Genomic DNA, 288,358 nt, shown 5'->3' with positions numbered 1-288,358 from the left:
TGTTTTATGTCCACCCTCTCAACACTGAACTCATGTCCACACCATGAATTTAATCAAATAATCATTCTTTTCCAGTGGTAGTCATTCACTGGGTAAGCACACCAGTTTTAACAGGTGCCAAGTCTACACTACACTTAAAGATGTAGGTCAATGTGACAACTTCAGGGTAAAACTGAATCACCTGGAAAAACAGGACAAGGAAAGAATTATCTCATCCACTTCTCTGGAAACATAGTCTATTTAACAAGGTACCCCTGTAATTGTACTACAAAATTTCTAAATTGCAAGGAAAGAAGAAAAAATTGAGCCTCATCCTAAAGACACTTGTAGGTGCAATTTGCCTATGCAATTTCTCTGCTTTAAGAGGATGTGACTCTAAACTGCTTGCGTATAGACCTAAAGATACAGATTTTCCTTGAATTCAATCATAATTAATTTTTATTACAAGATCAGGAAGACATGAAGGAGAAGGGTCCATAACCATAACACTGTTAGAAAGAACTTTTGGAAGTCAAACATAGAATATACTTGGCAAAGGATGGCTTGGTCAGCATATGGGGGTGCAGGAAGTAGTTGAGATGAAATGGGGAATAGCAAAAGGTTGAACACTGCAGGCAGCCGAAGAACGAACTTGAACTTCCCAGACTTTGCTTACACCGCTTCGGTAGGATGAGATTCCCTCAAAGACACTGACTACAGTTGGATTCTTTCAGCTGCTTTCAGCAGCTCTATAGCTCCCCTCCTTTCCCTCCATGGACAAAATATTTTTCACTGTCACTTCGGCTACAGCAGAGAAAATTTTGTATCGACCATATCTTTCATTTTTTCATCTGCAAACCTTATGCTCCAACTCATCACAGGTATACTTAATACTGCTAGCATGGGAAGAAAGTCATGAAAGTATTTAGTTTGCAAGTGATGGCTCTGATTATTTGCATTGCTGTACCTTAGTTAGGTTTAGCTTTATTGAGGCTTTTTTTTTGTCTGTCATGACATGGGAATTTGAGCATATCAGCCAGGTGGGTTTCTTAGCACACATATACTTCTGGATGACTAAATAAATGAGCAGAGATATTCCTTGGACCACTAGGATTATCCTTTAGAACAGAGGCCTGTTTTGTGGCAAAGGCACAATAAAGAGTTAGCATGGGGTAGGAGACTAGTTAAAAGAAGATATGATTGCCATGTTGTGCTCAAAGAAGTCATTGCTTAGGGTTTTTCTATTTCCACTGAAGCAGAAACAAAATCAACCAAAAACCAATCCTCTCCAAACTAAAAGATCAAGCAACAGCCATTTCCCTCACAGTATTTTTAGTAGACCACACAGCTATTCTGTGAGGGTTGCATTGCATTTGGGAATCCAGTCCTGCTAAAATCTCACAGGTCTAGGAAGTCGTGTACATACCAGATTGTGTTAATGCAAAACAGGGTGTTTCTATTTGTGTGTATAGGGGGACAATCCACAGTCTCCTTAGCATTTGCTTTAGCAAATCCATATATTTTTAATTCAGTGTAATTCAGTAAATTCTTCTGTTAGTAAAAGCTCCGGGAAGTATCTGTCCACTAGGCACATAAAAGGAGATGTCATTTCCCTGGCAAATAATGTTTAGTAAATCTAATTGAATGGTGTGCTAATGTATTAATGCACATCAATTTGCTTTTTTTGTAGAAATAATTTATTTTCTGTATCTAATTCAGAAGTGTTTGGACAACTTCTGCACTGTATTCCAGGGCTCCCTAACCCTGTGCCTATGCACTCATACTATAAACCATGCTGTGTCTCACCTTTAACCTGCTGAAAAGATTACATTCCTTTCTGTTTCCTTGTTTTCATCACACTTATCCCCCTTCTTTCCACTCATTTAACCTTTAACTAGCACAAAGATACACTGCTTAATTATGATCACAGTAGTGAGTGACCTGAGGCTTTTCTCTGGTTAACGGGACTGACCTTTACTTGATTTGCCTTCAGCTCACTGTTTTGACTAACAGCTCTGGAGGGGAAGTGAAGCAACTTATTTTGTTAAAGCACAGAGGAAAGAAATAATAAATATATTAATAACAATGAAAAAAAAAAAAAGCTTGGCAAAAGCATTTCTGCCTGCTTTCCAAGCCTTTGTCAGTTGTATTCACCCTTAATTACTCCCTGCAGGTTGATTAAGTGAACAGCAGTAGTGTGAGAAACAGCTCACAGAGTGGAGTGGAGTTGGTGTTCCATGTTCACCAACCATCCAACATGTTATGGCTTGGGAGCATTTTCAGCATTGACAAGGTGGTGCTGCTTAGTAACATCCAATTTATTCCAAGTCTGGTCAGTACACTGACAAATACCATTTACAAAGATTAAGTAAAGAACTGCAAAAAGGAAAAGGGTATAGAAAATGGAAAGAAAAAAGAGGTGGAAGAATGGCTTTCCCAAGTAATTTGACTCTTGTGCATAAACAAAACTCTTGTAAAAAGCTCTGCCAGGTTGGTGTTCCCTGTATCAGGTTCCACAGTCTGGATATTACATCTGAGGAAACGAAAAAGGACAGTTAGCTTTTCAGTGTACCTGGGTTACTCTCCTACTTTAGAAGTGTATTAGTATTTTGTCATGATATATATAATTATTAATATCTAATGTCATTATCTGAATTTCTGTGATTGGGATTGTTTCGTGATCTTAGAATATCTTGCATGATTCTTGACAGGAAAAATTTGCATATATCTATGTAAAATGTTTAGCAGCCTGTATCCCTATCTGAAGCAGAGGCTCTCTGCAGAAAGAAGAAAAAAAAAGAACCAAAACCAAACAGGTGTCTTAAAATCCCCCTGAGAACCTAAGTGCTGTGCACTGTACTTTCTTAGTTTGGAAAGCTTTATGAAAAGCAGTTGAATTAACATGAAAGTTTCTACATAAAACAGGAGATGCAGATGCAAAATTGCATGCAGCTTCAGAGGGCATCCTTTGAAGCAGGTCTTTTAAAAATACTGAGTGCTACAAGGTTGTTTAGAAGGAAGCAGGAAAGCTGATTACCAAGGGATAGTGTTTTACATAAATGTTTTCTGCACCAGAACATATGGTACAATGGAGATTTTAGAGTGGTAGAAGTGTAATTACATTAATAGAGTCATGTCTCTGTGGTAATTGTGCGCGGAGGTTCAGGTTAGAAGAATAACCTTCTGTTTAATGTATCTGTGATCTCCTGGAAGTCTGAACCAGAGTGAGGGACCTGCCAACAGAATTTCTGAGACACTGGCACAAGAATGAATGATATCTAATCTTGACTCATAAATAGTAACTGCAGGAGTTATCTTTTGTTGAAAGCTATTCGCTCCTCTTGCAGTGGTTCTGATTCAAAATTATTTGATTCATTTATCTCTGTCTCCTACAAATGCTGTTTAACTTAAGAGAACAGAAATAGTGCCATGAACATCAATCACAGGTTATCCAAAAGGGAAACCTAAAGTAGTATTGTGAGACTTGGAATGAATCAAAAATCATGAAATTTTCTAAAATAATTCCTTTCAGACCTTTTATTTTCTGCAGGTTTTTGTTTTGGTTTGTTCTGTCTTTTTTTTTAAGGAAAACTTCTGAATCTAAAGCCATATGAAATCTCTTAAAGGACAAGTGCCATCTTAAATATGGATGCAAAAACATCCCAACATTTCTTACTTTAGGAATTCAGTTGGCAATACTTGCTATACTTCATGTTTTGAACTTCATCTCTGCTCCTCCTCTTACCCACTCACCTGCAGCATCAGCAGCGCTTCTCTCTAACTCTTAGAGAACAAGTGTTCTAGTCTGTATTCTTCTCTCCTTCCCGGCCTGCAAAGAGGAAGAGTCATCTTGTATGTGGTCATGAATTATGTTAGCACAACTGAAAATAAAAGCAGGTAGTAGCATTTTTATTAATTAAAGTGAGATGGCATCCATGGTGAATAAAATTTAACAGCTTGTATGTGCCTTTCATAAAACTCCAAAAAATACTCCATAATGCCTATATTTATGATAATAATAATAATTGGCAGCACTGCAGACATATAGACTTGGATAAATATGGGAAGCACTCTGACAAGAATAAGGAAAAGGAAGGAATTGTATTTTGTACTTGGGAGGAATACAAGTATTTTGACTGCAACAGTTCGAAAGACTAACATAAAATATAAAAAAAAACCCAAAACCAAGAAGCCAGAGGTCAGAAGAAAGGTCACATGTTAGGCTACAGAAACCCTTGCCAATACTTCTGGCAGCATAAAAAGCTTGATTTCACTAAAGTCCTTGAGAAAATCAAAGACTGACAAAGTGCTCCATGCAGAGTCAAGTTTTCCAGAATAATCTACAATGAGGGCAGGTTGGGACCAGAGCAAAAAAGAGAACAAGCTCTATTCATTTTTTAGCTATGCAGTTGTCAGAGGATGAATTAATATTGCTTACATTTAGCTGTTACTTTAGGACATATTTTTTTTGGAAATAATAAACTTGTTTTGTCTAGCTGATACTCCTAATACTTGGAACAATTTGTAACAGTCCTTAAACATGTGACTTCTGGGAAAAGAGGAACCTCTAAATAATCCCAAAGCCATTCAATTTGATGTTATCGATCTACATTTTTTAATTGATTTGAACAGCATTACAGGAAAAGTATTTTGCATTTTGCCATTTGAATGACTGTCTTGTTCCTGAGCTGAAGTCTAGACACTGTCTCAGTTTCCAAAGGGCATGAGTGTCTCTGATGATGCCTTCCCACAGAACAGTACCAATTGGTTCAGGATAAGATATTTTTCCCTGTATATTTCTGCTTCTTTGAAAACTTCATCTACACAGACACCAACTAAAATTTACCTACTTTTATAATGTTGTACATTTACTTTGTTTTCCTGCTGCTGTACCTTTGAAGATGGTTCAGATGCATGACAAAAACAGGCTGCCAGTAGAAGTGGCTCTGGAGTGTGGGCTGCCCTGGTCTTGCAGGCTAGCCCACATTCAGGGAAGCCTCCGTGCAGCATCAGCAGGATGGCTGCCTGCACCAAGGAGCTCCATCCCTTCTGTTTGTCCCAAAGCATGTCGTAACCCTCTGACTGGCCTGAACACCTGCCTCACCTGACCAGTCAGGAGTCAGCCTTTTAGATCAATTCTGCCCACAGCTTGCAGCCAGGAGCACCCACAGAAGGGAAAAAATCCCCAAACACAAAAGTGTTGTCTTTGCAAGCATGTGTACCATATGGAATCACACCTTGGGACCAAACACCTGCCGTTATTTGGACAGTTTGATATTATTGACCTTCACTCCTTTCTTTTGTAAAGTCCCTGTGGACTATAGAGCTGTGTGATAGTGTTTGGAAGCAGAAATACTGCCATTACCTCCTGCAATGTTAATTCTTCCATAAAATATCACTGTAGGGTAACAGATAGAAATTATTCATATATAAATTTAGAGTTACATTATCTATTTAAATTTAACAATAAATTTAAATTTAACAAAATGGGCAACTTGGTTCTAAATGTGGCTTTGTCATAAAAAAGTCTAAAATCTGTGAATAATATTTTAAAAATAAGTCGGCAACAAAAAAAATTATAATGCTTTCCCCCTCACACCCTTTTGTCTTTTGGAAGTCCAAGCTATTGTTCAAGATTCTAGAAACAAGTGCAGAAGCCACCAGTAGAGTCAAAAGTACCCTAGCTTGAACACAAGTTTTTCAGAATATCTGCTCTTCATTATATTTTGTCTCTCTTGCTCCACCTTTTTCTTTATAATTTCTCTTTCTAGATGTTGAGATATTTCCTTTGATTTTGATGCTTAATGAATTAAAAAGGAAAACAGGAAAGATTTCCAGTCTATCTATGAGATCAGTAGCAATTTTCTAGCTAAAATGGTTATAGAAGTGACCACATTGCTAAGACATGTTTATATTACTAAAACTATAGTCATTATTGCTGCTGCTGGTACAGATGAAATGATGGAATAAGCAGTAAGGATTTTAGAAAGACTTTTTGTAAGTGTTAGTGTGCATGTATTGTTCGCAATTTTTTCCCTGTTGTTATAAAATGTTTTCTAATTTTCCGGTCAATATATGATAATATAACTTTACTTTTTTCCAGGCATTGTATTTTATTTTCATTTTCTTTTTCTCTGGACATCATCCAAAGTTCCTTTAAATGAATGGAAAGATTGTCCTTGCCTTCAGTGAGCTTTGTCAGTGATTCAGTATCTGAGTCACCTTATATTGACCTGTCATTATCTTCCTACCATTCCTCATTGCCATCTTTTCATATATCTTTTTTGTTTGTCCAAGTTCATGTCTTCCTCATTTCTTCTGAGTCAGGAGGCTTTTACACTCGAGAAGCATAAGTGTTATGCATTATTATAAAGGACACATCTCAAACAAAAACCAAGGAATCTCTATTTTTAAAAAAGCCACCAAAACCGCTAAATTGAACTGAAACACATGTCTAATAATACTCTTATTATCATTAAGTTTTCTAGTGGCACTAGGAAGAAAATGCAGGAACAAGGAACAAGGGATTAATTTTTTGCTTGCCTTGACTCATCATAATCTTTCCTGTTTACATTCACTTACCCTTTCCATTTTCCTTATCCATTTTTTTTCTCCTTTTCCCCATCCCTTTCTGTTATGTTTTCCTTATCCTATTTATGCATTCAAATCACAATGTTCTGATTAGAAAAAAAAGAAAAAAAAAACCTGCTTGAAGGCAAAGAAAGAAAATAAAAACACAACAAAACAAAAACTGAAGACAGAACAAGAAGGCATGGGAAAGTGGCATCTGCCATAATACTACAAGCAGGAGGAGTTATTGCCTCATTTATTGTCAAAATACAGCTTATGGACAGCATGGTGTGTTGTCATCAGAACATGGTGTTAATTAGAGGAAACATAATCTATTTTGTAAAATGGTAATGTTTTAGGAATTGACAAATCTACAGTTTGGTAATTTTTTTTCTTTTTCATTTTGAGAATCAAGGATTTTTCAGTGAGAAATTTAGAGCTCTATGCAGTCTTTAGTCACACTGGCTAATTAACAGCTTTGCATTTTCCATGAATGAACTTTTTCAGTTTTTTATTGTTCATATTTATCTGAAACACATTTCATACATATTTGGCCTCATCCTGTAAGTTTCCCATTACATACGTACTTAGTAAAAGAGTGATTCTTAAAAACAAAAATAGTTGCATATACTTTTGTGTGATTTTTTTCTCATGCAGTTCATCAGAATCTCATCCCAATGACACCAATAAATAACACACAAACAATATGTCTGGAAAGATCTTACCAACATTAAGGAATAATAAATTAGTGGTACTACTATATAATTTATAGAACAAATATGTTTATTATATTTATATGAATCTTATTTGGGCTAGCAGAAGGAAATTCAAGACTCATTATTGTTCATTGAAAACACCACCAATATAACTTCCAGCAAACCTTCAACCCCAATAATCTGTGAGGTAGTGTTTGAAATAATGAGGAAGAGAATTACAGGTATAATTCAATAATGTAATAAGAAATTTGTTGAATTCAATAGGAATGCTAGATGTTGATATAAGATGGTTAATTTCTACTGTGGAGAAATGGCAAAAAAGACTTTATTAGTACATTGTAGTTTGTGACCCACGAAGATTTTTATGGAATTTTGAAGAACAAGCAGCTCCTATGGGTCCTCACTGTCCATAACCTCATTTTAAGAACTGCTGAGCTCAACATAAAACTTAGTGTAGCAATCAACTGTTTTATTATTCCAGGTTTTCAGGATTCCACTCACTTTCCTCTCATAGCAGCTTTCTTTATACTTCATTGTAGCACATAGCTGTTCCAATATGCCTACTGTACTATCATATTTAGCTGGACAAACTCTTGTCATCATTGCCGTCACATTCAGGAAATGTATTTCTGGAATATGTGTGGAACATCAGGCTGGTGTCTGTTGGTGCTCTGACATTCTGTGTTACTAGGTTCTATGGCAAGTTTTTTATTCAGCTGACACTGTTTCTCAGGAAATGGATCACCTCCTTTTTCATTTTCAGAATAGTTGTTTGCTTTTTTTGTTTGCCTTTAAGTAGGAAACCGAGTATTATTTCAGAAATAGATTACTGTGTATCTTTGTATAAGCCTTAAATCTGCTTTCCTGAGAATGCTGACATGTTCTGTAAAAGGTATATTTTGTGCCCTATTTACACTTGTAACTTTAGCTCACACTGTATAAATTAGAAGACAGACTGCTAAAGACTGAGTGCAGACTTCAGAATGTTTCTCCTCTTTTTTTTTTTTTTTTTTTTCTCCCCTAAAGCTGAGCTCATCTTTAAAGTGTCTTTTTTCCATCTTTATCTCCAGGCAGTAGAGCTTATTAGAATATTAGGTCAATCTTCTTATAAATATGCCTTGTCATTTAAACCATTCTTTTTTCTTTTCCTTGCTGGAAATCTCACTGTTTTCATTTTCTGTTGAGTAATTATTATAGATGGATTAGTAAAGACCAATCCTGAATTTTCCATTTAATGAGAGGCCTGGTCGAACCAAAAGGAATGGTTATTTGTGTTCTCATTCCCCATCCCCCATTATGGGACATAATCCTATGGAAGCAGTATATGAAAAACAGACTAGAAAGCAGTTTTTTATAGTTTATCACATAAAATTGATTTAATAAACAATTTATAATCTTCTTGAGTTCATAATATTTTAGGTAATAACTTGTTTTTAAGACAATTCATTTATTTTAGCAACCATCTCTCACTTTTTCCCATCATGTAGTTTTCCCCATAGTCTTATTCTTTTCCAAGTATTGTCCAGTCTATGACCATTTTCTTTAAACAATTGCTAAACCTTCTGACACGGAACAGAGAAACACCGCACTTTGTTCTTGCCCCTGCAGTCTCCCAACACCCTGTGTGGCTGAGATTGCTTTCTTAGTGTGGGCAGGTCTTTGTTTCTCTTGGCTTTTCCAGTGATCTTTACTCTGAGATATGGAAACTCTTGATCAATCCTTCAATCTGAAATGCCATCAAAAAACATCTCAGAAAAAAGCAGATGTCTTCATCCAACTGCACAATCTGCATGCGTTTATTATTTATCAAGCATTTGTATATCTTAGGGAAAAGAAATCCCTACCCTTGATTTGACTGTGTTTTCATAAAAGATTTTTAAAAAGATGGTATGAAGTTGCTTTTCTCAGAAAAAGACATGTTCCTCTAACACTCTTTTTTATTACCTCCAAACTTTCATGGCATAAGGGAATGTAATGACAGACAAATTATCTAAATAAATAATAAATATAACTCCTACATTAGATGACTCAACATCTGGTACATTTACATGAAGAAAACATCAGAATTTTTATAAGAATCTCTGTTTAGTCACTGAAACTAATCTTTAGGATCTAAACAGACTGACATATTTAAGTTCAGCTATTATCCTACATATTTCAAGGAATAGCACTGCAAGGGGAGCATGACAGCATGCTTGGATTACTGCTGCAAAGGAAACTTGATCCTGTGTCTTTATCTGTCAGATATGCAACTTCTCATTGACATATACCATATGGAAATTTATGTGTGTTTTAGGACCTAATACTGTCAACTCAGTCTCCCTATGAAATAAAATCTTTTTCTCTACATTAAATAACCGATTAAGAGAAAATATAACAAGAGATGATCTGAAAATACCTTCAACTTCATTCTGCACAGATTATGATTTCTTGAAAGTGCTGTGATAAATGGTTAAACAGTACAATCAAAATGAACTGATTTAAAATGCTTAATGAGGTGCAGATGAAAGTGTTTGCAATGCTTTTTAAAAAATACAAAAATCTGCCTATGGAGGGAAGACTAAAGCAGGGCCTAAAAGTAAAAATTAAAAAGAAATCACCAGCAAAAAAATATTTTTATAAAGAATCATACGTTCTAACATATTGTTTATTAGGGATTTGCTATAAATCATACAGTATGTGAGCTATTATATACTGCTAATGGAATTTGCCTGTGCCTTGCTCTTCTGTGAGCTGTATTCTAAAGATAATCTTAAAATATATATAGAGCACACATTTATAGGTAACCCTAGATTAAACAAAAACAAAACAAAACAAAACAAAACAAAACAAAACAAAACAAAACAGATTTATTAAAGTCACAGTGCTGTTTTATTCTTAAACACAGATACAAAAAAGAGGCAAGCAGACACAAACTAAGAACCAAAGTAGAAATCAGAAGAACAGAGTAGAGCTAAGCTTTATCAGATGGCTGTCTGCCCCTGACAAATGCTGACATTCACAGCTACTGCTTCCAAGCACATTTTCCCTCTCTCGCACCCAAGATCCTTCCAGACCCAAGGTATGGTTTAGTTTTGGTATGAGCTTACTGCAGGGGGAAAAGGATGTTGATGATGACAACAAACAACACCCCTTCCAAAATGTATAAATGCTTTTACAAACTGTAGAAAATACCTGTTTCTTTTAGAGCACAAATTTGTCTTAAAATTTCTCTGATGCTCATGCTAGCAATCACATACTCCCCCTTAATAAAATATCTCGTGTAGTCCATGTACATTACTAAATGTATCACAGTCATCTAGAGAATTACTGAGCTGCTAAAGTCACCATTCACAAATGTATTTGATATAGATCAATCCAAGCTTAAATCATAAATATTCCCCTGTGTATCTTAAAAACACAGGCAGGTTTTTCCTGACAGAACTACTGGTTTTAAAAGATACTCTAAGACAAGTTTCTATAGATTATGGAGAATTTAAATATAGTGATTCCTGATTTTATTTTACTCTAATAAAGCATAATTTAATGATCTGAATGTGTTTCTCTCTTAACCCTGAGATACTGAAGGTCTTATAATTTTCTAATGATATTAAGCTTTTCTTCATCGTTTAGTATTTACCCATGTCATTTTTCTTAATTCCACTAATGTAATTATTGTTTTCTCACTAAATTACAAAAAGAGACTAAAATGCTAACATGAATATGTTAATTTTTAAAAACTGTTGAGAAAGGAAAATTCTATGTATGTCATGCAAAAAAAACAAAAAATAAAAAAACCAAAAATCCAAAACTATTTGCAGCATTGAGAATCTAGCCCATTATCTGGTATTACCACCAAGTTAAACAGATTTTTGGCAATTTACATTCTATTAAAGAAATTCCAAAATATAAAATTCTGAATGTATTCTTAAAGAAAAATCTTATATTTTCCCCAGAATCTGGAAAAATCAAAGACGACTAATAGGAAAACTTGTATAGAAAGTTCTCCAACTCTCTATATGGGTGAAACCTTGACATGGACTGATAAAGAAGTAATATATTTTTTTCTGCAGTTTCTCTTTACTCAACAATAATTTTATAGGTGAGTGAGCAGAAAAATACACCTTTTTCATGGAAAATACAGTATATCCTTTCTTTGTCTTTCTTCCTTATTGGCAGTTAACTAAAAGTCTGTAAAAAAACCTGCTCAACATTCTTAATCTGTGGCAGAGGAGTTGTAAGAAATTATACTACTGTATAATATTATCAGTAAATCTAAGGTTTTGTGGTTTTAATTTTTTTAGCCTGACCTTGTAGAGACACCTGTGTTGCAAGCTTGTTATTTTGTTAAGGTTGAGTATTTACAGTTCACCTATATTTCTACTTCACTTTGTCAAGTTACACTGGGTTGCTATTCTGACAGGAAGTAATCATGAAATTAAAGAGTTATTTCTTCGATTTCCGTAACCAGCAGTGGGCCAAGTAATTTCATTTATGTGATAACATACAAGAGCTATAAGCTTTCATAAAAGAGAAAATTACAGAGTACTGTCATTTTTTTCTGTGGAAGAATTGCTCTTATTTAAATAGTTTCAAATTTATAGAACAATGTAATTTTTCTCTCTCAACTCCAAATACATCCACAAAGTAAACAGACACACAGAAATGCAAATCCACCACAAGTAATGAGAAACTATCTAGAATATTAAATGAGATCATGTTATTACAAATGTAGAAACAGGTCAAGTTAAATGTGCACAGACCTAGTGAAATTAATAGGTATATGCTAATTCCTATCATCCAATATTTCTAGCCATGAATCTTTCTTAGCTTATGCAGATTTCCTCTCTATATCAAAGTAATACATGCAGTTCTTTTCTGAAAGAGAATGAGTAAGGGACAGGAACTAAAAGAAAATAATCATCATAAACTATTTAAAATTAGAATCACAGAAATAGTGTGAAAATAATGAAAATCCAGAAAATGTTCAAGAAGGAACATTCCTGAATGCCCAGGAAGCATTCAGATGTATTTTTCAGACAACAGGTTTATCTGAGAAGAAATTATGAAGAACAATGTTGCCAAAGTAGTCAAGTATATGTTGTTGACAAAAAAGGAATTGCTTCTGAAAGATACATCCTTCTATATGCCTTTTACCACAGGAAAAATGTTAACCTTGGGAAAGGGTAATGCATCTTGCTCGTGTATCAATACAATTATTAATACATTATTATTGACACTTTCACAAATAGAAATTTTTCAAATATGAAAAAATCCTCTTCATTCTTTTTGTCCTAAGCTTTCAAAACTTCAAGAGAGGTCGAACATTAAGCTGGGTCTAGCTTTGTATGCGCCTGGATCTTGTGGGATATGTAAGAATGCAAATTTATTTTGCAGTGTACATTCCTCTTGCAGAACCCTTGTTTTGCAACCAATGCTGGCAGATGGTGACTTGTCTCCCAATGGTCTTTGCAGAAAGCTTGTTGTAGGTTGGTACCTCAACAGATATGAGCAAAATACCCATGAGCACAGAATGTTCAGGCTAATTTTCTAATGGTTTCCCCAACTGCATTTTAATTAAAAAACAAAGAAAAAGTCTCTCATGGCCCAGGGGCCACTCGGGTGAGAAGAAACATGGGCTCTAATTCTGCTTTTAATTATACTTTTGTATGTTTGACCTCAAAGCAGTTTCTTAGACAAGGATCAAGGGTGCAATTTAACAATATCAGAAACAGAATGAAGTTCTTCAGACACTAAATGTGCCTGGCAAAATTTATGTGTTAAGAACTTCAATCAAAAAAAGATAAAATAAAAGAATTCATTTCAGAAACACTGGTGTCTGCAATCACCTGGCCTATTGTGATATTTTTAAACATAAGGAATAAAAATGTTTTCATTTGTAAAGCCCTGTTGATCTGATAAGATCAACCTCTTATTGAGACGCATGGAGAATAAGAGTGCAGTGACATTTTTATAGTCAGTATTCAGATAATAACTTCTTGAAGCATGAGATTATGCCATGATCAAGGGCCTTCAGTCCAGTGAAAGTTCAGGAGGAGTTCATGAATGCTAAGAAGATAAAAGTAGGAGATTGAAGGAAGGTGGAAGAAAAGTGGAGCAAAGAGAAGCAGTAATCAGAAGAGGGAAAGAGGATGACAGATTAAAACAGTGATTGGAACAACCTGGTAAAAGAAAGATCAATATTAGCTGAAGAAGAAAAAAGAAAGGAAGAAGAAACACTGAGTTTGTAAGAATTGCTACTCTGAAGAGAAATAGAATTAGGAAATTGTTTACTAAAACAACAAAAAAAATAGTATTAAATCTTCATCCTATGAGAACAAACCATATGTCAGGCAACTATTATATACATATTCCTTACATAGGACACTAAATAAAAAGGAAGGATTTGAAACCATACTGTAAGTTTAGTGACTGTTGAAAGGGGTTGGAGAGAAAACAATGTGCTTTATTTCCTTCAAAAAGCATGCTATTTATTCTCATATTAGCAAGTTACATCTGTCTACTACAAGATCTGAGCATATTATTCAGAATAGGTGACTTTTCTCTTACTAGTTTTCAAGGTTATAACCTGGAAATGCTTTCTAACCTCTTTTCAATGTTCATTTGCTAATTTTCAATGTATGTTTTCTCAGAGAATTCTGATCTTTATGGGGGATTATTTTTACATAGGCAGTTCAAACTCTGGTCCCTCCAGCAATCTCAGTTTCTACTCATCCTCTTTGTAGGAGGAGATCAGTGTTTATAAACTTCCCATTACAGTGTGTTGGTCAGCAAGAAAGGCACATGGACATTTATGTTTATTAGTAAATTTTTAGCAGAGTAATAGCTAAAATGGTCTAAGCTTTAAAACTCTCCAGTGCCAGCTGGAGAATCAGAAAATGTGTATGAGGCTTTAATTAACCATAAAATCTGAAGTGAGTTGCATTGCATGATACCTGGGGATTTCAGTGAAGAACGTACATATGTTCTCTCTGCTAATTGAAGATGAGCTGCATTTTAAGGGATTACATTCCCTGAGGTCACAGAGCCAGAGAGAGCAGAAGATAGGCGAAGAATTTTAAAGGCCTAAAGTAAACTTTCTGTTAATAGTCTGCCCTTTGCAAGCAAAGTATATTAACAGTTTATCTTTAAGCTGATTTACTGCATGCTGTGTAAATTTTATATGGAAATGGGAATGCAGTATAGAAAGGAAAAATACTTTTTCTTCCTAGACATAAAATATAAAATTTGAAAGGCTTATAGTTCTCTGACAAAGCTCATACTTCATTTTTTTCATTAAGCACTGAGATCTTTTTTGTTCATTTCTTTTTAAGAGGTTGTAGAAGCAGATTAAATGGAAAGCAAATTAATCCTGGCCATAAACTCATCTACAACAAAATGGACAATTACAACACTCCAGTGGCAGGGTGGTACTGAATTGTCTTTTTGAAAGTTGCACAAAAGCCAGTAGGTTGCATGGAGATTTCACCTTGCAGAAGGGACAAATTACAGTGCCTTGTCCCAAAAGGGTTCTTAAAGCTCTGTGCTGGTATTGGCTGGAGTAGAGTTAATTTCTGTCACAGTGAACAGGGCTGTGTTTTAGATTTTGCTGCACACAGGTTTAATAATATGGAGATGGTTTTGTTACAGATGAGCTTTGAAAGATTGTGATGATCAGAAGAGTTGCCTGAGGATTAGAAGAAAACAAATGTCATCCCAGTCTTCAAAAAAAAAACAGGGAGGGAACTACCAGCCAGTCAGCCTCACCTCAATCCCTGAAAAGGTGATCAAGCACCTTATTCTGGAGGCCATCTCTATCCACATGGATGACAAGAAGGTGGTCAGAAGCAGTCAGGATGGATTCACTAAAGGTAAATCATGCCTGACCAACCTGGTTGCCTTATACAATTAAATGACTACCTAGATGGATGAGGGGAGAGCAGTGGATATTTTCTACTTCAGCTTCAGCAAGGCTTTTGACACTGTCTCTCACAACATTCTCACAGGCAAACTCAAGAAGTGTGAACTGGATGAGTGGACAGGAGGTGGATTGAGAACAGTCTGAACAGCAAATCCCAGAGGGTTGAGATCATTCGGCATAGGATCTAGATGGAGCCCTGTCACCGGTGGTGTCCCCCAAGGTCCAATACTGGCCCAGCATTGTTTAACTTATTCATCAGTGACTTGGATGAAGGGTCAGATGCCTCCTCAGCAAGTTCACTTGTGGCACAAAGCTGGGAGGAGTGGCTGATACCCCAGAGTGTTGTGCAGCCCTTCAGAAGGACCTCGACAGGTTGGAGAGAGGGAGATGGGCATAGAAGAACTGCCTGAGATTCAGCAAAGGCAAATGCAGGGTTCTACACCTGGGGAAGAATGACCCCAAGCTCCAGGACAGGCTGCAGGCTGACCTGCTGGAAAGCAGCTGTGCAGAGAAGGACCTGGGGATTCTTCTCCCTGGAACAAGCTGTCCATGAACCAGCAGTGCCCTTGTCTTCAAGAAGGTCAATGGTATCCTGGGGTGCATTGGGAAGAGCATTGCCAGCAGGTAGGAGGTGATTTTTCTCCTTTTCTCAGTCCTGGTGTGTCCAGTTCTGGGCTCCACAGTACAAGAGAGACATGGAGCTCCTGGAGCAGGTCCAGAGGAGGCTGAGAAAGATAATTAGGGGTGTAGGGCATCTATCTTATAAGGAAAGGCTGAGAGGCCTGTTCAGTCTCGAGAAGGAAGGACTGAGAAGGGACATAATCAGTCTATCAGGATCTGAAGGGAGGGTGTCAAGAGCATGGATCCAGTCTCTGCTCAGTGGCGCTGAGCAATAGAACAAGATGCAGTGGGCAGAAACTGATGCACAGGAAATTCCACCTAAATAGAAGGAAAAGCTTCTTTACTGTGTGGGTGACTGAGTACTGAACAGATTGCCCAGGGATTGCCTGTGAAGTCTCCCTCACTAAAGATATTCAAGAACCATCTCAATGCCACCCTGTGTGATGCTCTCTAGGATGACCCTGCTTCAGCACAGAGGTTGGAATTACCCACTGTCATCCCTTCAAAGCTTACCCATTCTGTGATTCTGTGAATTCTACTGAGGAGCAAAGCATCAGTTGTGGGTAGCAAAGCACTGGTATTTTAAGTTTGCAGGAAAAGAAGATATATGAAGGGGCTAAGAAAATGTGAGTAAGTGGAGATTAAACTGAATTGAATCTTCTTTCTTGATAAAGTATATTTGGGCAGGAATATGAGGGAGAAAGAATTAGACGGAACAACTTAGAGAATATGTCTCCAGTGTTTCTTCAGCTAGGAGGGTGGTAGTAGTTGGGTGGGTTGTTTGTATCCATCTCTTTTTCCCAAAATCTGGTGTGCAACTGAGATGAATAACCACTGAACTTGGGTGTGTACCTGGTTCAGCTGAGTCTGTTATACAGAAATGTGTTGTGGATATGCAACATTTTGCAAGCTGCAGGCAGTTCTAGTGCACAGTTGACCCAAGACAAGTGTGCATTTTGCATAGTGTGTGGCTGCAGTAATCAGGGCATTGCTCAGTGTGCAGCATTTTTCGGAACACCACTGTCAAATCACATGCACATTTGAGACACAACTTCCTTGTGCTTCTAGGTGGAAATTGAATAAAATATGACTAATAACTGACTAAGATAAATGAGTAAATATCTTTATGTGCAATTTATTGTGAAAATAAGTGCCTAATAATTACTGCACCTTCATTCATGTACGGAAAATAATTGCATTTTGTCTTACTGTTGAAACAGTTTTGGAAATGATGAAGGAAATATTGTCTATAAAATCCAAAGTAGTATGTGGCTGCTGGAAAAAGAAGCACCTTGTTAAGATATAGCCACTCCCCATATTACCTATTATTCCAAATGGTGCTATATTAAAACAGAAAAGATTGAGGAAAAGTGAAGAAACAGAGTGTCTCTGTTCAGGATATAAAATATTGAATACAATCTGAAAAAGAAACTGCTTACGTTTCCTTTGTATTAAGTATGTGAGACATAGAAGATGAACACATGAAGCAGCTCATATAATATTTAGCACAAGAACCCCTAATTTAGCACAAGAATCCCTGGGGAGGTTAATAAGCTGACTTCTATTAAATTTAGCAATGCTATACAAGCACAGGATCTGCTCCCTAACCTATAAATTCATATTTCTTGCATTCTTACTTATAAGTCAGAAAGAAAAACAATATGTCATGGACACTTCATGTACTCTATATGTTACTGCTTTTCTAAACATGGAAGAAGAGTCATAACTATTCCCATCCACCTTTCTTCTAGACTTCCTTACAGACATTGAAAATTTGATGTCACTATTGTTTGTTCAAAATCATACTTTTTTGCTTATAGTGCTATTGGCTATTTATCTTTTTCCTGTATAATTGTGGTTTGAAAGACAAAACCTGTGATAAGTAAACCTAACTGTTAAAATTATGGTATCCTTTCTTTTTAAATTTTATTTTAAAAATATCTGACACCTGCTGACTGGCTGGCCGTGTAATTGCCTGTTTCATTTAAGTCTTACCTCTGGAGAAGGATCAAGAGCAGTATGTAAGTTCAAGTGAAGCTTCCATGGCAGCAGTGTATAGCATGCAGCACCTGGGCTTCTGCCTGATTGAAATCCCTGACTATGCGGAGACATGAAGCTCTTTTGAAGCTGAAATCAAAAGGTCATTCAATGATCAAGGTGTGCGTCCATCCTCCCTCCAGTAATAGAACAGGGAGATCTCCTAGGGAGGTCTCCTCTATCTTTTGTTCTCTTCTACCTTTGAACCATTGACAGGAACCTATCTGCCCTTCTTAGTCACAGAATAAATGTTTTGTGCTTTTCAGACATGCAGAGGTTTTGGTATGCAGCTTGCAAGGCCAGGAAAGCCAGACACCGTTGTACTAGACATGGAGTTTGGCAGTTGCTGAACTTGAGAGAATTTTTCATTCTTTGCATCTCATTAGGGGAAGGCAGGATATCCTTGAGCATCAATGATTCTGTCAGAAAACAAGGGCATATTTACATATAATTTGCATACTCTAAATAGTTGTGCTCTCCTCATGGATCTTGCATAGAAAAGGCATATCGTCTGACATAATGTGCCAAACAGAAGAAAGTTAGCTTAAGTTTCATTAAAAACCTGAATTTTGATTACTTGTTGACATGCTAAACAGTGTTCTACAATCAAAAATGTATTTCTCTAAGTATTTAGATTACAGCAATAGTGTAATTATAATAAGCAGTTAAACTTTACAGGCACTGAGAGGGTACAATGCTAGCTAACTTCCAAGTCCTATAAAAAAGTTAAAAATTAAAAAATATTACAAAGAATTTTATAAAAGAATTTACAGAAATAGAAATATTAATCCATAAAATTGTTTTCCTGTACATATTCCAATTTAATGGATCCATATGCATGTTCTCAGATAAAAGAAATTAAGTGTTGAAGAATACACTTCAAAGTAGCATATCCAGGCACTGATTAAAGTTATGATTTCCTGTATAATATTTCAGCAATTCTAAAGGTGTAAGGAAAGAGACTTAATCCTGGAGGAAACAAGAAGCAGGATCAGGACTGATGGTTTTAAAGGTGAAAGAGAGTTGCAGACATGAATTTGGAAGAAAAACAGATGAAGAGTAGTTTCAAAGTTGAACTCATAGTTCTGGCAGGAACAGGCAAGAGAGCCATTACTGGAGGGGAAAGTATATTCATACTAGGTAGGACACTGAAGGTGGCCGCCCTAGGTAAGGTGAGCCCCTCTGTTAACTTACAACTTGTTATCCTTAGTTTCTTGACATCCCCAGATGCTTGACATCCTTGTCTTTCTCTTTTCTGTTCTCCTTTGGTGGCTAACACACCTAAGACAGTTAAAGTTTCTCCTCATATTTTTCTTTTTTCTTGGCTTTTTTTTTTTTTTTCCTAAACTCAGGAAAAGCTCAAGTGTGCTCCTTTTCCTTTGAAAAGGATCTTTGTGCTCTTGATTCAGTCCCACCCTATCTTCCTGCTGAGATTAGTGACTTTTCTGTAAGGGCACCTCTTTTCTTCATTTCTGTCATCTTCTTTGCACCTTTCACCCGCTTTCTTTGTAACTCTTAAGAGAGAAAAAGAAGGGGCTGAGTAAAGAGGCCAGACAAAATGATCTTATGACACTAACTCTTCTTCGAAAGACCATGATTTGAATTCCATGACTTTTGGAAAGTACAGAGCGATCCACTGCAAATTTTTTTTTATGGCAATAGTATTGTCCCCGTATCTGCATAAAATCAAGGAGAAGCATCTGTGGTTCTCTGAGACAGCAGAGTCAGACGCAATTGGTTTTCAAACAAATATATATAATATTCTGCCCTGTTCTGAGCTGCTGCTCAAGGCTTACCATGGCCATATCAAACAAAGGCAGTTGCTAATTGCTTTTAGCTATTTTCACCTTTTTTCTTCCATGTGTATGCATTTTTAATTCTGTGATCTTGTGCTATTTTTACTCACTAAGCAGTAACAAACACAAGTAAAGTGTGTTTGTTCTAGAAAGGAGGTGTCATACTTTAGAATCTACCTTGTGCAGCTCCAGTGATGAGGATGAGCCCTCTCAGGTACTGCCCACAGCAAGGACATAATGCTCATTTCTTACAGTATTCCTATTTCTGAGATTTGTCATCTGCTCAAATTTACATTTTTGCCTGAATATATCTTTGAAAAAGATGACATTTTTTCTGGTTTGCTGCATTACAGTGATTACCTATATTCTAGAGATTGTGACAGCACACTGTGTTTCCTCTCTTTGTTCATCCCTTAAGTGCAATCTACTCTCCACTAAGTAGAAAACGGAAGTTTTCACACAGTTGGGATTCCCTCACTAAAAAAGCATTGAGATAAATTTGAGGGAGAGAAAAGCTTCTCCACTGTCACTACAAAACAGTTTATATACTTCAAAATACTGCAGTGTATGCTGATGACAGGCTAAATTTTAATCTATGCTCAAAACAAAGAAGATGAGCAGTGAATATTATCTGCTATCACTGTTGGGCCATTGCACTGAACAAGCAAAACACACACCCTTGATTATAGAGGTTGATTGGGACATTTTCCAGCTGCTTTGTTTGCATGCAAAACACATCCTGGTTTTTCAAAGTGACTGAAAATGAGAAAAGACAAATTCAAAATTCAAAAATCTCATGGGATTTTTTTGAGAAAGCTTCTGTACATGACATGCAATGATAATGGATAAAGCAGCAATAAAAAAGATGGTCATGAGTAAGAAAGCAAGTGGTTTTGTATTTGTGATGTATGGATGATGATATGCATGTCTGAAGAGTTGATTAGACTACATAATGTAGCTGTTGCACAAGCAGCTAGAATTTAAATATATGATTATATAAATCTGAAAGTGAACAACTATAAAAAAATCATCTCTGTGATGATTTCATTAAAATGAAATGTGTAGGTTTATTTATAACAACCAAACCAAACTCAGAGTACCAGTATTTGTATTCCATGGAGTTTCCTTTCCCTGGTCCTTGAGACCTGGCTACTGGCCACTCACTCCCTTCTCCTCTTTCACATGTCCTCTGTGAGATGTTGACCTTTGTCTGTCTCATGTCTTCTCTTGACATCCTACAATCCCTTACAAGCTTGTCTTCATGAGCAGACCCACTTGCTTCCCAGGAAAACTACAACTTACTCCAAAGCAGAGGTCCTTCCATAATAGCCAAACAGACAGTGATAAAGTTGACAGGGACTTCTGAAGACTGTCTAATCCAGCTCAGGACAGGGTCCAGTTGACTTTTGAATGCCTCCAAAAATGGAAACTTCACAGTCAGGCCAAATAACCTGTTTGACCACTCTACAAAATAATTTTCTCATGTTTAAAGGAACTTCTTGTATTTCAGTTTGTAATTACTGTCTTTTGTACTGTCACTCAGTACCACTGTAAAGAGCCTGGCTGCTTATTCTTTAATCAGGTACTTTTATATATTGACAAAGTCAGCATGCCATAAAACCTCACTACTCTAAATGAAGTTTAACACCAATGGGAACCAGTGGGAACAACTGAGAATCAAATATAGATGCTATAAAAGACTGGGTTTGTTTGTTTGTTTGTTTGTTTTCCGAAGTCCTTTAAAACACCCTGATTTCAGACCTTATCTGAAAATTTCAAATATAAATAATTAATTCCTTCACCAGAAACTATGTGTCCACTCAGAGAAATCCTTAGCTTTCCACAGAGAATCCTTAGAATTCCACAAAGCTTTTTACTTTCTCATAAAAATCAGTTACAAAGTCTACCTGTGGTGTAACCTTCAGTTAGAGTTTCTAGAAAGGCTCCTTCACTTTCAGAAGACACAGACCTACTGCTTATTTACAAAGGGAGATTATACATAGGACCCTGGCAGCATATACAATACTAGTCTGTGTTTAAACCCTCTAAATAATGTAGTATCAATAATGTCAGTTAACCATTCCCTCAGTCATAATGTCCTTGGAGAACTGAAGATCAGATAGTTAATTTCTCTGTAGGCTTCTGCCTTCCTGACTTCAGACATATCCAAAGATCTTTCTTCTTGTATCACATAGTGGGGCATGTATCCTGATCTTCAGCTACTACTTTTTCTGAACCTGTGACTAGACATAAGCTGCAGCAATATGACCACGAACACTGAACAATGATCTCACAGAATGAAAAGCTTGTTATTCCATTTGTCATCTGGTATGTCAACAAGCAAAATCAGCCAATAATTTCTCCATTTTATGTGTACAACTCTTACGAAAAAGTATTCAATGTGAGCATTTCTGTGGCTAAGGCATAAACATTTATACCAATATCACCAAGTTTTATAGTTATGGAGGATGCGGTGAGAAATTATTAAAAAATCCTGAAAGCAAAAGATTGGGTTGGTGACCAAAACCTACCGGAGCCTTTTTTTATTTGAATGTAGAGACATTAATCTCTGATTATCTGAATCCCTGAACTATATTCACTTCAGTGTGAGGAAACATTTTCTGGGAAAAAAAATCTGTGGATGTCAAGGATGGTGTGAATGCTTAATTTACAGAACTAGAAAAGAGCTTCACATATATGCACAGGTAAACTCAGCTATGCAAATTCAGCTGGAAGAAACCAATTTTGCAAAAGCTAATATTGAACAGAGATATGACGATATTATATCAATTCTTGAGGCCTCCATAACTATTCCAAATGCAATGGAAATGCAAATTTAAGATGGTTCCAGGTGCATGGTTCTGTTTTCAGACATGATCAGCTGATTACTCATCATCATCTGTTGCAAGCCAGCTGTCAGCTCACACAGAGAGTATTGAAGTCAGTTTGGCTGAGCAAACAGAGTTATTTCTGAACTGAATGTCAATTGGTTTCCAAAGCAGTGAAAGTAATAAAAGTGGTGATGTCAGTAACAGCAATCAAGCTGCACAGAGAAGGTTTATTTCCTTGACCTAGATCATATTAAACCACAGCTTTGATTAACAATGAGACAATTTCTGCTTCACAGGTTCAGGCTTCTACTTACATATTAGGACAAAACTGTCTTATTGGTAGATCAGAAAGAGTAGGGAATTGGTTTAAAAAAAAAGAGAGTATAATTACTTCATTTGTCTACTTTTTATTAAAAAGAGAAAAATTCATTACCACATTAAATTCAATGTTTCTTTTACTTTTCTTTTTCCCCATGGATTTCACAGTAAAGGCACAAGAGTGCTAAATATAACTGTTTTAGACACCTCAGCAGATAAAGGTGCATGGGTGTAATGGAGTATATGTTCTGTAAATTCTGATTCATTTGGACACATATGCCTGTAGATTCTATTCAAGAAGGACAGCTCTAGTGTTTTGTTCAGGAAATGCTGATCACACTGCAAATGTACAGAGCAATTGTATGTTACTTGTATAATAGGAAATCGAATCAATCACATTCATATTTGTCACTTCCAGAGCAGTTGCAGGTTGTCTGGAATTGCTGTTAATTTCTCAGCTGCTCATTTGGAAATGCCAGATATGGATAGAAAGTTCTCAAAATCTGCCTGAACAAAGGAATGTGTCAGGCAACTTAAACAGCCCTTTTGAGTCTTGAGTAACCATGAGCAACATTGAAAGAAATAGAAAAGCAACAAGTCCATGGGTTAAGAAAGTGTAAACTAAGTAATGACGACAGTTCTAAAAACTTGAGCCTATATGGGACTATTTAAGAATTAATTTCAGATTGAAAGCCATACGAAATTAATGCCTCCATAAAAAAAACCCACAAACATATCAAATAAAAACAAAAACCCCTAGACAAATATTCGAAAATAATTTTTTAACTTCCTAATTTTGAGGCAAACCTCATGATACAGTCTGAGTAATAATTTTTTTCAATCTGTTGGACTGATAGCTCTACAATGTTCATGTGAGTAATAAGCTTCTTTGCTATGGAAAAAACAGAATATTTATTACTCTCACATGCTCAAGGGGATGAACTTTGCTCATTAGCTTTCTAAAATAATGTATCAATATACTTATTTTTCTTAGAGCTGCTCTTTTCCACCACCATTTCAAAAGTCAAAATGGAAAAAGAGAAAAACCATTCGTATCAGACAGGACATGCCACAGGTAAACTATTATTGACCCTCTCCTGATGCACTGAAAATCCATCAACACCAAAAGGATATTGGTCGGACTTTGAAATAGCATAATATGCAAAAACTATAAGTGTTACTAAACATGCTTTAGAAAAAAAATATATCTCCTAACAGTATTCACTTAGATTAAACACCCATCTGGCTGTATTCTTAATCACCTGACTTAGTTGCTAGGTGGTCATTTAGCATATGTTTCAAAGTGATTTTCAGGTAGATGAGGTCACCAAGAAAAGCATCTGTTTCATATCACAAATAATAATTAAACAATTAAAATAGTGAGGTACCTCTGGGATTTGTGTGGAGTCCTTGGTTAAAATTCCACAAACTAAATCAAGTTATGATTACGCTTAATTTTCATGCCTCTAAAGAAGCTTAATTGCTTTCTGGCTACTGTTGATTCCTGTAGAATCCCTACAGACTGCTTAGCCAAAACAAATATTTTTCACTAGTCTAATGCCATAGACACAAGAAGCAATGGCTTTCTTTAGGGTCTAGAAAGAAAAAAATGCTGCATGGATATCTAAATGTCCTTATGGGAAAAAGTACTTGAGAAGTTCCTTGCTTACTTCTCATAATTTCACTTGTGGTGGTTATTCTACCATACAGGTTGAGTAAATGTGGAGCGAGAAATGGCAACAAATACCTACTAAAAACATTTACCATGTTAAATGTCAGATTACTGTTCTGTGAATTTCAAAAGTATTATTTGGATCTTGGATGTTTTGTTTCTGGGTTTTTGGATTTTTTTGTTTTTTTTTTTCAGACCAGAAGGGAGATTTTTCATTTTTCCCTAAAACAGTTGCAAAATTGTTATAATAACAGTAAAATGAAATTAATGCTGAAAACCAAAGTAAATTGATTTTGATTTTATCTTGATTCTTGTTTTTTCTAAATGCACAACAGAGCAAGATTTAGCTAATTTTATGTAGCATCTGGATGTCAACAAAAGCGCATTTTTAAATTAAAATGATATTTGAATGGACATAACTTACCTAGAATAAATAGTTAAGAAAATAAAAATAAGATACAGTAGCAATTTCTGTTTGGAGTAAGTGTTGGTTTTCATGGCTCCTCTGTGTCTTTTTACAGTCTGCAGGATTTACTTCTGGGAAAGACACAGGAAAATTCACAATAGGCATCTACAGTTGAACTCATACTTAGTTGAAGTTGCTTCTCTGACAATCAGAAGGCAAGGCATAATTTGAATCACAGGAAGTCAGGGAATTCAGATTTCACTCAGTATTGTATAAGTATGGAAATTTTAGTGGTACAGGTATACTATTAAATTTTGTTGGTTTAATGAAATTTTGTGGTAGAAAGTTCCACAAAATAATTGTCTGCCACAAGCATACATTTTTTTTAAAAAAGTTCTGAAGGATGAACTTAATTGAAATGTTTTATTATTACTATTCCAGGAGAGCAAGATTCCATTTATGTTCTTGAAATTGTTTATTTTTTTTTGCTTCTTTCCTGTCCTGTTTCAAATCAAATTATTCAGTCATTTTATTTGCTTTTTACATGGCAGTCCTTATCAAGCCTCTGATACAATCATGTTATTTCTATTATTTGAATACATATATTTAAGCTCCACAATAAAATTCACTATTCTGAGTGGGAATATGCTATTGTTTTTCTATGTTATACATTATGTAAACTGTATTCAGACCTATTTATTTATTTATTCTTCATTTTAGCTTTTATCTATTATTTGTTAATCCTTCTGTGGTTCATTTCCACCATTGCAGAGTGCAAAAATGTTTTTGCTGAGCAATATAGACAGGAACACTGATAATTCTTTTGATATATTTAAAATTCAATATATGAATGCAATTTTTTTTTCTCTCCTCTGGATGCTTTCTTGCATTTATGAACAGAAAAATTCACATGCCAGCATTTTCCCATTTCTCCAGCTTTACCAATTCCAGTAATATCTTCTTGTTTCTATTAAATGGTAGCATACCAGCCAATTTTCATTAGAGAAGTCAATTTCATGATAATTTTATGATGATGACACTGAATTATAGCATACATGTATTTTCATATTATGTCTGAATTTATTTGCGCTCTTTCGTATCTTTGAAAGGATTCTAGTCAGCTACATCACTATAGGACTGACTGTGCTCAAGGACTTGGTATCTTTCCTCTGGCTGCTGGCATTTTGTTCTATACTTTACTAGATGGTTTTGAAACTAGAGTTCTTTCTTTTTATTATTTGCAGAAATAAACATGAGGTAGAGAACAAAGAATGATTTTGGAATGATAAAAATTAATTCTTCCGGCTTATTAACAGCCTTTCCAAGGATAAAATGGCATGTTTGTTTTCAGCTTTCCCAGTGAGCTTGGGAATGTTTAACAAGATAACGACATAATTTTGGATAGCATTGCCCAAGGAAGAAAACTTCAGGTGACAACCATGTAATCAAACCCAATTTTTTCTGTAGTTTTTCTTTTTTTTTTGAACCATTTTAATATGACCAGTGAGTGAGTTATGTAAAAAGTATATACTCCTGAAATGGCTACTGAAGGCACAGGAAATTCTGTCATAAATTCAGAAATCAAGATGTTTTAGAATTTGTATGTTTTCTGAAAGTTACTGTGGGAAGAAATTTATTTTTTTTTAACACCAGTTATTTACAGCTTAGGTGGTAGGCATATCACAAAACTAACTTATACTGAGAAGATAACATATATCTTAAGAAAATTCATGGTTCCAGGCTACAAAGAATAAAAAGGGTATATGCTATCTTCAGTCTTGAAAATCTTTACATTGCGAGGAAATAAATAGATTTTATCTATTGGGAATAAAGTCGAGATTCTATCTTATCTAGCTTTCCATTTCACCTGTCATTTTTCAGACTTGTCATATTTTTCTCAACAAAAATGTACCCATCACTCCTCTGGGTGTGCTGGGAAAAAGCAAAAGGTGAGTCCTTGGTGTTTGGACAGCGTATCCCCCTGAGTCCAAAGGCAAGTGTCTTCTCATTCCCTACTGCATGTGCAAGACACCAGACAATTGTTGCCATGGTTACATTACTACTCACTGCCTCCATTTTTCTGAATGTTTTCTGCCCATGGTTTGTAGCAGTAAGTGGACCATTACTGCTGTGGTGTTTATGCAAGAAAACTAAGAGCAAACAATATTACGGTGCTATGTAAAGTATATTTCAAGTGTATCTACTACTTTAAAGAAAACATCTTAGTAATTTAGTGCAGTTATTTTAGTCATTGAGAACTAATTTTTCCATCTTTGGAGACATCCCACTAAATGTAGCATAAATTTCTACTCACTGTCCAGTAGAATACAGACAGTAGATCTCCATGAATCTTCTAGAGCAAAAAATAAATACAACACTGGATTTGGATACATTATGGTTTGAACAGAAAAAATTCACTTTTTTGAAATTCTGCAATTTTTATTGAAGTTTATTTTATCTGGGTAGATGTGTAACAGGCTTGACCCAGACCCAACAAATCAAGCAGAAAACTTTGGTGGATATCGTCAGACACTGTAACAACGTAAAAGATCAGAGAAATCAGTACTTGCTTATTCTAATTTGGGTGAGTAGACAGTTTTCCATATTGAGGCACATAGCCTTGATAGAACAGCTGACAGGCCTGGAACCTGGGAGTGGAGTATGCATGGACTTACTACAGTCCTACATATCAAGGGAATTCCCTGGATACTTTTTCATGATATTATATCTTAGACTGTGGACACACATAAGGGTTAGCATCTTAGACCTTAGAATCACAGTTCAGTGAAGGACAAAGTCTTAAAATGTTAGCATAAACCTAAAGAACAGAACTTCTGCGTCAGTAACTCTGACGAATAAACATAAATTTAAATGGAATTGTACAAGTGAAAAGGTGTATTGTACAAGTTGTCATACAAACCCACATTTTCTAATGTAATTTATTTAATCTAGATGTAATCCTCTTACTTCATTCTCCCTGTGCATGCTTCCCTTCTATTATTTTTGTTCTCCTGGCTGGAACAAACTAAATTCTTATGTCTATTTCTTCTTTCCTTTGGACTGAGAAAAAGAAACACTTTCTTTCAGAGGCAGACTATTACATTTTAAAACATATATTTTCTTCTCTGAGTGCTTTATGCAGAAAAGCTGAGCCTGCGGGGTAAGAACCAGATGGAAAAAAAGTTTGGTAAGCTGTTCCTCCCTTAACATTCAGTAGATATTCAGACAATTTTGATGAATTTGCACAGCTATAGGGAACAACATATATTATGATGTAAATGCCATCAATATGACATATGCTTAAAGTTCTGTGTATAAATAAATAAAACATATTGAAAAGCCTGCTGCTTACCCCAGCTGTTTATTTCTCACAGTGTATAAATGCCAGAGGAAAAAAAGCAAAAAACCCAACACCAAATCAAACCCAAAAAATCCCAACTTGTTTTTGCAGTGTTTTCATATTGAGTTTTGAGTCATAAAGCAATTAGTAATCTTAAATCAAGATTCCTAGTTGCATTCAGGTCAAATCCGATGAGTGAATTTTTGCATTTTTGTTAAAAAAAATTGAGAACATTTTACATTAAATTGACAGAAAATTACATCTTCTTTGAAGATTGCATCCTAACTGAAAGAAAATATATTTTACCAGGCTCTTTTATGGAACTCTTGATAATTCATGGGTCAACCCATATAGGAATTTGACCCTTTTTGGGGCCAATGCAAAAGCCTTTAGGTGACATCCATGAGTTCTCCATCAGTTCTCAAGTGTCAATTTACTTTACAAGTGATTCAGTGAGCAAAAGAAAATAAAAAAAGACCAACTGAAGTAGAAAGTAGGGAATTGCTAAAAATCAAGGTAGTTGAGGACCAGTAACCTCAGAGTCTCTGGCGCAGCACATGGAGACTGGTAAAAGCAGTGGCTTGCCTTGACATTCAGCTTGCATTTCACTGCCAGTGACCAGAGAGAAGGAAACAACCTGTTCTGTGATCAATGTATTGTGGTGAAGCATTCAATGTGATTCTGTGTTTTCATAAGTGTAACTGTTTACTGAAAGAGAAAGGTGCTAAAATCATAAAACTGTAGAAAATCTAGATATCTAGACAAAACGTTCTACTCCACCGTAGAATTCTGACTTACTCTGCTGCATGTTATACAGTTCTGTTTACTTCTAAAAAAAAAAAAAATGTATCTTTATTTTCACAGAGGTTTAAATAACCAGATTTATGTTGGAGAACTGAGAGTTGATGTCTGACTTAATTCCCCAAGCAAAATTCCCTTGCCTGGAACCAGGGTCTTTCTAAATGAAAATATGCAGGGCCTAGATATTGTAATTTTTGGTAATGCATCCAAATCACACAAATAATAAAAATGTTAAATGAACTGCACTTTATAGTATTTTCCAAAGTGTTTGATATTTAATTTCTTCTCAGTGCCAGAGATGTCCAGTATATGTCTTATTCACACAAATAGTAGACATATATTTGCAATAGACTGTGAAAATCCCAACAAATTCTTAATCTCAATCTGTGATTATTAGGTTTATTCTCTGAATAACCAGGATGAACAAATTTAGATCCCACTTCTGTGCAAATCTGTAACTTAATGGTTTGGCTAGGTTTTGAAACATTTGCATCTATGGAAACTCTTAATCATAACCATTCCCCTGGAAAATTGCCTTTAAAATTAAACTAAAAAGCATAGAACAAATATATGGCCAGGACAGTAAGTTCTGCAGTGGCTGCTGCTAAAATTCCAGTGTTGGAGTGGTGGTTCTTATTGCATTTTAATAATACATTTATCATATAGAATAAGGCAGCAGACTTGAAGGGTAAGTCATGGCTTACCTCCCCTTGGGGCTATGTGCATTCACTTACAATTAGTAAGCAGGAATCTTTACATTTAAAAAAAGAATAATATTAAGTGAAAATAATACTTTCATTATTGCAAGCTTTCTTTGAGGAATTAATATCCTTTTCCATAGTTTATGTATTTCAGAAAACATTCAATGGAGTATTTAAAACTTCCATTTTATCAAGGGGCTACAGTTTTCTTTGCTGTTCTTGATAGATTTTGTTATTCATTGGCTTACTGTCACCTGATCTCAAAACAGAGCCATAGGTCTGTGTGCATAATGCAAAGAAATAATTAATTTTCATTAAAAATTTAATTTGCATTTAGATCTCTAGAACAAACATTAATCTAGGCAATAGGCCAGTTAAAATGTGGAAGGTGCATTTCATGCTTGTTTCATGAGACATAACAGTGGGAGGGCTGGTTTGGGTTTTTGTTTTTGTTATTAAAGTTGGAATTTGCACAGTGAAAAGAAGCAAGTTTTATCTTGTAAGTCACTCATATTGAAAGGGTTTACTTTCATCCTCATCAGTTTCTTACTTCACTGCCACTGCCCCTTTCCTGCAAACTGCGTACTTGAAATTTAAGAAGCAGATGAAAAGGTTCTAGTTCTTCTATTTTGAATAGCAGTTACTGTAATCTATAACCACACCACAATTAGGAAAAGCACTATTCCAATTTCCTAATCTTTCAAGGAATTTGCGCTCCACATAGATTTCTTGAGAAAATAGTGAGTTCTTTATACCAAAATGGAGGATTCAACACCTTTTAGAGAAGGGGAGAGAGCATGCCACCCAGAATCTGGGAGTTAATGCCTAATTTCTTCATGGCTGGTTGCCTTCAGAAAAAGATTTGAAGTGTCTGACCCTTTTTTCCCTAGAAAAATACTACATTAGTAGTTCTTCACTGCAACTAGATACATGTAACTAGAGCTACCTTGATCACTTTGTTTATTTTTAAGTTTTCTCTTTCTTCTTTGATCATCTTTGCTTTACAGTGATATACTCATTAGTACTATACTGCTGAGATGGTTAGGGAAATGGAGCATGTGACAGATGAGGAGAGGAAAAGGGAAATGGATTTGTTTAATGCAGAGGTGATGCGTCTAGGCAGGAGAGAATCGGCTTGCTACAATCAACTACTATAACGAGTTGGCACAAAGAAGAAAGCAACAGACTTCAGATATTAGTTATAAATGGCAAATTGCAATGAGATATATGTATTGGATTTGCATGGTGAGTTTTTGTGGGGGGGACAATACAGGGGTGGCTCCTGTGGAGGACTGCCTGAGGCAGCTCCTGTGTACAATAGAGGCAATGCTGGTGGCTCCAGGTTGCACCCACTGCTGGCCAAGGTTGAATCAGTCATTGTCAGGGGTGGTGCCTCTGTGATGGCACATGTAAGAAAAGAAAAAAATCTGCAACAAACTGTATCTGGAGAGAAAAGTATTTGAGAGAAAAAGCCTTGCAGACACAAAAGTAAATGCAGAAGGAGGGGGAAGAGGTGCTTCAGGCACCAGAGCACTGATTCTCCTGCAGCCTGTGGTGCAGACCATGGTGAGGCAGCTGTGCCCCTGCAGCCCTTGGAGGTCAGTGGTGGAGTAGAGATCCACCTGCAGCCTGGGGAGGACCCCACATTAGAGCAAGTGGATGCCTGAAGGAGGCTGTAACCCTGTGGCAAGCCTGTTCTGGAACAGGATCCTGGCAGGACCTGTGGCTCCTTAGAGATAGGAATCCATTTTGGAGCAGGTTTCCTGGCCTTGTGACCCTGCAGGGGACTCACACTGAAGGACTGTACATCATCGAAGGGACCACACTGGAGCAGTTTGTGATGAACTGCAGCACATGGGAAGGACCAATTTTGGAGAAGTCCATGGGAGGCTGTCTCGTATGGAAGGGACCCCACGCTGGAGCAGGGCAAGAGTGTGAGGCTTCTCCCCATGAAGAGGAAGGAGCAACAGAGATAATGCGCAATGAGCTGACCACAACCCCATTTCTCATCTTACTGCACCTCTCGGAGGAAGAAAGTAAATAATTCCCAATGAAGTTGAGCCTAGGATGAAGGGAGAGGTGAAGGCAAGGGGTTTTTAAGATTTGGTTTAATTTCTCATTGTACTACTCTGGTTTGATTGGTAATAAATTAAAATATTTTTGTTCTAATTCATAGACTCATAGAATCACTCAGGTTGGAAAGGACCTTAAAGATCCTCAAGTCCAATTGTTAGTCCAGCCCTGTAAAGTCCATCACTAAGCCATGCCCCTAAGTGACCCATCTAAATGTTTTTTCAATACCTCCAGAGATGGTGACTCCACCACTTCCCTGGGTATCCTGTTCCAACACTAGACAACACTTTTGGTTATTATCCATCTGAATATTCAATCTAAACCTCCTCTGGCACAACTAGAAGCCATTTCCTCTTGTTCTAGCACGTGTTACTAGAAAGACATGACAGACCTGCATCTCCCTGCAAACTCCTTTCAGGTAGTTTTAGAAAGTGAGTCTGTTTTGCCCATATTGGCAACTGGTGAGGGATCTCTTCTTGCCCTTATCTTGACCCATGAGCCTTTCATTATAGTTTTTCTCCCCTGTCCAGCTGATTGAGCATCTTTCTTAAGCACCTGGCATCCAGTCAGGGTCAACAAGCCAAACCACCGCAACAAGCCAAAAAATAGACACCATGAAAGTGGTTAAAGACTGGGACAAGAGCCCAGAGAGGCCATGAAATCTCGATCCTTGAAGCTTTTTGTATTTCAGTTGAGGAAGGTCTCCAACAATCCAAGATAACTTCGAGGTTAGCACTGCTTTGAACAAGGGATAGATTAGGTGTTGCAGAGGTAATTTCTGATGAAGTTTATGCTATACTTTCTTATTTGAAAGAATTCAAAATTCTTATTCGCAGAATTCATCACAGATTGGATTTCTGAGCATTGCCATCATACCAGCAAATAAGAATCCTGGCAATCTTCTGTGAGAAATAAATAAGCATATGCTATATGTGTGTGTGTGTGTGTGTGTGTGTGTGTGTGTGTATATATATATATCAAATCAAGTTAGCCTTCTTCACAAAGAAAAATGAATTCTATTTATTTGGTGTTGAATGGCCAGCAGAGACACTCCTTTGCAGAATGGAATTTCAATATTTCTGTAAATAAAGGACAAAAGAGCCACATTCCAGTGTGGATGTCAGTGAGGGGGACTGCCACATGACTTTTTAATCATGGAGACTTAGGCTTTAGAACCAGTTTGCCATGGACACTCATGAACCCTTGTTCTGGCATAAGGAAGGAAACAAGAGGAAGAGGCAGGGTTTTCCCCTTTGGGTAGCAGTGCAAATTTATACGAGATAAAAGTAGGCCATAGTCATGGCCTATTTTCAAGCTCTGGTGATACTTCTTATTGAAGTCTCAGAGCAACTTGTATTATTTTCTCTCAAATGATTATTGAAAAGAATGTATTTCTCTAAAAGGCAATCTGTACCATATAAGGGTGATGCCAGTTGCATTCAAGTATTAAGAGTTGAATCTTCCTATTAAAAGTTTCTGCCACTTGGGACCACACTTAAGCTATATCAAATTCAGGATCAAAGTTGGTATAGGTTCATATTTAAGAGATTACAATTTACAGTCCTTTCCTTCCTGCTTTTTTGATATTATAGGTATCAATTTATATTCATGTCAGCCTACAACTAAAGTCTTACAGCTCAAACCCATGGTGGATTCTGTCAGTATGTCTCCTGAAAGGGTGAAAAGAAACTGAGTACTTTGATATCTCAGATGAGATATGTCAAGTTCTCCTAGCTACTTATAAACATTTGCATGTTTCATGTATCTGTTTTACAAGCAGCTACCATGCATTTTGTCTATAGAAAATGTCGATGACAATATTTTAATTCTCTTCTACTGAGGTAGAAATGTTTAGAGAAGCAGAAATCCCAAACTAGGTATTTCAAAAGAGAATAATAAAATGCTAGCCTTATTTAGAGAAGAATCAGCAGCACAGGATGTTTTCTTTTAGAAATCCTTGACAAATGCCTTGTAGCCATAGAAATGATTTTGCAGACAGCAGGACTAGCTAAAATAGATTAAATTAATGTGCTAGGCTCACTTTCTCACAGCATGTTTCATGTAATTGATTATACTATAGTGAAACTTAAATCACTAATATCAGTGCAGATAGAAGAAAATTAATATTTAATAAACTCTCTTGTTCAGTTTCAATAAATTAATCTATTGCAAAAAGCTATAAATTGTGATAAGTATTTAAAGAATTTTTTCTACCTGGAACACTTTTTTGTGGAACCTGTAAGTATGAAAATAATAAGAAAACATAATTTAAAAGTAGAGAAAAGAATAATTAACTATGCAAACTTCTATTCATTATTTACTTATAAGCATTCAGTAATAGATTTGATTTGAAAAATGGATGTCACCAGACTAATAATTTAAACTTGATCTTGCAGCCGTAGGCTCTTTAAATAGATTTGCTTTAGAAGAAACAGATCCCCGAACCAATACCTATTTGTTTTCTACTGTAAAATGAGAGAAAATTAGTCAATAAAAACCTGTAATTGTGATTAATGCCTATAGATGAGCAAAAATCTATGATTCCAGAGAATACAGAAGATATTATTTGGAGGTAGTCTTAATAGAATAAATTCACGTGTCCCATGCTATAATTAGAGTCGGAATAATCTATAAAAGAAATAATTTTGACAGGGTAGATCTAGTATCCAATAATAAAAGGAAAATTGGAACACAGTATTGGAAAACCTGAGTAGCTGATAAATGTAAAAAGGAATTCCAGCAAAAGGTATAGTACCAGAAACGTGGTATAAACAACAGAGGAAAGAAAGCAACTTCATACTAGAGAAAAATCAGGTTGATGCATTTACTTTTCAGAAGACTATTTCTTATATTCTGCTTTACATTCTTCTGAGTAATTACTCATCAATTTAAGTGGTTTTTTTCAGTTTCTAGGAGACAGTGTTCTCTTCTTGATTTGTCAGTGTAATACCAAGGGAATAATAAGACACACAGGAGCAACCAGAGGTACAACAAACACATGCTTTGCCAGGTTCCTTGAAATTCTTTCTCTTTTTTTTTGTTTAACAATGCCCACCACCAACACCCCACACACACCTCAAGTTCACATTACACAAGAATTCTAACTCTTTTGAAAGATATAAAAGGAATTTGCTTACTACTATTCTAGTTCCACACAATTACATATAGGCAACTAAGGCAGCTAAGAGCTGTCCACTGAGAAATGTTGAAACAACATCCAGGTGATTAAAATAATACCACCTATAAAAGCTGCCACCATTTCACTAAATTAGCAGTTGTACCTCTTTCAGTTAATGAAATCACTCTAGGTAATTTCCCCAAACATTTCTGTTTTAGTACTCAGTTATGACTTCTTTTTTCCTAGAAATATCTCTTTAGCATAGCTCAAATTTTGATTTTTCTTTCTATTCTGTTGAAAAATAAAAAATGAAATGTTAATTTACTCATTTGATTTGTTTTACCTATTTTTGAAAAATAAGGAATTATTTTTATCACGTACCACATATGTCTTGTAAAACTAGAAAAGATCATCTCCATGGTGAAAACATTTTACTGCATATAGACTTCTCATGTGTGGAATTCTCATGTAGTTCTATTCGCTGCTCTTTGTTCTTCAAGTACATTTAGGCTATCTCTAGACCAGGACATCCACAATAGCTTTTCCCTAGCTAACTTGGGTTTGCACATTGGTTTGCCCTGTACTAAGACACTGTGTCCTAGGTCATGAGGGAAGCAGGCATGCCTAAAGAAATTGCGTACTTGAACCGAGAGCATAGCAGTGAAGTCAATCAGAATAAAAACAGCCATACAGAGTGAAGAGAAGCTGTAGCTTTTCTATGAAGTGCAACAAACACAAGTTTGAAGAATTTGCTGCAGTGTTCATGAGAGCTATTTTTAAAACAACACATGAAAAGTAATCACTGAAAAGTAATTATGATTCAGAAAAGTTAATAGTTTTAATTGAAGATATTCTACTAAGCTTCACTGAGGTCCATAATATACTACATAGAGAAAAAAAAAAAATTGTTCTATTAAATAAAGAAAATATTCCCCTCATGAAACAGAAAATATTCCAGATAAAAATTGAAGAAAATAGAAGCATTTTTGTGTTGGGAAGAGGATGTGCCATACAGGTCACCAGAGACATGGAATTTCGTCATAAATTATTACAGAAATTAGATGAATAAAGGTCTGAGATTCTGAAGAAAAATATTATTTTACCATGGAGTTGCTGCTTCTGTTTGATTGAACAGATTACAATATAGGGAGGCTATTCATTCCTTACACTGCCATTTAGATATTTTATGATATAAAAACATAAGATGGTAGCAAGAAGAGAATTCCATCTCTTTGGATAGGCAAATGAGTTGTTGAAAATATTCAAATTCAGCTTGAGATTTTTTTGTTCTGGTAGAGCTACTAAGAAAGACCTAACAAATCAATATTTTAACCCCTCAAAAGTCAGAGTATAGAAAGAAGATATAAAATGTCAAATTAAAAACTACGTTATGAAGTGTAGGCATGAAATACAATAGTCCTAACATTATGGGAATTTAAATGAAGGGAAAGAGTGGAAGAGGTGACAAAAAGTCTTAAGATCCTGCTTAGGGTTCCTGCACTGTTGTTTTTGAGAAGGATATGCTCCACTTATAGAAGTTAATTACATAACTGAGGAAAGAAAAGCAGAGTTATTTATGCGTACAGCATAAGAACATGGGATAATCACACAGACACCTTGCCTTTCTGGTGCTGATGCAACCAAGTATCTGATCAGACTCCAGATAACATTACCAGTAAAACTCTCACTGAATGCTTCTTGCATTACTTTTGGGGAAAAAAGAGAGTCAGCTACAGAGAAATAAGCAGATAAGTGTACGTCCCATGGACTCATCTGTGAGCAGCCACCATACTACCCTAAAGGCGAGACCTGCTACATGAAATCAAAATCATGGCAAATCAGAAAGTAGATACTGACAAGATTTTACTAAGTGAAACACAAATGCATAAATGTGTAGCATTACTGGTACTGTCTATTTTTAAATGGCAAACACTGAAAAAAGTTATGCAATCCAGCACAGTGAAAAACCATTAGATTTCTCTCTGTGGATTTTTCATGGAGGTTTAAAAATAACAGGTTGGAAATTTATGAACAAAGTTTTTTTTTCCTCCCTCACCACTCTGTTTTTCTCTCAACAAGTGAAATTCTAGTAAAATTTAATGAGATGTTCATTGTTCATGAAAAAAATTGGTTAAATATAAAAAATGGAAGAGATACAGAAAAAGGAAGAGAGGTATTTACTCATATTCACTGTAACTAAGGACTGATTTAGTTTTTAATAAGCTCATATAGCTCTAAAATCTGCTTGTAAACAGTATTGTTGGAAAAAAAGTTCCTTCAACTTCATTATTTCAGATAGGGACTACCTTGAGCCTATGGTCTGTAAGAATAGGAGTCTGGAATTTCAGAAGTTGCTTGAGGACATAAAGGAAAATTGCAGGGCTAACCATGCAGGAGACCAAACTACCATTGTTGTAGAACACAGGATATATATTAAGATGTCTTTCATAATGATCCTGCTCAGCTCCATGTAGCATTCTTCTAACACCATGTGTCTTTACTGGTACCATTTGTCCTTAGTGCAAAAGGTAAGACAAAGTTTCAAGGGAAATGTTTTCCAAAGGTTTGAAGCATTGACAAAAAATTCTGCAATTTAGATTTATGAAAAGGCTTATAAGGTTTCCAGTGAGTTGAGTGGCAGTGCTTTGTACAAAGACTCCTTTTGATTTAGCTAGGTCTGCTGTATGTATGTAAAAGGTTGGCATTTTAAAAAATAAAATTTAAAATCCTGTGGGAAATAGAGTTGCATGAGGAGAAGAACCCCTGTAGTACAAATTAAATTTACTCCCATTATACAAATAAGGTAGATAACTTAGAAATTTGTATCTGCATGAAATTGCAAAGAGTTAATTATAAGTCAGAAACTGAGGAAAATAGAGATAATTTACTTGTGCTGAGAACATAATATTCTATTTTAGCAAATAAAAAACAAAATAATAGGGGACATATTTTTCTTTGTACTCCTTAAGCAATGCTGCTCTATTAATTTATATCTATATCTCCTTCAAAGGGAGATTTTTTTTGCGGTTGCTTCTCAAATTTAAGCATTAAATATTCAAATAAGATATAAAGAGGAGAAAGGAAAACCAGGAAAATACTATGTAACAAAATAAACCAAACATCCTGAAGTGGAAGTGACTGATTAAATGAGAAGCATTTAAGCTGCAAAGGTACAGATATTGACTAATTCTGGCTTCAAGGGAGACTATTTCTTGAGGTAGGATCAACAAATTAGATCCAAACACTTCATCTTTTGCCTACATACAAATGGTGGTTTTCCTTTACACCTTTACATTAACCAAAAGAATTGAAAAGTGATGTAATAAAAGCTGGACTGACACCTCGAGAAGGAAATTGTCACTCTTTCTGTAAAAATTGGAACCGAGAAGAGTCTGATTTCTCCTTTCACATTTATTTGCAGGGATGGTGACAAGCCGGGTTTTTTGGTGTGGTGTTTCTGCCACCTGATAAGATTGCAGGTGTTGGACTTTGTCATTACTAGTGATTGCAGTCAGGTCCTGGCAGTGTTTTGATGAGTATTGAGAAGGCATGGCTCGTAATCTTATTCAGCAGAGATCCCTCCAGGGCAAGGGCTGGGCATATCCCACACTTATGCATTTTGAAAGGTTCATCATTCTCAGAGAAATTTCAAGAAATGTTGATAAAGTTTCAGTGGATTGAAAGCAACGGGTTGGGTTTTTATGCACTACTCACACAGTAAGTTGAGTTTCAGCTTAAGAAAAGCAAATCAAAACAATAGAGATAAGTTTTCCATAAATGAAAAGTGGGCATATTTCCACTTAGAGATACAGGCCATAAATGCTGGGCTGTTTCAGTTAATCAGACTGACTCATCATTGTTTACCACAGAACAAAAGTAAAATATAAACTTGAAGAACACTTTCCTCCTTGCAAAATTAATGAAAAGCTAACATACTGGATAAAATGCTTGAAGTCTGTGATAAAATACTGTTTGCCATGACCTAAACTGCCTTTGAGAATGCTTTTGATTCACCATCTCTCCTTAACCTGAGTAAATACTTATGGTCCACTAGGATATGTGGAATTCATTATGATTTAAAATGCCTTTTAATGCCTTTGGAGGATGAAAATTTTTAAAGTTATATGCCATTGGCTATGTGTCATAGTCCTTTGATAGTTTTTAGTCCCTTTGATAGTTGTTAGTCCCTTTGATAGTTTTTAGACAGCTGTCACTTCATGTGGTCAGAGTTAAGTAAAAGTAAGATGCTTTGGCTGTATCTAGTGGAAGGTGGAGAGCAGGAGGAGGGAAGAAAAGACTGTGAGGTCTCATCTTATTACCGGTCAGACCATAGCTGGATTGTCCAATAACTGGAATCAGGCACTGAAGTATTCTTGGGTTTCTTCTTTGTATACTTAATATTAATATACAGATTTAGCATTCTTTAAATATTTTGAGAGTGTTTTGGAAGATTTGTGACAAATATTCTGACTGTCTTTACAGTTTTTAAATATGTTTTTTATATATACTGTAAATGATCTTAAGTTCTGTCAGTTATAAGTCCTTAAAACTGATAGAAAACAGTAAAGGGTTTCTAATGGAAAATTGCTTCTTAAACCATGTCATGAATATTTTTTCGTCAAGAACAGTTTCCATAATTAAAAACTTCAGTAGTTTGACATATCTGGATGATGATCTGCAACTAAGTTTGAGTGGCAAACATGCTATCACTAGAAAAAAAATGAATATAACTCTTCACTTTGAAGAGTAGATCATGTTCTTTTTAACGAAGGGGAAATGAATAAAAACAAAGAAAAAAGACATTTCTATTATAGTGGTGATCTGTGGAAGGTACAGGCTGTTTTCTGTAAACTCTAAGCAGAAATGAGAAACTTGCTGTAAATGCTGCCTTTTGCACCCAGCTGTCTCCTGCTTATTATGAAAGTAAGGTTTCCACCTCCACACAATATTGACAAAAAAAGGAAATGAGATATTAGAGATATATATATACTTATTTGTATACATTTAATCCTAGTTTATCTTAAATACATGAGCTTAGTCTTACAGGAAATTATAACTGAAATTGAAAATATAGTCTCCTTATTCCTTCTACTGTGAAGTTAACTCTGAATACAAAAAAAGAAAATAATTACAATTCCTCTGTAATATTTCAGTTTTTCTGAATTAACCATGAGATGTAAACAGAATAAATCAGCTCTTATCTTACAAAAATGTAGCTCTTCTGAAGCTCTATGACATTAAAAATGCATGGTTTTGTTAATTTTAAGGAAAATAATGTTTTGGTTTTGTTTTCCTTCCTGGCACTCATAATCATTACACATTTTCTGACTTTTTAGCTGAGATAATCAATTATTCTGTAAGTGCTAGAACTTTACTCTCTTGGCACAGATATTCAAATCTCAGTCATAGAGAATAGAACTAGACCAAACACCAGAACTACCTTTCCAGGGAAAATTTGGCAATTAGAAGGTTAGTTTGGCTCCAAGATGGAGTTGAAAGCTGAATTTTTAATATGTCTCCTTAAAAAGAAAACAAAAATATTAAAACAATTGCTTTACACATATAAAATATGAATACTTGTATAAAATATTAATATAATTTAATACCTTTATTATAACAAGAAGTGAATTTGATGCCAGAAATGAAATGATACAACCTTATTAAACACATTAATAGAACAATGGCACAATATTCTTAAAAACCTTCTTGGGTGGAAAACAGAGTACAAATTGAGTCACTAGTGAAAACCTGTTCCAACTTCCTTGTGCAATTTTATTTTCAAATGGTCCCTTTCTGCAACAGGAAAAGTAAGCCTTCTTTTCTGGTTATACATTTGGCTTCTGACCCAGCCTTTCCTTAGAGGCCAGTCCCAGTGGGCACCCTGCTCTTCCCCTTATGCAGGAATTGACACTGCAGATTACCCCAACGAGTTACGAAGAACGAGCTCTTCAGTCCTGCTTCATTTCAACAACTTATTGAAGATGTTTTCTGCAAGTGAATGATAAAGACAGGAAGATTTTTGCCCTAGAGTGGTCCCTTTTGGAGGCTCTAAGGTCCAAATTGAGTGACTTCCCTTCCCCCAAGCATGACAGCAATTTATATCACAGTTTCACCTCTCCCCTGTAGATAGCCTCTTCAGGGTAAGAAGAAAAGAGAATTTACCAGCATTAAAAAAAAAAAAAAAAAAAAAAAAAAAAAAAAAAAAAAAAGCTGATGAAGCCTGCTTTTATTTCTGAACTAGAGAATTGTTTTTGAAGGAAGAGTGTTGATATGTCTCTCAGCAGAGTTTTCACGAAGCCCACCTAAAATAGTGTACCAGAATGAGAGGAGGGGCAAAATAAATCTGACCAGATTTTCTCTTTGCTGAAAGAAAGAAGAAGCCTACACTTTTACCTACATTAGTATGTTTTCAAAGGGATGTTCAGGGATTTAGCTGGAGAACTTCCATTAACATCACTGGGAGCTGAGAGACTTCTTCTTTGTGCTCTGCTTTGAAAGCAGACCTCTTTGTGGTATGGGCATAGACACGTATATAAATAGTCTCCCTCTCCTTCTCACTCGCTCTCTTTTTATTATAATAATGATTGCTAAACAAACAGGCTTTTGATTATGATCAGCAAGGAAAATTTAGCTGGTCCCTTCAGGCCGTGAAAAATAGCATACAATGTTAATTAGGGTCAGAGTGCCCAGCTTTCACTATAGTAAATATGAAAAAGATGTTATTAAAAAGTACCTTTTGAATTCTATATACTGCAAAAATTCACTGTACAGGAAAATATAGTAATTAAAAAATGGAACAGTGTAAAAAATAGAAATTAAAATATTTTAGGTATCCTTTCTACACAGATGAAAGCTCCTTTTATATTGCAAATATCTCTTAATTAAAAATCCACATTTAATAATCGTGTTAGATGAAGCTGCTCTTACTGGTATTTGCCTAGGGATAATTTACACTAGCTTAAAAATGGGATATTTTTGTCCTACTAACAACAACATAATGTGTCTCAAGCATGTAGATGGAAGGTTAAAATTTTGTTTGTCCTTTAGATGATGCTACAATACACTTTTCTTTATTCCTGAATATTTTGCAGGTTTACAAAAATAAGGTTTTAAAGGCAATAAAAACTCGCTGATGATATTTCTTCATAGCGATCCTAGTCAATTAGTCACAAAAATGTCACTTGGAGAGTAGCAAATAGCTGGGATAATTCCACTTTTCTTGCAAGTCAATGATGAGCTGAGGAAAGAAGCAAGGAATCAGCTCATCATTGGTATCTGACAGGAGTTGCTTTGTTCCTGGTGACATGAGGTCTCATAAGCAGCAAGAGCTTGTGACAACACTTCATGCAGTATATAAAATACCTTCCATGATGGAAATCCAAGTGTCAGAATGTGCTGGGCTATTCCAGGAGCTGACACAGACCTACAATACCAAGATACAACAGTCTAGCTAAGAGATTAAAAAGTAGAATTGCCATATAAAGGTTATTCTTTACATATACAGTGAGCTCTTACAAAAAATTGAAACAATGTAAGGGATGAATTTATTCTACTCTCTGTCAAGGGAAGAACTGATTAACAGGACTATAAAAAAACAACAACAAAAAAAAAAGAGCTAAGTGGGAAATTAGAATTGTACTTGTACTTCCTGCAAAAACAGAGCATTTCTGAGTTCCATTTTTTACTGGCATGAGGGATATTTTCAAAAATGTAACCAATCTAGAATAAAAAGAATAAAACCAAAAATGCTTTAAATAACAATTTTCACAGAGATACTCTTTCATGCATCTCTCATTAAAAGACATCTACCATGTACTAAAATATGACATTGAATTTTGTTACATTTTACAGCATAACCAATCATGTTTTTTTCTGAATTAAATGGTTCTACATGGCAAAAATAGCCAAGCAAAAAGATAATAAGCACTCAAGAGAGCGAATACTTCAAAAGCTAGAGACAAAATTGTCTCATAAAAGTCCAATCACATGTGACAGGTGCAAATGGCTTTCTATCATCAACCTAGGGTTTGATTTCAAAATGTATTTATGGCCATCCAGATATGCAATTGTAAAGTTGAAACTTTTAATCACATGTTTGAGCTGGGATTTTTACTCCACAAAATGCAGTGACCAGTTTCAATTAACATTCAGTTTAGGCATTTCATCTTAGTCCCACAAGGTTTTCAAAGCTCCTTTAAACAGACAGTCAAACAAACAAACAAATAAACAAACAAACAAGAGCACATATACAAATGTTGAATCCTAAGAATAAGACTTGTCAGCATTTTTCAAATTTAAAACTTAAATTAAATATTTCATTTGAAGTGTGCATTTGGGGAATGGTTTATAGCTCTTTCTGATTAGAATATCAAAAAACTCCTACTCTTTCCCACTCTTTCTAACTAATATATTCTCTCACTCGAGACTTTAAGGACTTTGGCTTCATTTCAAAGAAAAGAATGAATGTGCCCTTTAAAACCTTAAATCGAATTCTGTTGAAAGAGGAAGCCAGAAAGGCAAGTTCAAAAGAAGGGGCAATTCAGGAAATTTGGTAACTTTTCAAAATATTCAAAGGAAGCATTAAGGTTTGCAATGAAATCAAACAAATGATCCAGAGTAAACATATTTTACGTATTAGCTTTACCTCCAGAAGGCTTAATATATTTGATTCTGTTTAGCTAAGACTCTGCTCAAGATCACAGTATTTTCATTCTGTGTAGGAAAACCATGGAAGCCTTCCCTAAATTAGGTATTGAAATCTGAACATAGTTAACAAAAAAAAGAAAAAAAAAATCAGTTTTGAAAATATTAGCTTCTGCTTCTCTAGCTCTTTACTTCTGTTGTATAGTTAAAACTTGAGATTCTAGTTTCTGTCAGAAAAACCCTTCCTCCAGTCCTCGGTTGAATGAGGAAACAAGTATGCCATGACATTTCCATAAATGTGTGGTGAGCTGCATGAGACAACCAAAGGATCTGCAGGGAGAAGAGGGTTGTGTTACAGGTATGGAAAGGCTTCCTAAGTTTTACCTATGTCTTCACTGTGCCAGTTGAGGAACAGGATTTTCTCTAGTTAAAGAGGAAAAGCGTGATTTGAAAATTATCATGTGTTTGATAAGATTTTTATGACATCTATAACTAAGAAACCTCTCATTTTATTTTGTTTCTATAGAGAACAATAATCCATCTCACCATGTCTACTTGGCTATAAAACAGACCCAAACAACCAAACAAAAAGTTACAAGCAATATTTTGAAGACCTATATTCTGCTGGTAATTCTGTCATCAGATAATTGCAAATTATTCTAATGACTCCTTACTTACTACCTTAGAAATACCAGTAGAAGCACTGTAGTGAAGCAGGGTGGTTATTTTTAGTTCAGTATGATGGGTTTGGTGGCAAAAGCTCCACATATTGCAAAGAATATTCTAGAAACAGAATTAGATAGTCACCTCACTCTAAATCAAAGGGTAGAGAAATTTTATTCTACAAAGCTAAGCTTTGGAGTCCCTTATTGGCATTGATATAGAATGTACAGTGATGCATATGAGAATAAAAGGGAAAATTAAATTGCAGTTCCACAGATCTTTCATTAACTATAAAGGAAGGAAACATGAAGTGATTTTCCCCACTTTAAGCTGGTGCAGCCTTATCTTGAGTGTAGTGTGTAGTTTTGGACACAACAATATAAGAAAGATATAAAGCTATTGGAGAGAGTCCAAAGGAGGGCTACAAAGGTGGTGAAGGGTCTGGAGGGATGGCTGAGGTCACTTGGTCTGTTCAGACTGGAGGAGACTCAGGGAGAGACCTCACTGCCGTCTACAACTTTCTCATGAGGGGAAGAGGAGGGGTGGGCACTGATCTCTTCTCTGTGGTGACCAATGAGTGAATGGCCTGAAGTTGTGCCATGTGGTTGAATACTAGAAAAAGATTCTTCACCCAGAAGGAACTTGAACAAGGCACTGAATAGGATCCCCAGGGAAGTGGTCATGGCACCAAGCCTGACAAGAGTATGGACAATTTTGTCAGGCACATGGTTTGATTCTTAGCACTGTCTTATGCAGAGAAAGGAGCTGAACTTCGATGATCTCTGTGGAACTCTTCCAACTTGGAATAATCTATGATTCTTTGAAATATTTGTGTGTTCTGATGCATTTTTGTGTACCCTCATGCTTGATATCACTAATTTGAGTGCAGCATTTTTCTATTTCTTTATCAAAATCACCTGTGTTATAGAAAAGTTAACATCTTTACAGTTCACTGACATGCAGATTAGCATGCATATGTGCAATTTGTGCTGTTACATATGGAAAATGAAATGAGTATTTACAAACATCTGAGCTGACCCCAGAGACAATGGACTACAACACTCTCAAAAGAAATTTGCCACCACACGCTTAAAAGCTTTTGATGGATCATCTGCAAAATGCATGGGTAAGTCTTTAAAATTCTTGGGCTAAAAACAGCACTTGACCATACTCAGAACCCCACAGAGATCTGGATGCACAGATTACCCTGATATCTCAAGTGATGCATTTTTAAATGTATGTACCTTTCCTTCTACAGCAAGAGAAGTTCACGGTGACTCTGAGTTCCCCACTACCAGCAAAGAACACAAAATCCCCTACCTGCTTCTAACCTGCATGTTATGCCATAATTCTAGCATGTTCCCATGGGTCATTCCTGAACAACATGGAGAGATCATGGTAGCTCCTGCTGCGGGGAAAGCAGTTGAATGTATCTGGAACAGTATCTCTAGCACATGTACATTTTTCATTAAAGGTACATATATGATGGAGATGACAACGCCTATAAGGGGAAGGAACAGCCAGAATCAAATTATTCCAGACTCTTGAGGAAATTTAGCTTACCTATGAAACAGGATCCAACAAGATCAAAGTCCTTAAGAACATAGACAATCCTGTCACAAAATTGTCCTAAAGCTACTGCAGAGACAAGATTATCACAAGTAGTTCTTAGCTAACAATTGCAAAGTATTATGACCAGCTTAGCCCACTTTATACAACTCCAGGTTGAGTAGTTTGAAGGAAAAGCCATAAATATTTCATTGTTCCTTGTTTCTCAGTCCACATTTCTTCTATTGAGTTGTCTCTGAAAGACTTATGAATGACAGTTTCTATTACATCAAAAGTGTTTTACCTTAAGAGGAAAATTATTGATTAGGCTGAAGATGTATGGAGGGGTATTTACATCATATTTAGCAATCCATGTGACATCCAATTTCAAAATAGCATTGGTGGGCTTATTACAAATGTATAAATAACAGAAGGTCAGCCTCTTTGTTTAGATTTTCCCCTAGGTAAGAAATGTCACATTTACATTCTAATAGCTGTATTAGACAGTCAAGCAATTGTAAGGAGTGAATCCCATTTGTAATTTATTGGGTATTTTCAAATCCTTTTCTGAAAAAGAAGTCAACATCACTGAAATATTTGGCATAAGGGACACAAAAAAGTGAAAAAAAATCCTTGGAACAAGAAAACACATCCAAGAAATACTCTCTGTTTGTATTGACGGGTTTTTGGTTGGTTGGTTTCCCAATTGGTTGGTGTTGAGGGCTATTTTTTTAGTATATTAATATTAACACCAACTAAACTGTGTCTTAAAAGAGGTAAGCACAGAATACAAAACAAGCAAGCAAACAAAACCAAACAAAACAGCCCTGCAAACTGTTATTTCAGAGAAAAACTAGAGTATAAAAGTTTCATGTATAACTTTAAATTGCTTTCTCCTTCACACTCTTTTGCAGCTGATGTGTGTTAGTATTCTGCAGGTTGGTAACTTTAACATCACACAATATATCCAGCTAATGAGATTGCAAGAACATTGTGCTCCTCCATCATTTTCTTATCAGTGACAGTCAGTCCATTAGAAGCTGTAACCCTGAGAAGTGAACTCCAGTCTCAAACTTTTTGCATTCTGAAATGGTTTTCCCTAGGCTGTTAATAGATAAGATGGATGCAACATTTTGTGACAGTTCAAGACACTCGGCCTCCAAGAACTGTTCTGAAACCAACAACAGATCCATTATCTCCTTTTAGGAAAGGTTTTTTTATCCAGTGCAATTAAGTCAAGGCTTTCAACACAGTTCCTCACAGCCTCCTGCTGGAGAAACTGAGGCATTGTGGTCTAGACGAGGGGTCTCTGTGGTGGATGGGGTGAGAGAGTGGCAGCAAATGCCCCTTTTCCATCTGGCAACCTGTCACAAGTGAGGTCCCCCAGGGATTGATATTGGCCCCAAGAAATTTTAGTTCATAAGTGACCTGCAAGATGGGATCATGTGTATCCAAGCAAAGAAGACAAAGATGAACCAGTGGAGAGGATGACTGGCCTGGTGGAGCAGACAGCTTTGTCTTGATGCCAAGGAAAAAAAGAGAGTTGATGAGCTTTGGAAGAAGAGGCAAGCAATTCAGTAGGACTACAAGGATGTTGTGAGGTTATGAAGGGGAAAACTAGAAGAGCCAAAACACACCTAGAACTTAATCTGGCTACTGTCATTAAGGATAACAAAAATTGTTACTACAAATGCGTCAGCAACAAAAGTAGGGCTAAGGAGAATCTCCACACTTAATTGAATGCAGGGGGAAGCAGAGTGCCAAAGGACCAAGAAAAGGCAGAAGTACTTAGTGGCTGCTTTGCCTCAGTCTTTAATAGTAAGACCAGTGGTTCTCAGAGTATTCAGTTTCCCAAGCTGAAGGACAGAGATAGGGAGCAGAATGGAAGCCTCCATATCCAAGGGGAAATGATCAGTGACCAAGAAGTCCCACACAAATCTATGGGGCCACACGGGATCCACCCAAGGTTATTCTAAAGTTTGTCGATGGATACTTTGGGAGGGAAAGCCACCCAACACAAAGACTTGGATAGGCTGGAAGAGTGAGGCAACAAGAACCTTAGGAAGTTCAGCAAGCACAAGTGCACCTAGGAAAACATCATCCAGGACTGCTGCACAGACTGGGTCTACCCAGCTGGGGAGTGACTCTTTGGAAAGGAACCTAGGGGTCCTTGTGGCCAACAAGCTCAATATAGGTGAACAGTGTGCTGCTGCAGCAAATCATTCCAGTGGGATGCTCAGCTGCATCAACAAGGGCATCACCAGCAGAGGCAGAGAAGCCATTATCCAACTCTACTCAGCACTTGTCACACACTACACCTGGAATAATGTGCTCACTTTTGGTCCCTGTTGGGCAAAAAAATAAGTGGACAAATTGGAAAGGGTCCAGAGAAGGACCTCAAAGATGATCAAAAGACTGGGAAGCCTGACATGAGGAAAGGCTGAGAGAACTGGGTTTGTTCAGCCTTTAGAAAAGAAGGCTTAAGGTAGAACATATCACTATGTGCCACTATTTAAAGTGTGACTACAAACAAGATGGAGACTCCATTTTTACAAGGAGTCACATGGAACAGGCGAGGGGTAATGGGTTTCAGTTACACCTGGGGAGATTCCAATGAGACACAAGAGGACAATTTTTCACAGTGAGAACAATCATCCATGGAAATAATCTCTCCAGAGAAATGGAGAATTCCCCACTGTTGGACACTTCTAAGATTTGGCTGGGCAGGGTACAGGGTCATCTTGTCTAGACTGTGCTTTTTCCAAGAATGGTTGAACCAGATCATCCTTTAAGTCCCTTTCCTGCCTGGTATTCTATGATCCTGTGATTCTACGAAGAGCATTGTATGATGTTGCTAAGAGGTCTAGGCTCAGCTTCCAAGATTTCATCTGCCCTCATAGATAAAATGCCCTTGTCTTCTAAACTTTAATGAATTTATTTTTAGTGAATTCAAAGGATTTAGAAATATTTTCTTCATTCATATTATAATTTACAGGTAGTTGGAGCTACTGAATGAGACTTTAATTCATATGGAATAATGGAATGCTCATTGTTAATAATGAAGGTTGTTGTAGAGTCTCCACTAGAAAAAAAAATACTAGGTAATTGAAAGCATGGGTCAGATTCTGGTCTCAAGGAGCTTACTGTGTGTGATACTTTGGATTTACCTCAGTGTACAGAAGCAGAAGTTTGCTTTAAAACAAAGCATCTTCAACCAGACACTTTGCTATTGATAATGATGGAAATCTATGTGTATTTGCTGGATCTGAGAACATACTTATCCTGTAAAGAAGAACTAGATAAGAAATTATTCTCACCTCTGATCCAAAGGCAATTCCAGGAGGAATAGCTGTTCATACTGAGTGGCAGCACTAGTATTCACTGTTGAGACAGATTTGTCTGGAGTTCAATGATTCCTGGCCAGCCTAGGTTCCTAACCTTAGCAGCAGCTAAGTAAGATGCTTGGAGTAACTAAGATTAGATCCACTTATCTTCCTGTTTCTCATTGAAGGTATCTTATATCCCTGCTAAATTAATTCTCAGCTGGAGCATTTCTGGATTGTTTGGTCCTGTGAGTAAGTGATACTTGTCAGGTCCTGAAAAATATATCCTCCCCAGGGAAAGAGGAATTGGTCTCTGAACAGCCTCTGTCACAGTGCCTTTTACACACTGAAGCACATATAACAACCTGACTTTGGTGGACTTGCAATATATGGTAAGTCTGAGAGTGGTTTTTTTAGGTAAATTTTTAATAGCTTAAGAGAAAAGGGGATCACAGATACAAATGAGTCTCTATGTTTAGTGTGAAAAGGTCTGAAGAGTTCATAGTCATCAGAAATTCTTGGATTACTTATATTTATGAAGATTTAGTAAGATTCTCTACGGGACTGGGAAGAGCAATTTGTCTAGAGCCTGGCTTGTAAGCAGCATTATCATCAAGTAAAAATTATGTCATTCCTCCAACTCCTCCAACTCCAATTATTCCTAAGATAAAGGAACATTACAAGCCTACAGTAAAACAAAGCTTCTGCTTTGATATTTGGAAGAACCAGGACTTTTATACTACACCTACAGGAAAAGTATGTAAAGTACCTTTTCTTACAATTAGCTAGGTATGGTTTGTTCATTTAAAAGTGAGTTTATTAGTGACTGCTGCAATAAAAAAAAACACCTCGAATATATGTGCTGCATCATTTAAACAACAACCGATCAAAATCTAATCCAAAAGAAGAATACAAGTCAACCTTATCATTAAACATGCATGGAACTGACCTATACTGTCTGTCAGAGGGATATCAGGTAGAATTTCAACAAAATAGTAGCAAGCTTGCTTCACTTAAGCTTATTAAATTAAAAAGTAATGCATCTAGGAGAAAGTATCTAAGTCAGATGTAAGTAAGACTGAAGTCAGAGCTGGCAATTGCAATTCAGAAAAGAGAACTTGGAGCTGTCACTAGCAATTTGTTGAAATCATTAGTTTAGTATGCTGAGCAGACAAAAAAAAAAAAAAAGGCCAAAGAAATTAATCATAGAATGGTTTGGGTTGAAAGACACCTAGAAGATCATCTAGTTCCAAGCCCCTGCCATGGGCAGGGACACCTTCCTCTAGATAAGGTCACTCCAAGTTCCATCCAACCTGACCTTGAACAATTCCAGGAATGGGGCATCCACAGCTTCTTTGGGCCACTTTTACCAGTATTACACCACCCTCATGGTAAATCTACCCTGCTCCAGTTAAAAGTCATTCCACTTGTCTGATCACTACATGGTCTTATAAAAAGTCCCTCTCCAGATGCTGTAAGGTGTCCCTGTATCTTTTCTCCAGGCTGAACAGCCCCATCTTTCCTAGCCTGTCCTCATAGAACTGGTGCTCCAGCTCTATTACCATCTTCATGGACCTCCTCTGGACTTGCTCCAATAGGTCCACATCTTTCCTATGTTGGGTCTCCACAGCTGGATGCAGTACTCCAGGTGGGGTCGGTCCAACAAGAGCAGAGTAGAGGAAGAGAACCACCTTCCTCTACCTGCTGGCCGTGTTTCCTTCGATGAGGTCCAGGATACAGCTGGCTTTCTGAGCTGCAAGTGTACATGTTGAGCTCTCATTAATCAACATCCCAAGATCTTTCTCCTCAGGGATTCTCTCAATCCATTCTTCTTCCAGCCTGTATTTTTGCTTGATAGGGAGAGGATTAACATTTCCAAAATCATGAATTGATTTATAGATTGAAAATGTAACATTAAAACCAGAGGACAATGGAAACTAATAGGAGATTGGGTTTAAACAAACGTTTAAAGTTTATCTAACAATAAGCAATCTTCTGGAACTTGTTGCAGCAGTAAATTTTGGAGGAACATAGTATCAGCAGGTTCAGCAATCATTTGAATGACTTCATGGACAACAGGCCCATGAATAGGTTGTAAGAGGCAAAGTCAGGTACGTGCCCTCTGATTTCTCGTTCAACAACTGAGGATAGTATTAATTGTGAGATGGGAGTGGGCTGTACACAGCCTTCAAACTTGTATGCTCTTTGTGGTGACAAGTGCATACAGAGCATGCATACAGTAGTGATAACTTCTTTTGTCACTTGTGGAGATTTGATATTGAGCTAAATGGATCCTTTGTCCAACCCAGTGAGATATCTTCTGGGGGTCCTTCTGGCATAAGAGAGCTGGGAGAGAATGGCTTCCAATGTGGCATGGGAGTAAATTACAGACCTTCCTCAAGCTGATAGAGAAGTGAACTTTTAACTTGACAGTAAACAATATTCTGATTAACAGCTCTAGTAATATCTACTTCCCTTCTCCCCTCCATTTGCAAAATATATTTTTTGCATTCTCCATGACATCTGAAAATTTGAAGAGGTGTAATCAACAAACGTGATATGTAACTATATTAATTGCACTGACAAACATAAGAACATTGCTCAGTAACAAGCAGAGAAGCAAAACTCTTTCAACTTCAAAAGTTACCTAACAAGGTGAAGAACTTCAAGAGCATTTTAGAAATCCCTTGCACAGAAATAAACATAACACGGAGCTGACATTCAATAGATGGGAGTTTGAGAAATATATGTGCTAGCTAAAGTATTGGTTTTTATCTATAAGTCGATTTGCATTTACTATACTGTTAATGAGTGAAATGGTAACTGCTCTGGAAATGCCCATATGGGATGGGTAATAGCTTTTTCATTTTAAAGATAGAGAAAATATGTTAATAAATACATTTTTGAAAACCATTTCTTCCTTTCAAAAGCAATGCACTTCAACAACAACTTATAAACTGCAAAACACAATCATCGATTAAAGCACTAAATACATTGTAAAGATATAATCTGTGTAACATGCTATAAGACTAATTTCCCTTACTTCCTGGTTCTTAGATCTATTCACAAATAATTCTCAATGCCATAAATGAATGAGATTCAACTGTGGCAAGAATATAAAGTAGCTTTGCACAAACAATTAGTCAAGATTTCCCATGTTTTCACCTAAGTTATCCCAGAGAAAACTCAGGAAACAGGCTGCTTCCTTCATTCTGGTGGGGTTTTGAATGCATTGATTGGCACAGAAGAGTATAATTCAAGGTGTCTTGCAGAACATAATGAAAGACAATAACACTTTTTAGTCAAAGACTTTCCTTTAGCTATCCACAAGAATGGAACAGAAATCCAAACAAAACATTTGATTTAGAGCAAGTTTTGCCAGGCACTTGTGGAGGTGGTATATCAGGTCCTAGGATTATCAGCCAGTGGGAACAAGCACCTGAGGAAAAAAGATAATAAAGGTGAGCTTGCAGTGAAAAAGCTACAAGCAAAAAGTTCTAGGAAAGCTTAAGATAGGATTTATGATTTCTTTCTCTTCAGATAAGCAAGCACAAGTTTAAATGTCATTGTACCATGACTAATGTGAGTGTATGTGTTCTATGGTGATAATGTGATATCACCCACTTCAGGGGGTCCTGCTGAGATTTGAGTTGCTCTGAGGACAGCTATAAAATTGGGAAGTAAACATCGAACATTTTTCTACTGTCTTGATCCTTTTACACTGTGATGAGCACTTGTTTGTATAAGCAATTTGAGCACATCTAAGGAACTGCTTGGACAGAGTACTGAGTGAAGATTGCATGGAACCAATGACTGATGCCAGGACAAGCTTCATTTTGACACAGCCTCCTTTTTGTAGGATTGCATCAGACTACTTTCATGGACTCCGTTTAGATTATTAAACTACAAATTGAACTCATCAGAGAGGCTCTTTACTATTGCTACAACTTTAAAACTCCAACCAAGTCTAATGCTAATAGTGTTGATGTAGTCTGACAAGAAAACAGTTTTTAAGTGGTGCTTATTAATGAAAGAAAAGTGAGGTTTTTAAACTTTATTCCTTTCCTCTTTATTTTGCCAGTGCTGTAATGTAATGTGTTTATATTTAAGAACTCAGACCCTGAATATACATACACATTTTTTCATTATTCTCTGAGGTGAGTTAACCAAACATGCTTTGCATAGCTACCGTAGAAAAATGTCAAAGTAATCGTTTTCAGTTGCAATCAACATGAGGTGGCACTCTGCTGCCTAACTCTTGTAACTAAAGCACTTACAAATTAATAGTGTGATGATAAGGATATAAATAATATTATTGCCTTTAATATGATTATATGCAAACTAACAGTTTTAAAACAGTTTGATTATATTTTGTATCATGGTGTTATCAGAAAAAATGTATAAGCATTTTACTTAGTGTATGGGAAGTATGTCCACCAAAGTGGCAAGCAAAGAGGTGTGTGTTGGCATGTAAAGGCACGTGTCTAATTAATGAAGAAGTGCACGACAGAGAAAGGTAAGTCTAAAGGAGTACAAATAGCATTCCTTGGATACACAAAAGGATGACTGACAAAACAAAGGAAACCACAGAAACATGATTGGGACGGATTAGACTCCCCTTCTGAGGAGAGGAAGATGACATAAAACCATCAGACATAAGTACAGAAAAATCAAGAAGAAAGATGAGAAAATCCCTTTGGTTTTGGCCCTTGATCAATGAGTTCTCCAGCCTGATCACTTGGACGTTAGTGACTAATAACACCAAGAAGGATGGCCACTGTTAGCCACTGATCATTGGCCCTATGCTATTGTATATTCAGAGATAATTCAGCACATGGGTATAAAAGACTAATAGTGTTGCATGTGTAGCGATCATGATTAATAATTCACAAGCAAAACTTTAGCAAGAAATGTACCATTAATTCATTCAGTGAAGTTCAAAAACTGGCCTGGTTTGTCAGTCTTCTAAGCAATTCCATCACAATAATGTCTGATTACCTAACTTATCTATCTGTCTACTGATCTGTGTATTCAATTGAAATATGCTGAATTTTTGAACCATCTCTTCCTTGTCTTAAAAATTCTTACTTGGTACTATTTTATTTTCATAGAAAGGAAAGGGAACATCAGTATCTCGAGTTACACATGTTGGTATAAAAGGCCTGTTGCCTTGAAGTTGCCTGGTAGACTTTCTGGTGGTGTCAAATAGATTTGATACAGGGTGCAACTCTTAACTTCCCTCCCTAGAACTGCAATTTGTTTCAGAAATACTTTAAATGCAATGAAGTCTGCCAGACTACAACTCAACAAGAGTGGTTCCAGTATTGCTTTCATTTTATTACCATTGGCAATGTTAGGCTAATTAGCTAATTAATATGGTAATAATATTAGAAAAAACATCAGATGGGGATTAATTAGTCATACTAAATATCTCATATTTCATGAGTTATTTTATGGCCCAAGAGAAAAAGGAAATTAAATGAAGGCTTAAAACCCTACTTAGTAAGTAGTTCTTCTCCTTTCTTTTACAGCAACACATTAAATAGTATTTCTCCTATATGAAGAGCAGGAAAAAAGGAGTTACAACTATACATTTGTTGTTATTATATATGAATGTATACTAATAGAATAAAGTTATACATCTACATAAACCTGTTCTGCAGCAGTATTTAGCTGTGCCTGGTTATTCATCTCTGCACAAAATGGAGACAAAATAATTGACATTGATTATTTATCATTGAGGAAAACATTTTTAATGGGAAAAAAGATCATCATGTCGCTACTAATATTGAAAGTTATTTAAAGAGAATGTTATCACTGAGTGAACATACATTATAGAGCTTTATGAAATGCCTTTGGAAATTAAAATCAAAATGGAACATCAGAACTCTTTTATTTATCTCTGTGTGTTTAATGGTAATGAAATATGCAAGACCAAGCTTTGGATGATGAATTCTCTTATTCAGTAAACAGGGGTAACACCGTTTCCTCCTTCCTTCCTTACCTATAATGCCTACTTGCATGAAATAGAGAGAGGGGATGTGGTGTAAAATGGATTATGTTATTATCAAAAAAACCCTCAGCATTTTATGTTTCATTTGATTTAGTGATCTGCCTCAGATGGAATGACAATATTTTGCCAGTTTCTTGTGAGACTATTGGAAATATCCAGTGGTGCTTCTCATTTTGCATGAGTTGAAATGCAAATCTTCCAGGGACATACTCAGCAAATCACTTCAGCATTAAATAACAGTTAAGAGGATATGAGCACATGAATCAGTTCTTCAGTGCATACACACCACTGACCCTGATCTGTTTAGCTTTTTCTTTGTGTCAGGTCTTGATCCCTGACTTTTGTAATGATCTCTGTCGTTACTGAATTCATTGCAAGATCACAGTCTAGAACTGCCGAAATTGAATCAGGGTATTTGGGCCATCAAGTTTGTTATGTGCCATCAAAAAAGTAATGTTCAAGGCTTGAAGCCTTGAAACCACAGTGAAATAGAATTCATAAAAAGTAACACAGGATTAATTTGAATGAACTCCTAGTTTTATATTTAATTCATGGAAGTTTTTGTGCATTAAGAGGTGAGGTGAGAGTATTAATTTCTGGAATCAAAATCCCAGTTGTCGTATCACAAAAAGTTGGAGGAAATCACTAGTAAAATTTAGATTAAGAACTTCATTTATAAGAATTTTAAAAGAATTTATAATAATTTTAGTTCTTAAATATCTTACTTTTAGATTTAAAGTCTAACATATCACTCTGCTAAGACAAGAAATGTAAAGGGCTATAGACCAGACCCTTAGACCAAGCTGTGGTTCAGGAATGGTGATGACAAAGCCTAAAGCCAAGATTCCCAGATAATGCTCTCTTTCCAGTGAGGCCAACATGATACAGCTTTGTGTGTCAAGACTAAGTTCACTGAAAGTTAGGAGTAAATGGAAAGATTTTGGAATGACTGGAGTATTAAAATAATAAATTGCAGAGCAATTTATGCATCCTGACAGCAAGAGAGAATATGTAGGATTGGCTGTATCTTCATTCCAGGTCTCAGTTTCTGTCAAAATATGCAAAAAACCTATTTTTTCCATAAAAATCTCTAAAAATGTCACCATTATGCAGAATCAGTTTTTTCTGTGTTACACATATTACCTGTAATTATGCTTCCAAGCAGCCAGTGAGTTGTCAGAGACATCCTAATATAAAAATTCATAATCAGTACTTCTTTTTCAGTCCAAGGACGGAAACAGGGCAACTCCATAAAATTTGCTACAACAATGGCAAATTCCTGTAGATATCCAGCAGCAATATCTTGTCCTTCTAAAGGGAAGCAGGAATGGGGAATAACTCTCTTCCCTTTGCACTTTTTGAGGCTTCTCCACTTGAAAAGCTGCACAGGGTGGAACAAGGTGCCTTGTAGGTGCCTACTGCTGTGCTTAGTTTTCTTACTGAGCAGGGCTCCTTTCAGCCTCTGCTGCTAATAAAGCCATAAGAAATTAAAGAAGTTCTATACTTCTGAAGGGAAAAAACTGAAGTGCTAATAAAATTTTAAGTCACAAACTATCTAGCAATGCTGTCTCTTGAGAAGTAAACTGGGAATAAAATTATTCTTACTAGCCTAGAGATCTCTTCCCCACCAAAAACAACTGTTTTAAGTGAGAAGTTTGTTTGGAAAGCTCAAAAGCAAATTAATTCCTCTAATAACAGAGGGATTCTGGCAAGGCAAATGTTAACCTTTTTCACAGCATATATGTACATATTATACGATTCTTAAAATTCGCTTCAGATACCAGGAGTATCTCTGGAGAGTTTATTACACTTGATTATTCCACTTAAGTATTCATAAATATTTATGCACCAATTGATGTTCTCGATATAATCTTTCAGTGGTTGGTACAAATATGTCACTAAAAAGAACAGTGAGGGAATCTGCAATTAGCAATTAGTGATTCAAACATATCATATGAAAAGTTGAAAATCTCACTTGTATGAAAGAAGCTTCTGCATTAAACATATGGTTTAGTTTAGTTTTCAAATGCAAGTCACCACCAGAGAGCTAAGCCTGTTCTCTAAAGACTGAGCTATGAAACTACAATAATATGTAAAGGCAAGAACATTCACCTGAATTGACTAACAAGAGCTTTGTTTACCCAAATAATATTCAAATTTTTCATGACTGATCCATTTGTTCTTTTTTTTTTCATCCTTTTCTCAGATACATTTACATTTCTCTTGAGCAATATGACACTTACAGTCTTACATTCCTTATTATCCTTAATAAGGAATTCTATGCTCTTGGAGTATATGACTTCATACAAATGGTTGCCAATAAAATCTGTTTTCTTGATTTAGAATTTCGTACGAGCTCACTTTTTGTTGTGGAGGCAATAACCAGACATTATTGTTCTGCTTTCTTTCATAGGAAGCTCACATGCAACATGTAAGTTAGGAACAAAGGATTAAACCAACATTTCTTTTTATGTGTTGTTTATGATCAAATACAACAGCGGTTTATGAAACACTAATCAGGCAGACCACATATTGTCTGAGTATGTGTAATCATTATTTTTAATTGGTTTCCTAAAATGAATGACTGGGTTTCTTTCATCCCCAAATTCATAGTATCTTAGGTTCCATTCATTGCAGTGGAAGATTTGAATTAGTGTCAGATCTGAATACAAAAGAGATAGTGCCCACCTACCTCTCGATGATCTCCATGTGGAATTTCTTCCCCTATTCATTTTGCCCAGGCTTGTACTCATAACTAACCTACAGATTGCTCTCTGCTGTCACATCCTGAGGGAAAAGAAAAAACCCCACTTACTCCATGATTGATCTCATTAACCCCAGCAGCTGCCCATGACGTCTTTTAACTTGGAAGCTCAGACATAAGAAGGCTGCCAGGGAAAATCTCTGTGGCTTAGTTGAGTGAAGTTCATCACCCTGCATATGCACTTTACACAATGAACGTCCCCCTTGTCTGTGACTTGTGCCTGACTAGATCTTAACCAAGTAGACCTTTTTTGCTATTATACTGCCAGAAATGTGCAGATCCACTTCAGTGCCAGCTTTACATACAGGCAAAATAAGAAGTAATTGATCAGAGCAAGCTGGCAGCCAGACACTGTGAAACAGGAGTTGCAAAAACATTAATGGAAGAGCCCTGAGAGAACATGCTGCTACTGTGGTGGCTCTTGTTCCTGAGGGATCTGCTGTGTGTCAGCTGCTGTCCACAGGGAGGCCTGATGCCCCTGGCAGCTCTCACTGTGGGCTTACTTTTTGTACCTAGAGCAGCAAAAGCCTAAAGCTTTGGCAGGGCTGTCACCAACAGCACATCGCTCACTGTGTGGCTTTCAGAGTAATGAAATTCAGAGAAACAGTACAACAAACAGATTCTGAACTTTTCTTTTCTTTTTTTTTTTTTTTTTTGTCCCCAAGAAAAGAGATATTGCAACTAAAAGATTACTCTGGACACTTTTGGAAAAGCCTTGCTACCTAATGGGTCAGCAGATGGCTGTAATAGGCCTAACTCTTTTGTTCAGGCAATTGTACTCTGCAAGTTGGTAGCCAGCAAGCCCCCTTTTATTGACTATTTTCCTCTGTACCATGTAAACATCTCTACCTCCTATAATTTTTATTGCAAAGAAAAATGATGCCTTGTGAAGTAATATGTTTGGAAGGTGGAAACCAATCATTTAGGACATGGAAAACATATATTTGTTGTCAAATATAAGTGTTCTGCCAAGACAAACTGTAATTGGGCCAAACATTAAAAAATCCACTACTTCAATGCTCAAAACCTATCCCTTCATCATAGGAGTTACAAGCAAAAGGGAAAAATACCTTACTTGAACTTGTGTTCTTTCCAATATATAATGAAACCATACTTGCTCAGATTCAGATAAGCAGATTTTCCAGGCTTTTTATAGTTCCTTAGATCGTGAGAAATAAATTGAATTTGGGAATCTTATCCAAGGAATTTTTCATAAGGAGGGTTATTGCTTCTGTTACCATGTTTTTGGATTGAATATGTTAATATAATTTCATTATGGTTATGCCATTTCTAGCTCTCTAACTCACTCAGAGCTATAGGCAATGAAGTGATCAAAACAACTTTCATTGGAGGTGGCAAACTCCGAGTCAAGAAGGATTATTTCTATGTATGAATAGAGTTTCTATTTTATGTGAACTAAAATTTGATGTCACAACATTAGAATGGGCTTTTTATATATTGCTAGTATCTCTCTCATTTGCATAATGTAAGTTATAATCAATGCAATATTTTATTGCAAATTTGAAACATAAGTGTCTCATTTATGAAATTAGGCAGTGAAGATAGATCTTTTTAAATGTGCATGAAAGACATGAATACTGACAGAAATTCAGAAGATTAATATGTCAAGTGAATGTCACTTGGGGACATAAATTCACAGCATCCTCTTCTGAGATTCACAGTCATATTCCAGTTTTGGCATTACTGAAACTTCAGCAAGGGAGAAATAATGCAGATATGGTATAAGCAGAAGCAAAGGCATTCACATTAACCAGTTTTTGAATACTCTTCTGTCAAAACTGCAACTAGAAAATGATGCTGGCTAGGGAAAGCCAGTGAGGCTCCAAGTGATTTAAAACAAGTGAGATGTTTTGGCTAAGAAAAGCAAGTACCTAAATGTGGTAGCCTGTTAATCCCCTGACTCTGTATGTTCCCCCTGTTCCCTCCTGAGCCTGGGCCACTCCCTCAGTTTCTCCCTGCTTGCTCCTGTACCCCAACCCCGCCCAGGGACCGCCCCTGGGCCCCTGACAAAACCATCCCACACCCAGACCGCATTGTCTCTCTACCTCTGAACATCACGAGGACAAGATGTGATTAAAACCATCTCAAACCCTCATGAGAGACCCTTCCCTACCTTCTTTACCATCCACGGCATTGTAATGCTGCTGGCTGCCGGAGCCAGACCGCGGGGCTGTCCCAAATGGACTCTAGGATGCGACTGATCTCATGGCCCTAGGAAACCCTCACTGAGCTCTCAGGGAGCAGCAGCCTGCTAGGCAGAGTCCAGTGGTTACAACATCTAAATAAAATGGAAAGGAAGAAGAACCCAGTTAAAGAAAATACTTTATGTGCAGGTGAAGAGAGGCAAATCTATATGACAAAGAAAAAGGTAGATGGGTTCCTCAACTTACACAGTAAACAGACTGTTGGTGAAGAACCTCTTTCTCATAAAAAGGCCCATTTGTGCGGTAGCAGCGAAATCAAAATAGCAGCAGAGAAGAGAGTGATAAAATTCAGACTAAACAATCTGACAAACACTGTCTGTGAAGAAATGGTTTTGTTCATTAGATATAATCTCTTTTCTAGTTTGAAAATATTAAGAATTCTTACGGAAGGATTAGTGTTGGTTAGAAGACATATGAAAGTCAGTGAATTAAAAAAATATGCAAGAATACACATCATAAACCAAAAGGAAGGTTACAGACGTGCCTCCCATTTACATTCTTTTGTTCACATTCACATTCTTTTGTTCAAAAGAAGGGATTTCATTGCATATCCAAGAATCCTTTCTGAAAGTATGAAATATATAGTTGAGATTAGCAAAATAAAAAATGGAAGCCATACAATAAATTTTAGGTGGAACAAGTTTATGGTTGAATGGTAACAAGTAGAAAGAGTGAAGGAGTCATGGTGTCCTTCCCTCTAAAAACTCAACAAAGATTCAATAGGGAATCTTTGTCATAGAGACAAAGTCATAAGGACAGAGGAAGGACAGAGGAAGTACCCAGTTCTGAACACTGTGAACATTCAGACATCTGAAACATTCTTAGTGTCAATGGATTATTACAGGGACAGATACAAACTTTTCATTCCACAAGAAATATTCAAACTTTTCTATAGAGAAGGAACTCCATCTTGGAATAAAATTGTCAGATCTGAGGAGGAAAGAATGCTGTCTCATTTAGGGGAAGTTTAGTGCTGTCTCTTTTTACTAGATCAGCATCTGCAAATACACTTGCTAATAGAGCAAGAAGTAAGTACAAAATAATCAATGCAATTATATTGTTTCTGTCCTATTAAAGTTCTCAGAAAGGATTGAACCTTCTCCATTTCCAGTACAGGTAAATAACATTGTCAGCATTATATATGGAATAAAGGAAAAAAAATAAAAATAAAAAAAAATTGGTATGTTTGCCTACTTCCAAACTAAAATAGTTTATGGGATAATCCCGCTGCTGGTTTGTGGTACTGTTTTAGTGAACTTCGATAAAAGATTCTATTTGTTCCCCTATTCAGTCCCCTAAAATAAACCTGTCCTTCTTCACCTGTTACAAACCAGTCATTGGAGAACACATAAGAGCTGAAGTTGTATAAAAAACACTTCTTAGATTAACATTGAGTGAATTTTCTCCTTGCCTTCAAGATAATTACGTTTCTGATGTTGCCCACTTGGAGATGCACTTAAAAGTATCAGCAGTGCTTGAGATAACATCTGCTAAGTGCTTTTTGATTAAGTCTTTTATAATTACTCATATTCACAAAGCATGTGTCTATTTGAAGGGCACCTCAGTTATCAAAAAGAGTATGCTAATGGAAGCCTTTCACTACTTTGGATTTCTTACACTGATTTGAAACTTTGTTTAGGTTTATGAGGAGTTAGAAAAGGCTGTGAATGCTCTGTGTCATGAGTGCTTGAGCTTTTACATGTAATCCAAACTATGTACCTCTATGAAGAGATGATGGATGTATTTTTTTAGCTCAAGTTTGGAAGCTTGTTGGCTCAGACTGGAGAATCACAGTACCTCTGGCAATAGAAGAGACCACAAACAAAAACCACTCAGACTACAGTTCTTAAACAGAATCTTGTAATAGGTGCACCTCAATTCCTAAGCAATGAAGTCCTTTTATGGGACTGCTGGGAAATCTAAGATAACTGAAAAACACCTTCATAATTTCTGCAAAAATTATAATTTTTTTTTAATTAAAAAAAAAATTCAAGGACACTTTCAAATCTTACATGAAATACTTGAGAAAACTGAAAAATCCAGTGAGTATTAGCAGAAAGTCCTTGCCAGTCTATCAACTGGTCAAATAATCCCACCAGATGTTGTTGATGATTTAAATAAGTCATTGGAGATATGAACATATAATAATTTTTAACATAAGCTTCTAAGATGGGAGATGTTTCTCATCCTCTTTGCAGAAACTACATGATCAGATGTTCTTAAAATGTTTTCAGTTATCAACTCAAAAAAAGAGTTGTAAATATCTCAGGAAAGAAAGTTATACTCAAAGCAGATAAGAATATATTTAGAAACACATTTGTTGGTACTCAAAGCAGATGGTGGGACATTTGAGAAAAACTGCATTATCTTTTTCTCTAGGCATCAGCAATATTAGGTGAAATACTGAAAAACAAGACATTTCTGGGTAAAGAGATAGTATGGATTCTGAAACCTATAGAAGCCATTCCCTGGCCTTTTGTTCACTAACTGTGGAATGCTAGCAAAACACTTCCATAACTTTTGAAACATGCCTGGTGACTAGCAGGAGAAGAACATCCTGTAGGTCAAACAATGAGTATAGACCTCAGCATGCACTGGGAGATATTAACAGAAGATGCTTAGATATGCAACAAAAAGCCAACACAGCTATTGATTTTCAGGAAAAAAGCTGTGACTCAATCCAGAAATAGTGAAATAATTTGTACATTTTCATGAACAAAGCAGGCTTCATCAAATTATTTATTGATTGATAAAAAAAATAATAAATTACAGAGATAAATTACATGTCAAAGACCTTTCACATGTGACTTGCAGACCAACAAAAGACTAGTCTTGGAAAACTGAATTTCTAAATCTTAGGCAGAGGAGAACTCATGCTATTTTGCATATATGTCATGGCACAAACGCTAACAGTAAATCAATCACAATTACTGCTTTAAACTTGACACTAGTAATGTTCTTAGAGCATAGACCCAGACAAAATTTTTAAATTAACAAAACAGAGGACTTCCTTTAGGATTTATGTGCACAAAGCACATTTTTCCAGCTTGATATTGTGAGTGATTCTGCAGGAAAAAAAATATAATACTTGAGAATACAGTTTGAAACCAGGCCTTTCCAAATTTGGACAACCTTTTGGGGAAGAATTAGGAAATCATTACTTATCTTTTTATTCTTAGAACCATAGCAATGAATAAAACCACAAATGTATTGCTAGATTTTCTGCGACAAACTGCCACAACTGACTGTGGACAATTTCTGCCATTAAGAGTTCATTGCCACATAAGGATTGTCAAGAGGAATCTTGGAGACAAATGCAATGTGAGTTCAACATACTGGGTACAACAAGAAATCATGGCTAAAGCCAGAAGAAATGTCAATTTACAATGGATAACTGCATCATCTATATCTAGTGTTATTCTGAAACATATCTGTGCTGATTAATAATGAATAATTATTTACTAGTAATGTAATTAGGTGATAGAAATATCAAGCTGGAATTGTGTGCCAGCCAAAATAAGAATAATGAAGAAGAGAATGTAAGAGACTGATTAAGTAAAGGTCTGGAGAACAGAGAGAGGAAGATGAAAAGAGTAATTCTGTCTGAAACATCGAGTCCATTGAACACACATTTAGAAGTACAAAAATGCTTGCTCTCCTTACTGATGATACGTTTAAGCAAATTATGTATGTTTTTAATTTTAAGTATTACTTTTTGAGCAATAAGTATGTCAAGCTTGTCATGATATAAAAATAATATAAAACAGGAGGGTAAGAAAATATCTGCTAAGCAGTGATTCAGATCAAAGAATGTCTTTTAAAGAGTTTGTTGGCACATGTTTTTGTAGGTCTTCATCTGCATTTACTACCACCTCAGGTAGTAAAATTTCTGTTCCCAAGTTACTGATTTTGTTTTAAAAAACACTATAGAATGCTATTACTATGTATTGTAGGTGTTTACTGTTATGCACCTTTCCTTGTCACTTTGCATACAGGCAAATAGACAGGAAAATCTGATTAACGGCATTCATTAAAAATGGTTGCAAAGCTTTTAAGACACTAAGATAACTCAAATTCTTATTAAGCTTCCCTTTAGGAAAATAAGCTCTTTCCTCTAAGTCCTGACTGCTTATTTTAGTCTTTCTACAGAAAATCTTACTTCAGTTGATAATATTTAAAGAAACTTCCCAAGACCAATCTTAAGTTGAAGAGGTAGCTTAGCATATTTTTATATAAATCCTATTACCCAGTCAAACAATCGTCCTTTATATGTAGTGTCATCCAACAGTATAAATATGCTCTATTATCAAGAATATTTAAAGACAGATAATATGCACTCATCCTGGGTACGTGCCACCTGTTCTCAATGAAACCTTGATGAACAACATCAAACAAATCCAACTGCTTGCTGTAGCTGCCCTTTACTGTAATATATTTGAAAATAATTTATCAGATGCCATCCACAAGGGATATCTGTACTTTAGACACATCTAATGACAAGCTGCTTGGAAATTTTTGGCTTCAGTTGAGGAAAAGAGAGAGGAGAAAAAAAACCTTGTCTTGACTTAGGTGACAGCAAAATAATTCTTTTGACAAGTGTGCAGCTCTGGATTGCTAATTATAATGACTCCTCAAGTAGGATTTCCTGAACTATAATATAATATCTATCATGAAGGAACAAATGGCTTGAGGCTGAAAATTACATATGCCATGAAAATGTGTACATTATCTACCTGCCTGAATGACTGTGTTTGATATTTTTTTAGAGATACTTCTTTAGAATCTACAGAGTACTTAAAGTTTCAGTCAAAGGGGAACATTTAGAAGCATCTCCTTCTGAAATATGTATCTTCTCATGAAGTTGTGAATTCAAATGACAATGCTTCTCTTTTTGAAAAAAAAAATCTCTCCAGGGTTTTTATTTCCAAGTAAAATCTAGTCCTTGCTAGAAAGTATGGCTTTAGAATGTTTGAATATTTTTAGGGGTAAAAATACCATTTTCTCCTTAACCCACAGAAAGGGTTCTGGAATATGATTCATTGTTTGGTACATAATAGTGATGCACTCATTCGAGCAATGCATGTGTTTTCATGTAGCACCATTTCTGACACAGCAGGTCTGAGCTCCCTGCAGAGATGTAGTGTTTCCACATGAAGATGTCTTAGCCTCCAGCAAATCTCCATTCCAGTGTGAAACTATGCAGGCCATTGCCATCTAAGTCTGAATGACTGATTTGTACCTCTGATCCTACACAGTGCAATATATACATTGATGGTAATGGTTTCAGTATGACACAAGTACCAAGTACACCAGAATCCTATTGTTAGCAAGGTGTCTTAATATTTTTAGCAAAGAATTTGGTGCAAGAAGGCTGTATTAGACTATTTCTTAGGAATATGCAGGTGACTGACTAATTTGGTGAAAGCTTCGCTTAAGAGATTTGCATAAAAATATTCCTATTTTTAAAGTCAGTTATCAGAATTATTCCAACCTACGAATAATTAAAACTTTAAGAGTGGGAACTGGGAGGGCATCCTAATTGCTGGGTGCATCACAGATTTAGGGTGAGAGGGTCTTACCACCACTATGTTACATTGTCAGGCCAAGTACTCAACCCAGCTAAGGAAGGGACCAGGAGGATCTGGAACATACTGCAGAGTAGTCCCTGTCCTCAGAGTAGCCATATCCAGTATGAATTGGAGGAAGAAATCCCAGTGGCACACAACAACCATAGGCACAGGTAACCCCTATTCCAGAATCCCAGTGTGGCCTGTATGACCCATCCACACTGATAATACCCCAGGTGTGAGTAAGTGTTTCCAGGGATGCTGAACCAGAGGTGCAATTTCCAGTGTTTTACTGAAACAGTAATACCTCTAATATGCATATATTAAGCAAATAAGTCATTACTTTCTGAACTAAAATAAAGGCAATTTCCTCTGGAATATGAAGAAACATTTGATCTGTGAAACTGCAAATGCTTAGGATGCAAGATAACAGACTGCAAAGTCCAGCATTAGCCTTTTAATATTTAATTTCCATATTAATATGAATCAGATCTTCAGAGATTTACAATTAAGATGTTTGTCAGCATTTCACTGCAAATGCTCCTTGGTGTTTTGAGCTCAATAATTATTTGTCAATGGTTTGCAGATAATACCAAATCATGCTTAAAAATAATGGCCTTCTTGAATATTTACAGAAGAATAGAGTTGATTGCGATTTTTTATCTTATTGTGTACTTGGTTTTATTAAATGTGTAGTACTTTTATCTAGTGGGATGATTTTTTTTTAATATATTTGTTAATATTTCCCCATCAAAATTAAGCGCCATATTAAAATTTTCCATATCAATATCAACACTTGGACTTGAAGTCAATGGATCCGGAGCCAGTCTAGGATGGAGAGCTGTATGAGTTTTTCAGATTGTTCAGCTAAAAAATAAATTAAAAAACCTTCTGTTGTTCTCAAAATAATCACAGTAGCAAATGAGGTTTCCTCAGCTAATATATTTTCTTTCTTCAGTGTTTTTTTTTTTCCTTAAGATATATCTGTGACAGAAAGACTAAAAGGAAACACACTGTATTGTTAATTTAGAAGATGTATTTCAGTAACACAGCATAAGTTTACAGCACATGTAGCAGTGAGTCAAGTTTTGACAGTCAACTTTGATTTTTTTCTTTGGTCCAGTCAATGGACTGAAGCTAAAACCATTTTCCAGCAAAATTAACAACAACCATCATTTTGCTAAGTAACTTGGCACAGACATGGTCCTCAGAAAATCCTGTAGAGACCTATTACTGCTAGTGTTTTTACACAAAAGGAGAATCTCGACCTTTGCTTTGGCATGGATTTGGCTGGCCCACAGCATGTTTACAGACCACAATTCCTGGTGCACCGTGGTTCACTGTCCCTGAAGTCCCCTCAGTTTGACAGTTGCCTCCCTTTCTATCATGGGTACCAGTATAATTCTACTGATATCCAGCACAGAGCAGACTCTGATGCCAGAAATGGATGGAGGTTCCCTTCTCTCTTCAATAGATTGCATAAAAGTCTCAGTTCCAATCACAGCTTTCAATTTACTATTTTTTATTTTACAGCTAGATACTATGATACCTATGAGCTGGACAAAGAAATTGCACTTAGGTAAGGAATAGTAAATAAAGAATTCTCTAAGTGAAATTTCTCTATGGAAATTACATGGAGGTTTAATTTGTTTTTCTCACTGAAACTGACTAATTAATTTATTTAGATTAATACATTTGAATCTAACCAAAACATTTTAAATTGCCCAGTTCAAGTACAGTTTTCTTGTGAGTAGTTCTCTGTGTAGCTATATCTTCTAGTGATGGCATGGTGTCATGCCTACACTGCTGATTGGATTTCCTATGGGTCCATACCTTCCTGGACAGGTTATGACATTGATAAATGCCTCATATGATAAAGTCAAGTCATGTAGAACAAGAAAAGGAGGTGGAAAGCACAAAGAATGCCCTCATTGGTGTGGCAGCACAGGGATATTCATCTGTACAACAAACCCAATTAAAACAAGGAATTCTGTCATTTTTAAGTTGCAAACTTTTTGAACTCTCTGAATATTTTGTCCTACAAAAAAGTTTTAGTAGTTGACTTAGGCTGACACAAATGTCACAATATCAGGACCTCCTAAGGGACTACGCTCTGATTTTTGCCTGGCTGAACTATCACTGTAAGCTGTGGATATTTTTCTGTCTATTCTTGACAACTGGGGACAGAAAATAGAAGATTACAGACCATTGCCTACAGATAAAAAGACTTCACACTAGCTGCATTGTGGTTTTACTATCAGTACAGAAACAATTAAGAGACCGTAAACTGAATAGCTTTAAAAAATGTAAAATGGCTACTTTCTTTTTTTTTTTTTTCAGTGAAACCATTCCTTAAATCCATAACATATTTCCAAGAATTTGTAAGAGCATGTGAATACATTGAAAAAAGCCCCAAGGAACAAAACACCTAGGTTTTAGATGATTTAAGCTACTCACAGAGTTTGGGTTTGTTATTTAATGATAGAGTAATGATGCTTCCTGTTCTGTTTGATATGTCATGAAAATTTAGAATTTCACCTAAAAAATCAAATGCAGGGGTTTTTTTTCAAGATGATAAGTTTTTCCTTTTATAGTAAAGATTCCTGTTAGCTGAAAAGGTAACATTGCTTCCTATAGCATTGTATATCCATTTCTGAACAAACATATTCTATGACAAACAAGACATTCTCTGCTAGAATTGCACTTCATATTCTTTTGAGTATCTTCTTAAAGTGACATACTCTTATCTTCATATCTTGGCTTTATCAGTCTCCTCCATATAAATACGTGTTTCTACAAAAGGATTTAATTCTAAGCCAAGTGACAGGGCAGAACACTCTATTTCTGTAGTCACTTCCATTTTAAAAACCAGGCCTCATTTCTAGAAAAATGAGAAATATTTTTCAAGAAAATGTTGAGTCAAGCATTCCTGAAGACATTCTCTTGGCAATGTTACATTTAGCAGCAATTTCAAAGGTACACATTTCAAGGGCATCCATCTGAATTTTACAGTATGCTTGAATATGTACAGATATGTTAAAACACAGAACTACCCATTCTTAGGTAAAAATACAGAGCTATCCTTTCTCAGAAGCAGCATATTTTTGAGGCTTTTATTTTTTACCTCTAAGATTCACAGTACATAGACAGCTTTTATAGTTTACTGATTACTACAATTAAAAATATTTTCAAAAGGTTTATCAGGGGGTTTTTATCAGATTTTATGGGATATTTGAAATAAACTTGTAGTTCACTTTTGCAGTGAGAAAGTCCATACCATTATTGACATTCTGTTGAGTACAAGAAAAAGAAGAGTCTTGTGCCCTGCTTATATATGCAATTTATTTAGGATTCAAATAAAAGAGAGAAAAAAGGTTGCAGAGAATTATACTGTATATGATTTTTTTCAGCTGAGGTAGTTGCCATGAAGAGAAGCTGGAGTGATGAAAATAATTTGTGACAAAGGGAACAATTTCCATCTTGCAGGAAGGTGTACAGCACATGCCCATGCTGGTTTCTATCACAGCAAAAGGCGCCCACAGCAAATGCTGCTTGTGCTGCACCAGCGGCAGTAGCAGCATCCACATGTACTGAGCCCCAGGAAAGAGATTCACCTCCCTCTGGACACAAAGAGTCTAAAGGTCCTGGGAAAACAAATCTGCCTCTGTGTAGTGTTGAATTCTGTCTCCTGGTCCTCACTGTGACAAAAGCAAGGAGGTTGGAAAGATTGCTTCTATAACATCATGAAAGGAAGCAGAAGTGAAGTGGGCTCCACTGCCCAGTTTTGAGACAATTCAAAGAAATCAGGCAGTCCTTGGACACTCCTGAACTGGAAAGAAGATTCTCTACCATTCTCTGGAAGGTAGAGGTTGAAATACTGATAATTTCCCACAAGGGAAAGAGTTGCTACAACAATCCATTGAATATATTCACATCAGTCATGCTTCATTTCAGTACTCTGAACAGGCATGAAATTCACTTTTGTGAAGGTTTGATTCAATGTGAGAGTCACATTTTAAAAACATAAGTGAAATATCTGGGCATTTAACAACCAGACTTTAATATATCAGGCATTGAGTTCTTTTTTTTTTTAAGTCCTAGACATACTCTTGTATGTGTCCTCAGATTTAAATTCAGGTCACATTCTTTCTAAAGTAACTTAGTGTTTCTATGAGATGATGAATGGATTGAAGTAACCCATCTTGACAGAGAAAGATATCATCCTAATAATCTGATATTTTATGTTCTTTTTTATAATTACTTTTGCCTCAGATTAATGAATTCCATTTACAGTAGCAAGCTAGCAAATGAAAACCATTCAGCACAAGTATGAAATATAATGGAAAGATGAGATTATTTGGTATGTAAGACATAAATTGAAGTATTGAAGAGTCATTATTTACTAAAAAAAAAAAGACTTTTTTCATGGTGTAAATTTTATTAAAAAGACATCTCTTTCCCTCAAAGGTAAGCAAATGCATTTAAATTCTTGAAGATAATTACCAAGGCCACAGAAGTGAAAAACTTTCAATTTTCTTCTCAAATAACCCTCTTTGTTCCCACTTGTTTTTCTGTTTTGTATGTTATATCCTTCCTATCTCTCTGTTCCATTTGAAATCAAATCATTAAAATAAAGAAAAAAAAAACAACAACAGTATTTTAGAAATGAACTTCTGTTTCTATATAAATCCTTCCTTGTTTAGAAATGCCTGGTCTTATCTCCTGAGGAATGCATATCTCTTTCAAACAGGATCCTCTTGTAACAGCTGTTCTGCAGCCTAAAGCAGCTGAGTGCTGCTTAATAAAGCCATTACACTTAGAAGTGAGATGGAGTGGATCTGTAAGCTGGAAAGGAGCAGTGGCAAGGAGCCGGGACACCAGGCTCAGGGTCACAGTGCTGAGAGCAAAGGCATCAGCATGTGAATCAAATGTCACAGGTAGAAGTGGCCAAGGAAGTCAGACGTCTCCAGACTGAAAGGCAGCAAGGAACTCCATAGCAACCAGAGCCTGTCTTTAATAGGAAAGATCCTAATGGTATCTAGCCCCTAATTTCTATGTTACTGGAAGGACTACCTGCCCACCACCCCCCTAAAAAAAGAAAAATCAAAACCCTAAAATTACCCGTACCCATCACCCCCAGAGAATCAAAACCATTCCAGAGAAAGACTATAAATTAATTTGCAATTTGAGGCACAGTGGGAAAGACCAAAGGACAAAGTTTTATATATGTAGCTGACAAAACCCTATAGAAACCAGGACCTCATGCTGGCATGTAATTTTATTGTGGCAACAGACGTAATACTGTCTGTTAGGCTGTAAAAGGACCAAATCAAACAATATAGATATCGAAAATAATGACAGAGAACAGAGTGGAGTTACCCCATGGCCACTAGAAAGTTATGTTTTCACAGTAATATATGCTCTCAGAACTGCAAAAAAACAAACCAAAACCAACCAAAAAGCATACTATGGTACAAATATCTGGATATGCAGAAGATAGCACAGTCTTCACTGTGGCAAGCTGAGAAAAGGAGCATATGACTCCATATATCAGAGCCAAGCGCACAGAGGTGAAAGAGTAGGAGACTCCAGCACTCAGGATTGCTTTTGTGTTTAATCCACAACAGCTTAATGAGAAATACATATAGTCCTGGAAGCAGTAGCAAGAAAAATAAGCAAAAAGACTGTTTCTTTTCTTATGATATTTGTGCTGCTGAAAGCAGTGGTGTATAGAACGTAAAACAGGGATGTACACTGTTCATTTTCCCCTTTTCTTTAATGTGCCTCAACTTCTCATCTGGGAATATCTCCATTATTTCTGGGATACTGCAAACACTGCTCTTGTCAGCTTCTCTTTTTGCTGTGAAGTGCGGTACAATGAGGGGAAGATTTTATTTCAGCATGCTGATGCCCTTTCTCCCTGGGCAATTCAAATAGAGCTTCCTCTTTCATTCGCATACCTATTTTCTGAACTGTCTGAGCAGTACTTCCATGGGAAATGAAAAGTGAAAAAAAATAAAAGGAAATGAAAACTAAAATGCCAGATTTTTATAACCAGATGCTTAACTCACTGTTGTCTATTCTGCATGGTCCTTTTATAACATTGAATGTAATCTGACATCTGACACTTCCTTGCTATGTTACAGCAGAAAATGATGTCAGATTTATGCAGTACAGTAAAGTCTACAGTAAAGTGCTATTTCACAGGTATTTAAAAGAGAGGATATAGCATATGGAAACCTGTGAAAAGAGCAATTAACTGTTGGGTGTGCATGGCAATATTTTGATATTGGTGGGGGAAGGAGATTATAGGGATGGCTTCTGTGAGAGAGTCAATGCCAAAGGGCTCCAAGCTGGACTTGCAGCTGGCCAAGTCTGCACCCATCAGCAATCGTTGTAACAGCTCTGGGATAACATATTTAAGAAGTGAAAAAAAACCCCTGCACCACTACAACCAGAGAGAGGAGAGAGACAAACAAAGCTGCAGACACCAAGGTCAGTGAAGAAGGGGAGAGACAGCACAGATTCCCCTGCAGCCTGTGGTGAAGACTGTGATGAGGCTGCTGTCCCCCTGCAGCCTGTGGAGATCCACACTGGAGCAGAGATCCCCCTGCAGCCCAAGAAGGACCCCACACTGAAGCAGGTGGATGCCTGAAGGAGGCTGTGACCCTGTGGGAAGTCCACGCTGTAACAGGGTCCTGGCAGGGGCTGTGGCCCTGTGGAAAGAGAAGCCCACCCTGGAGCAGGTTTGCTGGCAGGGCTTGCAGGGTACCCATGCTGGAATGGCGTGTTCCTGAAGGATTCTCCACCACGGAGAGGACCCACACTGGAGCAGTTAATGAAGAATTGCAGCCCATGGGAAGGAATCATGTTGGAGCAGTTCATGGAGGACTGTTTCCCATGGGAAACACCCCATTCCAGAGCAGAGGAAAAGCATCAGAAGTACTCCCTCTGCAGAGGAAGTAGCAGCAGAGATGTGTGATGAACTGACACAACCCCCATTCCCTGTCTCCCTGCACTGCTGTGGGGGAAGGAGGAACAGAAAATCAGGAGTGAAGATGAGCCCAGGAAGAAGAGAGGGGTAGGAGGAAGGTGTTTCAAGGTTTGGTTTTAGTTCTTATTATTCTGATTTGATTGGTAAGAAATTAAACAAGTTTCCCAAAGTCGAGTGTGTTTTACCTGTGACAGTAGTTCATTGGCACATGAATTAAGTGAATTGTCAGGTGAAAAAATAAAGATAAGGGAGTGATTCTCTCCCTGACTTTAAATCCCTTAACCTTTTATTATATTTTCTCTCCTCTGTCTAGATGAGGAGGGGAGGGATGGAGCAGCTTCAGTAGGCACCTGGTGTCTGGCCAGGGTCTAGCCACCACATAACCATGAGTGATTCCAAACTCCTAGAAGACCATGGGTGATTTAGAGTGGGGGTTGTTGAGTCATGGGCATACGCCAACAAAGTGTACAAAGAGGAGGCAGACAGTAAGTCATGTTCTTTAAAGTCCTAATATGCAAATTTCATCAGCAGTAATGTGAGAAGCTTGATAACACAGAAGTCTTAGTTTCTTATAAGCCATTCTTCAAACCGTATCTTTTCTCCCAGCTTGCTTGCAAAGGGGAGGAGGGAAGGAATTGAAGTCAAGACACTTTAGCTGTTCAGGCTGAGTCCTGCTAGGTTTTTATCATATTTGCCTTGGCAGGTCTGTCAGCGGTTAACCAGTTGAGCCTCCTTAGCACCACTAAATGCATTTAGGTTTGTCAAGGGCATTGTAGCTTAGGATGGGCTCCCTTTTATGCAGCTGTTATAAACCCACTGTTATCAACTTGCAGAATTTTGCAAGTCTTATCCTGTTTCATCATTATCTTAAATCCTCAGCTCCGAGTTCCATGTGGGTACATGAGAATCTCAGGATTTGTTTTAAAAGTAGCATGAGTTTCATTCTTTTAGGTAATGGAGAAAAGCTCTTCATCTCCCTTTTGGAAAAGAACCCCCACATTCTGTTATCTTTAAAATCATGAACACTAAGGACTTTTTTTATGACTTTTAATAAAGGTTTGACTAAATTCTCAGTCTAAAAATGTATTTAAACTGTCTATTCAAGTATCTGCTATTATATTTTAGATATGAACATATGTTTCTACTGCTGAAATTCAGTTAACAAGACTGATCAAAAGGAAAAAAGTTTGCATAATATGTTTGTGAAAATTGTTGCCACAGGAACTCATTGAAGCAAAACACTGCAGCTACATTCTAAAGAGGAGTGGATAACTAATAGCATTGCTTAGAATCCGTGCCTATGCAAGCTAAGATGATAATAAGGTAATCAGATTTCATGCTTGAGGGTGTTATCTAATCGCCTGCAGAGGTTTGGCACTGCACAATTGGCTGAGTGCATCTTGTTTATTTTTATGCTTGCTCTGAGACATCAGTTATTCACTGCCACTGTCAAGCGCTTACTGGACAAGATGAACTAAATGGTTTGTTCCAGCAAGATGAACTCTATGTCCTGTAATAAATGTTATCATAAATATAGCAAGCCATCCATTTTAAGACGTCAATAAAATGTACATTATACTGTACTAACTGCTTAGTGGGCACATGTACTGCTGCCCTCTACTGAATTACTATAGCCAAGTGGAGTGATACTCATGTTTTTTGTCTCTGACTCTACAGAAAAATAAAAAAAAGATGTTACCTACAACACTGATGCCACCTGTGTGCTACTGTGACTCTCTGTGCTCTAGTAGGGGAAGGGAAGGGAAGGGAAGGGAAGGGAAGGGAAGGGAAGGGAAGGGAAGGGAAGGGAAGGGAAGGGAAGGGAAGGGAAGGGAAGGGAAGGGAAGGGAAGGGAAGGGAAGGGAAGGGAAGGGAAGGGAAGGGAAGGGAAGGGAAGGGAAGGGAAGGGAAGGGAAGGGAAGGGAAGGGAAGGGAAGGGAAGGGAAGGGAAGGGAAGGGAAGGGACCTTTCTTTTTCTCAGAATAAAAGGTAAAGAAAAAAATACAAGATGCTCCCATGTTTTAGGCACTAAGATGGAAAGACTTCTCTGATCATCTTCATGTCTTTCTTACCTAGCCTCAAAAACACCTCGTGGAAAAATGTCTGATTCATTGTCAGCCTTTTCCTTTACCTGCCAGTGAGCTGGGACCCCTGATCAGGGATCCAGAGGTAATTAAGTTGTTGCCTGCTCTTTAAAGTTCTCATCACTTAAAATCTGAAAACAGTCCTGATCAAGATCAAAGTAAGGGGGAAATAGAAATGTAAAGGGCTTGAGAATAAAAATTCTGAAATTAAATACCCAGAATTAAAAAATAAAAAAAAAAAAAGATAATGGCTTTGACTGAGTAACATTTGTTTTTTTCACTAGAACAGAAATACAAGATATAAATAAATCTATGTAAACTATGGGTGAAGGAAAAGGGAAAATGGCAATGATGATTCAGTCCCCAGATTCTAGGGTGTCCTGAAATACTAATGTTCTTGTCGTATCCCAGAGAGGATCTACTGGAACAACACATTTCCCTTGTTGTTGCACTTGTTCTAGTTCATGTCTCTATGAGAGAAGCTGGACATACAAGTCATTTTTCCCTTCCAGCATGGAGCTGGGATGAAGTAGAGTACCCTTAGAGCCCAGGATAGTAAAAAAAACCACTGCTACTGATAATACTTGTCCCATACACAACACTTAGTCACACCTAAGGCAGACTATAAAGCAATATTTTAAAGCCAAGAAGGAGTAGTATGGTCCCCCCTAAACTATAACACTTAACACGTTTCAGCAGCTCCACCTGATCTTTCAACCTCATTGTAAAATTTGTAGTTGATTAGTCATTCTGTGTAAAAAATGGGTTTGACTTAAGTCTTTTAGGCTATATATTCATGTGGTTTCTTATATGGTATCTTTATGACATAAATTAGCATCTGGCTTGCCCTGGTAATGGATAGATGACACCGATTTCACACATTTTAAGGCACATTTAGAAATGGTTCAGACAAAAATTAATGACAGTGTATTTTGCTATTGTCTTTCACACTTAACTTTTAATTTGTCAGTTATTTTTCAACAGGTGGAAGGTACTTCACTCTTTTAACACTGCCCATAAACACTTTATTGATTTAATTGTATTCCATGTCACTAAAAAAAATAGCTCTCAATTCTCATTAGATAACAAGCAAAATGCTATGCATGCAGCAACCCACTGGCTACAGAAACTGGAGTGTTTTCCTTAACCTACTATGTGTTATTCATTAGGTCTCACAGAAAAAAAAAAATTATATTATTGATTTGATAGTGTGATTGATTTGAAAGTCAGGGACAAAACAAGTTTCTGGAGTGCTGTGTATTCTTAAGCTTTTTAGTCTGTGGATTGCTGCAGTAAATCTTTTTCACATTGGGCTTCTCTCATCTGGCAAAACATTAATTTTTAATTCCATCTATATCTTGTTTGGGCTACTACTTAAAAAATATATAACAGATATTTTCCTGCAATTTAGGGCAATGTAGGTGGGCTACAATACCATAACTAAAGAAACCATTTGAAAATTTTGCTCTCCTTTTCAACAGCTCTCTGTTAGGTGTCAGGTAAGCTGTAGAAATTAGTATCCCAGAAAAGTACATGGACCTAAAAAAAGACTTGTAATCTGGTATCTATTACTGTATCAACCTGATTTACCAAAATCTGAATATTGATCTAATATCGATATCCAACTGAGATGGACAAAACTCTCTGACAGTTTAGAGTTAGAAAGTGCATGTTTTATTTGGTGCCAGGCACTGTGTGGGACAGCTCCCTAAGACACAGGCCCTGATACAAGCAAAAATGATACCTTTTATTTCCAAATATTATGAATATCCAAAATACAAATGTATATTCATAACATTAACACCTCCCATTCTCTGCTTCATATCGAAATGAGCTTAAATGTCATTAAGCATGTGTAGTGTGTGTTCTGAATTGAGTCGGTGGTCTTGAATTGGGCCAGTGGTCTTAAAAAGATGAAGTAACTCATCTTCCTCATTTTGACCTTTTTGCCTCTCTGAGTTTTAACAATCCTAATTACTTTAGTGACCTCTAAGTTTCTTCTTGCATGACTTTTGGACAGGTTCCCACAAAGGGAAGAAATTAGTAATTGTCCTTATTCCATACACCAACTTATCAATGTTTCTACTCTGCATTCTAAGCACAGCTAAGCAAGCATGCAGATGACAGATCATCAGTTATTTGGCAATCAGTTACTAACATCTAAAACCCTATTTCAGGTCCAGCTCTCCTAACTATTTTAATTAACTCTCACTGGGCCCAAATTCTTTCCTATTCCAACTAATCTCAAGACAGCTAGCCTATAACTAAAATCTTTATGTTTCTTCTAAATCTATGTTTCAAACCTTTTGATTACAACACATATCTGTCTTTAATGAAGTTATTTTTAGAGTACTGACAATCTAGTCAGTCACCTCTCAGAGTGGACCTGTGTTATGCATAGAGTCATAATGCATGTTAAAGTTGCCTGTTCTAAGACATATTTGAAGCATTTCCACCAACACAAGAATGTGCAGGAGAAATGTAATCAGTAAGTTGTATTGCTTGAGTTTACAAATCATTACATCAGTCTGTTAATGTTCACTTTTCTATTTCATTACTATTTGTTTACCTTAAGAAGATCCATAGACAGCCAGTTTCAAAAGGATACTCAGTTTTAACATTGGACCCTACGTCAAACATCTAGAACTTCATAAACATGACAAAGTATCCTCTAATGGACATTAGAGTAAATGATGCCTTAACTTAGAGTCAGAAAGCCACAAGGTCAAAGAATAAGAGCCTTCAATCTTTATCAGCACAGGCCTTCAGATGCACCCCAGTGACACTGCATTCATTTACCTAAACAAGGCTGAGGTCCTTACTGCCATTGATAGCTGAACTAATTGCCTTTAGGCTAATTTGCATATATTTGCTCACTGATATTTTAGTGCAGTATAGATGCTTGTATATATATGACCAGTATTAATAAGCAGAAACCTGTTCTCTCATTTGCAGAGCAGACACAGCCTGCTTCAGCTGTAACAGCCTACCTGTCACCTGAGCATGCAGAACAGCTCAGACACAAACACAACTCAAAACAGCTGCTCTAGATTGCTCTTCTGACACAGGTGCCATTTCTGATAGAAACTACTGGAAACTGAAAATGCCTTTGTGGCCAGGCCCTTTTTAAATTCTGTATTGACCCAACTACAGCACTGAAGACCCTTTTGTACCTTCCTGTGGGACAAAGTGTTAGGTTGGATGCACCTGAAGAATTCTACATATCTGCAAAGTGTTTTACCTCTTGTATACTTGGCTGAAAATTAAGAAAAAAGACACCAATCACAAAAAAGCAGGAAAACGCACAAGCCTAAACAAGACTTTCTTGGGAATATGAAGCTTTATCTGAGACATCAGAAAAAGCTGATCTACCACTTTTATTTGTGCAATTTCAGTCAAGAATAGTGTTGAAAACATAAGAGGACAGTGATAACCATGAGTATGGATACAGAATTTTTGCTATAATTGAATATATCATTGGTGTTTTGTCACACATTTGTTGCAATTTTCTTAGCACTTTTGTGCTTCTGAGTGAGGTTAACATTGATTGCAATCTGTTAAGCCTTTGAACATCCGTATTTTGGACTGAGAAGCCTCAGCCAGGCTACTCTTCTATAAAATACTCTTCTTTCCCCAGTTTCAAAAAAGGTACCTCTTAGCAGTGAATTTTTATCTTTGATTTTACTCACTTTGGAGTTTTCTAGACCCCAAATAGTATGCAATTCATTATGTTTTTACTAAATTAATCACTAAATATCATCTCCTAAAACTTCATAATTTCATAATTTGCCAATCCATCCTTTAGACATATAAATCTGCACCACAGCAGACACCTTGATTTTTTTTTTTTTTTTAATAGAAATCTTAGAATGATAGAAATGATAGAATATGCTGAGTTAGAAGGTACCCATCAGGTTCATTTAGTCCATCTGCTGGCCCTGCACAGACACCCTAAGAATCACACCATGTGCCTGAGAGTTTTGTCCAAACACTTCTTGAGCTCTGACAGGCTTGGTACTGTGACCATTTTCCTGGGGAGCCTGTTCCATCCCTCTTGGTGAAACACCTTTCCCTGATACCCAACCTAAACCTCCCCCAACTTGGTTTCATGCCATTCCCTCAAATCCTGTCACAGGTCATAAGAGTGAAAAGATTGATACCTGCCCCTCCACTTCCCCTGGTGAGATTGTCAAAGAACATCATGTATTTTACCTTAAATTATTCGTTTTTTCAGTCAAAGCCTGAAAGGATAATGATTAACTGGGGAGACAGAATTCACAAGATAAGGAGGCAGGCCAATCAAACTGGATTGGAATACAGATGTTTGCATACTTTAACCCTCACACACTTCACAAAGACTTATCTAGACCTGGATCCAAATTCTCCAGCTCAATCTCTTTTTTTCTCTTCCTTGACTTCAAAAGAGTCTTTCTAATGTAAAAAAGTTCTGGTGTGATAACAATGCTCCACCTAGTGGAAATAAAACTTTTCAAACTAGTGTAAGACTAAAGCTCTAAGAGCTCATCTGTCAGTGCCTAAGTAGTCAATTTTTCCAGTGATAAGAAACTCAGGATACCATACAATTGTATGAAAGAAGTGCTGACAGGGCTATTAGAGTATAACAACAATTTAAGAACACAAAATACTGTAATTTTAAAATATAACAGCAAACAAAAAGAACAAATCTCTTGAGAATTATGAATCTATCATTAATTTTTTTTTTTATGTTGAAAAATAAATCATGTACTAGGGAAAAAATCTTCATTTCATAGTGTCCTGCTCCCTATGAGGAATGTACATATTCCAAATCATTGTCAGACTTACAAATATTTTGATAACATAAAAAGAACAACCATGGCACCCCAACCTCTCTTACTGCATTACTGCAGTGTCTTGGAATTTTAGTACTACAAGTAGCAAATGTGAGGAGCACACTGAATACATGACACAGTTTTACACACTGCAGGAAGGTTTTTAGTCATAAAGAAGACAGACATCCTATTGAAACTTACAGAGAATTTGTGGTGCTTTCCTCCTCTGCAACACTTCATGTTCCTGTGCTCTTACTGGTATACAAGAACATGCTAAAACCAAACCAAAAATTAAGCTAAGTGTCTGTAGATCATTATATACGTGTATGTATGCATGTACACATATATCAACACACTCCATAATGCAAATCCCATACAGATACATGTCTAGGGTTTGTTCTTATGCAGTGATTTGTTTCCAGACAATGCTTGAACAACCAATAAATTACATGAGTTCAAGACAAGTGAGATAAAGAAACAGAAGTCTTCAGGGTTATACAAAACTTCTCTAGGATAATATGTTTAATTTCAATTCATTCAGAACCTGGTTTTATTTCTTTCTTTCTCATGCTCCAGAGTCTGTCCTCTGTCACCTCAATATTCTCTTTTTCAAGATGTTAAATCAGCAGAGTTCACTGGTTGAGTAGAGACAATATTTACAGAAATTAAATATGGCAAGGGGTTTTGAGGCAGAAATTTAATTCTCATTAATAATATTTCTATTCTAAATTCAATTTACATCTATCTCTTTCCATCAAGTTAACTGTCTTCAATATCAGTCATGTAACTTGACTTGAAGCTGACACAAACCTGCTGTGGGACTCCACAGCAACGAGGATTTGAGTCTTCATAGAGAAATATGCAGGAAGAATCACCATGAAGAAAGGTAGGATATGAATTTAAAGAGCACTACTTTCTTTGCCCTAAGTCCTCATGAATATATGCTTAGTATGCAGGAGGGGTGATGTAGCCTGCAGCTTTCAGAAATATCCCCATTGAGAGATACCACTGTTATTACACAGCATGTCAGCTATGTGGTTAATGGTTACTTTTGCTCTGAGGCCACTGATGTAGATTTCTACTTGTTCCAAAGAAGAATTTTGCTGAGAAAAGCTACCCAGTGCTAATGCAAAGGTAGATAATTTATTTCTATGAATGAGGTGTTATTCTGGCCCACAAGGTAGAGAGCAAAATAAAAGAAAAACATATTAATTAATCCAATTTGATTGGATAAATACATTTCAGTAAGATTAAAAATTAAGGCAAAGATTTCACAAGCCTCTTTGAGCAATTTGTCCTGTTAGAAATATGGCAAATATAACCTTGTTAATTTCTTTCATACTGTATTCTAAATTGTCCTCTCTCCCCGAGTGTGGAGATTTAAAGGTCATATGCTTATCTTTCATAAAAAAGATGAACAACAGAGAGTAAGCATATGATTTTGCATTGTCAAAAACTAGATGTAGATAAATAATGAAATACCTGTCTACTTTCTCAGAGATACTGATTTCCTCTGTACTGACCACTCTGTATAATGAAACCTTTTTATCACCCTTTATCTTCTCAAAAAATGTCTCTTTTTCACTGTGAAGCAAGGAAGGTAAATTATTAAATAACCCATTTTACACAGTAACATTTGCAATTTTAATCCATGTTCACATTAAATGAACAGTAATTCCTAAGATAGTTCCTAAGTATCCTTAGGTATGCACATTGACTCCTGCAAAGCCATAGTTATGCAGCCTCTTACTCAAAGACTTTTAAAACTTGCCACTTCATTTTTTTTACTATTATCTTATTTTTGAGTTTTAGTTGGCCTTTTTTATTTACTATTTCTATCTCACTTTTGCCTGTAGCCTAGCTGAATGTAGTTTTCAAAAATATTTAGACAAGAATTGAGCAAAGAAAGAGACAATGGAATGCATGTTCCTAAATCACCTAGGTGCTCATGAATGCCTTCCCCTATCATGATATTACAACCACTGTTGAGAATAGTAGATACACCTATTGCAAGACCTCAGTATTATATACATATTTGGTGTTTAACAGTTAATTTAAGAGGTACTTCTGTTAAGACAATAAAGCAAACATGCAGACTAATATTATGGTTGGTCTCCTTCAAGTAAAGATTTCACTGAAGGCAGTGCTTCATCTTGTTTTACCCCTTTTCTACACTCTCTTTGGCCAGGCAATGATTGAGAGGTAGCCAGCCTGCCACATTACAATGGCACAGAGAAGGGAAGAAGAGGAAAGTAATGCCTGCTGAGAATTTCTATGCTGAATGGTTCTTAACGATAAACATGATGGTCATCACTTGCCTCATGGTGACTCCAAGGAATCAGACAGAAATGCTGCTTTTGCTTTTTCCAGTAGTCCCAGCAACTGGTGCAACCTAATTGCATGAGTTCCTTCTAGGTTACCATTTGGGTTTTCCTCTAGTAATGTTGCTGGTAGTCCTCTGAGAGATCTCCCCTGCCACAGATATCCTACTCTGGCCACAGTTTCCTGTGAGCTGACTGCCCGGGAAGGATGAACTTCCCACATATGCACTCCAGATTTCAAATTCTATGGGCAGAGACTGCATCAGCAAGGAATGGGCGTGGAGTGGGGCACAAGAGAAAAATGCAGATTCCATTTATCATAGGAAAACTGTGAACCTCACTTGTGCAAGCTTCTTTCTGGCATCCCTCTCTACCAGCTCTCAACCAGTAAGAACAGCAGCAGCAAACCTCAGGTCCCCAGTTTACATGGGACTACTCTATGCATTACATGAATGTTACATGAATCAGATCTTTTATTAAGCCTGGAGGAGAGGAGACTGAGGGGAGACCTTATTGCAGTCTACAACTTCCTTTTGAGTGGAACAGGAGGGGCAGACACTGACCTCTTCTCTGTGGTGACCAGCGACAGGACCCGAGGGAATGGCCTGAAGTTGTGTCAGGGGAGGTTTAGTTTGCATATTAGGAAAGGGTTCACCCAGAGGGTGTTTGAGGGCAGGATCATGGTCCTCAGGGAAGTGGTTACAGCACCAGCCTGGCAGAGTTCAAGAAGCATCTGGACAATGCTCTCAGGCACACGGTGCGACTCTTGGGGATGGTCCTGTCCAGGGCCAGGAATTGGACTTGATGATACTTGTGGGTCCCTTTCAACTCAGTATATTCTGTGATTCTATGATTCAGTGCCTGTCATACTGATGAAGATGCTGGCCATTGGAATTAGTATCACTTCTGGCTTCCTCTTTCAATGTAAATCCAAGATTTTCATACTGAACTCTATTTTATATCTATATTCTAGACAAAATATATTTCTCTGGAGTAATCAGAAGAACTAAAATGGTATATGACTTTGTTTGTTCTTACTTCCTCTGCATTCAGCAGTAGGGCCAGGTAATTATAATGGGAAACACTGAAAAGGCAGAACCAAAGACACCAGATGTTCCTTAATTCCCCAGTTTTCTTGGCAGCAGATATTATTCCTGGTACATGTGAAAATAACTTCCTACAGTTCAAAGAGCTATAAACCCTTCATTTTGCTTGTATTGACTGAAAATGAGCATCTGGAAAACAGAAGATTACAAAAATCTTGCTTTCAAAATGGCTTGAAAGCCAATGTATGAAAAACATTATTCCTATGACCTATTTATAAAGCTAGAAAAGACTTTAGAGTAAAATGGTGAGCTCGACCTGCAAGCAGAGAGCACCACTGATGAAGAAAGCTGAAGGAAAAGGCATGCCAAGAACTGTTACCTTCATGTCACACATGACAGTCTTAAAGAGTAATTGCTTGTACACTCTGGCTGTTTCAAAATTACTTCCTCTAAACATTCCGTGCATCTCTTGAGTGAAGTAAGTGCCATTCTGTCCTTGATAATTTTATGGATTGAGAGGAATTAACTGATTTTATAGGTACCATATTGATTTGTCTGCTGATATGGGTAATGATTTTAATTGTATCTCTTTATGCTAACTACTTTTGACTAATTGGACATCACTTCAGTAGGATTTGTGAAGTGCTTCATTTACTATTGTATTTCAACTAAATATTTTAGGGTTCCCTTTCTCTAAATTTTAGTGGATAAAAGTAAGACCTTTAGAAAACAAGAAAGTTCAGTAAACTATTTAAGAAGAGTAGTTAACTGGAATGGGCATGCAAACATCACAGTCATTTGCAAACCAAAGTAAAAATAAAACCATAGTTCTAAACAAAACAAGAAAAAAGAGTTAAATAAACACCCTAAAAGCACTATGAATTTTGTGAAAAAACAAAATGGTATGAAGAGTTTGGAGAAATAGGCAGTGATGCTCAGTTTTGCTATCTGGATTTCCATCTTGCCATATTTTCCTCTTCAGCTTCTTCCCTCTGTATTACAAGGACAGAGAGATACAAAAGGAACTGGTTATTGTATACAAGGAGTATGCCCTATCTTCCTGCTCCTGCAGCTTACTGCAGATTAGAAAATTGTGACTTGTGTCTGCACAATGCTCTGTGAAAGATCATGAGCCTGCACTAAGAATAGGGCCCAACTTTATATGCACTTGCTTCAGTTCAGGCACATCCTGAAGAAATGCTATAAAACTCCATCTTTTTCCCAAAGTGAAGTTCCTTTCTCAAAGCTTTTTCTGATCTTTGCTAATGCCTCTTCCCAGCTGCTGTGACAGTTCCCAGAATTCACTACTTTTTTATGTAGGTCCATCCAGATGCTGTTCAGCAGAAGCTCAGTTCACAACCACTAAGACACAATTGCCATCTTCCCACCTGCTCTTTGGCAGCTGTCTGTATTTTCTTTCATTTCTCCAAGACATCAGTGTCTTCTATCTCCCTAAATTGTGTTAGATCACATTCTTAATAATTTACTTGCATTTCAGGTAGAAAACTTCTCAAGCTTCAGACCTTATTGATAATCAAACAAGACACAAGGATTCACTAGGATTTCATGTGTTTAGATCTTTCTATTGATGTAACTATGAAAGTTGAGAGATACTTAATAGTCATGCAGTTTCCCTTGTTTGTTTTATTTTATTTTTATTTCTATAAATAAAAATATTTCATTTTGGATATGCTTTGTAAGATTTAATACATGTGGTACATGGATTATACACACATTTAGACTGCTAGTCAGAATTTTTGGCAAAACTGTCCACCAAATACAGTAATATGATAAGAATATTTACGCTAGCAGAAGATGCATTTACAACTATGGGCATAGTTATTATTAACAACTTGGTCTGGATGCCCTGAGATCATAATTTTTATCATACATTATTTATTTCTTTGTTATTGTTATGAACTTTGAATAGATAACTTTACCACTATTTACTCCATTTTATTCGGCCATTATCTTTTTATTACACTATTACTTTATTGTTATTGTCATTATGCAAATAACTTGCATTGCAAACTTCTTCACTATCAGTGAAAATTACAAGGAAATAATTTCTAAACTGCCCTCGATAACTCAGAAGACTCTGTATATGCTGAAGCAAAAAATACCCAAAGCAAATTCCAAACTTTCACCAACTTTGCCAGAATAATCCAGCAACCTGTGGATATTTTCCATACCATGTCAAAGACAAAATTAATAATAATCTGATTCCATCCCTTGAGATGTTGGTCTAATACGAGCCAGTGATCACACATCAAACTCTTAAGCATTACATATTTCTGTTCTATTCCCTTCTAAACTTCTCTGTATCATTACTGCATCTGTGCCAAGTTTCCAAGAGGAAACAAATTGAGTAGTACATAAAAACTTCTATTTTTATGAAATGTGCCTCAAGACTAATTATTTTTTATTCTATCAAGCATGTATATAATTTTTTTTTTTTTTTGTTAGGAAACTGAAATTAATATTTGACTAAAAATCAACCAGGTTGTAAATGCACAGAAACATCTGCACAGCCATGGCAAAACAGCTAATATTCATGTTACGTGTATTAGCCTAGTCAAGCAGTTTTAACTGTCTTTATCTGGAATGGCGGATTTATCAAATCTTCTTTAACTGGATAGTGGTTTATGCAGGTTTGGTTTGGTTTTGGTTTTGGGTTTTTTTTTCCATTGAGTGAGTTTCACATAAACAGTACTGTTCTTTGGTTTTATACAGCCACTGACTTGGTTCCTGTTTCCTGGACATAGCTCCTTTTTCTGTTTGTTTGCTCTTGGTTTGGGTTTTGTTTTGTTTTCTTTTCTTTTTTCAATTGATGCAAACTCATTACAGAATATGCCTTTTTTTTGACAAAGTATACGTATTTTCTGATTTGGGGTGATATTTCAGGTACTTCTTTCCATCTTTCTGGCCTAATAAAATATTTTGCTCCCTACCAATAACAGATGGTTCCCAAGGACTGCTCACTTTCTCCTTCCCAGAACCATCCCACAAACTGTTTTTCTTGGATCTGTTGTGCTATGGGAAATTTGTTTTCCATAAACTACTTCCTAGTTGCTCCCAAGCTCCCATTTCAAGTGTCCTGTTAGGTATTATTTTCTCGGATTCACAAGCCTAATCTAATATGCATGCTACCTTTAAGCATTTTAAATGTCTGTTCACATAATTAAGCAAAGATCTGGCCATGTCTGTGCATCTCAGTAGAAAAGCAGCAATCATTTATGAAAAAATCTCATTTAAGAGAGTGGTAAAGAACCTGATAGCCTTGTAAATGACTAGTTTGGCTGATGCATGGAGAGCAGTAGGTGTTGATTATATTGACTGTAGTACAGCTTTTAAAAGTGTTTTCCTATAACATCCTCACCAACAAACTGATGGATTGCAGATCATGTGAAAGAACATTTATGGGAGTGAAAGCTGACAGAACTGCTGCTGCCAAAGGGTTACGATCAGTAGCATGAAGTCATTAATGGCACACCCCAGGGAATGATAGCAAGGCTCATTTAGTTTATCAGCTTCCTTTAGTTGATAATCATGATCTAGGTCATGAGATCCAGTGAACCCTCAGCAGGTTAACAGGTGATTGAAAACTGTATGGAAAAGTCGATATACCAGATAGGTACACCATCATTCAGAGGGACCTCTGCAGGTTGAAGAAATGGGCCAATGAGAATATTAGGAAGTTCAAGAGATAGAAGTTCGAACTCCTGCATCGGGGAACATAGAGTCACAGCCAGGGGGGCAAATGTCATCCAGCCAGATATCACCTTTCCAGAGAAGGACCTGGGGTCCTGCTGGACAGTGAGTTGAACATGAGCCAGCAGTGTGCTCTTGCAGCAAAGAAGGACAATGAGAAGCTGAGCTGCATTAGGAAGAACACTGCCAGCAAGTCGAGGCAGGTGTTTTTTCCCCACTACTCAGTACTGCTGACACACACTTGGAGCACTGTTTCCAGTGCTGGGCTCCCCAGTACAAGAAAAGTGGGCATAATGGAGCAGGTCCAGTGAAAGGCTGCAAAGGGACTGAGGCATCTGACATATGAGGAGACAAGTGAGAGTGCTGTTCAGTCTGTAGAAGAGAAGGTTCAGGAAGACCTTATCAATGTGTATAAATATCTGAGAGGGAGAGTAGAGAAGACAGTGTCACACTTTTCAGAAGTGCTCAGTGACAGGACAAAAAGGAATGGGCAAAAAATGAAATCAATGAAATACAAGAAATTCCACTTAAACATAGGAAGAAGCTTTTTTTTTTTTTTTTTTTTTTTTTTTTTTTTTTTTTTTTTGTGATGGTGGTTAAACACTGGAACAAGATATGTAGAAGTGTCACGGAGTGCCAGTACGTGGGAATATTCAAAACCCAACTGACAATGCTGGTCAACTTGCTGTAGTGAGGAGAGTAAGCAGGTACTATTGAACAAGAAAATCTCCAGAACTCCCCATAAACCTTATTCATTCTATGACATTACAGAAACAAAATTTAGTTCATAATTGAGAGTATTTTCTTAACATCTATAGCCTCTAGTAGAAAACAGATTCAGAGTCCCAAATCTCAATAGGTGTGCAAATTGTACCTGTATTTGTAGATACTGAAGTGATCAGATGTTGGCCTCTGACTTATGTTAGAGATTAAACATCATAAGATTCAGGCTATTACATAAAGTGAAAGGCTTCTGGGATCCATATGCCTTTTAAGTTATCAAATAAACATATTCCGTTTTCAGCCAAGTGACTATGCTTCCTAATGTGTATTTGGCTAAAATGCAATGATATGAAAGGCATGCAGTTGAATTTTAGCACATAAAAAATTTGTCACTCACTTTGTACTCACTTACTCTGGTGCCTAGAAATCCTCTTGATTGCTATTCATTTTAGTATCTAAGTGAATTAGTCCATTTTCTGTCTCCTGCTATTTGTCCCTTTTACATTTTCTTTTGCAACTTTACAATAGACTTGCATGAACAAAACCAGACATGACAAAAGAAGACAATAAATATAAATCTACGTAACTGATCCGTTGTTACACACCAGCACTAAAGCACACACTGAATTGTCATGAATGTATCTAATTTCAATAAAGTTTCAATATTTTAAGTTCCTAGAAGAATTTTTCCCTCTTTATCAATTCCTTAAATCTTAGATTGTGTGACATCTAAAAATGATCAAGGATTTAAAACCTAAAAGCACATCCTATGTATTCCTATGTACAGCATCCATGTTTGAAATGTACTATAAAGCATTTTGTCAAACCTTGTCTACTTATATAACTCAAAACCAGCTGGGAAAATTAACTTCATATCTTCCATAATATTGCTTCCCTGGAAGACTCCAAGCATTTAGTATCATATTTGAAATCCTTTGAAAAGCAGAAGGAAAAAAGAAGACATTTCATAGAGTATAAAGCAACTTAAGAGTGTTCCTCATTTATCTTCCTAATGGGATCATGCAATGATGTAAACGTCTCTCCTGTTTGAGCATCTGTTTTCCATTCCACTAACTAAAAGGCTTCTTTCTTAAGCTACGCAAACACATTTTCCAGTGTGCAAATTTCACTAATAATCTGTATTTTTAGAGACAGCAGCCACAAAAATCTAATCTTTTCTGTTTTTTTGTTTTGTTTTGTTTTTTTGTTTGTTTTGTTTGTTTTTTTTTTGACACAATCCCTGCAGTGCAGCATGGTCAGTGTTGAACACTGAACCTTCAAAAAGAGAGCATTTTATATATTGTATGGTGTCTCAAAACTGTTACAAGTAAATGGAAACTGGGAGAAAGGGACAGAACATTCTAGTATGCATATTTTAATGTCAGCAGAGGTTTTTTTAGTTCTTTCTGAGATTTCGATATTTAATTATTTACTCTGTCTCCAAGACCTGTCAGCTTGGATTCATTATAGTAAAGCTATCCAATTGAAAGGATGCGTGTATAAGAGTCTAAATAGAAATGTCTTAAACAGATTTAAAAGATATCCAGAAACATATTCTGAGAAAAACTTCCTAAGAGAGTACATAGAATTGTTCTGTGGTAGAGTGTTTAGTTCACACATTTCGAAAAAGATGGAACTCAGTTGTGACTATCCAATTTAAAAGGAATATAATTTTCTCAAAATGAGTCTCAATGAAAATTTTATACTCTACTATGACCTCTGCATCTGTCTATCACAAGCATATATTATTCAGTCACTATGGATCTTTTTCAAATATGTCCCACTTAATTAATTAGCCCAGTATATCATACATAAAATAAAGTACTCAGTATTGTAAGGCCGTTATTCACAGAAATAAAACACACAACAGCATCTTTTATAATTTTCAGGCAGAGCATTTTATTTTTAATATTTTTAAGCCTAATATTTCAGTCAAGATTACTTTTTAAGTTTTGCCTGGGATTCACTTATAAAATTTTTTCGATCTTAGAAGTACATTAAAGTACTTTCTAAGTATTAAAACTTATTCACTGTCTCATTAAAGTTAAAATGTTTTTAATGGCCATAAAATTGTTTCTCAGAATAGGAATATAGGATTTAACTTTCACTTTTGCCAGAGTCTTCATCAAGATATATTATGACCCTGTGTCACTCATATTGTTCTGTATAAATTATAGATATTACATGTGTGTGTGTATATAGAATGGATGTGGTATTTTAAAGCTTTAACGAACGAAACTTTATAACATCACTGTAAGACAGCAATTGGAATGACTCATTATGTATTTTATTTTATAAAAAATGCAAAGACTTTAAAGGAATTTTTGAAGGTTATGAAATACTACACTGAAACACACAGAGATCAGACTTGAATTTCCTTTATCTTCATGTAGAGGTGAAAGCATAGAACCATGATTTATTTTTTTTTGTTAGTGCCATGAATGAAGCCCTACTGTGTCAGATAATAATCAAACACAAATCTGGTCCTTGCCTCACTCATGGAATAGAAAGCATAGCCTAGCATAGCCTAGCCTAGCCTAGCCTAGAATAGAATAGAATAGAATATTCAACTAGCCCAACTGCCTGACCAAAAATTAATGGATGTTGTTAAGGGCATTGGTCATTTCTCCAAGAAGCCTGTTCCAGTGTTCAACCACCCTCTTGGAAAAAAAATGCTTCTTAATGTTCAGTCTAAACCTCTCCTGGGACAGTTTTGAGTGACCATTCCATATGCCCAATGGCTGGATATCAGGGAGAGGAGCTCAGCACATCCCCCACAGGTCCTCATAAGACATTCATTCCAGCCCTTTCACCAGCGATTTTACCCTCCTCTGGAAGTATTCAAGGACCTACACACCCTTTTTAAACTGGGGGCCCCAGAATGGCACACAGTACTCAGGGTGGGGCCACACCAACTCTGAATACAGAGGGATCATCACATCTTTTGCCTGGCTGGTGGTGCTGTGTTCAATGGACTGACACTCCAGGACCGACAGGGCACATGCTGTTTGCCCTCTGGACCAGCAGGGCACACACTGCTGACTCAAACTGAGCTTCTGCTGACCAGCACCCCCAGGTCCCCTTCTACAGGCTGCTCTCCAGCCACTGTTCTCCTCATTTATACTTGTCCCCAGCCTAACTTTATCCTAGGTGCAGAATCTGGCATTTGGAATTGTTACATTTCATCCATTAATCATAGCCCAATGCTTCAATCTATCTAGATCACTCTGCAAGCCTCCTGCCTACCATTTGTCAACTTGCAGATGACACCAAGTTGTGTGTGAGTGTCAATCTGCTGGAGGGTAGGAAGGCTCTGCAGAGAGACGTGGACAGACTGGATAGATGGGCCAAGGGCAACAATATGAGGATAAACAAGACCAGGTGCCATGTCCTACACTTTGGCCACACCAATCCCATGAAGCACTACAGGCTGGGGACAGAATGGCTGGAAAGTGGCCAGGCAGAAAGGGACCTGGGGGTGCTGATTTACAGCAGGCTGAACATGAGCCAACTGTGTGCCCACGTGGCCAAGAAAGCCAGTGGCTGCTTAGACTGTATGAGGAATAGCGTGTGCAGCAGGACTAGGGATGTGATTCTTCCCCTGTACTCAGCACAGGCGAGGCCTCACCTTGAGTACTGTGTCCAGTTCTGGGCCCCCAGTTTAGGAAGGACACTGGCATGCTGGAGCATGTACAGAGAAGGGTACCCTTTTTGTAGACTGGAATAACAGTGGCCAGCTTCCAGTCAGCAGGGATCTCCCCAGACTCCCAAGACCTTTGGGGACTGATCGACAGGTGTCCTGCCAGGACATTTGCTAGCTCCTTCAGAACTCTGTGATGAAATCCATCAGGTCCCATGGACTTGTGAACTTTCAGCTGATACAGCTGGTACCTTCCATTTTCAGTGTCCACAAATGAGAAATATTTTCTTTCTTTTCCTTTCCTTTTTCCTCAAAACAGCTATTTAGACAATTATCTTACCACAAAAAGCACTACTAAATAGCTTTCACAACTCTATGTTTATTTCAAGAGCTCAAACACCAAAAGCACAGAGGTTTTTTTTTTCTTCTGTACTATACCTGTTAGTTCCAAAATTGTAGTACCATATGGACAAATTAAAAAAAAAAAAACTCTGCAGCTTTTCTAAGCATGTTAGTAGGACATACATATGCTCAAACAGTAATAAATGGTGCAAGAATTTCTACTGTTTTCTGCATAATGAAGTATTTGCTGAGACAATTTAAGTTATTATTTGGTTTTAATTCACATAATAAGTTATGCAAGTCCTTCAGCTCTAGTAAAAGAAAAATAAAACACTACCTATATTGTCTTTGTTTGTTGCACTCTGGGCTTGATGCAAACCATTTGATGGCAATTGAAAACTGCTATTTTCCTGGGATTTTGTGGGCAGTGTAAATGATGTATCATTTTGCTCACTGCTTGCTCAAGCTGGAATAGATTTGGCATGCTTTCAAAATTCATCCCATAGTGAGTATCATAATGAACTGTTCCACTTCTGTTCAAACTGCACTCAGCATTAATTTTACTAATTTAAAGTCTCAGACATGAGATGTAATGGGAAGGCTCAACAGTCATAAGTGTCATTTTCTATCTCATGCTCCATCTCAAACATTTGTTTTTGCTGGCCATGAACTCATTAAGAACTGAATTATCAGAGTGGGAAAACAATTGATTGACTTCAATGATGATGATGATACAGCAGCAGTCACCTGTAAAATACTGACACCTGCACATAGTATTAAAATTTTAGCCACTGGAGACTGTGTTTGCTGAAGTGAGGCACATTGACATAACATTTGACATTCATGCCACAATGATGACAGTGAAAGAAGACAGAAAAGCAAACAGATTTTATTTGATATCATTCTCCATATGTGGTCAAATATAAAAACATTTGCCATCTATTTAATCTTTCGACTAGGCACAGAGCTGAGTAATATTTCAATCACTTGACTTTAATTTCTAATCTATTTTTTTCTACCTGGCTAGACAGAGACAGAAACTGAAGTTATCTCTGTTCCTAACAGGTGCTAAAAGTTATTACATAATGTAACATAACAAAGCATGTCATCTTTGAGAGCCGTCCTTAGATGTGCACTTTCCTGAGAGCAAAGAAACAAGTCCAAGAGGCTCTCTTCTCAATACCCCTCCTGACTTATAGCTCAGCTTCCAGAGTGACACTCAGGAGTCAGCAACTTTCCATTCAAGGATACTGTAGTTTATACAATCTGCTGAATGCTTTAGCCCCAAATTAAGAACAATGCAATCTATAGTGTACTGTGTAGTAAACATTTTATTTTCTTCTCTTGAAAATATACAGAACTCTGTTTAACTTCAGTTTAAACTTGTTTCCTCTATATGAGTCCATAAAGATAAAGAATAATATATCTGGAAAGGATCTTTCTTTCTCCAGGACCAGTAAATACAGTGAAATATCAGCTGTGGTGCAACTGAGTTTTTTAAAAGCAGATGAGGCCCTGACCATCAAATCTTGGTCACTGAAATTTAAGTAAACCTAAGTGGCCCTGGCAATAATGTTTTATGCTGGTAAAAAAAAGGAAAGTTCCTTGAAAGTCTGTCAAAGCTAAAAGTTAGGGAAATGTCATGTTTTTAAATTGCAATGGTATCAATACCTTCTTTCATCTAAAAGCTTTTGTTTACATCTTTTATTTATGACTGTTAAATGACTTATTAATATTGAAGACTAATGCAAACCACAGTATATTGTTCACTTTTTCTGCTAATTAAAGATTTAATTTTTTGAAAGGAAGAAAGAAAGACTATTGACAGTTTTTACAGCCCTAAGTGCTTTGAGATGGAGATGAATAAGTGAGTAGGAGTGCTTTGCTTCCATAAAAAGAGTTGCAGAACAGATTGTTCAATTAATTTGCCACATATCTTGAAATCACGTGTCTTCAATATTTACTGACCACAGCTAGTGAAAACATGTAATTACTGAGAATGTCTGTACTTTCACCCTGCAAATGATCTCAAGGTTATATTTGTTATCATCCTGACATCAAACCTAGAAACAGAGGCACATGGAGCACACAGCTTACTCATGCCATAGTTCAGGATATCATTATTAATGTGCTGAGTGTCTTACAATGATTCCAGTCATACTCCTCACAGGTTATTCTCTGGTATGTTTGTAGAAACTGTCTCAGTTAAGTCAGTGGGATGTAAAGCAGGTAAATGTGAGAATAGTCCATGTTGCCCATAAACACATTTTGTCTGGTATAGAGTTAATTTTCTTCACAGAAGCTGATATGATTCTGTTTTGGATTTGTGACCAAAACAGTGTTGATAACAATGGGATGTTGTAATCATTGCTGAGCAGTGTTTGCACAGAGTCAAGGCCGTTTCTGGTCCTAATACCACCCCACCAGAAAGGAGGCTAGGGGTGAACAAGGAGTAGGGTGAGAATGCATCTGGGACTGCTGATCCCAAAGGGACAAAGGGATATCTCATATCATGTAATTAAAAAAAACCCCAAAAACAAAACCTGGGGAAAGAAGGAGGAAGCAAGGGGAATCAGGAAGTAGCATTCAGAGTTTTGGTGTTTGTCTTCCCAAATCACCATTAGGTGTGGTGGACTCGCACTTTGCTAGAGATGGCTGAACATCTGCCTGCTGATTCGAAATAGTGAATTAATTGTTTTGCTTCGCTTGTGTGTGCAGCTTTTGCTTATGTCATGGTTTGAGGCTGGCTGGGTACCAGGCACCCACAAAAGCCACTTGCTCACCTTTCTCTGCAGCTGGACAGAGGCGAGAAAATATAATGAAGGGTTCATGAGTTGAGATAAGCACTGGGAGATTGCTCACTAAATACCATCAGGGGCAAATCAGGCTCACTGTAGAGATGCAAAGTAAATTTTTTGCTAACAAAATCAGAGCAGGATAATGAGAAGTAAAATAAGCCCTTAAAAGCACCTTCCCCTCCCCCCTCCCCCCCGGCCCCTCCTTCCAAGCTTACCACCTAACCCAGTGGGGCAAGGAGAGAGGGAATGGGAGTTATGGTCAGTTCATCACCTGTAGCTTCTCCGGTTGCTCAGAGAGACAACTCCTTCCCTGGCTGCACTGTGGGGTCCCTCCCACAGGAGACAGAGAAGTTCTCTGTGAACTTCTCTTAAGTAGCTCCACCCACAGTCAGCAAATCCCTGTGAACTGCTACAACATGAGTCCATCCCATGAGCAACAGTCCTCCCAAAACTGCTGTGGCGTGGGTCACTCTTCCACAGGGTGCAGTCCTTCAAGGACAGGCTTCTCCAGCCTGGAAACAGAGCCCCTCTTTCCATGGGTCTCCCACAGGATCACAGCCTCCTCTAGACATCCACCCTCTCCAGTGTGGGTTCCTCCACAGGCTGCAGGTGGATATTTGCATCCCCCATGGACCTGCATGGGCTGCAGGGGTACTTCACCATGGTACCTTAAAACTGGTAGAAAAACCCATGAACTTATTACTTTCTTCTGAAAAGTTCACTGATCCTTCACAAGATTTTTTTAAGTAAGACTTTTATTCAAGTGTACATACATCCATAGACTCAGTTTTACACTGCTTTCTTTTTTGTCTATACCTTTTTACATGTGCAAGGAGAATTCTAGGAATGTTACATGTGTATGCCTATCATCAAAACACTGTTGTGTACAGCAAAAGCAAATGCACAAGTCACTGAGAAGCACAATGGCAGGGATCACAGGATGAAGTCCCTGACTAAGCAAAAGCCTATTTGCACAGTACTTGAAGTCTGAGTGAAGAATTTTTCCTTTTCAATTCACTTGAGTCATAAGCAATTGAAAACAGAATCTTTAAAGGAAATGAGGGCAAACCTGCATTTATACTACTTGCATTACTAAAGCACAGCAAAAGCTAGATGTAATAAAATATACTAAATTATTCTTAGAAATGAGTGCAAAATTCATTATTTTAAACAACAAGCCAAATAAATAAATAACAGAAAGCTGACAGCTTACATTATGCTGTGAAATTCAGCTCGTTTTTTCTACTAACATAATCACTTTTTCATTCAAAGTAATCCCACACTCTACAAAGCCTTTTTAATAATTACTGCTGTTTCTCATCATAAATTCCCTCAAGAGTTACAGCTACAGATTAAATTTAATATTCCCAGCTCTGTAGATGTCATTTGACTACTCCCGCTCCTTCTCCCATCTCTTTCAAACTGTGTATTTATTTACCATGATTACTGGCTTGAAATGGTCATATGTATGGACTCCTTCATGTAGCACTCATGTAAATGCCATTTTCAGTGTTCTTTGTAAAAACTTACTTCAATCAATTAATGCCTTCTGATCCCAGGAAAAACATAATTTCCTTTTTAAAGTATGGAGCTTTATGATGGGTGTCAGGATTTTGGTTTTCAAGATCTCACCAGGACTCCTATGATACCTGCAGATAAAATTTGTAGTATCTAAAGACAGGAATTTTAAAAGACCCCATACAAGTCAGATGTGAACACTAAACCTCAATGAGTATTTATCTTTCTTTAGCACCTTTGAAAATACTAGCAACAGTTTAAGAAAAATGCTAAAATAAATTCCAGCAGTGAACCAGAGAATGATGAAGTTGAATTTTTTTCTAAACAGATAAATATAAAAGTACAAAATGTCCTATTGGATAGGACTGAATTTTCAAACTTAATGTCTGCAGTTTACTTAGCTGGGCAATGTACAACCAGAATGTAATGATTATCATTCAGATAGGATTACTTTTTTAGCATTACTTAAAGAAATCCCAAAACAGATTAATTACATGTGTGCTTAGTTTAGGAAGCAATTAAAATGCTGGATTTTGTAAGGTTTCCATTTTCCAAACAACCATACTGTAATAAATATTCAGAAAGCAAATTAAATTCTTTTCAGTGGAGTGAAGATTTGTGCAGTCTTTTTTCTTTTAAATACAGACATTGTATTACAAGTTCTGTTAGTTCACTAACTGTTCTTTATAGTTACTGTCGTCTCACCATAAATCCATTTCTAACTTATATCCCATGTTTTCAAATCTAATTTTTTAAGTCAAATTTTTTCACCCCATAAGGGACTTCTGAAATACATTTACATCTATAGTAAGCACAGCATACGAAGATTTTGTTCATTAAAAAAGAAAATATTTGAAAACTATGTGCAAACTAGCATGTGGTATCACAAGGTCCTAATTCAACAGCTCTTTAGATAAAGGACTTTAAACACAAAACTTCGTTTTCACAAAACTGGTACAAGGATAATAATGACTTAAATCTCCCAGTCTTCTGAATATCACTTTAAAGACTCCTCCCTGGCACCTTGGAGAAACTCCAAATGAGATTCCTGTATTGCATTAGAGATCTCACTTTAGGGGGTTGGTACTTACCTGTCATTTTCCTCCTGCTAACAGTGTCTTTATGGAGTAGGCCATTGGAAAAATTACAAACCCCAGTGCTTTAATACTTTGAACACTGTTGGAGTTTGTGAATTTTGAAAACCCTAGAAATGAGGAACAGGCACAGGCTCTGAACTGATGACTTAGATGCTTTCATAAAGTAATACAACGTCAAATTCCACTGTTTTCATTCTCTGCTTAACCCTTCTTTGTCATTCTACATTAAGTACTTCTCACAATTCTTAAAATTAAATGTTAATGTACCACAATAATCTACACAGCATTGCTTATTATTATATATTTCTTCCCTTTTTAGCACCTTCCGGAAAATCCTGCTGATTTTCTTTGATATCTGTTAATCTGTCTGTGAGCCTTTACGCAGTGTTTATCACTGCATTGAGGTTGCACGTCAAGGTGCCAGCGGCTGCAGCGGCCCCAGCGCAGGGCACGGCTGAGCCCCTCAGCCACGGGCGGGCGGGCGAGAGCCCCGGGGAAAGCCTGGCCAAGGGAGGGCAAAACGCTGCCCGGCAGCCAGGGCTGAGCGGGGGAACCGTGCGGGAAACAGCCCTGCGAGCCTGAGGGGACAGCGGGAGCGGGGACGGAGGGGCTCTGAGCGTTGGAGTGCAGATTCCTCTGCGGCCTTGGGAGAAATTCCCACTCCTCGTTAAGTGTCTCTAACCTTCCTCTCCCTCACCATCCTCCTTTTCCAGAGAACAATGATCAAGCCCTCTGCAGGCTCTTTCCTTCCTGTACTCATAGTACCCATGGAGGCATCTTCCGTGGCATCTCAATTCCCACGTTCCTCAGACCAATATTGTGAGGCTCAGGTAAGTCAATGCCTTTACTTTTTCAAAAGCTAAGCAATGTGATGTGAGAAGAGGTTAAAAAGTTTTTGCTGTTCGTTAGAAAGACATTTCTAAGACGATAAAAGAATGCTTCTCTTTTCATTGCTGAAAAATTTTTTTTAATCACCAGGAAAGATGTTCACTTTCTGGAAGTATCCTTGCAACTGCAGATATTTTTTAGTCATTTTGTTGGCATTTACTTCTTCCTGCACTTCTTTTATTTTAAATTTCTTCCCTGGATTACTGGATTTTTTTAAATATTCCAAGCCTCTACAGGAAACAGAATGCTGTAATTATTTTTCAAATTATGTATTTCACCAGTCCTTCAAGAATGACACGGAGTTTTGCTCACCTAGAGGTAATAACTTACTTAAAACACTCAACTGCTGAAATGCATCTATATTCTTTATGTATTGTAGTAGCTGAAGTCCAACGCTAAACATATTTTTTTACATTTGAATCTAAAATGAAGATTTTAGGTATGTAATTCTGATGTGACTAATTTCTCCCAACAGTCTGAGAGAGGCTCAGGTGTATTAGGCTGCAAGGTGTGATTATTTTCATTCATCCCTTTCACAAGAGAAGGAGGGGGAGAAAGACTTTAAAGTTCTGGGTCACGTCATATCTCTGCTTTGAACATTAAATAATGGTCGATGTTCACAGCAATGGCAGCTTTCTCATATGGCCTACTATAATTCTTTCACACCATGTAGAAATTCATTCAGATTTTACAATTAAAAGCATAGCGAGCAACTAAATTATATGTAGGCATTTGAAAAAGTATTTTTATTCTTTTGAACATATGTTACACAGATCCTGTGTGTCAACATGTATTGAACTAGACTTTAAAACAATACCTTAAATAAGCTGTCAGCAAACAGTTAATATTTTGTCTGTTTTCACAAAATCATAACAAATTGCAGTAGAAAAAGAAGACATTTAAGTCATATACAAAAAATTGTAAACACACCACAAATGCACTTTAAGTAAAATGTCATACCCAGAGCTAAAACAAACATTCTATTTTCAGTTTTTTTGATGGCTTGGTTATTGATTCCTGAGCTTTCCTCTGTGTGTGCAGACAAACTTATACGCACATAAAGGCAACAATTTGCTTTAAGGTGGCTTGTCCTTACAGTACACAAACATCCATAACTGGAACTCTCAAATGAAAAAAAATGAACTGGTTTGAAGGTTGTATCAGCTAATGTTTTTAGCTAGAAGTATTGTATATTTTCCTAGTGGTGACAAGCTAATTAAGATTAAATGATACAATATGCAGCTAGGGATTAAATAAAGAAAATAATCAAATTGTTCTTGACAAAATGCTGGTAGATACAATGAAGAAACACCTTATGTAATATTATTGGTACAATTTTTTATTTTACCTTCTTCTGATTGGTTTAACAGTGCATCAAGATATCTTGATGACTTCAGGCACAAAAATCTATATCAGGGCAAAAGATATGTTTGTATTTTGAGTTGAACATGCATTAATTTTAAGTCAGAAAGATAGAGCTGATGTAAAACTGGAATAAGCTTTTCTATAAAGCCAAAAAATTGCCATTTTTAAAAATTTATTAGTGGCCTAGGTAATTAATTGTAAAATAATTTTATGCTAGATATAATTGTGCATTGCACTGCAAAAAAAAGGCCATACAGTTTGCCCAAATATATACTTTCTAATGGGTTCAGATTGTAAACTTATGAATCTTTCAAAAATTGTTGCAACCTTCTCCACACTGTTTAGTCAGAACAATATTTATTTTGGTCCTAAGGGGGCATAGTTTTTTACCAAATAATGCTGCCAGACATTATTATTCTTACGAATCCAATTTGGAACATCGATATAAATCATCTCAGTTTGCCTGGTGTATAAATGCAAAACACTTAATTCCTCTGAGTATTAAATGATAATACATACCTCCTGTTTGGAGATGAGCAGATCATATTCAGCAAAAAACCAAAGTGAGCCTTTCATGTTCCATACAGAAGGCGCTTTTTAAATTATTTTTTCTAAGTTTATAAAAAGTTTTGGAAAAACTTCTTTTATCACTTGCATAGCTGGAAGCGTGTGAGAAAATTCACTCTCTTTTTGTGGGTTACTCAAAATTGAGATAGACACTGATGAGAAACTGAATCCCCCTGGAATGTTTCAAGATGTTGTTCTCTTGTACCTTCTTCTTCCATAGTCCTGATAGCTCCACTCCCCTGTTTATTTTCACTTTTTGGTTCATGTTCCTCATTTCTAACTAGCTGTTATCTGGGATCTTTTGTGGTAGCCACAGTTGGATTGGCACACAGACACAGTGTTGGATGAAGATGCCTTACCCACTTACTACACTGATTCACTAAAGCAGCGAGGTGTCACTTGAATATCACCAGCAGAACAAAAAGACCAGAAATCTGGTTTGTTCTGAGTAAATCAGTCATCCTGTAACTAATTGCCAAATCCAGTAACTCCTGAGTAAATAGGAAATGTGAAGAGAATCATTTGATAAGTATCCTATGAAGATAAATCCCATCCATTAGCTGTTGTTCTACCGCAATTATACAACAATGGGGTCAGGGAAATTTTGCTTCTAGTCAAAACATTTAAAAATATGGTGGTTTTGTCTTTACAACATAGCCAAAGCCCTTTTCCAGCTTAACATGCCCTTTTGAATGCAGTTATAGAGTCAGAGAATTATAAATCAAATAAATTGATCTGGATATAAAATACCCTGTATTGCAGCATCCAACATCACTGCAAAAACCACAGCACATATCTTCTATAGAAAAACATGGTATTTCTTTTTCTTTTCTTTTCTTTATTTTTTTTTCAGTCTGCTAAATGTATTCTGGCTGTTTTTCTCATAGAAATAATTAACAGTTCAATGAGCAAGCCAAGTGGGGTTTGATACTAAAAACCTAAGGAGTTTAGAGAAAACACATCCTTACAGAAAATGCAAAACAGGCAGAGGACTTTCAAGCCCAGGAGCCTTTTTTGAGCTTTAAGGTATTTAATAGCAGCTCTTGTTTCCTTAGTGGGTACTGGGAGATCTAACTCTTTGCTTTTCTCATGATCTAGTGCCAATTTATGGAATGCCTCTGGGTGAACTCCATTTCAGATTATTATAAAATGAAAACCTCTATTTAAGCATTATTGTCTTTTTTTTCAGAAACCTTCATTCTCTTTTTCCCTTCAGAATTCATTATGGTTATGTCATTATTATTTTTCTTGGCATTTGAATGGTTCCTAATTAGTAGGTGTCTGTATATCTATCTATCTATCTATCTATCTATCTATCTATCTATCTATCTATCTATATCTATATATCTATATCTAACATTTTCAATAATCTGTAACATTCAAAGAAAAATAAACTGATTGTCCTTACTTATATTCATCATTTTTATGCATATTTGGGGCAGAACAGTTCATTTATGTCATGTTGATACCTGAACTGTTTTTGCAGCTCAGTAAATCCAAGTAAAGTGTCGAGACCAAACAGCCTAACTTTTGCTGGTATGAAAAGGGACGCTGACATGGTAAGCTGACCTGTATTTTGAATGGATGGAAAGAAATGGGTTTTCTCATGCAAAAGTCAAGAAACAGCTTGCAGTCAAGACATAATCAAGCCAGCTGTTCTGATGGCTTCAAATAAATGAAAATATATTGTGCATAGCATAGCAGAGATTGTCTGGATCATTTCTGATCTCTTCTCTCTGATATTGCAAAGGTTTATTCTCTCTTCATGGTTTACCTGAAGATCATAACTAAGATTTGCAATCTTAAAATGGGCTTCAAGATCACTGTGGACCTGTGTGAGAGATGTTTTGCTGTTTGTTTTGAGATTGCAAAATGAATCAGAGAGCAACTTCAGTTTTCAAATGATGTGTACACCAGACAAAGCCTTCTGCTACACAGTTTAAACTGCTGACAATGCAACCAGACTAGAAGTAATCTCTACTTTAAATCTTGTGAATGATCATGTCAATATTTAAGGAGAGGCAGTTTTTTATCCAGAAATCTAGGTATTCAGCATGAAATCAAGTTGTCTTCCTTCCCTTATTCTATCAGAAAACTCCATTTTTATCCTTTCCATATTTCTGTACAGATTTAGATGCAATAAGAGAATCATTTTAATAATCTTTTTTATCAATTCAGGGATCGTCAACATGCTTAAAGAAATGTAAACTGCCCTGGCAAATTCCACTTTGAGAGTCTCACCTAGCTCATGGTCTGCAGCCTGAAAAAAAGGGTAAGGTTTCTTAATGATGGCCTTTAAACATGTACCAAAGTAGCAGTTGACTCAATGGAACCTGCTGGCACATTCCTCTGTATGCCTATTTAAAGAGTCAGGAAGATATCAAGGAAATGCATTGGAGTTTAGCACAAGCATATACAGAAGTCTGGAGGAGTAAAAATATGAAAAAGTTGTTTCAATTACTGTTGCTGTGATTGGGCTGTGTACAGGCCCTGAATGCACATGGAGTTTTCACAGGACCATGCAATCATAGAAAGGCTTTGGTTGTAAGGGATTTTTAAACATCATCTACTCAACATCCCCTTCCACTGGACCAGGTTGCTCAAAGCCCCATCCAACCTGGACTTGACACCTCCAGATATGGGGTATCCACAACTGTTCTGGGCAACATGTTCCCGTGTCTCACCACTCTTACCGTGAAATGTTTCTTCCTTCCTTAATCTAAATCTACTTATTCTCTTCCAGTTTAAGAACATGGTCCCTTGTCCTGACACCAGCCCCACTATGTCATTGATGAAGTTATTAAGTAGCATTGGTCCCAGTATGAATCCATGAGGGACACCACTTGTTACTGGGGTTTTGAGAGTGAAAGCAGTATTCCTCAGCTTGAGCCCAGGCATGAGCAGGCCGCTCCTGTCCCAGTGAACCAACAGAGGAACACACCTAGGAAGGAACTTTCCCTCCTGCAGTGACTTCCCATTAACAACTTCTGGCAGATTTGAGGAACACAATGTCCCTTTAGAGTACCATTTAGTCATTCCACATTAGTTAACTACTGCTGGAGGAACACCAGACTAAACTGGGACATAGCACACCTCTAAAGGACATACTTACTCTAACACACTTTTGTAATTTTCAGGGACTATCTGAGGGCTTAAAGCAATTTTAACTGCTTTTCCCAGTCTAACTGCAGAAGTTAGGTTTGGATTAAGGAAGGAAGAAGTTGATGGAATTTTCCCTGATGATATGTTCAAAATGACCTAGAAAGCAAACACAAAAATAGAGAACTGTTCTGTAACATTAACCTAAAACTGTGGGCATGGAAGATTTTTGGTCATGCTTTGTAGTGATTTTTTATGCCACCTCTGTAGACACTACAAATGGGAAGAGGAAAAGTGGTTGATGGTAATCAAAATAAATATTTTGATGGTAATAAAAATAAATAGGATTTGAAACAATGAAGTAAGATGAGGAAGAGAGGGACTCCGGGAAAAAAACAACAAAACAACAAAACAAAAAACAAACAATAATTGACAGAATTAAATGGAAAGATAGATTTTTGTGGTCAGTTTAGACACATTTCTGTGTAGAAGCTAAATATTTAATATAAATTCTGTGACAAAATGACTTAAAATTTTCTGGATATTTTTGTTATGATTTTTTTTAAGTCCAGCTTTTGAAGGAAGAAGAACAGGAAATAAAGTATGGACTTTAATTTTTTTTTATAGTGAAAAACAAGATTACTGATACAGATGTCTTTAAAGGATCTAAAATTCTATTTTCGATTTAGATTGAGGACATTTAAAAAATAAATTAAATAGTTAAAGTAAGATGTAGAGTTTCAGCTTTGGATAGCTTTTTCCATAAAATACAACTCAGAAATGCTTGATCACTCCTCTGCCAGAGCAAGGAAATCTGAACATTAAAAATGCTATAAAAGAATTTTTATCCCTAGAAGAAAACATGAAAATCATGTTCTCTCATACAGGGTATTTATTTTCCTGTGTTCCAGCAATTTAAAGAAAAAGAGAAGTAGAAACAGAGAGACAATGTGCTTTCTTCAACTTTGGCAATGGTGTGACTGTTATAGGCCTGCAAATGGTCACAGCTCAAGTGAAATACTGCTCAGGAATAATTGAAATTTTGGGAAACTTCTCTAGCAAATATCAAAGGGACCTCAATCTTACTAATTTATCAAAGAAAATTTTGATTGGACTTAGAGTATCTCTATAATACAGTGCTTCTCAAATCTATCAGGCAGAGTGATAAAAGAAGATAATGAAAGCTAAAATTAGAACAAATCACACTACAGATAAAGGCACATTTTTAGGACCATAAGTCCTTGGAACATCTTGTCAAATCAGTGTTAGATTTTTCATCAGTGAACACTTAAAGATTATTTTAGTTCTATTTCATCCTAAAGACCCATCCTCCAGCTTGCTTGCAGATATTTTATGACACAAAGTGTCTACTTCCATTCCCAAGTCAGCCAGAAGTTATAAAATAGACAGGCATCCATTCCAACACCAAATGTTGGCAGAGCACGGAAGTATTTCACCAAGGATCAAAGAATGAGATAAAAAGAGCTGCACAGGATTTTAATGCATAGAGTAAGATGCAAATATCTGTAGAGATTTTCTGATGCTTGAACCTGTCTATTCCTATACCTTGCACGATCTACGACAAAGTTATTTTGTAAATGTTGAGAAAAAGCAACCAGCAAACATTTTAATAGTCGTTCATTGAAAAAGAGATAGAAAAAGAAACTGACAGAAAGTGGTTTTCTCTAATTTGCCAATATCAACACCTTGTTTTTTTACAGTGTGTATATTTTTGCTGTTGGTTTTGCAATAACAGCATCATTGCAATTTATGGAAAATTTATAAAAATATTGTAATAAAATTTCTGTTCCTGAGTACTCTTTAAAGTTGTTTTGGTAGAAGTTTTAAAAAAAACAGCCTTTTTTTTTTTTCCCCAAGTAACAAACAACTCATTCAGGTGAAACACTGATGTCTGTATTTCAAAGGGTTTTCAAGGGAAAGAACTAATATGATTCTGGTAAAAAAGCAAGACTTTGAAGAAAAGTGGCAAAATACCGACAGGGAATGAAAAATGAATCCTCTACATGAATTTTCATAACAAGCATTTATAACAAATGGTTCAGCTTTAAGCCAAGTACTGTTAATTGTTTTTCCTTAGTATCCTGAGATCACAATTTTTAACTTACTCTCTGAGATCTGGAGACCAAACATTTGTCAGTTGCCCGATTTGTTGTGAAAATGTTATCTCTCTAGTGAAATGTTAATGATTCAAAATGTCTCTTTCATATTAGACTTGTTCTGCCACTGCTATAAATGTGTATTCCTATGAGTGGACACAAAATTATCTCAATGCTTAAAGCCAAATATGTTTTGTGATTGAAGGAGAAAAGAATCCGAGAAGAATATTTCTGTCTGAAAGCGCAAAGCAGCTGATCATTAATTGTTAGATTTTTCACTGGAAAGAAAGAAAGCAAGCCTTTCTTTTGGCTGATAATATTTTGCTTGGCAATGATTAACAATTCTCAATCCATAGTAATTCTCAGTGTTACATTACTAAAGCCAGAAATGATTAGCACTTCCCAATATCACCATACTATATTTTGGGACATACAGAACTTTGAACAATATTGGAAATAACAGTAATAATAGTTACTGATTTCAAAAAGAATGCATTTTTTACATTAATTATGTAAAGCTCAGTAGGGGCCAGAAGGCTTTTGGCAGAAATGTTTTGAATTCCTAATTCCTAACCACATACAAGCCTCATCTTTGTGGAGTAAACACAGCACGACTTACCATACAGAGAAAGAAAAAAAAGAGGTGTCTCTCACTTGCAGCTTTTATCTAGCACTTCTAGGAATTTCAAATCTGTTCCCTGGCAATATCTGTTCCCTCTCAATATCATTTTGGGAAAATTGCTTAGGTCTGGACTCAACCTCTCAAAGAAGATCTCAAACTGAAGTTAAGTGCATAAAATTAAAACTATAATTGCAAATAATATGACAAATCTAAGTGCATCAGACACTGATATTAATGTTGCCTTGGAACCCATTTTTGAGCATGCATAAAAGTCCCTCAGTCTTGATAGTCCTAGCACACAGCTGACATATTGTCACGGCCAGAAAGACACATTTCTCTCCTTGCAGAGCTAATTCCATAGGCATTCTCACACAATCCTCTTGGCTGAACAACAACACTGACCAAAAAACCCTCTAAATCCAAGTATCTTACTCACTACTACTTTCTTGCACAATCTTTAGTCCTTTTCTGCAGAGTTCAACAGCTTTAATGGGAAGGAAAGAGCAGAGTCCCATTTCTCCCTTTATAATGGCTCGTATTCTGGTTATTACAGCACTCTGAGGGCAGGAAGAAGTGCATCTGTCATCCAGCAGGCAGGATAACTGAAACCCAGTTTTCCACATCTCTCCTGTCCACCTAATCATTCAATGGATTAATTGCCATGTGCTTTCTGTTTCTTATCTTGTATGGTTTCTTTCCTTAAAACTGTCTTTTTGATCCTACCCTTAACTGCTCTGTTCTTAATGGGTAGAATCTGAAATGATCAGCCAGCTATGTAACATGCAACTCTTCCCAGCCTTTTGATGGTGAACATAGGTGTCAGACAGTGTTTTGGCCTCCTTTCTTCAGGCCTGACTAATGCACACAAGCTGGTGATGCAATTTTCAGTGAACCTCAATCTCCATTCCATTTTTTTAACCTGACTGAGCTTTGCTTCTTTTTCCACAGCTCTGAGGTAGTACAACAGCATGAATTTGAGGGGCTAAATGTATCTAAGACTTTTCAATGCTGGATCCTCATGATACTGGGTACAGAGGACAATACAGACTGGAATGAGCATAAAAATGAACAGGTTAGTTATGCTTTTACCTGAAGTCACAGTCATAGTTTAGGTACCAAATAGATAAATTGCTTTTTTATTCTCCAAGTAAATTGAAGGAAAATTTTCAGATGCTACATTCAGTATTTTTTCAAATAGAAAACAAAAAAGTATAAACAACCAAATATCTAATTAAAATATGCATAGACAAAAGTATGGCAGATGATAATGTTTACTGTTCATAGGTAAACTTAAAAGTAGCAAAAATTTGTCTGGAGATCGCATCAAAAAACAGACTCATTACTTGAAATATTAATTATTGCTCACAGTTTGAATTAGGACAACTTATTTATTTTTATATCGTGAACAATAGTTCTTTGAACTATTTTGCTTTATTTTAGACTTAGTTCTACCTTTTTGTAGAAGAGTTATAGGGAAATCTATTTAAAAGTTGTCCAAGTAAAATCATATTGATATTCATATTTAACCTGTACTAAACTACATGCTTGTTTGCTACATAAATTGCTTCTTCTTCTTTTTTTTTTTTTTTTTTATTTTGCATTTTGTCTTATGCATTCAAAGTTCCCTACACCTTCAGTGAGTCACTTTCTTTATCATTAGTGCCTTGAAACAATTTAAAAGCCGTGGTCATGAACCCTTAAGTCTTTTCATTTCATGTCTGTATCATGAAAATTTATCTTTTTTCAGTCATTTCTAGAATGCTTGAGTCATTTTGGTAAAGTTACATTCCTATATATTCAGGGTTTTTTTATTTCATTCCTAGATGTACTATATATATCTTTTTTTATCTTCTAAGATTTGTCTTATTGAAATCTGTAAATCGAATGCTCTTTCACAAATCTATAATTTGATTTGTCCATCCCGAAAGTAAAGGTTTAAACAGCAAAGCACAGAGTACATTTCAAAGCTCTGCTTCCAAAAAAGCAGATATAAGTGCTTGACAAATGGTAGGAAGTGGAGTAGCATTTCGTGATTACAGTTGGTCTCAACAATATCCCATTACTTCCATTGTGAACTGTAAAGGGCTTTTCTGACAAGGCATTGTGAGTGCTATAATAAAACAAAATTGCACAAGCAGTTTTCTGTGATACAACTGCGTACCTTTTGTGTCTAAGGCAAGAAGGAGTTTTCTGCATCAGTTTAGTTTATTAGCAGAGACCAGCACTACAGAACAATTCAGCTAACAGGATATCCCTGCTTCCTGTCGCACCAGAATTATATCAGGGAGCAAGAGGAGTGTCTGTGGGGTTTCCCTAAATGAAATGCTTCATGCTTATTTAATGTTTTTTTAATTAAATACTTTGCCAGCCTTTAAGAGTGTATATACCCTTCTCTTTATTTTATATCTGAACACACAATGCATAGGCCTAATTGCTATGTCCTAAAGCAGAACACAAACCAAAACAAGTTAGAAATTGTGACCTGAATAGGCTGGAAAAAGTGCATTGTTGGGGAAGAAATGTTCTAAAAACATAATAAAAGACAGGAGAGGGAATTGAAAGAGAAATTAAAGAATAGTCAAGAAAAATTTAAAAAAAGAAAATTCTAAAGTTGTGTTTAGGATAAAAGTTGCTTCACAGACACATAAACTAGGACTCTGTGTGTCTTTAAAGCCCTTCCCATCTTCTGTGATAGCCTTTGAGACCATCCTGTGCTGGACTTCTGCACAGGGGCTCCAGCTGCCCATGCTGCCAGCATCCTGCAGACTTGCACCAAGCACAGCAGCAGCCACTGGGCCGTCCTGACAAACATTGTCAAGGTCACTCCTAAGAGGAAAAGGATTGATAGAGAGGTAAAAGATTATTTGAAAAACTTGGCTAAATCAAACTCTAGAAGCAGAACTGTAGCATCAGCATAAAACTCTGCGTGATGACAAAAAAGGATTTCCCGTTTTGCACAATATTGTCACGGTTATAATCAAGGAACTGTTCTGAGTTCAAATTCCTTCAGTGTTTGCTAGTACACTGTTTTCCCGTGACTCTGGACCCAGGCCAACTTTAAGAGACTGTGCAGATTTCATTATTTTCTGACCTTTCAGGGGAGAGAGAATGATGATGAGATTTTTACCTATGGGAAGACTGTGTGTATTTTCCTGTGTCCTTTTTCTCCCTGGTTGATTCACGATATGTGGATGAAAGTAGATTGGTGCAGTCATTGGTGCTTGGGGGAGGTTTTATGTTTTGGGGTTTTTTTTCTATAGTTGTCAAAATCAAATAAGGCAATATGTAGGTGTTATTTCCAGCTCCTTATAAATAATAAAAATTTAAAAAAAAGAATCAATTCATGGTGATACTTACTGCATGCTTTATAACAATAAGCATGATCTAATGATTTATTTGCTTCAAGGGGCAAGAGCTATACAAAGTAATTATTCTTAGAGAATCACCTCACAAAGTATATTTTCTCAAAGTCTAAAGACATCTATATCACAAGTAAAAAGTATTTCTCCAGTTTCCTTATGCTGAATTTGATATTCAGAGGACATCCAATATTAATCATCCAGGTTTTTAATACAAATATATTTTATTAGAAAAAAACAGAATGAAATTCAGAAACATTCATAATTACCATGTATGGGAAAGTTTCTTACTCTCCACCATATCTATGAGACCTAATGCCAAATCAGCCAAATGTAGTCTGTGGCTTACAAAAATGTGATGTGTGGCTAAAATACCTTGTAAGATCCTTGCCTGGAATAAAAGATTAAACATTTTCTCTGTTCAGTGGAGAATTTTCAAGTATCAAAAATTTGAAATACAAGAAAGCTGTATTGAAATATTGGGGGCTGCTTCTCAACTAAGAACTAAGTTTTTTTTTTAAAAAGGCATGATATATCTTTATATTTTTTTAATATTTAAGCCTGTAACAGGACACTACAGTCAAAATTTTGGGGTTTTTTTGCTTAAAACCAAGAAAATTAGAAGAACACCTTACTAAAACAAAACAAAACTGAACCAAAATGAACAAACCCAAATGAAAACAGAATAAAAACCCAGATAAGGTAAAAGTCACATGTAATCACTGCTCTTTAAGAACTGGATCTTGAAACCTCCATGACTAAGTTATCATTCACCTTGCTATATAATCACGATGTGATAATTCTTATGGAATCCTTAGTGCAGTTTTTTTGTAATTCTATGGACACTTGTCCTCTATGCTACAAAATACATCTCTCTATTTATGTGCATTCCATCTAATTGCTGTAAGATCAGTGCAGTTCCCACACTTCACCTCACTGAGAGGCGTGTGAGCAAGCCCCCCACAGGGGCTGACCCATGACCTGTCAGGAGGGCCATGACCATCTGTGGTTTCCTGTGAATTTCTTCACTCTTTGATCTCTTTTCAAGGACCTCGTTCAAAGTAACAGAGACGTCAGATGTCTTCTATGTTTGATTTCTTAAAATTTTAACACCACTAAAATACTGTCAAGAAAAAACATTGAGTGAAGAGACATCTTTGTATATCATATATTTTTGCCCATCACACCTGTGAAAGCAATTAATAAAAATTTTAATGAAGGCTGGACCCTTGGTCCCAACTCCTTGATGACCTTTACTTTATCTGGTATCTTTCTTGGATGTAATGTGGGTACATTTACAGCTCTCTTCTCGCTGGAGAAGAGACAGCTTGGGGGAACCTCATCAAAGCCCACTACTTTAAAGGTGAATACAGAAAGGTCAGAGGCTCTTGCTTCACAAGGAGTCACATGGAGAAAGCAGGGGGCAACATATACAAGTTGCCAAAGGAGAAGTTTTATCTCGACAGAAGAAAGAAATTTTTACAGATGTTCACTGGAACAACATGCCCAGGAATGTGACAAATTTCCCCCTCACTTGAAGTTTTCAAGATGCAATTGGACAGGGTGCTAGATAATTTTGTCTAGAATCCCCGTCCCACAAAAATTTGGACTAGGTAATCTTTCAAGATCCTGAGCTACTCTAGGAATCTGTAATTCTAAATACGCTTTTTGTATTCTGTGATACAGAAACAAGACACAAAAACTTAGTTAATTTTTTAACTATTTAAAACTAACAAACCTAGAAGTTTGTCATATTTAAAATGTAGTTTAAGATTATCATTGATTGAACAGACAATGACATTTCTGAATTACTCTTCTGAATAGTCATATTCTTAAATTTATTTCACTGTCAAGCAAGGCCATATTATTTTTTCTTTCCTTGGGCAAAATTCTGCTAGTCATTGAGTATTCTTAGATGGTACCTCAAATTTTCAGTTCTTACCAAGGAGGTTGAATGTGCTCTTCATTTGGCAGGGTTAAATGTTATATGAATTTGTAGTATTCCTTCTTTTCACTCTCTCTCTTTCCTCAAAAGACTCAGGTTTTTTTATGGAATCAGATTAAGGTCTATCAGTCAATTGTACAAGTCATACAAACTGAAAATTTTATTCAGTAGCAGATTTAATAATTCATAAGGGCATTGTTTGTTTTTTTCTTACAGCTACCACAGGTCAGCATTTCACAATTACTGCATGATAAAATTTTACCTGACAAAACTTGATTTTGTTTGTCAGAGCAAATTCATGATGAATACAGATAATTTTAGAGATATTCATAGAAAAATTCTCAGTTGCTATGTAACAGACATTATCCTAATCTCAGCACATTTGGATGGCTCTCGGCTGACACAGAAACCTAGCTGATATTACAGAAGTTTACTACTTTGGAGATAGTACACAATAGTACTTTTCAATGTCAGGTGAATAAAAATAATACATTGCTCCACTATTTTTGTGAAAATACGCTTTTTCTGAACGATGAGCAGAGGTGAATTAAAGAGGATTTGTTACAGCTATGCTAAAACTTCCTTTATTAGAAACATGAATTCTAATAAACCTGAAAAAAAGCAAGTTCCTACTTGAAAAGTAACATATTTTGTAACTTCATCTTAAGTGTTCAGAGAGTTTGTGGTCCGAAATCTGCAAATTTTACTCTTGCCAATCTTATTTCTTAAAAAAAACCAAACCAAACCAAACCAAATAATATATTCATATATTTGATGGCCAGGCCTCTGTTTTCCTGCATTTGAATATCGAGGCTTTGAATGATAACATAAAACTGGTACTTAGATACATATTAGCTAATACTGAGCTCTACTTTAAGGCAAAAATCTGAAGGGTAGAGAAAGCATTAGGTATGCCATTATGACAAATAACAGGTCTCTGAAAAGTCCTAAGAGGTGTCAGGGTCTCTATGAAAGTGTTTCATATAAACATACAGGGCTGATCCTCTCAGTGTGATTTCAGCATCATGTCTGTTTCTGTACCTTTCACTGAGCAATGCCAGGAAATAAGTATACTGAAATTTATGTTATGTGCATAATGTTATTTTTAAAACCCTCTCTTTCAATGAGAATATGTAACACATTCCAATTATTTTGCTTTTCTCTTTGTGAATCATGTGCAAGGGAATGTGTCCAACCTACATCGATCTTTACCCTCTAAGGTTCCATGCACCTTTGCCATAATTCAGCAAAGACCTTTCTAGCACTGGAACTTCAGACCTCCTGAAAACAACTAAAAACTCCTAAAATCATTGATGTATGTAATCTTCAGAGGCAGAAGAGGCTTATTAAGAGTAAGGATGGAAAGAGAGAGAAGGAAAAACTGAACAGAGTTTTAGCGTACTGTAGGTTGCCACTGGATTAGTTTTGGTAAGAAGCTATTCCTCCCCTCCATTGAAACTATTTTCCTCTTTTCAGAGAATATGTAATAAGAAAAATCAGCTAGCATATGAGCAGTTGTCTTTTTTAGAAACCAAAGTTATACTCTCTTTAATGGGAGGGGGCAGTGAAGTCTTAATGATCAATGGAACCCGTAAATTTTGCTGGACCGAGATCAAATTTGGTGGAAAAGTTTAACCTGCAAGGTTACAGTTCCCAGTACTAAAATTCATTTCAATTTGTTCTGTTCTGCTCACAGAGTTTATCTGGAGTTTCCTTACTTAAACAGTTTCTCTAATGTATTATTTGGTTTTCCAGTAATATGTAGCCTTAAAGATGAGACTCTTCTGGCTTAGAGTGCTCCCTTACAAAAAAAAAAAAAAAAAAAAGAGATGAAGCAGTTCCAAAACTCTGCATATCACTGGTACAAAATAAGGTAAAGCTTGAGCTACTGTACTTAAACTGTACTGAATGGAGACTAGAAATTAAAAAAAAAACACACACAAAAACAAGCAAACAAAAACCAAACCAAACCAAACAGAACCAAACAAAAAATCAAACAAACAAAACAACAAAAAAAACAAACAACAAAAAACAAAGAGAATAAAAACCAAAAAAACCCAACACACCCCCCCAAAACCCACCAAAATTCTTTATTAATTTATTCCAATGAAAAGTATATAAAATAATTGTTTAACATGCACTCATTTAGAACGTCAAAGTTGATTATGGAAATGTTTTTTCATCAGCATAATACCTGTATTCCCTCAAATGTCCTTGGAACTTGGGTGTACTGTGAACTGCATGTGTCAGATTTTTTTTCTTTGGTGTCTCTGAGGTTTCAAAAATGGAAATTAATTGAAGTTCACACACAACATTTTGTGTTGAGCTACTCAATGTGTCTGAGTGGCATGATGGGATAGCATCCATTTTTCTAAAGTTGTCCATTAAATAACTCAATTATTTGAACACAGTGTATTTTTTTCATACCTAATCATGATTTATCTCCTTGACTATATACCCTTGCTACATTAAGAGACTCTGCCTTGTGCAATTCAATTGTCTGTCTGCCTCCAGTAAGAGGACAACATGAAAACATGAACGTATGCTGATGTCAGGGTCCATGAACATAGAAAGTTACACTGTTTAGAGATTTATCTCTAGGAAAACTGCCAACTTTATATATCTGATGAATTTCTATGCTGCTATTACTCAACGGAAAACAAAGAGCTATTCAAAAAGTTAAAATTTCCTGTCTTAGGCATTTTATTTGATTAACTTAAAGAAAAAGCAGTGTCATAAAAAGGGCACATTAATCAATGGTTAAAAATGTAATATATTTTCAAAGCTAGAGCCTTGATTAGGCATTTTTGTGCCTGTTATCATGGAGAGGCCATTGGTCAGTATTGTATCATAATTTGCTTAATTCATAGTATTACATATAATATGTTAATGTCACAATACATGCCAGCTTAAGACTGTGTGTGTTCATGTGAATGCACTCATCAGAATATTTGCTAACTTTAGGTCTTGTTTCAGTAAAGATCTGGTATTTCCCCCATTTCTGCAAATGTTCAGGACTGTGGCTTTCCATTCTTGGAAATGAGCTAAACAATTTGCCTGTTAGCTGTTTCTCTTCAACAGGATGGTCACTTCTGGAGCATCAATTCTGGCAGAAGTATTGGCTTGCCTCTTTCTAGAGGGATGTCCTTGAGTATGACTTTGTTTTATAACACTATGAGCAGTTTCTAGAATGAAGGAGAGTGTGAAAGAATAAATGTACAAACATAATGAGGGTCTTCCATCTAAATATATTTATTTCAGCTCCTCAATAATAGCAGTTAGAAGTTGTCTGCAGTCTAGCTTTTGAAAATAGCTGTATGATTTGTTTATTTTAATTGGCATATTGAAAGCAGGTACTCCTCAAAGTGAATAATGACACAGTCTGGGCTTCGGCAGAGTGATATGCATTAAAATTTTGTAAAAAATATAATTTGTCATGGAAGACTCCATCACATCACACTTCAAAAAGGCTGATATGTGTCAGCTATGATGTGGCAAGTTCTGACCATCTCAAGGATCCAAGCCTCACAATGCCTGAAAGAAGATGTTTTGTTTAAACACAGTGGCTCAGAATGTAGATTTATGGTCTTCCTAGGATTGGTCAATAGAGAAGGAAGCACCTGTGAGGAACAATTCAGAGATCCTAACTAATCACCTCTCTCACTGACAGTATGCCTCAGTAGGGATACTTTTAGGAGCTACTATATCTGTTTCACCCTCTGTATTTGGCCTAATAATTCTTATGTGCTTCAATTTTTGTTATCTTATAGGAGCTTTCTGGGTTTCAGGAGGGTTTGGTTTAGGCGTGTTGCCTAACTTTTTTTCTTTTCACTTCATTTTGAGGGAAAAGTCTTGCTTTGTAACATGTTTAAGAAGAAATTATTTCCTTTTAGATTTGCCAACCAAACTTTAGTTGAGACAAAGTTGAGATCTGTCAAGGAAAAAACCACCAACAAAAACCAGTGACATTTTCTGCTACGTTCTGCCTTCAAGAGGACCTGAACCTGTAACAGCTTTAGAATGTGTAAATGATCTCTAAAAGCTTTAGAACATATGAATGAAACAAGGCATCAGGTCACTTATTCACTGGAACAGGTATTTTTTCCTCTCTTCAGCAGTGTGGAATTTTTCTAACAATAAAGTCTTAACAACTCTGGAAATAATGTTTAATACATAAAATTGTGAAACATAAATTCTATGCTGCTATCACAGAGAAAGGCAGATCATTTCATAAATATTAAAAACTAAATGCCAGTATCCAGTTAAAACTAAACTGAACAAAGACATAGGCCTATCCTTGAAAGCGAGATAAAAATGCAGTACTGCAAGAAATACATGCCGTATCAATAAATCTTTTCTTGTAATCTTGACTTTACTGCAGCGTAGAGTTTACCTGAAAATCAGTCTGTTTGGCATTTTTATTACTGTTGTGCAAATGGAAAGAGAGTAAATGAACCATTTTCTGCCTTTACTTTCTGTGGAGTAATGTTTCATTTTTCCATTTGGCTGTTTTTGTTGTTTTGGTTTTTTTTAATCACACAGATGCTTACCTAACCTTGGTATCTTTGAGACTGCAAGTATTAGTTATGGCAGATTTCTGTTCTACATCCATGGAAACTTTCCTACTATAGTATAAAACCTACAACAAGCTGAGCTGATGTAAATAAAATTTGGTTTAAATGCTTACTGAACACACTGTAGTGAAACAACGTGTGGCAGTTCAGGAATGTTGAGTTATTGAATGTGCCTACCAGGTAGAAGGCATAAATAATCACTGTATTGCCCATCCTTTCTCCTGTAACTATTTGGACAGAAGATTAAGATATCTAAAAGAAAAAAAAGGAAAGAAAAAACTGCACATAATATGATTGAGTACTTTTTCGTACATGTTTAATGTTAAAGCAGCATCTATATTTAGCTATTGTGATCTATTTTGGGAGGAATTATGTTTAAATGGGGTTTTTGTGAACATGAAATCATAATGTATCCCTTGTGCACCATGTCTAAAGCAGACAGCAAACTTAATTGCGTGTAGTAAAATTGTTTAAATCCATCTGGACAAACTAAATGAATATTTTCCTTCCGGACATATTAAGAGAAAAAGCTAATAATAATTATCCTTTAATGCAGAAGAAAATAGTAAGCTGATGGAGTTTTGTTCACAAAAACTGTTTGTATTAAAATACGAGTATTTTTGCCTCAGAAAAATTGACTTTTACTTTAATTAATAAACCAGGTTTTCTGAAAGAAATAATCCTTGGTAGTTTTTACTGACATATGTCTTCATAATTTTAACTCCAGAATTATGGAATTTAAAAGTCAATATTTTAAAGCTGAGAGAGCAAATACACTTTATGATTTCTGCCTCGCTCAAGAATGGCTTAGACCTTCTCTAAATGATAAAATTTAAATTTAATTTAAATCCTGTACATTAAATAAGCTATTTTGCCAGGCTCAGGCCATGTACTTGAAGAAGGAATCTCTTAAGTAATGTGTAAGAGAAGAACTAAATTTCCTAATGGTCAAGAAAAAGCTATAGGTAGTCAAGTCAAAGTACATGAAAGAGCAATTACTTGGTGCATAACCAATATAGTTAAATCCTAGGCCTGAATAAGGGACTTAGCTGAACATGAGCTATAAAAATGTTTTAAAATGTTTTCTCTTTTAGTTTTTGCTAATTTTCTATAAGATATCTTATATTTATTTCATATAATCTACATTTAAATCTCTTTGTATAAGGAAAGCTGTTAATTCATACTCAGAAAAAGGCAGGTGGTCATTTGTGATTGGCATTAACACATGCAGCAGATGTACCACAAATAATGCAAAAATGGCCAAAACACCATTCAGCATGTTTCTTCCTGTAGTTTAAAGGTAACCAGTGCAATACTCAATGCTGATAAATAATAGCACAGGGTTTGCTAAATCGAGTGCATGTTAATGAGTTACTTCACACGACAGGTATGCAGTACTGTCACAAAACTGTGTAATGAATGGTAGCTAAAGGCCTGAAAAATAAGGATGTATCTTTATTAAGAGTGGGATTATGGTTTCTCACAGAAGTCAAGGAGTGATTCCTGTTTTAACTTTGATGATCATATCCTCCCCCTGTTCCTCTCCCCTCCATGTTCATTGTGAAGTGGTTTTCAAGAATGTCAAGAACAGTACATTTTCCTATACAGGTGTTACTGTTCTTAGGGTGAAACTAATTTCCATTTGAAACGTCAATTCAGTTCAGTGTCTGCCTATTGTTGATGAGATATTCTGGGAACACTTATTTATGGTAATATCAATTACTTGTAATTAAAATGCATAAATCAGTTGTATAATTTAGGGCCAGTATATACCTTGACATAGCATACCTGAGAATTAATTTTAAGCTGCTTCTCTTTCCTCAAAATATCCTCTTCCATCTTTGAATATTTCCATATGATTAGGAACTGAGTAGGAAATCAACAAGAGACAAGGCCTAAGGGAAACATACTTACCTGGCTAATCTGATAGACTTGACAAGAAAAGAAATATTGTCAGTTGTCACCTGACAGAGGTGACAGAACTTTTATTTTTCTGGGTGGGAGTATGTGTGTGTATCTGTACTTTTAGGTTTCATTTATTTGTTTTTATTTTTATACATTTTTAAAATTTTAAATATTAACTTAAAAATTTGAGCCAGAGAAACATTTATGACAGGATCACAGCTTTCCCCTTGTCCTGCTTCCTGTGCGGCCTAGCAATCCAATATCCTTTGCCACAGGGATACAGAGAAGACTATACATGAGATACAAGCAGAGAGACAAGCAGGATGAACTGCCATTATTTGGACTTTTCTCTTTTGCCTCAGGACACCTTGTTCTGGTAGATCCAGCCTGGGAACAGAGTCTGCCATGGTCCCTGGGAGCAGCAGCAGTGCGAGGAGCTCTCTTCCAGCTCATGAAAGAGGCAAAGCTCCCCGCAGTAGCTGGGAGAAGTCATCACACAGATGCTTAGGGGCTGTTCCTAGGCATGAGAGGAGTAAGGTATCTGTCCAGTCTACCTCGTTACAAACAGCTACCTGAATGGAGTTCTGACTTCTTTGTCCCCACTTACAACTATGCAAAGTAGAGGAGGACGTGCCCCTCAACTCATTTTGGTTTGGGAACTGTTGGCAGTCACTGTGGGATGCTTCCAGAGTAGTTCTCTGAACTACCTCCACCCTGTTTCCTATGGAGAAAGAGCCAGAGTTTGCTCCACTCATGCCACATCAAATATATCTCTATTCTCTTCTTGTTCTTTTTTTCCCAAATAATGCGTCTTTGTTTTGTTTTTAACTTACATCAAGGTCTGGTACATATTGTTATGATATTGATCCTGTTCTGTTGGAACTTTGAAAAATTAGAAGTTCAAGGAAATTAAGGAAAAATATTGAATTCCATTTCAATTCTTCAGGTCTGCAGGAGTTAGGAGTGTAACAAATGCAAAAATCATATATTTGTTAAACCTTTTTCAAGCAGATGTTAAAGTGAAGTTGCTGGAGGACATTCCTCAATAGCTATAGTTAAAACTTGAGAGTCAAGAGAGTGAGTACACTCCCTAAATATTGCTACTATATTGCTACTGTTATCCAACAATATTGTGGAAGACATGGCAGGAAGTCAGATTTCCTGATTCCAGCTCCAGTGTTGTATGTACCAAAATTCCGTGAAACAAAGAACTCGCGTCCTAATATATTGGATCCATGAAACTTCTTGAGGAACAACGTCTTTCACGAATAGTACCTTTAATTCTATTTCACATACTCTGCTGCTATCAATGTTGTACTTAATCATGTCAAAGTTGTAGCATATTATGGTTTTGTATTCTGCATTTCTGTGTCTAGATATGTTACACTGCATTGCATTTTATATTAAGAAGATTTACTATGACAAGGCTCCTTATGAAGCAATTAAGCATAGTGCTGTGTATCATAAATATGAAGTGAAAAGTCAGAAAAGTGGCATGTCACATCACAAACATATACATGCACTTGCCAAACAACCCGTCTGGCTAAGAGAAGATAGATCCCTTAAAGCATTTTTCTATCTGTTGTTTCACAGAACTGAAAATTCAGTATCAGAAATGACCTGTGATCCAGCTCAGTCACCAACATTTCTGGCCATCAGAAGGAATGTTGATTATGATGAGAAATTTTGAATAAGAAATTATAAATTAGCATTATTCAGAATGACCTCCCCTTAAACATATCCCAATGTCTCAACATGTGTCTGGCCATAGGCAGTGCTTAGAAGTTCAGAGTAAAAGCGGTAAAAGAGAAACCCTTTTTTTTTTAAATTGGAGCAAATACATGAAGCCAGCTGTGAAACAGCATCAGCTGTGTACCTATCACCGTATGTACCAACAGCACATAGATGTGAATTTTCACCCAGATGTGTAAATAGACACACCATGGAGACCAGTGCATGAGTCCTTCAAACAGCCAGAGAAGCAAGTCCAGCAGATGACTGCATTTATAGTTTAGCAAATAGACTTCCATGAATGAAAAATCAAAATAATTACATACTCGAATTTGAGAGCAAGCAGAACAATTGAACCTGTTCATTTTTGTTCTTATTTGATTGTCTTCTATATTTATAATATTTTCTTCACTTCAATATTTTTTTTTTTTATTCTGTGCAGAAAATAGATCATCCTTTGCTCCTGGTTGCCCTGAAATATTTCTTCTTTCTGCACACTTTTGTCTGTGGGTCTGGATCTTCCTGGCTTCATCAGCCCTGGATGTTTACAGTGGCTATTAGTGCACTTCAGCCACAGAATAAAAAGATGTTAGATTTCATTTGCTCTTAAAATAGTGTTATGCCCCATAAGAGGAAAATCTTTGGTAGAAGGCAATTTATATCTCCTTATGGCATCTGTAATAGTTTACAGCTATAATAATTTTGCTTTCACCTGGTGAAAAGGCCTTCTGGGTGAACAGAATTTTGTAATGAAACAATATGCCAATAAACAAGAATTACATTTCAGGGGGGGAAAAAACCAAACCAAAAAACAGCAACACCAAAATAAAAAAAACAGGAAAAAAACCCACTCCAAAAAACCCCAAAACCCAACCCAAAAAACTAAAACCCGACAAACCAAAAACCACCAAATGAAAACCAACCAAACAAAAATTCCAAAAAACAAACAAACAAAAAACCAAAACAAAATGAAACAAAACAAAACAAAAAACACCAAAAAGCCAATACCGCCCTCCTCATCCCCCTGAAAATAAAACTCATCCCCCCAAGGAAACCAAAGCCCCTACAAACTCTGAGAAATCTAGGTATTTTATAATAGGCAGCCTTTTCATTGCAGATGGAAAAGCTGTTCCAGAGAAACAAAGTTGGCAGTATGGACTCCAAAAGCTTAAAAGACAAGAACTGATTTTTGAAAAGAAAAAGATTTTTTACCAAGGTTAATTCTGTCTGAAAAATGCTTACTTCCTACCTTAGTAAGATCAGAAGTCTGGGAAACTCTACATACTTGAGCCTTAAAAATGAAATTAAGATTTTAAATATGTATTTTTTTACCCCTTGTTATCAATTTTTTCCAATTGCTTTGAACCAGTAAGGTAATTTTATGTAAAGAATAGAGTTTTCCAAATGTTTCAGGAATACAAGAAATCCTTCCCAAAATGCCAGATACCTATAACAGCAAGAGTTATTAGGAAAGCAAAAGGACATCTAATATGAATTATGAAAATGCCTTCACTCCCATGAGCAGCAGGAAGGTGCATGCAAGGACTACACTGCCAATATGCTATTGGCTCCCAGCAGACAACACAGTAACAAGGGAAATGTAGTATAACTAACCGACCTGGACTTCAGAAAATTACCAGATATGGCTCCTCATGGGATATCATTTTCTAAATTAGGGGTTAGAAAAAGAGTTCTGAAATACAAAAGTAGCTAGGGAGTCAAATTGTGGTGATAGGACAGCTGGCTGGCTGACAGGAGGTGACCAGGACAGTTTCTTAAGTTTGGGGTTTGAAATTTATCATTTTTAGTATTTTTATTATTGGCCATGACACAGAAAAAGAATCAGAGTAATAAAATGTGCTGACAACGTAAGGCTGTAATGTCCTCTCCAGTGGGAAAGGGGATGAGAAAACCCAACAGACAGAACTAGATGACCTTGAAGACTGAAGTAATATAGATGGGATGAGGTTCAGAGAATAATAGAATCCTTTAGGTTAGAAAAGACCTTTATGCTCATCGAGTCCAGCCATTAACCCTGCACTGCCAAATCCAGCAGAATTCAATATTATTATGTAGAAGGTTGTGCACATGTGGACAAACAAGAAACATTGTTAAGCTCATCAATTGCAAGGGTCAGTGAATGAGGACGACTCATAAAAAATCCTTAGCAGTAGGATAATTATAAATCTGAAATAGTGCAATTGTCATTATATATATTATATATATGTGTGTGTTTATTTGTATTTTACGTATATATATATATATATATATATCATATATGTAAAACTATATACAGTTGTGAATCAGTTTCTGTGTTTCAAGCCTAACAGGAGAGTATGCCATTGTTCAAGATAGTGTTAAAAATTAGTATTAACTGGTGTATAGATCCAAAATCCAAATTATTGTGGACTGACACACTATCTGTAGCTCTTAAAATATTTACTGTATTATCAGTATAACCACATACAGAGTTGAGTTCTCATGTTACTGTTCAAATTAGGACTGCTAATTTGGACTGTTCTGTATGTCACCTGCAGACCTCTGAATACAGGCTGATATGGTTTTTGTATATAGTGATGATCATTTGTCAGCAAACAAAAAAAAAAAAAAATCAAACCTCAATAAGGATACAGAGAAAAGCTAGTAAGATCATCAGGGAATAAGGAAGCTATAGTAACGAAAATTAGCAAGCAACACAAAGACTAAAGAGACTAAATCTAATAAATAGATTGGGGCAATAAAACTCCAGGGAGACAGAACTCTTTAAGCTAAAGAACAACATCGGTACAGCACAAATGGGAATAAATTGGCCATGAGGAATTTAGGCTGATAATTGGAACATGATTTAAAGCCACAATAGTAATAAATTACTGTAACAGTGTTCCACCAGGAGAAATGGGAGTTAAAAACTGCAAAGCATTTTAAGGTCGCAGTTTCACCAATGTATGGCAGAAATTATGTGAGGGGGATGTTTGGGGAGCAAGAGACTGAGCCTGTCCCAACACACTCTTCATTTTTGGTTGTTTGGAGTTCAAATATCAAGGCTTAAGTGCTTACCTGCCTTTACCTGAACTCTGAATAGTAGGATCCAGGTCTCTTGACTTTGCATTTCCAAACTTTTTGCTTAGCAGAACAAGACTTCAATTAATCCTTTTGGGTCCAGGCTGTAATCAATGAACACAGGCTTTGCAAATGAGTCTAAGGTATTTCTGTTCTGATGTTGTTCAGTTGATGCTGCTAGGAGTCAGCAGTTTGCCACCCATCTTCCTTCACTTTTAGATACTTCCAAACTCACTACAATAATTTACTCATCTGACACTTCATCAGTTGTCAAATAATTATTTAAGCAGGAGAAAAACAACCCCCATCTTTAAATTAACTATTAGCCAGAAATTAGAAGGATGTTGCCTGCCCTTGCTTGTGTAAGGACTGTGATAATTAATATGTACTAATTGGTAAGAAATGTTAGTTACTGCTACAGAAGCAGTAGTTTCACTAAATGGAGCATGGCTGGAAATACTGGCTAAAGGAGCAATTGGCCAAGCTGGCCCTTTGGCCTTTGCAACATATTCCATCTTCTACATAGGTGTGCCTATTCTGTGCTATAAAAGCAATTATTTCCCAATCATTGATCAACATCTGGAACATGCATCAATATTTGAGAGTACATTAATGGCATTTATCACATCTATGAGCTATTGTAAATGAGTTGCAACTCATAGGGCCTTTGCAAGATGCCTTTTGTTTCTTGGTATGCAGAAAGCATTACAAATGCAGCCTTGGGTACTGACCCAGGTCGTGCATGCCATGTGAACATTGTTCCGAGAAGCTGGTTACAGCTCAGGCGTATTGTCTCCTTCAGGATATATTGCCAATGTTACCATAAAAGTTTGTTTAAAGTTGCAATGACAAGTGTTTAAAAACTAGAAAACACACTTGATTTTGGCTCACTCTTTATTTGTGTAGTATGACAGCATATTTAGCAACAGGTTCAAATACATTTTCTGCATCTTTATGCTTCATTTAAGTCTCAGGGTACTCTCTGCTCTGAAGAGGAAATAAATATATTTGGTCAGACCCTAAATATCTGGACTAATCCTATCTCTCCTTTCAAAAAAATGCTTAGTTAGCTGTGATAGAAAAAGATACAAAACCCTCTAATTTTTCTGCTTGTATAATTCTCCTCTCCGGTATGATTTAATAGTTGATCCTTAAAACAATTAAATTATGTAGGAATTGAAGTCAGGAAGAGTGTGGTAAAACAAGCTACTTGCCTGCTTAGAAACACATATGCTGGTAAGGTTTGCCGAGCTCAGGACCTAAAGCAATTTATCAACTTTGTTCAATGAGGCTGAAGCACACATGTGAAATAAGATTCAGGTTGTATAAAAGAAGCAGATTTCAGGATCATATTTTTCCTTTGTTTTTCTTTTATTATATTTCAACACCTAATATTAACTTTTATATAATTTGCTTGGTGTTCAAATAGCAAACTGAATTACAGATTTGAAAGCAATCAGATTTCTTATGAGATCAAGTCACAAGCTATACCAGTTCAACATGTATCTAAAAAGAAATGTTTGTTGTTCACTTTTTTTGCTAGAAAATTTGTATAGGAATTAAATTATACTATAAAATTAAGTTACACCGTAATTTTCCTCATGCTTTTAATTTTAAACATTTCATAAAAAGAACACATTTACAATATGACCTAATTAATTTAGAAGCTATTTCTTGAAAAATGTCTATAACAGCAACAGATGGCAAGAAGAAAAAGAACAACAAAATCCTGTTTTGAATATCATCCAATTTGACGAAGAACCAGCTGCTATAATAAGTGGTGTCAACATCTAAAATGTACTTTGAAATGAAATTTGCTTAGATCCATTAAATGTAGAATGCTTTAAGAAATAAAATTTCATGGTTTGTTCTTGTTTTTAACTATGCTACCTCCTATTTTCTACATTTTCTGATGACTGTCAGCACTTGTCATATTCGTAAGGACAAACAGATGGAAGAGCAACCATTCCTACTTTTACAAACAAAAAAAAATGTGTATACTGTATATTATATGGACCAACATAAGCAAAGCTATAACCTAATTTCATCTCATTACTCCCTTTCTTTATGAATTGATTAGAAAACATGTTTCAGCTGCTTTTAAAATGTGATAGAATTTCTTTTCTTTGTCAAAAAGCACCTTTTAGAAGTAGGCATTAAAAACATTGGTTTAAATTTTTCCTGCTGTTATTTCTATTGTATTATCTGATACAATTCTTATTAGGACAGGTGAATGCTTAGTACTTTGGTTTTGGCTTTACACTAGAGCCTGCTTTTCTGAGTAAAGCAGTTCACTCTCCTTCTGTTATGTTTTAACATCCTTGGGCTCTGTCAGGATATTAAAAAGTTTGACTAGAGGGAAATCACATTTATTTTAAAATCAAGAATTCTGTCCTGGCCTTTAAAGTACAGCCCTTTACTGGGAGTTGCGTCCCAGAGGAAGCTCAGGAGCCATAAAAGCCTTCTAATCAAAAAGCAAAATGGAAAACTCTTCCTAAGCCTGGGAAAAAGATGTCATTGCTATGTGTAGCAGCCCATGGCTGAGCAGAAGCAGGAACTGCTGACAAATGCACAAAGGTAGTCAAACTCCAAACATGCTGGATGCCCTTCATGGAAAGGATTATCAATTCCCACTGCAGGTCAGTGACAGTGCTGGAAATTCAAGGCAAATATTTTGATTCTCATCCTTAGGAGTGATGCAACATTGACTTCCTTATCCTTCTTTGCCTGTTTTTTAGAAGATGGTAGAATACGGACTGCATAGAGACAAAAAAATGCTCTGTTTCCCTCACATATGTGCAGCAGAATGCGGCTTAGCCTTTGTTTTTCCACAAATTAACAACAGGAATCATGTAAGGACAAAGCTGGTTTCAGACCTTGTTATCAGTTCAAATTCCAAAATCAAATTCTACATCTAAGGATTTCACATCAAAATGTGAAACAAAACTAGTTCAGATCTTCACCAAAAATTCAGAAGGAAATCAGAAAGACCTAACAAATTTTTGGGAATTATACTGAAGGTGAAGAGAAGGAAAACTAAAACCAGAACAAACAGGAGATGTTTCTCTTTCCCCCAGTCATAGAAAACAGCCTCTGACAACCTCTCTATAGCAGCTCTTCACAATTTCTTCTTTCTCCATCAGCTGCTAAATGACTGCACTGTACCATCTGAACACTGCACTGCTGATGGTCTCCACAGATGTAAAACTAACTGGAAACTTTCAGAAAAAAAAAAATTGCTATGAAATATTTCACTTTAATAAAAGACAAAGATATTGCATTTGAAATATCTCCAATTTAAATTGTGCCTGGGAGCATGGGCATCAGTCATTTCTGGGCAACCCTCCTGTTGTGCTTCCTTTGGGTGGAGAGACCTTTCCTTTTTTCTTAGAGCAACCACCATACAAACCCAAAGCCACCAGGCAAGGAGCACACAGTTGCAGCAGTATTGTCCCTCAGCCTTGCCACAGGTTGGAAGCACCTGCAGAGTCACGAGAACCAAAGGTATCAGGGTGTTCAGGCTCTTTGTTACAGAAGCTGGGAGCTTGAGCCTCGAAAGCCTGTGTTAGGCTTAAGGTCTGGGAATCACTCTACATATCCTTTCAAACAGCATTTCCTAGGCAAGTTTTGATAGCCTAATTAGCCATTCACCTCATATTAATAAAAAAAACAAACAAAAAAATCCCAAACAAAAACAAAAACCCACCCCCTCAAAACCCAATATATTTTTCTATAACCTGGAGGCAGAAATTTTGTTGCTGATCTGTTTTCCAAAATTTCTGTTATCCAAGAATTTTTTGAAAGATTGTGTTTCAAGCAGATTAAATCATCACCACTATTTCCTGTGTACTGAAAAAGAAAAAAAAGTATAGTAATCTGAAAAGAAATGTTTCCTTCAATCTAACATATTGCTTTATATACTTACAGGTACATACCCTTGGGATTTATACTGAACTGAGTAATGGAGAAGCAAAAAACGCTTGCATATCTTTAAAATTATGGAGAAGATCTGTCTTGAAGGCAAGAAAAAAGTCTCAATTATTCAGTGTAAAAAAGGGAACAAAGAATCTGGAAAAAGTACATCATGGATAATGGAAAGAAGTTGTATATTGTTTTATAAGACACTGCTCTGCAGACAGACTGGGGAAGTCAAAATTTCCTGGGCTGATGTTTCCTCAAGCAAGTCCACATAATGCTTTTTCAAGATCCATATCTAGTCACACCAGATTTGATCTGCTTGGAAGGCTCACACATGAAAATGGTGTGGTCATTGCAAAATTTGTGTCATTTTATAGAGATTATTGCTATTTACTGTGAGCAGCTGTCTGGCACCAGGAGCCAGAGATCAAGCTAAAGAACAAGTGAGCTGATCTTTAACTTCATTACCAAAACTAATGCCATGATTTTGATAACTTTCTTGATTGTGTACTCAGTTTCTGTATTTTCACTGGCTGGAATAACCATTCAAATTATGTCAAATAAAAATATTTCACCAAATCCAGGTACAGGCAACCAAACTATTTTGTACTTAGACAAAGTTATAAGAAAAGAAAGGATTACTGCAGAACAAGAATAAGTGGTGAAAACTCAGACATAGTGGAAAAACATAAATTTTTCTCTGCTCCATTCCTTTCAGTTGCAAACACAGCATCCCCCTCTAAGTCAACTCCCAAACTCCCTTAGAGATGTTAGTGACTTTTCCTGACAAGAACAAGTGAGAGAGCACCAGTGGTATTCTTTGCAAGATGTGTAATCTCTTTATTTCAGGTACTTGGGGGAATTCATTATCAGCTTCATGCCTTTCCTCTAACAACAGTCTTCCTTCAGGGGACGGAATCTTCAATATATTGTTGAAATTGTGGTAGGTCCCTCAGTGACTGAGTGCCATACACTCTGAGCCACTAATTGAAATATTATTTTAACCAATCCTACCAGAGGTGCTTTGGTTCTCAAGTTGATACCTCATAAAACTGGTTTCAGTATCTTATGTAAATAATCCCCTTTCTTAATACTTTTATGTGTCTCAGTTCATTGTTTTTGTTTATCTTCTTCTTTCATCTCCATATTTATATGGTTTGCTTTGATATAGAATTAGCTGATACATGCAAAACTGGGAAAGGTAATATATGAGAAGTTCAAGCATTATAGATTATAGATAAATCCTGTTTCTTTATCATATTAAAATGATAGCAGAAAACAGTTTCTTTTAGAATCCCATTAAGCCTTAACATGCAAATCAAATCTCAAATGACCTGATCAAGACTGAAAAATTGATGTAGAATTCCTTTAATAGCTTGTCAAATAGGTGGCCAGTAAAATACCTACAGCCTTGACCAGAACCTACGAAAAGAGACTCCATGTGTCCAAACTGTGGGAGCTGGTGACTGTGTTCTGTTTCCAGTTTACCACCAGATAATCTCTAGTGTCTATGGCCTTTAATTACCCTTGGCCCTTACCTAGTCCTGGCCACTCTGTGGCCCTATGCTCCCAACCATGGAAGTCTAGAAAATAAGACTATTTAGATAGTAGAGATGAAATAGTTGCTCAAATCCATAGTAGAGATGAAATACAAATACATAGTAGAGATGAAATAGTTGCTCACCATTATTTAGTAACTTTTGTGGGGAGGTGGGGGCAAGGAGGGAGGAGAGGAATGGTGTAAAGGGCATCTGTATGACAACACTTTAATAGATGTGATTATTAAATTTGTGTTTGTTTTTTATGTTTGTTTTTGTTTTGCTATGTTTTGGTGTGTTTTCTGAACTGCCTTTTTACAAGTAAAGTGTGCACATCAGAGTCTGGTGACATCAGGGCCTATGATAATCTTGCCCATCTAAATTGTGGGAGGAAATATGTAGAATAGTATCTTTTTGGTTAGAAAAAGTCCTTTACTTCCAGGTACTTCCCTTGCACATACACATATACTTGCACAAAAAACTGGAACCCTTTTTACAGTCTCCTCCACTTTGCATGCCACCTAGTGCAGTGCTTAGAATTAATTATGTCTATACAAGGGATCATCCATTTTGATTGCAATGCTAAAAAGCATAAGTACAACAACCTTTAACCAGCTGTTTTCACAAAAGTAAATGACTGTTTATTATATTCTTTATAATTAATGAAGACCAAAGTACTTACTATGATGAATGCCAATAAATACCCTCTAATATGCAAAAAAAAATTTCCATTTACATTTTAATGAGATTTGAAATGTTAATGAAGGGAGTCTAGTAATTAACTTGGTGAGTGTCTCAAATAAAAGTGAACTTTGTTAGATGAATTAATATTAGTTCCTCATTAGGATGCTCTAATAGGTGAAAATAATTAATGTTTTAGCTAATATTCTGAAAATAAATAAGTATTTGTTCCCAGTTTGTCAAATATTTATTAATTATAAACAATGAGCTCATCAGTAACACGTGACCTTTCAAATGCATTCCACATGTAACACAAATAACAATATTCATAACACACCCTTTTTTAGTATAGCAAAATATTTTAAGTAATTTAAAAAAAAAAAAAACAATGACACAAAAAAATCTTTGTATTCATTTGCTTCCCATTTGGTTGCTTTACAGATGCTGAAATAAAGCTCAGTTGAGACTCCATTATTTTTATTAAGATGTCTAATGTAAGATCACTAAAGATAAATATGAGCCCAATTATCTTTCTGTGACAGATTTATGGTATACAATAAGGAAATTAATTTCCAGCACAGTTACCTGTTTTCATCAGTAAATATTCTGTGAAAAGTGCACTTTCTGAGTGCTTTCGTATGGGGACATGTGAAAGGCCCCAGATTTGCTCCATACACACCCACCAATGGAAGACAAACAAAAGAGGACTCAACCATTTGTACATCTGAACAGCTCACTGCCAAATTGACTTGGAATAGGAAAAAAGGGGAAAAATCAGTATTTTTGTTGGATTCACCTATTACTCCCTCCCAAAGATATTTTTTTTTATTTAAAGTTGAGTGCTGACAGAAAGGATTTCTAGGATTACACAAACTACTGGATTAAATATTAGAGGACAGATGCCACAGACCTCACTTATTCACATCTCAGTAAGGACTTAGTGAAATGTAAACAGATTCCAGGAGGACTATTTCCTAAAGAAAGTTTAAAACATAAAGGTCACATTATGAATACATAAAAATGCTAATTCACACATACATTCAGGAAGGAATATACACAATTTACTGCAATGCCAAAATAAAATTTATAACCACTGTTTTAACCATTTATCTTGGCATAATGGTATATTTATAGCCAAGCTGTTTAAAATATAAATTGTTCTCACTTCTCCCCAAAATGAATAAATAAATTAAACATTCAACTTTATATTGCAACAATAGTTTGTTACAACACCCTGTATACATAGTTCCCATAACTTCTTACTTAACAAGGTTGCTGATCCTGAAAATACAGAAACACATGTAGCTCCAAGGAATACATTGATAGGCATATTTGTCATGTTCAGCCTCTGATCCACGGAGGTGAATCCAGTGGGCTGGCAAGGCTTAACACGCTCTGGAGCACTCAATCCCAGTGGCAGTTAACAAATAGTTCCTTGTGAAACAGTTGTATTGAAAGGTCACAGTATAGCTTTTGTGCTTGTTACGTTAACCTCATAACTTAGTTTGCTTCTGGGGAAAGGAACAAGGAATATATATCACTGTACCTGGCTATTTTTCACAGGCCAGCATGATTAGATACCTGTGTATAACTGTACACATCCTGCACCCTGATTATCATATCTCTGAAGTCATATGGAGTCCTTTCAGATGCTGCCTCTATGCCCCCTAAAAAGGTACACACATCACCAATCTGATATTAATAGGTGCTTTCTCTAATGGGTGTTGTCTCCAGCTGAGTTTACAGAATTAATCATACTGTGTTTACTGGATGCAAATTTCTGTTTAAATTTGCAAGACTGCACTGAAATTCTAGCAACTGTTTCAGAAGGAGGCACAGAGACTGCTTCTACTGACAGGAAAAAAGTATTTGAAAGTCACTCTGTTTGTTTTAAATTTCTTATTTCTTTCTTCTATTCCTGATCTATGGCTAAGATATTGCTTCTGAAATGCCACATCTGTTCTGTTCTTTCCAAACAGCTGAAACTACTCTGGACTAACTGCAATGTGCAAAAAAAGCCTCTAGTATTGGAAATCATCATCAAATTGCTCATGAAAGTGGGGCTTTTACCATCCTGAAGATACCAGGGAGTTGTGACATTGGACCAGCAGATGTGGTCATACATGGCTATCAGGATTCCTATGTTTTCACATGGCAGACATTTTCCCTGCCAGGTGCAGTGCTGTTTCTTGGACAACACAGCAAGTGTGGCAATGAGACCAGCACTGGGATTGCTCACTATTCCTCACCAATGAGGGATGTCATGAGAAGTTCTGAGCAAATCAGCAAGTGCCTACTGCAATGGGAGAGCACTCCTTGCGCTGTTGAAACATCAGTAGGGAACACAGACCGGGCAGGAGTGTATGTAGGAGCATATGTTCTGAAAATATCAGTGAAATTTAGCATTTTTAAATCTTATAAGTCTGCTGGGTAAGTACATGGTGTTACTCTCTTGTGGTGCTAAACCTCTTGATTAAGTTCTATATGGGATGCTTTGGAAAGCCAAAAGAATAATAATAAAAAAGGATTTTAATGCTAATTAACCCCTGTTACTACCAGAGCTATTTGGCCATGAAGGAAACTAGCCTTAAAGGTAAAAGTGGCCTGAGGGAAATGACTTCCTATTCCAGCAACAAACCATAAGCACATATTCCATGGGCAACATATAACAAAATCAGTTTAAAGTATTTAAATTGAATCAAACGCAGATGTAAGTCAACATTCACTGTAATGTGGGAGTAAAAAAACCATGAAAGATGGTAAGAAATGGAGATACAGCACTTGTGACAATAGTGACCAGATACATGAAAAATTACAGTTTTTATCAAAGAATAGCTCATGTTATATTGGGTGAAGATACTTTTCTTTCTTGCTTGACTTTTAGAGACATTAATGTGTTACTATTGATAAGGAGAGGTTACCTAATACTTTAATTAGAGATTTCCAACTTCTTTTTCTCTATACACATAAAAGTAAAAATGACTGGAAAACAATAAAAGTGACCTACATATTACAGGATTAGTCTTGACAGATCCCCATGCTTAGCAGGCTACTTTTGCTACAAATGCAAATAGCTAATACAAAACATCTAAGGTTTGCTTACTGATCTGGCAACACAACAGTGATTTGGCTTTGAAAAAAATCAATCCTATCAGCTGAAAGGAAGCAGGAATTAGCAGTCTTGAACAAACAGTCACTCCTGCAGCAATGTATATCACTTTCTGCATGACCAGAATATGGCTCCCTTTATTTGTCTCCTCTGGGTTAGCAGCAGATGCATCCTTCCTTTTTTCTTCCAGCTTCCCAACTCTCTGCTTTTCCACAGAGTGATGAAAAATGCAACGCTAGCAAGAAAAACAACAGCTGGAAAAGTGTGACTAGGAAATTTATAGTTCTCCAAATTTTTCTTCCCAGCCCTTGGGTTAATATTATCCTCTGAGTAGAATGAAAAATGTCCAAAATATACTGCCACTATTTGGCTTTATTTTTTTTTTTTTTCTCATCTGGCAGGGGACACAAAAAGACCAGGCAAGAAAAGAGATGAGACCCACCCTCTACTTTCTCAGAAGGGAAGAGAAACCATCAATGGGACTGGCTCTTCTTCAGGAAGGAGAGTGGCCTCCTCCTCCTTTTCCTAACCAGGAGGCAAAGGAGACCTCATTACGGGCTTCCACAGGTTTTCCAGGGCACAGCAGAAAAAATTAGCTTAGCAATATTTTCTCCTATACAAATACTCAGGCATTTAGGTGTGGTAAGTCAGGTAGCAAAGTCCAGAAATTCAAGGCATATCTTGCTGTGTGATTTTGGATGTGACTCTTCCTAAAAGAATACTGTATTTTGGAAGGCACACATCATTCCTTTTTCTTCTCCATGGAGCAATGGAGCTTCATGTCACATCTTCATATTTGATATTGCAGTGACAACTGGTGAGGTCTCCATTAATCTTTTATCTTTATTAATATGGCAGAATAGTTAATACATCACCTCACCAAAATTGTGGTGTAAGAAAGTAAGGTACTACATGAAATATTGTTCATATGATTGATACTTTGCCTAGTAGTGATCTCTCTTTATGTATTAGTAAAAATATGGAGAAATCAAATTAAAGGAAATTAAATAAGTAGAGAGATAAAGTAAAATAAAAGGGATATGTAACAACTTTGCTGAGAAAAAAATTTATTTTGAGGCTTGGAATTAATGCAGCATGCATAAAGCCAACTTTTGTATCCCTAAATATAAAAACAGTCAAGTTCTAAGAATTTGCTCTGAAAATAAATTAGAATTTTCATTGTTTGAGCCATTTGAAATGTCTTTTTTTTTCATTTTATTCTTAATATTTATCTTTAAATTTCATGTTTTATCATAAAGATCATACTGCATAGTAATAATTTAGAGTATTCTTTTCCAGAAAGATCTGTGAAGCACATGAAAAAGTCTTCAGAAAAACTAGCACCAAGTGATTTTGGCTTCTGTTGGCCATTCACCATTCTTGCTTACAGAAATCACTCAAACTCCGATTCACTGGACATCTTTTGCATTCTCCACTTCTAATAAAGCAAAAGAAGAGCGGAAATGGAGGACAACATGTTGAGATTTACTGTGTTTACACAAAGCATTTTTCCTCGTTGATTTGCAGTGACTGGTACAACTGTGAGTGTAATTCCATTCCCAGTATTTATGTGGTTAGCATAGAAGTTCCTCTGTCAAATATACTTTGCCAGAGTGAGTAGGAAGATTGGAAGAGACAATAAATTGTCTTGATCACTTTGGCTTTTGAGTTGTTTTCAAAGCTAAAGCAGTTGTTTCCTTTCAACAATAATTGCTACTTTAGGAACTAGGAAATCTAGTAGTTCTCATCTTGCCTGTTTGTAGGAAAACATGGCATGTCTTCTAATTGCTAATATAATTGAGCACTTCTTAAAGATAAAAGGGGCATACACATGCATATAACTGTGTGTAATACACACCCCTGACCATGAGAATGTGGTGATGATAAAGTAGCATTAGCTGTTCTCACTTGTGTTGCCCTTTTCATCTTTAAGGCTTGCCAAATCTAAGATTTTATGGTTCATCATGAGACCAGCCCAGGAAATGCTACTTTTACCTGTATGAATAGTTTCATTGAAGATGATGGGATTACCCACAGTAGTAAGCAATGGCCTAATTTGTGTTTCTGTGGTTTATCTCAGTCAAGTTTATGGGAAGTTTTAAAAGTGGGATGTGAATTACTGAGTACTGAGCTGTGCTGTACAGAGCTATGAGGTACTGCATCTATTCTAGCATATGCTAGAATAGAGAGAAGCTTAAAGTTATATATGTAAACAGTTCAGAATTAAATCCTAAATAAACATGACAAATATAAGGATTTTCAAGCCCAGTATTCTTTTGTGTTAATGAAGAGCACTGCAGAATATACAGCAAACCCTAAATTAACTGTGGCTGTGCCCTCCAAAGTGCTTCCTCTAGTACATTATATGTTAATATATTATCATCTAGATACTGGTCTCCAGTACATATATAGTGATTCTTTTAATCTTTGCTGTGCCTAAACTAAGGCAGGAATGTGTTGACTTCTATGAGTGTTTTTAGGAAAACTTCCCTGTCCAACCATCCAGGAGACAATCTGACAGTCACACCTTCACTGCCTGGGCTGGGACTGCAGCCCTTTCAGAATGGGTGGCTTCAGTGAGCTGACAGGTGCCCTGCTTTGCTCCCTACACACCCCACACACACAGGCAGATCAGATTTCCTTAGACCCTAGATTTCCCATAGCAGAGTCTCAAATGTCTCGATCCTTAAAATAATTTAATCTTGGTGCAATTACAGTAAGAAAATACCAGCTCAAGACTGTGTCTCTGAGGAGGACCCCAAACAATGGAAACCCTCAGCTTTTATACCCTCCCAGTCTAAGTACAGGAAGGTCTGGAGCCCTCAGCTCCTGCTGTGTCTCCAAGTGTCCAATCCCCTGTCTGGGCCTCAGGTCCCGGGCCCTTTGTTCTGCAGAGGGTGGGCACTTCATGGCCCCTTGCCTGGGGCTCCCACCCAGAGCTCAGCCTGCAGCTGCACCCCGAGCTACCGGCACTGAATGTATTCCTCAACAGCAGTGAACCTCTTTATATTTCATTTCACAACAAAAGTCTAAAGAGTCACTTGTGAAAAAACAAAAAATTTTCAGGACACCGTTAATAGCCAACACAGTAGGAGAAGAATTGGCAAAACTAAGAGTTAATTCCTGTCATAAATATGGGGAATCTACCAGTGCTTTTTCTGGTACTGTGATTTCACCTGTATCTGAATTTTTAGTGATATAAATTCTCTACAAAGAGGAACTGCATGTTAGAAGAATTGCTTCTCCAAGGGTTTTCCATTGGTTTACGTTAAAGTAGAGGTATGAACTATTTAACAGAAAATAAATATCAAGAATCATGTCATTTTATTTATTTTGCAAAGTGGGGGACTATTACAGCTGGTGGTGGGGTCAGTAGCTCTGACCCAGGAAGAGATGACCGGTCCGGAGAGATGGTCCCGAAAGGAATCGCCTTCCCGAGGTCCGGTGTCTTCCCTCAGCTGCTGGCAGGAGGGCCCTTGCAGAGGCTGTCAGCTCTTTAGTGATTGTCAGCTCGTGATTCCAGCTCAGCTCTGCAGGGCACCTCCAGGCCAAACCAGACCAGAGAGAGACGAGAAGGCCCGTGTGGCTGGTTCCGCATAGAGGTAGCTTTATTATGTGTCCCCTCCGGCGAAGGGGAAAGCCAGGGACGAGAGCTCTCTCCCCCACAGAGCCAGGGGGCTTCCTTTTATAGGGATACAGGGGATCAGCAGGGGACCAATGGGTTACAGAGGGTCTGGGACAGACCAATGGGTTACAGAAAGATCTGCATAGTGTCTCTCAAAGGATTGTGGGTCCACCTTTCCTCGCCATGACCCAAGAAGTGGCTGCCTTTTCAGGGAGTCCTGCTGGGCGATTGCGAAATCTCTTGTCTCAGCAGAGATCCCTCCAGGGCAAGGGCTGGGCATATCCCACAGGGGACTTATTCTACATACCCACTCTTGCTGTTCTTCAAATGACTAAGACTCCTTGCTATCAGAAAGACACTATCCTGGATACTGCAATATATCAGGACACAGTCTTGTTTATTGGTCTTTTGGATACTACTTCAGACAGTTATATTAATGACAAGAATTTTTTTTAGGTGGTAGCTATGCAATCTGAATGTATGTCATATCTGTGATGTCTTCTCCATATGCAACTGGTGATTGATTCGCTTTGTCATTTTTCTCCTGAGCAGTATGGGGGCCTATCTTGGCTCTTCATGTGATGCCAGACAGACTATAATTATTTTAAGACTTGACTTGAAAATTCTATGCTTTCAAAATTGTTGCAAATCAACCCTATTTTTATTTGGAATATAATAATAATAAAAAATCCCATCTTATTTTACCCTTCATTTGCACAGAGTATTTTTTTGTAACATATTTACATGATATGGCCTTCTTCAAATACTGCAATAGAAAATATCACAACAATAACAATCAATTTAAAAGAATGTTCAAGTATAAAGGTGGTCTATATAATTATTTTCTTCATCCGCCTGGAATCACAGTCAACTTCTGGTACTTGAAAAAATCAGGAATGCCATAACTGAGAACTTAATTCCAGGCAATGTAGATGCTCACAAACAGTGGCATTTGTTTATACTTCTCACAATATATGAATGAAATTCTTAATGATGCATTTTGTTGAAAATCAGGGGTACTGTTAACACATCAACCATGGTAATGTATATGCAGATAAGTGCCCACGTTCTACCCTTTATGAATCTTTGTGGGTTCCTATGATTATCTTTACAACAAGCTTCGCCACTTCGTGCTACTCTTGCTGGGGCATATTATAAAATCACACCTATACATTTGCATCGGTGGAATTGATGTCTCAAACTACAGTCAAAAGATGTGCACGCTGTTACAACAGCGTGCTGCATTGTAAATTATAAATATTAGTGAAGGAATAATGTTGACTTGTCATAGGACTCCCCTTTAAGGGAAACCTTCCAGACACTGCAATTTGTTCATATGAAGGACTTCTACTTCTTCCGCTGCGGAGAGTATGAGATATGATTGAGATATTTTGTGATTACATTAATATATATCCTAGATTTGGTTTGACTTTGTTAGTCTTAGTTATAATCCAGCTGGGGACAATTTAAATAAACTCACTTTATCTGAGATAATAATTTTCATATGTAAATACAGGCACAAAAAAATGCACTGAAAAGAATTGTACACAGTTGTATATCTGTCATCAGAAAACCTACACACCTTAAGACTTCTTAGCCAATCCATGCTTCCAGACAATAAGTACAAATGTCAACAGGATAATGAAATCAGTGATAGAGAGCTTTTGGATGTAGAACAATGCGGCTATGAAGGATTTATACCTCATCACTACTGGGGAGGAAGTAGTACTGAAATGAATGCCTGTCTGTTATTTGAAAATATTTATAGCTTTCAAAGCTTCTGAATTTCAAAAGTGTTGTTCAATTTTTGAAACAGTCAGCTTCAGGGCTCACAGGTGAAAAATTGTATTGCTCTGTATTTTTGGCGCAGAATTAAAAAAAAAACCAAAACAGCCAAACATTTTCAGGACAGTGTTGACTATTTTGTTCTGTTTTATAATGTTTCTTAAATGGAATGATATTTTGAGCTTCATTCCTCCTATTTGGTCTGCAGATTTAAAAAAAAAAAAATTAATACAGAAATTATTCCCAAATAATTTGATAATATCATTAAATTGATAAAACTATAAAATCATAATAAAAATGAGCAACAGTGGCACTTAATAAAGTTCACAATTCCAGATTTAGTGTTGGGATGACCTCCTTAAACAAAGAAACCTGGTTTGTACTTTTACAGGCAGCAATTCTGGAAGTTTCCATTTCTCTTCTCTTTCTTTCTTTTTCTTTTTTTTTAACTGGAGAAATCTTAATACTTGACACTATTTTCTGTACACCATCAAAATGTGCAGACAAAATTCCCCCTGGCCGGCAGTATGAATCCCTCAAACACTGACAACTTGGAGACACCAAAATTATTCTATTAAATTATTAATAATCCTGATATTTATCTCCTCTAAATGTCACTGTGTGTCAAATAAAGTAGAAAAATTATATCCAGTGATAAGAGTCTCAGTCAAGTAGAAAGATTCATATTTTAAAAGAAATGCCAGACAACGTTTAGAAATAATCCAAGAAATAAAATAACTGTTTTCAATTTATAAGGTATATAAATGGGATATGATGTCAATTTATAAAGTTCAGTCTATAGTCAGAACTCCATTTCATTCTCTGGTTTTGAAATAAATCACTTTAAAATAGCCCCAACATTTAAAGTTTCATTAGACCTTTACTGAAAGATCAGCCCAACTAAACAACCAATATTTGCTGTTGTTATCAAATCCCTGTGACTGTGAGCAACATTTTGCAAGTTTGCATAATCAATAATTCTCCTCTGACCAGAAGGAGTTATAAAAGCTTTACCCTGTACAAAAAGGCCTGAAACAGTACGATGAATCCCTATGAGGGCAGAAGAACAAGTGAAAATATTTACCAGTCAATAAAATGGATACCATTGCCTTCTGTTGACAAAGCAGGTTACAGACACCGTGTAGCCTAAGTTAAATTGTTCTCAAGTTTAAAATGTTTTTTGCTAATGTCAAATGAAAAATCTATTCTGCACTCTGACAATATTAACAATATAACAAATTTCATGTTAAGTAATATCTTTTCAATTTCTCTTTCTCATCATCTATTCCTAAGTACTATTCCAAAGGCATTAATTCACAGTTCTATAAAACAAAATGTTGCATAGTTTTTGAACTTTAAGATCTAGCTCTCTTAGTTCATATTGGCAGTCACCTTTTAAATATTTAATTATTATCACTTTATGAGATGAGGTTTTTTTTCAGTTTTCTCAACACTGAAATGATCTCTTTCTACCTTATGTGATTAGTGTGAAACAGGCAGTATGATTCAGAGATTTAATAAGTAGATTAAAGTTTTTCAAACTTTTATGAAACAGTTGCAGGGGTTTGATTTATTTACACTGCCATAAGTATAAGTAACATTCTCTTTAATGCAGAATGGCGCAGAAGCCTGATAATCTGGTTTAGGGTGCCAGGCATGTCCAAGGGGAGCTTTCACATCCCTGGAAACTATGGAGTTTCCTCTGTCATGTAAGAATGCCTGTTATTGTTAAAGGTGCATGAAGACTGTCTGACCAGGAAAGGAGAGATAAAGTTTTAAGAAATGTACCTCTTCCAGAACCTGTTTGCTTGTTGACATTTCCCCGTGTATGCACTAAGTTTGAGCAAGGATTTTATTTCATAGAATCATAGAATGGCTTGGGCTGGAAGGGACCTTAAATATCATCTGGTTTCAGCTCCTTGCTGTGGACAGGTACACCTTCCTCAATACAAGGTTGCTCAGGCCTCCATCCAACCTGGCCTAAAAATTGTCAGATTGTTTTTTTGTGGTATTTCTGTACCTGAAAAAGGAACTACTGTGCAAGTACTTATTTTTCTTCCATTAAATTCTCATTCTGAAAGTTTTCTCAAAGCCAAAATAAAATTTCAGGAGAAAAGCACAGAACAAATGCCTATAAAAACTAGTAGCATAGCAGTTATCTGCAGTATGAGTGATACAGATTGAAATTCATTGAAAGGTACAGTACTGACAGCTATCCACAACCATGACTAACTATAATATATGTAGCCCTTTAGAAGTCTTATTCTAAAATATAGCATGCTTCAAAATGTTTTGATACAGACTCCTTGCTTTTAGAGAGTTAACAGTTTGAATAAATCAATAACAAATCCTTTTCAAAGCAGCTGTTTTCTCCAGTATTTTATTGCAATTCTTTTATATTGAAGACATTATAGCTAAAAGCTCAGCCTCCTCATTAAAAACAAAACTATGATATCAATCTTTAGCTTATAAAGTCTATTTATTTATATGACTTAATTACGAAAATACTCTCTTCAGTGAGACAAAAGAATATTTTATGTTCTGCGAGTTGTGATGCAAACACAGTTCTTTCTTTTTCAAGGACTAGCCAGTGCTGTTTAATGCATGATTTCTCTCAGGAAAAGATGTAAGGGGAAAAAAAACAGAGGAGAGGAAAAACGAAAACTTCCTATGAAGTTTTACTTCATAGTGGAAGAGTTCATAAAATTTATATTTTATCTTTCCTAGACAAGAACTCAAGAAATGCATAAGGCAACTGTCTTTCCGAATCAGTCACACATTGGTCCTTCTACCCCTCTCTCATCCTCCATCATATCTTGTTTATTTCTGATTTCCATTTTACAGATAAAGAAGAGAGGTACCAGATAAAATAAGATTCACATGAAGAAAGGGCAAATGAGCCTCAGCAGGCAGGCTTTTAGCTCCTGCAACTTTACACACTTCATGTGTGTAATATATGATGATCCATAATATAATGTAATATATTCATGTAATATATTCATGATCCATAAACCTAAATTTTTCTTCCATTCACAATATGTAATGACTACTTCAGATTACAGTTCACAGAGACAGTATTTTTCAGTAAGGTCCCATGTAAATGACACAGTAGTAAAATTAGGACACAAGACTATCATTTCACATACTACTGCTCTGCTGTTTAAATACTTTACTCTCTGAAACCACACACAATTTTGTGCCATGATCTTTTCTGTAAGGGGTTCATCTGACTGTGTTTTAAAGAAAATGGCAGGAGGGCATGCTTTCATCTCAAGATCCAAATAGAATAGAGTAGAGTAGAATAGAATAGAATAGAATAGAATAGAATAGAATAGAATAGAATAGAATAGAATAGAATAGAATAGAATAGAAGAATAGAATATCTCAGTTGGAAGAAACATACAACAATCATCTAGTCCAACTGCCTGACCACTTCAGGCCATCTTGTTAGGGTATTGTCCAAATGCATTTTAAAGAGGTTTGGGGCATTGACCATCTTGTTAGGAAGCCTGTTTTTGACCATCCTCTTGATAAATAAATGCTTCCTGATGTCCAGACTAAGCCTTCTCTTGCCATTAATAATAATTTGAACCATTCCCACAGGCCCTATATCTAGATACCAGGGAGAATGGCTCAGCACCTTCCTTTCCTTTTCACCTCCTCAGGAAGCTGCAGAGAGCAATGAGATCACCTCCCAGCCTCCTCTGGTCCAAAATAGAAGAGCTTGAAGTCCTCAGCAACTCCTCATAAGACATTCATTCCAGCCCTTCCACCAGCAATTTTACCCTCCTCTGGAGTATTCAAGGACCTACACACCCTTTTTAAACTGGGGGCCCCAGAATGGCACACAGTACTCAGGGTGGGGCCACACCAACTCTGAATACAGAGGGATCATCACGTCTTTTGCCTGGCTGGTGGTGCTGTGTTCAATGGACTGACACTCCAGGACCGACAGGGCACATGCTGTTTGCCCTCTGGACCAGCAGGGCACACACTGCTGACTCAAACTGAGCTTCTGCTGACCAGCACCCCCAGGTCCCCTTCTACAGGCTGCTCTCCAGCCACTGTTCTCCTCATTTATACTTGTCCCCAGCCTAATTTTATCCTAGGTGCAGAATCTGGCATTTGGACTCTGCAAGCCTCCGGTCCCTCAAGAAAGTCAACAGAACCTTCCAGTTTGGGATAATCATACAACTCATTAATGGTGCATCCAGATGACTGTTAAACAGATGGAACAGGACTGGCCCTGGAACTGCACCCTGAGAAACATCTCTGGTGTCTGATCACCAGACAGATGGAGCTTCATTCATCAGAGCCCTCTGAGCTCTGCCCTTCATCCACTTCTTTACCCAGAGCATCAAGAATCCTCAGCAGGATGCTGTGGACAGTATCAAACACCTTCCTAGCATGCAAAAAACCTGCAAACATTGCCTTTCCTTCATGCATGAAGTGGGTGACCCTATAACAGACATATGTCAAATTATTTAAACAGGACTTTCCCTTTATGAACTCATATTCTTCTCCATAATTTTTCCAGGAAGTGAGGTTAGACTGTAGTTCTCTGGCTCTTCCCTCATACTCCTTTTGTAGATCGTAATAACATTTGCCAGTCTCCAGTCAGCAGGGATCTCCCCAGACTCCCAAGACTTTCATAGGTGATTGAGAGCAGTCCTGCCAGGATATTTACTAGCTGCTTCAGAACTCTGGGATGAATCACATCCAGCATCAAAGACTTGCAAACCTTCAGCTGGTACTGCTGGTCCATTACATATTCAGTGTCCACACATGGAGAATCACTGTTCCCACAGACCTGGTCCTCTGACCCTCAGGTCCAGGAACCCAAGGTCTATCTACATTAGTAAAGATGCAGGTAAAAACAATGCATTGAATGCCTCTGCTTTTCATTCATCCATATTAGTCAGATGACCATCTTCAACCACTGTCAATTCAATGGGTGTTTTTAGACCTCTTCTTGCTATTAACATAATTTAAAAAGCTCTTCTTGTTACTTGAAACAAGACTGAGCAGCTTTGACTTCAACTGAGCTTCAGCCTTTCAAGTCTTCTCCCTGCATATACAAACCACACCTACAAAACCCTCCTTTTGCACAACCGATTGAAGGATAAAAAAATCTCCGAGCACAAATTAAGGAAATCGGAACAGACATGGACTTATCTGAGAGAGAAATTAAACCCATGTCACTTATCTCAGGGAAGTATGCCTGATACTAGCCATAGCTATTCTTACCTGGGGGAACGAAGGGCTTGTCCTTTCTAGATGGCATTTGCTTAATTTGTTAGTTCTAAACAACAGGCCTGTCAAATGACGTGGGGGAGCCCTGAGTTTCTCTCCAATATATTGCAGTCACTGTTCCAGTGTTCTCGTTGGCACGGTACATCTTCCAGTACAGTGTGACGCAATGCGTGAGTGGGGGGGTGGAAAGAGCATCACGTCCGTCCCAATCGCGTCCCACCAGATCCGCTCCCAGGGGTGCCGCACGAACGCGCTCGGACACACTCTGACACACCGGAGTAGGTGGATATTCACAGCCACTCTCACACACAGAAGTGCACAGCTCCTGCAGCACCGCCAGGGACAAAGAGGCGGGAAGGGTCCTTTGTATGGAGTTCCGAGGGGTTTATTGGGGTCCCTGTTCAAAGGAACCCAGGAACAAAGAACCCAGAACACTGTGGGGTCCAGGGTTTTATCCAGATCGGCACCGGGGGAGGGCAGACCATTGGAACCAATCATTTGGGGGCCAGGGGATGGAGAGGACATGGGGTGACAGGCCAGTGACCAGTGGGGAAGATGAGGGATGGGACAAGGGACCCGGGAACCAGTAGGGTGTCAAGGAAAGGAGAACTGTCTAGAACAGGGACTTAAAAAGGGTAAAAGAGGGTGCTCTTAGACCTCTGAGCCTGCCCACCAGTGGACCTCCACTGTTTTGGGGCTCTGTGGCTCCTTGGTCATCCCTGCAATGGACTTAACCACTACAACATCAGTGTTCTTTGTAGGTAAACAGTTCTTCAGTATCTTTCCTCCCAAACGGCCTGCTTGCTCAATCTTTTGTACATAATGTTTTATTTGCATTGCAATAAAAAATACTATGTTTTCATTTTAAAAAAAATTCAATAACTAAATGCTTTTATTATTTGTTTTGATATTCATCAGCCCCTCAAATAGACTAGCATTTTGTGTCAATAGATTAATATCAGTATAATGACAAATCTATATCTTGAACTGTTTGGAGAACAGGAAAATGCAAGATATAGGAAAAAATCTAATATTGAAAATTACTACTGGATAGGACTCATTGAGGATCAAGCAGATTCCATAAAATGCATTTTAAAAAGATTTGGTTTATATGCAGCTATTTTTCTTTTTTTTTAATGTCTTATAAAAAGGGAAGTACATCATGCCAACAACAGGCCACTTGCTCAAATTCCAAAGAAAAAAAGAATACAAATTTATTCTTGAATACATAGCAGGCAGTGCAAGAGTAAGAGGAAAGTGAGTTAGCAGAGGAAGAAAAATTAGGCAGGATTTGTTTTTTTCCTCAAATTAATACCTTATAATCTCTTCATTACCACACAGAAATATGATCCCTTTCCCATGACATAAAAGATGCACAAACAGATTTTTTTACATGATGTAATGAATCCCTTGTTGATTTAAAATGATCAAAGGACTAAGATGAAAGCTTTAAGCTCTATGATCAAACATGGATAATCGTGCTGTAATATTCAATACTGCAACCCAAATAAAGTAGTTTTCAAAACTCAAAGCTTTATTAAAGCTGCATATAATATTTTTAAAGTTTTATTGTATCAACAGTTCTATAACTACCAATTATCTGCATAACATTTTGTATTAAAACTGCCAATAAAACCTGCAATTCAGGCTGCAACAAAGTATTCCCTTTAGATTAAGTAACAGGTATAACCCGGTAAATCAATAAGAATTATTTTAAGCTGTTCATAAATGCTTAAGAAGCTTGCATTAGTGTTATCCAGGGCTTTTTCCATATTTTCAGTTTGATTCTAATTTATGCAATGTCTCAGTACATTTAGGAAATTCATTAAAATGCCTATAATGTGAAGTTATGGACAAACTTCAATAAATGTCTACTATACAATTACTTGTTAATATTGCAAGATTTTAATTGCTTGCTTAATTTGCTTAATTAGCTGATTTAATTACTGTAAATACCACACTGCTTAAACACTTAAGATTAATTTCTATGGCTTCATGCCATTCAACAGTATATGTTGGATCAGTTCAATCAGAGAACCATGATACTACAAGATTAGTGACATTTTTTGAAATTTCAATTTTTTCTACAGTACTGAAATTTATTTTATGCTAAACAGAGCTAATCAATCATTTTAATTAACAACCGGAGGTGGGCTAGGTCTCCTACTGAATTGAAGAGTGACTGCTAAGTTTTGTGTCATATGCTTCAGGGCAGATTCAGCTTATTGAGTTTGTCTGGTTGTTGAGAAAGAGTCTCAGACATGAAAGTAGCCCCCCTTTTTTCTACATCTAAAGCAGGTCTTTATGAAAAGTGGCATTTTGTTTTGTGAACAGATATAAAACTGTTTAATGTTTGTTTTTAAACTCGGCTTTTGTCACTGTGGGTACCTTTTTGTTTAGACTTCAGGGTATTTTCAAAGCTGTGTGTAGGAGTTGAGAAATTATACATCTGAATCCCATTATTTTCTAACAGGATTTGAATGCAATATTTGCCCTAAGATTTAATTATACGTCTTTGCAAACCTAGATCAATTAGGCAACTTAAAAACCTGCTCTTTGGGGAAATAACTGTCAGTTTCTCTTTTTCTTTGAGTGTCATAATTACATCAGAAATTTGCTCTAACATTTCTTTCCTTATGGTAATTTGCATAATATAAAATATATAAAAAATATTATAAACTCTCAGTTTTTAAATTAGTCAGTACAGAATTCTAGAACTGAGCTGGAAGGGATCTCAGAAGTCCTTGGTCCACCTCTTTGCTTCAACATACAAAGTATAGTTATGTGCAAGATGTTTTCCAGTTCTGAAAGATTTTCTAAAGTGGAGACTTCACAGACTCTGAAACTGGCCCGTTTTAATATATTGTATTTATTGTATTTATTTCTTCAGTGTGCAAATTAAATTTGTTATTTAAACCTATTAATTACCTATTGTCCTATTATTGCTAACACAGAGAATTAGCAACTACTTTTCACTTTCAATCAGTATTTTACACATTTATTTATTCTTAAATCTTTAGTATGGTTTCAGACAACCAATCCCAAATTGTAGCATTTGCCCTCTCTATAAAAACTATTCATATCCCTGATTATACTCACTTTTCTCCTCTGAACTATTTGCAATGCTGGTGTGTAGCTTCTTTGATGACTCTAAAGGCTCCTCAGAACACGTAACTATACTCCAGCCAAGGTTTCATGTATGAGGGACAAAGCAGAAGAATTACCTAGCATCTCTTGTGAGCTGTACTTCATTTACATATCCCAGCATGATGTGCAATGTTCTCCTTTACAGCAGCATGACACCACTGATTGATGTGTGGCTTATGAGCTGCTGAGGATTATCCTCAGATCCTTTGATATAGAGTTGCTATTTAATCAACACATGTAGAACTTCATTCTCTGTATTCATGTACCTGAAATTACAATCTAAAAGTCGAAGACTGTAATTGCCTTTATTGAATTGAATCATCCATTTAAAAATAATTTTTTCCCTGTTGTTAAAATTATTTTGAAGCTCCCAGGATTCTTGCAATTTATACCAGGACAACGCAATAAGCATACTTTCTCTTCCATCACCCAGGACTTTAATGAAGAATAAACTAGAATTAGAGTAGGATACACTGAAAAGCTTTAAGTAAATCTCATTCCATTGAGTTTCTCTAACAATGCCATCCTGTGACCAGTTTCACTGTAACACTGGTAGTCTCATCTATACCACACCTGTGAAGCTTAATTACAAAAATCTGTGACACTGTGTCAGGAGTCTTACTAAGGCCACATTATAGTATATTTTGATTCTCTACTACACATAAAACACTAAATCCAAATTAGCTGTTACTTCATTATCTTTTAAAATCTTACGAATAATTTGATCATCAGTCAGCAAGTGGTGAACAGTTAGATTGTGCAACACTTATTTTGTATATTCTAATTGTTGTTATTATTATCGTCCTTTTCTGTCCCATGAAACTGTCTTTATCTCAACCCACAAGTTTGCTCACTTCTACTCTTCCAATTCTCTCTCCCAACCTTCTCTGAAGGTGGGGAGTGAGCAAGAAGCTCTGTGGTGCTTTGTTGTCAGCTGGAGTTAAACCATGACAATCCTTTTTGTTGCCTAGTGTGGGGTATTATGGGTTGATAATAAGATAATAAGAAATCTGACTAGAAGGCATTAGAATAAATTTGTTTTAAGCACTCATTGCATTAGTTTAAAAATTGCTGCTCACAATGTAAATTTATTTGCTTTTTAATTTGGTGTGCTTGTACTTCCACTTGCCTTATGTGTAACACCTTCCTTGCAGTATATGTTCCCCATTGTGTTGTTTATCATCCATGAGAGCTGGGCTAAGGTTATCATGTTGTTCTACTTTGTAGCACTGGCTTATGATATGATAGAATTGCTGGTCATGAAACTGATGTGGTAGTTGTACTCAGCATAGCCATCATCTCCATACTTTGGGAGCCATCTATTGGAAACTATTTATAGTTATATCTTTTAGCTTTTCCTTTTCTCCTTGGAGATGCAATACATGCAGGAGACACTTCCATCTTCTCCTCCTTCTCCTCTAGGCTAATTACAACAGCTCTTGAGAATTTTGATTTTCCTTGGGATGTTCAAACCAGAATGTTCCTATTGCTACCTGTTCTGAATGTGTTCCAGATCTTGTTTAACATTAAACAGCTATTTAAGAATACACCCAGTCATCTGCCCTGAGGCTGGATAATTATGAGCAGCAGGGTATGTGGGATACTATAGGCAAGTACCTAGAAGAGTGGGCACTTCCAATGTTTTGGAACCTCATCCCTGAAAAAGCGCAGAATCTGGAAAAAACAGTAAAATATTTGGGAAAAGTATGTTATCACCCTGGCAATTGCAGAGAAACACAAATAACTGCAAGATGTTGGGGCCTGGCCCAGGCCTTCCAAGCCATTTTCAACACTTCTCAGCACCTTCAAGGCGAAGAAATGATCTCTGGATGGACAGCAAAACAACAAATGCTGCAGATACTGAGATGACAAGTACTGCAACTCGTTTGGTAAGGCATGAAGAAGCAGGGCCATCATGAGAAGAGGAGCAGAAAGAGGCAGAACCCAAAAATGAGACAAAACTACCTAATCCTTATTCCTGAGTGACCTGCATTAAGGAAGATGTTGTAACTTACTCAGACAAGTGGACTATCATGGAGAGAGAAACTATCCAACTAATACAATGAATACTTACAGCAAATTTCTTATGTTTCAGCTTTAATAGAAGAATAGTGCTGGTAACACAGTGATGTTTTTGTTGTTGCTAAGTAGCATTTGTACTACGTTAAGGACTTTTCATCTTCTTATGGCCTGCTAGCTAGAAGGTGGGAGGGCCACAAGAATTTGGGAGAGGACACAGCCAGGACAGATGACCCAAACTGGCCAAAGGGATATTCCATACTGTATGGTGTCATGCTCAGTATACAAACTCAGGGGAAAGCTGGCTGGAGGCCACTGTCTGGGAACTGGCTGGCATTGCCTGAGCAGTGGTGTGAAATTGCATTGTGTATCACTTGTTTTGTATATTCCAATTATTTTATCATCATTATTATAATCATTATATTCCTTCTTTTCTGTCCTACTAAGCTGTCTTTAACTCAACCTACAAGTTTTCTCACTTTTGCTTTTTGGATTGTCTCCCCCATCACACTGTAGGGAAGGAGGTGGGAGTGAGTGAGCAGCTGTGTGGTGCTTATTCGCCATTGGGGGTTAAACCACAGAACTCTTAAAAACATTGTTATATTTTTCAATTTCCAGTCTTCTGAAACCTCCTTAATTTTTCATGCATTCTCAAAAATAAGGACAAAAAATTCTGACATTACTTTTATTGGTTCTTAAAGCCGTTTAAAGTACATATCATCAGGGCCAAAATATTTTAGCAGATTCATATTTTTCAAGTATGCTCCAGCTTAGTATTTTCCTGTATGGCAGTAAGAACTTGTCGGTGACATCAGCTATGCCTGTAGTTGAGTATTTCAGGAAATGTTGATGGAAAGACAAGGTAATTTTCCCCTGTTGATAGACCATTTCCATCCCTGGCTTTCTTTTTCCTTAAATATACTTGCAGAATTACTTCTCAACACTCTTGCATGGTACTTACGGGCTGTATTTTAAGCTATATATGTCCTGGTGTTGTTCCTATCTATGTGAGCTACTTGTCTTATCTGTCCAAGGTTTTATCTGACCTAGTTTCCATAGTCTGCATGATGTCTCTCATGGTTTATGTCATCTGATCTCACGATAGATCTTACTCTGTAATTAATACAGATAATCTGCACTTCTGCCCTTAATATTATCTCTTTAGGAATCAACTGTCTCTCCTTAACTAATTTTTCACTAAATTTATTTCTAAGTGTGTTGAGTTTATTAAAGTCCACCCTTTTGAAGCCTATTATTTTTATTCTGATTTTTTTTCTTGCTAAGGACTGTGAATTCTATCACTTCCTTCCTGGTAGTTAACATCAAATCTAAAATAGCTTCACCTTTCATTCTTTTATTTTTCCATTTCTTGTGTAAAAACATTGCCATTCAAGCATTCCAGGAACTAATGATTGAACAAATTGATTAGTCAGAAAAAAAATACAGGTTTTGTTAGAAAATTATAGGCTAAGCACAGTAATTTCTCTGGCTATTGCACATTTTCATATCAGTGATTTAAAAAGTTACAGCTTGAAAAAGAATTCCTACTTCATAATTTTTTCTAGAAATATGTCCATTTTTAAATTATTTTAAACTATCCATGGCAATTGAATATGAAATTTCTAAGCCCTAAGTAATTCAGTATTCTTGAGAAAATATCAAGAACTTCTTAGTCTGTGTGTGGTATGCAAGAAACACTTTGCAAAGACTATGTAAGCCCACAAACTTGGATGCCTGAAAATATAAATATAGGTAAAGCCTTTTTTAATCATGACTGTTATGGACATTGTGTCTGCAATGTTTTACACACATGTAAGGTAACCATGTAATGCTCTCAGATCAGAATGGTCACCAATTATTAACATAATATCGCTTCACATTTCAAAAAACAGTGGTGATTTAAGGCTCAAGTTCCAATACAACAGGAATCTCCTGAAATAACTTAGTCATAAGCATACTGCCTATATCACATTGTAAAGTTCATGAACTGGCTACATGAACATTCCTGAGATATCATTATATGTCATTGGTAACATGTCTAGCCATGATGCCAGTGTTGCTTTCTGTAATTGGACTTCTAAACATAAAGGTTCCTGACTCCACTCCTCTGAAATCTCAAAAGGCTTTGGTTATCATGTCATTCCATTTAATGAAGTTCCACTAAGTCAGAAAGTAAAGAACAGCACACTTGTAAAAATTTGTCCAGCTGATAATGAAAAATAAAAACAACCAAAAAACCTCACAATAAGTGCATTGTCTGTAATCAAATTCAAGTTTGATTTGAGTGATGAAAAATAATAATAACCCACTTGAAAATTTTTATTTTGAGGAGGGCTGGCAATTCAATGACTTTGAGATGCCTCTATCAACCTGAATTATATTATCATTGCTCTTGAAAAATAGACTGTGTGAAAGTAATTTCTTTTACATTCTCTGCATAAACATTCAAGTTCATAAAACTGAACTGAAATCATGCAGGTTTATGAACTACAAATAAAATACTTTATTTTTTATCAAGATTCCTCCCAAGTAGTCTAAAATGGCTTTGTTTCCTTTTATCACTGCTATTTGTTATGTTTGCCAAGAACATGGGGAAATGCTTTTCATCTGAGGAAGTTTGAACACATACAACCCCTGTAGGGCATCTTCTCAACCACCGACCATGATGTACTCTAATATAAGTGCTTGTGAAGATGGGGCAGATATCCTTTGGGTTTGCTTCGGTTTTGTTAATCTTCCACCAGACCCAGGCATTCCCACTTAATGTGAATGCCATATCCATCATCCTGGAGAGTTTTTGAATGTTTTATGCAGAAATATTTCTTTCCCCTCAGGGAAGGTTTAGAAGGACTCAATGACTCTTTAACACATATTGATCACGTGGCTCAATAGGAATGTATGATGCAATTATTCAGATACCTCTGGAAGAATGGAACCAGGATCTAACAACTCTAACTTGTGGATGTTGAGCATGAAAGCACCAAGAACAAATTCTCAAATCCTGATATTAAGTTTTGTCTGAATACATAAAGCACTCTACTCAGTTCTTCATCTCTGAATTCCATACACTTGGAGCCTGGATCTGTGCCAACACTGGTATAATCATTCAATTAGGTACACTCATTTGAATAAATATCCTAGATAGGCTTAGCATGTTCCATTTGGAATTAAGGCGTAGTTAATCTGTTAATTAATATTAATTATTGAAACAGACTTGAAGTTTAAAACTGCAGTCAGATTTATTTTAAATACTCCTTGGCTTTTAGCTGGAATGTGGTTTAGGTTTGTGTTCATTTATTGTCTGACTTAGTTTTAGGTCAATAAATTTGATTGGATGCAGCTTGAACCATATTGTGAGCTTGAAAATGCATCCTGTTCCTGGTGCTGCCATGGTCTTTATGTATAGCTTCTGACAATTCACTGAGCATCCACTTCTCTCTGAGCAAAATAGAAATAAAAATGAAACCTGTTATGAAGAATGGTTGTACATTAGGTATCAGAGCCAAGAAATGTAAGCATAATTATTATTGTTTCATTTTGAACACAGAAATATTGAATTATTCAGTGATGTTTTTACAAGTTAATGTACCATAATGTGATAAAGCAAAGACACTTTTTGATTCCTTTGATTTTGTGGAATTCTAGTGCTTCATGTACAGCAGTCTTGCTTAATCAGTGACAGGTTGATACTGATTCAGTCTTAACACATATATTGTAATTAATTACTTCAGCCTTTTTTTTTGTGAAATGCATATATGAACAAACAATATAGCCACATTTTCTCATATTCTGCTGCATTTATCAAAAGTTTCTAAATTGTGTCCTCAGGTGAAATACTGGCAATTTTTTATTATTAATCCCTCCTATTTTGTCAGTAATTACAGAATCATTATTTTTAAAAGCCAAGATCTAATACTTTTAGCTATCTAGCAGAATCTAACAAAACACACTACTACCCCCTGTATTTTGAAAAGAGGAATAAAAACTAGATGTATTAATTATATAAGCTCCTGACCATCAGTATGATATCTTTGGGCAAATACTGTCAGCAATATCTAGAATGTGAGTTAGCTAGAAAGAGGGCACAGGATATATTTGTCTATAATTTGACTGGGGGCTCGGTCATCTCCAAATCAGGCTTCAAGACAGGCTAGTACTGCTATTGGTCTTTAAACTCTACATACAAAAATCTCTGTTCTAAATAATGAATGAAAAATTTAAGAGATAAAAATACCATCTTTAAAACATGCTAGTAAAGTAAAAACATCAAGAAAAGACCATGAAGTACTACCAACTAAAATTATTAGGGAAGATATTTTTAAGTAATCTTGGTAAACAAGATTCTCATGTTTTATTATGTGTCAGTAGTAGCTAAGTATTTAAATAGGTCCGATTATTAAAAATACTCTACCAGTAAAAGAAAAATTGCAAAGGCATACCTAAGTGGAATTTCATGGAATCATAGAATGGTTTGTGTTGGAAGAGAACTTAAAGATTGTATAGTTCAACCTTCCTCCCATCCCTGCCCCTTCCACTAGCTCAGCTTGCTCAAAGCCTTGAAGACTTCCAGGCATGGGGCATTCACATCCAATTGGGGCATCCTGTTACAGAGTCTCACCACCCTCACAGTAAAGAATTTCTTCCAAATAGAAAATCTAAACCTACCTTTTTGTTAATTTCAAGGTCATTAAACTTTCAGTTAACCCCACAGGACAGTTTGGAGGGGGATCACTGCAGGAGCTGATAAAAGTGCTCCCTGAGTCACTTTCAATCATTTGCCAGCAGCCCTGGCTAACTGGAGAGGTCCCAGATATCTGGAAGTTAGCAAATGTGATGCCCACCTACAAGAAGAGTCAGAAGGAGGATCCAGGGAACTGCAGGCTTTTCACCCTGACCTTCATGCCAGGGAAAGCCATTGGTCTGATAATCTTGAATGCTATTACATGAAATGTACAAGACACCAGGGGATCAGGCCCAGCCAGCATGAGTTTATCAAAGGCAGGTCCTGCTTGACTAAGCTTGTCTCCTTCTATTACAGGATGACCCACTTAGAGGAGGAGGGAAAGGCTGAGATGTTGTCTGCCTAGGATTTAATAAAGCCTTTGACACCATTTCCCATAGCCTTCTCTCAGAGAAACTGGCTGCTCAGGTCTTGGACAGGCATATTCTTCACTGGGTGAAAATCTGGCTAGATGGTTGTGTCCAGGAAGTTGTGGTGAATGGAGTTAAATCCAGTTGGTGACTGGTCACAAGTGGTGTTGCCTAGGGCCCAGTACTGAGGTCAGTCCCATTTAATGTCTTTATGGTCTGGATGAGGGGACTGAATGCACCCTCAGTCAGTCTGACACTAGGTTGGGTGGGGGTGTTGGTCTGCTGGAGGGTAGGAAGGCTCTACAGAGATGTCAGGATGCAGTGATGGGCTGAGGCCAGCTGCATGAGGTTGAACAAAGCAAAGCGCCGTGTCCTGCACTTGAGCCACAACTCCATGCAATACTGCAGGCTTGGGGAAGAGTGGCTGGAAAGCTGCCCAGTGGAGAAGGACCTGGGCTTGCTGGTCGACAGAAGGCTGAACATGAACCAGCATGTGACTGGGTGGCTCAAGGGGACGAAAGGCATGCTAGTTTATATCAAAAATAATGCAGCCAGCAGGACTAGGAAAGTGATTGTCCTTCTGTACTCAGCACTGTGAGGTCGAGGTGAGGCCTCAACTCGAGTACTGTGTCCAGGTTCGGGCTCTTCACTACAAGAAAGACTCTGAGTTACTAGAGCATGTCAAGACAAGGGCAAAAACTTGCTGAAGGGTCTGGAGCACAAGTTTGATGAGGAGTGGCTGAGGAAACTGGAAAGGAGGTGAAAAGGAGGTTGAGGGGGAGACCTTATCACTCTCTACAGCTACCCTAAAGGACACTGTAGGAAGGTGGGGGTCCATCTCTTCTCCCAAGGAACAAGTAATAGGACAAGAAGAAATGACCTAAAGTTGCATCAAAGGAAGGTTTAGGTTGGCTGTTAGAACTGAATTCTGCATTTTAAGGACTGTCAAGCATTGGAAGAAGTTATTCGGGGAAGTGTCTGAGTCACCGTTGCTGGAAACATTTTAGAAGTGTGCAGATGTGACACTTAGGGATATGGTTTAGTGATGGACGTGACAGTATGAGGTCAATGATTACAGTCAGTAATCCTAATGGTCATTTCCAACCTAAGTTATTGCACGATTCTACAACTCCGCAACTGTGATTCCATGGAGACTTTATGTTGAAAATTGTTTGTCTTAAATAATCAGTATCAAAGACAATCTTTGTAAGAATTATCAGCTTCTCTAGCACCAATTATACTTAGTTTTTTCAAGACTGAAGATATTGATATAAGCTGCATGGGCAACTGCTACTTTTCAAAGGAGCTGAACCATGCAACTAGAGAAGAAAAAACAATAAAGAAATCTCATGACAAATCTTTAACAGGGCATTATGATAAGGATGTATTTCTAAAGCATGAGGAAAGATCAACATTTTCATGTTTGACCAAGTTTTAATGAGCATCAATTTGTAAAACATATACCAAGAACTTCAAGGTTCTCATATTCATTTATTACACGTTTTGTGAATATCTAAACTGCATTTTCCTGTTTGCGTGACACCTCTGTGTTCTGTCTAGCTGCATGAAAGTGAAATCACATTCACCTGCATGCTGGAGGAGTTGAAAGTGTTCAACAAAAGCAAAACAAGATAAGAATGTGGCAAGATGAGAACTGAGTGTCCAAGCTGAATGTGTTGTGATAAAGGTGAATTCCATAGTCTCATCATTGTCAAAACATATTTCCTCTATCTTGTCTCCAGAGTAATATATGCCATTGGCAGAAAACACTGCTTTCTATCTTCTGATTAATGTAATGTCATTCAGTAACTACAGATACCACATTCATCTTCAAACAGAAGCATGGTTTATAATATCTAAGCAGAGGAGCCATGAACAGGCGACACACAAAAATGGATAACAAAAATCTCACTTTTCAGTTTTTTTATTTGCTTTTTTAAGATAATGAAAAACTGTAGCTGTATGTAAACATTAAAATTTAATTATTTTTAAGCTATTCAGACTTATTCAAAAGGCTTCAATCACTTCATGAAGCTTGGAACCCCTTGAAAAAGCACCAAATAGCACCAAATAGCAGACTGAACATTTTTATGTATGTTTGTGGGTTTTTTCTCCAACTTGAAATTTATCAAAATAACTGTTGGAAAGAATATTTTTCACAGTTTTGGTTTTGTAAAGAGAAAAGATCTGAGAATATCTTAGTGTGATTGAAAGAAATATGTCAATTTTTTTGAAAAAAAATGCAGTCCATATTTTTTCATTCTGTCACTATCACATAAAAGAAGCCCCTGGATACTGCCTGTGGCAAGTCAGAAAGGGCATGGCAAGGTAGTTCACATGGAACGGTACACAGAAAGGGCGCTGAAGCTCTGAAGAGGTTGGATCAATGGCCCAAGGCCAATTTTGTGAGGTTCAACAAGGACAAATGCCAGGCCCTGCACTTGGGTCACAACAGCCCCATGCAGTGCTACAGGGTGGGAGACGAGTGACTGGAAAGCTGCCCAGCAGAGAAGGACTGTTGATCAACAGCCGGCTAATCATGATCCAGTGTGTGTGCCCAGGTGGCCAAGAAAGACAAGGGCATCCTGGTTTGAACCAGAAATAGTGTGGCCAGCTGGACCAGGGCAGTGATTGTCCCCCTGTACTCATCACTGCTGAGGTCACAACTCGAGCCTTGTGTTCAGTTCTGGGCTCCTCTCTACAAGAAAGACTTTGAGATGCCAGTGTGTGTGCAGAGAAGGTCAGCAGAGCTCGTGAAGGGTCTGGAGCACAAGTCTGATGAGAAGCAGCTGAGAGAGCTGGGGTTGTTTAGCCTGGAGAAAAGGAGGCGGAGGGGAGACCAAATTGCTCTCTACAACCACCTGAAAGGTGATTGTAACAACATGGTTATCAATCTCTTCTTCCAAGGAATAACTGGCAGGACAAGCAGAAATGGCCTCATGTTTGTTCCAGGGAGGGTATAGATGGGATACTGAGAAAAATATCCTCACCAAAAAGATTGCCAAGTGCTGGAATGCATTGCCCAGGAAAGTGGTGGAGTCACCATCCCTGGAGACATTTAAAATATGTGTAGATGTGGCACTTCGGTTTAGTGGTGGACTCGGCAGTGTTAGGTTAATGGTTGGTCTTTTTCAACTTAGATTATTCTATGATTCTCTGATTCCTTTATTTTTATCTTTTATCCAATGAGGAAAATTCAACACAGATGAAAGTTAATGTAGCCCTTTGTTAGTGAATGTATTGTCAGAAAATTAAGACAGGTCTAATTTATTTTTCTAATCTTAAAACACACACTTTATCAAGCTTGAAAAGAAAATCCATTTCACTTCCCACTTAAAGTGATTTGACTGAATATTCTTTTAATGGCTAAATGTAATTTCTTGAGTTTATATTTTTACATGGACGGCTATTTCTTCATTTTAGGAGGACAATGACATATTTGAATATCTGCAGAAAACTGAAAACTGGTGCCTGTAGCTGAAAAAAAGTGGTTTACAACACTACCTACTTTATACCAAATTGGAATAGCAGGAACTCTGAAGAGCAAACAGATGCATGATAGAGACAGCAATATCCTAACCTTTCTTTAACTATTTATTCATGAAACGCACTTCACTGTCAAGTTTATAATTCTGTGTTGATACTACTTTTGGAATTTGCATTAAATGACATTTTGATTATAGTATTCAAATGCCTGTGCCCTTAAAACTTTGCCATTTATTTTGTATGCAAAAATCTTTCAGCTAAATGTCCCCATTTCCATTTTGCTCTGGATTCCACTGAGACCATATAGGAAAGAACAACTAAGGTTCTCCTCCCCAAAAAAAGGCTTGTCAGGTAAAAGAAATTAAAATTATAACATATTATGCACCAGCTATTTGATTCTTAGCTCTAGATTATAGTTTTGAGCAAACAAGAGGGTTTTGTTTTTTAAAAGTAGACACCTTTTTGTTTTGTTTTAAATCTATCTTTGTTGCTAATAATCCAGGACATACTTAGACAAAGCAAGTGTGTGTAGTTATTATGTAAATTCTCTGACCATGCCTTTGAGCCATAACCTTTTGAAACCATTGGGAGTTTCAACCCAAACAATTAGATACATTCAGTGAGGGAAAAAAATTACTAATGATATTAAAACAGCAACAGGGATATGACCTCAGGAAGTTCTTAAGTCAGAAAGTGCTTGCATCTGCACAACGGGGACCTGGGAAACTCTTACTGTGGAATTGCTCTGTCTCTTCTTTTCTTTGGCATCTACCACTGACCAGCGTCAGGGATAAAAATGGTAGAATGACCATCTGTGTGAGCAGAATTAAACATGTTATATTAAGCCTTACTAACTATTATATTTTTTCTTTGAGCCAGATGGAACACAGTTTGATTCCACTAAAATTTTTCCTTTAGAAAACAGGATCAGATCAAAATATCTGATATTTTGTAAAATGCTTTGTACCTGCCATGCATCTATCAGATTGCATTCTTCAGTCAGCCACATATTTTCCTAAAAGTTCACTGTAGCAAACAAAAGCAAAATGCAAACCAGAATGTTTGCCAGTCATGGGGAACCCATGAGGAACAGATGATGAAAATAAGGATTTAAAAGCATACCCAAGATTCCCATTAAATTTTAACATATATATTTTTCCTCACTTGAATCTAAAAGCAGTGTTTCAAAAGCACATGGTTAATACTGTATTTAAAAATGAAATCAAATTTCTTGGCAACAAACTGCTTCCTTAAGGAGAGAGTATTAAAGGGTTTGTTACTCTTCAGTTTTGAGAATTTTCCAATTGATGGTACTCAAAGCAACACAGAACATAATAAGCATATGCTTGAAAAATGAGCAAAGCTATGGTCTTAATATCTGCCTAAACACTTGTTTAGACACAGGTTAGACTGTCCACTCTCATTCAAACTAGAGTTCAGCACAAGGTTAGGACATGATTCTCTGATGAATTGTGCTAAGGCACGCACCTTTGTGCCTCCTCATGGATCAGAAAAGGAGAAATTAATTTACCCTGTGTGTACCACACAAAGTTAGTTGTACAACATAGGGAGATAATCCTGAAAGAAAGATACTACTATAGTATAGTGGTACAATTTTTTGCATTTTATCAGACTGTCAGATAAAATCAGCAATACTACTGTGCACTTCTTTGACAGGGTAATATAAAAACCCAACACAATTGGGCATTAGTGTTGACTCTAATGAAAATGAAGTTAAAATACCAGTGTTTTGTTATGTCTTTTAATTTTACAGGGAAGAAATAGTTCAACATTTTATTCCATACAACCTCAGAAATGCTCAGATAAAATAGTTTTGTTTTTCTGAATAATAACTTTGGAAAATTTTAAGACAAACCTTTCAGTACTAACTGCAGTTTTTCAAGTTTTTAACACACTTTTTATTGCCAATATTTTAAGTAGAACTAATTTGGAGTGTTTTCTTTGCTTAAAATAAAAGAAAACATGAAAGTCCCGATTGACATGATAATAGGTTTGCTATTAAAATGTACACTGAAAATCAACTGAGTTACTTCAGAGCTGAACATTTCTGCAGAAAAATGAAAGCTAAGCGTATTTCGCTTAAGGCTGTAATTTTTCAAAGCTCTAATTAAGGCTTAAAATATTTTTTCAAGAGTTCTACATTAACATTGCTAAAGAACTCCCTTTTATAAATGTATTGTGTTAGAAAGAAGCTGTAGAATTCAAAATAGAATTATTATACAATTTTTGTATAAGCCTAAATATCTTTATCAACATTGACCTCTAGGAACATTAACTCAATTGTGTGTATTTCCACAGTCAGAACCATCAAGAGCACTGAGAAAAACCAAGGTAGCTAAGTCATAAACTGTTGGGTAGAAAGAGGCTGTTGTGTGTGTTAAGGGATGTAGCACAGTACATTTGATTTTTCCTCCAGTTGTGTAAGATTACAGGGCATTCCTTCTACTCACCTGACAGCTTAAGGTCTTGTCAAGATTGTGTCTCTCCACATCACCCCCTTATGAAAGCTGAAATAAGTACAGATGTTTCCCTGAAACTCTGCTGACCTTCTGATATATTTTTCACCATTCCATCACACATTTTTCTCTTCCTTCTCACTTGCACATAAAACCTTTCTAGAAAAACTGTGACACAGAATGATACAGCACCTCCTCATTTGTGGTAACTGCCAGTCAGGGATAGGCCTCAAATTACCTCTCAGCCCTAGGACTAGAAAAAGTGGAATGTAACTTCTCAAACCCTTAAAAATTTCATACCACCACAAGGTTGCCAACACCTACTAAAATTGACATGCATAGAGAAACAGTGGCACAAGAAATACCTGGACATCCGAACATGGTAACAAGTAGTTTGACCAGTGGTCACAAGAACAGATCAATAAGTTGCTACTTCATCATATCACACTTCACCAACAGCACCCCTGTGCATTATTGTTGCACAGCAAAGCACTGGCAGAGAATAAGCAGATTCTCACAGCTCTGAAATACGCAGTGCTGTCAAGCTTTTGCATTGCAGAAAATGTTCAAGGACCCCAGCCCTGAAAATGGTTTAGTTTGTGTGACCAGTGAGTTAATCAGGATGGAAAAGTTTATCAACGGTCAAGATAAACAGAGGTATATCACTTATCTGTTACAGTCTTGGGTGAAATAAGTTGGGGAAATATTAATTTATTGCCAGTTGAATTAGAGATGGATACTGTGAAAAAAAGAACTAAAACATATTCTTCTTCTTCTTTGCCTCCTCTTCTTCCCCGGCCTCATCTTCACTCCCTCATCCCTAACTCCTCTACCTCCTCTGTCCCAGCTGTGCAGGGGAATGAGGAATCGGGACTGCTAGTCCATAGAAGCTCTTCTGTCTCTCCCTTCTGCCACCTCAAACTTCTCCCTGCTCCAGCCTGAGGCCTTCACACAGGCTGCAGTCCTTCAAGGTAAACGTGCATCTGCATGAGCTTTTCAGTAGCCGTAGTTCCTTCAGGGCATGTCCATCTGCCCCACCAGGGTCTTTTCCAGGGTTGCAGGAGACTCTCTGCCAGGTCTCTCCCGCCTCCGTCCCCGCTCCCGCTGTCCCCTCAGGCTCGCAGGGCTGTTTCCCGCACGGTTCCCCCGCTCAGCCCTGGCTGCCGGGCAGCGTTTTGCCCTCCCTTGGCCAGGCTTTCCCCGGGGCTCTCGCCCGCCCGCCCGTGGCTGAGGGGCTCAGCCGTGCCCTGCGCTGGGCTGGTACTGGCCATGCCTGGCATGGGGCTGCTGGAGACTTTTAGGCTAATTGTTGCTGAATCCTCCGACTTTGTCTCAGGAACTTTGGCATACTCAGTCTGTAGGACCACAACCAACTGTGAGATCTAATGTAATTAATATTGCACCTAGAGTAAAAGTAATGTCTGGTAACTGCCAGTAATCATATAAGTGCTTGAAAATTAAAAGATTTAATTTAATCTTCTTACAGAGTTATGACTAAACAAGTCTAATTCATCATGTATTATGAGAGAATACAGCAATTAATAATAATTAAACTATGTAATGGACTTGAAGTAGTACTTTAAACATGAGGATTCATACTTAAAGCCCTCATATAGGAGCGTTGTGCAGATGACTGCTATATATATAAATAAGGAGAACTGTTATTGCAAGATTTTTTAATTTAAGAGCCAAAATAGAAAACCAGTTTTCCTGTTTTATATATATATATAATTAGACTCCTCATTATAGGCATGGAATTTATTCTGGTGACTGACAACGATGAAATTCTTAGTGACACTCTGAGAACTCTGTCATTTATTTTCCTGCTGTCCAGATGCATTTAAAGAACTGTCCTTCAATGTCTCGACATGAATACATTTAGACATTAGCTAATGTATCATTCTTGACATCTATTCACCTTCAGCAGTGCATTAAAAAAGACAATAAATATAAAGCAAAGTCAAGGGGTGGTCTTATCTGATGCACAAAAAAATGTTCTCTCTAAACCCAACCACATGAAGTACATGTAAAGGTGAAAGTTATAAAGTGCTTCCAAGTATTTACTCCTTTTGAAGCTGTAATGTTAAATTCTACAAAGGTTTATTCTTATTTTTAAGGAAAGTTGTTGCAGTACATTGCAAGTCCATGCATCATTATGTACCCCAAAGCTTCTGTACACATATCCAGCATTCCTTTGGAGTAGACTTGACTGTCAGTTCAGCCGGAAAAACTCTTGTCACCACCTGCTTTAAATATGATTAGCTTCACAGTCTGGTACTAAGGGCTTAAACTTCCTCCATTTTGTATGTTTTTCTGCTTATCCTACTTTAAAATGCTAAGCTCATCACACAATCTCAGTAGCTGAGGTGAGAATACAAAGCATGCTTGTACAAGATTGATAAATCGTAGAAATAAAATCATTGTATGGAAATGTTTGCTTTATGCAAGTATCACACTTTATCAGATATATGCCATAGGGTATCACTCCAGAAACTAAAAGTAACTTGCACATAAAATGAAGATAAATTTAAGAGAGACATCTATAGCAAAGATGGTATTATTCTTAAGTAACATACAAAAATTAAACTTGAGCAGCTGCTGTGGCCTAGTCAAACCAACCTGATCTCTATTTGATCTTCTGGTCCCAGGTGTTCTTCCTTGCTATTGGCGAATCTTCCCTTCCTACCTGAGTAATAAGTGACAGTCATACCTTCAAGTGTACTGGGTATGCTCAAGAACCTCCCCTGTGGGGGGAGGGAGGGGAAGTTTTTCACTGTCTTTTGCGACACTATGGATCCTGTGCAGTCCTCTGGTGGAAGGGCCTCAGGAACGGGCTGTGGGCTGTGGCCTCCCCCCGCTGGACCCGGCCAGAGCTGATTTCCAGCACAGATGTGGACTTGGCTTTCCTGGTGGGCACATTCTTCTCCCCCAGCCTTGTTAACCTCTCCTTAGACCTGAGATAACTGGACAATAGTGCCACCTCTATCTTGTTTCAAGTTGCTCTCAGGTGGCTTAAGTCCCAGTCCAGGTATTTGCAGAGGCACATTCTGAGGGAAGGGGAGGTGGCTGCAGATGAGCACTCGCTTCTTTGCAGTCTGCCACAGTGGGCAAAGTCTTTCGGTGATCTTAATACTGTTTGAGGCAATTTTGATTGTCTTTTACAACACACATAAACACACAGAGACAAACATACATAGAGAGAAAAAAGTCAAGTCTAGTTAAAAAACTATATACCTCTTAAAGATGCTGGTTTATAGAGATGCGAAACTAATCTAAATTGGAATGATTTCCTCAGAAACGTGAGCATCTGCACATTAAGCCTTAACACTGGCAAAAGAGAAAACAAACCTAAAGGCAGTATAAAAAACATTCTGAGATTACAATGAATTTTCTAAATGTTTCTTTATCCTTATTGTAATTAAAAACAATTTATTTCCTCAACCTATACTTTTTAATATTTCTGCTGAACTTATGTTTAAAGAATTGATTAGGGAAGAGTAATTTCATATTTCTAATGTATCACTAATAGTTGAGGCTATGTGGAAAGACATCCAAGTCATAATCAAAGCACGGTCAAGGAGAGAGTACAGAGTAGGAAAGGCAGCTTAACAGCTTTAAGATTCCCCTGTTTATAGGGTTTTTTGCACATGCTGTTTTAACTTTTCACCTGCCCTGAGATTTGGTGCAAAGGGAGATATTGCCTTTACACTTAAGATGGTATCTGGACAGGCTTTGAAAACTTTCCATATCATCTGCTCTACATGGCAAGCAGTGCAGCACCAAATGTACAACAGTTAGTATGTGCAAAGAGAAATGAGCTAGAGTATTCATGATGCACAGATTATCAGAAGAATGTGTTTTGGAGAGATTATGTTGAATAATGAAGCCAATTTCCTCAGTTTGCACCCTCCAGTCTGACTAAGCTCTCAGTACAGGTGGCTCACAGATTTCATGATTTGACAGAAAACTTCCAAAAAAAAAAAAATAAACTCTCCTCACATTGAGGATAGCCCTAGTGTATTTAATGTTTTTTTTTTTCCTATTAGAAAACAAAACAAAAAAAACCCAGTCCTAGACATGGGGATTTAAAAAACCCAAAAAACTACCTCCAAGATTCTTTTGCAATCCTAATGTTAGAGGTAAGACTAATCCAAACTTAACAAGGTGTTGTGCTATGCCAAAACAGACAAGCCATTAAGCATATTGTCTTACGAGGCAGTACGAATTTTATCTAGTGCTAGTTCAGTTGAAGCATTTAGTGTAACTGGTGGTATGTGGCACATTAATCAAATACAAAGCTTTTAGATGTTCTTTGCTTTGTAAATTATAATAAATAAATGGCATTTCTACTTGTTATTTATCTACCTTCAAACTTTAATGAATATTTCTAATGCTAATTGCTGATTTGCTATATTTAGAGGGAACAGGAACATATGGAGATAATAGCACAATGTGATATTTATGAGGTGCCAGCTCCCTTATAAATATAGAAATTGAGTAATTAGTGTTAGAAATATTCATTGGAATTTCAATGTACACTTTGGGATTTGAAATTAAATTGAGCTAAAGTTGGTGATCCTTGCCATAAATTAATATTTGGGGATTTGAAATTTAATTCACTAGAGGTATGTCTTCAACTACAGAATAATTTAAATAAAAGTAACACTGGACATAGCAAGCACATTTAGTGAAAGGGGAGGCATCAAAGGTCAATTACAGGTCTTTGACAGTGAAGAATTGTTGGTATCACAGATTTTAACACATTTGTTATTCACCACTATGTCAGTCTACTTCGTGGTCTCTACTAGAAGACAGGTGATTTAAAATTGGTGGGACTTGCATTTTTTCCAGGTCAAGCCAGTACCTACAAAGTTATGAATTTATCACAACAGTTATAAATTACACTATATAAACTAAATGCTTCACTGATATAGATTGATTTTGGGCTATTCTTTTAAACCACTGATAATCTTTTAAGCAACAATAATACCAAAATAAAGTTGCTTATGAAGATTTAAAATCAGTTTTGGTTACTTGTGCCTTCTGAAAACATCACATACAATGAAACCTAAACTGTAAATAATTCAATAATGATAATAAGCCACTTCAAACTTAAATGGTTGAAAATTTAGAAGAAACACAAAATGCCTGTACAATCTTGATTGACTGATTTTGGCAGAAAGCATAAAAAAAGCCCTCCAGATGCATCTTTTGGGTGTTGACATACCAAAGCAGATCCAGTGAAGAACCATGAAGACGTTAAAATGATCTGAGCGTCTGATACATGACGAAATGCTAAAGAGAGCTGGAACGGTTTGAAGTCAAGAAGACAAGGCTTGAAGGCATCTTACCAATTCATTTATGTCAGGTGAGGGGGGAAGAAAACAAAACAGAGACTTTTTCTCAGTGATGTCTAGTGAAAGACCAAGGGACAATGGGCACATACTGAAAGACAGAAAACTCTCTAAACACAAGTGATTGTTCTTACCACGAAAGTGCTCAAAGACGGGTTGACAAGAGCGGTTTGGAGGCTGGGAGATGCCTCAGGGAGATGCTAGAAACATGGTAGAGCACAGTCCTAAGCAATCTGCAGCCTAGCTGGCCCTACTTTGAATAGGAAGCTTGGACTGGATCTTCTCCAAAGGTGCCTTCCCAATTTAGCAACCATTCTGTGAAGTCTTTAAGGAAGAATTTGTATTAAGCTTTATTCTTTTCATAAGATGCCTCTGAAATGTGAGGTTCATGTGGGTAGTAGGATACAATCAAGTACTACCTCCAGCTACCACAAGCATAGTTTCTGTAGGATGTGGATTTATTTGAGATATACTGACTATTAAAGTAGAGGTTTTTGGCTTCTTTTTTTTTTTCTTTTTTTTTTTTTTTTTTTTTTGAATGTGAAAATATTTACTTTGCAAAGAAATTAAAGTTAAGGACATAAATTAATCACTTCTTGATTTTCTTCCTTAACTGAGCAAAAGTGTAGTAAATTATAATGTGATTATTGTGCTAAGGAGCTTGGGTTTTACAAGAGGCTGACTCCTTATCTAAGTTAAATGTTTGGGATCTTTACTTTCATTAAATGTTACCTGCAGTCACATAATCAAATTCATGCATAAATTCCTATTAATCAGTTTAAAATAGGTTTTAATGAAAACACTTTACAATCTGAATGAGCAAAGGCTTTTAATATATACAGAACATTTTTAACTGATTAATACTGCTCTCCCTAAGTGATAATGGATTTATAAGCTTTAAATCTAAATGCATCTGACTACTGAATAAGTAAAACCAAATGAATGGAAGCTTTGAAGGCTTCTTGTCATTAAAACTGGACATGAACATTAAGGTGATTTTCTAATTAAAGTTAAATTAACAGCCTGTAATTCAAACATGATACTTCAGGATCTAAGCTGTGGGTTCATGTGATTCTGTAAGAGAATCATATGCTTCTAATATAATTTGGAAAGCTTCATTACCAGAAGGGCATGACATACCTTAATTGCAGAGATTTTGACTGCAATTTAAAGCAGCAGCACATATTTTCAGAATGAAGATCTCAAAATCTGGCACATTCATATGCCTTTCATTTCATGGTTAGTTTCCATGTTTATAACCTTTTGATATTCATTATGTGGTGACAGTATTCAAAAGCAGATATGAAGCCCAAGTTTTCAGTGAATTATTACTATGGCACTATGTGCTACTTCCTGATTCCACAGTTATGTGCAAAGAGCTCATCATTCAAAGTGATCACAGAGCTCCATCACACCATTTGAAACCACACTGAAATTCCTCAATAGAAGAATTCACCTAATTCAATGACCACTTCTGCTGTAGTATGCTTTTAAACAGATAAATAGCTCCCACATACACTGGTGAGACTTCTAAAGGAGTGGAAAATTATTTTATATTTTTCCTATGTTTTTAGAAGACAATGACATAAAAAAAACATAAAAAGCCCAAGGAGATCTTGTGCAAAATAGATTCATTTACAAAAGGTCATTTTCCAAACAATGGAAAAGGTAGCAAGAGCCAGAACAAGATAGTCACCAGTAATCCTTTATCATCTTTGTGTGTATACAATGGAGACACCCAAATCAGCTTCTGAATTTAATCTGTTTCTTACCCTCTGTAAAGCAAAACCAAATTAATCCACCCAAAACACGTGATAGTCAACTGTTGAATACATCACAGAACTGCATGAGGAAATTAATACTTCACTACTGAAGCTGAGTCAGAACAATATGTATTAATGCAAGAATAAAACCTGAGCAAGGAGAAAACAGAGTATGTCTACATGTGTTGTTTATCCTGCAGTCAGTCAGGAATAACAAAACCTTTTAATTTGACATTATGTGTATACCTCACATGAAGATTTTAATCAGAGTATTAATCTTGAAAAATTACTTCCTAATTTCAATACCTTTTAAGCATTTTTAAATAAGATATTTATTTTTAAAATTCTTGGCATAAGTTTCTGACAAATTTTTCCAGTTATACTGACTCTCAGGGAGAATTGATCATCAGGAAGCTAGGAAATTTTAGATATTCAGAACTTAATTCTCTGAGTAAACAGAGGAGATGATAAGCAAAGAGTCTCACAGTTTAACAGAACTACACAGCGCATGAAAACTGGGAACGTTTTCCATTAACTATTAAACTATTTCTGATATTAAGGAAATGCAGAGGCACTGGAGTAAGCACTTCTTATGCCTTCTTCAGTACCTCTTTGCTCCAGTCTGTCTTTCAGTCTAGCTGTTACCTCTCATTTTGCATGTCATTTTTTCCCATTCCAGCATCTCATACCCATTATTATTCCACTCTCTCCTCCCAGCTCCTCCGAGGCTGTACTCACAGGACCACAATAAGGAGACAGAAGCCATGCAGCACCAAAAGCAGCAAACTTAACACATCTTTCCTTTCCCCTGGCTTTCATTTTCACCCCCACTGTGTCTTGTAATGGTTTAAAATGGAGCGTGGTTTTGGCAAAGTAAAGGACTGAGAGCAGGAAGAGCATGTGAAGACTAGCAGACGATGATGGAAGTAGAGTGAATAATTTTTTAGGAACAGCAGCAATTTATTGACCATTTTGAAATTACTTATTGCCTTCACAAAGCCCTAGTATATCTCCCATCAGTGCAGACCTCTGTGTCAGATTAATTTTCCTGAAATATCTCACTTCCTGGCTCCAGAGTCTCTTCTGTTCCTTAAAGTGCTTCTCCTCTCTTGGCTTTAGTTACTCTGTTTCTTCTTCTTCTCCCTACAGTGTTTTTTGAGAAGGCCACTGGGGAGAAAAAATGCTGCCTCTGCCGTAATACCTATAACAACACCTTTTCTCCTTCATTTCTATCATCTTCACTCCAAGTTTCTGGCCAACACAGACTGAAACCTCAAAATAAGCCTCAAATAAACCTCAAAAGCTGATTGTCAGCTTTAACTGCTTGTGTGCAGCAGGTTTTCATATGCTTACATACTAAATAAATTTTATTGTGTTTTCATTTGAAAAAGAGAGAAAAAGGAAAAAAGTCAAAGTTGACACCAAGATGAATATTTTTTATGTCTGTTTCTGGATGTAATTGCATTTTATTGCAATTTATGTGCAAGATTAATTTCTGGCAGAGCCTCTCCTACTTTTCACTTTTCTCTTTATGAGAAATCAAAAGTCGCCATGAAGAGGTCATCTTATCCAAACAGCTCCATACCAAACAGTTAAATATGTCAAGAACACACAAGAAAACTAAGATTCACAGAGCTACTTTGGGTGATCGTAGACATTACTGTCAGCTATTCTTTTTTTAAAAAAAAAACATATTTACATAATAGACACAAAGCTGTGGAATATAACACTTTAGATCAACACAATAATTGTTTTAGATAGAAGTGCCAATCTCAAAGTCCCATATAGACCCAACTCCATATAAAGACATAATCAATGCTAAGAATTTTTGATGTCCTTGAGAGTACTGTTAGACCTCACCATCTTTGCTCAGTACCCCAAGGCTGCTCCTACTCTGCCCATGGCCCAGGACCACATTTCAACCCTGTGGGCCATCAGTCCCTGCCCCAGGGATGCCACAGAAGGGCCCACTTCCAGCTTCCCACATCCCTGCCCTGCCTGGCCATGGGTCCTGCTGAGCTGGGCTCATTTGTGAGCCCACATCCTGGCCCGGCCTCAAGCCGATTTCATCTCCAGTGAGTTGTTGGATGCCAGGGCTTGGGGCTGCTCCTGTACCCTCGGCTGCCCTGCTCCTGGCTGGGGCAGTGGGCTGGGGTCTGGCTGCAGGATTTGCCCTGTCTCCTGTGGTGGAATCCTTGGCACTCAGGGCCACAGGGAGCCGCTGATCTCACTGCTACCTTGGCAGGATTTTAGCGTATGGCCACATGAAAATTAAATCACCATAATTTACATTTTGTTATTGTTTAAGCAAAAATAATTTTCATTACCAACTCTGGTGAGGCCACACCTAGAATCCCGTGTCCAGGTCTGGACTTTCCAGTATAAGAGAGACATGGACATACCAGAAAGAGTAAAATGACAGGCCATGAAGATGATGAATTGGAGCATCTCACTAATGAGGAAAGGCTGAGAGAGCTCTGGCTGGTCAGCCCAGAAAAGAGAAGGCTCAGCGGGGATATCACCAATATCCACAAATACCTGACAGAAGGGTGCAAAGAAGACAGAGCCAGACTCTTCTCAGCTGTGACCAGTGACAGACCTGAGGCAATGGGTACAAACTGGAACAGAGAAGGTTCCACCTGAACATCAGAAAACAGTTTTTTACTGAGAGTGTGACTGAATAGTGTAGAGGCTGCCCAGAGAGGTTTTGGAGTGTCCCTTCCTGGAGATATTGAAAAGTCATCTGGATGTGGTCCTGGGCAAGCAGCTTTAAGTGGTCCCTTCTAATCTCAACAATGCTGTATTCTGTGACACAAAGGAATTATGCTACTGAAACTAATCTTAGTGTATGGCCTATTTGGCCATATTTCTCCAACAGACTGTATACTGGAGAAAGATCAAAAAAAGGGAACTTCCTCCATTGCCTCTATTGATAAGCAAGAGTTAAAGCTCCTTGTACTGACTGTAAGGACGATAGAACAAGACTACACAGTCTTAGGTTCTGTCTGGCAGATAATCAAACTTCCAGCATGCCTTACTCACTTAAAAAAAAAAACCCAAAACACAAAAAAAAAGAACAAAACCCACAAAACCAGAACAACAACAACAACAAAACACCCCCAAAAGAAACAACTAAACACCACTTAACAAAGACCCAAACACCAAAAAATAGCAACTCTCCCTTCCCATAACCCCACGTAATACAATCCCAATCCATACACAGGCTGAGCCCACCGAGGAGGGCAGAAAATCTCTGCCATTGTGAACATCTCCAGTTCTTTTCAGTACCAAAAGTTATATCAACATCTAATTAAATTGCTGTCAGTATGTCTTTCTTCATGAACAGTGAAAAAGATGAAAAAACTAATTAGGTCATGTTTCCTAGCTGTACAAGAGGCAAGCTGAGAAATTTAAATGCTGAAAGCTCTCTAGTAGGTATCATGAGCACTGCACTGCTCAGACATTCCTGATGGCTTGGAGCAGCTGGAGCTCAAGGGAATTGGTCTCCTGTTAATAATTGTCTCCACTCATCTGTTCTTGAAATAGAAGCTACTGAAAACCTAAACTATGCACCCAGTGGTCAAACTTTATTCAAGGTCACAAAATCTATTCTGCTCACCAGAAAACACAAAGGCAGCAGCTCCTGACACATTTTGCACGAGAAGGCAGCTTCACACTTAACAAATTAAAAGCAGTTATAATATAGAAAATCTTAATATAACTCTCAATTTCTTGTTTGAGCTAAGAGAAAAACATATCACTGCTATACACAAAACTGCCTTTACTAGAAATTGATTCTCACCTAAAGGACTAAGACTTGCTAAGAGGCTCTCAGAGGGATTCACCTAACCTCAATCAAGACAAAATTAATGAAGAAGCAGACATCTCCTGGTATATCTTGGCATATTACCTCAACAGGAACTGCTCTGTCTCAACATTTTCACTGAAATTAATTTAATTAACTCAGCCATTAATAATGAATGATCTACAAGCCTGAAAATAACCATAGATAATTGGTTTTGACTAGAATTTTCCAGTAATCTGCCACAGAAATTGATATTTTCACTCCAGGGCAGCTTTATGATATTAAAACAATATCAGCTGGGGCATACGTAGTCTGCTGCAGTTCATAAACATCTTAGGTATTCAAAAACAAAGTAGAAAAATACTTGTTTGTTCTTCCAGGCATGAAAATAGAGACTGATATAATAATGTATCTATCAGGTCATAAAATTATAACTTTCAATTTACCTTGTCACAGGATAAGAGATTATGAAGTTGTGTTAGATCTGCTACAACTTGTCAGAAACTAAGATGTTCTCATGATAACCAAATCAAAACCTCAAATCTCTTGCTTGACCTAAGCTTAATCTTAGCGATCCTGAAAGATTTTAATGGAAATAAAGATATTAAAGAGCATTCATGGATATGTTCATTCTAAAGAGCATATGTGAAAGGAAGGTTAATAATCAAATTCATGCCACTCTTGAACTGAAAGCTATAATATTTACGGCTAATTTTTTATAACAGATATGTCAACAACCTCATTTCATGTCAAGACAACAAACAACTTTAATAACACTTTAAATGTGGAAATAAATATTTTAATTACTAATTTAGTGCTAATTCATCTCCCTCTAAGTTTCGCATTACTGTGTCAAGATAATTTACTCTTCACTGTTACAGTCTATTCTGAGTATTGCCATGCATTCAGCCTGGAAAAGAGAAGGCTTCAGGGTGACCTAATTGTGGCATTCCAGTACCTGAAGGGAGGCTACAAGAAGGATTGAGAGAGACTATTTACAAAAGCATGACAGGACAAGGGGGATGGTTTCAAACTGAAAGAGAATAGGTTTAGATTAGATGTTAGGAAGAAATTCTTTACTGCCAGGGTGGTGAGACACTGAAACAGGCTGCCCTCAGAAGTTGTGTATGCCCTATCCCTGTAAGTGTTCAAGGCCAGGTTGGAGGTGAACTGAGCAACCTGGTCTAGTGGGAGATGCCCTTGGACATAGCAGGGAGTTTGGAACTAGGTGGTCTTTAAGGTTCCTTCTAATCCAAACAATTCTACATTTCTATGAATGATATAATTTTAACTCTTCTGGGAATTGTCATGGAAGTTGACTAATTGAGGCTGTCTTTGCATCTGACTGCATTAATTGTTGTGATAGATTGTTTTCAGCCTGTAACATGCTGGGAACTTTTTTTTGTCCTAAACCGTCCATTTTGGACTTCATGTTGATAACATATTGAACTGCAAAGTACACAGATTTATGTTGCATGCTTACTGTTGATTACCCCTTCTGCACTATTCACTGGGAAAATACCAACTCATCTATTGCTTCTGTAACTTTTCTTGACTACAGACCCAGTCACAGAGCTCCATGGACATTTGCATATTGCTGATACATTGACATTAATTAAGTGAAATGGCTAAGTGATGTTTCTTTTGTTAAATTGTATCCTTGTTTTCTGCCATGTTACCTCAGGATTAAAGGAGAAGTCTGGAGGTCTACTTGAAATAAATAGGTGAATAAAGACATCAGAAGGGATTAATACCATCACTGTTATGGTTCAGGTGTTTGTTAAATTCTTTTGGTACAAAATTTTAGAAAAAGTTACAAACAAAGTCACTATGAATCTCAGTCAGATAATCTCCTTTTGAATTCCCTTACTTGCTTTTTTCTCGTAAATTATAGCAATGGAGAATTTTCATTGATTAAAAATGTCTACTGTTTTTACTTTCATCCCCTCTCTCTCCATCATTTTATTTTTTCTCATTTATGTCCAATGTACGACTCTGTGGCAGCTCAGTGGCTTTGCCTTGGTTTTATTAAAGCCAGTTTGACCAAGGAAGCTGTATTTTAAGAACTTGAAACTTTTGCTTATTACTTGCATTAAAAACATCCTTCAAAAGGGAGTGGAAGGAGAATATGACTTGTTCATAATTCATAATGCTGTCAAGTAGTAGAATTATTGGTATCTTAAAATTTTATTACATTTGCAAAAGGACATGATAAAAATACTTAGAAAATCTGACTATATTGCATTTTACAAACTCAACTTATATTTGGACTTAAGTAATAATTAGCATTTTACTAGCATTGAGATACTGGAATTATATATCAGATAAAGTAATTTCAAAAGTTCAGCAGCAGTCAAAATTCTAATTTAAACTTTAGGAAAGTATTAAAGCTGTGCAAACCAGTGGAGCAGTATGCTAAAGCATCAGTCTGTTAACTAAATTAAACCACTTACACACTGCATTGAAAAGACATAATATGAGCAAGTGCAATTGCCCCAAGAGAGTATATGCATACTAAAGTGTCCAAACTTTTCCCTGTTCTGAGTTTTTAATTCAACAGTAATCCAGGCAAGACTGTAGGAAGACCCTCTCAAAGAAAAATACTAATTTTTCAATTAACACTTCTTCCCTCACCTCTCACCCCCAGCTTCTTTTTCCTATCTTTTTTACTTTTCATAATATCGGATAAATTTTTATTTCCATCTTTTTAGGGGTATACATATTGTTGCAGTTCTTGGGGAGATTTCCTTACCTTATTTCAAAGACCCTTGCTGGTTTTATATCAAAAGAAAAGTACATCTTTGGAGTTTTTTGATGATTTTTTTTTAAGATTGTGTAAGACAAATTTTGCTAGGAATTCAAATGCCTAAAAACACAAATAAATGTCAGGTAGATTTAATAAAACCCTCCTACTTCCCACTCATTTTGGTAGAAATTAAGTAACAAGTCATGTTCATAGGATTTGATCCTGTTATGAGAGGGCTGCAGCATCTCTCCTATGAAGACAGAGCTGGGGTTGTTCAGGATGGAGAAGGTTCTGGGAAACAGCCTTCCAGTACCTGAAGGGGGCCTACAAGAGAGATGGAGAGGTCTTTTTACAAGGACATGTAGGGATAGCATAAAGGATAATGGCATTAAACTGAAAGAGGGCAGGTTTAGATTAGCTGACAGGAAAAAAATTCTTTACTGTGAGGGTAGTGAGACACTGGAACAGGTTGCCCCGAAAAATTGTGGATGCCCCATCCCTGGAAATATTCAAGGCCAGGTTGAAGGGGGCTTTGAGCAACCTGATCTAGTGGAAGTTGTTCCTGCCCATGGCAGCAGGGCAAAACTAGATGGCTTTTAATATTTCTTCCAACCCAGACTACTCTATGATTCAATGATTTCTTTCCAAGTCTGTCCATTGTTTCAAAATCTCTAAAGGGAGCAGGATTCATCAGCATTTTTAACATAAACTAAGGACCTTCATGATTTACAGAAGATCCAGATATCTTACCTCTCTGAGGTGGATTGACAGCAACTTGGATGAAGTTTAACATCTGCTGACAAAACAGTGACCTGAATATTCACCCAGAAGCTGAGGAAAACTTAAGCTAAACCTGCTAGCATTTGGTGAGCTAATTTTCTCTATTCATAAATACTAATCAACTAGCTTACCCAGCAGCATTTTGCTAATGGAGAAAATAGGATAGACAACTAAGTTGAAAAACAATACCATCCAATTCCTAATTCTTAAAATATAACTTTAATTATTGCACAATTCTGGTTTTTATGTGCAAGGTAATTTGTTAGCCAGGCAGGTGCTTCACTTCAGCTACACCTCACTGAGCATGAATTTTTAATGTTCTCTAGCAGAGAGGCTAGATTTCAAGCTGCTGCTCAGCCTGTGGTGCAAGTTGTGCCTGCTCCACTTCCGAGTGGATCATCGGCATGCTCTGCTCCACACCCAAACTGCAGCCTTACTTCTCCCCAGGGCTGGGCTCCAGCTATCTGAACAAAGTGATTCAAAGATAAGAAAGATGGAAGTGTAGCTTTGGCAACAGAACCAGTAAATTACATTTTCTATGGGAACAAAACATGGTAATTTGAAGCTGATGTGGTTTTCTATCTATTAGAGAATCTTTAACAGATTTCCGTCTTAGTTTTGGCTAGGATAGAGTTAATTTTTTTCCTGGTAGCTGGTACAGTGCTGTGTTTTGGATTCAGTATGAATAATCTTGATGAAACATTGATGTTTTGACTGTGTGTAAGTAGTGCCTACAGTAAATCAAGGATGTTTCAGTTTCCCATACTCTGAGGGGAGCAGGTGCACAAAAAAATGCAGGTGCTCCCCTGTGAAGAAGGCCTCACTGGAGTCATAGGAATCCCCAGTTCAAGACTGGAGTTCCAAGACTCTGTGTTTCAGGACTGGTATCTCTCTCATCTATGAAATGCAGTGTAGCTATGGGATTTAGAATTGTGGGAATTGTAAATCCGACAATAAAATAGGGAAAAACCAGACAAGTTTCTGATCAAAGTCCATGGTTTAGATATGCCAAATCCATTTCTGGGGCTTTTTAAAGTCTATGAAAACAGAAGACCATTAAGCAGCTTGGTAAATTTGTGAAAAGGTATATATACTGGGATCTCTTCCCTCCTTTCACTCTTAATATCTTTTTGTCAAAGGCTCAAATCTATGCTGTTAAACTTGGGGCACTCACAAAATCACTTTTGAGGTTGGGAGGCACTACTTAAGATCCAAACACTGAAGTCCAACCTCTATAAGCAAGGTAAAGTTAGCTAGAAAATGTTGTTTAGAACCACATCTAGTCAGGTTTGAACACCTCTGAGGACAGAAACTTCACAGCCTCTCTAGGCATACTAGCTTTTTTTTAAACACACTTACCATAACTGAAAAAAAAAAAAAAAATAAATAAAATGGTGTTATTTCTGTTTAAATAGAATTTGTTTTATTTATTCCATTGTCACTTCTCCTATCACTGGGCCCACTGAGAAGAATTTGGCTCCTGTTTTAGCCATTGGTAACATACCCCTGAGACTTCTTCACTTTGAACAGCACCAGCTCTCTCATCATTCCATCACTTGTCAGAGGTTCCAGACCCTTAATCAGCTTTGTAGCTCTTTGCTGGACTCACTTTAGAAGTCCATATGTTTCTTGCACTTAAGAGTCCAGGCTTGGACCCAAGATTCCAGATATAACTCACCAAGTTAAGAAGATGAGGAAGATAATGCACCTCCAATGGCAGCAATGCTCTTTCTAACGCAGCCCAGGATGCTCTTGGCTTTCTTTGCTGTTAAAGTCTGAAACACTTGACCTGGGGCCCCTTCAGCTTTATTATTTGATTAGCAATTGATTATTTCATCTTCACATCACACTGAACACTTTGCTTGCCAGCCTAGTTAGCCCCTTCTCACTTGACTGTGGGTCATCCTCTCACTTCTCAACTGTTCCTTATTTAAATTTCGTCTCACCAGTTTGGCCTGCCAGTTAGCACAAATGCTTCTTCCCCACCCAGAGAGGTGGACACTGTCTTTCTAGCAGTCCTTGATCTTCAAATAGATTTCCATGGAACAAAAAAAACCTGATAACAGCAGCTGTGTAAAGAGTTGCTGACCCTCAGCATCCACCATTTTCCCTCAAACCCCTCCTGATCATTGCCATGATCAAGAAGAAAATCAAAATCAAGAAGGGCCCCCATGCCCTTTACTCTCATCCGCAGTGCTCTGTAGTCATGTTTGATGTATTCTAGTTCCATGGCAGTTTCATTGGTACCAACATGGAAGAGCAGCAAGGCATAGTAGTCTTAGGGTCAGAGAAGCCTTAGCAGTCATTCCACGACATCCCAGATTCCACACCCTGGGAAGCAGCAAGTGACATGTCAGTCAGTCATGACTGACAAGTCAGTCATGTCAACTGATGGGGGCCTTCATCCCCTGCAGCAGTTTCCCACTTGTGTCACTTGCCTTCCTCCTGCAGAGTCTGACTTTCAACTTCAGCTCTATTACTTGGTGATGAATGGATGCTGAGAAAGGATGGCAGAGAAATTTTTCCAGCTTTTACAGCCTCCTGTGCAAGTCTCCGTTCTCACACAAACTAGCTGAGAAACGGTTTGCTATTTTGTAAACTACTTTGCAGGTGCAGGTTGTCGTCGAAATACTGTGGATATTGTTTTGGTTCAGTGAGAATGATATTTTGAAATGGGTGTCGTAACATTCAGCCAGTCACTCTGAGAGGTGGTTGACCGATGGGCCAATCATGTCATTTCTCTATTGCGACCTAAAATATATAAATGAGTCTGTAATTAATTAAAGAATCCCATTTTATCCTGGACTTCTGTGTTGTTCTTCACACTGTCCCTGCAGACAACAGCGACATGTGATGCATATCCTACACAGGACACATCTCCTACATAAAAGACCATATCCTACTGCCCCAGGCACCACTGCAGCCCTAGGCCTCCAGAGTTCATTCAGGAATCCAGTTTGAGTCAAGGTCTCCGATGTTACAAGGAATGATGTTCCACTTGATGCTGGGTGCTGTGCCATGGCACATCACCCCATTGTGGAGTCCAGCAATGCTGATTCCAGTGGAGATCCTGACCTCTGCACACCGTTTTAAACAAAATGCTGCACAGACTATTACATTGAGGCTGTGCTCTGCTAGCTGAACTCTAGGTAATTTGAAATAAGATGCCTAAGTAAGAAGTCTCGTTATCTCAGTCTGCTTATACAAGTCATTCCAGGAATACAGAACTCTAACTGGCACTTCATCCAACATAAGCTTCTGGCGGTCTTTCCATTTCCAAAATGGAGGTGGTGCCCCAAACTATAGGAAAATTCTAGATGAATTAGACTGCTAACTTCAGACAGACAGTTTACTAAAATAAATGAGCACAAATTGTATGTGTCTTGGAAGCATTCTTCTCATTCTTCGAAATGGAGTTCTGCTCCGTCTTACTGATGTGACAGGATGTCGTATTAGCAGCGTTGACTCGTACATCTGCAACTGGAATTCTTTGCACACACATAATTTATTATGTCCATGAGTAGATGTATATAGCTATACTCCAGTGCACTCATTTCTCTGGGATAGATAGAATACTTTATATGGAGAATTTACATCTATATATTATAAATAAAAAAGTAAATTAAATCTATTTCCCATATCTGATGTAAGCTTCTGTAAACTTCCATAAATTTTGTCTGTGATTTTAAATTAGTCCCATAATTTTCTATTTCTTTGAAATGTTAGGGCAGCTTTACAATTGATCACTGTATGATAGGGCTGTTACTGTTTTCTGAAGCTCCCATTGTCTTTTTTTTTTTTATTAAATATCCACCCTGACAGTTTCTAAGTAATCTCTTTTAAACTCATTTGCACACTGATGATCTGGTATGAACTGTCACTGTTCAGAGCAGTGATAAACTGATTACTTGTAAACAGGATGAAAACATTTTTTAAAAAATGTATCTGTATTATATTTTTCCTTTTATGTAGAACAGACAAATTAATGCTAAACATAAAAATGCTAATATAAAACTAAAAGTTGTTTCATTCTAGAGATTTTAGAAGTGAACAAAGAAGTTTCTAAGCAGTTTCACCTCAGAATGACTGAAATACTTGTGAATTCTCCCTTCTCTCTACAACCACCAAACCCTCCAAAATCTGTCCGTCTGAGGATGGTTTACATAACAAGATTAATCTGCATAAAATTTATTTGATTTAATTTGCTTTAATGTGAATGGGTAACTTATTTCTATCCTTGTTTTCACGTTCAGGTACACATTGCCTTTGGCAATATGGATTCTGGAAGTCCAGAAGCTAAAGAAAACTCAGATCTAAAACAAAACGGCCTAAAGGTAGGGCAGAGAGTGAGTAAACTGGAAATACAATTTTGTTCTGTGCTAATATGTGCAATACAATTCTGTCTATTTTAAGGAGTATTGGAATATTTCACCCCACTGATGGGAAATGGGTGGAGATATCTGAATAGATAACCAAGCAGCGTTATATTACAAGTCAAGAACTTTCATCATAGAGCACTTTTAATGAAATTAATTACAAACCCTAATGTGATGTATTGATTTCAAGACTTAATTAGAGTTATTTTTATCTTTAGTTATTATCCTTTGACATAAATCCAGTATATAACATGTTTCTGTAAAATTCAATAAAGGTTTATAAACAAATTCTGCTATTAAGATATTATTTCTCTTTTTTTTTTGGCATTTTTTGAGTATTCATAGACTTAAAATTTGATTACTCAGAGAGACTGAAATACTCAGTAAAATGAAGCTTGATCTTCCAAACTTGTACTAACTCAAACTATTATGCCCATTTTGCACAGTTTTGGAGCACAAACATGTATACTGATTCTGTATCCTGTCACCTACTATTTATCTCCTGGGCTTCTAACTTCAGGATTATTCTAAGTGCAGTGAGCTCAGGAGTCACAAGAAAATTTGCATCAATTCTTTATATTGTGTAGAAACAACAGTCATTAGAGGAAAAAAAATACTCTAAACAGTAATTTAAGTAATATTGATGAAAATATTTATGACAGTTCTGAATTTTCTTATATCTTTCAGAATCTTTCAAGAACGGAGAAGAAAAAGTATGATTTGAGAGACCACAGAATTGAGGCATCAAAGCAGAACTACAGCCCTTGAAGACTGACCTCTAAACCACGAGTATGTCTCCTTGAACCTGTAAATCCTGCTTCACTGGTACCTTACAAGTAAATACACTTCTCCAGATGAAGGATCACAGAAGCCTTGCAAGGTCTTCATATTCTGATGCCATGGAAACCTTTTACATAGCCTTTCATCTGAGATATGAAGAGACTCAGCAGTTGCAGTGCTCTGGGTTCCTCAGGCTCCTTTGCTGTCTTCTGGAAGTTCACAGAAGTTCATATTTTCATGACATCCTACAGATCCCAAAAGGTCAGTGAAACCCTTTTTTCGGTGAATTGCATGTTGAAGAGTGAATTGTCATTTGAACACTATGTTAAAAACATCTTTTAATTGCTTTCTAACTTAAAGATGTAAGTTTTTAAATCCAAAGCTCATTAACAATCTTTGTTTATGGCATAAAAAGTCCTAGGGCACAAAACAGTTTTAAAAACATAAAAGATGCCACTAAAAACTTGAAACAACATTGTTGCCCCACTGGATAATTCATTCTCAAGCTTTTGAATTTAGGGTAGTTTTGAATCTGAGATCCTTATGAATGCATGAAACTTTTCTTAAAAGTCTCTCTTTCAAGATTACTCAGAAAAATCTGAAACTATAAGGTCTAAAGATTAAAAATAGTTTCAAAAATCCATTTAAAAATGGTTTTAAAAATCCATTTATGGATTTTGATATAAAAATAATTTTTAATTCTTTAATCTTGTAACACCATCCATTCTTAACTCACAATACTAGACGTTTAACCCTCAAAATAATAAAAGCTTGCATTTTTTTCACTTTAAAATTATATTTTTATTTACTCTTCATATTGAACTTTCTTTCGTTTCATTCTAATCTTAAAAGTTATAACTGGTATATGTTTGGTTTATTTTTTTAAACTATCTCTACAAAGTGGCTACCATGGGAGTGTATTTTAATATACAATGTAATAAGTAAACAGTTATTAAAAACTGAACTTTTATCAAAAACTGCTAACTATTTAATAACAAAATGCAAAGACACAATGTTGGCCACGGTACATCTCATGCAATGGAACGTGTATTAAATTTGCCTTACCTTGTTTTCTAATTTAAACTACAAACTGAAGATTAAAGCAACTCAAATATTTCTAGGATGTTGTTTTTGCAGCACAGTCCCTGAAATCTTTATCTCCTGGCTCCACAGCAGCCAGGATTGCTTGGATCTGAAGGATGTGGTAAACAATCATCTCTTTTCCCATTTCTTAAAAAAAAAATCCAGAAGCTTTTCTATTACAGGGCTAGGGGAACAAAACACCTCTTCTGAAGTTTTTGAAGAACAAAGAAATTCCTGCCTGTGATTCAGAACATGGATCTGAGCCTTCCAGAGATGTGTCAAGGCTCTCACCATCTATGATGGTGCTATGACTAAGATTTGTAGAAGCAGCTAGACACCCACACGTAAGATTCTGGTAGTAATTGCTGTTAAAACCATAGCAGAAGAGCAGACCAGACATTGGATAGATCTGATTTTTTAAGCTATGATTTTCACCAAACATGAAACTTCTTGATAATGTCAGCTTCTCAGTGGAAATTATTTCCTTTCAGATTTTCTGTGAACACCAAAAATAGTGAAGGACATGAAAGTGAAGAGATGGTCAGCCCTGAAGAAAAAACCTGGGCACTGGAGAACACATGGATGGCCATGAATCTAAGTTAGCTTCTTTGGAATTACCACCTGGACTTAATTAAAGGTCATTGTGTCGAAAATGTTTCTGAGGATTTCTGAGGTCTCTGACACTGATGTATTTTTCTGAAAAGGTGTTGTGCAGCAAATTTTACCCTGAAGTTTAAACCCAAGAGAAAAGTCAGGGTTTTAAAAAACAATATGAAGGGGTTATCTTTATGTTCCTTCCTCTGTCTGCAGCAGCACAGATTACAAAATAGAGCAGACTTCAGTTAAAAGGGGATCAAGTTCCAGTTAGATATACCTAAGCAGCATATCACAATCAGATAGACATGACATTTTTACTGTACTATCTTTTTATAGTACAAAATTTGACACTGTAACAAAAAGAAGACTAAGCTGTACTTCATAGGCAAGTGGCTCATTCAGTCCACACTTCTCTGGAAAAATTCTTGCTTTTCAGTACAGAAGGTAATTTAAATACCTGACTCAACTTCCAATGCACTGAGGAGGAGCAGTACCTGGAGAGGATGCGTATTCTCCAAAGAAGTATTTAATAAATCCATTTAACTAAGATTACCAATGAAAAATGTCTCACAAGCCAGTAAAATATAATCAAAAATATACTTTAATTAAAGAATCAAAGCACTGGTACTGTCAAATTATGAAAGAAATTAGAAAATGTAAAAGATTTAGCCAAGTATCCCATATATCTGCTTTTGAGGAGGAAAAATTAAGGCAGTTAAAATTCATCTCTACCACACAGAAACAAGTAATGTGAGTTCAGGATAAAATTATCATGTATCAGGTCAAAGGGAAAAAAATAGCTGTCATCACACTGACTGGCAGGGTTTCTGACTCTCAGTAGTTTGGCTGCTTCTATCATATTCTGTCAGTATTGTTGAGGGTTGTTGGGTGGGTTTTTTTGATTCTCTACTTGCTTATTTGAAGGCTAAGCTAACATAAAAGTGGTCTTATTCTCTCCTTACACAATTAAAACTCCACTAATTTCAGAGAAGATTGTTCCAAATTTACACCAGAGACAGACAAAGAAAGAAAAAACTAAAAAGAAAGAGTCTTGATTGAGTGCTGTGAAAATGATCAGACAATAAAGTCTGACATAGAATAAGATTATTAAAGCTCAATCTCATGTCATTGGATCATCAGAAACATGCCACTGGTTTCACTGAGGCTTATTTGCTGGTATGGCAGCAAGCTTGGTGCAGTCATTAGTGAAAGAAAAGCATCACTTATTGATATGCTAACTGCATATAGAGGTAGATTTCAAGATATGTATGTCCAAAGGAAAAGGAATTAAATTGACTTTTTTTTTTTTTTTTTAATAAACCTGACAAACACACTTTTCATTAACACTGCAGTGGGAAGCAATATTTAAAGCTGTGGGTCTAACATTCTTCAAGAGAATAATTTCCTTTAAAACACTTATGCACCTACGCAGCAGGAGTTTCCTCACCAGTGTCAAACTGAGGGTAGGTACATTTGAAAGTGACAGATTTGTTTCTAAACACAGCTTTATTTTCTTGGCTAAATATTCCTTTCAGAACTGACCATTTATACACTCCTTATGCCCAGGTTTCAAGATGATCATTTTTTCAAGTAGCCAAATCATCACAAATTCTCTGAAAAACTGGGAGCATAGGAGAAGATAGATAACAATGAAAAAAAAAAAATTAGCTGCCCACAGCTTGAAGTTATTTGCAGTAGTACCTGTACTCTCTCCTCAACTTTCCAAAAATGCTTGGTGGTGAGGTTACTCTAGAGTTTTGAATGACATCCATTTCCAGAATGTAATAACATGTTTCCATTTACCAGGTTTGATTGCTTCCAGCTTTAATGTAATGAGAGAGTTAGATCTGCAGCTGCTGCACAGACTGTAATCTCACTGAAGACAAAAAGCATCTTGTGAAAAAAGCTGCTAATCTAAGAAAGGATGATGAATTACTTAGAGAGAGGAAGCAAATGAAGGTAAAATGGTAAAAAGAATCAACACAGACCCATGGTAGAGGAAAATATGGTATATCTGTTCTGCTGTATGAAACAACTGTGATCTGTCAGAGAAGAGCAGGGTGGTTTAGGAAATATTCATGAAGATGAGGTCAATTTGTAGAGTGTGGTGGTATCACTGGAGTTCTGATTTTGCCTGTGGTCCAGACTGTCAAAGGAGAAAGGACAGGTTTATCTCTGGGGTAGCAGACACTACTGGGACACAGGAGACTGATCTAAACAATCCAAGATGTTTAATCCATCCTCTTTCTTCTAAACACTTCTCAAACAACCTGACCAAATGCAACTGCCTGTATGCAACGTTAAGTTTGACAAGAATCCTATGACACCGGCCAGATTGTGGAAAATGACATGGATATTCTCCAGGATGGTTATGGTTAAATGCAATCTAATGATTAAATCCTGCTACCAAATGTAATTATTTTTGCAAGGATTACTCTATAGGGATGCAACTACTACTATTTTTCAGACCACTCTTCTGACTGGTGTGTTATTTCCAAAAGCAGAGGTACTCAATAACTATAACTATATATAAATATTTTTACAATAGAAAATCAAAAAGCTACCTAAAACATTACAATTTGTATGATTTTTGTATGCAGTGAAAAAAACCCAAAGATCTAATCTTTTTAAGATGTTCTGCAGCACTAGAGAGCTGATTTTGTAGCCTATTCCAGTATGTGAATAGTCAGCTGAGATGACAGCTAAAGGGTAAACAGTTTCAGTTGAAATCTTGTGCAATAAAACGTGACTTATTTTTTTATTTCTGCTAATTGGAGCAATGTGTACCTTATAGATGAAATGACAGCCTTCCATCAACATTTCATTTCATATCCTGACTTAAGTGCTTTTTAACTTTCTAACTTCTCACTTTTGGTCTCCCTTGGTATATTTTCCCACTGAATTTGGTAAATGTATCATCTGGTGTTTGGTTTGTATACAAAATTATGTGTAGAAAATTGAATTTAATCTAACTGTACCATTATGAAAGAAACCCCAAGCTCACCTTTAAAACAAAATAAGCTTAAGGAGGCAAACATTTTGGGTATGGAAATCCCCTAATTTAGGAAAGTTCTGAATGCTTCAACTGTAGCCTGTTGATTAGTAGATAATAGCTTCTATCCTACTGGTCTGAAAGTGTTACAAAATTTAGGCCAGACCTGATGCACCTGAACAGCCAGAAAAAAAAAAAAAAAAAAAACAAAAACAAACAAACAAACAAAAACCCGAACCAAACCAAAAAAACCCTAAAAATATCTGGAAATTCTGAGGAGCAAAAAAAGGCTAGATGCAACCTGAATTTTCAGGAATTGTCTTTTAGTAAAGCTAACTGGTGAAGAACATAGGATCTGAAAACCTCTTCAGTCTTTCTTACTGCATGGGAATCTGCTGCAGCTGCAAAATCCCTGTGTTCCTGGTCTCATTAGCCAATTATAAATGACAATATTTTGTGCCTTCTCTTGTTTTTCTTTGAATTCTCAGCTCAGCATTGTACAAAGCTGATTCAAGGTGCTGTATAATCCTGTTATAAATTCATTGCTTTTCATTTAAAGCCTTCAGTTTAATTCTTTCCTGGATAGATCTATCAATTCATTCGCTCTGAGTGGCCACACAAGGGCTTTATTTCTGGCTTTTTAAAGTGCCAGTCACGGAGAGACATAATATCCAACTGCAGTATCTCAAGTGAGCTTCTACAGTACAAATGTTCACACAACTGCAAGAGAAAAACTTCATTTCATCTGGTGAGGCTTTGGTTGACACTAAGATTAAAGGCTTAACAAAAGCAATGGTCTGCTCCATTACCATTTGAGAGTTTCTTGCTTCACCATGCTATGAAAGAGAAATTAAGGACTGTCTGACCGTTAACTTTTCCTCATCTCTAGAAGGTCACATGTGATTAAAAGGAAGGCGGGATGAGGAGGTTTGGGATCAGTCATACAAAATATCCAAATCTGTAGTCACAGGAACCTTGCCTTCTGGCCACTAAAGCATCTTCCTTTCAGACTGTGGCTTAAAATCATCTGTTTAATCTGAACTTGACAGCAAACAGACAAAATTCTAGGTAAATGTAGCAGTAAATCACTGCATTTGGGTATGCTACAAACTATTCTGCTTTTTTTGTGAGAGTAAACTCCTGCATCATAATTTATTTTATTTCTTGGTCTAGAATTTAGCACTCTTATATCTAATTTTATTTGTTTTCCACCTTTTGGCAGAGCTTTCATTTTTATTTTTTTACAATTGAATAACCCATTTCATATGGAAAAATAAAATCTTTGTCAATTTTTTTCTTCCACTTTAGGGAAAAATAAAAAGCAATGTGTTTTTAAGCTGTTGATAAAGCTAAAAATATCACAGTGAAGTGCAATAATTTAAAGGACTGGATACAATGCTTTTGGAATAAGTTGAAAACAGCATCTCCATAGGAGTAAAAAATATTTCTGGTTTTATATACCTGTGATTATGATGGTTATTATTAAACTGTCACATCACTTCAATGAGTAAACAAGTAGCTATGCCTAGATCATATTAACTATTGTGACAGCTGTAAATACCACAGTAATGACTCTCCTGCGGGCAATAGAACAGATAAGAAAATGATTGAAGCTCCATGGGCTTACTACACATTTACAGGTGATCCTCCAACAAGCTAGACAATCTCTTAAGTAGGAACAGCCTGTTTGCCTCAGAGGTAATGCAGATTCTAAAGAGCAAACTGAACTGTCTGCTATTGAGTTTTCATCAGCAATACAACCTTTGATTTTAACCTTTTTTTTATAAAAATGCGAATGAAGTAATCAGAATTAAAGTGTTTTTCAATTGCACTCTGTAAAGGAAGAAAAAAATCCATCTATGTCTCTACTTTGTTTTCAACACATAGTTTGAAGGATTTTTTTACAGGGTGGGAGGTGATTGCTTTGTTTAAGAAAAGACTGCACGCCTCAAAAAATATCAGGAATACCAAATGCAGTTTTCCTCCCCTGCATACACCAGTGGAAAAAGTACAAAGATGTGACCCTATGCAATCAGTATTCATTCATGAGCCTTTCCAGTTCTGTGTCTTTCTGCTTGCTTGCTCAGCAAACGCCATGCAAGGAGGAAATAACAGTGTGTGCCCTATATTTAAATTACTGGGGGCAAAGATTTCTGAGAAAGCAATTAGAAGTCATGTCCTGGAGAGCCCTGAGTAGATGAGGAGAACACAACTTTTTTATGCTTGCCAACCAATACTGCAAAACATAAAAGGTCAATAATATTCAAGCCTCAGAGTCTTAATTAGCTAATTGCAGTTCCCACTTGCTTCAAGCAAAGATCCATAAAGAAGACAAAACACAAAATAAGAAATAAAATGATGTTATGGAGCAGGGGAATTGATTTGGTTTTTGAGGCGGTATTTTTAGGTTTTTTTGACTGCAGTGTTGATGTGTTTTGCAAATCTCCTTCTGAACTCAATGGGATTTAAATAATGTAACGGAAACATTAAGATTTCAGTATCACTGCTTTTAAAGCTTTATATCAAACAAAATAAACACCTGAACACATTATTTTTTTATTAAAAAAAATCAGGAAGAGATTTGCTATGCACTATGGTTTGACATATGGTTTCTGTTGAAAGATATTAGTATCCCCAGCAGTTCATAGAGACAATTTGACTGAGAGGAAATGAGATTGTTTTGATTTTTCTGCATTCAATGCCACTATATGGTACATCATGAAAGAGTGCTTATTGATGCATTCTGATTCTTGAGATCATTCTCATAAGAAGTTTAAGACTTTTAGACAATTCCGTGTTGTCAATTATAAAAAGGAATTATAAGTAACTACTCTTGAACAATGAAGAATCAGAAGTTGTAAGAACAAAAAAAGAAATGTCTGTAAGGTACTATTTTGTGGAAATGCTGTGATTTCCACAGTAAGAAAAGTTTTGTGGAAGATAGGGATAAAAATAACTTTTTTTTTTTTAAGTATCTGAATTTTCTTTTTTGGCTTACCTCTATTTTTATTAAATGTAATAATTTCATTAACAAGAAACATGCAGTTATTAAAGTACTGACTTGATCTTTGAGCTACCTAGACATATTTCAGCAACGCAGTACAAAAGGCAACCTGAAACATTTAAACTATCCTGAACTGGACTATCTTTGAATTCCAAAACAAAAAAAATGTTCAGTACAAAACTTAGAATTGCCGTTCACAAGCGAAATCAGCACTTGGAATAATGAGAATTGGTGTCTTACACTATTTAGATTATCAGGTAAAGCACAGCTGCATGCAGCTACCTATACTTTGTCTCTCCATACACACACATTTTGCAATAATTTCAAAAGCACTTGAGCTGGAGAAGCCATATATGCTTCAGTAACAAAAAGCCTGTTTTCACAAGTCTTGCAGTAAGTAGCTTAAGTACTTGCTCCAATGTTAACTGAACACTACTACTTGATTTTCCATGCATAAAAATGGACCTGAACATGCAATTTATTCTCTAGTTTAAATGCTGACATCTCTCAGATAATATTCTACCAGTTCATACAGTCAACATTTTCTATATAGAGACATCTATACCCCCTCCTCTTCTCAAACCCTGCCTACAATAGGTGTACCAAGATTGCATCTGCAGTGCTCAACCCAACATGCTCATCCTCTTTCCTCCAGATTTCCTCTCATGCAGCACCAGTTCCTACCACTTGATATGTTTGCCTCTGCTGTTATAGCTAGTTTCGGTTGAATAATTGAACTTCATGGTCTATTTAATTTTTTTTTCCCCTCAGCTAAGTAGTAAGTAAAAGCATTAAGTCATGGGATTCATGATGTACATGGAAGAGGAGCTAAAACACTGAGGCCATGGAAAGCCTCTGAACATTTGTCCATAACCAATGCAAAAGCCAGAAACCATCATTACAATTTTTTGTCACTGCTGTCATTTAGTAATTAATCCTAGAGGTCTCATTTTGTTATTTGATAGGTTTGAACAGACCACTGCAATGACAACTGAAAACTGGAAACTCCAGGTTTTACCCCTGCATCTTTTCACTTCCATCACAATGTCCTGGCAGAATACATATAAATCAATAGAGGAATGAAAGTTACTACTGAAGGATCTGAGCAAACGTATGCACACTCCTAGGACTCCAAAGACAAGGCCAACTGCAGACTTTCATGGTCATGGCAATGTCAGGGCTGCTCAGAAATCCAGTGATGGGGAGGACCATCAAGCAGCTTATCATTTAGATAAGCTGGTATTAACTAAACACTGTCTTCTCAGGGACATGTTCAACCCTAACCTACATTGGCCTTGTAAGGTATGTGGTGTTTTGAAGCCAGATCCAATTAATCATCTATATTTGACAAAAGCCAGGAGATCTCTTTCCATTAACTAGGCAGAAGTTAGGCCAGATGACCTCAGCAGAGGATGCCTCTGTTTATAGAAAAACTTCCCAGCCAATCTACCATTCTTATTGATGGTTTCTCTCACTCAAGGCATTTAAATCCTGGGTGAGTCCACCCATTCATATGGGCAGGTCTTACTCCCTGGACAGAAGGACTCCTAGCATGCTGCTGGCTGCGGCTGCTGCTGCTGCTGCTGCATAGTGGGTAGAGACACCTCTCCCAGCACCCAATCCCTACCAGAAATTTGCCTGGTTCTCTGCTCTGGGTGCTGGTAAGGGGGACTGAAGGTGGTACATGGGACTTGGGTATTTCTCTGCTTCTTCATGGAGAATAATTAGAAAGTTAATACCGGGGCAATGGGCATCCAGTGCTGGTGTGAGGGCTGGGGGCCTCAGGGTGAGGAGGGCAGCAGGGAGCCAGGGGTCTGTGCAGGGCTGGATGCTCCCCAGACACTACTGCTGTGCTAGGCATCTGTGTCCAGCAAACCCTCACAGAGGCCCTGCATGACACCAGCCCTGGAGCTGCCTGGACATCCTCCCTTTGGGCACCAGCGACAAGAGGCTGGTCTCCAGTGGTAAGGACCAGGGGATCCCAGCTGTGAGGAGCCTGCAGGAACGTGGGCCTTGATGTGGGCACAGGCACCCAGAAAGGGCAGAGGGCTCATACACTCTCCTGGGGCATTTGTGTGACTCCTCCTCAGGTGTTGCCTCGGTCCCTCCCTGTTCCAGCAGGGTTGTTGCTTCACTTTGGCTCCATGAGCAGCTTCTTGGCACACACTGCGGCACCTCTTGGTGTTGAGTGCTTGCAGTGCAAATGAGGGCCCAACATTCCATCTCCTGAAATCTCATCTATGTCTCCTTCTGTCTTTGCTGTTTTCAAACTCATGAAATCTCTCACCTTGGAGATGAAAATGCATAGAAATATTAACCTGGATCCTACCCAACTGTGCCAGACCAGTCATAAATGGGATTTTTCCTTGGCACATGGAAAGTCTGTATGTAAAGGAGTTAAATGTTTGTAAAGGAGTGAAATTCAAAATGTCTGTGAAGGAGTTAAATTCAAAATCTTACATGACCAGTGGAAAGATTTTGTCCCAGCACGGCCATCTCTACATCTCTTGGGCATCTCTGCCCAAGATGCTTACAGGAAGCAAATGGATTTCTGACTGTGAAGAAAGTGATCAGCCCCAAGACTGGTCATTGGTAAACTGTGCTTGGGATTGCTTCATGCTGACGAGAGAAGTGACTGGCAGCTGAATGTGATACAGTGCAGAGCACTTAGGAAAGGAGCTGTCAGAGGTGCTGTAAGGTTGTAGGCTGCAAGGAATACCAAAAGCTAGCTGCCTTGTGAGGCACTGAGCAAGAAAAGAAGAGCTCCAAGGCTCAGATTAGTTTAAAGCAGTGACGTTTCTCAGAATATACAATAGAGGTCCTTCAGCAGGGCTTTTTCAGCATGCTTAATGCTGCCAGAAAGTGTATGGAAAACATGAACTGTATTTTTTTACTGTATCAGTTAAGTGAGAAAGTAATGTGAAACAACCCTGCAGCTGTATAGATGGCAGGGATCTTATGCAGAAGCAGTGCTACATCTCGGAATTAAGAATATTTACTTTCATGCCTGAGGATTTAGATAGGAAAGCAGCACTCTATACATCTTTGCCTTCTGAAGAGGTGAAAGAAAGCTCATGAAACTGATGCAATATAGGTATGTTATTCATTGCTTCCTTTCTAGGCCAGTATTCAGAAAGAAAGGTGACTTTCATGCTACCAGAAAGCTATAGAGAAAAGTAATTCTGCATTCTTATGGTGGGGATACTCATATATATATATATATATATATATATATATATATATATATAAATGATCCTTTTTTCTTAAAGCTTTCCAAGGCTAAAGCAACAATCATCCTGAGAGAGCAGGACTTACCTACTCAGTGTCCTAGTTACTAAACCACAAAGTGGACCATTCTGAACCACAGGATTTCTCAACTACAGAAGCTAAATACAGTCTTCACTTGAAAAAATACAGTCACTTCAATGGCATTTTCAAGGAGCTCTACCTAAACAGCTTCCTATAGGTATGCTTTGAATGTTCTCACTAGACGCTCTTAGTAGACTTCAGCTTCATTCCACGTGGTTCATGGATTTCATCATCAGAGAAGACATCTCATTGTTCATATCAAAGCAGTTCAGGGCAAGGAAAGAAAGTTGCTGTGTTCCAGACAATACACAGAAGGGGAAAATTAGATGCCCACAAGGTTTGGGCGCTTGGAGGGCTATAGTGAAAGAAATGTTTTTAGATGGCTTTTTGGATGTACATGCTTAAAGCCAACCTGTGTTCTGTTTAAGAAATGCACATAATTATTTTGACTGAGTCTTCTCCTTTCTGAAGCCGTCTATAATTCTGTGCATTAAATATCTTATTCACTGATTTTCCATTGCATATACTTGGAAAAATGCATTTAGGAAGTGTGACTTTTGAATCTGTTTTTCATATTATAAAGAAAGCCTACAAATACTTTGGCATAACACCTGCTAGAAATGATTACAATACCATATGGGACATAAGTGTAATTTACCAAGAAAATAAAATGAAGGATTTAGTAAGAGCCACTTTTTAAATAAATATGGAAATTAAAAGTCTTGATTGTCCATTTGGCTTTGCTATGTGACTGACTCTATAACTGGAACAGAGTAGCAACCTTGCATGATGCAGAATAAATAAAACTATTTCTATTCCCATCAGTAATGACAGATTTTGATGTGTGTAATTGTATATTACATAAATAATTATTATTAGAATAGATATTAATAAATCACAATTGAGAAAATGTTAACATACTTTTATTTATAATAAATCAATGTATCATTTGTGCAATTTATCTTTTGTCATACCATGACTGAATATTGGACTTTAGTCCTGATCTAGTCTGATCTTTTTACTTCCTATGTGCAGGTCTTAACCAAAAGGTACTAGTTGCTAGCACTGCTATCCAGATACATTTCTGTCACTTTGCTTATTTACTATCCTAGATGCTGCTGTATGTTCACCCTGCTAAATTGACTCTACTCCTTCCTCCAAGTAATGGATTATTCTGACTTCTAATTGAGAGGATCCTCAAGTGTAAGCTTGAAGGTTTATCAGTACATGCAGGATGTACATCAAGGATCATGCTGAATTTTCTGACTATGCTTAAAGTACATGAAAGCAAGCTACTGTAAAAGGTAGATCTTTTTTTTGTGGGCTTGTTTTACATAGACTGTTTTGTTGCCCTGTAATGAAGTTGATTTTATTGGATCTTTTGTAATATTTAATAGCTTAGTGCTGAAACAACAACCTAAACTGAATTTCTAAGTTCAGTTTTATATGTTCATTTAATTCCTGAAAATTGTTTTTAAATTTTGTAAAGTTTGTGATTGTTTAAGTTCTGCACCAGGAACTGTCATTGAAGTGCACGGCATACCTTCCATCAATGTCAATTCATCTCTCTTAGCTAAGAGGTTTTCTCTGATTTTCTGGATAACACTCTAGTGTCATTTTAGTTACTCTTAAACTGTGTAGCTGAGCTGGGGAAACCTAATCTATTTTTCAAACGGCAAAAACATGAAGATAAAAATCAAATTAACAAAAAAGGTACTTTTAACCTTCTGCCAGAAATGTTACTGAAACTGAATTAAAAGCCCTTTAGTTTGATTTTTTTTCTCTTTCTTCATGTAAGTTTCTGCCTTCTGTGGTTCTTCACATGATTCAGATTGAGAACACTTGCTCATTAATTTGTGATGTGTTGCTGTCTTCACTCACACTCTGCTGCTATCAGCTTTGAAGTGCATAATCAGACATGGAAATCAGAACTCCTTGTCAGTCACAACTAGTATAAGATATATCAAACGAAGATGGTAGCACAGAAAAGGTAAAAGAAGCACATTGCCACATTACCTTGAGCTTGGTACAGACTAGGACTTAAAAATTAAACAGAAGTTGGCTTAAGTATCCTAATTGATAGGTAGTTACTATTTGGAACTATTCTAGATAAAAATTTCTTCAATGTCCTGGTCATTTATGAGACATATTTGGAGGCATAAGAACTCTTCATTTATATAAGGTGATCATAAGATGACTCTGAAAGTGACTTTTTTATGCACTGTATTTGGTTTGCATTGCAAGGTGTGGGTAGTGGAGGGGCTACAGGATGATTTCTGTGAGGCAGACCAAGATGGACCCACTGCTGGCTAGGGCCAAGATCTTCAGCAGCAATGGGATAACACTTTTAAAAAAGGAGAGAAGTTAGTGCACAGGAGTAATGGCATCCAGAGAGACGAGTGAGAATATGCAAGAGAAAAATCCCAGTAGACACCAAGGTCAGTGAATAACAAGGGTAAGGAGTTGCTCCAGGAGCTGAGATTTCCCTGCAGTTCGTAGTGAATACCAGGGTGAAGCAGCTGTGCCATTACATGGAGATCCATGGCGGAGCAAAGATCCACCTGCAGCCTCTGAAGCACCCCACACCAGAGCAGGTGGATGCCTAAAACAAACTGTGACCCTGTGGGAAGAGAGCTCTCAAGCAGGCTCCTGGCAGGACCTGCTCCTGGCAGGATCTCTCCCTGTGAAGAGAGGAGCCCACACACTGGAACATGTTTGCTGGTAGGACTTGTGCCCCTGCAGAAGGGACACACACTGGAGAAGTTCATGAAGAACTGCAGCCTCTGGGGAAGACTCACAGTGGAGAAGTTAGCGCAGAACTGTGTCCACAGGGAGGGACCCCATGCTTGAGTAGGAGAAGAGTGTGAGTCCTCCCTCTGAGAAGGCAGGAGTAGCAGAGACAATGTGCAACTGACCACAATCCCCCTTCCCTCACTGCCTGTACCACTAAAGAGGAGCAGGTAGAGAAAATCAGGAGTAAAGTTGAGCCCAGGAAGAAGGGAGGTGTTAGGGGTGAATGTGTTTCAAGGTTTTGGATATATCTCTTATTATCCTGCTCTGGTAATAAATTTAGCAAATTTCCCTAAGTCAAACTTGTTTTGCCCGTGACAGTAAACAGTGAGTGATCTCTTGCTGTCCTTATCTCAACCCAGAAGCTTTGTGTTATATTTTCTCTCCCCTGTCCAGAGAACATGGGAGTGACAGATCAGTTTTGGCGGGTACCTGGCATCCAGCCAGGATCAACCCACTCCTTACACCTACATGACTTTATATATTCTATTCAGCTAATGCATAACACACACTCCTTTTTATTCAGTATTTTATAAAGGAATTAATATCAAATTCACATCAAACAAGAAGAAGCTATAATTGCCTAGAATGACAATATGCAGCAAGTAATTTGTACTCCTATAGCATTTGGGTGTGGGACATAATGAATCCTGAAGCTGTCTTAAGACTGCTTTTAAGGTGATATAACTAAGTATGTGGTAAGTCAAATGTGTATCAGCAATAAAGCTTCAAGTTTAGACAACTTTCTAGAATTCTGTCTCTGAACCCCTGAATCACCTCTGTATTAGATTAGAGACCCTGGAATGTTCCTCTGATCTTGGAGTTATAACAAATACTTATAGTACAGAGGGTTATAGCAGGATGATAGATTGCAGCATTTATCCTGCATATTAAATTTACTGATTATCTATGATCCAATAAAATTCGGCTTCTGACCATCTGTTACAAAGATCTTGGAAGCTTCATTATTAGGCAATTGTTTCATAATTATTCTGAGAAAATGTCTAATGCAAATTTTCTCATTTAAATTATATTATAATTTATCGAAGTTTTTACTCTACTTGCTTTTTGCCTAATTGTTTTCAGCCAACATCTGCCATGTATGAAAAGCTAAAAATATATATATAAAGTATCATATGCATCAAGGTTCTTCACAGTATTCAGTAAACACAGCAAATGTCCAGTAACAGTTGGTATCTACACAGAAAAAGGCACTAACCATATTGAATACCCTCTTCCAGCTGTTGAGGCAGAGATTTAAGCCTAGGGAGCTGTTTTCAAATGTATTTGGCTATTTTACCATCTGGTATTTACTGACTGTGGGTGCAGTCCTGCTTCTAGTCATGTGATTTGTACAAATCAAGTCTATAGGAACTAATTCCAGAGGCATAGCTGTGATCAGTCATGTTAGTCAAATGGTAAGAATTTGAGGCTCTTTAAAGGAACCTGTATATATGAACTGCTCAAATTTAGCAGAAAGATTCAGGTTCCTTTGAGAACTATCTCTTCTGAAATTAAAATATTTTTTTTACTTCCCTTTGAGACATTTGGTCTTCTTGCTTCAAGTGAAATCTTCTTATTACTTAAAGCTTTCAACTTTGGCTAAAAATTTTCTCTGTAAATGGAACAGTTCACCATTTATTTAAAAGGAGTTTGGAAATTTCTTCAAATAAAATCTTCCTGTCAAGAGTGAGAAGGTAGGAAACAAACTGCTGAAGAATGTGAGGAAAGAATGCATAACCTGACTACATATATGATGTTTTAGAAACTTTCAGTATTCCTCTAAAACAGGCAGTGGCTTAAATGACTTAGAAAAAAAAGTAAAATTTAAAAAAACAAAAAAAACCCCGGCTAAAAAAACTGAACAAACTAACCAACCAACCAAAAACCAAAAAAAAACCAAAAAAACCCCACCCCAACCAACCAAAGATATTAAAAGGATAAGAACTATGTAAGGGTATGTGAAATCCATTTCTCTTTAAGTATAATGAGTGCGTGAATACTTCAAAATTTTCATCTGCTGAAGTTATTTCAGTTATACAAGATGTAGCAAGAAGCACTGGAGGAAACAGATGAATGCTGGGATAAAATAAGAAAAGCTAATATATTCCTGTAAGCAGTGTGAGATGGATATAAGTAGTTGGCTTTGGAGTGCAAACAGTACTTATAAATAAAATATTATGTAACATTGAACTTAAAAAAGAAGTCAATTCAAAGCAATACTTAAGGTTGTATTTTCTGAAACCATCCAATATAGAGAGCTGGCACATCCATATGTATGTCAGTGAAGTTCATTAGGAAAGTGATATAAATTCAATAAATACTGAAAGGAAGACTGGAAACTAGAAATTTTATAATTTGGCAATAAGAAAAGGAATACCATTTTTTATTGTAGAATGAGGAAATTGTAATATTTCTAAGGAATTAGTGTCAGGATTGTTTCTAGGCATAATTTGGCTAGTGCTAAAATTTTTGCTAGTAATACTCTTATGGTTAGAGACTGTTAAGAACAGAAAGAGTTATTCACTATATTTTCCTGGCTCCAACCTGTAACACTAATACCGAACCCAAAAATGACTGGGAAAAAAATTCTGAGAAGTTCACAGGAAAACTTAGAGTTGGGAACTGTGACATCTTCTCTGCACATGCACAGTGTAATTCATTGTACCCCTTACAAACCTTGACACATTTGGGATAATTTTATGTCAAGTTTAGTTCTTCAGTGATACTACGTGCTAAATTTAGAGACATAAGATGGGTTTGTGAGACCAGGTTTTGGTACCGGGGGAAACAAGAATGACCTTTGTGAGAAACTGCCAGAAGCTTCCCCCTTGTCCAACACAGCCAATAGGAGCTGCACTTCTCCAGGGCAGAAGGAATGGAAGAGGTGCTCCAGGCACCAGAGCTGAGATTCCCCTGCAGCCCATGGTGCAGACCATGGTGAAGCAGCTGTGCCCCTGCAGCCCATGGAAGTCAATGGGAGTGCAGAGATCCACCTGCAGCCCCTGGTGCAGACCATGGTGAAGCAGCTGTGCCCCTGCAGCCCATGGAAGTCAATGGGAGTGCAGAGATCCACCTGCAGCCCCTGGAGGAGACCCACACTGGAGCAGGTGAATGCCCAAAACAGGGCTCTGAATCTGTGGGAAGCCTGTGCTGGTGCAGACTCCTGGCAGGGAGCTGCAGACCTGTGGAGAGAGGAGCCCACACAGGAGCAGGTTTCCTGGTAGGACTTGTAACCCTGTGGAGCACCCACGCTGCAGCAGGCTGTGCCTGAAGGACTGCACCCCATGGAAGAGTGACCCACACTGCAGCAGTGTGGGAAGAACTGTTGCTTGTGGGATGGACTCATGTTGGAGAAGGTCATGGAGAACTGTCTCTCATGGGAGGAACCCACACTGGAGCAGGACATGGACTTCTCTCCCTGAGCAGTGGTAGGAACAATGTGTGATGAACTGAACATTACTCCCATTCCCTGTCTCCCTGTGCCGCTGCCAGGGAGGAGGTAGAGCTGGAAAGTAGGGAGGAATGGGGAGAAAGTTGGTTTTTAACATTTGTTTTACTTATCATTATCCTGCTCTGATTTTTTTAGTAATAAATTCAATTAATACCCCCAAGTTGAGTCTATTTTTTCCATTATAGTATTTGGTGAGTGATATCTCCCAATTCTTAATCTCAGCTCACGAACCTTTTGTTATATTTTCTCTCCCCTGTCCACTTGCGATGGAGTGGCTTTGGTGGGTGCCTGGCATCCAGCCAGGGTCAGCCCACTACAACTGTAATCAAGGCATAGATCTTGGTCATTTTTCTGTATTAAACTAAATCTCTTAGTTAGCGTGAAGATATTTTCCCCATAACCACGGTTCCTCTAAATTTGCTTTTAATTCTGCAGCCTGGACATAAGAGTCCACTGCATAATTCAGTGTCCCAATAACAGCATCGATATTTTCTTGGGGAAAAATCCCTGCCAACACCCTGCATCTCTTATATCTCTACTTCCAGCATTCAATTAGCTATCTGAACAAGAGCAAACAGCTTAGAAGATAACAGATGCAATAAACTGTGCCAAGCAGACTCTCCCAAGCTGTAGCAGATGAACGTGTGCTGGCTTGTTTTTCAGCCTTTTTGGTAAAGCTTTCCCCAACAGACAAATTAAATGTTTAAGCTTCCTACAGCAGTGCTTCTGATTTCTCTGCAAACCTGAGTATGCAGCCCTTATGAGATGTGAAATATATGTTGAATCAATTTCTCAAGTAATGTTTAATCTGCTTGAAGATAAACGAGTAATACAAATAATCTTTATTCTTAAGAATATAAATGAAAATGCTTGTATATGGGGTAGAATATCCCATTACCTCTTGTAAGTTACCATCTGATTCTGTCACCTTGAGGGAAAAACTATGGCCATTCCCTCAGCTGTTGCCAAGGTAGAACCAAATTTATAAATATGTACGGCTATGTGTCATTTATGGTCATGAGCATCATAACCTCTAAATAAAGAGTATTTGGTTATTTGCTACACAAACACATTAGTTTGTACAGAACCACAAGTAAATCCCCACTAGACCTACATAAGCACCTTCAAAACAAACTTCAACTGGAAACTTCAAGAAGAAAATCTATTTGTAGAAACTAAAGACAGGACAGAGTGAGTCATAAACTAATACACTTCCTACAAATTAAATAATATTTTCCATTCAGATGTCTAGTAATCCTGGAGGTTCCTACTGAGGGACTTCTACGACAACATAAAGATTTGAATTAGAATTAAATTAGAGTTAGGACTATGTAAATAATTTGGACAAAACCAATGGTATTAGGTTAAAAAAAAAAAACCAACTTTCTACGTGGGTCATTAATATAACCTCAAGGCAAGGTTCTTACTAGAATTGACAATGGCCTTCCTCATTGCAGAGTTTCTATACATACCTGATTGAAATATCTTTTATATCACTCTATCTGACTTATCTATTATTAATAAGGCATGAAGGGAACATTGCCAGTTTATCACAGTGATAACACTCATAAAAATCCTGTCCTGGCAGAAAATGAAAAGGAAATATATACTGGTAAAGTACTGAATTTAGGATCCTATATACAGTTAGCTCAAATTCAGCTGAAAAATTTGGCACAAAAAATTGTGGGTTTCTAGCTCTCTTTAATAATAAAGTTAATGGTATTTATCCTTGTAGCTTGGAAGTCTCATGAGGTCTCTATAACGTTTTAAGGATGAAGTAAAAGTATGTGCTAAGATGATGTTTTTATTTCAGACTGGTTGGAGGACTCTATCTTTTTGGCCACCAAAACATACTTCTTTTTAGTATGAGGAAATAGAGGAGGAGGACAAGTTGTTGTTTAAAGAGGAAAAACTACAGATCAGATAAATGAAAAGTCAAATTCTGTGAAAATCATAAACACATGCACAAGAAATTATTTTGAATGGAGCCCAAATGACTTTCTGACACTTGCCATGACAAGCCTGAAAACAGAAACCAGCCCTCTTTCAGTCCAGCATCCCTTCTACAGAAATATTTTCCTTATACACATGGAGCAAGGACTACAGTCATCTAAAATTTGCATAAATAACTGAATCTCTATTAATAGCTTTTGAAGTGTCTTGTATTTAGTAGCCTAAGCAAAGATATAGCACGTATTAAATTTAGACACAAAATAGCTCCTATTTCTTCTATCGTGCACCACTCATTCCCTGCTTTCTCACTTGTGACTAGAATAGTCATCCCAGGCATAGTTTGACAAAAAATTCTTCATGCAAACATACATATTCTGTCTCTCATTTTAAGATAACCCCACCTTTTCATCCGTGGATTTAAAAATAACCAGCAATTCTGTTTGTGAGTCGCACTGAAAACCGATGCAGCAGCGTTCCCTGCTGGCTGCTAAGGAGGCGAACTCGCGGCCATTCCTCGCCGCGTCTTCTCTCTCCCTGCTGCTGCCGCACGGCTGCCGAGAGTTAAGTCAAGGGCAGCTACAGAAGGCGAGCGCATGTCGAGGTTTTTCCCAGGATAGCAGTTCGTCAGTGATTACTGAGATGCTTAGTACCTGTCAAAAGAAAAAAAAAAAAAAAAAGTATGCCAGTTGAAATGCTCTTTAGATCTGAGGAACACGGTACAGTTGCAGTCATTTTAATGTACAGGCTGCTTGCGGGAACATTTTAGTCTGCCAGCACATGCCAGTGTATTTTAGGTAGGTGACTAGTTATAGCATAGCTGCCACATAGCTGCTTTCTTCTTTTAGGGTCAAAGATAGTCTGTGAAGGCAACTAAAAATGGCCGTATGCATTTCTGTGCTTTGCTTCATCAATAAAATCTTTCTAACTCCTTTTCAGTGTAATTTTCTGATATCAAATTATGTACATTCTACCAAAATGAATGGTAATCATGCAACACTATCTGCTTTGTAACTTAGAAAGTATAATTGTACCCACATATGGATAAGTGTTGACATTGCTGTCTGCAGGACACAATACCCTCTCAACTATTCTGTCCTCTGTAATAAAGCATGCAGCAAATCACCTGTAGGGCAAAAGATAATGGACCCAATGGTGCAAATTGTTATGGTCAAGACTTTCTCATTTAGCTTAACAGAAAACCACAGGACCTTATCAGCCCACAGGAATGGCACTGTATAGCATCTCACTCAAGGTCAGGTCAAACATTTTGGATAGATTGGGGGATTTCAGCTGCTGTAAAACTTTTGAGGGTCTGTCTGGTCATATAATCAACTGTTTATTCCTAGTCACTAGGCAAGTAATTGATCATGATTATTCAAGAGGGTCATGCAATGACCACTTTAATCAAATGATTACCAGAAAGCTTTTACTATCAAATTTTATGTGTTTTAATATATCTTTATGACTTCACTTAAAGCTGCAGAAGATGAGGAGGGAAATGACAGACACAGCTATCTGAGTTTCCTGCTGTTAAAGTAAAATAAGAGAAAATTGCATTTTTCTATTTTTTTTAATATCATTTTTACTTTATGGTGCTGAACACCTCTGATGTCTTGTTGCTGGCAATACTATTTCAAAGCCACTTTGAAAGTAGGAAGGTCCTTGTATTCCCCTCCATCAGCCAAAAGCAATGAAGCATTACAATTCTCTGCCCATTCTATTAATAGACTTGCAACTGAAGCAGAAGAAATTCAAGGACTTCTCTTTCCTGACACATTTTACAATGTCTCTGAGCACCATAGCAGAAATCAAGGTACAAAGCTTACATGTCATTTCTGATGAACTAGGGCATTTATTTAAGAAGCTGAAAATTGATTACACTTATTTCCTAATTCCTTTGGTAATGTCTAGGAGTAGCATGGTCTCAAGCACTGTAACATTTCCACAGTTGCACTGAGTATCCCATTCAATATTCAGTGCCAGAAAAAATATTGCAAGAGCTATTTTCTGCAAAGCTAAAGTGGTCATGTTCGCACCTAAGTGAAGGGATTTTCTTCTGCAAGAACAAGCTGACTCAAATGTTAGGGTATGGATATGATCTCAGAATATAGCCTGTGAAAACAGAGATAATGGTGGCTTGCCAACAGAAAGTCTGGGTTTTTTAGACATCTTTACTTAGAGATTGTAAGGTCTGTATTTCCCATCCATATCTATTAGATACAATTATCCTTGCTGGTGACACTGATTAACTATTTACATTAAAAAATTTCCTGTAGTATCAGGAATCTCCACTCAGGACCTCACTGAAATCTTCTATACAGCCGAAAATACCCCTGACCCATTTACTTTTCCCACGACTTTAATCAGTATCTGCATTTGCTCTCAGATCTTAACCGTATAAGCGTGTTTTTATGTGGCAGACAGTTAGGAGTTCAATTTCTCTTTCTACATAGACACATCTTAGATACAAATGGATTTTGGGGCAACCCTTTGGGTGACTCCAGAGATTCTCATCAGTTTCCAATATCCCAAAGGTTTGAAAAGCTGTTGCTTTGTTAGTGATGTTAAAGATAAAATGCCAGATGAATACCCAATTTTGAAACTGGAGTAAGTCAGTGCATTAATATTTCGGCCAGGATGATCCATCTTTCTGTGAAAATGCTGATTCTAGCAATCTGAATGAAATTTGTAGAAATTAATACAGTTGCTGGAGGAAATAACTTGGAGAAGGTATCAAGAGACCACTTTATAAACATGTTTAAATCCCAGCTTATATTTCAATATCTCTGTAAATGCTGCTTCTTAACAACCATCCATCCTAATTACACAACAAAGCAGTCCTCCCACGGTGCTACATAATATATGGTAAGCTGACATTTAATTGAATTCAAATCAGGACTTACTTTCTTGAAGGTATCTTTTTATACATTGTTTTCCCTAAGAATCTAGGAAAAAGTAAACATTTGAGATAAATGAAGTTCTGCAAGGTCTCTAGAAAGTATTCAAATTAAATCCTAGTCACAGCAACATCATTGCAGTGATGGCATAGAAAGTACTTTTTTTTCATGTCGGAAAATGATCCCTCCACCTGGTATCAGAAAAGAAAGTACAAAGTATGTTAATACATCTGTTTTTTTCCCTAAACAGCATCTACGGATAAATACTTTAACTAGGATCTCTGTTTTCAGTGAAGCAAATTTACCTGTGTCAGTAAAGATATTCCAGAGCACACTACGAGTTCACCTGCAGCTAAGGACCCTTGACAGCTAGGGTTAGTCTTTAGACAAAAATTTGGCCTTGAACAGACAATTCTCTCCTCTTGACAACACACTTAGGAACAAGTTTAGGAACTTGACAGTGACACTGTATGGATTCAACCAAAGACAAATTTGAACCCCAAAGCAATAGGATGAGTTTATGGGATTTAATTCCTGTTGAAATTAATGAATGTTTTGTGACTAAATCCTTAGGTCAAGTTTAAAAAGTTCAATTGCAATGCATGTACCTAATAGGAAAGTAATAATTTTACTCTCCATTAAATCAGAGAAAGGTCATGGCCTCTGTATGGTATTAGTATGTGGATAAATAGACCTACTGAAACCTGCTGCATCACATACCAATCCTTCCCTCTTTCATCATCACATCCCCATTTTAGCTTGCTTTCACAGCTGCCAAGACTCCTGCTCCTGTCTCGATAGTCACAGATACAACAGAGAGATAGTAGTGAATGTCAAATATCTTGAATAGTTGGGACATAACAAATGAGATGTGCACAGCAAGGCTTAGCAAGTTTGCTGAGATCTTTTAATGTCTGCATCACAGATGAGATTATAAAATGAACAAAGAAAAGAAATTAAAAATTAAAAAAAAACTCAGAAAAAGTAAAAAAGCTAAGGGAGAGGAGGGGAGGGGAAGAAAGGAAGGGGAGAGGGGAGGAGGGGAGGGGAGGGAACTCATCAGACATAAAAAATATTCTTTAAAAGACTTTGAGTTGCATAAATATTTACAGATCCGCTTAATTTTAAGGGTCTTAGCATTTAAAACTCTCCACCTCTTAGAGCTCAGGCAGGTTATCCACATCTCAAACAAGTTCTCTCTCCTATCTGGCCCTGCTCTCACCCCCCTTTTCTTTTAGCAGTTCCATTGTCTCTCTAACCTGAAAAATTAGTAGAAGTGACTATAAAATTACAACTACTGTGTTAAATATAAACTCATTCCTGTACCACTCATAGAAGGACATATGTTTTTTCACTGGTGTTTTCATGCCTATAAAAGGACTCAAAGAGCTCAAAGGTAAAAATTATTTCTTTTGGATTTTTTTTTTTAATGAAAAATGTGTAATTTTCAGCCTTATAACAATCCCTACATAAAAGAAAACATTTAAAGTTAACAATTATAAAGCTCAGTCTAATATCAGAAAAGTATTTATCTGCTAGTCCTGGCAGAGAAACAAATGATTTTCTTTAAAAAAAAAAATAAAAAAAATTCTCTCACTCTTTTTCTACCTTTAGAAAAAGAAATAGTCCTTCTCCAAGTTTTTTTTCTTCCTGAGATGGGATGCTGGATTCTGGACATGACAGTATCTCTGTCTTTCTATGTCTCTATCTCCTTTTTTTTTCCCCCTGGGAAAAGCTTGCTCATTTAAGGCTCATAAGACATTGTGCTTTGTGCACAGAAGTCAGATTACCTGGGCAGCACTGTTTACTCTTACTTTTCATGTGAAACAGCTGCTCACCTTTGTGAAGCAGAAGATGGTAATGAACACAGGTCCTCCTTTTTGAATTTCATTTGATCTTACACACACAAGTAAGTGTAAGAGATAATTATTTTCTCCAGGCTCTTCTATAAGAATTTAGAACTAAAAGTACAAACCAGGCAAACCTGAGTCTGAGTCAGTATTTGCACATAGAATTTTCACAAAAAGGCTTACACTAAACTGTATGAACAATAAAAGTACTCTGACCATTTCCACTGTCTGTGTATTTTGCTCTTGCTAACTGCCTTTTTAGCTTGAGCATTGCACATTTGGAAACAATTCTGCACCAACTCATATCTGCCCAATCCTATCGGTCAAAATTATATCACTGCACCTTCAGGTATTAATAAAGCTAATGAAATGTAAAAGGAATTTAGACTTCATAATTTTAAAAAGAAATAGAACTGTGAGATTTAATGTGCCTGTAACATTTGGAATTATTTTGCTTATCTAACCTATAAGAAGGGAATTCTGCAAAAACTGCAGCATGTCATGGGAAAGAGTGCAAAATGCTTTATTCATGAGATTCTATTAGAACCCTTGCTTATTAAAGCATTGATGTCTCAAAAGGGTTTACAGTAGCTGTTACTGAAAAATAACCCTTCCCTCCCATCAAAAGAACTAAGAATTGAGAAATGTAAATAAAAGCTTCTACTCTCTCTGAGGGGAGTATTTTAGCATATATTTAAACATCCTCCAAAGTTTCCTGGAATGGTGTAAAAAGATAAAGTACTCTGTGGTAATACAGCAAACTACTTTAAGGAACACGGTACTGTTAGACATTTCTCAGTTGTATTAGCCATGGTAGTTAAAGATGTATAGCAAATTCAGCAGAGCTGTATTTGATGAAGAACTAGAGAGAAAGAGCAGAGGAAAGCATCTAAATGATTCTATGATTCTATCTCCAACTCACACAGGTTTTTCTTGTCCAGTATTATATATGCTGCAGGTGGGCCTGATGATCACACAATTGGCAGTTCCACTGGGGAGCACTGCAAGCTTCATAGCCTGGGCCTAACCCTTGAAAGGCAGTGGGTATAATGGGCATAAAACTATCACTGCATTTCTTTTGCATGAACCAGAGGAGCCTGGAAGACCTATCACTTGGAGTTCTACTTGGCACTGGTAGAAAATTGGAAAAAGTGTTTCTAGTGTTTCATTAAGAAAAATTTGTGTGGGACTCTTTCTGACTTTTTAAAACCTGTCTCCAGGTCTGAGAAAATCCAAAGGCAGTTCATAAACAAAATTTATTCTCTTATATTCCCTTTTATTCAGTTACAAAGCAAATATGTTTCTGAAATTCCTTCCCCACCCTTTTGTTAAGGAGATTTTATTTTTTGGTTGGTTGGGTTTTGTGAAGTCTTTGGAATTCTTCTTACATTGATGTTACAAAACACTGGGTCATGACTTTTTGGCCCTATTATTTTCAAGGATCTGTATCATGCATTTCTCCATATCCCTACTTATGGCTCTGTGCACTCCCTTATTCCCCAAATTTACATTGCTTCTCACTATATTCTTTCTTCTTGGAGAAAAGATAATTTAAATGTCAGCCTGTTAACTCATATGGGTAGAAGGCAACTTTAAGAAATAGATAAACAGATCCTGTCATAATAGAGATCATTTTTGGGTGCCTTCAATGAGTCATGTCACCTACAGAAAAAATTCTCAAAATGATGGTTCTGCTAAACAGGTGAGAGAGACTACAGACTTTTTTCCATTTTGCTCCTTGTTGCTGTGATTTCTCTCACGAGTATGTTGCTATCAAATAATACAATAATGACATTTACACTTGATTTTTTTTTACTTTTACTTTCATATTAATCCCATTTCTGATATTAGTTTCTAGTTTTTCTGATACCAAAAGCCAGAAGAACATACCACAGCCTTTTGAAAGTATACATAACTAAACTGGAGACTATAAGATAAGTCTCTCAACAGAGTTTCTTCTAGTGGAGAGAAAATACATGCTCTCACTTGTCCTGCCAGCTCAGGACATCATCTTCCTGAAACTGCACAAACAGTTAAGCCAACAGAAGCATTCTGTGTTCAGTGAAGTTGCACTGACATCATGAGTTTTGAAGGCATAGTTGCATTAAGTAGAGCATATGCTTTCTTCCCCCACAGCTTTGACATCTTGGAAGAAGTTAACAACAGAATTCTACTGGTGGTGGTAGACAAATACCAATACTTGTACCAATACCCTGCTATAGCTGTAGCTTGACCACACATCACTGATAGCAGCTCATATAGTAAAGGCAGAAGGGTAATTGTATCTTACCTGTTGCTAAGCCTATTGTTTCACTTCAAACTCACAAATATCTGTGGCTTAAGTTTAGACACTGAAAAGACAACTTGAAATGGCTCAGGCACAATCTTTGCCCCTTCTGTGATGAAAGTAATAATTTTCAGATGTGAGGCAGGCCAGAAAGTGGAAAACCATAACATCTCTAACTCTTGCAGCAAGATTTACTGAAGCATGATCTGTATTTGTGGCAGCCTCAGTTAGAACAGGTAAATTCAACATACTTGTACCATGACATTCTGGAACATCTGAACATGCAGAGCTGATGAGTTGTCACTCTGTCGTTTGCTCATCTCACTTAAAAGTACAAAAGGATGTCCTCAAATGTCAAAAAGAGGTCTTGAGAGAATTCAGAAATGAGCTTAAATGAACAGTATTTGTGAAAATACATTTTATGTGTCAGTTTAAACAAATATTGTGAATTGCTGCGCCGATCTCTTATATTTTGCAGGCCAATCATTATGTTTCACCCCAGATACTGTTCTAAAAGGTTTTTATAGGTCTCCTATCTCTATTTGCAAGAAGTTTCACAGTAATCATATGAAACACACATCCATGGATTTATATTAAGTACAGATAGAAATTTCTGTTCCCTAAACCTTATTACTGTGCAATTAAGATATGATTAAAAAAAAAAAAAAAGACAAATCTGAAAAAGACAGTCATGACAGATCTACCTCTTGGACTAGCCCAGGAACTAGTTTCCCAAATAAAGAACAGAATCATTCATTAAGAGAGGGAAGAAAAGCAACTGTTGACAGTCAACAGTGAAATCAAATTAGACCAACTCATTATTTAAATGTTTTGATTTAAAAGGCAGAGCTGTTAATGAGCTACCAAGACCTATAATTATCTATGTGTCCAATTTCAGCAACAAAATGAAAATCCTACAATAGATTAGAAAGAAGAAAGCCCACACAAACCACACAAAAACTTTAAATGTCAAAAAATTGGTATTTGTTCAACTTTTGGTGAGTGGCATTTTGTAGTAGAAAGACTGTTTTGCTGTTTTGCTACTACTGTTGATCTACCAGTTGTACAACAAAAGATTCCCTGAAGTTAAGCTACAGTTCCCCAGAAATAACACTAGGATCAGCCCTGCAATGTCCGATTGTATAGGACAGTGAGGGCAATTTTGCACAGCTTTTTGGGGAGCTAGTGGGGAAGTTTCTTGCATAGCTCATGCATAGACTAAATGGAATGTCAGAGAGAATGAGGGGCAGTTTCCAAATTGCAAGGATGCACTGTGCCCCAAAAAGGGTATCTAGCTGTTAGTGTAAATATCTTGCTGAATACAAGGATGAGAAGTAAAACGTACCTCTAACAAAAAATATAGTTGTGATATGCTCATGCAGCTGCCTGTGCTTCTTGTAGATTCCTTGTCCCCTGCTGTAAGCAACCAAAACAATACAATCTAATTGTCAGAAAGACAGGATTTTGTGAGCTAATTGCAAGTACTGTAGCTGGAGATCTAACTATTAAAAGGGCAAATAATTGAACTAGAGCAAATAAAAAAGAATCCCAAGAGATTAAATTAACAGTTTCAAATATATAAACCTCATCATGGCACTGGCAATAGCTAATACACCTGTGTCATTATAACACTGTAAATTTAGATGCCTGTGACACCAATTTTTAGGTGGTGATATTACTGCATTGCTGCATCCTCTATAACAGTACCAGTGCTGTGCCTCACTCTGCACAGTTCAGTGCATTTCAGCTTAGTCTTCTCACCTCCCTTTTACCTTGTCAGGCTCTGGTATTCATAACCTGCATCCAAAACGGCAGCAATAATACTGATACTTGTTTTGCCTCTCTGCTGGGGAGGGGGAAAATTTGCAAGAAGACCATGTTTTAACCCCACATAACCTGTGGTGTTTTTAACTTGCAGTACAACATCAGAACAGAGCTCATGTAGATCTCAGAAGAGTAATAAAGAGAAGGTTGTCTGAAGGTAGATGCACTTGAAATCACAATGAGGTTCATGCATGTTCAGTGTTAGTTTTGCTACAGCCTCATCCAGAGAAGTGGAAGCTCTGTCCCTTTAACCATTACAAGATGGTTATTCATAAGGAGAGAGAGTCTTGACCTCCACAGCAGTCTTATGAAATCCCTCAGATGCCTTGTCAAAAAGGTTTAATAGCGTTGCAGTACAGATGATACTGTAATAATTTACTTTTTGTTAGCAGTAACTCAAAAGACTCAGAGGATCTGAACTCTCACATGAAGTAACCATATCCCAAAGCTAACAGATTAATGCACCATTAAAACTTTTGGCCTTTTCTCCAGTCAAACTTTTCCTTAGGGATGAACAGTTTAATACAGCAATTCAAAAATATATTCTGTAAGATTAGGGAGGGAAAAAAAAAATCATGCATCACACAAGGTTTGCTTAAAGTAGCTAGATCTACATTGCCCAACGTTTCTAGATCAGCTAGAGCTTTATTTACATTGAAACCAAGATGGAGACATAGCTTATTTTACTACACTTTTGGAGCAAGTGGAAGACAGACAAAGGCAAAAGAACAGACTCAAACATGCTTCACAGCTAGTCAGCCTGATTGTTGAATCTCAGCATATTAGAGAACATTGTTGAACATCTGAGTTCTCAGGGAAACTAGCTTAGAAAGCATTCATTCATTATTACCCTGTCCACTCATTTCTCTTGAAGTTAAACTATCTGGCTGGGATGACTTTTTTCCTAAAGTTGAAAGAAATTTCCCTTACGTACTTTGGCTATGAAATAGTCATTTATTACAAGGCCATTGTCCGTCTGTCACAATTATTATCAAATCCTCATCTGTGACATATAATTGTATTGTGTGTTAGTGCAAGACCATGTGGGACCCATGCTGAAGAAAATGGCTTTCCTCTCCCTTATATTATTAAGCTTATGACAGTAAAATTGCATAAAATCCATTTTTATGGTAGTGAAAATTTTGTTTCATCAAGTGATGAACATTGTGTTATATTTATGAAAATGAACACTTTCTCTCTGTTCTTTCTAATTGGACAAACAAGTTTTCTTATGGCTTCTAACATCAAAAAAATGTCACAGAGTCCTTTATTGGCTTCTGTAGTCAAGCAAAATTCATAGGAAAGTAAATATTTAGATCTTGCTCATGCTAAAACACTAGGAGTTCTATTATTGACTTTAATACAATCAACAGAGTCTGGAAATTAATATAAAAAGGAAGTGTGGGATTCTTGTGCCTGCTCTGAATTCTTTATGCCAGGTGAAAGTGCCGATGCTTAGTAAGACACCTAAAATAAAGTAATGTACTATCACTACCAATAAGAACCTCATGAGCATTCCCCTGAAAATTCTGTATGAATCCAAAAGATAGTTCCTAACATAGGATATTTCTTAGTCTTCCCTTGTGGTGCAGCCTGACTCCCTTGAAATAGCTTCTGTTACTTGCAAGTTCTTTGCATGCTGTAGATCTTGAAGAACTTTGAGGACTGTTTCACTATAGCTTCCCACTGGACATGTGAATGGATAGTCCCATGAATAGTGCTGCAGTCACCCAGTCCCTGAAATAGGTTTTGTTTTCTAATGGGAAGGATTACAGAGAGTAAAGCTTTTTTTATGCTACGTATTCAGGATAGGCCTTTTTAGAAAACTTCAAGCCACTTCAAATTGGATTTTTCATCAGCAAATTTAACATTGACGTGAACATGATAAATAGAACTGGTCAGACAGGAAAAAATGCTGTTGCACTGAAGATGAAACATTCTTACACATCATTTTTGATAAAGTTTTTGTCAGATGGAGGAGGAAAAGATTAATCATTGAATTCTTAAGCATGGGTGCAAAACCTGATTTGAGGAGTCCTACAGAAATCTAGCATTGTGATCCTTCTATAACATTAACAGGCATCTGAAATGAGAAACTCGGTTCAATAGGAAATGAACTACTGCATCAGAATCTTCTATACATTATTATAAGTGCAAAACTAAGCCCCAGGAAATCTCTTTGACAATGGCTTACTTCATACCATTTTCTTCAGAGTTATTGATTTTTATTGACTCTGAATATAACCTGACACAATTTCCATCTCATCTGAAGCCCCAAAACACTTCTTTGTGTGAATGTTTAATAATAGCCTTTCACTCATAAGATCAGGTTAATTCTGTTACTTGTGAAACTACTTACTAAATGTAAGACATTCAAACATGTCTAGCACACCAGATGATTACCAAACCTCTGGCTGACTTAGTCCATTCTCCTCAAAGTTCAGAAGGGCATGATTTCTTCCCAAAATCAGAAATTGTAAACTTTGTTTACAAACCACAGACTGGTTATTTGTTTGATTATTTTTTCAATACATACAAACCTGAGAATAAAATCGCTGAAAAGCAGTGAGAACTTAAAACTCATCAGGCTGTTCTTACAAGCTGTTACTAGAATTGGGGCTTACACTGTCTTCTTTAAGCTGCCTTAACATGAGGCATCCTGTCATGGTTGTAGACTTCTCTAAGGTCTGTAAAGAAGTTTGTTGCATCCAAAAGATAATTTTACCCATTCAAAACAAATTTCCTAGGCTGTGCTTCACTTTAGCATAAGCCAGAAAGAATTTGAAGAGAACATTTATTGCCACTTAATGACACCAGTTTAGAACTATTTAGAAACTTGAAAAAATAAACTCAAACAAAGTGTTTGAAAAGTGTATAGCATGCATGTCAGATTTTACACTCTATAGCAGACAGCTACAATTTGGCCATCGGTTTCTCAGCTCCAGAATTTGTGCTACAAATCTACTTCTGCTTGTCCAAACTACCACTACTACTGTAGTCATAGTCAGAAACTAAAAAGCTCTTCCCATTTCCAGATCATGTTTGTGCCCTACTTGCAGCCTGGTATTTAATGCAAAAAAAAAAAAAAATAAAACCAAGAGAGATCATGTAATGTGGTGTGGGCTGGTTGCACAGTATGTGGAGTATCCCCAGAGAAACAAAAACAAGAAACTGAGTGAAGTTGTAGCACAAATCCACTCTTCAGTTGGGATGCAGACAGTTATTTGCAGGCTCACTTTTTCACACAATCACTTCCACAAATGAGTGATACAAAACAGGCATTACAAACAGTGTTTGAGTTATAGAAACAAAAATAGATACATTCATATGAAGTACTCACTTTCATATGAAAAGGGATTTCCACAGGGGTGTTTGCAGAAAACCAAATGTATGGAAACTATGAATATGGTTTCAATTTGTGGTCATGCCCACAGTGTCCCTAACCATGGGAGAGGGGGTTGGAACTAGATGATTTTTAAGATTCCTTTAAACCCAAACCATTCTATATCGTGTATTTCCCATTTGCCTTATCCTAGTATTTTTGGTTTCTGGTACACTTTGATGCTCCTGCTCACAGAGTGCCTAACTCAGTGAGATGATTAACATAAGCTGAGGGAACAGTCACAGCTGCTACTGATTCCTCTGTGAAGGGCCATGGCTTAGCTGCTTGGAGGAAAAGACTCACGCACTGTACAGCCACTGTCCCAAGTTTCAGCAGGCATGGCAGAGACTTTCTGGGCAACTTCATAATGCCACCACCTGCGTTGCACTGCAGAAACTGCATGCAAAGTTAACTTGGCCTGAACACAAGCATTAGAAGCAATATTGCCAAATTATCTTCCAATTCTGATCATATCACTAAGTTTAGTCTTAGGCCATGGCACCAAAAAGTATTGTTTCTTGCATTGTAGCTTAGAATCAAGATACTTTCTCTAATAATAATTATTCCGATCAAAATTAAGTTCCTTACAATTCCAGTTTTAAACTGGAGTGGGAAAACAAGGCAGCTTCCTTGGATTTTACTGGATATAACACGAGGAGAATTTTGACTTTTAAAATGTGAACCTTTAAAAAACTTTAAAAGTTTAAAACACATACAAATTGTCACTTTTCCAATCGATCAAATAAATACAACACCATATACTATGTGCATGAATGATACAACATAATTACTAAGAAGCTCTGATTCACTTTTTTTAATCAAGGAAAAAAGTAAATTGGAACTGTTTTGAAGTATTCTACCTCATCTATTATTTTACAGGTTAAAGGTTTATTACATTTACAAATGATTTACTGCAGAATTTTTCCCTAAGGTGTTTGCAAATTTGATGTCACTGTGAAAGATTAATGTGTATTTAAGCAAACCAGAGTAGCCTAATTTAATTACTTAGGACAATTCTTAAATAATGCTTTACTGACTGCTCAGCAATTAGATTCATTGCCTTAAGAAATATAGACTTAACATGTGGCATTGTGAATATCATTTGACAAGAAGACATTTATTTTCATTTCTTTGTCATTTGCTTGTAAAAGCTTCAGGTGTACAGTACAGTTGGTTTGAGCGAGATTTAGGTGGGGTGAGGGGTGAAACACAAGTGTATATCTGATGTGAGGAATTGCTGAAATGAGAGGACAGAATACTGAGGCTGGCAAAAATAATGGTGAGTTGACCTGCAAGTGTTTAGACACTGTGGCATCACTGAGGCAGGGGCTGCTGGCCCCTTGGACCTGACTTGGGGTCCTGGGCCACAGCCAGAGTGGGGGCAGCTGCAGCCACTGGGCAGGGACAGTTCAGGACAGTTTTGGTTACAATGGCAAGAATTCAGATGCAAAAAGTGTAATTTTTATCATCTAACTTCCCTCATATACAATATAGATGGAAATGCCCTTTATAGACAGTAGAAAGATGTGTTGAGATGATGTTGCATATTCATTAAACTATTCTGATAATTAAAGAGTCTGTGTTTTGGGCCAAAATCTACACCATAAAAATGACTAGATAAATATTTAATTAAAATAACATTTTTCCACTGCAAATGACATTTTGATGAAGAAAATTAATTACTGCTTTGTCGCCTATTCAAAGGGCACAAATTGTTAGATCTATTTATCCATCAATTAATGTACATTAATAAAATGCCACTAATAATTTTCTCTGTGAAGAGTTTCAACATACTCTCCAGTGAAATACAAAATCAAGCTTCATTTAGTACTTCTGCTATATTTTGTTTGCCACATCTATTTATTTATATCTGGAAATTTTACATCTTTTATGTTCAAATATTTTTCACATACTCTGTAGAGAATGTTCTGTTCCATCTGAGCTCAATTTGGAATTTATTATTGATTTCAGTTGGACGAAACCTTGCCGATTGCTTGTTTTGGAGGCTTCTTTTCTTTTTTCCCCCAAACAGGACATTATACGCAGTCCAGAGAAGCTGTAGCATTCTGTTTTTACTTAATCAAAAGTTCAGCAGTTTGTCAAATCCATATGGTGCAGATAATCTAAAGCCCTAAGCGTACTAGATAGAGTACAAAGAATATCAAAGTAACTAGGAATGGAAACAAAATTTTTTCAAGGCTTTTGATATATCTGTCATGTAAAAAAGGGTTAAGAGGATCAGAAGGTGATGGTTCAATTAGTTTTCTCTCCTGGGATGCAGAAACAACTGGAGAAAATTGGGTTATGGTATTAGTGGTTTTGTTGCTTTTTTTTTAAAGGCGTGCAGTAAAATAGTTTATGTGCATATGAAAATCTGATCTGTGCACTCAGATTTCTTTGCTGTTCCTTCCCCATTTCCACATCTAATTTATTGAATGCCCCCATTATGAAAATTTTTATATACTGAGTGTATCAAAGCTCAGTCTCATCAACTACTCTTTCATGTATTCGCCACCCAGAAAGATACAGATGTAGTCCACTGGTTTGATATATGGCAAAAAATCCAGGTGAGCAAGAGAAGAAGTGATCTGTTGCTGACAGAAGGTATTAAGTGAAAAATTCAGGGAGGTAATTTGATTTGCAAGTACTCACAATGCACCCAATTTTATCTGTGTATTTTCAAGATGCTCATCAGAACTCCTTCTTTGGCAAACCCTTCTACCCCAGCTAAGTTGTAGAAAGTTTGCTGACAGAAGTAAAAAGTCCTGTAAAGACTTCTACCAGACAGATCTTTCTTCAGCTTTCTAGCTACTGATTCAAGGGAAACATACCAATATATTTCCAGAGCAGTGTTAACTAAAGCAAAACTAATATTCTGTATAATTTTTAAGGGTAAGAAAGGAGAGATTTCCAAAGCTGCAGGGGAAAAAAAAAAAAAAAAAAAGCTCTGTGGTATGGATATACAAAAGATTTTAACTTAAGGCTATTTAAATTAAAAAAAAAAAGTTTGAGAATTTTCTTTGAACAATTGATCCAGATTCCTCTGGTCTAGAAATACAGATGAAATTGAAAAAAATTCAATTCCTCCTGTTAAGGTGTTGAATCTATTAAAAAAAACACCAAACTCACCCCTGTCCAAAAAACAACACCAAAAAAGCTATCTTTTATTTCTGCCTTTTCTAATAACAAGAAAAGACAATTCCTCTAGTTGTCTGACCTTTCTCAACAGAAGTGTCGAGTTTGTAATAAATGAGCAATGGACAATTATCACTTCTCTGCAAGCATCTACAGGAATATACAGGAATATTAACACTGAAGATCCATGCTTACAACACGAATTGGCAATTTCTTTAAAAGATACGGAGCCACTTCTCATTCAAACAGCAGACATTTTGGAATACTGTTAACAGCTCTAGCCTGGATCACTATTTTATGCTGACAATACTTGCTTTCAGATAGGAAAACTGAAAAAAGCTCAGTCCCAAAGAGATATGAGTCAGAAGAGTCATGTCTAATAAAATACAGGAACTGGGTATCTGGAGAAGCAGTACACTTCTCATCATGCTGCAAGACTCAGCTCAGAGGGTAACAGTGGTACCTCTAGAGAAGAAATAAAAGATTCACTTGACATTAACCAGCAAACAGAGGATAGACAACCAAGAAACACTTTGCAATTTTTGATGATTCAAAATTTTTAGAGTGATCAAATAGATTGTCGCTCAGACCTAAAAAAATATGGATTTTTTTTTGTAGAGTGTTTTAGCCTACTATTTTAGTTTCAAGGAACAAATGGATATTCAAAGAGACCAAGGTTTTGTCACACATGTACTTGCTATGTGATTCTGAATTCCTGAGTAGTTTGGCACAAATTCCTTGAGAAATATACTGGAGATCTTGACTATGTCAAAAAATCACATTTATCTGCTCTACTTCAGGAGGCTAAGGAACAGATTATGAAATGGTTTAGATAGAGCCACTAAAGCAGGTAGGAGCATTCCACAGAGAGATGTAGAGTAGGGCACAGTTTGTACCCATAAGCTCCAGTACCCAAAGGGTGTATGAAGAGAAACACTTTAAAAAGTAACCTGTCTATGCTCTGGTATTTAAGTATGCACATTTCTCAGCTATTATTCATTAGTGTGCAGTTACTAAAAGTGCAGGTACTGATGGTACTTAAGTTTGTTAACATTGGTTTGAAAGAAAACTGTAGCCTGAAACCATGATTGTATGGAAAGGGAAGAGAATGGGTTAGGCTGCATTCTGAGCAGGTTATTTATTCCCAAGTCATGAAGTACTTCTGCCCTAAGAACAAAGAACAATACTTATTCTCCTTAACCTTCTCTAGTGGTCAATTGGCCCAGAAGGGTACTTTATCAGTGCAATATTTTGTCAGTAGTATGAAATAATCAGTAAATGTGGCTCTGTCGTTATTTATATTTGAGGTAGAGATAAAGAGATAAAGAGATAAAAAGATAAAGAGATGATCATTTCATCTTATTTTCTCCCCCTGTTCTTCGAGGAGGGGGAGTGAGAGAGTGGCTGGTTGGGTGTCTGGGACCTGGCCAAGGCCAACCCATCACAGAAACTAAATAAGAATAACCTAATTTAAATCAAGTTACAATATTTCCTTACATTTTGAACCAGATTCAAAATGTACTGTGTAAAATATAGCCAACAGCAGGTTTTCTATTAAAAAGGCTTTATCCTTTTGTGTCATTAAACTCAGGAGTAACTCCTCTCTGGCATTATGCAGTATTTCAGATAGGATTCACAAACACTCTGCATCATTTTGCAGATAGTGCAAACAGGTAATCCAGTATGACATACGCATTGGACTTGCTAGAAATTGATTGAAATCTTCAAATTCTGCAACAGCAATCACAATATGCCAAGTGAGAGAGAGGAAACTGATAACCTACACCTTTCTCTCAAAAGCATAATGAAGCAGGAGCCTGGCATGCTGTGCTGGAAGTCCATTATACCCTTTAGTGCAGCTTTAAAGAATTTTTTTAACAGAATTATAGTTTCTTTAATCTATTATACAAGCAATTGTATTTCTACTGTGCTTTGGATTGCAGTACCATGAGCAGTGCAAATGTTTTTGGGGTTTTTGCTTTTTTTTTAATCTCAGTAGTTTCTTACATTATCTCATGTAATTTCTATGGTCTGGATTGTTCTGCTGATTCAAAGCAGCATCAGGCACCCAGGTTTTGCACAGGTCCAACAGAAGGTCCTAAGAGAAGGCTCAGTATTATTAACAGCTGCAGTGAAATCCACACAGCAGTTCATTAATTTTAGTTGAGGTAGAGCCTGAGGTTTCACATGCGTGCTTTTTTACCTTAATGAACTGGGATAAATATCTTAAATATCCTGGTGAGGCTTGGTATTCTCTGATTTCAGGTTTGCACATATTTCTGATGTAGTATGATAGAGTGAAGCTAATGCAAACAGTTGAACTTCTAGGTACAAGCCCTTACTTCTTGAAAAATCCCTTTTGAATAAGTAGTAAAAGCATCTCATTGCAAATGGTGTATGAAGATGGTCCTGCTGTGGTGTAATTCTATTTTGTAGGTTAAAATACCACTTCTGTGAACACTTTTAAAAGGTGATTTTTAGACCACTAGTGGGTGGTTATTTCTCCTGGAGAACTCTCAACTTGCTGTCATGTTCTCTAAAGTGAATTTTTACATACCCTCTCATGCCATCTACCATCCCTGACTTTGTATCCTATTAGTTCTCCTAATATGCTTGCAACATTATTTTTCCTGGCATATTCCTTGTGCAGGTGACACACTGAGGAGCAACCCTTCAAAACTCTAGTGAGGAGCAGTGTAGCGAAAATATTTACCCGCAGTTACTTACTGTGGTCTGATTGGCACCTATCCTGACTGTCTATTACACTGCACCAATTTAGACCTAAAACTGCCCAAATCATGTTATCCTGGGCTATCAATGTTGTACTATTTCAAAAATACTGTTCTATTATTTTTCTTTTAAGCTAACTTGCATTTTGACCAATGTTTCTGTTCTACTATATTTGTTGAGGACACTCCTCACTGGTCATCAGTCAATTTATTAGTGAGTTTATTAAACTGCCCTGTATTCCAGTTTGAAAACATCACAGTTAAAAACAGTGTTTATACTTCTGGCATGATCTTCTGCTGATCGCTTGCTTTTATAATGTCTTGATAGATCTTCTACATCTTCAGGAAAATCCAGATATGTTTTGTATCTCATTTGCTGTAATATGTTATTTTATAACACCAACTGACATTAAATTATTGGGGTTTTTCCCCAAAATTGAACAATTTTAAGGATTTCATACTCACTATTTGTTTCCATCAGAAATTTAGATTTCTCATTTTCCCTACATTTAACAAGATGCTTCCTGTCTCTGTCAGAACCTCTCTCATGTCACTCATGAAGGTATTATTGCTGTAATGCCATGAGTAGGACTTAGCCTGTTTGCAAGCATCACTTTCTACATGAACAGCTCCGGGCTCATATCTCTTGTTTTTTAGACAAAATTAAAACTGTATTGTTAAACTCACCCTCTCAAATATTTTTGAGATTCTGGTTCTGTAAGTCTTTATTTGGGGGGGAGGAAGGAGGGAAGTGAAGGTACTGTGTATGTTTCCAGACTTGTAAATCATTACTCTTAATATGCCTTCTTAACTGTTCTAAAGTTTGGGGAGTAGATGGATATTGCTGGTGTTTTACCCCATGTACAGGGCCCCGAGTTGGACTTTGATGCTCATTTTTAGGTTGCTTCTAACTCAGGATATTCTATGAGTTTTACTTTTTTCTTCTGCTAGTGCTATTCTCTGCATCTTTCAGATGTGATCTCTTTGAATTCCTGTCCTGTAAAAGCAGTTTCTTAATATTAGCAGCAACTGATTACCCATCATCATTTGCCTCAGTGGGTTTCACATTTCTCCCTTTTTTTTTTTCATTTTGTGAATAGCTTATTCCTCAGAAAAATATACCTGAAAGGCCTTGAACAGCATAACTGTACTTTTTCTTTTGACTTAAATAAGCCTGCCACTTATATCCTAATCTTTTGTCCCTGTATATATTAGAAAATATGTGGCTTTGTAGGCTGCAGGTCATTTATCTATCTCAGGTCCTGCAAAGTTTCAGCCCCATTAGCTTCTTCTGTCTATTCAAGCTTTCTGAGATTTGCACATTGATTTCAAAGTAGGTGAAGTAATCTTTCTTTTTTTAAATTCTGACCCCATAGTTGGAGTTCACTTAAGCTTCTAAAAGAACTGAATATCCTGTTATTAATGATTTTAAAACATATTTTCAGCAGCTCAACTGCAAGAGCAAAAATTCTTCAATCATTTCATTTTTATCTTGAAAAAAAAAAAGGCCATAATGAAACAGTGGAAAAAGCTGCAGCTGGTGCTGTAGTTTTACAGAAAAAACAGCATAACTATATAAAACATGTGATGTATTTATTATTTTGCTAATCAGTTTGGATCAAGTCTTCAGCTGATATCCATCACTATTACACTGCTGAAGTCCATTTATCATGTCAACTAACATCAGCTGCAGGTCTAGCCTCTTGATAAGGTAGTATAGTTTATTTTTCTGGCTAAAATGATGTTCCTAAAGACCATTTTTGAATAAACAATTTTATGTGGTCAAATATTCTGCAACTCTATTGGCTCTAATTCAGTTACTACTTTTCTTATTGCCAAGTAAAAAAACTTTTGTATTTAAAGGTTACATTAGTTTGGGCTTTAAAAACAAGATTAATGGAGCATCCTCACAAAACGTGGTTTGGATTAAGTATTTTGCTCAATAGAAGAAATTTTGAAAATTAGCCATGATTTTTTTTCTAGGAGATATATTAAATAGAATATTCAAAACTTCTTAATCAACTGGGTATTGCTTTGCTTATTCCAGTGTATCACAGAATAGTTTTAAATGATTTTATTATATTCTTCATTCAATCAAATAACAAAATACACATAAGGAAATAGCCAATATACAGATTAATTTTGGTTAATATTACAACCCCCACATATGTGATCTCTAAGAGTTGCCATAATGTACAGAGGAAAGCAAGTTAGAATTTTAGGGTTAGCTAAAGGAGGGAGTTAACTTCCTCTCATTCCATCTGTATCCACAATGAAGGGTCGTTAATATCTTTTCCAGGATGAGGCATTCCAGGAAAATCCTCTGAAATCCTTTAGTATTTTAGAGGGAATACTCAGTCCTACTTTAATTACAACAGAGGAACTACATGACTATGCACTCTAGCAAGGTTCTGGGAGAGAGCTTTGGTCCTTCAGGCCTGTCAGAGAGTCTGTAGGCTAAAATGGAGCACAAGTGAGTCTTATTTTTTAATAGCTCTCTTTTTCTAGCCAGGTCACTATATAATTTCTTTGCTGTTTTGTTTTGTTTTATTTTATTTTAAACCATGCATTTCTCTATTCAATTATTCTATAAATAGAACTGTATAAAATCCAAACTCTTTGAATTTCAGGTATACTTGAACCAAATCATGAGTTGTGAACCCAGTTCTTCTTTTCTCTCCATTCCTCTATTTCTTCGCTCCCTCTCCTCAAAGGACCGGGTATATTTTGGGTGTGGCCAAAGTATAATAAGAATCAGACACAGGAGAAACCCGGGATGGCAACCCATAATTGGTCTACATTCTTGGTAGTGCCTCGACTGCATGTTATCTTTCTGAACATCTTTATTATTTCCCCATTTGTATTAACATGAGAAGTTTTCTTTAGCTTTTGATTACTCAGTGTATCAGAAGTTCTTCCTCCCCAGAAATAGCCTTTTATCCCATTCACTTTATCTCACTCACAGCACACTGAAAAAACCCATAAGTAAAGCCTCCAACTAGTTTTCTGAACAGCATCAAGATCTTACAGAGTTCATATCTGGCCAGCACTCTTGTTTTCAGTCAGTCATCCTCCAAATGACAAGCTCCTTAATTTCCTTTCTAAACATCCAGAAATAGCTAACTGCGGGACTCCCCTCCTGGCTCCTTCCCAGTTTGCCTCTAACTAAAGATTTGATTCTTCACGCTGAATAGCTCCTCATACTCTGCACTGTCCATTAATTATCTTTTGATTGACTCCCAGCTCTGCCCACCACTCTCTCCGCTCACTCTTTCGGAACTTAACTTCAGCTCATATCAAATTCTTCTTCATTAATGAATATCACTGTCTCACTGCAGATAGCTTCTCAAAACTTTTGACTTCTCAAACTAGATCATGTGTGCATGTCTCAAATTAATTTCATTCCCATTTGAGAACTTGCCAAGAGGATCCAGCACATTTCTATGAGTTACTGTGGCCACAAGCCATTATTTCAAATCCAAACAGTAATTTGCTTTACTATAGCCTTTAATTAGTATGCAATTAACCTGGATATGTCATCACTACATAGCTATTATTATTAATTATTCTATGCTAGCCAGGGCAGCTGGTTTTCTTTTATGTTTCCTCGAGTAGCACTAACAGTAGATTTCCGAGCACTTCAAAAAGCCAGACTCTGCCCAGCTTGTTAATGTTCTCTGACCTTTGGGGAAGCCTAATTAGAGTAGTTGAAGAATTTCAAATGGAAAGAGAGAGGATAGCAATTTATAATTAGGCTTAAGCATTTGGCTCCAGAAAGAGTTCAAAGGAAGTTAGACTTCCTTGGTGGTTTACCATGCACTTAACCGAAATGTTCTGTATGTTGAGGATAAACCTGTTAGAATATGATATATAATAAAGAAAATGGGAATAGCAGTCATGAAAAGGCATCCTAACAGCAGATTTTGTATTTTACCAAGTGTCACCTACGTTTTGCCCCTTTTCACACTAGTTGTCTTAGTTTCAGAGGAAAGGTGTTCAGAAGCAAGAGGAAAGCAAAAATTCTTTCGTATTGGACCCATAGTTTGTCTGACAGAAGGAGGGATTGGGAAAGTGTTGTTTGGATCCATATTTAAATTACAGTACTAATATCTAAGCAGGATATAATTACACAGAATACCAAATCTTTATCCAGATGTAGGCCTTTGGTCTGAATTTATCATTATGGAAAGTACAAACACTATCACTGCTTCCCTAGAGACATTTGATAGGAAATAATGACTCATGGACTATTTAGAATAATTTGATAGAATCATAGAAACATTAAGACTAGAAAACATCTCCAACATCTTTGAGTTCAGCCTTCAACTGAACATCACCTTAGAACTAAACCAAAGCAACAAGTGCCAAATCCAGTCATTTTTGAATACTTCTAGGAATGGTGACTACACTACCTCCCTGGGCAGATTCTTCCAGTGCTTCACAACCTTTCCAGAGAAGAAATTCTTACTGATGTCCAACCTGAACCTCCCCTGGCATGGCTTGAGGCAATTTCCTCTTGTCTTGTCACTAGCTGCCTGTGAGAAGAAGGTACCCACCTGGCTACACCCTCCCTTCAGGCAGTTGCAGAGAGTGATAAGGTGCCTCCTCAGCCTCCTTTTCTCCAGGCTAAGCAAATTACCTCCCTTAACTGCTCCTCATAGGACTTTCCCTCCAGACCCTTCACCAGCTCTGTTGCCCTTCTCTGGACATGCTCCAGCACCTCAATGTCTGTCTTGCAGTGAGGGGCCCAAAACTGGACATAGAATTTGAGGTGTAGCCTCACCAGTGCCAAGTACAAGGGGACAATCACTGCCCTCGTCCTGCTGGCCACAATATTGCTGATACAAACCTGAATTACATTGGCCTTCTTGGCCACCTGGGTACTACTGGATCATGTTCAGCCAGCTTTTGACCAGCACCCTCAGGTCTTTTTTGGCTGGGCAGTTTTCCAGCCACTTTTTCCCCAGCCTGTATGGGGTTGTTGTGACCCAAGCGCAGGATCTGGAACTTCACGTTACTGAACCTAACCCGAGACAGAACCACTGGCCTTGTCCCATCATTCCAGCCTGTCCAGATCTCTCTGCAGAACATTCATACCACCCAGCAGATCAACACTCCCACCCAGCTTGGAGTCATCCACAAAATCATTGTGGGTTCACTTGATCCCCTCATCCCCTCATCATATTGGACAATAGGAAAATAACAGAAATAGGGAAAAAAGGTGCAACAGAATGTGTTGGGGGAGAAAACCCAGTTCTAATATTGCCTCTATCATTCTCATCCACAGGGAAGGATCTGTGTCTCAGAGCTGTAGATTTGAGTTTAAGTGTTTCTAGTCAGAGAAAGCAGGTTGAGACTGTGAGAAGACAGCACCCCTGTGAACACAGCTGTGTGCAGGGACACCTTGACTTAGCTTTAGCTGTTAGCTCCTGAGCTGAAAGCTTTACAGCTGGATTAGGCTCGTGCTGTACCCACACTTGCTGGTCAAGGCAGGCATAATTAACCCAGCTCCAACTTTGCTCCGCAGAGAGCCCTACCTCCACCCTGCACCACAATGTGGATTTGTTCCCTCCTTCCAGGAGTCAGTTCATCAGTCCCTGACACAGCGCTGCCCAAGTGAGGAGGCATGTTTAACTGCCATTTGTTACCATTTCCTGCACACCATTAATTTTTTCCTCATTGGTCACGTCAGCTAACAGTCTGCAGAGGTTCTTTCAGGAGTAATATTTCTTCTCCTTTGTGTCATCTCCAGCATAGGACTAAGAAGAATGAAAGAAGAAAATCAGTGCAATCTCAGCAATGTGGCAGTGACTCCTCTCCCCACACTTTGAAGATGGATCGATCCATGCTCTTCTCCTTTGTTAACACAGTAAGAGAGAAAAGCAGATTTTCCACTAGGACTGGATTGGTTCTAAGCCAAAAATATCAGTATCATAGTGTATACCCAAATTTTAATGAAATAAATGCCATGAGAAGCAGTCACTAAGCAATGATTTCAAAACAGCTATTACCACCAGCAGCATTGATGCTTTGCAGATGGGATATGTGTTTAATCTCTTAATTGCATCTAGATACAATTGTTTAGACATTCATGTGCTGTATTAAAAACTTGTAGGCACTATGTCAATTCCCTTGTAAGATTACAATTTTTTAACTTGAAAATGTAGGCTATTTTTTCTTTAATCAATAGCAAGAAATGAAGCAAGAGTTAGACAATAAACTAGGAAAATGTTCTGTACTGGGTGTTCCTGGAAACAAGTGTTAATTCATGCTCCTCTCTTTTTTGGCCAAGGAGATGGGTACTTAAGATGAGATTCTCTACTTAACATAGTTCTGTGATCATGTATTTCATTTTACCATTTTTATCAATATGAGGATGTAGGAAAGGGAGAAAAATAATAAAAATCCTTTAACGGAGCATCATCTTAAGCTACCAAAACTCCATGCTAAGTGAATACAAGTTAAAGCCCTAAGACATTACCATTTGCAAGTTCTGAAAGACTGGAATTTTGAATGTAAGAAATCTGTAAAAACCCTAACACGTTATGATAACCTGTATGTGTCCTGGATTCTTTTTTGTTCTCATTATTACACTTACCTATTTTCTAAGGATGTATTACTGCTTATCAGATAAATTAATGAAGTATGTGTAAAAAAAAAAAATAATGCTGGTTGATATTTTTTTTCCTTTTTTTTTTTTTGGATGACAGTATGTATAAGACATTCTTTTCTTTTTTTTTTCTGAGGTATTTAATTTGCCTTAGTATTTAAACAAATATTTCATTCAAAACCTGGAAAAAGCATGAGGAAGAGGTTTAAGAATGTGCTTCTAAAGAGTCAATCTGTTAGCGTGAATATGCAGTAAAATAATGTTTAAAGATTTCAATAAAATGTATCTTTTACTTATGGAAATACCTTTCTCCCAGAATCTATGCAGCTTTTATAAATTATATTCCAAAGTCATGTTTATTCTTCAAGATATTATTTCATATTTTTATGGATGTTTCTGATAGCAAATCCCTGAAGAGAAACACAGGCATTTCATGTAAGTGTTGAAATTAGAGGATAGTGTATTATGTTGCTCTTGTGACTTATGATAAACCTAGCAATAAAGCTTCTAACTTCATCTAAATCTCTAGAGTGTTGTAGACTCCTCAGAGACAGAAAAAAAACCTCAAGAGATTCCTTTTTTGCAGAAAAAAGACAATAAAAAACAAACAAAAAACCCCATAATTCTGCATTGATTGGTAAAATCACCATGTATCATCTCAGGAAGAAGTCTTAAAAATCTGTTTACCTGGCAAGTCACTGTTTTGTCTTCTCTGAAAGGGGATTGCCTTCCTGATTTGTCTAATGACCTAATGTTCATTAATGAGTTAACGTTCAGAAAATAGATCATTGTCATTTCATAAAAAATGCTGAAAAGTATGTGGGAGAGGAGACATCCAGAAAAGAGTGCACTCTCAGGTACAAAACCATTTACTTGTTCTGGAGCATAAAGTCTGCTACTGCCTATAAAGCTGGCCACATGTTCCCCTTCAAAAAGTAACAATATGGCAAGAGACTTAAGATGCCTCTTGGGATGTATTTCTTTTGATTTTCTTTTGATGTCCCTTAAGTGTTCTAGTCAGTGTAGTTCCATGAAGAATTTGCTGTTGCATCCTTAAAATAGCAGTGTTTTTAATATTAAATTTGACCCAATGCATTCCATCTCTATCATGTTTAAAGCATGGATTCTGGACCCAGGAATCGCTTCTTGATCTCTTTTCTTTGTTCACAGTATCTTTTTGAAAAACATCGATGAAAAGGAATAGTGGGTGAGTATCATTGAGTCAATTCAAGTTAGAAAGGTTTCTATGGCCTCCTGTCCCATAACTCTGCTACCATTCCTTGGAGAAGAATTCCCTTCCTTAGAATTCCTGTCTTTGAAAAAGCTGATTGTGTTTACTTATTTATTGAAGAGGTGCTTTATTTTTAGATGTGTAGTCAGAATATTTGTTGAGAGCATCTATCTATGCAGGCATACAAGGACCAGTAAAAATCTAGAATAATTGTGCATGCTCAGTCATTCCTTGCCATATTTCTCATTTATTCATAATTCTAATGAGGCTTCATTTCTAACCACAGCATGGAATGGATCAAATTCTGAGCCCAGTATCTATAACAGGTTGGAAAAATATCCTTCAAAAACTAACCCAGGTGCAACTCCATTGCTCTCCTTGCACCTAAAATTTTATGCCAGCTACAGAAATTCAAATTTTAAGATGCTATTAGGTACTGACTTATGAACCACAGAATCAGTAGTATCATAAGAGTTGCATTTTAAAAAAAGAGAAAATTAAATTGTATTTTCTAAATCTCATTTAGGCATTAATAAAGTGTTTTGTATCTCTATTTCCCTCACTGGCTATTATAGTTCAACTCTTTACAATTTATCACGTGAGGATAATGTACTTTTCTCGACTCAAGCTGCAATAATATTAGCAACACAGTTGGAAATATTCTTACATAAATATGCATATAGTCCCCATATAGTCCACAAAAATGGCTGCAAGCTTCTGATGTTCTGTTAATTGGAGCCAGAAATTATATCAAAATTTATTTAAAACATATTTGACTGACATGCAATATACTCTAAATTACTGCTGATATTTTTGACAGACACATCTAATTACCACTAATTAGTTCAGAATTAATTATAAAATGACATGTTTACATTGATTAGTATGCATCAAAGTTTAAATGGTCATTCTGAGGACATATTTTATAGTTCCACAAAAAGGAAAACACACAGGCAAATCTGGTATTGAAAAAGAAAAGTCTATGAACAGAAGTGTTTCTGCATATAATGATGCACTCCACATGGCTTGCTGACATAAGGCAATATTTGCAACAAACTAGAACCAAGTAAAACAGCACTAGTTGCAGTTCTGCTACAGGACTGAATAGTTTTGTCAGCTCTACATGAATTAGCCATCATAATTAAGACTGCCATATTTTCTTTGAGAAATAAACAAAAAACTTTAATACGATTCTTTGGAAAAAAATCTCAGTAGTTCTTGATAGCTTTTCTTTTCTTTCTTTCTTTCTTTCTTTCTTTCTTTCTTTCTTTCTTTCTTTCTTTCTTTCTTTCTTTCTTTCTTTCTTTCTTTCTTTCTTTCTTTCTTTCTTTCTTTTTCTTTTTCTTTCCTTCTTTCCTTCTTTCCTTCTTTCCTTCTTTCTTTCTTTTCTTCTTTCTTTCTTTCCTTCTTTCTTTTCCTGCCTTCCTGCCTTCCTTCCTGCCTTCCTTCCTGCCTTCCATCCTGCCTTCCATCCTGCCTTCCTGCCTTCCTTCCATCCTGCCTTCCTTCCATCCTGCCTTCTTTTCCACTAGGACAATACAAAGCTTTCCTTTAGACAAGGGAAAGCTTTCTGTGAGGGTAAAATAAGAATAGCTGTGTGTAGCTGCATATACGCAGATAAATTTAAAAATATATGAGACAGTATATTCAGTTACATTGGACAGTTAGAATACATGAGGAAAAGAAAAATCCCCTTATCCTCCTACATTCCTTTGTGTTTGCACAAGAGGTTATGTCAAGGATTGAGCTAAAACCCAGCATGCTTCCTGTCTTTGATCTTCATGTCCCATTTCAGGTTACAGGACTGTGTGATGCACTCTGTGCTGTGAGAATGGTTCAAGGTCCAGTTGTCTGTTACTACTACTGGCATTGCAGAGGAAAAGCCTTGGAACCAGCATATCTGCCTATGGCTGAGCACAAAGGAGTGAATAAATGTTCTTTAATTACAAATAACTGTGTACTGGGTTTTGCATCTTTACTCCTTAAAGCATATTCTGGAGCTCATCTCAAGCCTCTAAATGAGCATAATCTAATAAATGAGCAGCACATTCTTGAATACAGTAAAATGTACCCAGAAGGCTGGTTTTGCCCTGCATTCAAAACATTAGAAATGTATCTATGAGAAATATATCTTTTGACTTAGTGGCATATTATGAAAATGCAGCACAGAATGCCATTTGACAGATCACAGTGACATGCAATGCCTTTCATAAGGTAAGAAAATCTGACTGAGACCTCTTTTACTGACAGTGAGGAATTTGATCAATTCAAAAGAAGCTATTTTTCTTATAGGGGTTGATTTGTTTTGGTTTTGATTTTTGGGTTTTTTAGCTGCTTGCTAAAAATTACCCCCCCCCCCCCCGCCCCCCCATAGAATGGAATAGTTTAAAAAGAAAGAACTGCTATAAAGAAATCCGTTCCCTGCATGTTTCTTAGATAAAAGAAGAGGTTCTTGGACAAAATTCCCTACCTTTGTTATTCAGCAAATTTAATGATCTGATGTAGTCATGAGTTTACACTGGGAATAAGTTGCTGCTTATTAGCAAAAGCACGTGTTATGTAGTGTGATCACACAGTTTTGTAGCTTTACAGAGGCTTTGTTCGAATATCACCTAATGAATGTCTCTGGCCTTTAAATATTCTGTTTTCTGGAGTGCTCTGTAGAGTCCTAGCAGTTGCATTGCAACTATGCTACAAGTGTGTTTGATCTGGGGTTTCTTATAACTGAAAGAATTATAAAAGAGTAACATGCTGACTTTCTTTTCAACTAGGCACATCTGGCTGTTATTAGTTAAAGAAAAGTATCTTGCTTCCTAAGCAGATTTAATACATTAAAAACAAACTACCTAACTAAAAAACACACACAAAATACCCCACCAAAACAAAGAACAACAAAACAGAAAAAAGAAGAGTAAAATACCTTTTCTCATGTGTTCTTTATGGCTTTTTTTTTCCAGCTACAAGCAGTTTATGTGTTTGAATGAATAGTTCCTAATCATAATTGATATTTAACAGCTTACTTTGCCATGAACTAATGCCCAAGTTCATCACATATCAAAACCATGCTACTGACAGAGCAAGGAGAGAACAGACCTTCCCCCCACCTCTTTAGGAGATGCTCAGAAGGCACAGCATAGGACTGTGCCTATCTATCCTGGGACTTAAGGGTTTTTAAACTAAATATAACTGCATTTGAAATTATTAGTATTGAATGAGCCAAACTAGCCCTTAATAGAGAGGATGAATAGAACATTAAAGTTCTACATTATCTAAAAGCATATATAGGATAACATGCTGTATTTTTTTACACTAGTTTTGCTTTTGAGGTTTCATTTGAAATACAAGGCTGAGCCTGGAACAAATAAGTATACATGAATAAAACTGTACCCTTAATTCAGGTTAAAATATGTTCTTTCTGCATTTCAGCCACTGCATTTCTGTGCCATACAGAAAATGGGAGTGAGAGAAAAAGACTTCAAACAAAAATCAAGTAGACTACCCTACTTTCATGGCAGAAGGTGTCTTTTTACCTTTCTGCATTACCAGAAAAAACTGATTTAATTTGTGAATCATTTTCTAAAATGTAAGGTCATATTACAGAACAGTTTATTCTACCTGCATATAAAGCTTGTAACATCTTCCAAAGAAGGGGCCAATCAAGCATTAACTTCTCCTCAGAGTATTTTTATTTCTCAAACTGTTTATTCCTTTACATGCTTTTATTTTTTGTGGGTGTATTTTACTCTCCTGCTGTAAACATTGCCCCACAGTTGGATACACAAAATTAAATCATTTAATGGATTTGTGGTTCAGTTGATTGAGGTCCCTGGGTCTCTCTGCACTCCTGGCAGCCATCTTATTTGGTCTGTTGCTGTCATTCACTGTCATTTCCACTTGGCTGGCGCCTGTGACGGGTCAGATTACTGGATGTGCTCAAAATATGATATGAAAGAGAGGACTGTGATTCTGTACTGATGGGTAGTGCTCTGCTTGCTACAGCTATCTGAGGAGATCTTAGTAAATGCAGTTTCCTCAGGCTGTTTGGGGAGTCAGTGAAAGAACTGATGGTAAATAGAGGGACCATCTGTGTACATTTACTGATAAGCTGATGCTTTCCGAAATGTATTTCCATTACATGGGTATTGTTAAAGGCAGAAGCTGGTTTACTGACACAGAATTATTTTATAATAAGTTACATTTTTAAACATTGGCCAACTTGAACACCATTTCATCTATCTTTTGTACATTTATTTCTGTTCTATTCAGCTAAACAATTTCAGGTTTGGGCGTGTTAGATTAATTGTGCAGCCTTTATCTACTTTCCCTACCACAAGTGCTCCATTTTCTCACAAAATAGCTACACAATTTTGAGAATATGCCAAGAATTTTGTTTTTTTTTTTTTTTTTTTTTTTTGTAACAGCTTAGTGAAATAGCTCAAAATATTTAATATATGTGCTATTAAAGATCTTGACAGTTTGCAGAAGAAGTTGGAACATTTCACTGCTAGTAGCTGTGATTCAGAGACAGATACTGCAGCAGCTTCAGCAACCGCAGTAAGTGCATTACTGTGACTCTAAATATATTTATAAAATAAAATAAAAATACATTGGTATTCCAATTAGAGGAAAAAAAATCTAGTTCTGGGTGAAACTAGAATTATAAAGAAAAATTATGACATCTCAAGGGATCAGTACTAATCTGATTTTTTTTCTTCAGTAGAACTCAAGAAAAAAATTATAATAAAAGAGAATATGTATTTCTATAGCAAAATGTCTCTGAGTTTCCATGGAACTTTGTAGCTCATTTAGTTTAAAGTGTGAAGCCAAATTTATTGGCAATACAGCATTAAATGTAAATGTGAAATTCACATTTCACATAAAATGAGAACTGGGATGAAGTTAGGCAGTCTGCCTTTGCCATAGGAGTAAAGATAATAAATAACTCAGTTTGTCACTACTGTGAGGGAACTAATGTAGATTATGTAGAATAAACAGTGGTTAAAACCATTAAATATATGTAGCAGGAGGTCTTCCACAAATGGACTAACCTGACTCCCAAATGTTCTATGTTCTCTAGTTCTTGCACATTTTGATGTAATCCAGAACTGCTTACTATGTTATAAGAAAGAATTTTACTCTCCGTGGTTTTGTAAGGAGGGTCATGTCTGTACACACCTTGCTTTTTCAGGAGCTTAGTGTGGATACTTTTGATCATAAAATTCTAACTTGTCCTTTTACACATCAAAAAGGGGCCTTTTTTTACATTAACATGTGGTTATAGGGCTGATAATGATGTCTAAAACCATTTCTGTGCTCTCCTTGCACAATGTATAAGATATGAAAATGTCATTCCACCAAATAGCTAAATTTCTTCTGCTAAAGAATTATTTGGGAAAGTCTAAAATATATTGCAGGGGACATGTAGAAACTTATTTTCCATCATAAACAGCAAGTTCTTTCTGAGGAATGTTTCAGGGAAACTTCAGCTTATTTGATTTTAACACTAAAAACCCTGCAGAAAAATGGGTAGCTTGTGCATGGGAGCCTAAGTCTACCAAAGGCCTCATCTCTGATGCAGTTTTCTGCTGTCTCATGGTTTGGGCTCAAAAAAATAATGGAGGAGCCATGAAACAAGAAGAATTTTATGTAGCTTACATCTAGCAAGAAAATACAAGAATTGTATATGAATAATAAAATAGCTGTGAAGTAAAATATTTTGAAGGCATTTGTAAAGACTAATTTGAAAGGAACAATAATAAAAGTGGTATTTGGTTTTTTTTACTTGTATTGACCCAATATGAAGAAGTTTCCAAATATTTCTTATGCGTGAAATTTCTTGTCTTGTGCCCATTATTCGGCATGCCTTTTTCTTTACACAGAAGGCAAGAACTTCTTTTCCCTGTCCATCTCGTGTCTCTCCTGGCCTCATGGGATCATACTGGGCTCTGGAGAATGTCAATGTCCTAGCAGGTACTTCTGCCTTGGAAAAGAGGTGCCAATGACTATCTCTGAAACTCTACTAATATATGCCTTCTTTCAGCTGTAATTTGGGAGTGTGAAGAGAATGTAAAGGAGAAAAGCTGGTTCCAATTGACACACTTCTTCCTTGTCCCACTGACCTCTCCTTGCCCATAGAATCAAAATTCAGAGCAGGCAACTGATAGACCCTGATGGAAAACCTCTGGTACAAGCAATTCTCTATGATAGGTACTGGAGACCTTCAGCTATCTTGCAATTTTACCTCAAAATGCCTACAACAGCCTCTTTGCTCCCCTTGAAACTAGAGGACTTATAGAAAGGGAGTATGGTGCCTTTACATGGTGTCTTCATCCCTCACAGACCTTTCTATATCTAGCAGGAGAAGCACAATAGCATTTGGGAAGATTCTGGAGGAAGGCAGGAGATGGGATTCCTCACAGATAAAAATGGAGATCATTCTTTCAGGTGTCAGGAATGAATTAATTAATCTTTCAGAGCAAATAGATTTGGGGAGATGACGCTGGTTTTTCTGTCATGTTAGCTGCCTACATTAAGCTTTTCACCAGCATTTCATGTAATTTAATATGATGGGTTGTAGGAGAAATTCCTATTACAATCATATCAGCTCCCTTCTTGTATGGTACATCATGTAAGTCTGAAACCATGTGTTAGCATTAATAAACAGCAAATTTATACCTGCAAGAAGATAGTAATTTCATTATTAGTAATCTCTTTGCTAAGGCAGAATATTCACTTTCCCTGTCTCTACATTGTATTAAAGATGAAACAGAATTGTATTTTTGCAATTATTGTACTGAGAGAAAAATAATGTCTTCTCTGCTGAAAAATTAAAACCTTCTATTTTTCCTCTTTCAAATCTTGCAAGAATATTTTATCAATGACTTCAAAGAGAGTAAAAAATAATAATTATAATTAGACAGTTTATGGTACATGAATGCTCAGAACTTCTAAAAGATCTAAGTTATTTATTTAGCTACTTCTGTCTAACAGAATCAAGACTTTATATACTGCATAATACCTTAGTGGGAAAGCACATGTTAAAGGCTTGCTAAAATTATTTTCTCCTGCAAATGGAGGTTTAAATGAAGAACTCCTACTGCAAGCCTCACTTTGTCCATCTGTGCATGTCATCCAGACCCTCATCCAAAAAGACATTTTTTAAACTGAGTAGTCTTTTTTTTCACTATTTTTTTCCCCTGGAGTTTATGTCCCTCCTTTAGTACTTTGAAAGACCAGACCCTATAGAAGGGGTTAGTAATCTTAGGATTAGCACTGCAACATTTAGGAGGTCTTACAGTGATACAGGTCACTTGAAAAAAATCTTCTAGATTCTGCTGTGAATATTACCTGTTGAGTACCATATTTCCATTCAGTGGGACGTCAGCATCAGCAACACCCCTCTGCAAGACACTGCATTAGATACACAATAATAGTAACTGGGAAAGTGCTTACTTTGTCTCCTTTAATGACAGTCAAATGATAGGGTGCTGGTGTGGAGAGGGACTCTGCACCTGCCTGAATTAGGAAATCAGCAGATCCCAAAGCTGGAACATCACTGTGTGCATTGGGTAGCTGCTACAACTGTGCTACAGGCCAACTAGTGAGCACTCCCCAAAAACAGTACCACTTTGCAGTCAGCATGGCAGAGTGGCTGTCCTTAGCAGATATTTTGCATCTAGCCATCTGTTTTCCACACTAATGGCATGTGTGCATAGTTTCTTGTGCCAACTGTCCTCAGTGCTAATGAATGGTCTCAGGCACTTTACTTCTATGCATGTAGCTCCCAATCCTCATACACACCATGGCTGGATTTAGTCTAATGTTAAAAAGCAGAAATCCTTTCCCTACGTTATTGTTCACAGAAAGCTGCTTGAAAGTTTCTAGGACTGAGCAAGCATTGTTACTTGCTAATTTACGTGCTAAATTTACATCACACAGAGAAGTATAGACAGACCAAGACAACTGTTGGTTTACTAACAAGCCACATTTGACATGTGGTGTTCTTTAGTTTTGCTTATATATTGGCTATTCTCTACCATTCCTTGTAAGTTTTCTGCAGACTGTATAAAGAAAATGCACAAACTGTAGAATTTGAAACATTTCTTACTTTTCTTACTGACCCACAAATGCAATGCAAAAACACCACTGTAATAGAATCATAGAATCACAGAATCATAGAATGTCTTGGGTTGGAGTGGACCTTAAAGATCCAGCCCTCCTGCCTTGGTCAGGGACACCTTCCACTAAATCTCATTGCTCAGAGCTCCCTCCAACCTGGCCTTGAACACTTCCAAGGATGGGGCACCCACAGCTTCTCTGGGCAACTTGCTCCAGTGCTTCACCACCCTCATAATAAAGAATTTCTTCCTAATATCTATCCTAAACCTACTTTCTTTCAGTTTGAAGCCACAGGCCCTTGTCCTGTCACTACAGATTCTTGTAAATAGCCAATGCTACCTCAAGTCCTTCAGTAGTTTGTTCAGAACTTTGTACTAACAGACAATTATTTACAGACCCTTCCTAGAACCTTAGATAGAACCTGCCTATCATTAGCCCTGGGCTTGCTCTTGCTAATTGCCCAGAGTCACTTTGTGTAAGATTTACTGGTGCAAAGTAAATGATATTAAGCTTTCTGCTTTCTCACTCTGAAGAGATCTGCACGCATGGACAGGGTTTACATGCATCTGCAGCTTCATGAGAAGACAGACATGCAGTTAAGTAAAAGCCATATTGTGTGACTTCTCTTCCCTAAAGGCAAGGCAGAAGACAAAGCACAAAGATTGTACACTGCCATAATACTGACGTCTGCAGCCTCTTTTTGGACAACACAAATGTTTCTGATAATTTTAAGCTTTTGATTTCTTCTTCTTTCTCTGTCACAGTTTGGTATTCAGCTGCCTTCACAATCTTTGAGTCATGTAACCTCACTCCAGTGTTTGAATCACATAACCTTACTGCAGTGTTAGATTTTTTCTTTCCTTTTCTTTAAAAATAGCCAGTATCCTCCCATCTTTGTTCCATTTCCATTTTGAAAACTGTAATACACTTTTAATGCCCTTTAATTTCATCAATAGTGAGTTATCATATGAGAAAACAATATTTTTTTCAGTTTTTCTATCCAATTTTCCATTAGTTGTATAAGTGGTACTCACCATTCTTTGACACTGTTCAACAGGCCAGATGAAATAATATTTGCTTTAGTTTTTAATACAAGTTTTACTTTCTGACAGTATTTCATGGAATCTCTGGTTAATATCTCTTAATGTGGCAGCTGAGAGAACATGGAAAAAGTACTACATACTTTTGTTTCATCACTCTAACAAATTATATACTTAGGAAAAAGAATTTCCTTATTTCCGCTTTGACATATTTTTCTTAGTAGACAATATTTTGTACAAAAAAAGCTGTCAAATTGTTCTTGGACAGTGATACTTGTGAGCATATGATCATTAATTTGGGAAAAAAATTATAAAGATATATAAAACAATGGTTAGTACAAAAATGCAGTTTTTCTAGACATATATTTTTGGTTTATTTCCAAAATTATCATTTATAGATGCATGATAAAATAGATCTTGATGCTGCATCTCAAAATTTCTTGAAGTGGAACAGGATCCCTTCAACAAGTCCACTTACATATCTGGACCACATGTCAGCACAAAAACTTGATGGAAATGCACTGACACAGGGAGGTATCATTGTTTCACTATATTAATACATTTTATCAAAATAAAGATAAAAATATATAAGCAATCCATTAGCTTCTCATTCTTATTAATTTAAATCCTGAACCAAAAAACCAATTTATGTAAGCGATCACCTTTGTATTTATAAATATGCCTCTTGAATTTAATGAACCTAGTCATTTTTAAAGGCTTAATAGGAGACTAGGAAAGCAAATCAGACAATCCAGATTCTCAGCTGAAATGTAGTAGATAAAGCAGCTCACAATTCATCCCACTTGCTAGTACAAATTTCAAGCTTTGCAAAATATGTGGGGCCATTAGAAAGCTTTCCCAATTTCCTCATCCATCAGAAGCACAATCAGTGGTGCTGGTAATGATCCACAGGTTCCATCCTCAGACTAATAGCACAGAAATTAAAAAATTCAGCTGTCACACACTCATAGAGAAATTTTCCCCTGTGAACAAAGGGACCAAAACATTGGGCCTCATATAATTCTGTAAAAATCTATATGATTCATAGGAGTTCAAAAAAGCAGTTCAAGACCCTGGTTCAAAATATAATACCGTCATCATCCTAGGATTCTTTCAATTTTTTTAGTATTGCCAGGGACACAATTAAAAAAAACAAAAACAAACAAACAAACAAACTAACTAACTAAAACCAGAAATACATAAAGCAAAAAATACTTTTTTTTTTATCATGTATTTTTTACATGTCAGGACTTTGTTTTCCTTTTTACCCCCTAGGAGAATCAAGAACAAAACAGAAATAAGAATAAAAGAATCCTAAAGTTATATGGGACAATTGCATCACACATTTTCAATATTGAATTATTTACCCCCAGCTAAGGTGTTGCTTGGTGTAAACCTTCTCTCCCTTCTCTGTGACAGTTCATTCTGCTTGCAGCCACCTGTACCTTCAATTTCTTCAACACAAAATTTGGCAATAAGGTTATTAATGAAAATATTAAATCAGCCTCTAGCATGACCCTTAGCTGGTTTTACCAAGAGTGTCCTTTAGGGAATATTTCTCTTTCTGTACAATGGTTTTTGCCAAATGTTATTTACAAATCTTATATTAAATAATGTCTTTTCCACCTTAAATAATTTGTGTATGGCACCGTAATAGGTATGTCATTGAAATGTATTAAACCTACTTTACTTTCCTTTGAAAACTTACTCTTAGTGAAATCACAGTAATCCAGAAGGCTCCAAATGTCAACTCCCAATGTAGCATTTTATCCTATTTTACTTTCTGATCTTTATTCATTTAATCAGAATGTTTTCTATGATCTCGTACAATGCTGTGATGATATTTATAAGCTTATGATCAGGTGCTTTTCTCATTTCTTGTTTTTAAGTATCTGCAAGGTATCCAAAGATATTTTTGTTTCTGATCATATGAAGCTATCAGGAATTTTTCAAGACTGACTTGGGGAGCAAAACAAGGCACCAGAACCATGTACACCTTTTTTTTTTTAGACTTTGGCCTGTCAGTATTCAAATACATCCTCTATCAGTGAACACTTACTCCACTTTCAGCCTAGAAATGTTTTCATACTCAGAAATAAGGATGGGAGACAAATCCAACATCTTCGAAGAAATATATGTATACATCAAAAAACTGATATAAAGCAAGCCATGTAAACACTTAAAAATTAATGTTGCCACCTTTTCATATGCACACTACAGTGTGCTTTGCACTGTCTTGAGATCTCTCTCAGGAACTTTATAATTTCTTTTTCAAACTAGACTGATGCTCCTTCCTTTCTCCATTCCTCTTTCTTGAGAAGCTGATTAGTATTTTAAATTTCACAGGAATTTCTGAAAGAAAAAGTTCCAAAGTTCACTTCTCATGTAATTTAATTTGGAACACTGAATTGAAATGTACACAAAAGTAGGGAAGATATCTTATCTAAGGAGTTCAACAACCATCAGTTCTTGCCCTCTCAGCTAACTAATTTCAACACTCAAGTAGTTAAGCAAAGTGTTACAGTGTTATGATGACTATTTTGTACCTGATAGGATAAATTGGAAGTCTTAGAATAGGAAGTGCATACTCACTAATTTTATTCGAGAGACATTAGAATACACACCTGTTGAATCCTTAATTAGTACTTAGACTGTAACAAAAATTTCAATTTATTCCTCAAGTTAAAAAGTCACAGCTACCAAGGACAGGGGAAAGAAGTCATTTAAAAGGATGCAAGTAAAAGATAAGGAAATTTAAAGGAAATCTGTGAAAGAGAGATTGAGGTGGGAAAAAACATGTTTTAGAACATCTAGAGACAGCCACCGAAGCTGGCACTGTGACTTTGCAATGGATGTTTTTCAGACAGACTTTCATAATACAAACATCACACACTGAGTTTAATGTGTGCTGGAAAACTAATATGTCTCACAGAATCATAATATAATAAAGGACTAGCCTATTGAATCATGTGTTATTTATTGTTCTCTGAGAAAGGAGCAGGGATTTTTTGTATTACTTCCATAATGTGTTTTTCCAATAACTCTATAATGTTCTGTACTGAGAATTCTTTACTTTGAAGTTGTTCTAACTCTACATTTTTACCAAAACTTTAGCAGAAGCTTGTCTTGCTTCTAGAGTCTGATCTAACTCTAGATGAAGGCAATGAAACCTCATAGCAGCTACAACAGGAATGTGACAAATGTCACATGCAAGCCCTGATCCTGTGTTTCAGGACTTATAGTCTACAGTCCAGATTTAGGGCCAGTGATATTTATCAAAGCACAGCAGATTTGCTAAAAGTCTACAGATTTACCAGCATGTTGTAACTTTGTAGTTCAAATCTGAATTATTAAAAAAAAAAAAAAAAAGTTGCTTATCTCTAATATTCTTCTTATTTAGTTTCCTGTCATATTATTTCTGCTTCATTATTAACAGCAGAAATACCATGTTACATAGAACATGAGCCTGAATCCTCTTAATTCCCTTGCCAAAACTGGGCTAAGTAATCAATTTACTTCTAACATTTAAAAGTCCTCTTAAATTCTAGTTCAAGCAAAGCTGCTTTTTTTGTACTGAAAAATACAGACTCAAACGTTCACAAAAGAACATAATTTATCTTAATGATGCCATACTTGATGCATTACTCTACAGCACACAGGGGGCAGCAGTCCTGCTGCTGGCTGATACATAACTTCAGAGTTACACAGAATGTAGACCTGGGAAGCTGGAGAACAACAGACAGATAACAGGACAGGAAACACTTCTCAGGTCAGTGTCAATAAACTGACGCTGGCTTGTGGTCTGAATCTCATATCTCCAGGTAGATCTGTAGTAAAGAGCACATAAAGCTTTCATCTTTTTTTTTACTGAGCACACAAAAGGGAAAACTAAAGGAATGTCAGCTAGATGGATTATGAGAATATATGTCTTTTAATTTTTTTTTTTTTTTTTTTTTTTGCTAAAGGCAGAAATGCTATTTAGAAAAAAAAAAAGTGAAACTACAGCACATGGAAGAGGGAAGAGAAGAATAAGAGACACCCAGCTGGCATAAATGAACATAAATGAAATTAAGTTGCCTGAACAGCAGGAAACACAATTTGTGCCAGAAACTGTCAGATTGATCTCATCTGTCTCTCAAACAAGGCTATCAATCACTGTCTCATCCTTGTCCTCAGCATGGTTTTTCTTACCTCCAGCTGGCTGTACTTCAGCAGTGGAGTCATGTTAGTTGAAAATCACTGTCTCTCTCTGCTCATCTTTTGTTCTTCAGAATTTCAGCTATTTCTGCCAACCCTGGAAAGGTTATTATTCTGCCTATGTAACTGAGCAACATGCAGATCCTGGGCAGGAATGGAGGCTGCATTGCCTAATGAACACAGACTTTGACTGATCCTCCTCAAATCTGAATTTTATTTCTACCTCTGCGGTGGACATTGAAAATCTATTCTTTATGTTTAGCTTTCCTCCAACTGCAAGATCTCTACTTCTATGCTGAAGCCTTCTTTATTGACAATGAATTTCTCTCTCATGATTTATATATTTTACATGTATTCATACATGTAATACTTACGGTAGTCAAAGGAGCAATATTCCATGCCATGTATTTTAGGTTTCTGTAATCTGGGAAGAGGCAAAGGATACCCCTTCAGAAAAAGAATGAAGAGATTCATTACTGTGCGTATGCATACAATATGCACTTGTATGGCTGTTCTCTGTTCAGAATCTTAAATTATTAGGGTATAATACAGGAGGCAGCATCAGGGATCACTGACATCCTTCTGATCTGTAAAGGAAGGCAAACTAGGAGCCCAGGGTGATGGCAAGGCAGGCAGGGCAGTGATCTCACTGACAAGGGCACAGCAGCAAACCACCCAGACAAGAAAGGAGCAGAGCAGTATCCATGGTCAGCTATCTGACTTGGCATTGCCAGGCAAATTCACAGTGATGATGCAAGTCTGAAGTCCATCCAGGGTGCTGCAGCCCAGTGCTCTGGCACAGATCAACAAGATACATAGATAGGAAGCAAAGGCATGGATGCAACGTAGCTCAGGCAAGAACCACATCTGAGTGGCTCAGGGTAAATGCAGCTCTCCTGAATGACAAGGGGCCAGCACCCTCCGCAGGGCTTCTCTTACAGCCTCTATGAAAGAGCATCAGGGCCAGACAGCTGCTCTGTTACAGCTGACCTTGAGCTGTTGCAGTGGCAAAGTCCACAGTACACCCCCCAAGTTGCCTTAAAAGTGGTCTCTGCTTACAACACTAGAAAGTTGTAAGGAGAAAGTTGTTGCGCTAGAAAGTTCTCCCTTTGTCTAGATTCTGCTGGTCACTGGCCCTCTCCCCTCTCCCATCCCTCTTCCCATTGGCCCTTGTTATATCATTCAGCCTCTGCCCCCTAGCCCTCAGACTATTGGTTTTAGATGCTCTGCCCGCCTTTGATAGTTTTTGGGATAAAATGGGTGCAGGCCTTCGGTTGTTGCTCTTTCTTGCCTCTGTTCCCTCGGGGGTGTTGCCATTAAACGCCTTGGAATTGCAGGCAGAGAGCCCCTCTCGCCCCTTTGTCTCTGCTCCGTGCACAGACTGGGGGTGTGTTGAGCGGCTGTTTGCGACCACCTGCGAAGGTGAGATCGTGTGCACACGTGGGTGCTGGCAGAGCGCTGCCTAAGCGTGTCCACGAGGGACTCTGTAGGGACAAATGCAGCATCAGTCCACCGAAGGCCTCTCCCATGTTGAGCCCTCACTGCCAAGTCTACAGGTTGGATATCATAATTCACTCAGGGCTTGGACATTCGGTGGGTAAGAAATGTAGTTAAAGCCTACTTAAATTTGTTTCTGGAATATATTTCATTGCATAAGTATATGTGATAAATTGTATTGAACAGTGTACACTAAAATATCTGGAACACCTTGCATAGAAAGATTTAGATAAGCATTACTCAAATTACTACTAAAAAGAATGGCAGACTGACATCTCTTTTTCTGTTTGAAATATTCTTAAACCTGCTAAATGTTCACAGAGTTCTTTGTAACAAAAGTGGCAAACACCAAGACCTTCAAGATATTTCTTCATCAGATACGCTTTACAGAAAAAAGATTTATTGATTTATACCCAGTTATGACTCAAGCCCAGAAGTCATTAGTAAATCAATTCAGGAAGATTACCTTTGACTTTAATAGTAATTCCATGCATGAATAGTCTAAATGATCAGTCTGGCAAGATACTATGTTTGCTTACCATTTAGAAATTACTATATGACTAACAGCTATAATCTAAGAACTAGCTCCAAAAGCTTTCTGCCAGTGCGCCTAATACTTTAGTTGCTCTGATTAGACCATATGAATTTCTGGATTCTAAATTGCGATGCTTTTTGCTATGACTTAGACCTTTCAAAGATAATCCCCTTAAATTCAGAGCATGGATGATATTAGCACATCATTTTTCAGCCTGGTAGATTTTCTTAGAAATGCACTTCATCAGTGATCCAGGACAGCAGGACAATGACAACATCAATGCTGCAAAAAAGACGTATTTCTTACAGAAAGCACCTTCACCGTGCTTTGTTAGGTAATAACATTTGAGCTGAGGTAGGAATATTGTGAAATTCTCTGCTTTTTATGCATAGTAACTATTTCCAAATAAATCTTATCATTACTACATGGTGTCAGTAACCCCTTTTGGAAAGTTGGAACTACCCACTAGAGCTTTCTTTCAGGTCTCAGATATCAGAACAATGATACCACAGCAATGTACATCAAGGAAAATAATACAACTAAGCATAACTTTTAGACTGATAGAAATTAATGAATAAAGAAACACTCAATATTATTGATATGATGTCTCAAACCAAGAGCCTGGAAGCTGTTCTTCTCTGATGTCAGTGGCTTATGATGATTATTGACTTATCTTTTTGATTTAAGTAAGACTATACCACTAATGCATTTTTCAGAACCTTTTTAATATTTGATCAAGGATAAGGTAGATAATACATCAAACCACTTGGAATAGCACAGTAAGATGCAAATGCTGGACAGAAACTCAGTGAAAATTTTGACTGCTGTTAAAAAAGAGATTACAATAGTAATGATCCATCAGATTTCCACTACTATATAGGAAAAGTAGACTACATGTATATCTGTTTTATGAGACTCTAATTAAGGTGTCATCAATTATGAATAGAGAGAAGATGTCAGAAATGCACCCTATTTTCTCCCCATCTACTCTGTGCATTGCTAGGGTTGCAAAGAAAGTGGACAGGATCTAACACAAAATCCTCCTTGTGGGGGAAGAAAGTAGCTTTCACCAGTTTGAACAACCGTGAAACAATGTAGCAACAATAATTTAACCTACACTGTTTTAGATTAATTGTATCACATATGTGTAAACTGTCCTTTTTACGGTCATGTGAAATAGCAGAATTAAATTCATTCTTGGTATATGCATTTCTTGTGCCAAGTGATTTCACAAATGCTGCCATTTCAAGTCTGAGTTTTCCAGACTTTCCCTATTAAAATTGTTTCCTCATATACTGCACACATGCAGGAAACCTTCATCCATGATTGAGAAGCAGCTTTAAGAACTTTTATTCAGGCACAGTAGCCTAACTTAACCACTGAATGCGTATTTGTTCAGATGCAAGTCACTGTGTTTTACATTGCAAGTAAACCACATAATTTTTAAAAGTATCAACCAATCTTCTTATGCAGCAAAGTATCTTGAAATATGTTCATGACTCCTGCAAAATACAACTAATATTTTTCTATACTTCATGTTTTATCCACGATCATGGTAAGATGGTAAAATGTTAGTGTTACAATTCCTCTTTTGATATTTTCTCACCTAAAAATGGATGCAGTTTCTCACTTCCCCATTAAACACCACTTTTTTTTCTGTTGTGATTGTTTGTGTGATAAAAAGATGCAGAGCTATTACAGGACTGCACCAGGAATCTCACTGACAACTCCATTTTCAGCATTATAAAAAACAAATACAAAGAATAAAACATTTGAATGAAAAAATGTCTGAGAACATTACCTATGGTCAAAATCTTCATGTTTATGCAATGTAAAACTTCCCTGAGTTGTCCATATCACAGTGATTGAAATTATTTCATTATTATATTTCTTAAGAGGAATGTAATGTTAAAGTAAGCATATAAAATATTAATCCCTGACAAAACAGCAATATTGTGACTCACTGTAAGAGTATTTAAGTCTCTCGAATTTCCTCTATCATTAATATATGAGAACATGTGGCTTGTATTTAAGCCAAGATAACAGATGGTTGGTCTGAACTTAATTAGTCAAGAAAAAGGCTTTACAACAATGTGTTTTCACACTATGATCCCTCTTGTCCATAAAGTTGATGAAGCCTAATCTCAAAAATAACAAAGTCAGTGTGAGTCCTTCCACTGTATTATTCACAGATCATTCTCAGTTAAAAGTGCATTATTTGTCCTTTGTGTTTCTTACTTGGCCATGTCCTTAGGCATGCATCTAAAGGTAAGCACAAGCAGTTTCACAGAACATACCTAAATACCAGCATGCAAAGTCCCACAAAATCATTGGCATGTCCTTTTTGAACTGGAGTCTGGGGGGATCCATGGGTCTCAAACTTATAATCTGCATTTTGGCAAAACAGTTTAATGAGATAGCTCTCTGATGATGGTATACTGCAAATACAATTTACATGCAAAGTAGCATGCATATTTAAAATATGCTCTCATAAGCTTTGGAAGTTCTCAGATAATGCAGCTGTATACTATACATTACTTTTACATGAACCTCAGTTTGATCCACATCATCCAGTTCTTTATCAAAATAAAACACCTTCAAAATCAACTTTCTAGAATGTCATACATGTTAAACAGACAAGACCACCACAATTTTATACAGAATTATGCCAAAAGTCAACAGACTATCCTACAGAAATTTACTGTATCCGGAAAAAAAAGTTACTGAAGACAGTAAAAAATAAATTAATTTGGTGTATCACTCTTTTTTGTTTGGTTTTTGAATAGGATTTTTTGATTTTAGCATTTACTACTTGCTTACCCATACTGGTATTTATTGTAGTGGACAGAATTTAACAGCACTGATAGAAGGGAGTATATCATGGGCATTTATTTATCTGAGTAAATACAGCAAAATTAAGTCAAAAAAGTGCTGTAAATTGAAAATGTCACCATAGCTTAACTCAGTCCTTACAACTGATTTTAATGAACTGACTTTTCCTTCCACACATTTATCTATATGGGTTAATATTCAGCTGATTAACTTCTTTAAAATGTTAGTTTTGCCAAGGCACGATTTTAAAGAACTTCTAGTATGATTGTCCTTGTTCATTTTATCACAAATTCAAATCCAGCATAATTATTAGGATCTTGAATTTTGACCCTGGTGGCAAATTCCAGTGAAATCCAGCAGAAAGTTGTGCTACATTTTTAAACTCTCCAATGTTGTGTAGTTCAGTTTCCCTCTGCTGTAATTAAACAAGGCTGAACAATTAAAAAAAAAAAAAAAAAATAGACATAACACATTTCCCAAGCTGCTAATGAGTCAAAACTTGTACACTATTCATGAAGTATTAAAGCAATAATTCTCAGCAAAGTTTTGCAGGTCTGGGCTAAATGCAGAACTGTGGGTTATTCTCTTGTACTTCTCAATGAGCAAGAATTTACTTATTCAATATAAAAAAAGGTCAGCTGTTTGAAAACCTACTCATAAAGTAACAGATAATACTAATCTAATTTTCTAGGAAAATTTTTAGCAGTGTCTCTACTCATTCCTGGGTTTTTGTCCAACTTTGCCTAGATTGACATGCTTGCTTTTTAGAACCTTAACATGTATCTAAATCATGTGATGGCTCGTTTTTTTGTTGTTGTTGTTGTTTTTTTTTTTCTCTCTGATTTGCTTTTAAAGAAATAATAATGGAGATGAGGGATTGCTTATGGTAAGATTTTTCTAGGAGTGTGTGCCTTGGTATGCATTAAAGAAGGTAAAAGGCCCAGCTTATACTAGGAATAGGAGTCAAATTTGGTTACATTTTTCAGGAGAGATTCTAATTGTTAGCTTAATTTCCAGGAATGATGCAGCTATTATTTTCTTCTAAAGATAGGAGGCTTTACATGTTCTACATTGATACAGAGTATTTTACATTGACTTTGGTACAGGACTTTGGGACTTTATGAAACTGATGGAGCCCTCCTTAACTAAAAATCCAAACTATGCTAAACCATGACACACTTATTACTAATCGGCTCTTTTATAATACCTATCCAAGTGGAATGAAAACATACAGGCTTGAGCTGTCCCTGGAGGTATTGTCCTTATTTTGAAACACTATAAAAAATTCAGAATTCACCTTTTGAAATGGAAGTTCTCCAAAATCCTTGCATTTATTATTCATCTTTTAAGGTAGAATTCTAGAAGCTCTTCAGTCTTTCTAGGGCATGTTTCCGAGTACTTTACTTCATCTCAACAGCCTTTATTTATAACCTGAACTCTCACCTGTTAATAGGGGGTCTTTTTGTTAAATTTTCTGTTCCCAGAGAGTTACAACCCTGCCCTAGATTAAAGAAAATAAAAAGAGGAGACAAGAAATGCCACAATATATTTTTTTATGTTCTGGCCATTCACATTTGCTGCTTCTTTTTCATGTCTTTTTAATCTTCTCATCTATCTCTCAGGTTTTCTTGCTCAAGCCTGAAAGTGGATTTACCACATGAACCTGGGAGCCTTGTAGGATTTTTATTCATCAGCATTGACTACCGTGGTGCATCTAGTCAGACAAACATTGCAATCTGCATATCATTTCCTTTACAGAGACATGCCATTGCTGCTCTCATTGCTTTTTCTGCTCTTTCCAAGTACCACCAATTTTGCTGTGCAGTCCAGTCAGCCTGATTTTTTATTATTTTTTAAATCCCCAGACATTAGGTGTCCAACATGACATTTCCTAAAGTGATGATACTTTTTGTCTTACTAGTGTGTGAAGCGATTATAAAGGCATTCCTTCATTTTCCCTAAAGACAACAGGTCTTATTATAAATATCTTGACTATTAACAAGAAAAAATAAAGTTAACAGCTCATCATGCTTCTTTCTGCATATAGATAAACCAAGTCTCTATGGTTTCATCTTTATATTCAGTAATTTATTTGCAACAGAGTAGTCCTCCAACAGTGGACTATTAAACAGCTCCCCATAGATGCCTAGTAGCCTTGTAAGGTACTCCATCCAAACAGCTGTGCGACCTTTGACAGAATTCAAAGCTACGGAATTTCTCAGAATTATGCTTCATAATCACCAGGTTACTAAAACCAGGTAATGGTTTCACTTGGTTCTCATCAGAACATCTTGTGGAATATGGTTGATAAATCTTTAGTGTTCATGACCTTCAGTCACAGGGATAGTTGCTTAAGGGGATTGTTTTTTTTCAAGTTTAGAGGAGTTTTGCTTCTTGTGACTTTCAATAGTTCCTACCTGCAGTACTAAATAACTTCTACAAAGCATTTTAGAAAGTTTAATCAGAGTAAAAGTAAAAAGAAATAAGTACTCCTCATGAAGTTTTTTGATCTTCAAGTAGAAAGTTTCCAAGTCAACGGCAAGTTACTTTGAAGTCAAAAGGATTTTTCCCCCTTCTTCATTCGCATCTGCATATAAATGAATACCCATGGTTCTCTTCTTCTTATTTTAAAAACTTGCTTAGAACTATCACTTAGTACCTACTAAGCCTTCTTGTTACAGATAGAAAGGCTTGAAAGGAGCGAAAGGGGGTACTCTCTTCTAGCCATCCCTCTGAAGTGCCAGTGTGACAGATAAGTGCTACCAAAGTCCTAGACACCCTGGCAGTGCTGCTCCTTGCTACCAGCCAGGCTGCAGAGCTGTTTCCTAAAACTGGTCTCTCTTGTCTTAAGCCAAAGCCTGGTGCAGTCTGTCACTGTCAACAGGTAAACAAAGGTAAAGGTTTCATTATAAAGGTGACAGCTTGCTTAGCTGAGTTATTGTCAAAGTTGTAATATTTTACTGAAGACATGAGGGTTTTATTGCTCTCTTCTCAAACAACAATCTACAAAAACCCCATGATATAAGAGAAAAAAACCTCCAGTATCTATAGCACCATGTCAGAACTTTACAAAAAATCAACATCTTTGCATCTTTAGAAAACAGAGATGTTCCCCTCTTCCTAGAGATTCAGTAGCTGCAGAAGATCACAACTGAGGCATTTTAACATAAATTAATTTCCTACTGTACAAATATTAACTGGAGCTCTATAAATTAAAGCATTCACAGCCTTGTGAGAATAGGTAGGGAAATACCTTCATAAAACCCTTCTCCATTTCATTAATCCCCTTGTAAGCCATCAGTTAAGCCTGCACTAAACAATCCCAGTAAACCACTTAATCCTGGGAAACTTGCCCACTTTTGAATAAAAAACACAGCTTAAGAAAGTCTAGCATCATTATAATTCTTAAAGTATAATACAAATATTTAAAAGATAATTCTCCTTAATTAATTTCAAAGATTTCTCTAACTTCTAAACCAATCCTTTTTCCTCTCCATCACACTAGCATTTTCTTTTTATGATGTCTTGGTTTTAAGGACTAAGCTCTTGCATTTTTTAAAGTGTCTTTTATATTAGTGAGTTTTTTTTAGTTTTAAATTGAATTAAGAGTTCACAAAAATTGTTAGAATCTCAAAATTTGAACTTTCTGGTCAATTGTGACAGCCACCCACACCAGGTATTATTTGCCCTGTTTATTGTTCTTCTTTCATTCAGAATAAGGCATGAAGAAACCTTTGCAGTTTGAAAATACATGGAAGAAACAATACTGAAAGAATTATGACTTTCACAACTATCACTATATATGTTTTAAGAAATCTAAACTCCTCATATTTAATAAGGGCACTTGTTTAACATCACATGATATCATTTAAACCTCAAAAAATAATTGAAACCCCTCACTTTCTATAAATAATTAATAATTAATAAAAAAAATGTAAGTGATAGAGCCAGATATTTTCCTTATCTTTTTTTCAATATTAGCATAGAATTACTTTTAATTCTCATTGCTTCAATCATGAGGAAGGAAAACATTCCCTCAATCAGGGTAATGTGACAGAAAAATGTGAATTCAGAAAGATTATGTATAATTGAAAATTGTTTTATGTTTCAAAAAATTCAGTTTACAACTTCCTCCACATTGTCTTTGTCTATGCAATATTTTAAAGAAAACAAGGATGCACTAGATTTTTATAATTGAGTAATTTAGTTGTCTTCTAATGACAACAAAATAGTTTCATGTTTTGTATAACATTACTATTGTTATCATTCCAGTTGGTGGCTGGTCACAAATGGTATTCCCCAGGGCTCAGTGTTGAGTCCAGTCCTGTTTAATGTCTTTATCAAAGGTCTGGATGAAGGGATCGAGTTCACCCTCACTAAATTCACGGAAGCTGGGCGGGAGTGTTGAACTGTTGGAGGATGGAAAGAGTCTACAGAGGGATCTGGAGAGGCTGAGACCAGTGGTATGAGGTTCAACAAGGCCAAGTGCTGGGTCCTGCACTTGGGTCAAAACAACCCCGTGAGGAGTTACAGACTGGGAAGCTGCCCAGAAGGAAAGGACCTGGGGGTGCTTGTCAAAAGCTGGCTGAAGATGAGCATGTGCCCAGGTGGCCAAGAAGGCCAATGGCATCCTGTCCTGTATCAGCAATAGTGTGGCCAGCAAGGGCAGTGATTGTCTCTCTGTACTCGGCACTAGTGAGGCCACACTTCAAACCCTGTGTCCACGTTTTGACCCCTCACTCCCAGAAAGACATTAAGATTCTGGAGTGTGTCCAGAATAGAGGGTAACAGAGCTGGTAAAAGGTTTAGAGAGTAAGTCCTATGAGGAGCTGGGGTTGTTTAGCCTGGAGAAAAAGAAGCTCAGAGGTGACATTATCACTTTCTGTAACCATTCAAAAGGAGATTGTAGCAAGGTGGGGTTTGGCCTTTTCTCACAGGCAACTATAGACAAGAAAAGAGGAAACGTCCTCAAGCTGTGCTATGGGAAGTTCAGGTTTGACATCAGTAGGGGTTTTTCATAGAAAGAGTTATTCATTGCCCAGAGAAGTGTTGGAGACACCATCCCTGGAAGTGTTCAAGAAACAGCTGGACACAGCACTTAGTGCTACGGTCTAGTTGGCAAGGTGTTGATCAGTCAAAGGTTGAACTCAGTGAACTCCAAACTAAATGATTCTGTGATTCTGTTATTTGTTCCTTTATAAAGAGTTCAGTAAGGTGTCTTCATTCCTGTGTTTCCTCACTCTGTCAGGATGACGTTGTCCTACACACAGGATTATCTTAATGTGTACTATTTTTTCCATGTTCACATTTTCTTGTGCATGGAGTTGGTTGTGCACATCATTGCATAGCTACTTTCTGAAGAGATAAAGACCAATATGACTAACTTTCCTCATTTTTCAAGACTTAACCAAAAATGCAATGAAGAAGGTTGTCCTTTCAGGGGGATATTGTGTAAATTTTTTGTTGTACTCTTTTGCTTCAAGTGAAAAGATTTCTGAGGCAAAGCCTACTGATACATATAAAAGTACAAATTTAAATTTAGCTAGGAATCTTTCTTTGAACTTGTATTTTTTTATCCACTAAAATTCAAGAGAGTAAACTATAGTAAACAAACATGGGAAGGAAATTCTGCAAGGTTAAAAATGAAGCATGGAATTGTTTGATGATGTCAAAATTAACATTTTTCATCATTATTTGTGCATCTTTGTCCTTTTTACTGAGTCTCAGTTCAGTATCATCTATGAAGTATTTGTTTTTATAACAAATCCAGATTTGGCTCATCCACACCAGCTTTATTAGCATCCATCTCCTGTGTCCAGCCATCACAGAGTGCCTGTGTACCTCCTTTTCACCACCAATCTGAGATATCTCCTCTTCAGTCACTCCATTCATCATTTATGATCCTGTTCTCTCTCAGTCAAGTACCACGGAAGCAAAGACCAAAAAAAATGAAAATCCTCCTGTTTCTGATTTCAGGACCATTGTGGCTACTTCCCAAAGAACTTATTGAGGCAAGCATCTATGCAAATTTTCATTGAGGCATTTTCTATGCAAATTTTTAAGGACAGGTCATAACCAGGCTTATCTCTGTACAGAGTATCTACAGGACCTACATGGAGTACACAAGCCATGACTGTGCACATATAAAGTGACATTTCTGGAGGTAGAAACTTTAGTACAAGTTTTGTAGAATAGCAGAATTCACCCCTCTCTCCTAAATAAGACAGCTTTCTGATTTTCATGATCATGCCACAAAGTTTTATGCATTCTTTAAAACTAAACAGAATATTCTTGATCTTCTTTCAGATGAAAAACAATGTGATTTCCTTAAACTAATTAGAAGAAACCTTTTGATCATTTTGCTAAAACTTTCCAAAAACAAGCCTGAGGAAGAAAATTAGCCTTCAAATTCCACCCAAACAATTACATTTTGTCAGTCTTGTAAAAAGCTTATAAACAACTGAAATACTTTTCTAATAAATCAACCTTGTTTTGTCTTGGTTATAGGCAATCATTATAATTTTAATTAGATATATGTATGATTTATATATCATATGTGCTGTATGTGTATGGTTTTTAAAATCCAGCTAAGTGACCCTCTCATATATAAGGAACACCAGTGTTTTCCTTTGATCTTTCTTTGTAGTTGATTTCCTTCAAATGCTGTATCATCTTAATAATTTCAGTCTTACCATTTATATAAATCTTTAAATATTCAAAACAACTACAGAAAATTGGTGGGTTTTTTTAATATATACTAAGAGCCAAGTCTGCCATCATCTATTCTTTGATAAGGACATTAGGAAGGAAAGAATGTAAAAAGTTACCTATAGTATAACCACTGAAGCTGTGAAGCAGATTTTACAAAGTTTCTGGGCACGTTAACCAGCTCTGAAAACAAAACAGCTGTTTCTAGGTTTCTAGACCCTTTAGAAGGATACACTGCTTGAAAATTATCAAGGTATATGTTATTAACTGTAAGGAGTAGGGGGAAGAAACTTCTGCTATTTTATTATTTGCAAATCTTATTGCTACATGAATGAATGTGCATTAATGCACTTTAATATTCTAATGTGTGAAAATATCTGGATAAAATAAAGATTCTATGATCATATCAAAGAGAAGGCAATTTCTTGAGAAATTAGAAATGTAAGTTTAAATGCAAAGACCACATATTAAAATGGCACAGGCAAAAAAAATGAAATAGCTTTTTATAATATAACAGATTTACACTTCTGGTGGGTTGACCCTGGCTGGATGCCAGGTGCCCAGTCAAGCTGCTCCATCACACATCTCCTCAATGGGATGGGGAAGGGAAAATGTAAGAGGAGGCTCCTGAGTTGAGATAAGGACATGGGATATCACTTACTGATTACCATCACAGGCAAAACAGACTCATTTTGAGGAAATTAGGTTAATTTATCACCAATCAAAGCAGAGTAGGGTAATGAGACATAAAGTCAAAAATCTTCCTCCATCCCTCTCTTCTTCCCTAACTCAACATTACTCCCAAAGTATTTTCTCTGACACAGTGGTGCAGTGGGATGAGAAATGGGCGTTGTCAGTTTATCACACGTTGTCTCTGCCGTGCCTTCCTTCTCATGGAGAGGACTTCTCACATTCCTCCCCTGCACCAGCATGGACTCCCTTCCACGTGAGACAGTCTTCCATGAACTTCTCCAAAGGAGTCCTTTCCATGGGTTCTTCAGGAACTGTTCTAGTGTGGGTCCCTTCCACAAGGTGCAGTCCCTCAGGAACAGACTGCTCCAGCGTGGGCTCCCTATGAGGTTACAAGTGCTGCCAGAAAATCTGCTCCAGTGTGGACTTCCTTCTCTGTGGAGATAGAGGTCTTTCCAAGACTCTGCTACAGAGCAGGTTTCTCATTGTGACAAAGCCTCATTCAGGGAAATCTACCTGCTCCAGTGTGGGATCCTCCATGAGCTGCAGTTGGACAGCCTGCCTCACCACTGTCTTCACCAGAGGATGCAGGGGAATATCAGCTCTTGCTCCTGGAGCACCTCCTCCTTCTGCACTGACCTGGGTGTGTGCAGAGTTGTTCATCCCACAAGTTCTCACTCCTGTCTCCCAGCTGCTGTTGTATAGGACTTTTCCCCACTTCTTAAATTTTATCCCCACTTCTTAATATTTTATCCCAGAGGTGCTACCACTGCCACTGATGGGCTCGGCCTTGGCCAATGCAGGATCTGTCTTGGATCCATCCAGCATTTTCTCTGTCAGGCATGGGGGAAGTTTCTGACAGCTTCTCACAGAAGTCACCCCTGTAGCCCCCTCCTCCACTACCAAAACCTTGCCATGCAAACCTAATCCAAGTATATAATCTTTACTGTCTATGGAAACGTATATAAAAACACACTTTAGCAAAATACATCACACTCGTTTAATGTGCATCTGCCATCATTTATTCATTTCACATTTTCGAAAGGGATCTAGGTAATTGGACAGGAAAATGTTCCTGCTCTCTCACCAGAGCTTTTACTGCCTTCAATAAATAGTCACTCTCTTGGAAAAATATTGATTTGTGTTGTAAAGCTCGTTGTAGATCTTTTGCAATAGTTCATGTCAAGTCATTTTCTATGTTTATTATTTACTTCTAATAGCATTGACAAACCCATTAGGTGCTGACAGTTCTACAGTTTTTCAGATGAGAAATCTTGGCCCTTTCTCATCGTAGAAAAGGTTACAACACCCCTTTAATGAGATTCATTTGATTTCTAATTAGCAACAAATGCAAAACTCAAGTACATTTGACAAAAAAGAAATAAAGTCATTAACGCGGTCATCAGTATGTTAAAATGAAAGCTAGACAAGGACTTGAAAGATAAAAAAAAGACAGAATGTAAGATAGACTGAAGTTTTTGGAAGAAGTCCACTAAAAAGAAACAATTTCCGTGCAACATTCAGGAAGGAAATAAGAAAAAATAATAGTTCTTTCTAGTTCTAGTTCTATTCAATCTAGGAATTGATATTATTTTGCAACAAAATGCATACCAATTTTACAAGGCATCCCAAGTTACCCAGTTAAAATTTTAATACTGCTTTTGGCAACAATTTGTGAATTAAAGTGCTGAATTATAGAGAAAAAAACAGAGGATATGACCTCAGATAAAAAACATGAGTTATTTTTTCTTGTTTTTTGCACTCATGCTTGAGGCTTAGTTCTGAGGCTTTGGTTTTATGTCCTCTCTTTTGCTTTATTTTAAGCAGCAAATATTTTTGTTATTTTGAATATTGATAGATTTTGAAACTTTCCATGAGGAAAATAGTGAATCCCATAAAAATGTCTGAACAGCTTTACTTATGGAATTAGTCCCATTGAAGGCAACAGCAAAATCCACCCAAGTACAATGGTTCGATGCACAGCTACAGTCACAACGCTAAATATGAACTACAAGCAAGGTAAACAGAGATTTTTAGATATGCAATTACCCTTTGAAAATAAACTTAGGGAAAAAAAAGAGGCAGAATTATATTTACAAAGCATATTGATGACCATGTTTCTTTTTGGGGAAGAGGAAAAAAAACAAAAGATCAAATATGTGATGGTTTTTGATTTAACCATCCCTCTGGGTCAAGGCTTGCTCATTTTATCAGGAAGACAGATTTTCAAGATTCTCTTTGGTAAATCCCCATGCTGATACTTGCTAGGTATGATTTAAAGTCCTGCATCACAGACAGCAACAGTATGAACAGCTTACTAATAGAAAAGTAATTCTTAATCCACAATAAAAATGGTGAAAACATGCACTATAGGCAAAGATTATTTGTTTGTTTTTCTAGTAATATCAACAACAAATAGGAATAGATAGTTTTTAATATTTTCAATAGGTTTAAATTAGATATTGAAAACACAACCTGCTAATAGAGTTTTGTATATAAAACTACACTGAAAGGCATGTTATGTTGTCCTGCTACCTGTATACTTTACTGGTAGTTAGCATACATTGACTATTTGAGTTAATTTAAATTTTTATCTCAGTCACTTATTTTAAGATATGAGCATAAAAGTTCTTTTACCTGTTGTACTGTACTAAAATTCTCTCATAAATACACAGAATTTATGGATTTATGTTCTTTTATTATCCTTGCGTGTTCATACACTAAAGAGTACCAAAGCAATAATGTAGCTCAATAAGGTCCAAAGCTAACACACACAACTTCATCAACCCTTAGTGAACCATAAAGGCCCAAGAATGACAATGCAAATCAGTCTTCCACATATACAAAACACAGTGAGACAGGAATATTACAGGAATAGTTTTGCCTGGATACAGAAATAGTTTCAGATAATGAAAGTGTCACTAATGCAATATTGCAGGGGACTCTTCTACACGCTTCATCAGGTGGAATTGAGAAGAACTTAATGATCCATTGTTGTTCTCAGTACATTTCAAAATGCAGATTGACTTATTATATTTCTTTGAAGGCAGCCAGGAAAAAAAATCACAATACGTTTGCTGTCTCATGAGATGCTTATTTTTATATTCAACTGGAGGCAAAGCACATAGTCATTCACACAAGCAAATGTCTCTAAATCCTACAAAAGGCATAATATCTTTATGCATTATGCTTCATAATTCTTATTTTATTATCATCTTGATATTCACAAAAAAACCAGGAATACTTCAAGAAAATTGCATGGAATTTAGAAAATAAATGTTTGGTTATCTTTATCAGGAAAAATTTATTCCAGAAAAACTGTACAGTTGTTTTATTGCAGACAATATAATGGGACATAAGTGGTTCTCAGGGATTTACGTCTTATTTTTAACCCCAAACCAAAAGTTCCATTAAAGGCATAGGATATATTTGCTAAGAAAGCTGCCCAGGTCACTCAAAAAAACCAGTGATATAGTAACTGCTTTCTGTGGGGAAAAAAAAAAAAAAAAGATCAAAGTTGATATCCTGAAGAACTGGTACAACTGTTATTTAATAGGAGGTGAGAAGCAATAATTTAAATGGATAGTCCAAAATGTACTGAAACCTCTGTCAGATCTTTTTTTTTTCCCTCTCATTGATATCTAATCTTGTTTATTTCTGATTATTCTGGTTTTAAAGTGAAGTATAATCAATTGCTTGCCTAAAATTCTTCTGTAGGATGCACCTTGGTATTCATTGTCCCATTATCAATTATTTTGGGTCATTGCTGCTTATGGAGGAAAGGGAAAGACAGGAATGTGAAGCTGGAAGTTAAAAAGTGATTTGAAGAAATCAGTATTGGGGCTTCATTTGCTCTGTTTTCACACTTAGTCCATGCTCCAAAACACCTTCATAAAATTTTCTGTGACTATTAAAATAAAAAATACCATTCTCAATCAGCTTTTCTGCCAATCTTGGCTTAAATCTCCTAAATATTACTTAACTTTAGCTGTGAGTGAGGTCTCAAATCCTATGTTTAGAAAATTAGGTATATCCAGCAGAACAGTCATATGCCTTGGCTGACAGAGAAGCAGAAGAGTTTGTATAAAAACACACTGTTGTGAAAATGCCAAACATCACTACTTATACTTCTAGTACAACCCTAAAACAATTTTAGAGGTTGCAGCCCTCTGTTTCTCGCTAAATGCTGCTACTTCCATTCCTCTGGCTCTTCATAAATATCCCATTTGGACTGGCAGAGTGCAAAAATATTTTTTGAGGTAGAAGGACAATGACATCCACGGCAGATATAGGTCACGATATATTGTCTTTAACAGAAATGAAGAACAATGGATACAGAGGAAATTATCTCTTCCCACTTCACCTGACTTTGCTTCTCTCAGGGACTTCAAATGCGGTGGGAGTTTTTAGTTTGTTGTTTTTGTTTGGTTTTCTTTCCCATTCCTAACTTCCAATATTCTAAAGATATTCAATATCTATGTCAGAGGGTGACTTTAACTGGTAACAAAACATCATAGTGCATCTTTTGGAAACTTCTACTAATGCTCAACTAACACCCTGGTATGTATTTTGTCTAATATTACCTACTGTGGCATTATCTAGTAGCTGACATTAAAGGAATAATGCAGCTTCTAAACACCTCAATTTATAAAGTTTTCTTGAAGCAGGAATGTTACCTAGTAACTGTCTAATTACAGTGAGCATATCTGTCTTTATATTTTCTTTTAAAACATTACATATATTTATATGTTCTATGGGAGCTAACACTGAAGATTGGAGTACCTGAACCTGTTACCCATTTTTTTGATTTGTTTTTCTTTTTCCACATAACTCACAAATATAAGCAACTCAGAGAATGCAATCAGCTATAATATGAGCATTGCTTTGAGAATGCAGTACCGAAACCTTTATTTTGTTTAGTTCAGCCCTTTAGAAGACTTGAAGAACAGAAACAGTTGCAACAGTGGATATAGAAGAACCAGAATTGAAACAACTTTCATCTTTTTGGCTCATTAACTCTGAAATGAGGAGGTATTATGATTGGTCATAAAGGTGCCTCAGAGAATCGAAAAACTGCAAGGAAGCAACTATAATTAGTTTCCTTTTTGTTTCTTTCTTTTAGCTTCTTTTTTGCTTCAGGGAAACATGCTAGGAAAATTATATTCAAAACTGTAAAAGCATCTAAATTGCAAGTACATCTTAAAAATATTTGTAATTTCTTTCAATTTTTTGAAACATAGATGTAATTTTAATGATGTGTTCTACTATCCTGTTGCCTTCAATACATACACTATGTTTTAAAGCACCTACTACCACATACAGGCAGGTCTGATAATTTTATAAAAAATCAATATTTAACTGACAGCATCACTAACATTTACCAGTCAACATTGACTCAAAAAAAGAATTAATCAAAATAGACAACAACCTCATCTTCACAACACAGACATAAAAAAAAATACATTGGCCTTGAAATTTTAAAAGGATTAGAAGGCCTGGAAAGAACTAATTTCATGATCAGGGCCATCCCTGAATTAAAATTGAGGACTCCAGACTTAACATTTTCACTAACTCTTGTTGTAGTTACAATGACTTAGAATATGCGAAAAAAAGTAGATTTTTGAAAGGAAGAGTTCCAAATCAGCCAGAGATTTGAAGACCATGAACACTTTTGAATTTAGAAAATGCAGATTCTAAAATCTTAAATCCTGTTATTTTTGATTTTGAAAAATGTGTGAAAAATTAAACTTTGGACAGAATCATTATTTTGATTTTGTTTTACAAAGTGCACGGGTAAAAAGTTGATTCAGGTGAAATATGTCTACTTCATATTAATTTTTTAAAAGTTGTTTTGCCTTGAAGATGTTTGACAAGAACATTTTGACTACCCTTTACATGTTAATCAAAACCCTACATTGAAAGCCTGAGTAATAAAATGTGCTCAGGAATCCTTGGTCACCTCAGTCATCTAGCTGATGTGAATGCTTTAATCTTCTCCAGCTACCAATAAAGGATATCAATGCTGAACACAGGAATGAGCCACAAAACAGTCATCAGCACATTCATGTTCCCAGATTCCCACCAGCTCATGTATGCATTCCAAAGCAGGAAAGACCAAGAAAGCACCGTAAAATACCAAAATATTTAATCTTACTTGGAGAATTCATGAAGAAAGCCTTCAGAAGTGATCTGATTCAAGGGATGTGTAAGAATGTTGACAAGGGTGAATGTCAAAAGTGAGACACTGTTGCTGCACCTGAGATAGCCGGGGAGAAAAAGCACCTACCACTTCAGAACTAGGCAAGCAGTGATTATAAAGTTTGCCCTTGATTTTTCCAAGAAAACAGTTAAAAGGTTGACTTCCTAGTTTTCTAATATATTTAATCAAACTGGAGTTGGTAAGGCACTGTTTCATCGTTTGGCTCAACCTGGGAGATTTTCTTATGAGAGGATAATAGACTCATGTAAATTCTTGTGGATTTATATGCTGTCTTGGAATATTCATTCTTATGAAATCTGAAGCACCTGAAATGAAAAGAATGTGCAAGATTTAATTTTAAAAAAGAACTAGTGTTTCAAGGTGTGTCTGGATTTCTGGGCCAAGGGGAAAGAAATTAGTTAATAAAGTATAATCAGAAACAGACTTCGCACACAATTCCTTACTCCGATGGACAGGAACGTGTAGTCCCTAACCCTGACTCAAGATTTAACATAGATTTCATACTGGACTAATAAACATCCAAAGTAAGTAGTTTTATCATTATTACTCATTTTCTAGGATTTCTCATCTTATTTTGGGTTGGTCTTTTTGTTCCATGTTAATCAGCAGCAAACTATGTGCCATGGTCTCTGACAGCTACTTATACATGCTAGCACAAAAACAGAGGGTTGAAGATAACCCTTTGTTAGAAGGCTTGTGAGGACATAAAGAAACATATTGCACATTAAATCATCACCTAGTAAACTGTTTATCTACATAGGGGTCTTAAGGATAGTTACTTTTAAAAGACTTTTGTTCCTAATAAGGAAAAGTTAAGAAAATACTAGAGAAAGATACAATCAATATTGAAGCTGTTTGGCTTAAATTCCAAATACAGACTAAACGGTATAATTCAAAGCAGCTGAGAAACCTAATCAGAATCTTATGCTTTGCCAAAGGAACCTTCATCTCGTGTCCAGCTTACTAGGGGTAAAAATTCTTTCTTTTTCCTAAGTGCTATGGGTTGGTTTTTTGGGTTTTTTTTTTCCCAGCCGTAAAAACCAATTAGAGCTGGCAGTGAGTAATTAAACCAACTAATGAGATGTTATTTTAAATTACAATCCTACTTTCTTTGAACTGTTCTCACACTAAACCTTAACAACCATAACTACATTATTCTGATCCCTTTATAGATTCACAAGCTTATTTTCCTCTGGGTTGTTTTCAGTTAAATATCACCCTCAGCCATACTAAGAAATAATTACATCTTTTTAATTGCAGCTTTCCAAAAGCCAAACCAACCCTAACCAAATAAAATGTAGGTCCACTCCATAAAATGAAAGTTATCCAACATTGCTACATAACTACAATACAGCGTGCAGATCCTTGTCATGTAAGAAATGGTCTTGATAGTTAACTTTGGCAGTCAGGTGAGTTGAATTTCTTTTGCCTAAGTACACCACTGAATATGCTGTAAAGTCATTCAAATGGGTTGCTGACTCATTTCTGCATTTTTTTTTTAGATGTTGCTAATAAAATGATATTGTCTGAAGAACATGCACCATAGGGGGTGAATTTTTTTATTGCTTTGTGCTTTGCGATACTGTTTTCAAAGCATCTAGGACATTTTATGTATTCTGTGTTGAACAAAGTAACAAAGCACATTTCTGCAAAATGAGAATGTGAACAATAAATCTCATATGCTTTTTAAGCAATTATGTTTCTGCTGTTTTATGAATGCATATTGTGAATAAACAGTTCCTTTAACATACAGATTTTCCTCCCTATCCATCCACTGCATCTTGCAGTGATTTTTACAAACAGGACATTTATTAACATCATCTGCTTTGCATAGTCCCCCTCCATCAATGTTCGCTAAGAAAAATTGTTGAAAGCATCCTACCCCATTCAGCAAAACGGCACAAAGAGCCACTCTCCTGCCATTACCACCATTGAGAATGTAGTGTTGGATGGCCCTGAGCAAAGCATTTTCACAGACACTTTTATGCCTATGGCTATGCAGTTTGCCCTCTGGTCTCACCTTAACCCTCATCATGTCATGCTACAGTCCCCCACTCTGAACTGGTAGGAGACAGCTGAACTCCATACCACACAAAATAGTGTTTCTGAGAAGCATTCCTTCCTTTTCATTTTCCCTTTCATTCAGCAGAGCCCCAGGAGCTCATTCTCCCACTCTGGAGTAAAACCAGCCCCTGTTCTTTCACGTAGAGCTGTTATTTCACTGATTTGAAAGCAGAGGCCTCAGGGACCCCTGAAAGCCTGTACAGTATTTCCAGTTCCAACTGACAAGTCCAGCTCTCTTTTCTTTCTACCTTGCATCTTTCTCTACAGACTTCAAAGGTAGTCTGTCGGTTTCTGCTAACACTGTTATAAAGGGCCACGAAGGAACAGGAATTAGAGATGAGAGGTCTCATGTCTGCTTGGCATGAGCATCCATACCCCTGTTGCTGACCTCAAGAGACTCCAAAACTCCCTGACTTTCTTTGCTGAACTTAATCCCTGCATTGTCCACTGTGCCCTACTACCCACACATCCAACAGAACAAGGGAGACTCTTCGCAGCATCTTTCCCTGGCTCCTGCTGGCAGGGAGCTCAGCAAGCACAGCCTCCCTCTGTGTTTGCCTGGCCTTGCACAAAGGACAGAAACCCATAGGAGTTCTTCCCAAGGTGCCAGTCTGCCCCATGGGAATCTATTGAAACAGATTTTCCCCCTATGCAGAAACAGTTGTCTATGGAGAAAGCAGAGAACAAAATGAAGAAAAAATACAGAGAGAAGAGTTACCATTTTCTCTAGAGAAAGGGATAATACCTTTTGGGAAGGAACAGGAGCAATTCCTATATCTTGTCATGGGATTTAACAATTCAAAAAAGGAACATTAAAGGCAGTAAGAATCAGATGTGAATTAATGCAAAGAGAAGCATGTTCATGAAATGGAGTCTTAAAGAAAATCCGAATTTTTAAAGCATTTTAAAATCTTTACCTGTTTTGTGCTCCTGTGTGAAAACACGGTGTGTTTGCAAGGAACATGTTCATAAGAAACTTGGGGGAGGGGGACACAGTCAGAGATAATTTGTCATTATTTACTGAAATCACCTGGCTTAAAATCCAGAAACAGTTTAGGACATATCCACGCTGATATGTCAGTCAGAAAAGTCTGAAAAGTCCACACAGTCAGTCTGAAAGTCACTTTGTTAATCTGAACTGCACTTTTTCACAAGATTCAAAGGCACCCTACATCCAAGCTAACAGACACTGCCTCTCTCCAGTTCTCCAGTGCAAATCTGGGTTATTAATAATGGTCTCAAGATCTCTCCTGTGACTTCTATCTTTCTGAATAAATCAGAATGAAACCTTGGCTGATATATGCAGAAATCCTAAGGTACTCAAGATTTATGTCAATCAGACCTTGAATTATATATGCTATTCCAAAAGTACCAGATTTCAAAGATATTTGTGTGATATTAATGCAAAATCACTCACAGCAGCAACATAAACCCTAATAATTTGTACTGTTGTTTTTATCAGCCACCACCAATTCAAATACCCACTAGTATCTAGGTCTGACTGTCACAGACACTTGACACTAAGGTCTTCAGCCTTTTGTCTACCTCAGGTGGAATTCTGTTAACACAAGGCTGAGTTTTAGGTATCTTTTCAAGCATCAGAAGCTGAATCCAAACTGCTGCAGAGGAAATCATTGAATATGCCCCTAGAATAAAAATATGAAGGTGCAGTAACTGCCTTCCCTTGGTTTGCAAAGCCTATCTTTCCAAAAACATTTATTTATCTTTGAAGTCAGCTTTCTGCCACTTTTCAAGCTTTCTGGACAAACATGCTATATATAACAGGGTAAATGTTATCCTCCATCAAAACTAAAAGCTAGTTCAAATATCATTCTACAATAGAAATATGGACATATTAATCTATTCTCAAGTTATCTCAAGTTTTCCTCAATAATATTTCATTAAAAAATTGTGTCTAATTATATTAGTCCCTAATAACTCCTCATCAGAAATCAGGGCTAATTAATTCCATGCAGAGTCTCTGAAAACATTTCTCTGACTTATATTCAACTCAGTATTTGTTAGGTCTTTCTGAAATCTCAAAAATATTACTTGGTGCTCTCTGGCACTAAAATCTACAGAAATTAATAAGAATCTCTTCTTAACCCTTGAATGGACAAATCTAGGCATTACACATGAAAAAATATAAAACCAAAAAAACTTCACAACCAAACAAAAAACAGACAGGAAACTATAATAATATCTATTTGACCAGTATTTCCTAATCAAATACTCTTTTATTGCATCATTAAATGTGCCACTAAGGGAAAGACAGCAGGAAAAAAAGCTTGTAAAAGCAATTTAAGGTTTTTGATCATGTCCCAGTCTTATCTGGCTTTGATACAATCTTTGCTGTAATTTTTATATTTAGTTTTGGACTGCATCTCCTTAAAGATGCAGTTTTGGACAGCCACCTTAAAGCCAAATTTACTCTGATAAAATGAAACATGTTAGAGGTAAGAAGCTCCATCTACTGGATATTCAGGTGTATATTCTAACCTTTATTTTTATACTCTTATATTAATGCTCTCCCTCTAATGGAAATCTCTTTATTTTACACTATTGAAAGTAAATAATTCGCCAATAAAATTAATTGCCCAATACAATGCAGCAAAATATATTTAAAGTATTTCTTGATGGAAAAAATTAGTATGGAACACGAGTTACTGCCCCACTTACTTTATTTTCCACTTGAATTTTATTTGCAGGCAACTTTATTTCACACAAGCAATTTAATAAAGTCTTGAAAGTTGAAAGTCTTTTGGACCACAGGATTAATTAAGGCTTAAAAGTGGGATTGCAAGTCCTGATATACAACCCTAACTTCTATATCAGATACAGCTGGAAAAAAATAAAGAACATAAACATCATTCATATAGTTTTGCACAACATGGCCCATTTTTCAATATCATGAACAGGGAACACAGTGTAGAATTCTCCCCTTTCATGACTAAGAATGTTCCAACCATTTTTCAGAAAGAAAGTTATTTTATTTAAATGAAGGCTGGTATCAATCTTTTCAGCTAGAGCTGTGTTATGAACAGCAGCTGCCAGAGGTCCACCATAAAAGTGCAGTGCAAGCACCAGTGCCAAAAGATGACAGCTTTGACAGAGAATATAGGTAATACTGTTGCTTTCTGCTCTAACTCACTTTTCTATCATCTATGCTGCAATATCTCATGTACGAATATTCAGACCACTGCAAAATCTACTTACAAGTCATGCCCAACATCATTTATCAAAAGATAATCACCATTAGAAACATTTTTTAAATTTAAAATTGAAGCTTAAAGGAAGGCAAATGTTTGCAAAGATTTACTCAACTATGACAAATATAATTGATGTTTCTGAAAGTTTAACTTGGCTCCACTTAGCATTTCAGGTAGTTGATAAATTAACTAATACTCTTTCCACATTTTTTCTTCCTTTGCTTTATGTTTTCAGGTTTTTGGGTTTCTTTTTTGTATGATAAGAAATGGAAATCATAGACTTTGAAAATGCTAATGTGCTATTGAGCTGTACATTATCCTACTGTTCACTGCCAAGATCAAGCAGCAACATTGCCTTTCATCCTACACCTGGCCCTGGTTTATGTGTTTCCAAAGAAATACTTACAGGGTGTTTTAGAAACAGTCAGCATATTTAATTAATTGTGTTCACACCACTTTTTAATGGAGTACAGGTGTATCATTTTCTGGACTGGCCTGTTGCAGTTGCTAGATTTAGCTTAGCAGGCTGCAGCTTTCCTGAGAGCTCAGCGGGGATGCTTAGGGCAGTGCGACCATTGTCGCCCTCCCGGAGTCCATTTCGGACAGCCCCGCGGTTTTGCTCTACAACCAGTCAGCTGTCAGCTCTACAACCCAGTGATGGCAAAGGAGGCGAGAAGGGTCTCCCCATGAGGATTTGAAATTACTTTAATCGCATCATGTCGCGGCGACCCCCAGAGGCAGAGAGAGAGAGACCTCGTGGTCCGGGCGCGGGGAGCTTTTCTCAGGGGCTCAGGGGCGGTACATGGGCGGAGTTGGGGCACAGGAACTGATAGGGAGAGCCCGAGGGAATGGCCAGGGCGAGGGGTAAGGAACAGGGTGGGGGGAACAATCTGGGATAGGAAAAGCAATGGGTAAACTGATTGCCACAGTGGCCAACACAGAAACCTTAAATTTTAGAATCAGTAAAGTGTTTCACACTGGGTCCAGATATAAAACTACCTTTTTTTTTTCCACAGGGAAATTAAAATGTCTTGCACAAAAAAAAAAAAAAAAAAAAAAAAAAAAAAAAAGTGAGGGGAGAGAGGGGATTTCTCTTTGCAGATTGCCACAGTACCATGGCAAGGGATTTGCAGAAATGAAAGGGTGGAAGCAGTTCATTGTTATCTTTCTTGTTGACTGCACTTCATCAAACTCTCTCGATGAGCTCAGCAGAGATAAGGCATTGGCACACTCTTCTGGCTCTGTCAGGTGGCTGCATTGTACACACAGTGGTCTTAAAGTCAAGAAATTGTTATTGACTGGCGGGATACACATTTGTTGCTTTATCCTCTACCTCTCTTTCCTTGCTCAAATAGACAAGAAAGTATGCCACCCCGCTCCACACACATGCACTATTACACAGTCCAAAAATCCCGCTGGGATATAAGGCAATTTTCCCAAAAAAATGCTTAGAAGTGACTGCTACAATTTTTAGAGCTTTTGTTGGAAAGAAAGCATGATTCCAAGCTATTATCAGCTTTAAATAAGCCTTTTAAGAAAGATTTGGCATGAGTTCATAAATTTTATTGACCATGAATTGTCTCATATTTTTCTAAATCTCTATCCATATAAGTAGAAGAGAGAAGACATGCAGAACTTCCTTAGGTTCCAGTAAGTATTGCTATTAATATCATCCAACTCAGACTTCTCTGAAGCTCTTACTCTACTCTATGTGCATTTTGTCTGAACACACAATTGCACAGATCAGACATTCGAACAACACTTGCTTCTTTACAGTTGTTATAAAATATCAGACAATGCAGAACCTTCCCTTTGTAGAATACATTTTCTAAGTTCACCATAACACAACCACGCAAACATTCAGACACAGATCATAGGTACATTTTATAATTAGAATTATTTCTGAAACAGAAGTTAAAGTGTTCCCTAAATACAGAGGTAATTCATGGAGATATAGAGCATGTAAGAGAAAAATCATGAAGGCTAGAAGGTAAAGCACAGAAATATGAAGGGGAAGAAAAAGAAAGTACTGGAAAATGAGCAGACTGAGATAGAAGAAAAAGTAACAAGGAGATAATAAGGAGGTAAAAAGACTGATATCTGAATATAATTTACTTCTTGAAAATAATCCTAAAAATATTTTTTCCCTTTCCTCTTTTTTTTTAGATAGTTGGGAACAAATATCCAAGGGGAAAAAAAAAAGAAAAAAACACACACACACACACAAAAAGAGAAAAACTGGAAAGACCAGGAAAGACCTTTCAGCCAGAGGCAGAGATGAGCACAGCAAAAGATGCCAGGAAATAGACTGAATTTGTAACTGCATGTAATGGAAACACCTTGAACCATTCTGAGGTTAGCTTAATAAAGTCTGAGCAGCTTCTGTTGTGGTGATTTAACAAAATCTCTTTGAACTCTGCTATGAACTTCTCTCATACTCAATCTCCTTATGAAACTGTAAATATCATGTTTTTATAGTATGGCAAGATCTATATTAGATAACTGTCTTGTATTTTTGTTTTAAAAAAAAGGAAGTTGTTATCTCTACATTTTTGTCAGTGGGTAGTTACTGATGACATGTAAACACTATAAGAAAATTCAAGATGCTTTTCCCACAACAGCAGTAACAGTAATTTGAAAGTATTAGTGAAATCAAATTCTATTGAGGTCATGTTCAAAGTCTGAATTCCATAGGACTAGACCTAAAATTTGAAATCCCTCTAAGTGGGGGAATGAAAACTGTGTGTACTTTTAAAACTTTCAATTTTTTTATTGCCCATATCAACCTACAAATTATAATATTTGGTGCTTATCTAAAGGATCTTGAGAGTACCAGAAAATAATCCGAAGAGAGAGACACAGAAGAGAGACCCTTCTTCTTTTGAAGGCATTTAAAAGCAGTAGTCATTTACAAAATCTTGGTCAAATATCACACAAAGTAACCCGCAAATCAAATGTCACAAATCTAATTAGTAGCTGATACAAGTTCAATGTTACACTGTTGCCAAGAAAATTAATGTTCCTTCAGCGCATTAGAACTCTGCTCTTAATATTTTTCTCTGCTAGCAAGCACAGATTATGTACAATTAAAATCTTTTGATGCAGATCTTGATTTTAATGATGTTTATCAACTTCCAGTTGACAAAATTGGTCATTTTTGCCTTGGCTCGACATCAAATCCATTTTGCATTAATGAAATTTTAAAAGCTGCTTTTTTGGTTTTTATATTTGTGGCCCACTGCCTCTGGGACTGTAGTGTCTGAAGAGTTGCTGCAGTGCTTCTGGCAGTGTGGGGTCTCTCACAGGACTAGTGGTTCCTTATTTAAAGAGAGAAACAGCTACAAGTATACAACTTAATATGTCATAAAATCAAACAAATGCACACAATTTACTGGATATTTTTAATCCTCCAGAAGCATGTTGTTGGCGATGCCTTCTTTTAAATTAGTTAGTTGGCTGGTTAGGTTTTGGGGTTTTTTTGTTTTCCTGCCTGGATTGAAGAAAAATCTTTATATTAAAATATTTACAATCCTCCCTAGAGAGAAGCTGTAAGTTGTGTTCAACTTCACACCAGATTCTGAGTACATCTTTACTTGTGCTGAAGTTGCATGAGCATTCACTGTGCCAGCAGATCCACTGAAATCCATCCTACTGAGTCCACCCCTAAAGTTAACAAAAAGCTGAAATATATTAACTGGTGGTTTATATGAGAGTCTGCAAAGATGTCATGTGGGATGATAATTGACAGACTAGTGCACTGGGCACTTTGACACTTTGTTTCAGCTGATCAAGAGATTTGATGTTAAATTCAAAAAGTTATTTTGATTTTGAAGTGGGAATTTATAAAGGAAAATAAGTCTTGCTGACCAACACAATAAGCCCAACAAAAGTCCTTCCCAGGGCAAAGTCACAGCTGTGCCTCCAGATTATTTATGAGAGTACTTACAAGTTAAGGCATGCATTCATGGGAATTTTATAATTAAACTGGATTTTAATTGAACGCAAAAGATCATGTCGACCTTAGGCTTTATGAATAAGAGTGGCTTATTTAGGTTTAGATAAATCTGTTCCCAAATGATTTCTGCCAAGCTGAAAAAAGCAACTTATTTTATTGTGACTATTCACAAATATTTCCTACTGTTTATTGGTTAAGCTACTTCAGTTTAAATTTATACCTTAAATCATTTCTGCAAAACTTTCTCAGGAAAAAATATCCAAATAAACCAAACATGACAGACCTAAACCTCCATGCTATAGTTTTCCATCTGTGAAATCTGGTCAATTAATCATTGATTTCTCCTAGCCTTTTACAGTCTTAGGTGTTGAGACTGCAGGCTGCTAATAGGTAGAACCATCTTTTGTCTCTGAGAACAGTAAGGCACTAATTTCAGAAAGGGCCTTCAGATGCTACTGTAAAACAGATTAGCATTATCAATATGTAATTCTTGCAGTATAACCATCCATGTAAGCAGTGAAGTGCCTTCATTTTCTTACCTACTTTCAACACGTCTTTGAATGTGAAATGGTGTCACATAATTCTGAAGAACATGCTAATATTCATGATAATCAAAGAAGAAAATTCTAGGGGAATTAAATCATATTCCTTTTTACAGAATGAGCACGATAGAAGATGCTGTATCTACAGGAACACAGGGGTAGTCTAATGTGAAAATCCTCAAATCCTTCTGAATCTCAAGTTAATTAAAATAAAACTTTCTTGATCATGCTAGCTAAACTAATAAGAAAATTTATCACTTACTCAGTTGCAGTATGTGCTTTTACATTTCCACTGGAAAGCATAATCCTAATGCTGAGACTTACCTACATCAAATCAGAAGAGTATTTTGAGCTTTTCTGTGTAAGTCATGTATTTTAAAACAGAAGTATCTCTCTCACCAGTACTAATGCAGCTGATCTTATTCCAGACAATCCTTTTTAGATTTTCACATTTTCAGTATTTCACATTTTTACAACTAAGTTTAATTAAATATATTAAAAGAAACTTAGAGCTATTTTAAAATTTTGCTTATTAGTCATACCCTAAATACATTATTTAATAATTCTACTGTCTGAAATTATTTCAGTCATGACTGTTTCATTGATGTGTTAGCACTGAAAAATAAAAAAAAAAAAAGTCATTGGATTTTTAGTGATTACATAGTGATGCTGTTCTAAGATCTAGGCACTGAAGTATGACTTCAGCTTCAGATGCAACTAGAAAATACCTTGGGTCTTCTTTTGTATAGATGTGTACAACAAGTATTTGTGGGACATGATGCTTCTAGTATCCTTCACATGACTTGTTTGTAGCTACATATGGCTTCTCCAATCCTGAAACTGCTTTCCAGGAAAGTTAACTGTTTTATTTGTCTTCTTTAATTCCAATGAAGATTTAATTTTTTAAAATTTTCAGTAAACTTCTTTGATGAACCTCTGACCCACTCCAAGTATTTATGTTGGTGTCATGACATAACATGATTGACAAGCTTAAGCCAACGCTTCCTATAATTCATTCAAAATCATATCTGAAACTCTGACTAAACTGGTATTTTAGAGACAGGGGGGAAAAAAAAGTATTTGAGAAAGGTTAAGCATACTGCATTTAGATACACTGTTATATCAGCTGCTAGCCAGAGGATATATGCTATTTATGGTCTGTATAATCAATAAAAGAAAGTCTTTCTGGCTATTCCTTGTCAGATTCACATATTACCCCCAGAATGACCTTCATTAATATTATTAATATCTACTATGTCAGAAGGGGAAAAATCTTTCAGTCTTTGTGCTGTTTATAGTATAATATGTCAATCAGTTTCACTGCCTGAAAGTGACAGAGTGACTGTATCCATTATGCTGGTTTGACAAAATGACAGAGCCAAACAAATTTCTATTTTGTGACTTAACTATGATGAAATTTATTTTCTTCACAGAGTTCACTGGACAGCTGATTACATATATTGCTGCAACAGATTGTTCCATGTACATGTAAATGTGCTTTGACCACTAAATGAAGTGGGAGGTTTGACAGAGGACACTTCAGCCAGGAAGAGTGATGGGCTCTCATTTGTCACTATTGAGACGGCTGATTTTTCAAACCCAGCACATGTTACAATAGTTTTTTAAGCCATCATCTGGCCATGGTCTTGATGTCAGCTAGGAAAGACTCATTGACAATTCATCACATGTTGGAGAGCAAGGCTGGCAAGGACCCAGGGGAGATACAATCAATGAGCCCAAGACTACTGGGAAGGAGGAAGTAGATAAGATACTCGGAATAAGCCAATTAGCAGCTTCTCCTGAGGCCTGTGTGTATTACTGATACACATTTGACTTATTAACTAACCATTTCCTTCAAAGTTATAGACTTCCCCTCTTTCATCACAGTTCTACAAACAAAAAGTTGCAGTGGCTTTTTTGTAGAGTTGCAAATAATTGTATCTATAGAATGAGAACCTTTCAATGTTTAATCCCTATATCACTCTCCTTGTAAAAGTAAGAACCTCAGCCACCTACTAACCACCCAGAAGGGCCAAAACGGTTCAGTGTGATGTTCACTCTGAATTCTCTATTATTGTATTTAAATTGCTTACCAGTAGCCTGAAATAAGATTGCATATGCCTACCTGGGCTGTGATTAGTGATGATTTTCAAAAAAGAAAAAGAGACTAAAGTCAGCATCAAGGATGGAGATAGAAGGCTAATATGTTGTGTGGCTAACAGAGAAAGCAAATGTCATCAGGCACCTTGAAGGAAGACCTTCTATCATAGAGCACTAGAGATATTTTCCAGTAATTCAAGACTTTTATTTTCTGAAATTTAGATTTTTATTTTGAATAATCCTCACAGAAAATTTCATGTACTTAATAGTTCCCTGTATGCTTCTTATCCGCTGAACCACATTACAAAATATGTTGATTTCTGAATTTTCTTCAAGTATTGATGATCAAATAAGAACATTTATTAACTCCTATATTAGAATCCAGCAAAGTATACAAGCATGCAACATATTTTCATGCAATGATACTGTTTGAGCAGAAGGCTGCAGTAGAAGATCAGGTTGAAATGCCCCAGGAGATACACAGGTTTTGTTTGTGCATTTTCTTTCTTATTTCATCTCTGCTAGTTAGATTAACAGCTACCAGAAATATTTACAAAGATCTTCGGTAGCACAGAAGCTCTTCTCACAGAATCCCATCATTAACTGCAGTTAGGATGATGATCTGCGTCATAAAGAAATTTTACCAAGATGCAGTATAAAGAAAAACATTTAATTCATTAGGTATTCTGTCTGACTTGGTGCTTGAAAAAAAAATATTAGTCATGCACAATGTCTATATTAAACAATATTTATACATAAAATATGTGTAGAATAAAAGTATAGCATAACCTTAACATGAAAGCTCAGTTAATGATTAGCCATCATTAAAACAATTAGTTCAGAATGATGAGCTGCAGAACACAGCTTTTACTAAACAACTTTGCAAAAAAAAACCTATTTGGAAAAATATTTATAGTAGGTGACATTTTTGGTAATCATCTCATGTTTGAGAAAATGAGCATTTTCCCAAAATAACACCCAGGTCCTATTTATTTTGTTTCCTCTGTTCATTTGATGTAATGCACATAGTTGCCACAGACCAGAATAGATGCACTTCATTTGTATCCCTGTGAAAGTGCAACTTCTACAACAAGAACAATTTAAAGCTCTTTCCTAAGAAGGATAATGAACTAATTGCAACATTACTGCTAATAAAACCAATCCCTTCTTCTTCAGTTTCACCTTTCATCAGATTATCTCAAAGACATTTTGAACCACTAACTGTGTGGGGCAGTCAATTTTATGCACTTTACATAGGAAATTATACAGCTGAGAGGGATTAACCAAGTCTTTAATGGGCACACAGTGGGTAAGTAGCAGAACAGTTGTATTAATTGCAGTATGTTTCTCTCTTCCCTGAAAATTTCCTCAGTGTCAGGTTCTATACAGAAATAAAGGCTGGCTTTGGGAGTTCAGAAAGATACCATATATCATGATGGAGTAGAGATCCTCAGCTGGCTTTTAGTGAGCTGGAAGGTGTGCTGTTACCACCTTCAAGCAGGTAAAGGTCAGGGTAACATCTGGGTAACAGATTAGGCAAAACTCTACTTTCATAACGGAATCAGAGCTTCTTGCATTAGCTGAAATATTTCCTGTATTGCACTAGTTTGTAAAGACTAGAGTTTTTAAAGCTGACATATTTAGTGTGGATGTGGCCTTGTTCTAAGTACTGTGTGCAGCTCTGGGGCCTTGCAATTTTAAAAGAACTTGTTAAAGCACTTGAATGCATCCAGAGGAGGAAAACAGACCTGGTGAAAGAGCTGGAATCTGTGTCCTATGAGGAGTGGCTGAGTACCTTTTGCTGGTTTGTTTGGAAAGAAGGAGGCTGAGTGGCAACTTCATTGTTCTCTACAGCTTCCTGAGAAGGATAAGTTGAGAGGGAGGTGCTGACCTCTTCTCCCTGGTATCCAGTGACAGAACATGTGGGAACGGTTCAAAATTGCATAAGGGAAAGTTCAGACTTGGCATTAAGAAGCATTTCTTTACCAAGAGGATGGTCAACCAGTAGAAAAGGCTTCTTAGACTTTGAGTCAGTCCTGAAGAGTTTAGGCAGTTAGATTAGAAGATTATTGTAGGTTCCTTCCAACTCAACAGTCCTTTCTATTCTAGTGTAGTCTAGTCTATTATAATGTTGCACATTATTGAGAGGTTTCACTCAGCAAACATATAATATAGAATATGTCCTTGAATAATTTTACAGTGCTTAGTAAAACAAATACTTAGTGCAGTACTTTTGCTGCAAATATTTCCTTTTAGAAAATAGAGAATGTTAAAAGTGAAGTTGCTTTACCAGAAAAAGCCAATTTCAATGGAGGCTTCTAACACATGTTAATCTGACTTTTCATCCATTTCATGCTCTGAAAATTTGCCTGATCTAAGCTACAGACTTCTGAGCAGCTCACCTCAGTCACAATGAAGGAGAATGGATGAGAGATCCCAGAAAGAAATGGATGTTTTTAAATTTCTGTTTCTTAGGAAGTTACTGTACATTATTTTTTGTTCTAACTTGGAATAACAAACATCGTACTTCAAGGGGAAAAAAACCAACCAAATAAAAGAGATGTTCTAAGTCTCATGAATACTTTAAAATGACAAAACAGTCCAAAAACCTATGGTGGGGTTGCTTGCTTATTTGATTCCTTAGATCTCTTGTACTTGTATTTTTCGGAAAAAAAATAAACAAAACAAGGAGCAAAAAGACTAACAGGGATTGTTAGGAGCTCACTGGAGCATAAACCAGCAGAAACTACAACTATAAACCCATCATGTGGCCACACCATGCATGCTGAGTGCAGGTCTGGCCTTCAGGAGCCAGGAACAGAGAAGAGAGCAGGAACAAAGAAGAGAAACTGTGCTGGCTTATGTACAATTGCAAAGAGAAGCACTTTAACTGGACAAAGGGCAGCCAAGCAGGAATACTATTATTGACAGAATTCTAACTGACTTGGAAAAAGTGAGTAAGAAATTATTGTTCACAGCTTTTTTTCTGGAGTAATAACTAGTAAGTATTAGATAAAATAAAGGTACTTTGTCCACGAAAGAAATGTACATTTAAATTTTTAAATCATCTTTACATGGTATTTCAAGTGTTTTAGGGTTAATTAGACAGACTATTGGAAGAAAGCTCCACTGAGTAAAATCAAATACATAGGCAACTTTTGTGGCTACAGATTACAAAGTACCTTGAGCCACAAACAGTGCAAAACTCTGTGAGTGTTTAGGAGACACTACTCTGTGCAGTGCCTAGTGCTGTGCACTGCAAGGGCAACAAGTTAGGGATTTGGTCCAGTTCAGCCATTTTTAAGAATTACTTATGGACAAGTGGTTAGGGCAGTGGCTTTAAGACCCAAGGTCTCCTGAGCATATTCCTTATCTGCACATCCAGATTTCCTCTGAGACTGAGCAACCCAGTTGTCCATTGTCCATCCAGTGGTGTTCTTCATCCATAAAACAAGTACTCTGCATCATAAGCCTTTAAAAAGAAATACATTTATATTGCGAATTGCTATCGTGATACAAAACAGTACAGGTCTTCAAAAATCTCAATTAAAGAGGAAAAAAACACCCTTTAAACTTTTCAAGTCTCCATAATCCTGTAATTTATAAACATTGGACAGTAAAAACATTTAACAAAGCAATAACATATATTTTCTTGTAGTTCTACATTTGGATCCCACCTTTCTTTCTGTCACTGGAGGAAACAGTAAAGCATTTTGTGATTCTTTTTTAACATGGACAAATGAACTGGGAAAAAAAGAAGTGTTTTCTCTGACATTCTTGCCTGTACCTCTTGTGTTTCCAGTGCAATACTGTTAGGACTAGCACACATGGGAAGAAGTAAAATTAACAGAACAGCTGCTTACACTCACTCCAGCACATAAGCTGTCATTTATCTCACAATTCCAGTAAGTCTACCAGTAAAACAAATATGCTCTTGCTGTGGTTTCTTTCATCCTTCCTCTCCACCTGTTTCTGTTTGTTATCCTTCTGATTATGGCATGCCTTTCTCTAATTAGGTTGTGAGTTCCCTGAAAAACCTTCCTACAATATCCAACCTAGACCCCTACCAGGGAACATTTCCTTCATAGAGTATTGCTTCCTGTGTCCATAACTTCTGTTCTAAGTGGCTGACAGAGTCAAATCTAAACCAGCAGCAGCTACTGAAGACAGTCACCCCTAAATGTTTGTTTCTTCACAATGAAGTGGGATTCCTGCCCAGAATAAAGAAGGGTGTGAGGAACTCTGTAGATTTTGATGGAACACTTGAGCCCAGGGTGTCACACAAAGATGCAAAGACAACTATGCCATTTAACAATTGACTGTTAAGATTCATGGATTTTAATACAGGTCTCAGCAGGCTAGGTTCTTCTTAGAGTGCAGTGAAAGATATAAAACTAATTACAGCTTGAAATACAAAATATTTTAGTCTTCATTTTGACAATGTCTTTTGATTTATTTCCCTCACTATTTCTGAGAAATTGCCAAGAGAAAAACAGTTTGGTGGTATACTAGAGGTAAAGATTAAAACAACTGTCCTTTTTAAGGCAAAGCAAGGTGAGATGAACTGGATTTGTGGTGAAAAAAGAAAGCTGTTGCTTGGAAGACAAACATACAAGAAAGTGCAGAAAATAAAATAAAAAGACAAGCAAAATTCCATTTGTGTCTGTGATGCTCACTCTTGTTTGTAACCTTGCTGCTTTTGAGATGCAGCCACCAGCTTCTTCTCACTTCAGCAGCCATAAGCAAAATCATATCTGTGCTAGGTTGCTTGTGACAGAATGTGTAGCTGTTTCACTGGTCACAGTAGTTTTGAATGAATGTATTAGATTCAATTAAACAGAAAACAAATAAATAGGAAAGAAGAAAAATATGGGAAGGTTGAAAAAAGGTGGCAAGACTGGAATTAGACAGGACAGGTTACATGTTCAACTCATGGACATGAGATTTAGCCAGCACCATTTCAGCATATCAGCCAGACCCTTCCTTGTGAGTTATCTCATTATTCTTCCTGGAATGGTATATAGAAGGTGTGATCCCTCATGGGATCCCCTAGAGTGGTGGATGTGACAGCTGGGATTTGAAATCTTATTTACTATTGTTTTTAAGAAGCTTTTTTATTGGGACCAGTTTCAAATTAGGGGCATCCAAACTGACAGATGACTTTTTTTTCTTATAGTTAAGCCTATATCTGGGACATAAACCTTGGCCTGCTGATTTCCATCTTCACACTCATTTTGTTTCTTATAATTGTGTTTTTAGGTTTTTTTGCTTGGATTAATCTATTTTCAATGTTTTAATTTTTGCTTTTTTCAATGTAACATATTAGAAACGCAGTTGCAATTATTTGGAGACCTTGTAACATAGGCAGATGCAGCATATCACAAGGAGTAAAAAAGGTGGAATATAAGAACTAAGAAAAACCCACAAATTTAATTGAAGAGGAGTAGGGACTAATAAATGCCTATTTTATATTCTTTTGACACTTCTAGAAAAATCTGAGCTTGAAACAATGAGCTACTCCTTTGGTCCAAAATGCTTCCCTTAATTCTTTTCAAGCACCAGCAGTCTGGAAGACAACATCTGTTAAGCTTCTTTTTCCCTGGACTTCTGTGGAACTACTGACCATTATCCCTGATGCCTTTTACAGGAAAATTGTTAGAAACTATAATAAGAAACAGAATTTAGTGTATAGATATTATACACTGAGAAGCAGTCAACACATTTTTTTGTAAGACACATCAAAGACATCAAAGACCTGATGGAGTTCCTTGAAAAAGCCAGTACATGAATAGGGGAAATGCACTTGTTACAGTCTGCTTGGACTTCCAAGGAGATTTCAACGTGATTCATCATCAATAATGCTTGAAGAAGCTAAATGGCCAAGGAATAACAAGACTTCACAGGAATTAAACAGGTTGAAAGATAAAAGTCACAGAACAAATTATAATTTTCCATGACACAGGAGAAATGGGTGGAATCACATGAGGTGTGCTCAATATTAAGTTCAAACCTTGTATGGAAATATCAGGAAAGTAGCAAAGGTTGTCAGCATATAATACAAATCACAATTGAGCTGGCAATTGCTGATTGCAAAGGACTGCAATAATGACATTCATGGTACTAAGTGGACAAAAATAAGAAGCCAAAATTCAATATTGATACAGCACACTGAGGACAAAACCCCCTGATCTCAGTCTGATATGTGCAATGATGGACTCAGAGCTTCTGGAATATCAGGCAAGAGAATGTTCTTTGAGCTGTACATTCAAATGAGAAGAAAACATAAGTTCAGTACAAATGAAAATGTGCAATGTTACAAGCTATTAGAAAAAAATATAGGAAAATGAAGAAAAAATACCACTTTCCACTGTGCAGATCCATCATAGAGCAAATCTTGAAAAATATGTTTGTTGTTAGTCCTTTTCTCTCAAAGGACAATGGTCAGCAATGATGAGAAAAGCTATGAATAGTTCATATAAAGAAAAACTGAATATATGATGTTTCTTGAGCCTGCAAGATGCAGGAGTGAGTGAGAAATTGTATAGGAATACAAAAATATAGAGAGGTTGAATATGAATGTGGTGGTCACTATGTTTCCAAACACAGGTGTTAGGAGTCATCACACACAACAAGCACACAGTCCAAAACACGGGGAAATCAGGATATAGTTAGGATGTTGAAGTCACTCCCAGATCATGTAGTAGAAGCTGACAGTATGGGTCCAAAACTGGGCTAGACAAACTAAAAGAAATAAGACTCATATAGGACTATTGACTACAGAGATTAAACATCTGGAAGCATCTGAGACCTCACTAGAATATGAAAGATTACTCAAAATATATATGAACCTTCTAATGGCCACTACTGAAAGCAGGATATGAAGAGATGGAGCTGTGCTCTGCCTCACTATGGCTTCCTGCTTTCCAAACCTTTGCCTACACTATCAACTAAAGACTAATAAAAGTGTTCAGCAAGACTCCAGGAACAGTATTACACTGAGCAAGATTGTTTCAGAGACTCACACTGCAGTTTGCTCTTGTTACTGTAAGGATAACTTCATATAATTTGATGAGAACATGCCCTCTCTTATCTAGGTTGGTAAAGGCTACACAATGATGAATGAAAGGCAAGCAGAAGACATCAAAAGGTCCCGTGAAGCAATTTCAAAAGCCTTTATCCAGCACATGTGGCATCAGTGGTTGTGCTGTCATTCACTTTTTGCTGGCTATAATATGATTATAAATATATAACTATATATAAATAGATATAAAATATATAACTATTGTAAATATAATATATGGATGTTGTTATTATTATTCCAAGCAGTATATCTATCAAGAATATCCCCAAGAGTTTTCTCTAGATTCATGTATATTTTGTTGTAACTTGGTTCAGTTCTCACAATGCTCTGGATCTGTTCAGAACAGCATTCCACCTGCTTACTGTTTTCCTTAACTGCCAAGTCAAGACATTTAATGCAAAGAAATTTCCTAATTTTCCCACTCACACTTTCCACCTTTAAAATTTTGCCTTCAAATACACTCAGGGCACCATCTGAGATATGTGACTATAGCTTCCCATCCCTGCTAATTAAACAAATAGAAAGGATTTTGAATCATAAAACCCAGAAGATAAAGAAAGTCCATTGTTATCTGTAGTTGTAGCACTCCAAAAAGGATGTTTTTTGATGTTTAGCTTGTATAAAGACATCTCATAGATGGCAAACATCTTATTAGCATTATTAGGTTTCTATAGAAAATATTTTATATGTTTACAAAAGGATTTATAATGTCTTCAAATTACATGAACAGTATTTCTCTTTATCACATTTTAAGTATTGGTTCAATGCACATAGTTGATTGTGTGGAGCTAACTATCTTTTATTGTCACTTGTGGTAGAGTAAGTGTCTTGAATGATCAACTTACTGAGCTGTAAGCATGTCACTGTAGCTATATTTATACAGACTCATTCTATAAAAAAAACTTTATACTGATTTTACAGTGCTCTGCTACATGCATTTCTGGTTTTTTTTTCAAAGAAAGGTCATTTCTCCTAGATTGGGAGATTGAAAAAATAAATTACTTAGCATATAATTTTTTATTACCAATCTATTCACTGTGCAGAGCTGTAATTTTTTTTTTGGTAAGTAATCACAAATACAGCAGTTATTTAGAAGACAAATAGTCAACATTTTTAAAACAAAGGCACATAGAGTTATTAAGTGAATTTATCGTTACCCTAAAATGTCCACAAAAAGAAAACACATTGAGAAATGCACAAAGATATTTGTAGAGCGTATGCATAGTATCTTTTAAAACATCTCTGAGACATCAACATAATGTAAGAATGAAAAAAGTGCTGCTGTTCTACTGTTAATATAAATTATTCTGCCTTTTTATACTTGTAATTACATTATAGTACAACTAAATTTTGTATAGAAAACCTCAAGTACGCAGTGCACTTTATATGTAGAGAGCTACAAATCATTTTAATCTCTTAAGTGTCAGAAAATCCCTGAACATTGTAAATAAAACCCTAAAATGCTTGTTTCTAGTCCATACATATTCATTTTTAACTTGTATATCCAGAAGCAAGAAAACTAGACTAACTGACTTTTGAGAAACTCAAGAAACATATGAGCATAATTTTATTACTTTGAAAATACTGCAAAACTCAAGAATGGCTTATCCTAAATCTTAGGCTGTCAAAGTCTAAATGACTCCATAAAGTAAAGCTTTCCTGCAGGTAGGTTCTACATATAGAATTAAATTCTAGCAATTCTTTAGTCATTTTTATAGCTACTTACCCTTAGAATATTAGGATGACTGTTTTTTAGTTAACTATATGAAACCAATAGGCAATATTGAATGCTGAAATATTCACTGGATAGGGCATGAGACATTTGTTTGCAGCACTTTTTCACCTCTGATATCCCAGGTCTGGTTTTGAAACTGTATTTGTGTTTTGCTGACACAGCGTAAGAACTGTGATAAACTAGTGTTCAGAAATTCAAATAATCCAATAGGACCTATTAGCATAGCAACTCTTGCTTTGTAGAAGTTTTCAAATTAAGGAAATCAATGAAAGTCAAACCGTACTCTATTGAAAACAGTGACAAATCTGAGTAATCACTCTTTCACATGGAACTAGAAAAAATATCAAGATGTGCAGACTGAAATTTTCAAGTTTTAATAACTCATCCTGAGAAAGAAAAGAGGTATTTAAAATGCAGATTAAAAAACACTACTTGTGATTTTTACGAAGGAAACTGAACACCAATATCATGTTTACGTACCTTCCAGATAAATTAAGGAAAGACCAAGGTATTACAATGTGCAGAAGCCAGGTTGGAGAGTGACAATTTTATCTCCTTGACAGATGCACACAAAACACACAAGGAAGGAAATTCTAAGTCTCAAAACTTTTCTCTTTTGCAGGAAAGAAAAAGTCAGTTTTTACAGCTATACTACTGAAGGGAACACTGACCAAATATGATATAGTAACAGCCCTCATAAAAGCTCCAAGAAAAAGAAAAGCCCATAAATCTGCCTATATTCTTATCTGAGCTCAGAAAAAAACAGTTCTACTGCTTCTTGGTCTTGTTAATACACAACCAATTGGACACGTGAAAGCATGTGTTACAAGGAAAAATTACTCAGTCCATAATCCTAATAATAGTAATCACCAGATTTTCCATGAAAACAAACACACTGAAAAATTAATACATTCTTCCTCTGATCACTGAGCAAATTACAGTAAATGGAAAATCATTTCAGACTAATAGTAATTTTACAGGAACAAAATGCTGTTCCAGATCCATGCTTTTTCTCCCTATTTCTCTCCTCTGAGGAGAAAAACAAACAAACAAAAAACACAGTAATATATAAGAGTTTTGTTATAACGAGTTCCACATCCTTATAAATTAAGTATTGTTCAGTAGAGGCTCAACTAGAACAAAGTATCCTGCTTTGCTGGAGGCTGTATATGTTCCCAATATAAATCTTTACACTTTGCAAGGTGAATATAAGAGGTACTCGTTCTACAAGGCCTATATGTGAGTAAAAATGTACAATTACAAACAACAAACTCATTTAAGAATTTCCAAGCTATAATTTTTTTTTCTGTGTAAATCCAGCACAGTTACATCCTTGTAGTGATCCTGACTGTAAGACTATTATGCACAGAGGAGTAAAGAGATCCACACAACAGCTTACATGAGCAGCGCTCATGGCTTCTGCTGTGCTGCACAAATCCTGTGTCTCTGGGATAAGCCACTTAGAACTTGCTGCCTCAGTGTTCAGTGTAAAATGGACCGTTGTGATTATGTCCTGATGTTGACAACTGTGATTTTTTTACTATTACAGACTAACATATAAGGAATTTGAAAGAATACTAGGGAGAAAGAGCTGTCTCAGGGAGACTGCAGTCCACAGGGTCCTTCATTCTGCCTTCCCCAGGCAGCTAATTTCACTTGCTTTAACAAGAAAAACCCTATTATTTCCTCTCTGTGGGAGAGAATTTCCCGATCAAGCACAGAAATGATTGGTAGGGCTTTGCTGTGCTTCCCTTAGCTGCAGAAACTAACCAAGATCCAGGTCTACAGGGAAGTTATTTCATTATCTGGAATCCAAGAACTTTTGCCAGCAGGAAGTGAAGGATGATGACTTTGTTTACCCTGAAGCTGAAGTGCTGTGCATCTGGAAGTAAAGAGTGTAGCCACACATAAAGTGCCAACTGTTAGTATCTCAAAATTTCCAGGGCAGTCCAAACCTGGGCAGCATTGTGTGCAACTGGTGTAGTGGACTCCTGCAAGCAAACATGCATAGATAAATGTTCAGAAACTTTGGAAACTGTAAGTTTTCCCAATATTCTTAGGCGAAACCCTATCTTCTGAGCACTCTCTTAAGATACTCTTGTTTCCAAGGTAAGTATACCATCTATCTCAAGCAATGGATATAGGCAGAAAACTACACACACGGGAAAAAACCTTAACCCAAAACAAAACCAATCCCACAGACTTTTGTATGTCTGCCACTATGGTGACAAGCAGGTTGTCTTTGAAAAGCAGCATTTGACAACACAACAAATTCATCCGTGAGTCATTCACTGTTACATCCTCCATTATGAAGCTGTTTCCTAACATTTAGGAACTGGTAAAAATCAAGAGAGCCTGAGAAACCTTCAGCTAATGCTAGTCACCTGCTGCAGTCATTATTTTACAAGGAAGCAAACATCTCAGTAAGGCGAATTCCTCCATCTCTGATCAAACCTGCAGTTGGTGTTCCTGGTATTGCTGAGCAGATCTGAACACATTATTCTTACACTGACATATCCTTCTGTGTTTGAAAGGACAGCACTTGGCAACACCTTTGTCCTACTTTGTTCTGCTTCATTTATTTTTCGATCTGAAATTCCTCTGGCCATGCTAATTAGTGCCAGTCAGTGTAGCCCCATTATTTCAAAGGATCTGCCAACTACACTACACACAAAGCCTTTCCTAAGACAGAAAGTTGCTTCTTCAAGTCAAGCTTGATTTTATTTCATTAATGTGTTTGTTCATGTTCTGCCTAGATATCTATCTGCAAACTTCCCAGAAAGAGCTATTTTTATTTCTGAAACCTGGGCTCTCAAATCATGCACTCACTCATCCAGACTTTGGCTTCTCAATGGGGAGGGCAGAGACATGAGCTCACATAACTCATTTTTTATTGAATTTGGTTGAAGGTATCTAGTGAGACAGCTGCATAGGTTTCTGCCTTTTTACATTATACATCTCCAGGAGGGTTATTTTTTTTTTTATTTGGCAGAGCAAAGAATGAAAAGAAACAATAATTTGTATCTGTCATAACATTTCAGAAGCTTGTTTTTTCTGCAGTCCTCACCCTGTAGCTAGTAACTTCCATTCTAAGTAAGAAACCAGGATACCAAGGAGAGAACTAGACTGCTTATCAGAAACTAGGTTTAAATGTAGTCTAAACACAAATGAAAACATGACTTTTTTTTTTCAAATAAGTATTTAATCTAGGTCTCTAGACCTAGATTGTGGCCTTTGGCAAGGACAAAACAGTTAGGAGATATCTTCTGCCCTTTAGGCACTTGACATTAAGATGCAGACAAAAAAAAACAAGGCCCAAGATGATGGGGGAAATTTTTGCTTTGGAGACTGGTGGGTAAGATTTAAGTTTAACTCAGTCCAAAATGTCAAGAAGCCTTATTTCTTATCATGGTGAAAAAAAAAAAAAGTATAAGAAAAATACTTTGAGTCAAATAGAACAGTTTGTTTCATTTTGACCTATTGAGGAAAATAATGTAATTGTGTAACCTGAGCAGAAAACTGCTGATATTCCCCTCTTTGCTGGTTGATTCTTTCATCCATCCACAGAATCACAGCTTGAGTTGACAAAGTGCAGGGGGAATTTTAACTCCTACTGAAGCAGAATATTATCTGAAAAGGTACAGTGCATGATGTTTGGTCTAGCAGAGATCCATTTTCATACTGAAATAAGTGGAATAATGCTTATTTTAATAATGAACAATGGCCATGCTCTGTCCCAAATAAGAACAAGAAAAAAAGGTTTCAGAGAAAAATATCTGGCCTCTAAGGAGAATTTCAGATATAAGATTGCATATAAATTTTGCTTCTTCTGTTAAAAATCAGTTCTATGTAAGGTTCATCTTTACAGTAAGATAAAATGTACTGCAATCTCAGGGATGCCTATATCCCAAAGGTTCTTACCCCTGTCTTGCATTCATGCTCCTGTGACTAACAAGACTTAGTTCAGTTACCTATCTAGCTAAAAAGTCACCATGCAAAAGATAGAAAGACTGTGGAAGAAAACAAAACAAACCCGAAACCTCTTCCTCCAAGCCTGGCTGTTAGCTATTAAGGGTTAATAAAGGCAACAGAGATATTGACTCTGTATCTGTGGAGAAAAATTTTGTACCCCATTGTACCTTACTTCAATTTTTATTTTAAATCAATCAATTGGCCAGCTGATAAATACAGTCCCTATCTGACTGGAATGATTGCAAAGAATGATACCATCAATATAAAAAACCCTGATATATTCCAAGAATTACATCTCTCAGTGTAATGCAAGTCAGACTGGATTTTCCCTCCAAGCCTACTGGCAGCAGTACGTTGTTATTTGTTTGTAGGCTTTAGACATATTTTATTCTAATAGCATTTTTACCTAGGTGTAGTTAGAAAAACAGTTTACAAATAAAACTATTTCACAAAAGAATGAATCTCAGTAATGAAATACCATATTTATACATCATCCATTTTTCATTTAAAGAAATTGAATGAATTTTTAACACTTAGAAGCTAGACAGATGCAGAGGAATAGATACTGTAATCACTCATTAATTTTGAATAAATATTTGAGTTACAATATTGAACTGGTTTGTATTTTAATTGCAATTGATTGATTTTATTTCTGCAGATCATAAGCTCATTGCATTTAATTCTACAAAGTCCCACATGGATGCATCAGTATGTTTTTACTTGCATTTTCTTTATTGTTTCCTTCCTACTAAGAGGAGGAGAAAGGAAAGAAAAGAGAAAAAGTAGGAAAAGGGTAAAAAGGCTGTTTGACAATGAAAAATGCTGCAAACTAAGAATAAAGTAGTGTAGTGGGTTCAGTTCGTAGCTGGGCAGAAACACCAATTACCTGTAGTGGTTCAGTTCAAAATATCCATTACTTACTTATTTTCCTTCTGTGAGGTAAGAATTAGGAGAAAAGCAAAGCAGGCACAAAACTTAAAAGAATATAAAGAAGTTTATTAACAGACCTAAAAGAAAGGAAAAAAAGTCAGACTAAACCTTCAGAACACTTTCCTCCCCCCACCTTTCTCCCTTCTCCCACTAACAATGTAAAAAGACAACCCTTGAGATTTTCAGTCAGTTTACCACCTCTATAATAATCTCTTTTTTCAGTTCACTTAAGGAGAGGAGTCTCTCTTGCTCCTGCTATGGAGACATCTCCACAAGAAACAGTTCTCTCATGGCTTCAATGTCACAGCGAGACAGCTGCCCGGGTTGGTTCTCTGCCCACATGTGAAAGTCCCTTCCCTCGACTTACAGCTTTCCCCACAACTGCTTTCGAGGGTCCAATCTTGAGCTAATGGGGTACCATTTTAAGGATGAGCTGTTCAGAAGCAAAGGTTCTCTTCACCCATCTCTGGGAGCAACTTCAGCTCCAGTAACAGAGGCCCTCCTCCTCCCCTGGGAGCAAGGGTCTTCATCACTTTCATCTATCTCCCCCTGTTCAAGCTTCTCATCAAATCACAGCTACTTCAACATTTGCTTGTTTCAGCACAGATTCTTTTGCTCACAATTGCAGTTTGAACGCTCCAACCCCCCATGCTTTCATGAAATTACAATGGGTACTCTGATATATCATAGTCCATCACCATAGCTTTACAACAGAATTTCAGCTCCTAGTCTTGAAGCATCTCTTCTTTCTCCTCCCTCAGGGTTTCAGCTCTTCCTTCTTTACTGACTTTGGTGTCTCTATGTTGTTTTCTTCACTTGCCTCCATCTTCCCTCTTCCTCTGACTCGGGATTGATGTATGAAGGCTTCATCTGTTCTGGAGGGAACTCACAGCACTAAAAGGGTTAATCTCACCCAGCCCCGCAGCTGGAATTCACTTATCACTGTTGGTCACAGGATCTTTGCTGGGTGGCAGCCTCAGATGAATCTCCGGCCGCACTGGGTGGAGGGGGAGCCAGGCCGTGCCACCTGCACGGAGCAGGGCTGCGGGGCTGGCCCGCACTGAGGGGCTGCGGGTGGAACGGGGCCACACGGCTCCAGGATGGCTGTGTCCCGGCCCAGCCTGGGACAAGCAGGGCTCAGCCCAGTCCCGCTGGGCCGTGCGGGCCCCCCAGTTACCTGTCCAAAGTCTGGAAGCAAGAGAGAGCTTTCCCAGGCTCTGTTCATTCTTAAATAGGGATCATAGAGTCATGTCAAGCTTCTTAAGTGGCTTAAAAAAATTGCCAATATTCAAACTAGCCAGTTGATTGATTCTCTCTGGTCACAGAGGAAGCTGTAAGCACCTCTTTGCAAGAGAATCACTTCCGTGGCTGAAGCCCTCTTTACTAAAAACCCAAACTATATTAAACCATGACAAGCAGGAATAGGAGAAAAGGCTAGAAAGAATGTGGAATGGTGAAAAAATGTGTAAATAATAAAAATAGTGGTGAGAATAATGCCATACATTGAAAGAAGACAAAGAACAAAATTACAGGGGAAAAAAAAAGATAGATGAGCCTAAGGAAAAAACATTCTTATTTCACGACAGATTTCTTACATTCAAACAGTCAGTTTTGTTCTGTAGTGGTACAAGTGTGCAAAAGATTTCCCTCTGTCCTTTCCCTCCTCCCTCCAAAGCACAAGTGCAAACTAAGTGAGAAAAGAGCAACTGATTTGCACGTTATGGAACTGGCCTGGCAAAAGGATTTTTACGTCCAAGTCCTTTCTCTATCCAGTGAGAACGGGACAATATATGCAAATACTGTGTTAGGTTGTAGGACAAACCTCTGTGCAAGTGCTTTTCTTTTTTTCCTTTTGGAGCAGTAACTAATAAATAGCTTTACCTGACGCTCAAATTCAAATAAATCTGGTAGTATAATAAAACTCTTACAGAACTCCTGTGAGAGTTGTAGATGCCTCTTTGCAGTGATAATTCTCCTTCATGCCACATTGCAGCCTTTCTTCCCGCCTGGTACTCCCCTTTCCTTACTCAGAATCATTCCCTATTCATACTTCATTAAAACTGGCAAGTTCCTAATAGCAATGCATTTCAATGAAATTACAAATTTTGGATGGAAAAGCAAAATGACTTGGAAATATTTTGAGTAACCTCTTCTGAGGCCAGGGCCATTATGACAATTCTAGTATGTGAAGGTCTCCTGCATGCCACAGATGCTGGAGTCCTGGCTGCTGCTTGGAGACTTGTGAGTTTCACAAAGATGGTTAGCAGTGACCATAAATATCAGGGGGGTTTTTTTATCCAATTGCAAGGAGTAATGGGAATTCCTTGTTGTGGAAGCAACTTTATTTTCAAAAGGCACTTTCATTGTGTATTGACTATGAATATTGCTGCCTTGTGAAATCTGAAAGCTTTTGGTTGTGATACTGATAGGATTCAAACATTGGGGAAAAGGCTCAGCCCCCACTAACTGAAATGTCTGCCATTTTCTTCCACTTCTATCACTGTTTTCAGAGACTGTAACAACTCTTACACAGAGAAGAATCCCTTGAGATTATCCAGAGTCTGAAAATAAGTTCTCTTATGACATGTGCAAACATTTAATTTTCTATTTGCAAAACGTAAGGACAAAAGGGACTAACTATCCTTTTATCTTTCAGAAAGGATACAAATATTTATACACACACACAGTTTCTGAAAAGCTCACCTGAATGCCACTGAAACATTGAACATAGCCAGTTTTCTGCTTTCCTTATATCTGGAACAAATTTGTTTATTCCGTGCATAATTCCAAACAGATCTTCACATGGCGATGCTCTCTGCATATCGTATGCCAGCCTAGTGTTCTACTCACCTTGGCAGGACTCCTTACTTTGCTGTGTCTGGTGCTACCAATTATTAGAAGTATGCAAATAAGTGCACAGCTAATGCAGAACATGAGACACAGTACCTTTCTGAAGCCTCAGTTTAAGTGTGTTGCTGTCTCACTGTGATTCAACTTCACTGAAAGCTGACCAGGTCTGTGGAAAAGTGTCAGAAATTACTCAGACTTCTTTCAACCTGAGATTTTTCTCACACTGAAAATGTGTACTTCCTCGGACAAAGAAATGAAAGGACTGGGAGGAGAGCTCGTCAGCGTAAGTTCTGATGGTTTCCCTAGTGACACCTGAATGTTCCTTAAAAAAAAACCTAAATGAGAGTAGGTCATGAAAATTTTAGGTCTACCAGAACCATTGTTCTGTTTCATAAAGTTATTAAATAATCTGAAAGCATATTCCCATTTAGAGTCCCTAAGCTTTTTTGCCAAGGATGAACAGAAAGAAACATTCATCAGGGAATTATATGGTGTAAATTTAAGCTAATTCCAATACAAATCTGTAAAATAAGCTCTATTTCACTTTTGTTATATGACTCAGTTTTTTAATGTCACAGAAGAATTTTTTCTCACAGAGATAATCAGTTAAAATATATTAATTTATATTATATTAATAGGTCTATTTTATTTTTAGTATAAATTTATGTATGTATACATACACACATCTATAAAGTAATCCCTAGAAGCAAATATTGAAAGAAGGGAAGGATGGGGAGGGGGAAGTGAGGAATATCTATATAATGGATGATTAATTATTATTCTTTTTTAAAATAATTTGTCTGCATAAAAATCATGACCCAGTTTGGGCTGTTCTATGCATAAACTCTTCACAGAAAAAGTGTCACATCTGTAGCAGAGTATTAATGCCTGTTCTCTTTTTATTTCCAACTTAATTTTGTTTGATTTTATAACTGGACTAAGAAAACTAAAATTCACAATTTCTCAACAAACTGAATATGAAATAACATTATTTAAGTCTGTTCAGCATACTAATAAGACTATCAGTGTAATAAAACAAACATGACACTGTTAAAGAGGATTATTTTCTGTTCATCATGTTGCAAAATAGGCAAGGATTCATTCCTGGTCACCTAATGATTTTCTTTTCCTGTATGGTCTATTAGTATTGCAAGATTTCTGAGACAGAGGAAAAATTATGCATGTTAGTTCCACAGCACATCTCAGAGGAACAGTTTTCTCATTACTTTGCTGAAATGATTTCTTGCCTATCAACCAATTCTTTGCTAAAGTATATAGTGTGCCACCATCTCACTTTAGCTTTAATTGTTCTCATGGGAGAGTACACATTAGTGTCACCAAGTTTAATAAGGGACCTCTGATACCCTCTAGCTGCCTTTCCTACTACCAGTGCTTCCTCTGCTTTTCACTCAGGCAGGATAAAATTAGTTTCACTGAGACTAGTATTTTAAACATAATGAAAAATCAAAGTAGCTAACAGGAAGGTCCAAACATGCAACTAAGTTGTTTTAGTGCATGGGTTAGTCACAGGCTAAGTAGAAGTGATAATGTTGTTTTCTGAATGATCCCTGTCTTATACAGGGCTCTCCCATGCAGGGCTAACTTCAGTTTGGGCAAGAAACAAACATGGGTTAAGTAAACCATTTCTTAATAAGCTCCAGTCCTGTTTAAATAAACATTTATGAAGAGGAGTTTACAATTTACATTAATGAAGAGGAGCTATATGGAGGAAAGAGCATGACTATTCCAGCACTCAAAACTGCAGTACTTTTGCATACCTTGGCACTATAATGAAAGCAGTAAACCTGAATTTAATACCATTACTTCCTTGACAAGAAAAAAAAACCAAAACAAAACAACCAAAAAAAAAAACCCCAAAAACCAAACAACCAACTGACCCCCCCCAAAAAAAACAACCCAACAAAAAAACCCCAAAAACACAAAAAACCCCACCAAAAACCAGCAAAAAAAAAATCCCCAGTGCCCACACCTCTACCTATAAAAGTTACAATATTAGAGATTTATTCACTAATCTATTTTTAGGTCACTGACAGCAAAAAGTAGGATACAAATACAAGCATTTTCTTTATTTTCTCCAGGAGCAGAAAAGAATAAACTTTTTCCTTAACTGCGAGAGGTATTTCTGCCTTAGTGATATATCCCCTTCCATCTTGCTTCTGAAGCAAGGCCTTAAACATCTGCAAAAGGCTGATGATTGATCAGGCTTCTTTTTAAAATAACAGTTCCAATTTCAGACTCCTGGAAGATCTGGGGTCAACATTTTTATTATGTCAGAGATCTAAACCCATCTCCCCATTCCTGGAGATTGGGGTTCGGGCCAATTTATAAAAAGCACAGGCAGTGACCATGAATAAAGCTGCTCTTAATGAACCTGGAGCACTTACTGAGAGCTACTCTGCCTACTTTCAGAAGCTGTTTCTAAGCTGAAGCTCCCACCCTTGCTCCCTGCTTGCACCACAGTCAGCCTGACTACTTACCTTGCTGATCCAGACCCTGTCCTGCAGACTGAGGACCTCATTACTCTGGATTTGCCAGCTGATCACTGCACAGGGGTTATCGTTGGTTACTGTTTGCAGATCTAATCTCAATTTGCTGACTCCGTTTTCTGTCTTGACCTAGATCATATCTTATCCTTATGAGCCTTTCTGTCTCACTCAGCCAGGGCAGGATGGGACCCTTGCTGATGACACCACTGCCAGTGTTGCTGGTGTCACTATGGTTGAATTCTGGCTCCTCTTCTCTTAGGAAGCTACTTGCCCTTGCTGTTGCCAACATGGACTACTCTATTTGAGATTATACCCACAAATACCACCACCCTCCAAAGCAACTTATGCATCAAGATATAAAACGCTTTGGACCAAGTTTGTTTCAGTTTGTTCCAGAAAACCTCAAGCAACAGAGACAATATTCTGATCTTCTTTTTAGCCTTATTTTACCTCAGTGCTGTGTTAGTATTCTCTTTAAAATGCTACCACCGTTTCTCTTTCACCCAAAGCTGATAGAAGTACTACAGTTCCAAATGTTTGTCTTAAAAATCTTTGGAGACATTAGGTCTAGTATTACACACATTGAGTGAGTACCCTTCCAGGTGAAACATGAAAAACCATGATATTAGCAGCAGAAAGCTTGAAGTCTTTAAAGGAAACAGCATGTGTTTGAACTGCCCATGCAATTACATAAATTTAAATTTTTGGGGATGAAATATCTTCTGAAGTTCCTCTCTTACACAGAAAAACAATTGAGAACTATTATTAAGCAATATTCTATACAAAATGGTAACTCCTTTGTTGTTGTGTACATTTGAGAATTTGGAACTAGGAATTAAATTGATCATAAAACTGAAACAAAGTATTCAAGATTTCACTAATTTCTAAACAGAATGGTATCTCCCAAAATCAATATTAGCATTAGCTGTTGCAATTATTAAACAGTTATCTATGTTTAAAACAGCTGTTTCATTAATGCCTTGCAAATAGTTAGGAAACAATTTAGTATTTCACTTTCAGCTGTGTAATAATGAAATTCTCTCAGAAACATTGCTACTGTGTGGCTCAAGGCACCACTGACCTTTGAGATGAAAGATGGACATTTCAACTAAATTTTAATTGCTTTCTCAACAGGAAATATTGAGATGTGGAGAGCTATGAGTTACTCTGTAAGAAAGAAGACACCTACAGCCTTGCTGAGACAAACAAATATTCCATACGAGTTATTGTAAGTGATAGTATCACATTTTTCTGATACCTCTGAAGCAGTCATCTTGCTGTTTCATGTAAATTCATAGTCTTTACTGACAAGAAAGTCCCCAACTTTCTGCCTATAAATTATGATCGAATTATTTTCTGATCTTTTCCGAATAACATGCTTGCTTACTTCAGGCAGTCATGAGAAAGTGAAAACCTGTGAAAACTACAGTAAACTTCAATGCTTACTGTTACTTCACTAGCCCAATAAATCTCTTTTTCTACTCACACAAATCAAAAGGCTTTTGAGGGTGTGTACTCTGGCCTCATAATGGAATGTTTTCGGCAATGACACTGTCACAGTCTCAATCTGCCTTGAATGTGTAACTTGACAAAACTGAAAATTGCAGAGGCAATACTTGGGTTTGATATAACACTGTGTTCGGCTGTGAGCTATGAATCTTGGCAAATTTAGACAACAGTTCCCAGGTGATGGGTTATATTTATCCATCAATCAGTCTCTTGCAAAATTTATTGATTAAAATGACCTTTACATAAATGTATAAACTTTAGCATGAGGCTCTTCAGGCAGGAAGAATAATAGAGCTATTTTACAATTATATATTAAAAAAGAATTATAACAGTTCGGTGTCAGCTTAAATAATTACCAGATGGAAATTTAGTGGTTTTTATTTTAAAGTTAATGCATAAATGTAAACTATATTTATCTGAACTGAAGTATGCAGGACTTGATCTGAAAAAACAGAATGTTGAGCTCTTTCCAGAAGGCAATGAACTTTACTCATGTAGTTAATTTTAGCTACCTAGGAGTGTCTTGGGGGAGTAGAGAGCTAAAGTACATCCATGTCGGGGTTTGACACTGGCTAGAAGCCAGGCACTCACACAAACTATTCACTCATTCTCCCTGCTGTAGCTAAGCAGAGGAGGAGGAAACAAAATGAAGGTTTTATGAGCTGAGGTAAGGATTAGGGGAAAAACACTTTAAGGGAAAACAGGTTCAAAACTTAAACAGTATAAAGAAAATTTATTATTAACAGAATTAAAAGTAAAAAGGATAATGAGAACTAAAATAAAATTTTAGAACACTTACTTTCTTCCCAGTCCCTCCCTCTTTCTTACCGACTGCTCAAGGAGACAAAACATGGGCTTTTTGGTTAGTCTTTCACTTCCTAGAAATCCTTCCTCAGTATGCTTAGGGTAAAAAGTTTCTTTCTTCTGCTGTGCCTTGGGAAGGATCCCACAGCAGACAGTTCTCTGCGAATTTTCTAGTGTGGTCTTAATTTTCACAAAATAGCAGCCTCGCCTGACCTGCTGTAATGTGAGTCCCTCCCACGAATGGTGCAGCCTTCCCAAAACCGCAAATTGTGGGTCATTTTAGTTCATGGGGCTTAGTCTTTTTAAGGATAAGCTGTTCTAGCTTGGAAGCAAGGGCTATCTTTCTCTAGCTCTGGAAGCAAGCGTCTTCTCTTTATGTTTGAGTTCCTCACTAGATGACAGTTTTTCAGTATCTATTTTCTCCAGCGTGGGCACTTTTCTTCATGGGCTGCAAGTGGATC

This window comes from Aphelocoma coerulescens, chromosome 2 (assembly GCF_041296385.1).
Source record: "Aphelocoma coerulescens isolate FSJ_1873_10779 chromosome 2, UR_Acoe_1.0, whole genome shotgun sequence".
Classification (NCBI taxonomy): domain Eukaryota; kingdom Metazoa; phylum Chordata; class Aves; order Passeriformes; family Corvidae; genus Aphelocoma; species Aphelocoma coerulescens.
Note: the sequence above shows the minus strand (reverse complement) of the source record.